This window comes from Neoarius graeffei, chromosome 19, assembly GCF_027579695.1.
Source record: "Neoarius graeffei isolate fNeoGra1 chromosome 19, fNeoGra1.pri, whole genome shotgun sequence".
NCBI lineage: Eukaryota > Metazoa > Chordata > Actinopteri > Siluriformes > Ariidae > Neoarius > Neoarius graeffei.
This window is the reverse complement of record NC_083587.1, coordinates 67,160,066-67,448,423: the sequence shown is the minus strand read 5'-3', so window position 1 is coordinate 67,448,423 and position 288,358 is coordinate 67,160,066. Positions and strand designations below refer to the sequence as shown.

The 288,358-nt window shown below is 43.7% G+C and overlaps 2 protein-coding genes across 2 annotated transcripts; one reads left to right on the top strand and one right to left on the bottom strand.

Moving 5' to 3' along the window:
• Nucleotides 1-108,715: 108,715 nt before the first annotated feature.
• On the bottom strand, nucleotides 108,716-246,863 carry nek11 (NIMA-related kinase 11). Its single transcript, XM_060900627.1, has 13 exons — nucleotides 246,712-246,863; nucleotides 184,990-185,155; nucleotides 170,049-170,167; nucleotides 169,819-169,883; nucleotides 169,446-169,572; nucleotides 167,060-167,209; nucleotides 149,793-149,871; nucleotides 148,672-148,742; nucleotides 148,103-148,222; nucleotides 144,643-144,736; nucleotides 144,460-144,562; nucleotides 109,437-109,534; nucleotides 108,716-108,823 (listed from the first exon to the last, which is right to left on the bottom strand). The coding sequence occupies exons 1-13, from the start codon at nucleotides 246,861-246,863 to the stop codon at nucleotides 108,716-108,718; spliced, it is 1,452 nt and encodes a 483-aa protein (XP_060756610.1).
• An 11,819-nt stretch (nucleotides 246,864-258,682) lies between these two features.
• LOC132867517 (uncharacterized) lies at nucleotides 258,683-271,307 on the top strand. Its single transcript, XM_060900472.1, has 5 exons — nucleotides 258,683-258,749; nucleotides 262,857-263,228; nucleotides 268,687-268,941; nucleotides 269,057-269,153; nucleotides 269,262-271,307. Exons 1-5 carry the CDS (start codon nucleotides 258,707-258,709, stop codon nucleotides 269,332-269,334), a joined length of 840 nt encoding a protein of 279 aa, XP_060756455.1. The 5' UTR covers nucleotides 258,683-258,706; the 3' UTR covers nucleotides 269,335-271,307.
• The last annotated feature ends 17,051 nt before the right edge of the window (nucleotides 271,308-288,358 follow it).

The following is a 288,358-nucleotide window of genomic DNA, read 5'->3' as shown; positions in this document are numbered from 1 at the left end:
TTTGCATGTTCTCCCCGTGTCCGCGTGGGTTTCCTCCGGGTGCTCCGGTTTCCCCCACAGTCCAAAGACATGCAGGTTAGGTTAACTGGTGACTCTAAATTGAGCGTAGGTGTGAATGTGAGTGTGAATGGTTGTCTGTGTCTATGTGTCAGCCCTGTGATGACCTGGCGACTTGTCCAGGGTGAACCCCGCCTTTCGCCCGTAGTCAGCTGGGATAGGATCCAGCTCGCCTGCGACCCTGTAGAACAGGATAAAGTGGCTAGAGATGATGAGATGAGAATAATCTTTTAATTTTGAGTGTTTTAAATATAAAATATTAGAAAATCAAACTATACAATTAAATACATTAATAAAATAATTATAAGCATATTACAGTAAAAAAAAACACGTTAAAATGCAAATCAGTACTAATTAATTAAAAATCTGTTAAAATGATTAAAGTCCATTTAACAAAGACCTGAGCATCACATTACAGGAAGTACCAGGTCAGAACTTCTTGTAGCCAGGTGTGTAGGAGGTGATCAGTTCTAGACATGAAAATGGTTCGGCACTGAAGCAAACCAATGAAGCAGTTACAACAACAACAATAACTACAATAACTACTGCAGCTACCAATATAACTACAACAACTACCGCAGACCACTACAACTACTGCCCCTACCGCAACTACCACTACAACTACAACTACTACCACTGAAACTACTACAACTGCTACAACTACTGCAACTACCACTATAACTATTACCACTGAAACTACTACAACTACCACTACAACTGCTACAACTACTGCAACTACCACTGCAACTACATCTTCAACAACTACTATAACTATCACTACAACTTCAACAAATTTCAACAACAGCTTCACCGACTACAACAATGTTTTCACTCACAATTGAGAATGATTGTTGTGTGTTTTTGATTAGATTCAATGAAAATTTTTCTTCATTTTTCGTTTTCATTTTTGTTCCCCGTAACATTTCTACGTCTGATACAACACTCGTCTCACTTCTAACGTTAGAACATAACTGATAACCGGGATACGTTTCACACCATCACACGTGACTATAAGTAAACAACCTGTCATTCTGTAATAAATAAACTGTAATTATCACCAATTTGCTTGTATAAGGGGAATAAAACACTGTGGCTGCGCTGCCGAAATGTTAAAGCAACTCCCCGGCAGACGCATCGTTGTGAACATAAACTTCAGCTTCCGAAACGTGTGGAAATGAAGTGATTCAGGAAAAACGTGTGCATTTTTAACACATGGCTGGTGATCAGTCGCTTCTCCATATGGAGTCATGTGAGCGACGACACGTTTCAGACTGCAGCGACTCGTATTTAAACAATGCTCTAAAATTAACATCCTGATGAATAATGCATGAGCAGTGAAGGAGTGTGTGTGTGTGTGTGTGTGTGTGTGTGTGTGTGTGTGTTCCTGATTCAGTGTGATACATGAAATCCCTTAGAAACGCTCAGAAACATGGCCTAATTATAGTGTTTCTTCATTAGCAATGGTGTCTCTGTTCAGCAGTTGAGGTGTGTGTGTGTGTGTGTGTGTGTGCGCGCACTCCAGGTTCACACTGCAGCTCAGGAGTCTGCACTCCAGGTTCACACTGCAGCTCAGGAGTCTGTCATTAAAGTGGATGTTGTTCAGAGCTGATCCTCTCGGAGATCTTGGACTTTTCTGTGTTCAGTCCTGGACCATGAGCGTCTCGTTATATTCCGCAGTTAAACCGTTTACAGAAACACCAGCAGCCAATTACAGCAGGAATAAAACACAACAGGATGTGCTGTTAAAGGAAATCACTCCAGGACAGAGTGACGTAGAGTGCTTTAACGTTATGGAACGTCGATGAAATGAGTTCGTTCCTGTTCTCGCTCATGTTCCAGCAGCTACAACCAGTCGCTCCTTCATCAGTCTTATTATTCTCTTCAAGTCAAAAAATCACAGCTGGTGATTGCTTTGTTACTGAGACACCACAAAGAAGAATGAAGCGTAAACTCCTCTGTCCTGAGGATGTGAGAAAACTTTAAATGCTGGAGACTCCTTCCATCAGCGTTAAACAAATTAGAGGAAACTTCAGCCACCAGATCAACGATTTTTTAAAATCTGTTTATGAGGAGTGTCGCTGTACGAGTCCCTGTGAATGAGCTGTTACTATGGAAATTGGTGAACCCTGTTAACATCCAAGGGGTCAGTGTGGACATGGTGGAGGAATATAAGTACCTGGTGTTGTACTTGGATAATAAACTGGACCGGTCCAAAAACGTGGACACGGTATACAAAAAGGGCCAGAGCCGTCTCTGTTTTCTGAGACGGCTGATGTCCTTCAACATCTGCTGATCGATGCTGCGGATGTTCTATGAGTCTGTGGTGGCCAGCGCCATCCTGTACGCTGTCGTCTGCTGGGGCAGCGGCTTGAGGGTGAAGGACACTAACAGACTCAATAAGATCATCAGGAAGGCCGGCCATGTTGTAGGCGTGGAACTGGACTCTCTGACAGTGGTGTTGGAGAAGAGGACGCTGTCCAAAATAAAGACAATCTTAGACTGTCCTTCCCACCCTCTACATGAGGAGCTGATCAGCCACAGGAGCGCGTTCAGTAAACGGCTGATTCTTCTACGCTGCACAACTGAGAGACCCAGGAAATCATTCCTACCTGCTGCAGTCAAGCTGCACAACGCCACTGTATAACTGTGCTACACTTCTTACCATGCGTCCTTCACTCAGGTGCAATACATGTGTATAGGAATTATTGTGTAAAAATCACTTCATTTTGCTTTTACTTAAGTTACTGAACTTATTTAAATTTATTTTATTTATTCTTTTTTCAGATGATCTCATCTCATCTCATTATCTCTAGCCGCTTTATCCTTCTACAGGGTCGCAGGCAAGCTGGAGCCTATCCCAGCTGACTACCATTCACACCTACCGTCAATTTAGAGTCACCAGTTAACCTAACCTGCATGTCTTTGGACTGTGAAGGAAACCGGAGCACCCGGAGGAAACCCACGCGGACACGGGGAGAACATGCAAACTCCGCACAGAAAGGCCCTCGCCGGCCACGGGGCTCGAACCCGGACCTTCTTGCTGTGAGGCGACAGCGCTAACCACTACACCACCGTGCCGCCCCTTTTCAGATGATTTTATCTTCCATTTTTAGACATGTTTACTTCTTCTCTGATTCAGGAGCTTGGTAGCAAATTTTAATTTCCCTCCAGGGATTAATAAAGTAATTCTGATTCTGAAACTATAATGTATTATTGTAACGCGTGTGTTAGTGTGCATAGTAATATAAACCAGCTGCACTACAGTCAGAGCCACTGTTATTTAACAATTATTCACAGAAGATGAAGTGAATATCCGTGAATATTATCTGAAATGAACTCAAGGTTATTATTTAAATAATATTGTCTGGCTTTTTTCATGGTCTATCAGATATATTCCATTCAGCGAGCATGATACTGAACGAGTTGAAGACGAGTAGCTGAATGGAATATATCTGATAGACCATGAAAAAAGCCAGACATTATTATTATTATTATTATTATTATTATTATCAGCCCTGTGATGACCTGGCGACTTGTCCAGGGTGAACCCCGCCTCTCGCCCAGAGTCAGCTGGGATAGGCTCCAGCTTGCCTGCGACCCTGTAGAACAGGACAAGCAGCTACAGATAATGGATGGATTAATTATTATTATTATTATTATTATTATACATACACATTCCTTTCAGGTGTTCAACGCGTCTTTCACTTTCAAAATTCTCTCAAAATCTTCCATATTTAACGAAGCAAACCTGGCGGCCATGTTTGCTTACAAATTGTCACGGTCACAAGCTAGTGTGGAAGTTTTACGTCTTCGACGTGTGACATCATGTTGTCTTGACAACCATGCAATATCATAAAACCATCTTCAACACTCATTTTCCATTGGTTAGAGTGACATAATACATGTAAGATAAGCGATATGCTAACAATATTGCATGCTATCAAACCAAATGAATGAAACCCGCTAGAAGGGAATAGAACACGTTTTTATTCCATGGAAAAAGTGTCCTGTGTGTATAATAATTTCTGATATTTCACTGAGCCTGAGGATAATTGTTTATTGTATTAAAAAATAATTAATTTCAATCTTCAAACTCTTCATGTAAATGTAATAACTTTGCAGCGCAGACTTGTGTCACTTATCTACACCAAGTCACATAAAATACTTTGTTTTGAAATCAATAAAATAAATCCCAATCCCACTTTCCCTTTGAATAGTTTTAAACCAAACTTCGGAGCATCTTTAGTGCTTTTAGGGACAGAATTTTCTTTCATCATGTGTAATTCTTCCTCACTTACGGTGATGAAGCGATTGGACGCCATTTTGCCGAATTGCTCGAGGTGATTATCGAGAAATAGTCAGAATCTCTCGACCAATCAGAGCGCATGGTTTCCTACAATCACCTGTGTATTTATACTAAAAAAGAATAAAACACTAAGAGAGTTTCAACTCCATTTCCCACAATGCACTGCAGCCAGGAAGCATGTGATTGTCGTCTCAGAGAAATACATTCGTGTGTTTTTAATCTCAAAATTTTTTTCCTATGAATTTACACCTCAGAAATTTTTCCTTTTTTTTTTTGCTCAGAATATTTCCCCTGCCCTCAACGTCCATTTTTTTAACCAACCTGTGGTGGGTTTCCCAAAAGCCTTTTAACAATAAGAGCATCTTAACTAGGAGAGAGAGAGAGAGAGAGAGAGAGAGTTCATTGTGCTACTTGCTCGATCTTTTAACAATCATCTTTGTGCTACAATGCTTTTGGGAAACTCAGCATTGTACTTTTATGATTTTTTATGTTAATCCCTCGAGGTGATTATCGAGAAATAGTCTGAATCTCTCGACCAATCAGCACACAAGATTTTCTATAATCACCTGCGTATTTATCTCATCTCATCTCATTATCTGTAGCCGCTTTATCCTGTTCTACAGGGTCGCAGGCGAGCTGGATCCTATCCCAGCTGACTACGGGTGAAAGGCGGGGTTCACCCTGGACAAGTCGCCAGGTCATCACAGGGCTGACACATAGACACAGACAACCATTCACACTCACATTCACACCTACGCTCAATTTAGAGTCACCAGTTAACCTAACCTGCATGTCTTTGGACTGTGGGGGAAACCGGAGCACCCGGAGGAAACCCACGCGGACACGGGGAGAACATGCAAACTCCGCACAGAAAGGCCCTCGCCGGCCACGGGGCTCGAACCCGGACCTTCTTGCTGTGAGGCGACAGCGCTAACCACTACACCACCGTACCGCCCCTTTGCGTATTTATACAAAAGGGAATTAATCAACACCTTCGGATCTGAACAATCAGGATCCAGAACTCTGTGTTGTAATATTTTTCATAATAGATGTTCATGAACTGTGCTCAGGGACATAAATAAATAAATAAATAAATGACAACGCGTGCTGTTTATTGTATTTAATCTTTTCTATGTAATGGACGTGCTTTATGTTGATACATTTCCTGTACCATTCTGTGTGTGTGTGTGTGTGTGTGTGTGTGTGTGTGTGTGTGTGTGTGTGTGTGAATGCAAAATAACATTAACATTAATACTGCAATTTCACTTAAATGTTTTGGAAAATACAGTCAGGAAAGAATTATTATTATTATTATTATTATTATTATTAATAATAGTATTAATAATAATAATAATAATAATAATAATAATAATAATAATAATATTATTATTATTATTATTAACAATGTGTTTTTTAATCTCTCTCACACACACACACTGATCATGACAAGTGCCATCTGGTAATTAGCACACAGCTCTGACTTCAAAGTGTCAGCGTGTGATTTGAGCAGGATCTGTTCCTGCTGTCAGCATGTCAACTGACACACACACACACACACCCACCTCATTAAAGCATACCAGCTTCACTCCAGTAACTACTGATCCGCCTACATGCCCGTGTGGTTCCCCGACACCGCTCCCCGTGGCAGGCGTTAAACACCCTTTTAGTGTTTGTAAACAAACAGAAGAGATGCCCAAGTTGCAAAAAGACCTGACTCGCCTCGCAACCTGATGCTACCTGGCTATCAACCGACTGAGGAATCCATCCAGTGTTTTATTTAGCACTAAAAGAAAGTGAGTGTATTCAGCTAAACATGGTGTAACTCTAGAAGGTTCATACGGCTTGGTGTCCTTTCAGGGGCTAAATGATGCTAAGCGGTGATCGAACCTGCAGTGACCAGACGTACAGCATTTACGGTACACGTCTCATACAAACTGAAGGCAACTTAAGGCAAGAAACTGAAGTCTAACAAAGCCCTTCACACATTTGCGATTACAACATCGTAAACCAACTTAGCTAGCAAGTGTGTTCATTATAGGAACCTCTTCAGAAAACAAGTGATGCAGATATCAAATGTTAGCTAGCGAGTTTCTAGATGTAGATTTTAAGCAAGGTGCATGGGTAATTAGGAGTGTTAGCTAATTAGCAAGCCAAGCATTTTATATTTTGAGTTCACTGATATGATATGAGATGCTAGTTAGCTTCTTAGTTGAGATCTTTGCAAAAACAGAGCTCCTTGGCCCAGTTCTTCCTCCCAGCTGACTGTAACCAGACCTGTTGGCTTGGAAAAGTTTTGATTCGACAGTATGCTGTAAAAAACGTGAATGTGTTTATGGATAATTTTACAATTCTGACACACTCTGAATCCACCACAACCCTGACCAGGATAAAGCACTTACGCAAAATTGGATGAATGAATGAATGAATGATGTTTTCATTTTTTATCACTCCAGTTAATGTTGTCGTATGTCCACGAGCGAGTTTCTGTTCTCACTCAGCATCTATAAAGCTAAAGGCGTTCCCTCAGCAGCCTCTCTTCTCTCTCTTGAAGTTAATAAAACATACTGATTTTATGACGTAAAATTTTCCTGCAACTGACACTAAAATGATATCAACTAGATTAAGGGGTTAAAAATGATAACTGCATAGATGATACATTCACACTGATACGATTCTGATCCTCTTCATCCTGGTCAGATTTTATTTACGACTATAAAATATCCAATATCAACTTTTTATGATTTAGTTTCTTGCTTGTACAAATTACCTGGAAAATATTTGGAATGGAACACAAATGACTGGTTTAAGTCATGACTTCAGAACAACATGTATAACATCTCTGAGGAAACCTGTTCAGAAAAGTGCATTACAGTCCAAAATGCTTGTTCGTGATTGGATGAGCCGCCCCAATACACTCTCCAACGCTCCATCACTCCACCCACAACTCAATCTGAAATCGGTAAGCACTCAGCACAGCCGGATAATTCTCCTGTGAGGAAAAAAAAATAGGCACATTGTCCTCCGAACAAACTTTACATCAAGAAACGCTTGATCTGAATTCTGCATGTTGAAAGTTATGTCATGACTATACTTACTTTCCATTGTGAACTCTAGTTAGCACGCTAACTGCGGTTGAACCACCATAGGTTCTGGGGTGGAACTATGTGTATATATGGGTGGGAATGGGGGACGAGCTCAATGTCAAAGTTTGACAAATCATATGCTTGGAGCATGCGAGAGGATTTTCAAACCTGAACTGATTTTAAAAAGTGGGAAATCAGACATAACGACAGACACACCAGATGATTCCCAGGACCACACTCTTGGTGTTTCTCATCTCATCATCTCTAGCCGCTTTATCCTGACACGGGGAAACCAGAGCACCCGGAGGAAACCCACGCGGACACCATGCAAACTCCACACAGAAAGGCCCTCGCTGGCCGCTGGGCTCGAACCCAGAACCTTCTTGCTGTGAGGTGACAGCGCTAACCACTACACCACCGTGCCACCCACTCTTGGTGCTTATTATACTAAAAGATTTCAAAACAAACATGGAGGTGGACTGTCATCATCATTCGGTTGCACTTGTGTATGCCATGTTTTGCACTGAAAAAAAGAGGAAAAAACTATTCATCTGGCTTCCTGTCTGTGCTGTTGACAGCCATATTTCTGTTCTACACAAGTTCATAACATGCATTTCCTGGTCAGCTCGTTCTCACTGGCGATTGTGGGTTTCTGCTCAATATTCCATCACTGTTTCTTTCAAACTACAGGATCATTTGGACAGATAATCTGTTCAGACCAACCTCGAATCAATCAGGAACACCCCCATGATTGCAAACTCATCGCCAAACTCAGGGACTTGGACTGAACACTCAAGTGGATTTTGGACCTTCTGATGAGTCACAGAAATCGGGGACTGCATCTCCTCCACACTGTCTTTGAACACATCTCCAATATCATTATGAAATGTGCTCAGGACATCACCATCCTGGGCCTCATCATGGACAGACATGAGGTTATCAGAATGGTGCAAAGACAGCAACCTCTGCCTCAACACCAGCAAAATGAAGATGATCATGGACGACAGGAAGCTTGAGGATGGCCACGCCCCTTTACACACTGGTGGGGCTGCTGTGGAAAGAGTTAGAAGCATCAAGCTCCTGTGTGTGTGTCTCTCGGACAACCTGGCCTGGTTTCTTCACACTAAGACTGCTCATCAGCGACTCAGGAAGTTTGGTCCTGACTGAAAATCCTGACCAACTTTTTCAAATGCTTGCCAGCTGCTTCCTTCACAACCTCAACGTCCTCCAGAGAGTCCTGAGAGCAGCTGAACTAATTGGCAACAAAATCCCAGCCTTACAAGGGATCTTCTATACACCATGTCTGAGGAAGACTCACAAACTTGCCACAGAACACAATCACCCAGCACATGGAATGTTTACCAGAAGCTACTGCAGCATTCAATCCAGAACCAGCAGGCTGAAGAAGTTTCAACCTTCAGGCCATCAGGATTCTGAATAAACTGTCATCCAGTCACTTCTCTTTCTTCAACTTTTTCACTCATACCTCCACTATGTCCCACACACGGGTCACCTCAGTGACAGCTCAATGACAGTCAGGAGCAATCTCTAGGGAGTATTGAAGCTCTCACAGTCTGCTAACAGTTTGTAAGTGGAGAGCCTTTAAGCACTAATTTAGTGACAGAGATTTGAATAACACTGTTCACCATAAGATAGAGAAGTGCTGATGATTGTCTGGATCATTCATTACAACTCCGATTCCAAAAAAGTTGGGACAAAAGTACAAATTGTAAATAAAAACAGAATGCAATAATTTACAAATCTCAAAAACTGATATTGTATTCACAATAGAACATAGACAACATATCAAATGTCGAAAGTGAGACATTTTGAAATTTCATGCCAACTATTGGCTCATTTGAAATTTCATGACAGCAACACATCTCAAAAAAGTTGGGACAGGGGCAATAAGAGGCTGGAAAAGTTAAAGGTACAAAAAAGGAACAGCTGGAGGACCAAATTGCAACTCATTAGGTCAATTGGCAATAGGTCATTAACATGACTGGGTATAAAAAGAGCATCTTGGAGTGGCAGCGGCTCTCAGAAGTAAAGATGGGAAGAGGATCACCAATCCCCCTAATTCTGCGCCGACAAATAGTGGAGCAATATCAGAAAGGAGTTCGACAGTGTAAAATTGCAAAGAGTTTGAACATATCGTCATCTACAGTGCATAATATCATCAAAAGATTCAGAGAATCTGGAAGAATCTCTGTGCGTAAGGGTCAAGGCCGGAAAACCATACTGGGTGCCCGTGATCTTCGGGCCCTTAGACGGCACTGCATCACATACAGGCATGCTTCTGTATTGGAAATCACAAAATGGGCTCAGGAATATTTCCAGAGAACATTATCTGTGAACACAATTCACCGTGCCATCCGCCGTTGCCAGCTAAAACTCTATAGTTCAAAGAAGAAGCCGTATCTAAACACGATCCAGAAGCGCAGACGTCTTCTCTGGGCCAAGGCTCATTTAAAATGGACTGTGGCAAAGTGGAAAACTGTTCTGTGGTCAGACGAATCAAAATTTGAAGTTCTTTATGGAAATCAGGGACGCCGTGTCATTCGGACTAAAGAGGAGAAGGACGACCCAAGTTGTTATCAGCGCTCAGTTCAGAAGCCTGCATCTCTGATGGTATGGGGTTGCATTAGTGCGTGTGGCATGGGCAGCTTACACATCTGGAAAGACACCATCAATGCTGAAAGGTGTATCCAGGTTCTAGAGCAGCATATGCTCCCATCCAGACGACGTCTCTTTCAGGGAAGACCTTGCATTTTCCAACATGACAATGCCAAACCACATACTGCATCAATTACAGCATCATGGCTGTGTAGAAGAAGGGTCCGGGTACTGAACTGGCCAGCCTGCAGTCCAGATCTTTCACCCATAGAAAACATTTGGCGCATCATAAAACGGAAGATACGACAAAAAAGACCTAAGACAGTTGAGCAACTAGAATCCTACATTAGACAAGAATGGGTTAACATTCCTATCCCTAAACTTGAGCAACTTGTCTCCTCAGTCCCCAGACGTTTACAGACTGTTGTAAAGAGAAAAGGGGATGTCTCACAGTGGGAAACATGGCCTTGTCCCAACTTTTTTGAGATGTGTTGTTGTCATGAAATTTAAAATCACCTAATTTTTCTCTTTAAATGATACATTTTCTCAGTTTAAACATTTGATATGTCATCTATGTTCTATTCTGAATAAAATATGGAATTTTGAAACTTCCACATCATTGCATTCCGTTTTTATTTACAATTTGTACTTTGTCCCAACTTTTTTGGAATCGGGGTTGTACATTACAAGCATTCAGCAGATGCTCTTATCCAGAGCAACGCCCAACGATTGCAAAAGTCAGGTACAAGAAGTGCGGAACTTCTAGACAAGAAAGTTCTAGTGCCAGCTGAACAAGTGACAGTATAACACGGAGTGTAATATTCTGTTGAAGTACCAACAATCCAGGGACGGATCCAGCCCAAGAATCTGACAGATGCACATTTGCAGAAATATTTTCACTAATTTTACCAGATCGCTTTGGATATTCATGTGGGCGTAGAGCATGTTGAGCCCATTCCGAAGAGGGCAGTCACAGCCCATAACGACCATGGCTTGGCCTGTTATTCACCCCCGAATCCCAAAAACTTTAATATCGGCCCTGGCTCCAGCTGTGCGCACACACAGGGATTTAAAAAGTCATAACTCGACCACCAAAAGTTCCAGCCCCACAAAACTTTACAGGCCCCACTCTCTCCCCGAGACCTTTTGAAACAGCCCAGGCTTGGCCTGCTACGACTGTGGCTCAGCCTGTTACTCATGGCAAATTCCAAATTTCAACCCCTTTCTGGAGCATTTTATTGGTTTGACCTAGATTCTTTGTCTCAAGTCACACTATAGAAAGCATCATGAGAATACAGGTAATTAGGTCAGGTGAGCATCACCGCTTACCACAGGTGATTGGATCCTGAACCATTCACTGCAAAAAATAAAAAATCTTCGGAAGTTTATTTGTCTATTTTCAAGTCAAAACATCTCGCCACCCTTATTATAAGAAATAATTGCCCAACAAGCAAAACCTCATTTAGCTAGAAAGGCTAGTTTTTAGACAGTCCATCTTGAAAATCTTGTATAGATAAAATGTCTTGAAAAAGTCTTATTTGGAGCACCTCTGAAAATAAAACAAGTTTTTTTTTTTAAAACAAGTAAGTACATTTTGGACATTTGTCAAATGCGGTTCATCTTGTTTCAAGAAAAAAAAACAAAGTATGCTTGTTTTGGGAATAAATGAACTTTACTGAAATCTTTGAATCTTTCATTACAATTCAACTCCACCTTTCATATCCTTAGTTTACTGCGAGTGTTTTCTCAGTCATTCAGAGTGAGCTCCTTCTAGATGCTCTACAGACTCGAGACCAGACAAGTGCCTTCAAAAAGGCTATGAGTGAGTGGAGGCGTTTTAGTGAGGGCTTTTTGGAATGCTGGGAGTTAAGTTCAGTGTTTGTTTTTTTTTGTGCCTGATCTTGTAAACCCCTCGTACACATGAATAGTCAGTGCCCCCAAAATGCACTGTTGCTCTGGCGTTGTGTAAGCACTGTAAGTCAAAATGCATAGACTTTTTTTTTATTATTATTATTTTTTTGGTGCCTGAGGTCCTGGGGAAGTGGAATCTTAAGAGATGTTTGAATGTTGAAATGGGAAAAAAATAAACTTGTTGCAATGCTACACGTGTCGTCAACTTGATTCAAGATAGTCTCTGGTCTCATATCTAGAGTATTTTACTAATTACAGGTCACAAAAGGAGAATCTTTTAAGCTAGCAATGCTTAGTTGTAGAATTTAACAATCCTAATATTAGTATATTTATCTTAAATTCAGTTTTTACTGCTAAGACTTTGTCATGAATTTAAGTGAAATACCCTTAAAATGAAATAAATAAAAATGACTTGAATGGCTAAATGTAAGAAGTACGATCTTGTTATAAGAACTATTTTGATGATTTTGAGTTAATCAGATCTCGCATAATAAGTTCCCCAATCTTATTTTGGAATTATTTCATCTAAAAACAGGTTAGATTTTTCATCTTACTTTAAGAAATCTTACCAAGTCAAATTTGACTAGTTCCATTGGCAGATATTTTTTTTCACCTGATTCAAGCAAATATGCTTTGTTTTAATCTTTTATTTCTTATTTTTGAAAGGCCATTTTTTGCAGTGTTGGTCTGTTGGTTGAGCGTGGCTATGGCCCATGTAGCCAGCTAGTGCTAAAGTAAACAACTGCCCCATGTCCAGTGCCAAGTGGTGCAAATATATTTCTGACCGATGCATGTGCATCAGTTGCATCGGTCTGGATCCGTCCCTGAACAATCAGCACACTGCAAAAACTGGCGATCTAACCAAGTCTTACAATCTTATATTCAGTCAAAAAAAAAACCTTTTTGATCTTGTTTTGAGAGTGATATGCTAAGCAATAGCAGATTGTGTAAAATTATTAATCTTGTTTTGAGAATATATGTCTTTTATTTCTTCCCAAGTTGCTAAATCATAAAATTAGTTACTTTAAATGCATATTAGGCCAAATTATATCACTGAGACCACATTCAATCTTTCACAACCATTTTTAGTTGTGAAAACTTGTTTCAAGACCAATCACAAACTTAGTTAAATAATGATGACATAGTGTACAATGCATGTCATTAATTGCATTATAACTTTTTGCACATTTGTGCGCGCAATGTTTCAAGCATTTGTTGCTATTTGAAGAAGCAATTCAAATAAATATTGTTGAAGAGGATACTGTGCTTGATTACATTTAGTGTAAGTGCTTTGTCTTATTTTAAGAAAGAAAACCTAAAAACAATTCTTGAATTCAGACTATTCATCTTGTTTAGTTGCTCCTTTTTTAAGATCTTTTCTTTCAAAATTAGAAAGAAACAACAATCAAAGAAGCACTTACAGGCTCATTTTGAGTTTATTTAACTTAATGAAGAGCTTGAAATGAGTGTTTAACCACTTGTTTTAAGATGTTTCTCACTGGCAGATTATTTCACTTGATTATAGTCTAAATGTTCTCAAATTTATTATGTTTTTCCTTATATTAGGATGGCGAGTTTTTGCAGTGTACAAATGAACTGACAAAGTACAACTAAATAGAAAAAAATAAAACTCCAACAGCTAACTCCAGGTGAGACAGCACACAGCCTGGGCTGGTCAAGACCGATACGCGGTTACATCATTCATCCAGCTATGCATAACTGAGGAAGTGTTTATCATGCAGGCTCCATGGTTGTGTTCCATGTGATGTGGCTTGTTTCTGACAAGGAGGAACCCTGGTATTACAGACTGTACCCCAGGGAAGCCATTCCTCTCATTTATGGTCTCCCCAAGATTCACAAGGAAGGAGCTCCACTCAGACCCATCATCATCAGCATAATCTCAGTCACCTAGAACATTGCCAAACACCTAGCCACCATCCTGGCTCCCCTTGTTGAAAACACTCCACATCACTTCAATAACTCCCAGGATTTTTCCACGAAAATTGCAGACCTACGTAAAGTTAGACTCAGATGAAACCATGGTTTCCTTACGATGTCACTTCTCTTTTCACCTGCATTCCCACCACAGAAGCAGTCGAATTGGTTAGGAAATGACTTCAGGACAGCACCTTACCAGACAGAATGAACTTCACCATGGACCACATTTGCACCCTGCTTGACCTCTGCTTGACCACCACCTATTTCCAGTTCAACGAATGTTTCTACAGACAGAAGCATAGATACGCCATGGGCTCACCAGTGTCCCCTATAGTGGCCAATCTATACATGGAGGAAGTGGAAAACAAAGCCTTGACCACTTTTTCAGGAGTCACTCCCAGCCATTGGTTCAGGCATGTGAATGACACCTGGGTAAAAATCAAAATCCATGAGGTGGAAGCCTTCACAGAGCACATCAATGCAGTGAATCTCAACATGAAGTTCACTCGGGAGGATGTCAGTGGAAACAGCCTAGCCTTTTTGGACTGCGGCGTGCACATCAAACAAGACAGAAGCCTTAGCATCGAGGTCTACTGAAAACCCCACACACCAACCAGTACACTGCAAAAAATGGCCTTTCAAAAATAAGAAATAAAAGATTAAAACAAAGCATATTTGCTTGAATCAGGTGAAAAAATATCTGCCAATGGAACTAGTCAAATTTGACTTGGTAAGATTTCTTAAAGTAAGATGAAAAATCTAACCTGTTTTTAGATGAAATAATTCCAAAATAAGATTGGGGAACTTATTATGCGAGATCTGATTAACTCAAAATAATCAAAATAGTTCTTATAACAAGATCGTACTTCTTACATTTAGCCATTCAAGTCATTTTTATTTATTTCATTTTAAGGGTATTTCACTTAAATTCATGACAAAGTCTTAGCAGTAAAAACTGAATTTAAGATAAATATACTAATATTAGGATTGTTAAATTCTACAACTAAGCATTGCTAGCTTAAAAGATTCTCCTTTTGTGACCTGTAATTAGTAAAATACTCTAGATATGAGACCAGAGACTATCTTGAATCAAGTTGACGACACGTGTAGCATTGCAACAAGTTTATTTTTTTCCCATTTCAACATTCAAACATTAAGATTCCACTTCCCCAGGACCTCAGGCACCAAAAAATAAATAAAATAATAATAAAAAAGTCTATGCATTTTGACTTACAGTGCTTACACAACGCCAGAGCAACAGTGCATTTTGGGGGCACTGACTATTCATGTGTACGAGGGGTTTACAAGATCAGGCACAAAACAAACAAACAAACAAACAACACTGAACTTAACTCCCAGCATTCCAAAAAGCCCTCACTAAAACGCCTCCACTCACTCACAGCCTTTTTGAAGGCACTTGTCTGGTCTAGAGTCTGTAGAGCATCTAGAAGGATCTCACTCTGAATGACTGAGAAAACAGTCGCAGTAAACTAAGGATCTGTAAGGTGGAGTTGAATTGTAATGAAAGATTCAAAGGTTTCAGTAAAGTTCATTTATTCCCAAAACAATCATACTTTGTTTTTTTTTCTTGAAACAAGATGAACCGCATTTGACAAATGTCCAAAATGTACTTACTTGTTTTAAAAAAAACTTGTTTTATTTTCAAAGGTGCTCCAAATAAGACTTTTTCAAGACATTTTATCTATACAAGATTTTCAAGATGGACTGTCTAAAAACTAGCCTTTCTAGCTAAATGAGGTTTTGCTTGTTGGGCAATTATTTCTTATAATAAGGGTGGCGAGATGTTTTGACTTGAAAATAGACAAATAAACTTCCGAAGATTTTTTATTTTTTTGCAGTGTAGCCACCATCCTGGCTCCCCTTGTTGAAAACACTCCACATCACTTCAATAACTCCCAGGATTTTTCCACGAAAATTGCAGACCTACGTAAAGTTAGACTCAGATGAAACCATGGTTTCCTTACGATGTCACTTCTCTTTTCACCTGCATTCCCACCACAGAAGCAGTCGAATTGGTTAGGAAACGACTTCAGGACAGCACCTTACCAGACAGAATGAACTTCACCATGGACCACATTTGCACCCTGCTTGACCTCTGCTTGACTTCTGCCTGACCACCACCTATTTCCAGTTCAACGAATGTTTCTACAGACAGAAGCATAGATACGCCATGGGCTCACCAGTGTCCCCTATAGTGGCCAATCTACTAGTGTATCTCAAAAAAATAGAATACCATGAAAAAGTTCTTTTTTTCATAATTTAATTCAAAAAGGTAAATTTTCATATACACTCTAAAAAATAATGGGGCCAGTACCGGTTCTTCAGGGCGATGCCATAGAAGAACCTTTTTCAGGGCTTCAAAGAACCGTTCATGCAACAGTTCTTTAAAGAACCATTTAAACCATTTGTTTGAGCAGTGAAGACAGATTTGTGTAAACATAGCCTATGTGCATTGACCAGCAAATGGTAAGAGAATGCCAGGCTCTGAAGAACCATTTCCAATGTGAAGAACCTTTCGTATAATGTAATGGTTCATCACAGAGTTTTGACTCTCCATGGAACCATCCAGAGATTTGAAGAACCACTGAAGCACCTTTATTTTTTAGAGTGTATTCTATATTCATTAAATGTAAAGTGAAATATTTAAAGCCTTTTTTGTTTTAATTTTGATGATTATGGCTTATAGCTCATGAAAATCAGAAATCCAGTATCTCAAATTATTAGAACATTCCCTAAGATCAATCAAAAAAAAGGATTTACAATACAGAAATGTCCAACTTCTGAAAAGTATATTCATTTATACACTCAGTACTTGGTTGGGGCTCCTTTACCATGAATTACTGTATCAATGCGGTGTGGCATGGAGGTGATCAGTCTGTGGCACTGCTGAGGTGTTATTGAAGCCCAGGTTGCTTTGATAGTGGCCTTCAGCGTATCTGTATTTTTGGGTCAGGTGTTTCTCATCTTCCTCTTGACAATACCCCATAGATTCTCTATGGGGTTCAGGTCAGGCAAGTTGGCTGGCCAGTCAAACACAGTAATATCATGGTCAGCAAACCATTTGGTAGTAGTTTTGGCACTGTGGGTAGGTGCCAAGTCCTGCTGGAAAAGGAAATCAGCATCTCCAAAAAGCTCGTCAGCAGATGGAAGCATGAAGTGCTCTAAAATCTCCTGGTAGATGGCGGTGTTGACTTTGGACTTGATAAAATACAGTGGACCAACACCAGCAGATGACATGGCACCCCAAATCATCACAGACTGTGGAAACTTCACACTGGGCTTCAGACACCTTGGATTCTGTGCCTCTCCACTCTTCCTCCAGACTCTAGAACCGTGATTTCCAAATTAAATGCAAAATGTACTTTCATCTGAAAAGAGGACTTTGGACCACTGAGCAATAGTCCATTTCTTTCTCTCCTGAGCCCAGCTAAGACACTTCTGATATTGTCTCTGGCTCAGGAGTAGCTTGATATTAGGAATGCGAAAGTTGTATCCCCTTTCTTGAAGATGTCTGTTCGTGATGGGTCTTGATACACTGACACCAGCCTCAGTCCACTCCTTGTGAAGCTCTCCCAAGTTCTTGAATCAACTTTTCTTGACAATCCTCTCAAGACTGCGGCCATCCCTGTTGCTTGTGCACCTTTTCCAGCCACCCTTTTCAGCAATGACCTTTTGTGACTTACCCTCCTTGTGGAGGGCATCAGTGATCATCTTCTGGACAACAGTCAAGTCAGCAGTCTTCCCCATGATTGTGGTTGTGTCTACTGAACTAGACCGAGAGATACACTGTGTTCATACTGTTTTACTCAAACTCAAAATGAAATATTCTAATATTTTGAGATGTTTTTTTTTAAATGTTTTTGTACTGTATGCCATACTGATTAAAATTAAAATAGAAAAATGCTTGAAACATTTTAGTTTATGTGTAATGAGTCTATAATATATAACATTTTCACTTTCTTAAATAACTGATGGAAAATATTGAACTTTTTCACAATATTCTAATTTTTTGAGATGCACTAGTATACATGGAGGAAGTGGAAAACAAAGCCTTGACCACTTTTTCAGGAGTCACTCCCAGCCACTGGTTCAGGCATGTGAATGACACCTGGGTAAAAATCAAAATCCATGAGGTGGAAGCCTTCACAGAGCACATCAATACAGTGAATCTCAACATGAAGTTCACTCGGGAGGATGTCAGTGGAAACAGCCTAGCCTTTTTGGACTGCGGCGTGCACATCAAACAAGACAGAAGCCTTAGCATCGAGGTCTACTGAAAACCCCCACACACCAACCAGTATCTACTGTTTGATTCTCACCACCCACTGGAACACATTAGGATCTTACATCACAGGGCTCAGAATATTCCTACAACGGTAGAGGGAAAAGAGAAGGAGCAAAAACACATCAAGGAAGCACTTCAGAACAAGTGCAGGTATCCCAACTGGGCTTTTGTCAAGACCAGAAAAAGAAACATAATGGACAGGGAAGAAAACAGCAACAAATCCAAGAACATTGTCATTCCCTACATTTCTGGACTACCTGAGAAACTCAGGAGGATCTTCTACAAACACAACATTCCTGTACACTTCAGACCCAGCAACACACTGAGGCAGAAATTGGTCCACCCTAACGACAGACACAAACAGGACAACATAGTGTATGCAATTCAATGCAGTCAGGAATGCATGGACCTGTACAATGGGGAAATGAAACAATCACTTCACAGGCGCATGGCTCAACACAGGAGAGCCAGTTCCTCAGGCCAGGACTCTGCAGTCTACCTTCATCTCAATAACAAAAAACACTCATTTCAGGACTGCAATGTACACATTCTAGCCAGAGAAGACTGGTGGTTTGAAAGAGGAGTAAAAGAAACCATCTTCGTCAATCTGGAACGACCATCACTGAACAGAGGAGGTGGTCTGAGACACAACTTATCAGCCACCTACAATGCAGTCCTTGGCACACTTCCCAGAAAACTGAATACACATCCACACCAAAACTCAGCTGACTTCAAAGACTCACATGATAGCAGAAAGAGCCAACAACCCACAGATCACCCTAACGTCCCTCTAGGCTGCCAACACTGTTCACACCCGGCCTCCAGTGAACCTAACACCTACAGGATGACTGAGCGTGTCAAGGACCCATGTGACCTCCATGACTCCCCTTAGGGTTGCTTTTGGTCCACTAGAGGATAAATACCTGGAACTCTCCGCTAGTCAGACAGAACTAAAGAAGCCTTTTGGATGAGAGGTGAAATGTCTTCAAGGATTTCAAGTAAGTCCAGTTGCCTTCTTTAGCACCTACGGTTTTAGAATGTAGGAACTTTTCTTTTCTAGTAACGTTAGCTACCCAATATGATTTTGAGTTTGAAAAGTGTTTGCTAGCATGTCAGGTGCAGCTTCAGCTCTACAGATTCTACAAGTTACTCAGTAAATCCAGTCAGTTGCTTCAGAGGCATTAGGTTTTGTAAGCGTTGTGACAATAATACATCAATGTGTTGACAGGAAATGTACTCTTAATACTTAAGTATTTTTAAAAGCAAGTACTTCAGTACTTTAACTTAAGTAAAAATTTGACTGTACAACTTTCACTTGTATCGGCGTAACATTTGACCAGTGGGATCTGTACTTTGACTTAAGTAATGAGGTTGGGTACTTTGCCCACCTCTGCTGTGGTGGTATCTTTCTCCTACTAAAATTTCTTTTTTTTCCCCCCCAAGTTATTAATTTCTAAAGGAATACTTTAACACCACATGCACATTTCTAGGTAAGAGATACACAGTAATGTTCAAACGTTTACACTTGAGTACCACACCAGTGATGAGGAAAGGTACAAGATAGATAGATTTGTTCAAGAAAGAGAGGATTAGCTGTTCATTAAAAATTGACTGATGGATTTGTCGAGCTCCTTCATACCATCAAAATGAGAAAATTAAAAATATCCTCAGAATCCTCATTTATTCATGTATATGTGCATTTTCCAATTTCTCTAAATCAAGTGTGAAAATGGTAATGAGATGCGTTTATCTCATAAATAATGCAACAGAAAACTAAATGCAGTTTAATAGTGTGTGAAGTTGTCTGTACAGCCCTGTAGGCCAGTGTGTGTGTGTAGTCCCAACATAACTTTGAGTAATTACCAGTGCTGATGTTTCTAATCCGTCTCTGTTCAGATCTGTTCCAGGGGCCAGTGTGTTTCACAGCGCAGTCGTTTTTCTCAGCAAGTCGGACAAACAGACGGCAGTGAACCAAATCTGTCTGTGTGTGTGTTTTGTTCTTTCGAAGCAGAGTTCCACTTGCAAGGTTTATGGAGTTTTTACCACCAAGGACAATAAACACTGTGTGTGTTAGGGTTTTGCTGGGATTCAAACCCGGGTCGTTGGTGTGATAATCCAGCAAACCCCCACTAGGCCACCAGGGGGATGACTCAAGTGCAGAGGCGTGAGGCGAAAGTAGAGTATCAAACAACAGTTTATTAACACTATGTACAATCCAATGGCAAAAACAAAAAGAAAATCCAAAAGCTCAGAAGATGACCAAAAAAAAATATCCAAAGGTTCAAAGTCCAAAAAACAAAAGGAAAGGCAAAAATGCTGAACGCTCAGAAGATCAAAAAATACAAAGTCCAAAGAAAGCAAAAACATCAAAAACACAAGGGCACAGGCAAGATACGTGGGACAGAGGAAACTAGCACTAGACAACATAGCATAAAAACTCCGTGACTAGGGGAACAAACAGAGGGGTATTTATACACAAACTCATTAAGGAACAGGGCGAGGCAGGAAACAGGCAATCAAGACAAACACAAAACACAGTGGCAGCCTCTAGAGGCCAAAACAACCATGACAAGATAAACATAACAGCGGCCTCTAGAGGCCAAAACAGTCCCAGTCCTAACAGGACCCCCCCCCCCTCTAGGAGCGTCTCCTGACGTTCCCAGGGCGATCCGGATGGGCCGAATGGAAGTTCCGGCACAGTCCTTTATCTAAAATGTCCCAGGCGGGGACCCAACAGCGTTCCTCTGGGCCATAGCCCTCCCAATCTACCAGGTATTGAAGCCCGCCCCGGACCCGGCGGGAGTCAAGCAGGCGATGCACGGTGAACACAGTCTGACCCTGGAAGATGCGGGGGGGTGGGAGATTCCTAGGGGCAGGGGCATACGTGGACGTCAGTACGGGCCGCAACAGGGAAACATGGAATGTGGGGTTGATCCTCAGAGTCCGGGGCAACTGGAGCCAGTACGCGACAGGGTTCACCCTGTGCACCACCTTGAAGGAGCCAATGTAGTGAGGAGCAAGCTTGCGGTTCTCCACCCACAGCGGAAGGTCCTTGGTGGACAGTCAAACCCGCTGCCCAGGGCGGAAAGCGTGGGCAGGTCTTCTATGGCGGTTGGCCTGAGTCTGGTTGGTTCTGGAGGTCTGGATGAGGGTCTTCCTGACCTTGCTCCAGGTCTTGCGACACCATCTCACATATTGGTTGACCGAGGGCACCCCCGCATCCTCCTCCTGGTCCAAGAACAGAGGTGGCTGGAACCCGAATTGGCACTGGAATGGCGACAGCTTGGTGGCCGATGACTGCAGGGTGTTGTGGGCGTACTCTGCCCATGGCAGCCAGGTGCTCCACGATGTCGGGTTATCCATAGCCAGGCCTCGCAGGGTGGTTTCCAGGTCCTGGTTGAGCCTCTCCGTCTGGCCATTGGACTGTGGGTGGAACCCAGAGGAGAGGCTGGCAGTGGCTCCGATGACCTTGCAAAACCTGTGCCACACTCGGGAGGAGAACTGGGGCCCCCGGTCAGAAACGATGTCCTGTGGGAGACCAAAAACTCGGAAGACATGAGTGAACATGAGTTTGGCAGTTTCCAGGGCAGAAGGGAGCTTGCACAGTGGTATGAAGCGGCAGGCCTTAGAGAATCTGTCTACTATGACCAAAATGACAGTATTACCTTGTGACTCAGGGAGACCCGTGATGAAGTCGACTGCCACGTGGGACCAGGGACACCGGGGAATGGTCAGAGGATGCAGGAGACCCTGGGGATGCTGTCGTGGGTTCTTGCTTCTGGTGCAGACTTCGCAGGAAAGGACGAATGACCTCACTTCCTTCTCCATGCTAGGCCACCAGAAGCGTCTTCTCAAAAAGTCCAGGGTCCTTCGAGCTCCCGGATGGGCAGTGAGAGGGGACGAGTGACCCCACTGGAGAACCTTGGCCCAGGCTTGATGTGGGACGTACAAGAGGCCCAGTGGCCCCGTCCCAGGACCAGGGTCCTGGCGTTGGGCTCGTCGGACGGCTTCCTCCATACCCCAGTGGACAGGGGCCACAATCCGGGACACATGGATAATAGGACCAACTTCGCTCTCCCTGTTGGTGGGAGTGAACAGCCTGGAAAGCGCGTCAGGTTTGGTATTTTTGGAGCCGGGGCGGTATGATAGGGCAAAGTCAAACCGACTGAAAAATAAGGCCCACCTAGCCTGTCGTGGATTGAGTCTCTTTGCTTGCTGGAGGTACTCCAGGTTCTTGTGGGCCATCCAGACCAAAAATGGGTGTTGCACTCCCTCCAGCCAGTGCCTCCACTCCTCAAGGGCCAGTTTAACTGCTAAAAGTTCTCGATCCCCCATGTCATACCGGGACTCCGCGGAACTCAGGCGGTGGGAGAAGTATGCGCAGGGGTGCAACCTTCCTTCCGAGCGTTGAGAGAGGACCATGCCGACCCCGCTGTCCAAGGCGTCCACCTTGACGATGAAGGGTTGCGAAGGGTCCGGGAGGACCAGAATGGGTGCTGTGCAGAAGCGGTGCTTGAGGTCTTTGAATGCCTTTTCCACTTGAGGAGACCAGACATATGATCCACCTGTCCCTTTGGTGAGGTCCGATATGGGCGCTGCTACAGAACTAAAGTTCCTGATGAACTTGTGGTAGAAGTTAGCAAATCCTAAGAACTGCTGAACCTCTTTGATGGACTTGGGGGTGGGCCAGTCCTGGACGGCCAGGGTCTTGGCTGGATCCATCTGGAGTTGGCCTGTCCATACAATAAAACCCAGAAAGGAGACCTCGGGAACATGAAATTCGCATTTCTGGGCCTTAGCGAACAGATTGTTCTGTAGCAGCCTCTGGAGAACCTGGCGGACATGGTGGTGGTGCTCCTGCATGGTCTTGAAAAAGATTAGGATGTCGTCGAGGTAGACAAAAATGTACAGGTTAATCATGTTCCTCAAGACGTCGTTGATTAGGGCCTGAAAACAGCTGGTGTGTTGGTGAGTCCGAAGGGCATCACCTGGTACTCGTAGTGCCCTGATGGGGTGTTAAAGGCAGTCTTCCACTCGTCTCCTTGTCGGATACGGACGAGGTGGTATGCGTTCCGTAATTCCAACTTGGTGAAGACGGTGGCGCCTTGGAGCAGGTCGAATGCTGTGGACATCAGCGGAAGGGGACAGCGGTTGAGCACGGTGATCTTGTTCAGGCCCCTATAGTCAATACATGGTTGGAGCCCCCCCATCCTTCTTGCCGACAAAGAAGAAGCTGGCACCAGCAGGTGAAGTGGAGGGTCGAATGAACCCAGAGACCAGGGATTCCTTGATGTATTCCTCCATGGCCTTGCATTCTGGCTGAGAGAGGGAGAACAGTCGGCCCCGAGGAGTAGTCCCAGGGAGCAAGTCGATGGCACAGTCGTAGGCGCGGTGCGGAGGAAGAACGGTGGCCCTGCTCTTGCTAAAAACCTCTTTCAGCTCCCAGTACTCTGTGGGAACTTGAGATAACTTGGTGAGATCAGGAGGCTCAGCAGGAGACACAGGAGAGCTAGAGAGCAGACAAGAGGCATGACATGCAGGACCCCATTCCACAACCTGGCTTGTTACCCAGTCTATGCGAGGGTTGTGGCGAGTAAGCCAAGGAAGGCCTAGAATAACTGGGAACTCAGGTGAATGAATAAGGTGCAGGGATATTTCTTCTTTGTGACCTTGAGACTGGAGAAAGACTGGAAAAGTAACTTTGGTGACTCTTCCATCACCTAAAGCTTGGCCATCCAGGGCAGACACAGACAGTGGGACTTCAAGAGGCGCAGTCGGGACATTGATACTTTGGGCGAAGTGGATATCCATAAAGTTTCCAGCCGCCCCTGAGTCTAACAAGGCCTGGCAAGAGTGGCCGTGCTCACCCCAGGAAATGGAAACCGGGATGTAGATTCCTTGGCCAGGAAGTCCGGGAGAGAGGGTAGGCCCCGTCACAACCCTCCCTCGGCTGGACGGGGCGGTCCTTTTCCCGAGAGCTCGGGACATGATGCTCGGAAGTGACCAGGCTTGCCACAGTAGATGCAGCACTTGTCCCTCCTTCTGCACTCCCTCTCAGATGTGGAGAGGCGAGTACGGCCCACTTGCATGGGTTCTGGACAGTCACTGGAGGAGGTAGACGGGTTCCATGTTGATGCAGTGAGGCCGGGGAGACTCAGGACTTGGCGGCGTTCTCTAATCCTGTTGTCGAGATGAGTAGAATGCAAGATCAGAGTTTCGAGGTCACTTGGGCATCCGATAGAGGCCAGGCCGTCTTTGATGGGGTCAGACAAACCATGGTGAAAGGCTGAAACCAGGGCTGCTTCGTTCCATCCACTGACTGCTGCGAGCGTCCGGAACGTGATGGCGTAGTCCACGACTCTTCCTTCTTGCCGGATGGACATGAGCTTCCTGGCTGCGTCTTTACTGGTGTCTGCCTGATCGAAAACATGAAGCATCTCTATAAACAGCTTGAAATCAGAGCACTCTGGTCCCTGTCTCTGCCAAATGGCCATTGCCCAAGCTCGTGCCTTACCAGCTAACAAGGTTATCACAAAGGCAATCTTGCAGCGATCCGTAGTGTAGGTGGTAGGCTGAAGCTCAAAGGTGAGTTGGCACTGGGTAAGGAACTCCTGGCACTCCCCGTGCTTGCCGTCATACCTCTGTGGTGCAGGAAGGCTGGATTCGCGAGGTGAAGTAGACAGCGTGGTGGGAGGCACTGGAGCGGGAGCAGATGGTGGAGCAGGAGCCGGATCAGGATGAGGAGATGTGGGCAGAGGAGTCAGCTGTGCCAGGGTTTTCCCAATTTGCTGAAGCAGTACCTCGTGGCGAGCAAGGGCCTCACGTTGGCTCGTAAGTGTTCGTCCATGAGTGTCCATGGTAGCTCTGAAGTGTGTTAAAGAAGCCATAATTCCCTGAAGGTTAGCCGGGTAGACCATTGAAGACGCCTCTGCGGAGTCGGTCATGACGGAGTCTTTCTGTTAGGGTTTTGCTGGGATTCGAACCCAGGTCGTTGTTGTGATAATCCAGCAAACCCCCACTAGGCCACCAGGGGGATGACTGAAGTGCAGAGGCGTGAGGCGAAAGTAGAGTATCAAACAACAGTTTATTAACACTATGTACAATCCAATGGCAAAAACAAAAAGAAAATCCAAAAGCTCAGAAGATGACCAAAAAAAAATAAAAAATATCCAAAGGTTCAAAGTCCAAAAAACAAAAGGAAAGGCAAAAATGCTGAACGCTCAGAAGATCAAAAAATACAAAGTCCAAAGAAAGCAAAAACATCAAAAACACAAGGGCACAGGCAAGATACGTGGGACAGAGGAAACTAGCACTAGACAACATAGCATAAAAACTCCGTGACTAGGGGAACAAACAGAGGGGTATTTATACACAAACTCATTAAGGAACAGGGCGGGGCAGGAAACAGGCAATCAAGACAAACACAAAACAGTGGCGGCCTCTAGAGGCCAAAACAACCATGACAAGATAAATATAACAGCGGCCTCTAGAGGCCAAAACAGTCCCAGTCCTAACAGTGTGACATCACACTGATGCCCAGGGTGCTGAGTTAACTGACCGTCTCCCTCTCCCTGATGACATGATGGATGCCTCAATACGTATGACAGTCTTCCACTTAAGCAATTAATGATTCAATTAACAAGAAATAACTGGATATCAGCTCGTAAATTGATGTGGCCGTATTGTAGACTCGTTTCCAAATTGAAATGTCTTGATTTGGGATGAAGAATGGAGGTAAAAGAGTCCCACTGTGGAGCGCTCAGTTAGAGAAGTTATAGTCTTCACTCCATCATACATTTCTGCTTCCACGTGGAGGTGAGCGAGTGTTCAGATATGGACTTCATCGAACAAGCAAGAACATTAACATGAACATTAACATGCTGATCATCTCTAACTGGGACCAGTTAGGAATTGGAGCAATGTAGCTGTGGTTGAAAACCGATTCTGGTATAAGCCATGCCCACTCTGGGTTTAAATCCTAATACAGACACGGATACAAATATTTAGAGCATTAAATAGATACAAATACAGATACCTCACATGTTACACTCCTAATATCCTGTGGTCAGAAGTTTACATACACAAACATGAACGTCATGGTAATTCTGGACTTTCAGTGATTTATTTGAACTTGAAATGCACATCTTTAATTGAAAACTAAACAATAATTTAGTGCAGATTTGTTTTTAATTCATTTTGGGTTTCCTGACATCAACATAGGGTCAGAAATATACATTCTTCCACCTGATATTTGGTTAAATGTTCCTTAGAAGGTTTTTCTCCTTCACCAGACGCTTCTGTTCACCATCAGTGAGCTTCTGTCAGAATTCTGGTTGGATATTTGTTCTCTCTTCTCAGCAGAATTTCTGGAGTACAGTTAAATGTGTGTGTTTTCTGGAACAGACCTGACTTCTAAACATCGTTCACATATATTCGACAGGGTTGAGATCAGGACTTGTTTGAAGCTTCATGTTCTCCTGCTTCCTCCTCCACAACCAGCTGTGATGTGTGTTTGGGGTCGTTGCGATGTTGGAACACACAACTGTGTCCAAGTTTCTGAGGGTTTGAGGTTTTGCTGAAGAATTCTGAGGTTCTTCATGATTCCATCTGCTTTGGATGTATCAGTTCCACTGGGAGCAAGAACATGATGCTACCACCAGCATGCTTCATAGCTGGTACAGTGTTCCTTTGAACCTCTGATCATTGTGGCCAAACTTCTCAATCTTTAGCTCATCTGACCATAAAACTTTACTCCAGAAGTTTTTTTTTCTTTGTCCATGTGATCAGCTGTAAACTTGAGTTGACCTTGAAGGTGTTGATTTTGGAGCAGGAGCTTCTTTCTTGATCAGCAGCCCATGGCTCAGTCCATGGTGATATAAAACTCCTGACTGTAGATGGTCACACCGGTGTTCCAGCAGCTTCCAGTTTATGGCAGGTCTGTTCCTTGGTGGTTCCTGACCATCTGAACCAGTTTCCTCGAAGCTGAGACAGACAGTATGGGTTTTCTTCCAGCAAAGTGGCTCCACCTCCCAGTAGTTTGTACTGACATACACTTGTCTGAACTGATTATCTTGGAAATAAAAACAAACCACAAATAATCTGTGAGTAATCTGGAGGTGATTGATGCAACTTTCTGTGTTATTCACTTTTCTGTTAAAGGACATCATTAGTGGTGTCACTTTAGCAGATATGTTGAGACCCCCCCAAGGAAACGCAGCAATCTGGACAGGATTAAGGTGAAATCAGTGCAGATATGAGATGTTAATCCACTCCACACAGGCAGCTCTGTAATGTGCAGAGTGAGGAGGGGATTAGAAAGGAAAAGACCTCGGTACAGCTCAGGAGGTAATGAGCTCAGACTTCTACTTATTAAAAACTATACGGGAAACACACAGGAAGTGGAAATGAAGAATAGAAAATAATAAAATAACATTTTATAGATGGTGGAGATTCCTGGAGTTTTTCAGTTTGTTTTTCCTGTCGGTGAACTTTGAGAGAGAAAAAAAACCAACCCTGAAACAGAAGTGTGAACTCATGAAGATGCTCTGAACCTGCAAGTCTCTCTCTCAGTCTGTCTGTCTCTCTCAGTATCAGTCTGTCTCAGTGTCTCTCAGTCTCTGTATTAGTCTCTCTCTGTCTGTCTGTCTGTCTGTCGGTCTCTCTCTCACACACACACACACACACACACACACACACACACACACACACACACACACACACACACACCCCTTCTGAAAGAGCAGCACTGATGTGAGAGAGCATTAACATCGTCCTCACACTTCATAATAAATCACCCCATGAGTCTCCTCTTCCTCCTCCATGGAATTATTCCCTCAATAAAGGAAGGAAATAGATCCAGAACATTCTATAATTACAGTTATACACCATGAATTATGTACACTGTTATATAACATTAATGTGGCTATACTATGGTATTATAAATCCTGTTCAGCACAGTATAATTTATACATGTATAAAGCTTTAGGATAAAAAGCTCGACTCTGAACACTCCTCATACAGTCTCTAAGTTTTATTATTTATTTTTTTACTTGGCAGCATGAAACTTAAATATCTAGTAACTATGAATATAAATGCATGACTGCTAGTGGTGATTAAACTGAAGCCCCCCCAGCAGGATGATGATCTGTGGTGTTTTAATGGACCATGATGAGGAGAGACTTCAGGAAGGGTGCTGAAGGTCTTCATCATTGATTTATGATTCAACACACAGAATCCCAATTTCTCCTCCAGCACTGATTCTGGACGCTGCTGAGCTCATTTTCGGCGTCTGACTTTCTGAACTTGATCTCATCTTGGTTTTAGCTTTTACCCTGAAAGTGAAAGAGCAGACAGACAAAGAACAGACGAGTGTTTAACATCAGCCTGCTGAGTCACAGGTCACATTACACACGTCACCTCCGGTTTATCAGCGTGAGATACTGAACCATTCAGACCTGAGAGAGAGAGAGAGCACAACAGAGTGAGAGAGATATAGACACAGAGAGAGAGTGCAATAGAGTGACACAGAGAGAGAGAGAGAGAGAGAGAGAGAGAAGCACAACTTTATTCATCACACACTTGTGAAATTCCTCTCTGCATTTAACCCATTCAAGGCTCTACATTAACTTTTGAAACCACTTGTCCTGTCAGGCAAGTTGAAAGGAAAAATTTACTTGTCTGAATGTGAAGTTGACTTGTCCAAAGAAATATCTGAGAAAAAAACAAAACACAAATAAACTATTTGTAACCCAACAATCTTAATTGCATTTGTTTCCGAATTCAGGTGGAATTCAGGCTCAGGTGGATAAGGCACCATAGCATAAATCCGGGGACCCGGGTTCGATTCCGACCCGAGGTCATTTCCCAATCCCTCCCTGTCTCTCTCCCGCTCATTTCCTGTCTGTCTCTACACTGTCCTATCCAATAAAGGTGAAAAAAAGCCCCAAAAAACTTAAAAAAAAACAACAACAAAACTAATCAATACTTGATATACTGAGGCAAAAGTTCAAAAATATAGTAAAACAGACTGATTGATACCATAATTCACCGATTATTCTGCTGAAGTTCAGAAGCAATATATTCCAATAGAGTAGAAATTACGAACATAAAATTTTAAGAACAAAATAACTATACTATGGGATCCAGAAACACTAACAATTATATATACACAGATCAGTACTCTGCAGTTCAGGAACAAATATCATAAAAACTAACATTATCATAAAATTTATGACTTGAGATATGACTAGCTTGGACAAGAGAAACAAACAACAATGCTACAAATAAAAACAACTAATAACAAAATTGACGGATTAATACTGTAAATGACTGATTATTATACACTGAAATCTAGTTATCAAATGACAAGATAATATATCTTATGAAAACCTCCACACCTCTACTGACTCACAATAAAGAAATCATTAATTACTTTAACACAAAAATCTATTCACTGCAGAAAAAAATTGGACTCCATCAATCATTAATTTATGAGAAATTGAAAACCAGAAAATTAAAATTATATTTTCATTTTTAAATTATTAACTTTGAATATATATCCTCCACTGATTAATTGTTGTTGTCTAATTATTCAGTGTGGCTCCTGTATGGTATTTAAATGGTAAAAAAAAGATAATTAATAATTTCAAATAATCCATAATTATATCCAAATTATAGAGCCCTATGTTTCAAATTCCTAAACTCCCATTACTAATTAGTTAATTAATACAGCCGGTAACCTAATTAGCAGCTATTTGACAGCTTGGTATTTCATAGATAACTTTCCCCACTCCTACCTCACTCCGTCAATCCACACGCATGCAGGCGCACATTCCCTGCCACACACGCTCGGCTATATAACGAACACCATCAACAACAGTTCAAAGATTTGGAAATTACCACACACTCAACGTAAATATACAGTTGAATAATGATCCCGCCAACAGAAATGTCAACAAATCCACGTGTATGACACGATTAAAACCAATCATAAACGACCGTTTACTTTTCAGCTCAAATACACAAAGCGGTATTGGCCGGTTTCGCAAGTGGAATATTGCGCATGCGCACATCGCTCTTTCCGAATAGAAACATCCGGTGATTCATCAAAACAATATGTCGAGTGAGGTGCTTCGGAAATCATGTGAATAAACTGATAAATTTGATATGTAACCCAAATATCGGCGTATTTTGGCACTTGTCCGATCGGACAAGTAACTGAGATGATTAACTTATCCGACATTAAGTATCACTTGTCCCGGACAAGTGTTAATGTCGAGCCCTGCCCATCTGAAGCAGTGAAAACACACACGAGCAATGAGCACACACATACCCAGAGCAGTGGGCAGCCATGCTAACAGCGCCCGGGGAGCAGTTGGGAGTTCGGTGCCTCGCTCAAGGGCACCTCAGCCCAAGGCCGTCCCATATTAACCTAACTGCATGTCTTTGGACTGTGGGGGAAACCGGAGCACCCGGAGGAAACCCACGCAGGGAGAACATGCAAACTCCACACAGAAAGGCCCTCGCCGGCCGCTGGGCCCGAACCCAGAACCTTCTTGCTGTGAGGCGACAGCGTTAACCACTACACCACCTTGCCGCCCAAGAGACACAGAGAGAGAGAGAGAGAGAGAGAGAGAGAGAGAGAGAGAGACTTTTTTGACTTTTAAAAACACCTTTAATTACGCTATTGTTCCATGTGTATGTTTTCTTTCACAAGAAATAAAACAAATAATGGAGAAATTAAAAAGGTACATAAAAAGTCATTGCTAGAAAAATCATCAAATTCAGTCCATAAAAACCCTTCTCTAATAAACAAACATTCTCTCTCACACACACACTTGTACATTAAAAGTTGAGAGTTAGTGCACCATCCTCTTCAAGTGAACATAAAACCTGTCTAAAACCCCACAGATCTATAAAAGTGTCCAGGTTATTGGTTAGTCTGTAAAAAGCATGTTCTACCTTAAGATGAGATGCAACCAAACCTTTCAGGCTCTGAACCGCATCAGTCCATCCCAGGCCCAGCATTTGATTCTTTCTGGTCTCCCAGATTGCTAGTTTTGCGGTTCCAATTAAAAAAATTGATTAAAACCTGAGTCTGTCTTTACCTGATTGTGTATTTTGGCCCAAAGACAAACAAAGGGACGGAAAATTTCTCCCCTGATGTTCCACCCACTCTTGCAGTGTCTTAAATTGGCCCACTAGATGAGGACAAAGTCACCAAGTGTTCGAGGGTTTCCTGCTGATGACAAAAGGGACAGTCCTCCCCAGTGCTGGGATCCAGGTGAGCCCTGTGTCTGTTTGTGGCTATCGCTCCATGTATGATCCTCTACTGGAGGTCAGCCGTCAGTTTCTCAATGGGTGGCTTGTATAGAGTCCTCCAGCAGCCTTTAGGGGTGCATTCTGGAGCAAAAACCTGGGTCCACCTCGACTCCCTGACTTCAACCAAAGAGCGGGAGTTCAGTACCTTTACACAGCTGTAGTAGAGCTGCTTCTTCCCACATGAGCTGAAGTTGCCCAGCACTGGTGTTTTCAAGGACAGAAGCAGCCCTCTCTCCTCTCTTCAGTCGCAGGTCTGACGCTTAGTGCAGGAAAGATGTACTCGTGGTCCTTGTGCCATAGATCAACCAGGGTATGGTCCTGGGCGTACACCCTGAGTGGTACAGACAGGGACTGCCAGACCTCGTCCACTATCTTCCCCAGCACCCTGGAAGACCTGATGCCGATGAATCCACCAAGCCTCTCCGGAGATGTTCTTATGAGGTGGCCCAGTTTGACAATGCCAGCCTCGACAAACTTGGTGAGAAGTGATGTGGAGGAAAGCATGTTAGATGTAAAGAAATCATTGTAGAACAGCGGCTCCTTAAAGATCCACAAACCAGGTCTGAGGTCCATGTGGTCTTGAATATCCTCCACGCATCAAGCACCGAGTTGTAGAAAGGTGCTGTTCCAGCCAGGTCAACTTCAGAAGTCCTTAAAAGAAAAAGCTGTTTATCCAGTCCCAGCTGGCCAACCCTCAGGAGCAGCTGAGAAGACACCAGCCAGCAGTATCCGCAGCCATAGAGTAGCCTCTGCACCATCTGCAGTCTGAAGGCAGCAATTCTCAATAAAATGTCCATGAGGCCATGTCCTCCCTCAGCCACAGAAAGATGGAGGACTGGTGCCCTCAGCCAATGCTGACCTGACCAGAAGAAGTTCACCAGGAGCTGCTGTATGTCCCTCACGAGGCCTGGTGGTGGCACTAAGATGATCAGTCTATACCAAAGAGAAGAGACAACCAGGTTATTGGCTTTCAGAACTCTACCCCTGTAGGACAACTGGGGAAGCAACCATTTCCATTTAGACAACTTGGCGCGGCGGCACGGTGGTGTAGTGGTTAGCGCTGTCGCCTCACAGCAAGAAGGTCCGGGTTCGAGCCCCGTGGCCGACGAGGGCCTTTCTGTGCGGAGTTTGCATGTTCTCCCCGTGTCCGCGTGGGTTTCCTCCGGGTGCTCCGGTTTCCCCCACAGTCCAAAGACATGCAGGTTAGGTTAACTGGTGACTCTAAATTGAGCGTAGGTGTGAATGTGAGTGTGAATGGTTGTCTGTGTCTATGTGTCAGCCCTGTGATGACCTGGCGACTTGTCCAGGGTGAACCCCGCCTTTCACCCGTAGTCAGCTGGGATAGGCTCCAGCTTGCCTGCGACCCTGTAGAACAGGATAAAGCAGCTAGAGATAATGAGATGAGATGACAACTTGGCACCCACCTTCTCCAGCACGCCCTCCCAGTTCTGTTTTTGGAAGTCCTCACACCCCAAGTATGCTCCCAGAACTTTGATGCCTCTTTTTCCCCATTTAAGTTTCCCAGGTAGGTGGCACGGTGGTGTAGTGGTTAGTGCTGTCGCCTCACAGCAAGAAGGTCTGGGTTCGAGCCCCGTGGCCGGCGAGGGCCTTTCTGTGTGGGGTTTGCATGTTCTCCCCGTGTCCGCGTGGGTTTCCTCCGGGTGCTCCAGTTTCCCCCACAGTCCAAAGACATGCAGGTTAGGTTAACTGGTGACTCTAAATTGACCGTAGGTGTGAATGTGAGTGTGAATGGTTGTCTGTGTCTGTGTGTCAGCCCTGTGATGACCTGGCGACTTGTCCAGGGTGAACCCCGCCTTTCACCCGTAGTCAGCTGGGATAGGCTCCAGCTTGCCTGCGACCCTGTAGAACAGGATAAAGCGGCTAGAGATAATGAGATGAGAACTTTAGTGGAGGAGGCCTTTTCATACACAGTCAGGCTTTATTTAAGTTCTTGTATGTCTCACTGATCTTGAATAAAAACATTAACATCATCCGCATGAGCTGAGTCAGCCACAGAGTGGTTCTGAGCCAGCTCAGGGAGACCCAGGCCCTGTAACCTGCTCCTCAGCCTACACAGAAGAGGTTCAATGGCAATACTTCCTGAGATGGGGCAGCCCTGTCTGATCCCTCTCCTGGCACAGGGCAGCTCAACCCTCCCCCCACCTTTACTAAACAGCAGGCTTCATTATACAGTAATTTGACACAGGATAAAAAAACTCCCCCCAGTTCCAAAAGCCTGCAAGGTGGAGAAGAAAAAAACATGATCCACATGATCAAACACCTTTTCTTGATCAATCGATAAAATAGCAATATTAATATTACATAGTTTACAGACATCAAATATATCTCTGATTAAAAATAAATTATCATACATCGACCTGTCCGGAATACAATAAGATTGATCTGCACCAATAAATAACTCAATAAAATGTTTTAATCTATTTGATAAAACCTTGGAGAGGATCTTGTAGTCTGTACATAAAAGCGCTACAGGTCTCCAGTTCTTTAAAAGAGCTAGGTCTCCCTTCTTGGGCAGCAGTGAAAGAAGTGCTCGCCTACAGGAAGCCAGAAGGCTCCCTTTTTTAAAACACTTTAAAAACCGCCAGAAGGTCCCGTCCCATCCCAGTATCGTCCAGAAGTGTTTAAAAAAGTCCGAAGGAAGACCATCTTGTCCCGGAGCCTTGCCTGGTGCCATCTGGGACACCGCAGCAGTCAGCTCATCTAAAACGATTTCTGCGTTCAGTGCGTTCTGGTCTTCTACGCTCAGTTGAGGAAGCCCTTGCAGTAGCTCTGCAGCACAGTCCATGTCACAGCTGCCCGCACTGAATAGATCTGTATAAAACTCCACTGCGAGCTTCCTCATCTCGGCTGGGTCTGTAGTGATGTTTCCATCAGAATGACGAAGACAGACCATTTGTTTCCTCTGAACAGCAGATTTCTCTAGGTTAAAAAAAGAAAAGTTGGTGCATCCATGTCTTGGAGTCTAGTAAAACATGCTCAGACTAGTGCTCCTTTAGCTCTGTCCTGCAGAAGGGAGTTGAGTTCCTGCCTTTTAAAAATTCATCTCATCTCATTATCTCTAGCTGCTTTATCCTGTTCTACAGGGTCGCAGGCGAGCTGGATCGTATCCCAGCTGACTATGGGCGAAAGGCGGGGTACACCCTGGACAAGTCGCCAGGTCATCACAGGGCTGACACATAGACACAGACAACCATTCACACTCACATTCACACCTACGCTCAATTTAGAGTCACCAGTTAACCTAACCTGCATGTCTTTGGACTGTGGGGGAAACCGGAGCACCCGGAGGAAACCCACGCGGACACGGGGAGAACATGCAAACTCCACACAGAAAGGCCCTCGCCGGCCACGGGGCTCGAACCCGGACCTTCTTGCTGTGAGGCGACAGCGCTAACCACTACACCACCGTGCCGCCCTCCTTTTAAAAATTAACCCATCATTTTTTTGTTGATCAGCTTGTGAGGTAAATTTTTTTTCCCCAAGTCTCTTATTTCCTCTTCCAGTTTCTGAACAGTTCTCTGGATTTTAGCTGTGCAATTAGAGGAGTACTGCTGACAGAACACTAATTTGGGCCTTTCCTACCTCCCACCATTTAATGAGTGAAGGAAAAGTTTCCTTCCTGGATCTCCAATAGATCCAAAATAATTAAAAATTTTTACAAAAATTAAGATCATGCAATAACTTAACATTAAAATGCCAAAAGGACTTTGGTTTTTCCATGGGAGATAAAAAAAGCTCCATTAAAACTAAGTGATGATCTGTAAAAACAACAGGGGAGATTTAGCAGTCAATAACTCTTGAAATAAAAGGTGCAGAAATATAACATCTGTCCAACCTTGCTGCACAGACTCTACCGTCAGATATTTTCACCCATGTGTATCGTCGGACTGAAGGGTGCTTCATTCTCCACACATCGACCAGATCAGTTCTCTTTAAAAAGTGAGGTAAAATGGACGAGGAGTGAATGTGTGCTTCCTCTCCAGTCCTGTCTAATGTAAAGTCTGTGCAGCAGTTCCAGTCTCCCCCCATTACAACACACTCCCCTGATCGTTACAACTTAATTTCTCTTTTAATAAATTAAACAACTCTTCACGTTCAGAGCCTTGGTTTGATGCATAAACATTGATAAAACTGAGAGTAAAATCCTGTATTTTAACTTTTACCATAAGAACTCTACCTTTCAACAACTCTGTACTGGACACGATGTTTATATCTAAAACAGGAGAGAACAAAATCGCAACTCCTGCACTAAAATTTGTCCCATGACTAAGAACATATTGTCCATTCCACCATAAATCCCAGGCTATTTTATTCGACTCGTCACTATGTGTTTCCTGTAATAAAATATCCAGGTTTTTTTGCCTAATTACTTCAGATAATAAAACTCTTTTCTGTTCATCTCTTCCCCATTTATATTTAAAGAAGCGACTCTTAACCCCTGCATATTGAAAGATAAGAGACAGAAACGTAAAGAGACGGATAAAAATAACCAGTAGAGATAAAACACCCAGTGCTGTGCAGTCATTAAAAACTTTTTTTTTTTGAGTTTCATTTTCTTAATCATTCTACTCTTGGACTCTTTTAACCCTTTCCTCAGACCAGTCACATGCTTTTTCAAACGATAATGTTTCTTTCCATCCAGTAAATCCATTCCAACAACTCTTTGAAGAAGTGTGGTAACTGATCTGATAAACTTTTCAACGTTGGGAAAATAATCTTTAACATTCTCTTTTTTCCCCCCAAAGCTTTCATCCAAAAAGTTATTAATCTCCGCAAGTGAATAGAGATCCTCGCTTTGAGAAATGCTGTCCACTATAGAAACAGTGTCAGAGTCACATTGTCACCATAACAGCGGTCCAGCTTCATCATCTCCATCTCACTGTCGGGACCGACAGCCCCCTGTAAAACCAGAGACTCCGCGTCCTGCTCAGACCCCCCTACACTGACCTCTCCTGGCTCCACCCTGTTCTGTTTAGCCTCCATCAACTCCACTGAAACACTACTTCTGCTATCTGTAACTCCAGGCACGGAGCTGCCGGACTCAACCTGAGCAGGTGGAGCAGATTCAGATGGCGTTAGCCAGCCACTATTCACCTCCACACTGTCAGTCACATCAGTCACACCACTGCCCCCCTCCCCACCGTCAGTCACACCGCTGCCCCCCTCCCCACCGTCAGTCACACTGCTGCCCCCCTCCCCACCGTCAGTCACACCGCTGCCCCCCTCCCCACCGTCAGTCACACCGCTGCCCCCCTCCCCACCGTCAGTCACACCGCTGTCCCCCTCCCCACCGTCAGTCACACCGCTGCCCCCCTCCCCACCGTCAGTCACACCGCTGCCCCCTCCCCACCGTCAGTCACACCGCTGCCCCCCTCCCCACCGTCAGTCACACCGCTGCCCCCTCCCCACCGTCAGTCACACCGCTGCCCCCCTCCCCACCTTCAGTCTCTGCAGTCACACCGATATCAGTCACATTGCTTCCCCTTACCACTGACAGTCGGCTCTGCTACTCGCTGTCTGTGAGGACAGGCGACCCGCTTGTGTCCCACATCCCCACACTCAAAACATTTCATGCTCCCCGAACTCGCATAAACCATGTAAAACCCTTCCTCGTGTTTAACACGGAAGGAAACTTCCAGTGTTTGAGTCGGGGAGTCCAGAAACATAAAACACTTGTCTCTGTAGAGATTCAACATCAAGTCAAATTTATTGTCAAATATGCTATACATGCTCGACATATAGCACAGAAATTTCAGTCCTCTCTGACCCACGGTGCAAACACGCAATGCAATAAATAAAAATAGAATAATTGAAACATGTTTTAGTTTATCGCTTTTACAGCTCAAACTGACTGTCCGGAATCCGCTCGCGAATTTCCCGAAGTGCTTCAGTTCTTGCTCCAGTGCCTCGTTAGGATTAAACGGAGGGACTCCGGACATGGTTACCTGGACAGAGGGCAACGCCAGCGGGGAAACTCGCACAAACTCATTGTTAATGTATATATTACTCTCTATGAGCTGATTGACAAGCTCCTGATGTTTCAAAAACACCACCACCACTTTATTCATGCGGGAGGTGCACAAGACGTTTCCATGACCCCCCCAGCGCTCTGACTGCGAGCAACACCTGCTCTACCGGAACTGTAGGTTGTGTTACCACCCTTACTCCATGTTTCAAGGACAGGGGCGGTGTCCTGGAGGACACCATCCCCACCAAACAGCCAACAAACAAACAAACAAACAAACTACAAAATACTCAGAATTTAAATAACACAAGAAAAAAAAACAAGAAAAGTTTAGAAAAGCAAGTCGCAAGCTTTCAGCCAATGCTCACCACACCCTCCACCAGCAAACTCCCAGCATGCAGTGCAGAGAGAGAGAGAGAGAGACACAGAAAGAGAGAAACAGACAGACACACAGAGAGACACAGAGAAAGAGAGACAGACACATGCACAGAGAGAGAGAGAGACACACACACACACACACACAAACAAAAAAGTGCTGCAGATGCAAAGGCGAGGCTGAATAGATGAATAAACAAACATTTTGGTTTTTTTTTCTCCTTTTACTGCGTGCAGTAACTTATTTCCATTTTTCTGATAATGAAGGCCAATCAGAACACAAACTGTACCATCAGTGTTATTTTATTCCCCTTTATTGATTGATTGATTATACCAGCCACTTTCACTCTGTTTTTAGGAACACAGTCTGTCTGTCAGTTGTCTGATTGTTGTTTTTGGATGTTGTTGAGCCACACTGATGATGATGATGATGATGATGATTTTCTGTCATGACAGACAAAGTTTTTCTGATTCGGAATGGTTTTTAAAGTCTGATTTAGCATCAGATTTATAAAAATGAAACAGCGCACAACATCCAGAGTGCTCACGTGCAGAGTGTCTGAGACGAAAAAAAACAAACAACTCTTTACTTCCTGTTTATTGCACGCCTAATCCAGCTCCACCCTTCTCACACCCATGACCATGCCCCCTGATCACAGGCCAAATCTGATCTCTTCACTGTGTCTCAGTGTGTATAAAGTCTCTATTTACAAAAATCTTGCATGTCTTCAATTTCAGAAAGTTGGCAAAACAACATGTTAAATGTTGCATTTAATTTGTGTCAAATATTTTTTAGCAGTCCCTAAAACACAGTACAAAGCGTCAGTGTGTGTGTGTGTGTGTGTGTGTTCGTTCTTGTTATACATCTCAAATTTCTTCCCTGCAGAAGGCATGCCCTTTCTTTCAATCACAACGAAACAGCAGAGTGACATCTCCAGCCTTTTCCAATTATCCATCACGTCTTCTTTCTCCTGCAGGAGCTCTCTCTCTCTCTCATTTCTTTCTTCTTGAGAACAAAAACAGCCATCAGCCTGCAAGAATTAACACCACACCCATCATACAGAGCAAAAAAAAAAGAGAGGGGAATTTTGTTCCTGTTTATACCGAGATATTCAGCAGACAGGAAATGAATCAGCTGTTAAAAAAAAGAGCACATTTAGTAGAGCTCCAGGTTCAAAAAAATTGTGGGAAGCTTAAAATATTAACCAAAACAGAATGTGAAGAAATAACAGCTTTGACGTAAATGTTAAAGCAGTCTGTGTATAGCGTTAAAGATCTCTCCTGAAGCATGCTAACAAGTTAGCCCTGAGATAAGACGCATCATCTGTCCCATAACACCACTTTCTACCTCAAGAGGTGATAGTGAGTCATTGTAGTGTCCCGTCTGCCTTCGGTCCAACATGAGAGCATGAAAACATCATTGCATATTTGATTTGGCACAGGTTTTACACTCCATACCCTTCCTGACGCAACCCTCCAGGCTTGGGACTGGCACTAAGAATGCACCGGCTTGTTCAACCCCAGAGGCTGAATTTTTACTTGTGAAAATAAACATTATTAAAATGCCACTTAATTCGACATTAACATTTCCATCCCAGTCTCCCGAACCCCCTGCGATGGCACTACAAGCCCCTACACTACAGGATCGGCTCCATTTTGAGTTGACGTTTCTTCCTCATGATGTCTCAGGAGGTTTTTCCTCTGCAACTGCTGCCTCTGGCTTTGTTCATTACTGATCTGAATCTACATCGCCTCGGTGAGTTTTAATAAACCTCGATGTGAGTGTTGTGCAAAAGTCCGTGAAACCTTGAATAAAAATTGGGCAAAATGGAAACGATGAGGACAAATGTAGAATTTTGTCTTCCATGCTGAGACAAATGAAGTATGGAGTTGACGGAACTGCTGATTGTTGAAGGTTAATGTCAGTTCCTTAAGCCTCTGTCACAGTTATTCGGAATTAGCAGGAATCAAGCAGAACCAGCCGGAATGAAAAACATTTTCAAAATTCATGCCACATTCGGGCGGGAATTTCAAACTGACCAACATTCTTACAGCTTTGTAAGAATGCTGTTCGAATACTTAGAATGAACTTCGAACCCACCTCGAATGATTCTTGCACATTCCAGATGTATTAACTTTCGAATGCAGTTCAAATGTAGTTGGAACACAGTAGGAATACCTAAAATACTGTTAGAATGCAGTAAGAATATTAAGAATGCACTTCGAATGCCATACGAGTGCGGTTTGATTACTGCCCGAATACCACCTGAAGTCTGGTTGATCGGTGCCTCGAATGCTGTATGAATTCACCTCAAATGCAGTCAGAATGCTCCCGGAATAGCCGCCGAATATGTTTCGAACATCTAAGAAGTCAAAGAGAATGCAGCTCAAACTCTGTACTTAGAATGTACTTAGAATTTAACACGAATAGGGATGTCCTGATCAGGTTTTTTTGCCCTCCGATCCGATACCGATCATTTGATTTTGAGTATCTGCCGATACCGAGTCCCGATCCGATACTTCTTGTAATCCATAAAAAATAATAAAGACGAGGAAAGAAACAGATCCAGGATGTTCCTCATTTTTTATTTAACACCTTATTTTAACATCCAACAACTCCGTTAGCAAACAGAGCACTTGCGTGAGGTAGTTTGAACAATCTCATCTCATTATCTGTAGCCGCTTTATCCTTCTACAGGGTCGCAGGCGAGCTGGAGCCTATCCCAGCTGACTACGGGCGAAAGGCGGGGTACACCCTGGACAAGTCGCCAGGTCATCACAGGGCTGACACATAGACACAGACAACCATTCACACTCACATTCACACCTACGCTCAATTTAGAGTCACCAGTTAACCTAACCTGCATGTCTTTGGACTGTGGGGGAAACCGGAGCACCCGGAGGAAACCCACGTGGACACGGGGAGAACATGCAAACTCCACACAGAAAGGCCCTCGCCGGCCACGGGGCTCGAACCCGGACCTTCTTACTGTGAGGTGACAGCGCTAACCACTACACCACCGTGCTGCCCCTAGTTTGAACAATAAATAACAAATTAAAAACATAACCTTAAAATACCTGGCAGGAATGTAAACAAAAAAATAAAAGTGCCACAGTGCCGGTAATTTGCTTTTAAGAACGCATCTCACAGTGGTATACAGTAATTTCAATTAAGGAAATGAACGTTTTTCTTGATGAAAACAAGCATTTCTACCCTTTCAGGTTTGAGCCTGTTTCTTTTGTCATCCAACACGTTTGCAACAGCACTAAAAAGTCTCTCACTGTCCACAGAGCTGCAGGGGGCACTGAGATACTGGGTTGCAACAGCAGCCAGAGATGGAAACTGAATGGCATGTTCTTTCCAATATTGAAGTGGGTCACTTTTCTTAGGGGTGTTTTTTTCTGAGAGGTAGGTCTGCACTTGAGTTTCTGCTGATGTGGTACTCACGGACCGTCCCTGTGACTGCCTCTCTCGTAAGATTTCCTCAAAGGCGATGTCCAGGCTGCTAATGCTTCATGATGTGGTGCCTTGCTCACTGGCTCTGCTGTGGCCTCGTTTTCCTCTGCCACTGTGCTGGCAGTCCTCCTCTCCTCTGCCTTTGTCACCTCCTGGATAAGATGTTCCTTTGCAAACAACAGGTTGGCTGACTTTGTGAAAAAGCTAGAAACAGATTAACAATTCAAAATAATGAGACAAGACTGAGACACCACAAAGCACAGTTAGGCAACTTCCTACACATGTACTCAATTAATAAACAATATAAAAATGAAAATAAAATCTAACCTTAGAACTAAATTTCTCAAAAGTAAATTAAAGGGGAACAGAGGGCAATATATAGAGTAAATATAACAATAAAGCACACATTGATGAACCTTATTCAAGACTTACAAAAGTTTTTTGTTCTAAGGTTGGAAAGTTATAGTGTTTTGAAAGTAGCTCGAGCAAACTATTTCCGCAGTTTGAACAGCCCGCCATGATATTAATTTTATCCAATCAGAATGCACGTTCATTTTCTCTGCGTAACACTCATGATGTATGTATGTGCCCAGTTGTGTTGGCTCATTGAGGTTGGGAATAGCATGTGTGAAATACCTGTTTCTGCCTCTTGCGACGATTTCGCAAGTCCACGGGTGGCGCCTATCTCATTGCAGCAAATAAATTCTGCTGGACTCGTGAGCAACTCCACGTTACATTTTCTGCACGAGCACCACGCCGTGTCACCTGCACGCAGACGCTTTGCCCCACACTCACCATGCCCATGGTCAGCATCAGTCTCATCCTCGCTGTCAACCGAGCTTTCTTCTCTTATTTCATCACCGGAGTCAAGAGTACCTCTCCTAGGTTCAAACTGGTACCCTTCTAAGCCATAGCCTGCTTGCAGTGTGTCTTGCGGGATCTCTTCGTATGATTCGACAGAGCTGTCGCTTTCATTTGATGCGCCCGACGCCATGATTACACACTTATCTCCTCTATTTCGGAGAGTTCCGCTAGTGCAGTGGGTAGCGCTGACGTCACGGTCTTTTAAAAATGGCAACTCTTGTGCGGTTTAGCGTATAAAGTATTATATTTACCAAGATATTTCGTTGTTTTCTAGTACATAAATTTGATAGAATACTTAAGAATACGTTACTTTGTCACATCAGCAACCGTATATATTATATTTTGTACCCCTTTAAAAAGAAATTTAAAGAATAAATTGGCTTAGTACTGGTGTCTGGGGATGACTTGACTTTATATAAACATTTGGAGGTGCATTTTAATTTTACTATACTTGCCCATCTTTGTATCTGGGATCTAGAGGAGTGGCGATGTAGTAGAGTGGCTCAGTTTCAACATCAGCAAAGCGCTTCTCCACTGCCTCCAGGAGAGTCCTCTTCATTGTTTTTATTCCCTGGTCATCATCATCATCCTCCCGAGACAGAACACGTCTGAGGACTAACGAGTGAATGATTGACTTAATGAATGCATGAGATCATTTTTTTCAAACATCAATAAATGCTACAGTATAAACTAATAAATTAAAATACAAATGACCTGTTATGGCAGGGATCACATCAGCTGCCGTTGCAGTCTCCCTGCTCACATCCCTGGTCAGCTCTTCAAAGGGGGATAGCACATCAGCAGTCTTCTTCATCAGCTCCCACTGGTGAGCTGACAGTGTAGCTGGTAGAGTGCGCTCAGCTCAGCTGCAAACACACTAAGAGCGCGTTTTTGTTCCAGTCGGCTCTGCAGCATGTTGAGGCTGCTGTTCCATCGTGTCTGCACATAAAACAACATGTTTCACTTTATTTTTTGTGCAAATTAGGTGCAGAGCACGTAATGTACAGTATGTGGCTTACTAAATCAAGTGTATGGGAAATAAATAATAAAATAAAAATATATTAAAGAATGACGAGATGAATCTCACCGGTACATCTTGCTGTAGGCGCTTAATATCCATATGAAGCTCCATCTGGATGTCTTCTAGTCGAGAGTAGGCCAATGGGGAGTGTTTAAAATGGCCTACTATCTTCCTTGCGTTGGCCAGGGTCTCCGTCACGCTGCACTGAGACAGCAGGCCCTCATGCACACAGAGTTGACAGGAGTGGGCTACGCAGCCCAGACTCGGCACCCCCATATCCCTCATAGCTTTCTTCATATTTGCCGCATTGTCACGCAAAATTTTGCGGACCCGTTGCTTGTCAATTCCCCAGTTGATTAGCATATTTTCCATCGCTTGTTGGATGCGTTCTGCAGTGTGCGATCCGCGAAATTCCTGGGCATGTAGGGTCGCACGGCGCAAAACAAAACTTGAATCAATCCACTGTACGGTAAGGCTTAGTAGAGACATGGGAGCCACGGATGAACTCCAGATGTCTGTGGTGAACAAAACATGGGGTACATCTGATAACAGGACACGTAGTGTGTCAGAAATCTTCTTTTGAAGGGCTGGCAGAGCTTTCTCGGTAAAATAGTGACGAGATGGCATTTCAAATCGAGGTTCTACGTGCTCCATAAGCATAAGAAACCCAGGGTTCTCTACAAAGGCGAATGGCAGGTCACTTATTGCAATCATCTGTGCTATCTTGGCTATGGTCTCCTGTGCCTTTGCGCTTTCATGGGGCATTTTTTTCTTTCCTTTTTAAACTCTCCTGCAGCGTAAGCGGAGTCGTCTTTGGCTGCGTTGCCTGTGTAAACTCGCTGTATTGTGTCGGGTGTTTGTTTTTCAGGTGCCGTATCAGGTTTGTCGTATTAAATGCGGCCCTTTCCTGTCCACACCTTGAAATTCCAACTTTACATATTTCACAGTTTGCTATGGCAATGTTATCAACTTTGAAATACTGCCACACTGCAGACATGCTTTGCTTTCCGCTTCGAACTGCTTCCGTGTTCAACTTTGCCAGCAACAGGCAGCCAATAACCAATAGCGTCTCTGCTACAAAGTGATGTCATGCCGCACGCGTTGATGTTGCTGTGTTGAGACAAGAGGTCTGGTCTCACTCTGTGCCAACGCATAGCTATTGATGTGTTAAAAATGAGATTATATAGATATACAGTACATCCGATCCCTGATCGGGAGGTAATGCCCGATTCCGATCGAGTCTGAAACCACGTGATCGGGCCCGATTTCTGATCACGTGATTGGATTGGGACATCCCTAAACACGAACGTTGCGAGTGTACCAAGAATGCCACCGGAATGGTCCCCAAAAGGGTATAAAACGCTGCCAAATCTAGCATTTTCATCAGTCTCAGCCCAGACACCATAGAGTATGGACCCCCTGGACCATGTTGCTTTGCTCCAGATTGCTGTCCTCCAGCAAGACCTGCTTGAAAGAGATGTGGAGGAGACTAGGAGAAGAAACATTAGGAGGAGAAAACCCAGAAGGTATCAGACCCGATCATGGCCACAGCCAGTGGTGGAGTTCTTGACCTTGGCTCCCTTCTTCCTTGGCGGCATGACGTAAGAAACTTGGGAAACTTTTTAAACTTTTTAAAACAATGGACAAAAGGTTGATGTTAAGCAGGCGACTCTTCAATGCAGACTGAAGTTCCAGCGGCAGCTAGCCACATTTTTATGCAATTTGGTGGTGTTCTGAATTGCGTCCGGACTCATTCAAGGGCCAATTGGGACGTTCTGACCGCATTTGAGAGGCAATCAAAATATTCAGACGGTATTTGAAGTGCATTCCAGCTGAACTATTTTAATATCGAAATAGGTTCCGGCAGCAATCGGGATGCACTCGAGGTGCATTCCAGCTCATTTAAGGCACATTTGGGACATTCTGGCAGGATTTGAAGTGGCTTCGATTTTTCCCTCAAACGCGATCAGAATATTTAGAATGCTGTTGGAATGCCATAAGAATATTTAGAATGCAGTCAAAATGCAGTTAGAATACACTTCGAATGCCGTTCGATATTTCTCCTCTTTGAATGCACTTCGAATGTTTTGAGCATGAGCAAAATGTAACGGGTACCGTGGCAAAAGGCACCGTGGTGAACAGATTGACTCCTGTAACACAGGAGAGGAACGAGGAGACAGCATGTCAGGTTCTCGAGCTCTCTGCAGCAATTTAAGAATTTTCTTCAGCATCTCTATTGTTAAGACTCATTTTATGGTTCACATATTACATATTCAATGTCTAATATTACAATGAATTTCAGTGTCCATATCAATACAAAACCCATAATAAAATAAATCTCTCAGCACCAAATGCATGTTCACTTACTCTTCGTACTTGTATTTTACACTATTTACCAAAATGAAATATACAGACAATGGTAATATTAACCAGATAAATGTTCAGGATACTTACAAACTCCCATTCACAGTATTTTACCAGTATTAAGTCAATACAGTACTGCAAAGCATACTTAGCAGTCCCCCCAGGATTCCGCAGGCCTTTTTTGTGATTGTTGCGGGGGTTTTCCAAAAAATTACGATGAAAGTTGCGGTGTGTTTTTAGGTTTTTGTTGCGATTACATTGCGGGAGGAAGTGAAAGTTGCAAGAAATTGTTGCGATTTTCTCTTTTTGTGATTAAAATTGAGTGATATGTTAAATATTAAAGTTATTACTGAAAAACTATTGATTAAAAAAACAAAGACACTGAGAAATGGTCCTATAAACAATTTTACCAATATAAAAGATTACCAGGACAACAAAAATGCAGAAAAATAGGCTTTACTTATCCAAATGCACCTGTTGGTTCAAAAGTTAAAGTGCAGAGAACCTCACAGCACAACATGAAGTTACCTTAAAATATAATATAAATGCCTCAGCTTTCATGTAAGGAAAAAAAAAACTATTAATACTAGTACTGTGTGCAGGCAGTCTCTCCTGAAGACTAAATTAAACAATAATTATAAACTAATAAAATAAATGGCTCAGGCTTCATAGAAGAAAAAAAAACAATTTGAACAGAATCTCACAGTATGATGCTGAAGCTGCCTAAACAATGGAAAATAAGATACCATTTTGGCAAAAATGTTGGCATCCATTAATTTCTTGTATTAAGTAAAAAAATAATGTAAAGTGCGCAGTCTTTCACTGTAAACATCTCACACTTTCAGTAACAGAATTTAAGCCTACATAAACACTGACTCGCACATGCTGCTTCTCTTGAACGGAAACATGGAAGTAAGGCAGAAGGTAGTTTGTTGACGTCACCAACGATTGGTCAAATTTGCGGGAAAGTTGCGGTGATTGGATATAATTGCAGCACCGCCCTGAATTCGCGGGGATTGGTTGAATTTGCGTTGAAGTTGCAAATCGCAACATTGCAAAATCCTGGAGGGTCTGACTTAGAAATAATATCTCGTCTCGTCTTCTTCCGCTTATCCAGGACCGGGTCACAGAGGCAGCAGTCTAAGCATAGAAGCCCAAACTTCCCTTTCCCCAGACACCTCGGCCAGCTCCTCGGGAAGAACACCGAGGCGTTCCCAGGCCAGCCGAGAGACATAGTCCCTCCAGCGTGTCCTGGGTCTTCCCCGGGGCCTCCTCCCGGGGGGACATGCCTGGAAAACCTCCCCAGGGAGGCGTCCAGGAGGCATCCGAAAAAGATGCCCGAGCCACCTCAGCTGATTCCTCTCGATGTAGAGGAGCAGCGGCTCTACTCCGAGCTCCTCCCGAGTGACTGTGCTTCTCACCCTCTCTCTAAGGGAGCGCCCAGCCACGCTGCGAAGGAAACTCATTTCGGCCGCTTGTATCCGCGATCTTGTTCTTTCTGTCATTACCCAAAGCTCATGACCATAGGTGAGAGTCGGAACATAGATCGACCGGTAAATTGAGAGCTTCGCCTTTTGGCTCAGCTCCTTCTTCACCACGACGGACCGGTAAAGCGACCGCATCACTGCGGAGGCTGCACCAATCCGCCTGTCGATCTCACGCTCCATCCTTCCCTCACTCGTGAACAAGATCCCGAGATACTTAAACTCCTCCACTTGAGGCAGGACTTCTCCACCAACCTGGAGAGGGCAAGCCTCCCTTTTCCGGTCGAGAACCATGGCCTCAGACTTGGAGGTGCCGATTCTCATCCCAGCCACTTCACACTCGACTGCAAACTGCCCCAGTGCATGCTGAAGGTCCTGGTTTGAAGAAGCCAACAGGACAACATCATCCGCAGAAAGCAGAGATGAAACCCTGTGGTTCCCAAACAGGATTCCTTCCGGTCCCTGGCTGCGCCTAGAAATTCTGTCCATAAAAATTATGAACAGAACCGGTGACAAAGGGCAGCCCTGCCGGAGTCCAACATGCACTGGGAACAGGTCTGACTTACTGCCGGCAATGCGAACCAGACTCCTGCTCCGTTCGTACAGGGACCGGACAGCCCTTAGCAAAGAGTCCCAAACCCCATACTCCCGAAGCACCCCCCACAGAATGCCATGGGGGACACGGTCGAATGCCTTCTCCAGATCCACAAAGCACATGTGGACTGGTTGGGCAAACTCCCATGAACCCTCGAGCACCCTATGAAGGGTATAGAGCTGGTCCAGTGTTCCGCGACCAGGATGAAAACCGCATTGTTCCTCCTGGATCCGAGGTTCGACTATTGGTCGAATTCTCCTCTCCAGCACCCTGGAGTAAACTTTCCCTGGGAGGCTGAGAAGTGTGATTCCTCTATAATTGGAGCACACTCTCCGATCCCCTTTCTTAAAAAGAGGGACCACCACCCCAGTCTGCCACTCCAGAGGCACTGTCCTCGACCGCCACGCGATGTTGCAGAGGCATGTCAACCAAGACAGCCCCACAACATCCAGAGACTTGAGATACTCAGAGCGGATCTCATCCACCCCCAGTGCCTTGCCACCGAGGAGCTTGCAAACCACCTCAGTGACTTCGGCTTGGGTAATGGACGAGTCCACCTCTGAGTCATCAGCCTCAGTCTCCTCAGTGGAAGACATGATGGTGGGATTGAGGAGATCCTCAAAGTATTCCTTCCACCGCCCGACAATGTCCCCAGTCGAGGTCAACAGCTCCCCACCCACACTGTAAACAATGTTGGCAGAGTACTGCTTCCCCCTCCTGAGGCGCCGGACGGTTTGCCAGAATTTCTTCGAGGCCGACCGATAGTCCTTCTCCATGGCCTTCCCGAACTCCTCCCAGTTCCGAGTTTTTGCCTCCGCAACTGCTCGAGCTGCAGCACGCCTGCCCTGCCGATACCCGTCAGCTGCCTCAGGAGTCCCGGAGGTCAACATGGCCCGATAGGACTCCTTCAGCTTGACGGCATCCCTTACTTCCGGTGTCCACCACCGGGTTCGGGGATTGCCGCCACGACAGGCACCGGAGACCTTGCGGCCACAGCTCCGAACAGCTGCGTCCACAATGGAGGTAGAGAACATGGTCCACTCAGACTCAATGTCCCCTGCCTCCCTCGGAAGCTGGGAAAAGCTCTCCCGGAGGTGGGAGTTAAAGACCTCCCCAACACAGACATTCCCAGCAGACCCTCACCATATGTTTGGGCCTGCCAGGTCTGTCCAGCTTCTTCCTCCTCCAGCAGATCCAACTCACCACCAGGTGGTGATCAGTTGACAGCTCAGCCCCTCTCTTCACCCGAGTGTCCAAGACATAGGGCCGGAGATCAGATGAAACGACTACAAAGTCGATCATCGACCTCCGACCTAAGGTGTCCTGGTGCCAAGTGCACTTATGGACACCCTTATGCTCGAACATGGTGTTCGTTATGGACAAACCGTGACTAGCACAGAAGTCCAATAACAAAACACCACTCGGGTTCAGATCGGGGAGGCCGTTCCTCCCAACCACGCCCCTCCAGGTGTCACTGTCGTCGCCCACGTGAGCATTGAAGTCCCCCAGTAGCACAATGGAGTCCCCAGTCTGAGCACCCCTCAGTACCTCTCCCAGGGACTCCAAGAAGGCCGAATACTCTATACTGTTATTTGGCCCGTAGGCACAAACAACAGCAAGAGCCCTCTCCCCAATCTGAAGGCACAGAGAGGCGACCCTCTCGTTCACTGGGGTAAACTCCAACACATGGTGGCTGAGCTGGGGAGCTATAAGCAAGCCCACACCAGCCCGCCGCCGCTCACCACGGGCGACTCCAGAGAAGTGGAAAGTCCAGCCCCTCTCGAGGAGCTGGGTTCCAGAGCCCAAGCTGTGCATGGAGGTGAGCCTGACTATCTCTAGCCGGTACCTCTCAACCTCCTGCACAAGCTCAGGCTCTTTCCCCCCCCAGCGAAGTGACATTCCATGTCCCAACAGCCAGCCGCTGTGTCCGGGGATCAGGTCGTCGAGGCCCCTGCCTTCCACTGCCACCCAATCCACACTGCACCAAACCCCTACTGCTACCTCTGTGGGTGGTGAACCCACAGGAGGTCAGGCCCACGTCACCTCTTCGGGCTGAGCCTGGCTGGGCCCCATGGGCAAAGGCCCGGCTACCAAGCGCTCGCATACGAGCCCCAACCCCGGGCCTGGCTCCAGGGTGGGGCCCCGGCTGCGTCATACTGGGCGACATCACGGTCCTTGCTTTTTTCTCCATAGGGGTTTTTGGTGAACTGCTCTTGGTCTGGCCTGTCACCTCGGACCTGTCTGCCTTGGGAAACCCTGACAGGGGCATAATGCCCCCAACAACATAGCTCCTAGGATCATTCAAGCACACAAACCCCTCCACCACAATAAGGTGGCAGTTCTAGGAGGGGTAGAAATAATATAAAGTGCTTAATGTGTAACTTCAAATCTCATTTCCAATCGTAACAATTCTTATATGAACTCATTGAGCAAAAACAATTGTCAACTGATGGTGGGGAGCGAACATACAGTGAGCTAACCGGCACACATTAACATTGTAAGCTCGTAAAACATTTTCGTGTGCATATGCACGTGGGAAAGTGTGTTGAGCTGACTAGCCCTCTAACGAAATGTGTGCGTCGTCAGTAGACAGCGACTCTACAGGACATTGCCCTCTCATTACAAACATCATCAAAAGCAGGCTCTAACGAAAATTACTTCACTAAAACAGTCAGCCACATCCCACACGCATTTCTACATGGCTAAATCCTAGCTCTGTGATGTTTTAGCACATTGACCCACCTGTAACACAGGACAGGAACGAGGAGACTGATACCCCTTTTCCACCAAATCAGTTCCAGGGCTGGTTCGGGGCCAGTGCTGGTGCTGGTTCACAACTCGTTCAACTTGCGAGCCAGCTGAGAACCAGTTTGCTTTTCCATAACTCGGGGTGTTAAGGGAAGCCACGTCATTACGTCGCTGTATACGTCAGTTACGTCGCTACGTTTGTATAAACCTTGGCACGAACATCGAAGCAACAACATGGAGAAGAAGAAGCAGCAACAACAACAACAATAATAATGGATGACTTCGCGTTTGTACAGCTGCTGCTTCTCGTCGCTTAAAAATGGCGACTTTTCGCGGTCTTGCTATTGTTGTTGGTCTTAACAACTCCGCCCCCACCGCTGACACAAGCGGTTCTTTCCTCTGGCCCAGCAGAGAGTTGGTGCTAGCCTGGAACTTGTTTTTCTGGCCCAGAACCAGTTCTTTGTCAGTGGAAACAGAAAACCCGGTTCCAAACTAAGCACTGGCCCCGAACCAGCCCTGGAACTGCTCTGGGGGAAAAGGGGCAAGAGTGTCAGGTTCTCGAGCTCTCTGCAGCAATGAAAAAACCCACAATGTACACAGCTAAACCCATCACCCGACCCTGCCCCCTGCTGGCCCGGTGCAAACATTATTCACTTCAAAGGAGAAAAAACACATTGAAATGCAAAAATCTTGGGGATACTTTTTTCCAAAATAAAATACATTAAATTGTATTCAAATAAAAGACAATAATACTGATTATTTTTTTCACAGTCCAAATCCTGCGCTATGATTGGCTGGTGAGCGTGTCCGTATCCTACAGTACGGACCCCGGTTACGGACCCCAGGCGACTCGCTTGTTCACAACAACAAACATAGTAGAATTTTTTGTCAACATTTATCTTTTTTCAATAAGATTTATTTATAAGATTATCAAAAATCTTATAAATTTTTGCTAGCACTTCTCAGGAGAATAGCATTAATTTTACAGCATGGCTAGTGATAACGACAGTGTTCACAGAGAAAGTGAGTTTTACTACCCTGAGGAAGAAGAAATAAAAGAAAACATTTCAGGAGAAAGCTAAAAACCTGTCATTTGCTAACACCGAGCAAAAACATGGCTGAATCCTGAATGACTCCTATTTGTATAAATAGGGGACTACATAGGTGGCAAAATGTAGTTTTTTTCCTGCCATGGAAGTGCACTTGTATACCAAGGAGGAACCAATTTGCATTACAGCCGTGAATGAGGATTCAAAATGGCGGCTCGGCTCGGATTTCCCTTTCGGGCGCTCTCGTTTTCTGTTAGAATTTGGTAAAGAAAAAATAAATATATTATTTACCAGCGGGCGGCACGGTGGTGTAGTGGTTAGCGCTGTCGCCTCACAGCAAGAAGGTTCTGGGTTCGAGCCCCGTGGCTGGCGAGGGCCTTTCTGTGTGGAGTTTGCATGTTCTCCCAGTGTCCGCGTGGGTTTCCTCCGGGTGCTCTGGTTTCCCCCACAGTCCAAAGACATGCAGGTTAGGTTAACTGGTGACTCTAAATTGAGCGTAGGTGTGAATGTGAGTGTGAATGGTTGTCTGTGTCTATGTGTCAGCCCTGTGATGACCTGGCGACTTGTCCAGGGTGAACCCCACCTTTCGCCCGTAGTCAGCTGGGATAGGCTCCAGCTTGCCTGTGACCCTGTAGAAGGATAAAGCGGCTAGAGATAATGAGATGAGATTTACCAGCTTAAGGTCGGTCGGTATGGTGAAATACCGTGACCTCGGCCTTGAATACTGACCTCGGCCCAGAGGGCCTCGCTAAGTACTTTCAAGACCTCGGTCACGGTATTTCACCATACGGACCTCCCAGCTGGGAAATAACATTTCAAAACACAAATGCAACACTTTTGTGGTCGTCACAAAAACTTTCAGGCCGGCCACAAGAATGGGCCCGAATGTTTGGAATGGACTCAGAATTTTTAGAATGCACTTCGACTATCCCAGAATATACAAAGAATTTTCATTCCGACGGCATTCTGGCTCATTCCGCCTCTAGTGCGACTACCCTAATAAACGCTGAAGGCTTTAGGCTTTTAGGAACACAAATTAAAGGTTCTTTATCAATATTTAAATAGTCCAAGGTTCTATAGCTACTGATGTGCAATTCCATTTATTGAATGGTTTATTGATCTGTCAGACCGAGTAAACACTGGAGTCAGGGGTGTTTCTCACCACACACACACCTCAGAATATCCGATTTTACTTTACGCCACGGCATCAGTTGACGCGTGTTTATTTTCTTGTGCTGGAGAGGAATAAAACCAATAATGGAGCCCATTGCTGGACATAATCCCGGCTCTAAACTGCTGAGCCAAGCGAAAGAGTTCCACTGTGCGAATGTAAGCAGATTCCTCGACAGAGACAGAAGACCACACGGTTAATGCCCCGCCCGCATGTACACTGATATTTGAAAACTTGTTTTCTCTGCGCCCACATAAACATTTTTTGAAAATTAAAATCAAAGCTTTTTTTTTTAAAAATGGCCTCAAAGGTTTCCTCATGTTGATCATTATTCATCTCTGTAGAACGTTTGACTCTGTTTGTGGTGTTTCAGCATTTTTCCTTCTTTAACCCTCAAAACACAGCTCTTAAATGTTATTCTTGGCGTAACAGTTAATGACACTCTATTGCCATGTACTAGGCCAGAGTGCTCACATTAGCAAATTTCAAATTGCTTTTGTGCTTTCATGTGGAGAGTGCAGGGGCAGATCTACTGGGTGGCACGGGGTAGCAGCTGCCACCCCTAAAATTGCCTTGCCACCCCAGTTTTGAACAGTCTCCGTTTTTCTCATTTTATATCTCTGAAAAGTTGTGGCTAGTTGGAAGTTTACAACAGAGAAAGTCTAAAGTCTGGGTCCAAGTGAACAAAACAAGAGATGATGCTTCCCTTAGACTCCTCCCCCAACAGGAGCTGTTCATTCAGTGGCAGACAGAAGACCACGCGGCATACAGTGAAGGAATGAAGTAATACTTACTGTCCATCGATGAAGAAATTAGAACGAGACCGTCAATGACGGCGTAGCTCACTCCGGCCCTGCCTAGTCTAGAAGGAACGATCTAAAGTGGGTCACCTTGTGTAATAAATGTTGTAAGCTATATACACTATATACAAGCTATATATAGAAGCGATATCCACCCTAGGAATACCGACCTATTTACCAGAAAGAATCCAAAACAGTGAGGAATTGACCAAGAAGAAGCGATTTTTGTTGAACTGCTCATTAAGGCTTAATTAGTCCATAACTTCATTAATAATTGTAATGAAGCAAATCTGGGTAGAAGTTATCTGTACCCTAGGTTCCCCTACCTTCATACCAGAAAGAATCAAAATTGGTGAAGAATTGAGGGAGAAGAAGCGATTTGTGTGGAAACTGCTCATTAGGGATTGATTAATTACTCCATATTTTCATTATTAATTGCAATTATGCAAATTTGGGTAGAAGTTATATACACCCCAGGCAGACCTACCTTCCTGCCAAAAATAATAAAAATCAGTGAAGAATTGAGGGAGAAGAACCGATTTTCATGAAGCGTAGATGACAGACAACACATGATGGCATAAACTCATCACCTGTCAGCTGGATGAGTTAATAATCAGAAAAGTGCAAGGCTAATGGAGTCCACATATGGTGTCTGCTAGCTAGAACACATGGCTGAAGGCTCGCTAGTATATAAATGATAAACTAAACACTATAATACAAGTGATGATCTGGATGTGACCTGGATGTATTTACCAGTGAACATGCTCAGGAAGGTTTCGGTTCTTCACCATACATTACACACAAATAGTTTTACTCTAACTCAGTCTCATCGTTACTGCAGTCACTTTAACAAATATCCTTAAAAAAAAAAAAAGCCTTGCATAATGCATTTGAAAAAAAAAAAATCACTTTTTTCTGCAGTTCCAGCAGAAACCCCCCAAAATACAGGTCACTGTACAATAGAGTTTACAGTAATTTATCTCATGCCACTACAGCGAGACTGGAGACCAGGACACCGATCCTCAGAGCAGGACACGCTGCTGGAGCTTGGCGTGATTAATCCCGAGCCTCAGCAGGTTGTGCAGGTGTGTCATTACAGGAAGCAAAAGCAGCGTCTTTGGGGATCAGAGGATGTGGAGTGACTCTAAATCAAACACGAGTCACTAATCTTCAGTAACCCCTTTCACCTGAAGGAAAAGAGAAATCTAGAGCTCCGGCAAACCGCAGGAGGAGGAAGAGGGGGAGGGGAGGAGGGGGAGGAGGAAGAGGGGGAGGGGAGGAGGGGGAGGAGCACAGGCGAGGTGTGTGTTTTCACAGACCTGATCTGAGGTTCTTTCATTTCTATCTATATAAGATAAAGCAACAAATCCGAATGATTGTCTCACACTATTCCGGACTAGGTTGAACAGGCCACGCCCACAAATGACAACAGTATTGGGTGCTACACGTGTACTAGAGACAAACTAGTGTTATGGAAAGTTACCCCCCCCAAAAAAAAAAAATTTTTTTCCTGTTTGGCGGCACGGTGGTGTAGTGGTTAGCCCTGTCGCCTCACAGCAAGAAGGTCCTGGGTTCGAGCCCCGTGGCCGGCGAGGGCCTTTCTGTGTGGAGTTTGCATGTTCTCCCCGTGTCCGCGTGGGTTTCCTCCGGGTGCTCCGGTTTCCCCCACAGCCCAAAGACATGCAGGTTAGGTTAACTGGTGACTCTAAATTGACCGTAGGTGTGAATGTGAGTGTGAATGGTTGTCTGTGTCTATGGCCCTGTTTACATTATTTTGAATCAGCGGATCATCAGATTAACGTTTTTAAAACGATTCGCGTACACACAGCAACGCCAATACATGGATACGCTAATCACATGACTAATTAGACGGCACGTCACATGATCCCAGTGCATATCGGGCATGCGCAAGTCACTCACCACTTGCAAGTGGAAGGATGGCAAGCGAACACTTTCTCCAGCAGATAAACACACCTGGCTGTGATGTTCATGTTCTCACTGAGTTTAAGCGCCTGAAGGAGGTTGAAATGTGTAAATAAACCTCAGTGCGGCTCAGCGCTTCCTCCTGCGCTCCAAATCACTCCGCCCTTAACAGCGAGTACCCTCTGGAGGGTGCGCACTCCGGCCCTGCGCAGTTCACAGAGCGCGCGAGTGAAGCGCACGAGCAGTGATTCGGGACTGAGCCGCTGTGTGTGTGATCCCAACGCCAGCGAATCAGGAAGGTGGACGTCACAGTGACGTTGTCCAATGACGACGTCAGCTAGAGCTCAGCACAGTGTATCCACGTATTCTCAATGTTTACACAGCACCGGACCAGACACGAACTGGATTGAATACGTGGGCTCTGGCGGATTCCCGTTTCCCGGCGTTTTAATGCGAACGGACAGTGCATCCGCGAAGAAAACGAGACAGATACGGTCTAATGTAAACTTGGCCTATGTGTCAGCCCTGTGATGACCTGGCGACTTGTCCAGGGTGAACCCCGCCTTTCGCCCGTAGTCAGCTGGGATAGGATCCAGCTCGCCTGCGACCCTGTAGAACAGGATAAAGCGGCTACAGATAATGAGATGCTAATAATTTACAGATCAGTCATGGACGTTTCAGTAGATTACAGATTGGGTACCGATTTCATATGGATGATGCATCATGGATAAAAAAATGAAGACATCTAAACCAATTAAATGTTTGGACTGCCGAAGTTCATAATTAAAATATTTTACCTGCATTTATATGTTTACTTTATTAATTTACGACTGATATTTCATTGAAAAAAAAAAAAATCACACATCCGTGAATAAAAGATAAAAGATCCGTGCTTTGTATTATATTTTTTATTTTCCGTGAATCCGTATTCTGTGACTTCATGATGCAGCAAGGATGTACAAAGACACCCGGGTGGAAATAGCACACGCTCGGACAACCTCACATGTAAACAATGACCTGATTGGTCAGATGTTTATGGGATCAGGTCCAGACCTGGAAACATCACTCCAGAAGCAATCTCACCAATACGGATAAACCCAGGCCTGGGCGAAAGGGATCGTTATCGGTCTGGTGTGAGCACCGACCACATAAACTGCAGGAGACCTGCTTATTTATAGCCATCCTTATAGTTCTCGGTATTGTGGGACCGGGCCTTTACAAAGACTCCTTCCATAAATGTCATGAAAACAACTTCTTACAGAAAACCTCCTTTAGCATATCAATGATTTTTAATTCCGTCAAGTCCCTGTGAATGAGCCGTTGCTATAGAAACGGGTCTAAAGGGTTTTCCTGACCAATCAGTTTTGATGACATATGGCATGAGCTGTGATTTAAAACCCACACTGTTCAACTTCACTCCTTCACAAAAGCATCTCCTGTCAGGAGGGTGTAAGATCAGGGAGCACTTTTTCAGGCTTCGTCTTGCACCTCTTCGCTCATGATCCAATACCCCTCTGGTTCTCAGCACTGCTCCTGAGGATCTGCATGTTTTCCATCTCTTTCTCCTCTATCTGAACTCATCAGAAGCTGAACACAGCCGATTTAATCTAGAGCATGATAATCACACCGACTTCAGTCAGGTGATCGGTTTGGAGAGAGGACAGAGAGAGGATATGCGTTACAAGGGGCTCCAGGAGGAGGAGGGGGGTTATGAAACACCGATACCTGAAAGGTCTCCTGGGGCGATGCAATCAGGATCTGTTCTCCAGCAGGCCCTGGGCAGCCCTCTCTGTTTGAGACAGCAGGATGCAGCAAGCTGCTTATTAGCTGTGCTCCTTCATCACGCCTCTGCTGTGTGGAAACTCACAGCCCCGAGTGAACACTATAATTCTGTGGTCAACACAAAGCTGTGTTCAAACACATAAACGCTGACAGAACAAGTGCAATTAATGCACACAAAACCCTAACGAGCATGCTGGGCCGTGTGAGAGCTCCTGCAGGGGTTTACTGCTGCTTGCTATTTTAATAGAAAAGTTTGGAGGAGAATTAAACCTTAAACATCCACAGTGTCACGGTGTCTCCTTTACTCCCCAAACTTCTGGGGCTCATGGGGTCATAGACGCTTCTGGGAGTTTTAACAACCTTCTCAACCTGATGGAAATTTAAACAGTTGAAAATGTCTTCCAGTCAGTGGTCGAGTTGTAAAATCAAACCGGCAGGATGGTGAAATTTTTAGTCGCATGTCGACCCATCGGTCGGTCCGTCGGTGGGAAACTGGTTTGCTTTTAGGAGGGTTTGCACACAACGTAGGTCTGTGGACCTTGTTCATTTACCAGAAATACAGTATTTTGTGCTGATAAAGTGTGTAGTACTTTTTATTGTTGTAAAAAACACAATACACTGGTATTTTACTGTAAAATATGCACAGTGTGGATGTCATGTGTCATATTTAGTCAGTCTCCTGGCTGACATACCCACCACTTTCTCCATATTAGGGTGAAATGCAGATGACAAATTTGAAGTGTAACTTCATAGTCATGGTAGGCTCCTTTTAAATCGTTTGGTAAATAATTTATTAAAACCTCAGCAGGCAATGGAAATGAACAACTGAATCTTTTCATATCAAGTCAATAGAATTTGTATTCAAAGCTGAACATTGGGAACATTGAGTTAAATACAGAGGTAGGTAGGTAACCAATAAGCTAAAACAAGCAACAGTAAATTGTAAATCAGATTAAACTTCCTAAAAGATGTTTGAGGCATTATGCATTTTTTTTGTTTTTTCCTTTTTGTTATTATTGTGTTTATTCTTATGAGTAATGCAAATTATACATGTCCATACTGGTTATTATTTTAATGGAAAGAAAAGTACTTATAATGTTATTTCTGATTTATTTATTATCTGAACGAGGATTTGAGCTTTGAAAAATGACCAGATTCTTTCTGTAACATTGATTCCCGCTGTAATCTAGGTCACGTGACACCTTAACGTTGACGGTTACCAAGGAGCTGCCTTGGATACTTTGATACTTTGCTTCGATACATAGCAGCACTTTGATACATACTGGATACAAGCTAGCAAAATGAGTTAAAAGCACGCATCTTTGGGAAGTTTCTTTGGAAAGGGGAAAAGGCCCATTGAGGAGACAGAAGAAGAGCCTATGACGAAGAAAAAGAAAGCTGCATTTTAGCAGACACTTTGTCGAGTCCTACACCAATCCGGCTCTGCCTTACATGTTGTGACCGGCTCTCTAACGAGGCAATGAAGCCTTCAAAACTGCTAGTGTCGTTTATTTTAGCCTTCCTGTCTTGAATAACACTTTTTGTTGCCTGAAGAATAACAAACGAACATCCAGGCTGATTAAATTAATGGCCTTATACAAGAAATCAAAGCTAACATGAACCTGAGTAAGCTATCGATAGCTGGCTAGACTCCAAACTAACATTCATTATGATAGCTTTGTTGTTATCCGCCGCCCACAAATTAGGCTACATATTGGTAACTTTACAGCATGATAGTGGGCTCACAGAAAGTGTGACTGATATTCGTAACTCGACTTACCTCCTGAAATGTTTTTTCTTGCGATCTTAAATCCGAACTTGCTTAGGTCTTGCTGTCCACTCCGCTTGGCCATGATGCTGCAATCCGCTGCTGTCACTGATGCCAAATGAAATAAAAAATAACGGAACCCCAACTGAATGTCACCTCCTCAAATGCTTCGCTTGTGCGTGCCCTCTCTCACGGTAGCTTATTGTATGCTGTTTCAGCAAAGCTACATGGAATGGCATTTCTAATTCCAATGTTAAATAGAAGTAATGTCCACATTTATTGATAAAATTGCTCAAGGGAAGGGAGGGGGCATGCCCGTTTTAAAGGGGGGATGATTTTGACCATTTTTTATTCCAGGGGGGATGGCATCCCCCCCATCCCCCCTCAACTCGAGTACAGCTTCCAGTGAAATGTTATGAAATTCTTCCATCAGTGGAAAACAGGCTGACGACCAGAGCGATCTGATAACTGCTTATGTTTTGTTAATAGTGTTCATTCCGATATTTAACAGTTATTCCACGAAATCGAGTCGTACAGGAGCTGATAGCCATGCGCCTCGTCAGCTATCAGCTCATGTCCGACTCAATTTCATGGAATAACTGTTTTATTCTATCCACATTCACTGGATTTTGAGAAACAGGACATTTTTAATTTTTTGCAAATTCGATAAATAAAAACTTTATACAAAATGTCCAACAAAATTTCCGCTTAGAATGTAAACAAACTGGCAAAATGACAGGAGCAATTTATGACTACATTCAACTACATTCTTTTAGCTACTGTATTTCTGTTTCTTTTAAAGCGAGACGGCCTTTCGATTTCATAAAATTGGTGAAATTTAGTTCCCTCTGAAATGTGGTGATTGTGATATCTGTTTATTTCTGTAATATCTCACAAAATATCGGGCCATTCTGTAGCTGGGAAGTTATTTAATTTGAGGGGATTAAAGCAAATAATGTGCATGAAATCGCTCGCTTCGTGCAGTCAAGCAGACAGAGGAAGTCCGTGTGCGCATGCGCAGGTTTACCTTCTTCTTTTGGGTTTTACGGCAGCTGGCATCCACAGTGTTGCATTACTGCCATCTACAGGTTTACCTTTGAGCGTGCACTGACAGTTCCATCATTCTGTCGCTAAACGAACAGCTGATCACACCGAGGTGCTCGCTGAGCGCCCATATTTATTAGTTTGGTCCTGCGTTTCCTTTCCTTCGTATATAACAATGTCTTTTCTTCTCACTTTCCGTTACTGTAGTCGCTCTTTCATGTTTCATGTTTCATTCGCACACTCACGTCCTCCATTTTTCTCTCCTGTTTCAAATTTGTATCCCACAATGCCTTGCGCGAATGGGGAAAGCCCACCATGTGATGCATGTCACAGTATCTTGAATTGGGTCATGGTGAAGCAGGAAAAAGTACCGGTGAATTTAGGGCCATGTGGAGAGAAATTCATTAATTGTTCTATTTAAAAAAAATGAATAAAATTGGAAGTTTGTGATTCGAATTCAGTAACTTTCAATCACTAAACAAAAATAATTGGGTGTCGGTAAAAATTCTTTTTATGACCTACACTTGAAAAATCTGAAAGGCGGTCTACCTTTAATATGGCCTCCAGTTTAGCATCAGGCTCTAACTGGGTGTGTTTATTTATAAAACAATGTATTAGGAATAAAACACAACTGGAAAATGAAGGTACTGTTTCCCATAACGTCAGGTTCCAAAAGTGTTTTATTCCTCTTATACCCCAGCAATTTACCAACAATTAATTTTTTCTGTTTATTAAAGACATATTTTTACTGTTTTGTGTTCAAATAAATTTTATTTCCCTTTATGGAAAACCCCTTGGAATTACTATTTAGAAAATATTTCTTGGTTATTCAATTTGGAATTCCAGAATGAACTGATACCCAATGAAGAAGGATTTTCATAATTTATTCCACAGTACTGGACTTTTATGGCACACTCATCGGAATATTGTCCAATTCCTGTTGGGTTCCTATTAGTTTTTTCATGGGTTGTTTGTGTGAAATCCAGTAAACTGTCCATTACTTACTAATATGTCATGCTATATAAATATGGGATCACAGGAATTTCTGGGGTTGTAATGCACTTGTAAACCTCCTCCATGGCAGGCTGATTGGGAGGACCATGAATTTTCATGGGGTGCAAACTAAACACCACAATTCTCATGAACATTTCCATGGTGACCCATGAACCCATATCCTGCTATGCTGATGACACTCAGCTCATCTTCTGCTTCACTCCCTCAGGCACTCACTCATGACTTATCAGCTCATCATGGTTTGGAGATACAGCCCCACATCAAGATCTAGTCATTTCCCTGGAGATGGAGGTGAAATCTGACTGCATGAGACCTTGGGGTTAATCCTGGGCAACTGACTATCCTTCTCACCTCACAAGCATTAATCTTGATAGTGCTTTGATATCCTGCTAGCAGTAGGATGTGTTTTTTGATGGAGACTACAAACCTGCTTCACACAGAGTGATTTTCAGACAGATTTTTCACAGACAAAAAAAAAAAAACCCAAAAAAAACAAAAAACACAGATTGTCAAAGAATTCCAAAGGGTTCATGAAGACTTGGCAGAGAGAAACAGATTTAGAGAATCACTTTATAATCTGACATGAACAACATGCACCACTACAAAGTCTGTCCCTGACTTCAGTGAATATTCTGTTTGGATCCCTTACAATGTGACGAGTAATAAAATAAAACGAAAAGCCATGTGATTAAAATCTCACGATCTAAAACACATTTGATTTGCACCTTATTTTTCCTTCCTGTCTACTGATGTGCCTTGGGTTGAGATGGACACTGATGGGTTTCCTTTGCACTAAAGCCAGAGTCACGCTTTTATCTGCTTCCAGTGGAACATGCTCAGTGTTAGCTGCTTTGCCTTACTGTTCAGAAATGAAGCTCTGTGGGTCCAAATGCATGTTAAAAACAGAAATAAGAGCATCTGTCCACACTGTGATGTCTGTCCACTCTTCTCTCACATCATCACACGTTCAACAGCTTTGAAACATCATGATTTCTCTGATATCGACATAAAAACCGATGGAGAGCCTGGAGATGATGGAAAGTGCTGGCTAAGCTCTCAGACAGCTTGGGCTTTTCCATTCCTCCCAGTTCCAAAGGAAGTTAGAACATCTCCCTAAATTGTTTATCCATCCATCCATCTATCTATCTGTTTATAGAGTGCACCGATATGTTTTGTGACTCTTACTTGGAGAAGACCCTCTGTCTTCTTATGACCTCGATTGTTCCTTGTTCTCAGGGAACAGAGAATTGATGCAGGTTTCCGGTACTGAAACAAGAAGTACGAAACTGTATCCTGAGCGCCACAGCAGGCACCAGGAGGCTCTCATCCACCAAACATCTAACACAGAGCAACTAACAACAGAAAACAGAACTTATATAGTATAGAGACACTAATTAAAGAACCCAACTCAGGTGAGAGTGATAATAACAAAGGTTGACAAAGTCACAGCCAGAACCAAGTATTCCATTTCTAGCCTAGCTCATAATCTACTGTTGGTGTAAAATCCTCAACATTTTGTTCAAATTAATGGGAGAAGAAACAGAACACTCTCTCCCTCACTACCTTTCTGAAGTTTCCTGCCAGAGGAAGTGACATCACTCAGTGCAGGTGTCATGTGTTTTTATTAAAAGTCTTTGTGGATTTTATGCAGTTTTATAACAGAGTCAACAGTTGACAAGAACATTGGGACAGATAAAAAAAACATTTTTTATTACTGAAATTTCACATCATACAGAAAATAGACTTTCTGTTAAAACTGCAATTGATTTTATAACAGTTAATAGAATAAACCCCCAAAACAGAGTGTTAGACTGAATCGCTTCCTGTTTATTGGAGTTGAATGAATGAATCAGGAGCTAAAGAGAGTCAATAATGTGGGGGGAGGGGTGGGAGTCATTTAGTTAATGTTTTATGGATAAATTGGGTCTAAAATGGACATCAAGCATCGCTATTGGTGAAAGTTTGTCATAATTTGCATTATTGCTCAAAACTGATTCAATAAAGATTTCTTTTGTGGAAAATAACAGAAGGCTTATCTCGGAGACGCGAAATGGACGCTGAATTCCAGAATGACCCGTATATTTCATACACAACATTTACGAAAATTCTCCTTTGTGGAAACACTACACTGTAAATAAAGGATCATTACGGAGTCAATGACATTTATGTTTCTTTCAATGTGAGAGAGAAAATAATTTTGTTTGGCAAAAATTCAATCAATTCTGATCTTGCCAAACCTTTATTCTTTTATTCTTTTTTATTGTGGCCTGACTTTTAACATGCCAGGAACATCTGTACTACTTATAATATCATCTGCATTCTGTCCATGTACACACTGTATACTGTACGTATAAGGGTCATTCCAGAATTTGAGGACAATTTAGGCATCAGCACTTCTGAAAAATTGACCATTTATTTCATCATTTTCTGTTATGTATTTAAAAAAAATAGATAATAAACCATCAAAAATGTGATTCATCCAGCTCAGGCTTCATTAAAGCACAAGAGCATCAAACTCCAATCAGGATGGTTCATGAACTAACACATGGCTCTTAACCACCAAGGAGTCGACATTAACGGACTGAAGCTGCCGGGGGCCAATCGCCGCCTCGCTGTGTTTCAAATTAAACAATTAACGTGTCGTTTAGAAAAGAGGAAAAGGTTCAGAATGAAATGAAGCTGCCTTCGGTGGCGTTTTGTGTGGAACGTGCCTCTGAATGAGGGGCACTTAAGCAGCGTGGAATAAATGATATGAAATGGATCATTTGCTAATGAAGGATGGCGTCATCTCATCTCATTATCTGTAGCCGCTTTATCCTGTTCTACAGGGTCGCAGGCGAGCTGGAGTCTATCCCAGCTGACTACGGGCGAAAGGCGGGGTTCACCCTGGACAAGTTGCCAGGTCATCACAGGGCTGACACATAGACACAGACAACCATTCACACTCACATTCACACCTACGCTCAATTTAGAGTCACCAGTTAACCTAACCTGCATGTCTTTGGACTGTGGGGGAAACCGGAGCACCCGGAGGAAACCCACGCGGACACGGGGAGAACATGCAAACTCCACACAGAAAGGCCCTCGCTGGCCACGGGGCTCGAACCCGGACCTTCTTGCTGTGAGGCGACAGCGCTAACCACTACACCACCGTGCCACCCCACGCATAGAATCATTCAAACTATTTCAAGGACAATAGGTTAAACCCTCATGAACTGAGCAAATCATTTAAGATTATTTTAATGAAAATGACACGGTATTGGGGGTGAAATTACAATAACAGGGTTACAGAAAGTAACAGCGTTGAACGGCAGATAAATACTCAGGACCACAGGAATGTTGTTTAATGATATTTTATATATTTTTCCCATGAAGGATCAACAGGATGAATAATAATGATAAAAAACAAACATGTCAAAAAGACCATGTGCCTGAGATTCACTGAAGCAGCTTGTTGATTAGATTAGATTAGATTAGATTAGATTAGATTAGATTAGATTAGATTAGATTAGATCATAATGTATGATGAACAGATTTTAAACAAAACCAGGAAAATCATAAATGACCCTTCCCACCCGCTTCACTGTGAATTCGAGCTTCTATCCTCTGGGAGGCGTTTTAGAGTGCCCAACGCTAATAAGAACATCTTTAAAAACTCCTTCATCCCAAAAGGAATAAGGGCGATAAATAATACAGGGATTTTTATTTAATTCACCCCAGTCCTTTTTATTGGTCTGATTATCTTTTTATTATTATATTTATGATATTTATTACTTTTCAGCTATTTTATTCTTTTAAACACTCTTTTGAGTGCTAATGTATTTTATAATAATTTAGTTTTCTCTTCTTCTGTTTTTGCAAAATGCAGTGCTTGAATGCTTGATTTGTGTATTGTGATTTTAATGTTTAATTGTTTAAATGTCTGTGGTGAAACTGAAGACAAATTTCCACATGTGGACAATAAAGTATTCATATTCGTTAGATAAAACTTTATTGATCCCTTTGGACGGGTTCCCTCAGGGAAATTAAGATTCCAGCAGCATCGTTACAGATAAACAGAGAAAAGAAATAGAGGAAAACTTCTAGATAAATTAAAATAAATTAAGTATTTACATATACAAATATAAAAGAATAAGATATGGGGAAGAGAGGAAGGGGGAAAGGGGGGAGAAGTGGGGTTAGGGTAAGTGTGTATGTGTGTGTGTGTGGGGGGGGTTGTACAGTCTGATGGCGTGAGGGACAAAGGAGTTTTTAAGTCTGTTAGTCCTGCACTTGGGAAGGAGCATTCTGTCACTGAACAGGCTCCTCTGGTTGCTGATGACGGTGTGCAGAGGGTGACTGGCATCGTCCATGATGTTCAATAGTTTGTCCATAGACCTCTTCTCTGCCACCGTCACCAGAGAGTCCAGCTTCATGCCGACCACAGAGCCGGCCCGCCTGATCAGTTTGTCCAGCCTGGATGTGTCCTTCTTGGATGTGCTGCCCCCCCCAGCACACCACGGTGTAAAACAGGACACTGGCGACCACAGACTGATAGAACATCCACAGGAGTTTCCTGCAGACATTAAAGGACCGCAGCCTCCTAAGGAAGTATAGCCTGCTCTGTCCCTTCCTGTATAAGTGATTGGTGTTGCAAGTCCATTCCAGCTTGCTGTCCAGCCACAGCCCGAGGTACTTGTCGGAATCCACAGCCTCCACCTCGACTCCCTCGATCAGAACTGGTTGTGACCTTGGTCTGGACCGCCCAAAGTCAATGACCAGCTCCTTGGTCTTCAAGGTGTTGAGCTGCAGATGGTTCCTGTTGCACCACACAGCAAAGTCCCTCACCAGGCTCCTATACTCCTCCTCTCGGTCATCACTGATACACCCAACGATGGCTGTGTCATCAGCAAACTTCTGAATGTGACACAGCTCCGAGTTGTAGCAGAAGTCCGCGGTGTACAGGGTGAAGAGAAGAGGGGCCAGCACCATGCCCTGGGGTGCTCCGGTGCTGCTAATCACAGTGTCAGACGTGATGTCCTTCAGCCTGATGTACTGCGGCCTGTCAGTGAGGTAGCTGGAGATCCAGGAGACCAGGCAGGTGTCCACTAGCATCCTGTTCAGTTTGCCCTGAAGCAAAAGGGGCTGGATGGTGTTGAAGGCACTTGAGAATTCCAAGAAGAGGATCCTCACTGTGCCATTTCCCTTATCCAGATGCGAGTGGGCTTGGTGTAGCAGGTAGAGGATGGCGTCTTCCACACCAACACCTGCCCGGTACGTAAACTGCAGACAGTCCTGGGCATGTTGTACCTGGGGTCTGAGGAGGCTGAGGAAGAGCCGCTCCAATGTCTTCATCAGATGTGAAGTGAGTGCCACCAGTTGGAAGTCGTTCAGCTCACTGGGCCGATTCTTTTTGGGAACTGGAACAATACATGATGTCTTCCAGAGGGTGGGCACTCTCCCCAGCTGCAGGCTGAGGTTGAAGATGTGTTGGAGTGGTTCACCCAGTTCAGCACCGCAGGTCTTCAGTAGTCGTGGACACACCTTGTCTGGGCCTGCTGCTTTCCTGGGGTGAAGCTTCTTCAGTTGACCTCTGACCTGGTCTGCAGTAACGCATAGAGGAGTCTGTGTTGAGGTGGGGGAGGAGGGGGAGGAGGGGGCTGCTGCAATGACTGGGGGGAGGTGTGTTGAGGGAAGAAAGAGAGATGGCTGCAGTGAGGGGGAGGGTGGGGGGGACATGGGCTGGTTGAACCGATTGAAGAAGTCACTCAACTCGTTTGCCCTCTCCACTGTCCCTTCAACGACTCTGGTCTTTGTATTGTGGCCTGTGATGGTTTTCACACCTTCCCAGACCTCCCTCATGCTGTTCTCCTTCAGCTTCTGCTCCACCTTTCTCCTGTAGCTGTCCTTAGCCTCCCTCACACAGCGTTTCACCTCCTGTTGTGCTGCTTTCATCGCCTCCCTATCTCTGCTCCTGAAGGTGGCCTTCTTCCTGTTGAGGACAGCTTTGACTTCCTGTGTTACCCATGGCTTGTTATTAGGGTAACACCGTACAGTCTTAGTGGGGGAGACCACGTCTGCACAGAAGTTGAGGTAATCTGTCAGACAGTGTGTCAGCCCCTCTATGTCCTCACAGTGTGGGCTAAGCAGCACATCCCAGTCCGTGATGTCATAGCAGTCTCCGAGGGCATCTTCCATTTCATGGGACCACCTCCTGATGGAGCTAGTTGTTGCAGGCTGCCTTTGAACCGGGGGGGGGGGGGGGGGGGGGGGTGTACTTCAGCTGTAGAAGAACCAGGTTGTGGTCAGACTTCCCTAGTGGGGGGAGGGGTGTGACTCTGTATGCATCCCTCAAATTAGCATACAGCAAGTCAATTGTCCTGTTGTTCCTTGTTGGACAGTCCAGAGCCTGGTAAAAAGCAGCCAAAGCAGAGTCCAAAGTAGCGTGATTAAAGTCCCCAGAAATGATGATAAATGCCTCAGGGTGCTGTGTCTGCAGCCTTGCTGTGACAGAGTGAATCCTCTCACATGCAGCGGCTGCGTCTGCCCTCGGAGGGATGTAAACACAGATGGTGATCACATGACTGAACTCCCTCGGCAGATAATATGGCCGCAGGCTAACGGCTAGCAGCTCCAAGTCCGGGCAACATAAAACTGTCTTTACGGAGATATGTCCTGGGTTACACCAGCAGTTGTTCACATAAATGATGAGTCCCCCACCTTTGCTTTTCCTGCATGTGTTAGTGTCTCTGTCGGCTCTCACAGCAGTGACTCCCCGCAGGTCCATGTTAGCATCCGGTACAAGGTGTGTTAGCCATGTCTCCGTAAAGATACTGTAAATAAGCTGCTCTCCCGATAAATCCGCTGGTTGTTCAGAGCGGAAAGCTCGTCGGCTTTATTTGGCAGCTAGTTCATATTCCCCATGATAATGGAGGGGATTTGTTGTTCCTTGTCCCGTTGTTTTCAGGGCCAGCAGCTCCTCTCTCAAATAAGTGAGAAAACTGGCTCCTGGTTGTGTGTTAAAGTTAAATATATCCATGTTATATAGTAAAACACACTATGTCTTCGTAAGAAGAGCAAAAAAGTAAAAAAAAAGGTGGAAAAAAGGTTTAAAGAACTAAAAACTACAGAGCTACTGGAGAGGCAGCCGTCTCACACAGTGCCCAAACATTTATGTGTAACATGATGTTAGATCTTCTTGATGGATGGTCCTTTTTTAAATTGTTGGAGCCAATATACACTCATTTTTAAGAGTAATTGTCTGTGTTATACCTATCAGGTAAAAGTTCATTTACTTCATTTTCCTTTAAAATTCCTTGTTTTCTTTACTTTAATATATCTTTATAAGCGGTGCTTAAACTAACTTGCATTCCACAATAACTTAAACTTCTCTTCTGACCATGAAGTCTGAGGTTGATTGGAGATTTTGGACTGACTGGAGGGGTGCTTAATCCTTCACGTCCCCTCCTCCTGCCATTATTCCTTTTATTAGCCTCTGTCCACTGGCATGGATTAGCTGAAATTTCATGGATGGGGTAGAAAATGTCCTCCAATTCTGCAATGTCCCATAAACCTGTGCATTGTTTTTGGAAGAAATGCATCTCCTGAACTTCACCATGTCTCACTGGGGCTAAGACTGTAGCTCATTGTGTTAGACCCTGCTCATACTACAGCTCACAATGGGTTTGCAAATACTTGGTGATGGACAATGGGTCATATCGCCACCAATCGTGTGTTGCACAGTGAATGCTCTCTGAGCTTCGCAGGTTGTTTTTTGGTGTGTCTCAAACATTTTGGAGTGGCCAAAAATGTATGCATTGAAATTTGGTGGAGATGTTCTCATTGACAAACTAAGTGGCAAATTCTCGCAGATGGGTTTGGGAACTTTTCCTGAAGCTTGGGGAAGTGTTGCCATAAAATGCCTCATTTTCATCGATAGCCATCGCAAAGCATCATGAGCTGTAGCGTGACCGTAACCTTACAGAGAAACCGCAAAGAAGTGAAAACTCCTCTGTCCTGAAGATGTCGGGAACTTCCAGTAAAGTTACAGCTTTACCTCTGACACTGGAGACTCCTTCCATCATTGTTACATCAACACATTTCCCTTCTGACAGAAAACTTCACCATGATCCATTGATGTCATGCGTCTGTGGTACACACCCCTGTGAATGAGCTGTTACTATAGAAACAGTACATTCTTAAAACGTAGAACTGATTAATATTTTGATCTGCTCAGGTCTACAGTGGTGCTTCAAAGTTTGTGAACCCTTTAGAATTTTCTATATTTCTGCATAAATATGACCTAAAACATCATCAGGTTTTCACACAAGTCCTAAAAGTAGATAAAGAGAACCCAGTTAAACAAATGAGACAAAAATATTATATTTGGTCATTTATTTATTGAGGAAAATGATCCAATATTACATATCTGTGAGTGGCAAAAGTATGTGAACCTTTGCTTTCAGTATCTGGTGTGACCCCCTTGTGCAGCAATAACTGCAACTAAACATTTGCAGTAACTGTTGATCAGTCCTGCACACCGGCTTGGAGGAATTTTAGCCCGTTCCTCCGTACAGAACAGCTTCAACTCTGGGATGTTGGTGGGTTTTCTCACATGAACTGCTCGCTTCAGGTCCTTCCACAACATTTCGATTGGATTAAGGTCAGGACTTTGACTTGGCCATTCCAAAACATTAACTTTATTCTTCTTTAACCATTCTTTGGTAGAACGACTTGTGTGCTTAGGGTCGTTGTCTTGCTGCATGACCCGCCTTCTCTTGAGATTCAGTTCATGGACAGATGTCCTGACATTTTCCTTTAGAATTCACTGGTATAATTCAGAATTCATTGTTCCATTAATGATGGCAAGCCGTCCTGGCCCAGATGCAGCAAAACAGGCCCAAACCATGATACTACCACCACCATGTTTCACAGATGGGATAAGGTTCTTATGCTGGAATGCAGTGTTTTCCTTTCTCCAAACATAACACTTCTCATTTAAACCAAAAAGTTCTATTTTGGTTTCATCTGTCCACAAAACATTTTTCCATTAGCCTTCTGGCTTGTCCACGTGATCTTTAGCAAACTGCAGACGAGCAGCAATGTTCTTTTTGGAGAGCAGTGGCTTTCTCCTTGCAACCCTGCCATGCACACCATTGTTGTTCAGTGTTCTCCTGATGGTGGACTCATGAACATTAACATTAGCCAATGTGAGAGAGGCCTTCAGTTGCTTAGAAGTTACCCTGGGGTCCTTTATGACCTTGTCGACTATTACACGCCTTGCTCTTGGAGTGATCTTTGTTGGTCGACCACTCCTGGGGAGGATAACAATGGTCTTGAATTTCCTCCATTTGTACACAATCTGTCTGACTGCGGATTGGTGGAGTCCAAACTCTTTAGAGATGGTTTTGTAACCTTTTCCAGCCTGATGAGCATCAACAACACTTTTTCTGAGGTCCTCAGAAATCTCCTTTGTTCGTGCCATGATACACTTCCACAAACATGTGTTGTGAAGATCAGACTTTGATAGATCCCTGTTCTTTAAATAAAACAGGGTGCCCACTCACACCTGATTGTCAACCCATTCATTGAAAACACCTGACTCTAATTTCACCTTCAAATGAACTGCTAATCCTAGGGGTTCACATACTTTTGCCACTCACAGATCTGTAATATTGGATCATTTTCCTCAATAAATAAATGACCAATTATAATATTTTTGTCTCATTTGTTTAACTGGGTTCTCTTTATCTACTTTTAGGACTTGTGTGAAAATCTGATGATGTTTTAGGTCATATTTATGCAGAAATATAGAAAATTCTAAAGGGTTCACAAACTTTCAAGCACCACTGTGCACAGGTCTCAGATCAGTACTTGCCACATTTCTGATTTGTTTATTCTGTCGTTCAGAGCTCTGCTGGATTTGTTTAATATAACACACTGTTTTGCATGAGTGTGCCACTCAAACACAGTTAATATTTTTACCCAGTGATATGGCGATCCCCTGGATTTTAAAATGTCTCTTTTTTTTGGCAATGAAATGTAGCAAATTACACACACACACACACACACACACACACACACACACACACACACACACGAGTCTGCCAAGTCTCTCCTGTCCACAGCGATGGTTCAATAAGCCGTGATATTGCAGCTCTCAGTCTCACACTGGATTATTTTTCTGAGCAGTAATCACAGTCTCTCAGACAGAAACACATCGACGGGAAAAATGATCAACATCGAGAGAAGGGAAGAAGATCCACCTGGGGGTCCATCATCAGAACTTCATTAAACACACACTTACATACAGTACACACACACACACACACACACACACACTGTGTTAGGGCTGTAACACAGTGACACTCTGTATCTGTATTTGGATTTAAACCTGAAGTGGGCGTGGCCTAAAGCAGCAGTAGAAACATCAGCAGTGTCAGTATGGTGTGTGATTGCGGCCCTGACAGTTCCTCAGCCTCAGCTACATCACTCCGGTTCAGGTTTGTGACCTCATCACTGAGTTCCTCTCTCAGGAGCTTCGTTATTAAAGTTTTGACACCCTCGCATTTCCGGCAATGATGATAAGGAAAATTATTACTATTATTATTTTATTTTATTTTATAGCAGACGTGTGTGTGTGTGTGTGTGTGTGTGTGTGTAGGGCATTTATCAGCTGTTTTATTCTGGGATTTTTTTCACACCAGACCTAATCTTGGATTGAACAGTAACACAGTTTATGCTCTATAAGAAGCAAAGCTCAAAGATAAAATACAAGACACACACAGGTACATACTTACACAGATAGACAAACAGACAGATGGACAGACAGGTATATACTTATACAGACAGACAGACAGACAGACTGATAGACAGACAGACACATACTTACACAGACAGACAGACGGATGGATGGACAGATAGGTATATACTTATACAGACAGACAGACAGACAGATAGGTACATAAGTACACAGACAGACAGACAGGCAGGTATATACTTATACAGACAGACAGACAGACAGACAGACAGACTGATAGACAGGTACATACACTGACAGCCAGCCAGCCAAATGGACAGGTATATACTTATACAGACAGAGAGACAGACAGACAGGTACATACTTACACAGACAGACAGATAGACAGGCAGGTATATACTTATACAGACAGACAGACAGACAGGCAGGTGAAATAAGCAGGCAGGCAAATACACAATCATAGAAAAATCATTGATAAACATCTAGACAGATAGACAGGTGGGCAGACAGACAACCATACACGTAGACAAACAGAAAGACAGCCATGGAGACAGACAGACAGACAGATGACAGACAAAGTCTCAAAGAGTGGCTTTAGTGAAAAAAAAACAAATTTATTCAGTTCTGAGACTCAGATGAAGTTTTTAAACACAACACGCAGCTCAAACCTTATTCTGGCTGAAATAATTACTTTAATAAACCTGCCAAATGATTGACATTTTTGTGTGTGTGTGTGTGTGTGTGTGTGTGTGTGTGTGTGTGTGTGAGGCTTATTGTGATGGAGTGCTGCTTGGCTGCGTACGCTTAAGGGATCATGCAAGAGAGGAGGAAGTGTGCACCTCAGTATCACTCACTCACACACACACACACGTCCAGCTGTCTAACGTGTCTATAAATTTTACACAATGAAGAAGTGCATCGGTTAAATGGCCTTAAACCTCCCACTTAATTATGCTGAAATATTTAAATGAAGTTGAATATTTATTTTATCTTTGTGTCTGTGGTGTAAATAAGAGACAGAGGGGATGTGACCCTAACCTGACTAACATGACTAAACCTTCCTCTGGACCCTGATCTGCTCACGGTGTGATCTTGTCACTCTTCACTTCAGCGTCGGGCTCCAGGCCACTGACGGGCCCCGTGATTGTATCTGTGCCTCGAAATAATTAAAACAAGTCCATTACTGTTTGAACACGCCTCCTCACACGACCTGATGGGATCTGACCCGGATTTATACAGGAATAAAACTGTCGCTGTAAAGCAGGTGTGGAAAGTACCACAGTAAAGTTACTCTCATTACAGGACAACATGGATAACAGCTCACCCATTAGTGAGCTGAGTGCAGTGAGCTCGGCACAGAGCTGGACAGATGTTTCGATGTTTTACAGAATGAAAGCTTGGTATTGAACTTAACACCTCACTTCAGTGTGTTAAATCAATACAATTCTGTTTCTACAGTCTATAGTAAAAGCTCAGGATAATAATGTGCAAGCGGATGATGAGTGTGAGATTGCTCACAAGTGTACTGTATGTAGCTAGAACACATGACTTAAAATTCATTATAAAACATTATTTTGTATTTATTTTACTTTCGTTTTATTCCATTTGTGAACATATATATATATATATATATATATATATATATATATATATATATGGCGGCACAGTGGTGTAGTGGTTAGCGCTGTCGCCTCACAGCAAGAAGGTCTGGGTTCGAGCCCCGTGGCCGGCGAGGGCCTTTCTGTGTGGAGTTTGCATGTTCTCCCCGTGTCCGCGTGGGTTTCCTCCGGGTGCTCCGGTTTCCCCCACAGTCCAAAGACATGCAGGTTAGGTTAACTGGTGACTCTAAATTGAGCGTAGGTGTGAATGTGAGTGTGAATGGTTGTCTGTGTCTATGTGTCAGCCCTGTGATGACCTGGCGACTTGTCCAGGGTGAACCCCGCCTTTCGCCCGTAGTCAGCTGGGATAGGCTCCAGCTCGCCTGCGACCCTGTAGAACAGGATAAAGCGGCTACAGATAATGAGATGAGATGACGCCATCCTTCATAAAGCGGCTAGAGATAATGAGATGATATATATATATATATATATATATACACACTCTATATATAGTCCTTTCCGCGCCATGTGGTGCATCGGGCGGCGCCGATCTCCGTTTCTGTAGCCCTCGGCCTCTTGCCTATTACATAGCTAGGGTTACAGTGGGGGGCTAGTCCTCTGGTAACCACGAGAGTTTAACTCCCCACTCGCATCTGTATTGCAGTGTGCCTTGCCAGATGGTAGTAGGTGCCATTTTTATAATGGTCTTTGGTATGACCCGACCGTGAATAGAACTCACGATCGAGAGGCAGATATATATATATATATATATATATATATATATATATATATATACACACACACGCATATATAAATCTCATACTATTCACACATCCTGAGGATCTTTTCTCCCTTCAGTCTTTACTGTATACAGTGTCTTGCAAAAGTATTCATCCCCCTTGGTGTTTGTCCTGTTTTGTCGCATTACAAGCTGGAATTAAAATGGATTTTTGGAGGGTTAGCACCATTTGATTTACACAACATGCCGACCACTTTAAAGGTGAAAAAAACATTGTTTTTTTATTGTGACATAAACAATAATTAAGATGAAAAAACAGAAATCATAAGTAACATTGTGCATAAGTATTCACCCCCTTTCATATGAAACCCCTAAATAAGAGCTGGTCCAACCAATTCACTTCATAAGTCACATAATTAGTTGATTAAGATCCACCTGTGTGCAATCAAAGTGTCACATGATGTCTGTATAAATCAACCTGTTCTGGAAGGACCCTGACTCTGCAACACTACTAAACAAGCAACATGAAAACCAAGGAGCCTCCAAACAGGTCAGAGACAAAGTTGTGGAGAAGTATAGATCAGGGTTGGGTTATAAAAATATCCTAAACTTTGAATATCCCACGGGGCTCCATTAAATCCATTATAGCAAAATGGAAAGAATATGGCACCACTCCAAACCTGACAAGAGAAGGCCCCGCCCACCAAAACTCACAGACCGGGCAAGGAGGGCATTAATCAGAGATGCAACAAAAACACCCAAGATAACAGTGAGGGAGCTGCAAAGATCCACAGTGGAGATGGGAGTATCTGTCCATAGGACCACTTTAAGCCTTACACTCCACAGAGTGGGTGGGGCTTTATGGAAGAGTGGCAAGAAAAAAAGTCATTGCTTAAGAAAACACATTTGGAGTTTGCCCAACAGCATGTGGCAGACTCCCCAAACATATGGAAGAAGATTCTTTGGTCAGATGAGACTAAAATTGATCTTTTTGGCCATCATGGGAAATGCCATGTGTGGCACAAACCCAACACCCTGAGAACACCATTCCTACAGTGAAGCATGGTGGTGGCAGCATCATGCTGTGGGGATGTTTTTCATCTGCAGGGACAGGAAAGCTGGTCAGGACTGAAGGAAAGATGGATGGCACTAAATACAGGGCAATTCTGGAGGAAAACCTGTTTGAGTCAGCCAGAGGTTTGAGACTGGGACGAAGGTTCACGTTCCAGCAGGACAATGACCCTAAACATACTGCTAAAGCTACACTGGAGTGGTTTAAAGAGAAACATTTAAATGTCTTGGAATGGCCTAATCAAAGCCCAGACCTCAATCCAACTGAGAATCTGTGGCATAACTTGAAGATTGCTGTACACCAACACAACCCATCTAACTTGAAGGAGTTGGAGCAGTTTTGCCTTGAGGAATGGGCAAAAATCCCAGTGGCTAGCTGTGCTAAGCTAATAGAGACACACCCCAAGAGACTTGCAGCTGTAATGTGGCTCTACAAAGTATTGACTTTTGAAGGGGTGGATACTTATGCACACTGCAGATTTCTGTTTTTTCATCTTAATTATCGTTTGTGTCACAATAAAATAACAATTTTCACCTTTAAAGTGGTCGGCATGTTGTGTAAATCAAATGGTGCTAACCCTCCAAAAATCCATTTTAATTCCAGCTTGTAATGCAACAAAACAGGACAAACACCAAGGGGATGAATACTTTTGCAAGACACTGTAACTGTGCAGCACTTTGAGCTGCCACACATCTGAAAAGTGCTTTATCAATAAAGTTTATTAATATTATTGCTGTGTTTTATTAATGTTATTATTATTTAAAACATCCTTGTGTTTCTCCCGTTTCCAGAGTGCAGCTGAGTCTTTCAGCGCAAAGCAGAACCCACACGCCTCCACACTCCGTAATGGGCTTTGACCTGATTAGACTCCAAGTCGATATTAATATCCAATCTGCTTGTGTTTGCTCCAGCAGGGCGGAGTCACCGCCTCCCATCAGACACAGCAGGACGCTTTCCTTTATTATTACTGCAGGGATGTGAATTAGAGGAAGGGAACTGGTTTTGAAGCTGACGGTTTGAGGTGTTCATGAAACTGCACTCTTTGTTAAAGTGCACTTCCTGTCCTCGTCACCCGTCAGCTTCGTGAACACACACCGTCTGATGATCCTGTCGCTTCTTTATCTTTCTGTTAGGTTGCGTTAAAGAAGGTGCATCGTGTCCTCAGTGTTACAGTTTAAACATGGCACTGGATTCGAGGATGAGAGAATAAAAGGAGATGAGGCTCGTTCACAGCGGCTGATAAATAACTACGATAATAAATAACTACAACCCCGATTCCAAAAAAGTTGGGACAAAGTACAAATTGTAAATAAAAACGGAATGCAATGATGTGGAAGTTTCAAAATTCCATATTTTATTCAGAATAAAACATAGATGACATATCAAATGTTTAAACTGAGAAAATGTATCATTTAAAGAGAAAAATTAGGTGATTTTAAATTTCATGACAACAACACATCTCAAAAAAGTTGGGACAAGGCCATGTTTCCCACTGTGAGACATCCCCTTTTCTCTTTACAACAGTCTGTAAACGTCTGGGGACTGAGGAGACAAGTTGCTCAAGTTTAGGGATAGGAATGTTAACCCATTCTTGTCTAATGTAGGATTCTAGTTGCTCAACTGTCTTAGGTCTTTTTTGTCGTATCTTCCGTTTTATGATGCACCAAATGTTTTCTATGGGTGAAAGGTCTGGACTGCAGGCTGGCCAGTTCAGTACCCGGACCCTTCTTCTACACAGCCATGATGCTGTAATTGATGCAGTATGTGGTTTGGCATTGTCATGTTGGAAAATGCAAGGTCTTCCCTGAAAGAGACGTCGTCTGGATGGGAGCATATGTTGCTCTAGAACCTGGATATACCTTTCAGCATTGATGGTGTCTTTCCAGATGTGTAAGCTGCCCATGCCACACGCACTAATGCAACTCCATACCATCAGAGATGCAGGCTTCTGAACTGAGCGCTGATTTTCCACTTTGCCACAGTCCATTTTAAATGAGCCTTGGCCCAGAGAAGACATCTGCGCTTCTGGATCATGTTTAGATACGGCTTCTTCTTTGAACTATAGAGTTTTAGCTGGCAACGGCGGATGGCACGGTGAATTGTGTTCACAGATAATGTTCTCTGGAAATATTCCTGAGCCCATTTTGTGATTTCCAATACAGAAGCATGCCTGTATGTGATGCAGTGCCGTCTAAGGGCCCGAAGATCACGGGCACCCAGTATGGTTTTCCGGCCTTGACCCTTACGCACAGAGATTCTTCCAGATTCTCTGAATCTTTTGATGATATTATGCACTGTAGATGATGATATGTTCAAACTCTTTGCAATTTTACACTGTCGAACTCCTTTCTGATATTGCTCCACTATTTGTGGGCGCAGAATTAGGGGGATTGGTGATCCTCTTCCCATCTTTACTTCTGAGAGCCGCTGCCACTCCAAGATGCTCTTTTTATACCCAGTCATGTTAATGACCTATTGCCAATTGACCTAATGAGTTGCAATTTGGTCCTCCAGCTGTTCCTTTTTTGTACCTTTAACTTTTCCAGCCTCTTATTGCCCCTGTCCCAACTTTTTTGAGATGTGTTGCTGTCATGAAATTTCAAATGAGCCAATATTTGGCATGAAATTTCAAGATGTCTCACTTTCGACATTTGATATGTTGTCTATGTTCTATTGTGAATACAATATCAGTTTTTGAGATTTGTAAATTATTGCATTCCATTTTTATTTACAATTTGTACTTTGTCCCAACTTTTTTGGAATCGGGGTTGTAAATAATTATAGAGTCGACAGATTGGATTTGTGCACATTTGTGTGAAAGAGCTACTCATAGAATATTTAACAGTTATTCCATGAAATCGAGTTGTACATGAGCTAATTGCCGACAAGGCGCATGGCTATCAGCTCATGTCCGACTCGATTTCATGGAATAACTGTTTTATTCTATCCACATTCACTGGATTTTGAGAGACAGAAAATTTTTATTTTTTGCAAATTCGATAAATAAAAACTTTATTCAAAATGTCTGACGAAATCATTTCTGCTTAGAATGTAAGCAAACCACTGAAATGACAGGAGCGATTTGTGAAAAATGCGATAATTCTTGAAAATTAAAAAAAAAGATACCTCCTTACCCTCAAAAACTTTTATTCCATATTTTGTTGCTTTTTTTTTGTATTTTTTGGTGTTTTGTTTTTGAGTTTTTATTTCATCCTCAGTTGGTTCAGCAACACGCGCCGCCATTTTTTTCTCTACTCACGGTATATGAGCTGATATCCTAGTAGTAGAGTAGCCAATCAGAGTGTGAGATTGCTCATATCCAGTGAATGTGGAGAGAATTTAAAATAATAATAATAATAATAATAATAATAATAATAATCTCTATTTTATACTTTTATCTCAGCTCAATGTGCATTAATCAGCTATTTAAATATATTAGTACTCTATCCCTGAATATGATTTAAACAAACAGACTCGTGCAATTTTTTTAGAAACGTTTTCTGAGTTTCTGAGAGTTTAAATTTTTTAAAATAATTTTTATTTCACAGAATGAAGGATGCCTGGATTTGTAAGGTGTTGCTGTGGTTTACATCACCGACGTCCTCGCTGTCCCCAGAGTGCAACAGGATGCCATGAAGCAGCTGTCACACACACTAAAGCAGAGTGTGTAGCTGATTATTTCAGGAAATCCAAGCTGTTGGTAATCAGCCCCCCTCCTCTCTACACTCCATCTTCACCTCCTCCATCTTCCTCAATCACTTCTCTCTCTCTCCACCAATCACACCGTCTGCTCCGGTCTGGGGTCCCGACGGAGAACCAAACACCACTGGACTGAAAAAAAAACCCCACAACCGTGTGTGCGTGTATCATCTGAAACATGTTGTAATGTTCATGATAATTCCTTCTTTCTTTTTTTCTTTCTTTGTCTCCTATAGAAATTAAAGTAAATCTGATAATTTACTGTTTATTGAATAGTGGTGTCAACAATAATCGATTCGGCAATGCATCGCAATGTGGGGCATGGACGATTCAGCATCGATTCGGCAACATGCCAGATCGATTCAGTGTACTTAAAAAAAACTTCCGTGGGCATTTCCGGAGCAACATCACAGACATGCGCAGTCTGTAGCTGCACGCCAGTCGAGAGAGCACTAGCTTAGCAAGATGGCTGAGGCGGAGGAAGAGGACTGCGAGAGACAGGTTATTATTAACACTAAAAACACTAAACAGCTGTAATTTTTCTTTTTCATATTTGAAACTATAACATTCAATTTTATTTTGTTTAAAACAGGAGTGATACACACAACAGCCAATAAAATGTTGTTCAGTATCTGACTGCTTGTATTGCCTCATGACTACTGAAAAATTTGCCTTGCTTTCAGTAAAATTTTAACGCATCACAATGCATCGTAGAATCGGATTGAATCGAATCGAATCGAATCGTTACCCTCCGAATCGTAATCGAATTGAATCGTGAGGGCTGTGCCAATGCACACCCCTATTATTGAATGTATTGAAGCTGTTTGTGATGTTTTACCTGCTGAGCTCCACACCGAGGACTTGTGTGACTGCGTAAATAAAATAAACACCTTCACAAAATGCTGCTTGTGTAAATTACTACCTGTTTCCATCCTCCCCTTCTTCGTTTTCTTCTTCTTTTTAATTTTCTTTCTTCTTCTTCTTCCCTATCTTCTCCTTCCAGCCTCTAAGTCTCCTCTCGCATAAAGACAGTCTTTCTATTATCATTATTATCATCATCATCATCTCTACTTGAAGTGGAGCTTCAGTTAATGTTCACAATGTTCAAACATCAGAATGGGAAAAATTGTGATCTCACAGTGAAGTGTGACTTTCTTTCTTTCACTGTGGTATGGGTGTTGGTTTGAGCCAGATGAGCATTTTTGGTTTGAGTATTTCAGAAACTGCTGCTGATCTCCTCCTGGGGTTTTCACACACAACAGTCTCTAGAGTTTACACAGAATGGGGCCAAAAACAAAAAACATCCATTGAGTGAGTGAGTGACAGTTCTGTGGGTGGAAACAAATGCCTTGTTGATAAGAGAGGGTCAGAGATCAGAAAATGGACAGATTGATTCGAGATTTCTTTCTTCCAGGAAGGATATAGTAACTCATATAATCACTCTTTACAGCTGTGGTGAGCAGAAAAGCATCTCAGCATGAAACAGCAGAAAGAACACCACACTGGGTTCCACTCCTGCAGCCAAGAACAGGGATCTGAATCAACAACACGTTCTTATTAAAGTGGCCGGGGAGTGTAGATTTCCAGTTGAAGCCAATCTTTTAGTCCAGCGCTCGTTGTTTCTCATGTTGTCCTGTAGAAAGTGAGATGAGTCTGAAAGCTCTGACTAATTTTCTTCTTCAGTGATTAGTTCATTGGTGAGAGTTAATCTGGGATTTGTATCTACAGATGAAGTGGCCTCATCACCAAGGTAACGGAGATGGAAACTTGAAATGACGTGTTGGGGATGAGATGCCTGGGCCTTGGACTTTTTAAAAGGAGAAAATAAATAAACACTCCCATATAAGTGTGTAATAATATTTTATTTGACTTTTCATGTCTTCATGATGGCATGACATGGAAAGACATCGATGTCACAAGGAAGCGATTCCTGAGTCCCTGAACACGGTGGTTTAATGTCATAAAATAGGAGGCAGGTTTTTATGGGTGTAGAATAAAAAAAGTGTAAAAACACTCCTGTTATGTTTTTATGACTGGAACACATGTTTAAAGTGACACCAGTCCAACCTGCTGCGTTAATTCCACTGGAATTCTGTCTGGAACAAAAGACGGACATCAGACAGTCGAACGCAAAACTCCTCCCACACGGCTGTGGTGTAAATGAACCTTTAGGGTTCTTCAGATTTCCTTCACAGAACTCAATCACAGGATTCCATCTAGAACCTTTTGTGGAACCTAAGAAGGTTTAATTACCCAAAGAACCCATGAAGAACATGATCTTTAAAGAGTAGGAATGTGTCTGCTGTCTGCACTACAGATTATTATCCAGCTCAGACATCTTTACCATCAGAAATAAACGCCACGTGAAGCTGATTATAAAGTAAACTCTTATTTAACTTGTTAGCCAAAAGCCCTAAGTGACCAATAAATACCAATAAATCAGAGCGATCTGCTTTAAACGTCCAAAAAATGTTCCATGCAGAATAAATGCTGAGTAAAAGCCGACAGGATCGACGTAATGGACAAGTGGAAACGTCTGACTCGGAAAAGCCGAAGTGGGAAATAAATTCCACTTTATTTTCCACTTTATTTAAGTATTAATGTACATTTCAGAGAGAAAATATTAAGAGTTTCCTCAGCTGCTCGCATCACAACACCAAACTTTTGCATTAAAGCAGCGAAGAAAGATCTCTCCGGGTCATTCTGAATGTTCTGCACTAATTTAATTTATGTCTCTGAAAGACTTCTACTTTGCCCTCTTGTTGATTTTAACAGAGCGCTGTACAGCCCCTCCCCGGTCCTCTCGAATCATTGCTCCGGCGTTTCATAGATTTTATTTCCTACAGACACAACGCTCAAGTCACTGTGAGTGAAAACGTAAAGCAGAAATCTGATGTTAGTGCCGAGGAATTAACGCCACCGTGTTCAGAGCTGTCAGCGGTGAAATCACACTCAGGATTTTACCACAAACCGTAAAAAACATTTTGGTGAAATAAATCTTCTCTCATGTTCTGGATCTGATTTAATCCACGGTGCTGCTGGTGCTGAACGTTCTGTACACACCCCGGTGAGACACAGCTCCTTCAGCTTCACCTGCTGAAACACACACACACAGTGTAAAGGGTGGCATAAAGAATGGTCTTTAAAGACCATGTACAGACTCTGTAGACGACTTACTGGAAATTTTTAATTTAAATATGACCCAAATTATGGATGATATTGCTCCATTCAAAATCAAAAGAGTCAATGGCAAGCAGAACGCACCATGGAAGCAATACCCAGCTGTTAAATTGCTAAAGAGAGAATGTAGGAAGACTGAAAGAAAATGGCGCAAATCTAAACTTCACATCCATTATCAAATCCATAAAGAGATGCTTTGTAAATATAATTATGAAATTGGTATATCCCCTTGACACAAAGGGGATTAAAACTAAAGAAATGGTTAAAAATCTTGGTGTTTTCATTGACAGCAAGTTAAACTTTGAGAGGCATATGAAAGCAATCACTAAATCGGCATTTTATCACCTAAAAAACATTTCCAAACTAATGGCCCTTTTCCACTACCCTTTTTCAGCTCACTTCAGCTCGCTTCAGCTCACTTCAGCCCGACACGGCTCGCGTTTCGACTACCAAAGAACAGCACGACTCAGCTCGCTTCAGCCCTGCTTAGCCCCTAAAACTCGCACGGTTTTGGAGTGGGGCTGAAGCGAGCCAAAGCGAGCCGAGTGAGGCTGGGGGCGTGAGCAGACACTCCCCTGTGCACTGATTGGTGAGGAGGAGTGTCCTCACATGCCCACACACGCCCCGTGAGCACACTGGGATCTGTAAACACCGTAAACCTGGAAGAAGAAGAATTACGAATTACGAGAATTTCTGAAGCCTTATGCGCCTCGCCTCATCTATACGCTCTTGCCAGTATCTGTTGGCGTTGTCGGTGACAACAAGCCACAGCACCAAGACCAGCAACACTAACGACTCCATGTTTATTGTTTAGTATTCGGGTTGTGAGACTACCGCTTAAAAGATCACTGATGTCACTGTTTGCGCTGCTTAACGACATCACGTGACGTCCACCCACTTTCGCTAACTCCACCCAATGTGTCCACCCACTTCCAGCCAGCACGGTTCAGCGCGGTTGTAGTCGAAACGCAACTCCAACAGCCCCGCTCAGCTCGACTCAGCACGGCACGGCTCAGCCCGACTCAGCCGCGTTTGTAGTGGAAAAGCGGCATAAGAGGACTTATGTCAAAAAATGATCTGGAAAAACTGATACATGCCTTCATCTCTAGTAGGGTTGATTACTGCAATGGCCTTTTCACAGGCCTGCCAAAAAAGACCATCAAACGACTTCAGCTGGTTCAAAATGCAGCGGCGAGGGTTCTCACACGAACAAAAAGAACAGAGCACATTACTCCAATTCTAAGGTCCCTTCACTGGCTTCCAGTAAGCTACAGAATTGACTTTAAAGCATTGCTGCTGGTGTACAAATCTCTAAATGGTACAGGGCCCAATTACCTCTCTGATATGTTGCAGCGGCCTAACCCAATCAGATCTGCCAGATCGCAACAGAAAAATTTACTGGTAAAACCTGTTGTTAAAACAAAGTGTGGTGAAGCAGCTTTTAGCTCCTATGCAGTGCAGCTATGGAACCAACTGCCAGAGGACATCAAAAATGCTCCTGCTGTTGGCAGCTTCAAATCTAGGTTAAAGACCAAGCTGTTCTCAGATGCTTTCTGCTCACTGATAAATATCATCATCTTTACATGTTTTAAACTTTACTTAACTTTTATTCTATTTTATTCTGCTGTTTTTTACTGAACTTTTACTTCATTTTATTATTTTATTTCTACTATTGTTTAATTCTTATTATTTTTTTCTCTCTTCTTCCCCCTTTATTTTATGTAATTTTATTTTCTATTGTTTACTGTTTTGCCTTTACCTCTGTAAAGCACATTGAACTGCCACTGGGTATGAAATGCGCTATAGAAATAAACTTGCCTTGCCTTTAAATGAGACAATTGGACGTCTTTGTGTCATTTAAATGAGTATCACTGTTGGACAAATGGGCGTGTCTGTGGCATCCAAATGAGTGTGCCATAGTGTCATTTAAATAGGTGTGTCTGTGGCATTCAAATGGGTGTGTCCTTGTGTCATTTAAATGGGCATGCCTTTGCATCAGAAAACTGGGTGTGTCTGTGTCATTTAAATGAGAGTATCAGTGTTGGACAAATGGGCATGGCTTTGTGTGGGACGAATGGGTGTGGTTTGCATCATTCAAATGGGTGTATGTTTGTGTCAGATAAATGGGTGTGTCTTTGTGTCAGATATGGAAATGAGAGTATCAGTGTTGGAGAAATTAGCCTCTGTTTGTATGGGATAAATGGGCATGTCTGTAGCATTCAAACGGGCGTGCCTTTGTATCAGAATACTGGGTGTGTCTGTGTCATTCAAAAAAATAGTATCTGTATTGGACAAATGGGTGTGGTTTGCATCATTCAAATGGGTGTGTTTGTGTCTGATAAATGGGTGTGTCCTTGTGCCATTTAAACGGGTGTGTCCTTGTGTCATTTAAATGAGCGTATTTTTGTATCATTTAAATGGGAGTACCTTTGTATCAGAAAACTGTATGTGTGTCATTTAAATGGGTGTGTCCTTGTATCAGAAAACTGGGTGTGTCTGTGTCATTCAAATGAGAGTATCATTGTTGGACAAATGGGTGTGTCTTTGTGACATTCAAATGGGCGTGTCTGTTGGACAGGCCCAAAACAAAGTCAGATGTAAGAAAATATACTTTGGACAAAAATACAGAGAATAAATCCAAATGTGTTCGCTTGCACATGTAGGACACTGGATAGTGTGCACAGGGGAGTTATATCACAGTTATATCACATCCCCTGGGGAGAAAGAGAGAGAGCGAGCACACACGCAGAGAATCAGAGATACAGGGAACGTCTGAAGCTGAAGATGGGATGTGGGTTTGAAACGTAAAACTGAGATCAAACGCTCAGGTATGACAAGGAGGAGCATGAGGAAGATGATGAAGAGATCATGATGATAAGGAAGGATGATAATGAGAAGGAAGAGGATGATGAGAAGGAGGAAGAGGAGCATGAGAAGGAAGAGGATGATGAGAAGGAGGAAGAGGAGGATGATGAGAAGGAAGAGGATGCTGCTGCTGATGATGAGGATCACGATGATGATGAGAAGGAAGAGGATGATGATGAGAAGGAACAGGAGGATGATGAGAAGGAAGAAGAGGATGATGATGAGAAGGAAGAGGATGATGATGATGAGGATGATGAGAAGGAAGAGGATGATTATGAGGAGGAAGAGGATGATGAGGAGGAAGAGGATGATGAGAAGGAAGAGGATGCTGCTGCTGATGATGAGGATCATGATGATGATGAGAAGGAAGAGGAGGATGATGATGATGAGAAGGAACAGGAGGATGATGAGAAGGAAGAAGAGGATGATGATGAGAAGGAAGAGGATGATGATGATGAGAAGGAAGAGGATGATTATGAGGAGGAAGAGGATGATGAGGAGGAAGAGGATGATGATCAGAAGGAAGAGGATGATGATGATGATGAGAAGGAAGAGGATGATTATGAGGAGGAAGAGGATGATGATGAGAAGGAAGAGGATGATGATGATGAGAAGGAGGATGATGATGATGATGATGATGATGAGAAGGAAGAGGATGATGAGGATGATGATGAGAAGGAGGAGGATGATGCCTCATGCACTGTGCTGAAGTTGAGTCAACTTCAAGGTTCTTTTTGTACACACAGTGAAGTTTTTAAACGCAGTATGTGTTGCGATTACTCCGAGAGCCAGATGCTGACAGTTCGGAACATCTGTTCCTGGGAATAATGACAAAATATGGAATGTGGGATAATGGAGCCGACTCGAGCCATAAACAACACAATGATGGGGAAAAAAAAAACATCCAGGTGGAGAAATTTCACATCCTGCTCTCCATCTGTCTTTAGTGAAAGTATCTTCCTCGGATCTGCCGCGTGCGTGCGTTCAGTGAAAAGGCCACAGATGAAGGACAAGCAAGAAATGAATTATACAGGATAAAAACAACAACATCTCAAAAACCTGTCAAACACACTGACCTGAGTGTCACGGTTCAGTCACCCAGACACTGTGTGTGTGTGTGTGTGTGTGTGTGTGTGTGCGTGCGCGCACTAAATCATCCCAAACCACACACCCTTCTCACTATACAGGCCACATAAACACCACATTTTAACATTCCTGCATCTCAAACGATGCTTCTGCTGCCATTTTATTTATTTACTGACATTTTCAAGGCATCATCATGATGTCGGGTTTGACGTGACCCTGAAAACCCTGTGACAGAACCTGCAGACGGTGACGGGGGTCGGCCATTAGAGTCGAAATAAACAGGGGATGGAAACACAGACAGCTCCTCACAGGTCCGTCTCAGAGGGAGAACACATTCAATGTGGACCAAACCTGTGAGCAGTGCCGTATAAATGACCCGAGTGATGTAAACGTCACCACGGCAACAGCGAGGAGGATGAGAACATGCTGAAGAAAAAAAACTCATCATCACACAGAGAGGCAGAAACGTCAGGATGGTTCATCACTCGCTTCATACAGGAGTTAGGGAAGTGGTGTGTGTGTGTGTGTGTGTGTGTGTGCGCTGACCCCATGACCTCTCAGGTAAATGTTGACAGTTTGAAAGTGTGTAGATTCACAATGAGGAAGTTGAACTCACCTCATTCAATTTGAGGAAGAAAAAAAACATCATAAAAAGGAGATGGATTTCAGTATGGCTCAGAAATCAAAAAACGTTTTTAATTTATTAAATTCTTTGCACTCCACACACACACACACACACACACACACACACACACACACACACACACACACACACACTCCATTCTGGAAGCGTAATCATTTAATCATTTAAAAAATGAAAAGAATGAGGCCCGCATTACATAAAATTTCTCTATAGACCCTTTCAGTGTGTAATTGACTTTTTCCAAAATAATACAAATTAAGGTGCTTTTAATCCACTGAGGGTGAGACGGAGCCGCAGATGATTTCCATGGAAGCAAAATTAATCATCTTGCCAACAAAGTGACAAAAGCAATTACATCTGTTTGCACTTTGCTCGACTGTAAAAGTATGCAGGCGAAGGAACTCGACTCCACACCGTGCAGTAGATGGGAGTTCGATGGCATGCTTCGGTCTGTGTTCAGCTTTTTCCTGAAAATGTGCTAAAAACTTTCAAACAACAGATGGACAAATCACAGAACACGTGCACATGATTCACAGGAGACTCGTTACGCCTTACACTATTAGGGTCCACGTCCTATAAACCCTCACTTCGCCCCAGTGAGCCTTGTGAAGAACTGATGATAAATTTTACTAGTGATATTTAATAGTGGGCGGCACGGTGGTGTAGTGGTTAGCGCTGTCGCCTCACAGCAAGAAGGTCCTGGGTTCGAGCCCCGTGGCCGGTGAGGGCCTTTCTGTGCGGAGTTTGCATGTTCTCCCCGTGTCCGTGTGGGTTTCCTCCGGGTGCTCCGGTTTCCCCCACAGTCCAAAGACATGCAGGTTAGGTTAACTGGTGACTCTAAATTGAGCGTAGGTGTGAATGTGAGTGTGAATGGTTGTCTGTGTCTATGTGTCAGCCCTGTGATGACCTGGCGACTTGTCCAGGGTGTACCCCGCCTTTCACCCGTAGTCAGCTGGGATAGGATCCAGCTTGCCTGCGACCCTGTAGAAGGATAAAGCGGCTACAGATAATGAGATGAGATATTTAATAGTCAGTTTACACGTACCTCAGTTTCCTCAGACATTGTGGGTGATCAGAGACGTTCACAAGCGCCAGCAAGCGGTGGTTTTCTCCACCTACACAGATGGTCTGTGCCGGCTACTCAATCCCAGAAAAAAATAAAAACTTCCTTTCCATGTTCAAGTGATTTATTTCGTCTCCGCTGCCCAGAATTTGCTGCAAATCCAATTATTCCACCATGAAATTGTTTTCGATTCAGATTCGGGTCATGACCGGAAGTGACGCCATATTTGTTGATGGATTCTTGCGCTCTGATTGGCTGAGCTGGATCTCATGACCATGCCATAGTGTATGTAGTTATGTTACAGAGTCAGGCAGTGTACTACAGAGCCGAACTGAGAAAGCCAAACACACACACACACACACACACACACACACACACACACACACACACACACACACACACACACACCCAGCATTAGCTTTGCCACCACAAGTTCCACAGCTGCCTACTACTTTTTTGATGGCTTCTTCAGATTTTCTGGAGAACCCTGGGTGTTGATAATAACTTAATAATAATGAGACACAAACTGAAGTGAACGACATAAATGTAAAAAGAGCAGTGCAACAAATCACTAATAATTATGACATAAGCTTTGAATCTCATCTCATCTCATTATCTGTAGCCGCTTTATCCTGTTCTACAGGGTCGCAGGCGAGCTGGATCCTATCCCAGCTGACTACGGGCGAAAGGCGGGGTTCACCCTGGACAAGTCGCCAGGTCATCACAGGGCTGACACATAGACACAGACAACCATTCACACTCACATTCACACCTACGCTCAATTTAGAGTCACCAGTTAACCTAACCTGCATGTCTTTGGACTGTGGGGGAAACCGGAGCACCCGGAGGAAACCCACGCGGACACGGGGAGAACATGCAAACTCCGCACAGAAAGGCCCTCGCCGGCCACGGGGCTCGAACCCGGACCTTCTTGCTGTGAGGCAACAGCGCTCAGGGGGAAAATAATATTATTTCTTATTTTATTATCAAGCACAAAACTATCGATAAATCGCGGCTCCCGGATCCTGGAAAAAGGCAACCTTGCCCCGGGGCTAATCTTACATGACGTCACATGTGGAACCCCAGTTATCCGGGTCATTTCGGTTCATCTGACTCCGTGCTTGTTTACTCACTGAAATTGGATATTGTTGTTTGAATCTTACAAAAATAACGATGTGAAAGTGCTGCGTTGTGTTTGGATGTTCAAATCTATATACAACAGGGCATCAGTTCACGAATTTCCGAGAAATGACACTAATCTAAAGCGACAGTGAGTGAGGTTTGTGCAAATGAAGTGGGCCGATTTCGTATTGCCTACTAATAATAAATCTGATTCATCAAATGTTCATCAGCACCAGAACGACCACATGGGAATTACTGGAGCAAAAAGAAACCCATTTATTTAATAAATGACATTTGATCTGACATTTGGACAGTTCATCAATTCCCCCATTATCTCACACACACACACACACACACATACACACACACACACACACACACACACAGGATTATGAGCAACATTTACACACTCAATACATCTGATCTCATCATATCTGATGCACTTTAAAAGGAAAAAAAATGTGCGCGCACAATAATCATCATCATCATCATCATCATCGTCATCATTAATTATCAACTGAAACGTGTTAAATGCTCTCAGATTGCAATACTGCAACTCAATTTGTTTTTAGTTTTGTTCAGGAAAACATGATGAAAAGGTAACCACTGCGTTCTGCACATCTCTCTCTCTCTCTTTATCCATCTATCCATCATTCCATCTCTCGCGCACTACAGAGGAAGACTGTGAACTGGCAGTTTCTCATCTTGGGGGCTCGAAAAGATAACCATCTACTCCAGAATATCCTTGATAATCATCTGCCCCTTCATCTGACATAAAAGAATCCCGATCACTATCAGAATTCTCTCCAAAACGTGATCCCATATCGAAACTGCTCTAACCACTGCTGCACACGGGAACGAAACCGACACCTGGATTGTTACACATGTGACGTCACACGCCCCTTCGGGATCTTCCGGTTCAGTCTCGGCAGATTCCATGAAAATCGGCTGATCTTATTGATCTTCCATCCATTTATGGCCTTTTGGATCAGCTATGGTTCAAAAACACACTGTCAGTCAACATAATGATTGTAGCTTTGTACAAGGAAAAAAGTGGAGTTTAGGGGCTTTATGTTCACTTTAAAAATACAACCCCAGGAAACCCAACTCAGCCCCTGGTCTTTTCAACAGCTAGAACCTCCCCTGGTGTACAGAACCCTTTCCGAGTTCCTCTTCCCATAATTCACCTGATGCTTCCTGCCCCAGCTCCTCCTCCAATCACTCTTAATCTCCTTCACCGAGGCAGTTTATTATAAAGAGCAAATTTATCTATAAATTCTTTTGAAGGAACCTTTCCGAGTGAGAAGATGGGTGAGAAAGGTGTCAGTGTCACTGTTTCAGCAGAGATTGGGGTTCATGCTGCGGACGCAACTCTGGATCTGTCAGAATCTAAAAATTATATCCTGCTGTCTGAGGAAACTGAATGTAACTGATAACTGATCAAATGTAGAAAATGTACAATTAATATAAACATGTCTAAATTCAAGTTTATTTCAAGTTAAGTTTATTTGTATAGCACTTTTAACAATAAACATTGTCGCAAAGCAGCTTTACAGAATTTTAATGACTTAAAACATGAGCTAATTTTATCCCTAATCTATCCCCAATGATGAAGCCTGTGGCGACGGTGGCGAGGAAAAACTCCCTCAGACGACATGAGGAAGAAACCTCGAGAGGAACCAGACTCAAAAGGGAACCCATCCTCATTTGGGTGATAACAGACAACGTGATTATAACATTTTTAACAGTTTTAACATGAAGTCAGTTTCGTTGATGTTATAAACTCTTCATTGATGGAAACTTGAGTGCAAAACTGTTCATGACAACTGCAGTCCTAAAGTTAGCAAGTCAACTGTAGTCCTCAGCCATAAAAGCATTACTGTAAGAGTCCAGAGCGTCCTCCAGGTGTGACTTTCAACTGTCCTCATGGGGCCGTCCTCTACAGGAGCGATGTGATGAGACTCCAACCAGACACAGGGCACCAGGATGGATCAGGCAGGTCCGAGGGGCAGAAGAGGTTCAGCACCTCGATCTCAGGATGGACATGTAACTCAGAGGGACAGTGTGTGTGTGTGTGTGTGTGGGGGGGGGGGGTGTTACTAAAATGACTTAGTACCACAATTGGACCATACTGAAAAAAAAATGCCATCGATTATACATGATGAGATGCTGGGGTTTTGAGGCCACCAGAGCTGAGGGGGTTCTGAAATCCAAACGGCGTCTAAACTGATTCTGGATCTTCAGGGATATTCTGATGTGTATATTTTTGTTGTGTAATGGAGGAGGGAGTGAGGGAAGGGAAGGATGTAGACAAAGGAGTCTCCATTTCTAATCACACTGTGAGAAGGAGAGGAGATAATCTGTAATCTCTCTCATCTGTAACCAGGACTGAATGATCCTCAAATTGGAGGGCCAAGAACAGAACCTGAAACTTGGACATGCTAAACTAAACTAAAGGGGCTGCTTACGTATGTAAAGAGTCTTTTTATCCCATATAAAAGATAGGATTCCCTGACGTGTGTGTGTGTATACATACACTATATTGCCAAAAGTATTCGCTCACCTGCCTTGACTCACATATGAGCTTAAGTGACATCCCATTCCTAATCCATAGGGTTCAATATGACGTCGGTCCACCCTTTGCAGCTAGAACAGCTTCAACTCTTCTGGGAAGGCTGTCCACAAGGTTTAGAAGTGTGTTTATGGGAATTTTTGACCATTCTTCCAGAAGCGCATTTGTGAGGTCACACACTGATGTTGGAGGAGAAGGCCTGGCTCTCAGTCTCCACTCTAATTCATCCCAAAGGTGTTCTATCGGGTTGAGGTCAGGACTCTATGCAGGCCAGTCAAGTTCATCCACACCAGACTCTGTCATCCATGTCTTTATGGACCTTGCTTTGTGCACTGGTGCACAGTCATGTTGGAAGAGGAAGGGGCCAGGTCCAAACTGTAAAAACAGTCTGCATGCCTAGGTGCTTGATTTTATACACCTGTGGCCATGGAAGTGATTGGAACACCTGATTCCGATAATTTGGATGGGTGAGCAAATACTTTTGGCAATAGAGATCTTGCAGTCACGTGACCGGAAAGTACACAGCCGCCATCTTGTCGGTAAAAAACACCGCTGAATACTGCTGCACTCGTGTACAAAATGGATAAATTTCAACCGATGGACTACACGGCTCATTTTTCTAATGAACAGATAACTAGATACATGTCTAAAATAAACGACCTACAGATTAGTGACCCTTATGGCTTACTGGATGTAGTTTTCATGACCGTATCAGTGGATATTGAACTGCCAGAGGTGGAATACCCAGACGTGTATAATTACCTCATAAACTTTTCCTCGCTGTTCAGTGGTGAAGCACTGCGTGCTTATAAATCTCTGGACAGTTATCTTTACAGAAATTCAGGATTTGTCAGCGACTCAGATGTGGCATCTTGTAAACAAGAAAATAATCCTCACTGGACAGGTAAGTCACTTAAGTATTACTAGTACTGATACTAGATATATCAGTAGTACCTAGTATAGCACTGACCAGCCGATTATAGAATAGAATAAGGTAATTCCAGCTGTAATTCCAAATCGTCCGTCTTGTTTACCATGGATCTGGCGTTGGAGAGGTAGAGGCTTGGCAGTGGAGATTTGAGTGGCTGTTTTCTGAGCTTAGTCAACAGGCCGGCTCTGCAGCTTCGCGTTTGCTTCCGCTCCCGACGCCGCCTCCTTCGCCTGCCAGACCCGATAACAATCCACGGAGACCCCGCTGGTCTCGCTATCTCGTCCGGAATGTTGTGCATGCGATGGAAATCGCTACAAACCGTCATTTTCTGCTGGAAACCAATGTCCGGTAAGTCCATACGGTTGTAGTGGATATTGAAGTCCGGTACAGACGAACAACACGCAAAAATACACACAAAAAACATAAAAAACATGCACAGGTAGGGAGAGCTTGTAGCCGCAGCCGTTGTAGTAGAATTGTATATAGTAGGGTTTTCCAAAAGAAAAGGTAGAAGTAGAAGCAGAAGTAAAAGTAGAAGGCGGAAATATGGCGTTTGACCGACAAGATGGCGTCTGTTACAATCTGGATCGGCTGTGACGTCACATGCAAGATCTCTATATAGTGCATATATATATATCCGGGTCACAAACAAAATTACTTTCCAGTGTTTTTGCTACTTTTCGTTTTCGTACTCATTAGCTTGGTTCTAAAATACTTCTCATATCTTGCTTTCTTACAATCAGAATAATACAACAGAATAAAAGTCCATAACCGTTTTGGAATTTTGAGGAAAAGTCACACAGAAATGGGGAGTTATTACTTTTTATTCTACCCACATTCACTGGATATGAGCAGTTGCACACTCTGATTGGCTACTCTACTACTAGGATATCAGCTCATATACCATGAGTACAGAAAAACAAAATGGTGGAGCATGTTACTGAACCAACCGAGGACAAAATAAAAACTCTAATCTAAAACAAACCCCCCAAAAATACAAAAAAGCAACAAAATATGGAATAAAAGTATTTGATGGTAAGCACGTACATATTTTATTTTTCAAGAATTTTTATCGCATTTTTTCACAAATTGCTCCTGTCATTTCGCCGGTTTATTGACATTCTAAGCATTAATTGTTTTGTATAAAGTTTTTATCAAATTTGCAAAAAATAAGAATGCTCTGTTTCTCAAAATCCAGTGAATGTGGATAGAATAAAAATGTTATTCCAGTCAATCTTGTCATACATGGATTTATAGACAACTTGGTGCTATGCACCTCATCGGCTATCAGCTCATGTACAACTTGATTTCATGGAATAACTGTTAAATATCCTTTAAAATTGCGACGTGAGACTTCTCAGTGCCGAGCAGCACGGTGGTGTAGTGGTTAGCGCTGTCGCCTCACAGCAAGAAGGTCCGGGTTCGAGCCCCGTGGCCGGCGAGGGCCTTTCTGTGCGGAGTTTGCATGTTCTCCCCGTGTCCGCGTGGGTTTCCTCCGGGTGCTCCGGTTTCCCCCACAGTCCAAAGACATGCAGGTTAGGTTAACTGGTGACTCTAAATTGACCGTAGGTGTGAGTGTGAGTGTGAATGGTTGTGTGTCTGTCATGACCTGGCGACTTGTCCAGGGTGAACGCCGCCTCTCAGCTGGGATAGGATCCAGCTCTCCCACGACCCTGTAGAACAGGATAAGCGGCTACAGATAATGGATGGATGGAATTCTTAGTGCCTGCAAATGAGTTAAACTTACTCAAAATTAGCTTTCAAGTCTGATGGAGAAACTGGATTATTTAAACTTGTTTATTAATAATATTTTCTCCGATTCTATTCAGGCTGATTTGGTGCTCTTGCTTAATATTCCGCTCACACACTCATCGGGAGTGCCGTGTTTAGGCCGTGACTAAATATCAATCTCTGTTAGAATAAGCTCTGAAAATTCTTCTAAAAGAACGTAACATGATAGAGTGTGTTCACTGCACCATCGTTTCTGTTTTACTGAATGTTCTGTTCAGGCTGAATAAAGCCCAGGTGATTATTTGCGCTTAGGCAAGAAAAAACAAAAAAACAAAACCACTTTCTGTTCCAGCAGAGCCACCGGTGTTTATGAATGTTTTACACTTTTGTGATGTTTAGTGTGGAAAACAAGGCAGAGACGCTGAGGGCCGATATTTGAATTAATAAACAGAACATGATGAGAAAATATGAAAAAATAAAAACTATAGAGATAGATGAGACTAGGCAGGCGGGCAAACACACACACACACACACACACACACACACACACACACACACACACACACACACACTTTATTCATTCATTTCAAACTTCAAGAAGAAGAGGGTTTATAAACACAGGTCATGAGAAACAGGTTCAACTAATAAAGCACCAGTGCAACAGGAAACAGACCATATAAGGAATGTGAAAGGGGACAGAATCAGGGCAACGTGAAAGGAAGTCTCCATTATTATGCTAATATATGCATTAATATAAAACTGCACTTCTATCAAACTGTCAAGACATGGACTACACTGTGCGTTTATATGTTTCTCAAGGTGAAAAAGAAATGTAAAACATCCCATCAAGCGTGCGAAAGCCGTTCATGTAGAGGCTCTTTAGTGCTTTAACAAGCGAATTATTGATATTAAAGTCTAGAAATACGACTGATGGCAGGAAGAATAAAGACAGAACTTTTTTCCTGAAGGTTTATCATGGAATTAACTGCAGCAGTAGTGCTGTTTGCTTGACAAATGATCAGTCTGATATCATCTGATTTATATAACGCATCTGTTTATGTTTTTCTGGCCCAGAAATTAGCTCCGCCCCCAGCCTGAACACAACCATCCCTTTTTATGAAGGCAACTTGGGAGACAATACCAGATAACAGATGATGGAAAAACCCTTGAAACACGTCACAAGATTTTAAACAAAACTCACACTGAGTATCTGATCCCTCGCACTACGAGGTTTAATGTCACTGCGATGTTTCCGAACAGGAATAAACCCCACAGCACTGCTGAGTTCTGCACTCCAATTGATCAGAACATATTAATTAATTCTCTATAACAGCAGCTCTGACTGTACCACAGCTCCATATCACAGGTTTTTATTAATTAGCTCGTTAAACGAGTTAAACGTTATGGTTTCCATAGTCACAGCTCGTTACAGCACAGGGGCGTCCACGCAGGGCGCTCGACAGAAACAGATTTAAAAAATGTTTTCCTTGGCAACGTGAATGCATCACTAACCGACAAGTTTCTCCTCCAGGACGTCCTCCATGTGTCGCACCATGGCTTCGAGATCGCTGTCCTGAGGGAGAGACAGAAAAAAGAAAAACAGACCATGACTCCATCCTTGGGTGGCACGGTGGTGTAGTGGTTAGCGCTGTTGCCTCACAGCAAGAAGGTCCGGGTTCGAGCCCCATGGCCGGCGAGGGCCTTTCTGTGCGGAGTTTGCATGTTCTCCCCGTGTCTGCGTGGGTTTCCTCCGGGTGCTCCGGTTTCCCCCACAGTCCAAAGACATGCAGGTTAGGTTAACTGGTGACTCTAAATTGAGCGTAGGTGTGAATGTGAGTGTGAATGGTTGTCTGTGTCTATGTGTCAGCCCTGTGATGACCTGGCGACTTGTCCAGGGTGAACCCCGCCTTTCGCCCGTAGTCAGCTGGGATAGGCTCCAGCTCGCCTGCGACCCTGTAGAAGGATAAAGCGGCTACAGATAATGAGATGAGATGACGCCATCCTTCATTAGCAAATGATCCATTTCATATCATTTATTCCACACTGCTTAAGTGCCCCTCATTCAGAGACACGTTCCACACAAAACGCCACCGAAGGCAGCTTCATTTCATTCTGAACCTTTTCCTCTTTTCTAAACGACACTTTAATTGTTTAATTTGAAACACAGCGAGGTGGCGATTGGCCCCCGGCAGCTTCAGTCCGTTAATATCGACTCCTTGGTGGTTAAGAGCCATGTGTTAGTTCATGAACCATCCTGATTGCAGTTTGATGCTCTTGTGCTTTAATGAATACACATTCATGTAAGTGTGTAATGTGTGACTTTATGCAGAACAAAGCCTGAGGTGAATCCGATACATTTATTTATTTTTTATTGACTAAATGATCAGTGGAGCAGATTTTCCCTCCAGCTCGCATTAATGCTAATCAGCTCATTTCTCTCTGATAAATCCGTTAATGACTTCCAGAGACAGAAAGAGAAACTGCAGACAAGTGGCTTGTTTTATGGTTTAACTGTCTTTACTTCGGAGTAAAGCATAAACTCAGTGTAACAGCTCACACGAGGGATTCGACGCTGGATAATTAAAAGGGTCTGGGCTTCCTAAAGCAATTCTTAGAAAAATCTCCCAGAGGGAAACAGAAAGACCTTTAAATGTTAAAGTTAAATCAGCAATTTAATTTTCATTCAATTACATTCGAGATTTGAATGCATATGAATATTAGTGTCTACTGAATATTAATGAACATATACAAATATGTATATTAATGACTATGTACCAGGGGCAGAGGCGATTCTAGAGTCTGTTGTGGCCCCAAGCAAAAATTTCCAGGGGGCCCTTCTGACCAGTGTTCATCACCAATATGTTATAAATAATCTGACACCAACGAAAAATGTATGAAATCAAAGTTTTTTAAATTCCAAATGTGAAAATACAATGGTAAAGAACAATAAAAACAATAAAAAACAAAATAAATAAGCCCTCAGGCCCCGACTCTCAGGGGGGCCCTGGGCCAGGGGGCCCCAAGCAGTTGCCTGCCTTGCCTGTTCACAAGCTGCACGTCTGACCAGGGGTGAAAGTAAGCCGGTCCTGGCCGGTCCGGTGTACCACTAAAAGATTTGGCCGTATCGGAAAGAAAAATATACTGTCTCTGAAAAAACAATGCACTTTCAGCATAACAACACACCTGCTAACGTCAATTTACCAAACCAACACGTTTTCCTCAATATACATTGCATATAACTGGTTCTGCCATGTCTCTGAATTCTGTCTGAAGTGAATTCCTTCCATGTTTCACTCGACAGACAGCATGCAGGTCCCGAAACATGCGGGATAGCGCACTGCGGGAGAGCGTGTGCGCGGAGCCACTGCTTAACCATCTTGCGCCAACGTGCGCAGCTGCTATCCAAAGGGTTTTAGTTGACAGACGTTTGTTGCAAAGTCTCCCAAATAAAAACAACATATACAGAAACATATGTTGATGTTTCAATATTCTATTATGTGTGCAGTGTTTCGCTGGACAAACGACGAGCGAGCTACAGCGCGCGTACGGCTTAACCAGATGTTGTGCTATAACGTGCGCAGCTGGAAATCAAAGTAACTTTCACTTTTCTGTTCTGTGACACTGTTCTGTGTCCAATGTCCAAAATGAAAAGTTAGTTTTCAACTGTTCAGCTAAAAAAATGTTATTAAAACGATTATGTTGTTGAAATGATGTGTTTGCAATTTATTTATAATCAAAAACTGATCCAGGTGGATGAAAGAGTGATAGTGTGATAAAGTCCTACACTAGTACTACTGAGTGATAAGAAGTCCTAGTGAATGCTTGATAAGTAGACAATAATAAATAATTAGGTGTATTTTTCGGCGCGCACACTATGACTCTGGATAATAGTACCGGCAAGAAATAAAAGTTACTTTCACCCCTGCTATGTACCAAGTTATAATGAATACATAATGAATATGATTGTATCCTGAATATTAATGTGTCATACAGTGGGGCAAAAACTATTTAGTCAGTCACCAATTGTGCAAGTTCTCCCACTTAAAAAGATGAGAGAGGCCTGTAATTTTCATCATAGGTACACTTCAACTATGAGAGACAGAATGGGGGGAAAGAATCCAGGAAATCACAATGTAGGATTTTTAAAGAATTTACTTGCAAATTATGGTGGAAAATAAGTATTTGGTCAATAACAAAAGTTCATCTCAATACTTGCACAGGTAAAGGTCTCTACATCCGGCTCTATAATCCCAACAGAACCACCACGAGTTTCAGCCACAGAGGGGAAAAATGCAGAAATGGTGAAATACTTTGGTGTACGATGATCACATTTAGGTTTTACACCATCAGGAGCGAGGGCGGCACGGTGGTGTAGTGGTTAGCACTGTCGCCTCACAGCAAGAAGGTCCAGGTTCGAGCCCCGTGGCTGGCGAGGGCCTTTCTGTGTGGAGTTTGCATGTTCTCCCCGTGTCCGCGTGGGTTTCCTCCGGGTGCTCCGGTTTCCCCCACAGTCCAAAGACATGCAGGTTAGGTTAACTGGTGACTCTAAATTGAGCGTAGGTGTGAATGTGAGTGTGAATGGTTGTCTGTGTCTATGTGTCAGCCCTGTGATGACCTGGCGACTTGTCCAGGGTGAACCCCGCCTTTCGCCCGTAGTCAGCTGGGATAGGATCCAGCTCGCCTGCAACTCTGTAGAACAGGATAAAGCGGCTACAGATAATGAGATGAGATGAGACCGTCAGGAGCGCAAGTCCAAGTTTGTGTAACTTTTTGTATCAGGATACACACACACACGAGAACCTCAACTGGAGTAAATATGTATAGGGGAGAGTGGGGTAAGATGAGCCACTTTTTACATTTTTCATCATAACTACATGTTAAAGCCATTTTTGCTTCCAGTCTACACACCATACCAAATTTCAAAGTGTACTGTTACTATCTGAGCAAAAAATAATTGATAAGCTCTTATGGTTAGAGTGATATTACCTCTTGAAAAAAAAATGTCAAGTGGCTCAACTTACCCCATGCACGGGGTAAGATGAGCCACTGTGTGGGGTAAATTGAGCCAACACAAAACATGTTAGGTTAACAAAGTAAACAACTTTTATTATTAGAAATGCAATCAATGAATCAAGTCAAGTCAATCAAGTGGGGGATAGGGCCGTTGCATAGAGAAGGGGAGATGAAGAGAGAGGTGATAGAACGAGATGGGATAGGGAGGGATAGATAGATGGATAGAGAGAGATATGCGTAGATCATGCACATCATGCGCATCATGCACACCTGTAATAACAGAGGGCATTATTTTATTTATTAAAAACCTTTTAAACATATTATTTATATTAACATGTTATTTATTTGTTTGTTTATTTTTTTTTTTTTTGTTGTTGTTGTCATATATGACCAGTAAATGTGAAAACTTAAGTGTCATCCATATTGGGTAAGCTCAGTCACCAATGGGGTAAGTTGAGCCAGTGGCTCAACTTGCCCCACATCTAATGGCTCATCTTACCCCATGGCCACCATTTTGTAGAAAAATGCTAATAAAGGGGATTAGGCTAATCAAAATTATTTTTATTAGCATTCATATCATAGCTTAGAAAGCCACTAACTTAACCCTAATGTGTCTAAATATTATTCTACTTTTGTCTTCTCTAAATCATCTTCACTGTGGACAAACATGGAATTGACTTAGAAAGCACAAAAACACATTTTTATAAATATCTCCCTCACCTAGTTTGACATGTGGTGCTCCTCTCCACAAGTGTAAGTAAATGGTCCCGCCCCCCTTTGAATGTGGTCACATGGTCACATTTGTTTACTGTTTCTTAGAAACAGGGGGTGGCTCATCTTACCCCCTGGCTCATCTTACCCCGCTCTCCCCTATCCACTGAATTACTGTGATTTTTTTATACGAATTACACGGTCACGGTTAAATTATTCATTTCACTTCCACACCATGAGCCATGTCCTCGTTAGTGTCTCTGGCAGGCTGCAGTGGCTGAGCTGCGTTACTGGATGACCGAGTGAACGCCGCACGGAGGACGAGCTCTCACACAGTTTCACTGTCATTTCAGATCTCAGTGGGGTTTTACAGAGATGGGCGTGTCCAGTGAAATGTAAATTAGCTGAGCCACGAATGCGCTCACCAATTTATTCAACACACCCACATGAGCAACAAATCAATACGCTGGGAATTTTTATTTCGGTTTGGCCGCATATTAATTCACAACACAGTGAATTTCACTCCAACAGGCTTCATCTATAGTTTAAAGCTTTATCTCTAACATGAAAGAAAAAAAAATTCTCCTGTAATTGCTGAGGGGTGAAAGCTCTGCTGTCAGGGATTCAGGTGTATTGAACCAAGTGAGGTGTTGGGATTAGCCATGATGTTGGGGGGGGGCGGGGGTTGTCCTTCCCTATAAAAATGATCAGCCTGAAGAAATGAGCAGAACCGTCCAGGCATCTCCGTCTTCCGACTAATTATGAAATCTCCACTGGGCCGGGAGTCAATTTCAGCCGATCCTCCGCTTCCATCTGCTCGCTTGTTTCTCCCAGCAGTGACAAATCGTTTTAATCTCGCATGGCCTCGGCACCGCAGAGCTGCAGCACCAGATTGCACTGCAGTGCCGAGATCCACGGGCCTCAGGGATGAAGTCTCAGCCCACCAGCTTTCCGTTATTCCGTTCCACATTTCATCAGCTCCTGTGTGAGAACTTCTCCACTCAGAAACATCAAAGTGCAGCGTTTTCTATTTTTAATAAGAAAGAAAAATGTACACATATTATCCTGTGGTGCTCACAGTCCAAACGTGAGCAACGGCAACAAACCTCACTTTCAAGTGAAGATTACATCAAAAAGGCAGAAATTTAAAAAGCACAAGGCAGAAGTAAACAAATGTCAAAACGAAATATCCAGATTTATAAAAAATATATATAAAATGAGATCAGAATGAATGAGATATCATTCATGAGGCTGTTCCTCTGGTCATTTTGTTTCTCAAGTGAGGTTATTCTTTAGCCAAGGTTATTCTGAGGTGAGGCTGTTCCTCAGCTGAGGCTGTCCCACATGTGATTTTGTTTCAGTTGAGGCTGTTCCACAGACAAGGTTGTTCCTCAGTTGATTTTGTTTCTCAAGTGAGGTGGTTCTTCAGCTGAGGTTGTTCTGAGGTCTGGCTGTTCCTCAGGTGTGGCTGTTCTTCAGATGAAGTTGTCCCGCATGTGACTTTGTTTCTCAGTGGTGGCTTGCCCTTCAGCTGAGGCTGTTCCTCAGATGAGGTTGTCCCACAGGTGTGGCTGTTCCTCAGATGAGGTTGTGACTCAGGTAATTTTGTTTCTCAAGTGAGACTGTTTTCAGGTGTGACTAGTCCTTAGGTGTGGATGTTCCACAGATGAATTTGTTTCTCAGATGAGGTTATTCTTTAGCCACGGTTATTCTGAGGTTTGGCTATTCCTCAGGTGTGGTTGCTCTTTAGCTGAGGCTGTTCTTCAGACGAGGTTGTTCCACAGGTATATCTGTTCTCAATGTTATTACTCAGATGATTTTACTCCTTAGGCGAGGCTGCTTCTCAGAGACACTGTTCCTCAGGTGAGGTTGTTCCTCGAGTGAGGATATTCTTTGGCTGAGGCTGTTCCTCAGGTAGTTTTCCCTCAGGTGAGGCTGATTTTTTATTCACATGAAGTTAAACTTTGTCACATTGTTTGCTGCCCCACCCAGTTTTTACATCTCTTTCACCTGAGCGTGGAGGTAAACTCAGTTTTCTGTGTCACTCTCATTAATCTCCTCACTGCAAGTTCAGCACAGTTTCATTTAACTCATGCCTGCACACTTACCAGAGCTGATGGGCCATGTGCGCTAACTGAGTTTACCTTCTGCACACTTTCATTAAAACGAACAAGGTTAAAAGTAATATTACATTAATGTGCAAAAAGAAACAGGTAACACACTGGAACCGTGACGCAGAACAGAGGAACACGGGAATCCTCTCAGGATCAGAATCGTTCACATTAAACAGAAATGAGGGTCACAGTGGGGTGGGAAAGTTCAGCTTTCCCACGCCGCCGTGATGCTAATGTGGCTAATGAGTAATGGAAGCTAATAGCACGGTGTGCTAAATTTGATATGGCTTGTTAAAAAAATAAAATAAGAATAAAATATAAAACATGAACACAGTAAAATAAGTTCAAACAAGACAACTCTTTCAGTGTAGGCCACACCCACTTCATATTTAAAATGAAGCATTAGCATTAGACCCAGGAAGGAGGTGTGGCCTAAAGGAGGTGGAGTTACATATTGAATGTGAGTCATCGATTATATTTGATGTAAATATTATTTTTAAAAAAACAAAAATTAATAAGGTCTTGAGACGGGACGGCCCACTGCTTCAGTGACTCAGCGTTCGTGTGAGTGTGAAGCGTCACAGTGAGAGAGTGGACAGGAAAATCACACACCGACTCGCTCGAACCTCATCATCCGGCCTGAGGAGGGAAAAACACAGCAGCTTATCTGTCCTTAATGTCGACACCGCGCAGGAGTCCAGGTGATTAAAAAAAAAAAGCAATAAAGCTTCTCCCTCAGGCACAGAAACACTCGGGCTGGGTTGGACTCGTGTCCAGAACCGACCCTGGGACACTGTCCAATCAGGATGGTCCATCAGTTCTGATTGGTCAGATACAGTGCCTTGAAAAAGTATTCATACCCCTTGAACTTTCACATTTTTCCACCTTACAACCACGAACTTCAAAGTTTTTTATTGAGATTTTATGTGATAGACCAACACAGAGTAGCACAGAATTGTGAAGTGAAACGAAAATGATAAATGGTCTTCAAAATTTTAAACAAATAAAAATCTGAAAAATGTGGTGTGCATTAGTATTCAGCCCCCTGTCCTCTGATACCTCTAAATACAATCCAGTGCAATCAATTGCCTTCAGAAGTCATCTAATTAGTTAATAGAGTCCTACTGTGTGTAATTTACTCTCAGCATAAATACACTTGTTCTGTGAAGGCCTCAGTGGTTTGTTAGAGAACACTGAAGAACAAACAGCATCATGAAGACCAAAGAACTCATCAGACAGGTCAGGGATAAAGTTCTGGAGAAGTTTAAAGCAGGGTTAGGTTATAAAAAAATATCCCAAGCTCTGAACATCTCAAGAAGCACTGTTCAATCCATCATTCAAAAATGGAAAAAGTATGGCACAACTGCAAACCTACCAAGACATGGCCGTCCACCTAAACTGACAGAGCGAGCAAGGAGAGCACTGGTCATAGAAGCAGCCAAGAGGCCCATGATCACTCTGGAGGAGCTGCAGAAATCCACAGCTCAGGTGGGAGAATCTGTGCACAGGACAACTATAAGTCGTACACTCCACAAATCTGGCCTTTTTGGAAGAGTGGCAGGAAGAAAGCCATTGTTGAAAGACAGGCATAAGAAGCCATGTAGGGGACACAGCAAACATGTGGAAGAAGGTTCTTTAGTTAGATGAGACCAAAGTTGAACTTTTTGGCCTAAATGCAAAGCACTATGTGTGGCGGAAAACTAACACTGCTCATCACCCTGCACACACCATCCCCACTGTGAAACACGGTGGTGGCAGCATCATGCTATGGGGATGCTTTTCTTCAGCAGGGACAGGGAAGCTGGTCAGAGTTGATGGGAAGATGGATGGAGCTAAATACAGGGCAATCCTGGAAGAAAACCTGTTGGAGGCTGCAAAAGACTTGAGACTGGGAAGGAGATTCACCTTCCAGCAAGACAATGACCCTAAACATACAGCCAGAGCTACAATGGAATGGTTTAGATCAAAGAATATTCATGTGTTAGAATGGCCCAGTCAAAGTCCAGACCTAAATCCCATTGAGCATCTGTGGCAAGACTTGAAAATTGCTGTTCACAGACGCTCTCCATCCAATCTGGCTGAGCTTGAGCTATTTTGCAAAGAAGAATAGGCAAAAATTTCAGTGTCTAGATGTGCAAAGCTGGTAGAGACATACCACAAAAGACTTGCAGCTGTGATTGCAGCAAAAGGTGGAAAGTATTGGCGCAGGGGGGCTGAATACTAATGCACATCACATTTTTCAGATTTTTATTTGTTTAAAATTTTGAAGTCCATTTATCATTTTCGTTTCACTTCACAATTATGTGCTACTCTGTGTTGGTCTATCACATAAAATCTCAATAAAAAACTTTCAAGTTCGTGGTTGTAAGGTGGAAAAATGTGAAAAAGTTCAAGGGGTATGAATACTTTTTCAAGGCACTGTATGAAGCTGTTAATTAATTTTCAATGACAGTAGTGCAGCTACAAACCACAGGTTCACATTAATATTAACACACTCTTTCTGATTCTGAAACATTATTGTTTCCATAGTAACAGCACATTCTCATGGACATGTACTGCCAACGCTCCATGTATACAAATTAAAAACAATCATTGAAGTTCTCTGTAAGGAGATATATGCCCGCCCATGTTGGACCATGACGGACGCTGTACGTGAACGCACATGTTGACACTTCCTGAACACAAATCACGCCCCTTTATTTATCACCAAATAACTCTGATAAAATGCAATCATCATGAGGAGAAACATCAGCACACATATCAGGGTCAACTGAAACCATAAAAATGACAGAACACTCTTCCTGGAAATTATTTCTAACTTATGATGTAACTTAAACTCGAATTTCGAATGGCAGAGTTAAAAACTATCCCACAGCCAGCCACTAGAGGGCATGAGACATATTCTGGCTGCACTTTTGACTCCACTCATACAGCACAGCCCTTAATCTAAACGATCAAAAATAAAACGCTTCACATATCCCTCCTTGCCGTCTCTTGCCCCGCCCCCTTGTTTAATGGGCAGCTAACATTCTGAATGACCGTTAAAGCTTGGCATTGTCAGGCTGCAATGTCTTCTGGGTAATTTTCCTCTTTAAATCACTCCAGATTTAAAAGAAACCTACAAAATTTTGTCTGATTGGCGGAAACAGCACTTCAGCTCCCCCTACTGGTGAACTGTAGTTTAGTTACTTTCACAGCCAAATTAGTGAAAATGTTCGTTTCTGTCACAGGCTTTGGAGAAGTGAATCTAACGTAAAACCATGAACGAATAAACACAAAGACAAACCCATAAACTGAAGGACATCACGATGAAATACATTCACATCGGGTTTTTTTTTATAAAGTTACGTCAAGTTAATTCTATCATTTTACAAGTTTAACATCCTTTTCTGTTCCTGAATCCTGAACTACAGCAACATACTGTCATGTACGGTAGTTGAAATGTGTGTGCACATATACTGTGATGTATACGGGGGGTGAACACTAGAGGGAGATTAACAGACTGAGATGCATATGTCTATGGACAGAGATGCAGTTGTTGTATATGTGCTGCCACAGAAGTTCCAAGTAAAGTTTATACGTGATTAAACGCCTCAGGAGTAATCCTTGACTTGGTGTCAGAAGCGCAAGACTAGGAGACTCATGGCGAAATTCAACCCCCCGACGAACTTTTCATACTGCAGAGTGGCCAGATTGGAAGCAGCGTTTTGTGAGGTTCAGAATTGCTACCAAACTTAATAAAGAAGGCGTGGTGCAGGTGAGCAGCCTGATTTATGCAATGGGAAGCGAGTCAGAGAATGTTTTTCGTTTGTTCTTGTTTGCGGAGAATGGAGACATGGATGATTTTGATATCATACTGGCGAAGTTCGATGAGTACTTTGTGCCACAGAGGAATGTGATTCATGAGCGAGCATGTTTTCACCAACGTCTGCAAAGACTGGGAGAAAAAGCAGAGACTTTTATCAGGGCTTTGTATGAACTTTCAGAACATTGTGACTTCGGTGCGAATCGAGAAGAAAATATTTGCGACTGAATCGTTGTTGGAATACTCGACAAAGAGCTTTCACGAAAACTCGAGCTAATGAAGGATCTGACACTGGCCGTTACCATAGAAACAGTCAGGCAGTCGGAGGAGGTCACTTCACAAGTTAACATGCAAGGAGAGGCAACTGGAGTTGTGCACGAAGTTAGTCACAAGTTCACCAAGAACGCGAAATACCGCGGTAAGCAAAAAGGGGGGGGAATAGGAATAATGGAAATGAAAAGTGTGGAAAGTACGTCATAAGGACGAAAACTGCCCTGCACATGAATCCACATGCAACACATGCAACAAAGTTGGGCATTGGAGTAGAGTGTGCAGGAATAAGAAAGCAGTCAGTGAGGTTACTGAGCAGCAACCGTCATACTTCCTAGGGGCAGTGAGTAAAGCCGCAGATGGTTCATCAGAGCAATGGGCTGTCAAGCTGCTGGTAGGCTCCACTCCGGTTGAGTTCAAAATCGACACGGGGCCGACGTGAACATCATTCGGGAGGAAACCTACCACTCACTCAGACTCAAAACACCACTGGAGCCCGCAGACATCCCATTGGATAGCCCTGGCGGAGAGTTGCAGTGCATAGGGCAGTTCCAGAGCACTGTAGCCTACAAAGGAAAAAGACACATCCACTCACAGCTTATGTTATTCGTGGGTGCACAGTCAGCAATCTTCTCAGCAGGCCACTGTCAGTGAAGATGAACCTAGTGAGGAGAGTGGAGGAAACAGTGTGCAGCAAAGGACACCTACAGGCATATGGTGAGCATGGGACACTGAACCTGCAAGAATACAGCTGAAAGACAATGCTCAGCCGTACGCCGTCCACACAGCTAGACGCGTGCCACTCCCTATGCTGCAAAAGGTTCAAGAGGAACTCCAGAGAATGGAGTGAAATGGCATCATTGAGAGGGTGACACAGCCCACCGACTGGTGTGCACCCATGGTGCCAGTCTTAAAGAAGAGCACAGGTAAAGCTCGCATTTGTGTAGACCTCAAAAGGCTAAACGAGGCTGTTAAGAGAGAACAGTACATCCTGCCGACCACTGATGAGATAATAGCAAAGCTAAGTGGAGCCACAGTCTTCTCGTCACTCGATGCGGCCAGTGGGTTTTTCCAAATACCACTCCAACCAGACAGTTGTAAGCTCACTACCTTTATTACGCCATTTGGCAGATTTAACTTCAAGAGACTCCCGTTTGGGATAACGAGCACTCCTGAAATTTTTCAGAGAAAGATGGAGACCATGCAGGGGCTTGAAGGGGTAGAGATCTTTATGGACAACGTGCTCATGTATGGCGCCACAGTGGGCGAACATAACCAGCGGCTCGAGAAAGCCATGCAGCACATTGAGACGGCTGGATTGAAACTCAACCGTGAAAAGTGCTCCATCAGGCAAAACGAGCTGCGGTTCCTAGGGCACCTCATCGATAAGGATGGGATTCGGCCAGACCCCGACAAAGTTCAAGCTATACAGCAGCTACCAACACCTACAAATGTACAGGAACTGAAAAGGATTCTGGGAATGGTGAATTATCTGGGAAGATATATCCCCAACCTATCCACGGTGGGACAGCCACTGTATGAGCTCCTGAAACACAAGAACATATGGACATGGGGTCATGCACAACAAGAAGCTTTCAGACACACAAAAGAGCTACTGACGACAGCACCAGTCCTTGCTTACTACGACGTGGGCAAGCCTACGGCCGTGTCAGCAAATGCCAGTAGCTATGGACTGGGGGGGGTGTAGTCCTTCAGCTCCATGGGCTACAATGGAAATCCGTCGCATATTGCTCCAGACACCTCACCGAAGCTGAAACACGCTACACCCAGATTGAAAAAGAATGTCTGGCGGGCGTGTGGGAAGTTTGACAGATATCTCACTGGACTGGAATGGTTTAAACTGATAACTGACCACAAGCCTCTAGTGCCGCTTATCAACAGCCGTAGCCTGGACAATGTACCACTGCGGTGTCAGCGTCTTCTCATGAGGCTGATGAGATTCAACCCCATGGCAGAGTATGCTCCTGGGAAAACTCTGATTGTCGCAGACACTCTGTCCCGTAGTCTGCTGTCCAACACGTGTACTGAGATGGACACTCGGAGCGATGTAGCATGTTATGTTGTTAGTGTAGTGGGGGGAATCCCTGCTAGCCAGAGCAGAATGGATGAGCTCAAAATGACTACTGCGCTGGATGCCAATCTGCAGTCAGTCATTAAGTTCATACACACTGGATGGCTAGAACACATCAGCAAAGTGCCTGTGAGTATAAGAGAATATGTTCAGGTTAAAGCAGAGCTGTCAGAGCACAATGGCCTTGTCCTCAGAGGATGCAGAATTGTAGTTCCACAGCCAATGAGAAATGAGATTCTCCAGAAAATCCACGAAGGTCACCAAGGCTTAGCTAAATGTAGGGAAAGGGCACGCTCATTAGTGTGGTGGCCTGGACTCTCTACAGAGATAAGCAACCTCGTGACCTCATGCCAGGTGTGCCTTGAACTGAAAAGAACACAACAAAAAGAGCCTCTCATTCCAACGCCACTCCTTGATCTTGCCTGGAAGAGAATCGCAATGGATCTCTGTGAGTACAATCAGCAAAATACCTGGTTATCTCAGACTATTACTCCAGATTTATAGAAATACTGCACATGCCCTCAACAACTAGTGCACATGTCATACTCAAGCTGAAGGCCATTTTTGCCAGGTTTGGCATTCCAGACTACAGCCAGGTGATGCGGTGAGGTCCAAGTTGGACCATGAGAAATCATGGTCATTACTAGCGGTAATATCAAGTGAAAGCTTCACTCCGAGATCTTTCATCATCAAGACACAGCAGGGAGCTGAGCTTCGGCGGAATCGCCGTCACCTTCAACCTGAGCTGGTTCCTCAGTCTTCCTCAGCAGCAACCAGTGAGAACACAGGGACAAACTCTGACACGTTAGAAACTGTTCCCACCAGTCAGAGTGAGGCTATGCCAGCAAGCCCTATGCCTGGTCAGACTGTGACCAGATCTGGACGGGTGTGCAAGCCAGTCAACAGGCTCGACCCTTTGGGGGGAATAATAATTAAAAAAAAGGGGAAAGTAAGAAATGTGAAAAAAAGAAATGTTGTATTGAAATGGCATTAATGTTGACAATGCTGATTTATGTTGTAAAAGAAAGTTTATTGGCCAGATTTATATAAAGGTCAGGTGATTTGTATTATGTATACATGCTCCATGGTGAAGGCGGAGATGTCATGACAACTGTGTTGAGGTTGGTTTGTGTCAAGGGGAAAACCCTATTTTAAGGGGGAGATGTCATGTACGGTAGTTGAAATGTGTGTGCACATATACTGTGATGTATACGGGGGGTGAACATGAGGGAGATTAACAGACTGAGATGCATTATGTCTATGGACAGAGATGCAGTTGTTGTATACGTGCTGCCACAGAAGTTCCAAGTAAAGTTTATACGTGATTAAACGCCTCAGGAGTAATCCTTGACTCATACGAATCTGAGTGGTGTTAAAATGTCAAATCCAGAGACACACCCACTTCCTCACCTGTGTAGGAACATCAGGCCAGAAATCTTCATCTGAACATGACTCGAATCCGTCTTCAGAGTAATACACTTCTGCAGCCTGAGGGTCCTCAGGGATGTCTGACACACACACACACACACACACACACACACACACACACACACACACACACAAACAAAAGACTGAGGCAGAACAAACGACTGTAACTGTGTGTGTGTGTGTGTGTGTGTGTGTGTGTGTGTGTGTGTGTGTGTGTGTTACAGATGATCACACTGGATATGAATTTATTTTAAACTGTTCACAGTAGGATTTGGAGCAGAACTGTGGTGTTGATTAAAATCCAGTTCAGTGTTCGTGTTTTGCTCCAGAGTTTGTGTTGATAAAATTCACATCAGATAGCTGACGATTTTTATATGGATTACACCATTTATTTAAATGAGAGAGAGAGAGAGAGAGAGAGAGAGAGAGAGAGAGAGATGGACAGATAGAGAGATGGTAGAGAGAAAGAGAGAGAGATAGATGGCTGGAGAGAGAGACAGACAGACGGAGAGAGAGACAGACAGATGAACAGGGAGAGAGAGAGAGAGAGAGAGAGAGAGAGAGAGAGAGATGGACAGAAGGAGAGATACAGATGGACAGAAGGAGAGACACAGACAGATGGACAGAGAAAGAGACATATGGACAGAGATAGATAGATAGGTGGATGGACAGAGAGAGAGATGGAGACAGAGGCAGACAGATGGACAGAGAGAGAGATGGATGGATGGAGAGAAAGAGAGACAGATGGACAGAGAGGGAGGGAGATGGACAGAGAGAAAGACACATGGATGGACAGAGAGACAGATGGACGGAGAGACGGATGGAGAGAGAGATGGATGGACAGAGAGACGAATGGACGGAGAGAGAGAGAGAGACAGAGACAGATGGATGGAGAGAGAGATGGATGGATGGAGAGAGAGACAGACAGATGGACAGAGAGACACAGATGGATGGATGGATGGATGGATGGATGGATGGACAAATGGACGGGGGAGAGAGAGACAGACGGATGGATGGCGAGAGAGATGGACGGAGAGACGGATGGAGAGCGAGAGATGGATGGACAGAGAGACGAATGGACGGGGAGAGAGACAGACAGATGGATGGAGAGAGATGGATGGATGAGAGAGAGACAGACGGATGGACAGAGAGAGAGACAGATGGATGGATGGAGAGAAAGATGGATGGACAGAGAGAGACAAATGGACGGGGAGAGAGAGACAGACGGATGGATGGAGAAAGATGGATGGACAGAGAGGGAGACAAATGGACGGGGAGAGAGAGAGAGATGGATGGATGGAGAGAGAGAGACAGACAAATGGACAGAGAGAGATGGATGGACAGAGAGAGAGAGGTGGGTGGACGGAGAGAGAGAGACATGGATGGATGGAGATAGAGAAAGAGAGAGAGAAAGGCAGTTCTCACTGTGGGATTCTCTACATTTATCGCCTGAATAGTTTCAATTTCTTGAGTTCGGCCTCCACCTGAGCTCCACACACTCCTGGCAGAGATAGGACAAGTGTGTGTGTGTGTGTGTGTGTGTGTGTGTGTGTGTGTGTGTGTGTGCTTAGAAAAGAGCTATTTTGCAGAGCTGGAGGTGAGAAACTGAAAAACATCTCCAGAGATGAAGGAATGGTGTTTCATTGTCGATAAAGCAGCAGCAGAACTACAGCAGCGCAGACGCCGTCACTGCCGAGAGAAACCCATCACCTTCACAACCAACAGTACGAGTGTGTTTATATCATCATTACCCTGAATAATGGAAGAGGTTCCGCCCATATATCAGACTATAAGAGGAGATCAGACACGCGGGATTTACGTTAACTTCATCACATGATGCTCCTTTCACTGGATGAGGGAATCATTTTTAAAGTGAGGAATAAAAATGAAAACACTGAGTGGAGGATCGGTTCATATCTCAGCTGTGCGTTATTGAGGAAGTCAAGTAATAAGAGAACGTAATGAGGTGTGTGTGTGTGTGTGTCCTGAGTGAGTGAGCCGAGGCTCGGTGTTGGTGCTCAAGATGAACCATAACAACAAGCTGAACAGGAAGTGAGAGCGACAACTTCAGCTTCCTAACCGGCTGATGGTGATTTAAGAGGAAATAAAAAAAGTTCTTGGGTCCCTTCTGAATCATTTCCGTTTCCCCCGATGAACATTTTTCACCACTGTGTCACTCAGACATCTAATTAAACAACCATGAATCAATTGTTTCTGCCAGCAGCGTACAGTACGGTCCACAAAAGAGAGAAAATATAGAAGTACAAAATGTGATATGACTAGTGAGCTAATGCTAACTAGCATGAACATATCAATATATAATTCTATCCACAGTCACTGGATATGAGCAATCGCACGCTCTGATTGGCTACTCTACTACTAGGATATCAGCTCATATACTGTAAGGAGAGAAAAACAAAATGGCGAAGCGTGTTGCTGAACCAACCGAGGATGAAATAAAAACTATTCGAAAACAACCCCCCCCCCAAAATAAATAAATAAATAAAAAGCAACAAAATATGGAATAAAAGTATTTGATGGTAAGAATGTATCTTTTTATTTTTCAAGAATTATTATTATCACATTTTTCACAAATTGCTCTGTCATTTCACCGGTTTGTTTACATCTCATCTCATCATCTCTAGCCGCTTTATCCTGTTCTACAGGGTCGCAGGCAAGCTGGATCCTATCCCAGCTGACTACGGGCGAAAGGCGGGGTTCACCCTGGACAAGTCGCCAGGTCATCACAGGGCTGACACATAGACACAGACAACCATTCACACTCACATTCACACCTACACTCAATTTAGAGTCACCAGTTAACCTAACCTGCATGTCTTTGGACTGTGGGGGAAACCGGAGCACCCGGAGGAAACCCACGCGGACACGGGGAGAACATGCAAACTCCACACAGAAAGGCCCTCACCGGCCACGGGGCTCGAACCCGGACCTTCTTGCTATGAGGTGACAGCACTAACCACTACACCACCATGCCGTCGGTTTGTTTACATTCTAAGAGGAAATTATTTTGTTGGACATTTTGTGTAAAGTTTTTATTTATCGAATTTGCATAAAATAAAAATAAAACTGGGCCGACACACAGGGTGTTGGCCCTGTGATGACCTGGCGACTTGTCCAGGGTGTACCCCGCCTTTCGCCCGTAGTCAGCTGGGATAGGCTCCAGCTCGCCTGCGACCCTGTAGAACAGGATAAAGCGGCTAGAGATAATGGATGGATGGATGGATGGATGGATGGATGGATGGACATAAAAATGCTCGGTTTCTCAAAGTCCAGTGAATGTTGATAGAATAAAAGAGTTATCTCACTCAATCTCGTCATACATGGATTATAGACAACTCGGTGCTACACGCCTCGTCACCTATCTCATGTATGACTTGATTTCATGGAATAACTGTTAAATAATAAATACTGAATGATGGGGTGTGGTATTACAGGAAAACAATCACTGATGGGACACTGTAGAGAAGCAGAGTTGCTGTTCCTGCCCTGAAGTTGATTACTGAACACAGCTATTTGTGATTCTTTAAATTTATTAATGAACAGCACAAGCTCTTTTCTAGAAGTTAAAGTGAATGTTGTGGAACGTCTGTGGTCCCTGAGGTCACTGACGTTATAGCAGCGATAAATGTCACTCCCTCATCCGCCTCTTTATTCGCTCTCGAAACCACAAAGAAGTGTAAACTCGTCTGGCATGAACATGTCGGAAAAAGTAAAAGTTCCAAAGTGCCGACACTGGAGACTCCTTCCATAAATGTTCCATGAACATTCTTCACCTTCACCATATTGACGATGATGAACCAACCAGATGTTACTATGGAAACCATAACGTATTATTTTAACGAGTGCATTAAGACAAACCTGTGATTTTTCACCACAGTATTTATTTGCGAAGCTGCTGCAATGAAAGAGGAATAAAACACTACAGGACATGCTGTTAGGGGAAAATAAATAAATCACAAATAATCACAAATAATCCCATCACTGATTATTTTCCTGTAACAGAACGACACTGATTTATTTCCTCCACTGCTGAGTGAAACAGAGTTTGATGAAGAATAAGAATCTGTACAATTTCATTAATGGTTTTCTCTCTCTCTCTCTCTCTCTCTCGTTCATTTGTTCTCATTCTCTGTCTCTCTCATTTTCTCTCTTGCTTGTTCTCTCTCTCCCCCTCCCTCATTCTCTCTCCCTCGTTTTCTCTCTCTCCCTCGTTTCCTCTCTCTCTCCCTCGTTTCCTCTCTCTCTGTCTCTCCCCCCCTCGCTCTCTCCCTCACACTCTCCCTCTTGTTTTCTCTCTCTGTCTCTCTCGTTTCCTCTTGCTCTCTCCCTTTCGTTTTCTCCCTCTCGTTTTCTCTCCCTCTCTCTCTCCCTCTCGTTTTCTCTCTCGCGCTCTCCCTCATTTTCTCTCTCTCTCTAGTTCTCTCTCTCATTTGCTCTCACGTTTTCTCTCTCCCTCTTATTTTCCTCTCTCTCTCTCCCCTTCTCTCTGCACTGCATGCTGGGAGTTTGCTGGTGGAGGGTGTGGTGAGCATTAGCTGAGAGCTTGCGATTTTTCCTAACTAAACTTTTCTCTTGTTTTTTTCTTGTGGTTATTGAGTAATTTGTAGTTGTCAGTAGTGGTGTTTGTGTGTGTGTGTGTGTGTGTGTGTGTGTGTGTGTGTGTTTGTTTGTTGGCTGTTTGGCGGGGATGGCGTCCTCCGGGGCGTCGCCCCTGTCCTTGAAGCATGGAGTAAGGGTGGTACCACACCCCACGGTTCCGGTAGAGCAGGTGCTGCTCGCGTTCGGAACACAGGTGGGTTATGGTAACATTGTGTGCGCCTCCTGCATGAATAAAGCAGTGATGGTGTTTTTGAAGCACCAGGAACTTGTTAATCAGCTCATAGAGAGCAATATATACATTAATAAGTTTGTGCAAGTTTCCCCACTGGAGGTGCCCTCTATCCGGGTCACTGTGTCCAGAGTCCCTCCGTTTATTCCCAATGAAGCGCTGGAGAGAGAACTGAAGCGCTTCGGGAAATTCGCGAGCAGATTCCGGACAGTAAATTTAGGCTGCAGGAGCGATACATTAAAACACGTTCAGTCTCTCCGGAGACAAGTGTTTATGTTTTTGGACTCCCCGACTCAAACACTGGAAGTTTCCGTCCGTGTTAAACACGAGGAAGGGTTTTACATGGTTTATGCGAGTTCAGGGAGTATGAAATGTTTTGAGTGTGGGGATGTGGGACACAAGCGGGTTGCCTGTCCTCACAGACAGTGGGGAGCAGAGTCGCCTGCTGCCGCTGGGACTGTCAGTGAGGACAGGGGAAGGAACAGGATTGAGAGTGGGGTGACTGCGGAGACTGACCATGTGGAAGGGGACAGCAGGGTGGTTGGTGTGACTGACGGTGGGGAGGGGGTCAGCGGTGTGGTTGGTGTGACTGACAGGGGGGAGGGGGTCAGCGGGGTGGTTGATGGTAGGGAAGTGAACAGCGGTGTGGATGTTGTGACTGACGGTGTGGAGGTGAACAGCAGTGAAGCTGTTGTGTCTTACAGTGAGGGGAGCAGTAGAGCGACTGATGTGACTGACAGTATGAGGTGAACAGCAGTAAAGCCGTTGTGACTGACGGTGGGGAGGGGGGCAGTAGAGCGGCTGATGTGACTGACAGCGGGGAGGTGAACAGTGGTTGGCCAACACCATCAGAATCTGCTCCACCTGCTGAGGTTGAGTCCGGCAGCTCCGTGCCTGGAGCTACGGAGACTGGAAGCAGTGTTTCAGTGGAGTTGATGGAGGCTGAACAGAGCAGGGTGGAGCTGGGAGAGGTCGGTGTAGGGGGGTCTGAGCAGAACGTGGAGTCTCCGGTCTCACAGGAGGCTGTCAGACCCGACAATGAGACAGAAGACATGACGAAGCCGGACCGCTGTTATGGTGACAATGTGACTGACACGGACTGTGACTCTGACTCGGTTTCTATAACAGACAGTATTTCCCAAAGCGAGGACCTCTATTCACTCGAGGAAATCAATAGTTTTTTGGATTAAACCTTTGGAAAAAAAGCAAATGTTAAAGATTATTTTCCCAATATTGAAAAGTTTATTAGATCAGTTACCACACTTCAAAGAGTTGTTGGAATGGATTTACTAGATGGAAAAAAACGTTATCGATTAAAAAAAGCACGTTACTGGTCTGAGGAAAGGGTTAAAGAAGTCCAAGAGTAGAATGATTAAGAAAATGCAAACGAGAAAATAAAAGTTTTTTAATGACCATGCAGCACTGGGTGTTTTATCTCTACTGGTTATTTTTATCCGTCTCTTTACGTTTCTGTCTTTTATCTTTCAATATGCAGGGGTTGAGTCGCGTCTCTAAATATAAATGGGGAAGAGATGAACAGAAAAGAGTTTTATTATCTGAAGTAATTAGACAGAAAAGACTGGATATTATTTTACTACAGGAAACATATAGTGACGAGTCGAATAAAATAGCCTGGGATTTATGGTGGAATGGACAATATGTTCTTGGTCATGGGACAAATTTTAGTGCAGGAGTTGCGATTTTCTTCTCTCCTGTTTTAGATATAAACATCGTGTCCAGTACAGAGTTGGTGAAAGGTAGAGTTCTTATGGTAAAAGTTAAAATACAGGATTTTACTCTCAGTTTTATCAATGTTTATGCATCAAACCAAGGCTCTGAACGTGAAGAGTTGTTTAATTTATTAAAAGAGAAATTAAGTTGTAACGATCAGGGGAGTGTGTTGTAATGGGGGGAGACTGGAACTGCTGCACAGACTTTACATTAGACAGGACTGGAGAGGAAGCACACATTCACTCCTCGTCCATTTTATCTCACTTTTTAAAGAGAACTGATCTGGTCGATGTGTGGAGAATGAAGCACCCTTCAGTCCGACGATACACATGGGTGAAAATATCTGACGGTAGAGTCTGTGCAGCAAGGTTGGACAGATGTTATATTTCTGCACCTTTTATTTCAAGAGTTATTGACTGCTAAATCTCCCCTGTTGTTTTTACAGATCATCACTTAGTTTTAATGGAGCTTTTTTTTTTTTTTATCTCCCACAGAAAAACCAAAGTCCTTTTGGCATTTTAATATTAAGTTATTGCATGATCTTAATTTTTGTAAAAATTTTAAAATTATTTTGGATCTATTGGAGATCCAGGAAGGAAACTTTTTCTTCACTGTCAAGTTATCTTAGGTTTTACTCAGTTCTTACCCAAACTTGAAAAGAGCCTGGTCTGAAGGATGCAAAGGGACAACTCAAATCTTCCTTTACTTGTAGTTTATTGAGGTTTTCAGTTTTGTTTTCCAGGTAGATTTAGCAGATGATCAGTAGATAGTTGATAGATAGTGGATTTAGATAGGTAGTAGTTAGCTTAGGTTGAATTTAGGTTGATAACTTTTACAGTAAACAAAAGAATACATTGCATTACTTTAAACTAAACATTTTAGTCCCATAAATAGGCAAGCAACTGAATCTCATTAGACAGGCTGCAAGTCTGAATTAGCATGATTGAATACTGAAAAAAATCACAATTTTTACATTTCAAACTTAATTTTAACATTTAAATTAATATTACAAATGTTCATTTCCCAACCAGTTGTGTCTTGACCGTGAGCTGAGTAATCTTCTATGTATTCCTTTGTTCACAAACTTTTCCCCCCGTGCAAGTGCAGGCTGCTACAGGAAGTTCAAGGTGATCTCTGGCTACTAACGCACACTGATTCTCTCTCTGCCCCCTGCAGGTTTGGAGCTGAGATGCGAGTGAATGTTTTTGAATGATTCCATGAATTGAAGTTTAAGTGAAAACTCATTCAGTTTGCTTTCAATGTGCTTTGAGTTGACGCGACACCTCCCACTTGACCTCCTGGTTCTTGAACCCAAGGAGGTCACACCAGTTGTGTGCACAGTGTCAGATTCATTCTTGATGGTTTTGCTTTTGTTCTTCTGCGGGGAGTAGCATGACGACACGTCTGACATCCCTATGAAGAACTGTAGCAGGGATTTTGGTTAAGAGTTTCTTTGCTTTCTCTTTTTGATCAGGTTTCATGGTCGGGACTGGATAATTGGGGAAGGTTCGGACATGTACATCTCTGACGATGCCCTTCTTGTCAGTGTTGACGCTGATGACTCTGGCAAGTTTATATTGACCCTTCAAAGCGTTCTGGTCAGCCAGCCAGACGACATCTCCAACAGCCACATTCCTGTGTGTTGTGTGCCACTTACTTCTTATGAATAGATTAGGCCCCGCTAACTGACTCCACTTTCTCCAGAACCAGTCAACCTCAGTTTGGATGGCTCTTAACCTTTTGTAGGGGTAGCCTTCAAAGTGAAAGCTTCCCAGATCTCCCCTGGGTCCAGTTCTTCCAAGCAGAAGGGAATTTGGGCTGATGTAGTCTACACAGTCCTCCCGGCTCTGAGTCCTGGCATCTATGAGTCTTTCATTGGCAAGGTTAGTGGCCATGTAAAGAAAGGTTTGGAACTCACTCCATCTAAAGCATCCATCTCCTCCCAGGTTTTGCAGAGCACATTTCACTGTGTGAACAGCTGCCTCTGCAGCTCCATTGCTGTGAGGGGAATGAGCAGGGTGAAATTTCTAACTCCATTCTGTTTCTTGCTTGGAGGCTTAATTTTCAACGTCAGACTTTTCAAGCTGGTCCAGAAAGAGGTAGAGCTCTCTGAGGGCAGGTCTGGCTCCCACAAAGTTCTTTCCAGGATCTGACCACAGTTTCTTCAGATGCCCCCTCAGTGCTGTGGATCTCTTGTAGGCCAGCAGGAAACCCTCAGATGACTGGTCACTGACAACATCTGCATGCAGAACTCTGGATGCCATACAGCAGAAGACAATTCCCCATACTTTCAGCCTTACTTTCTTCCTCACCTCATCCTTCAATTCATAAGGTTCAAATAAATCCACTGTTGTGTATTCAAATGGTTTGGCTGGTGTTATTCGCTCAGGCGGAAGGTCACTCATGATCTGCTGACATTTTCTGGTTCTGGCCTTTCTGCATGTCACACAGCTATCAACAATCTTTTGAGCCAATTTCCGGCCTTTTATCACCCAGGCTTTCTTCCTCATCCGAAGGAGTGTTCCTGCAATTTCTTCATGATTTGCACTGTGGGCCTCTTGAGCTAGAAGAGTGGATATCCTTGCATCATAAGGTAAGATTGGTACAGTGGCTCTCTCATCATTAAAGATCTGAAATCTTCCTCCACAGACCAAGAGTCCAGTTTCTGCATCTCTGAACACAGCAAGTCTGTTGAGGGTGGTGTCTTGAAAGGCTGCACCTTCTTGAGCTGCAAGGAAGAGATCTCTTTGCGCATCTTCACACTCACTGACAGTAAGTACAGCTTGTTTGGCATTGGACTTTACCTCTGGAATTTCCTCCCACTTTGGCTTACTTGAAGCTGTGGCCGAGTTCTTTGCCAGTACCATTTTCCACTTCATTGCAGCTCTCCATACTCAGGCAATGACTCTGATCAATTTAGTCAAACTGCTGAACTTCCTAGTATCAATGAGTTCTCTCAATGGAGAACCAGCTGGCAGTCTTTGGACTTGAATCTTGGATTCTTCTCCATCTGGATTGCTTTGCAGTACGGCATGGTCACTCTCCTCTTTAACTGCTACTGGAGGATCTGGCACAGCGCTAACAGATGGCACGTCACCCTAGTTTCTCTTAACCTGTGACCTGGTCAGTGTTGCTGAGAAGGACTTCCTTTGCAGTCTGTCTATGCCTTCTTTGGCATGGGCTGCAACTTCTTTGGCAGACTTTTTCGGCCACTCTTCTACAGGTTGCTTTAGAAACTTGGGTCCAGTCTGCCACACAGAATTCTCTTGGAGGTCCTCTGGAGCTGCACCTCTTGTTATGATGTCTGCAACATTGAAGTCACCTGGGATCCACCACCAGTCAGTCATTGACAGATGCAGATTTCTGGATTTCTCCAACTCTGTTTGCGAAGAACATCTGATATCTGTAGCTGTTTCTTTGGATTGTTCCCAACACAGTTTGACTGTCCAGCAGATGGAGACATTTTCCAATCTCCATCCGACTGTGCTTTTCAATGTACCTTCTGAGGCGAACTGTGTAGACAGCACCACAGATTTCAGCTTTGACTGGTTCTCCCTTCTGATCGAGTGGCGTGAGCTTTGCTTTGGACTCAACCAGTCTGACTTCAATGCCTTGCACTGTCTCCCATCTGAAGTACACCATGGCTCCATAGCTCTGGTCACTTCCATCAGAGAACGTTACTTCCCAAGGCTTTTCGATCCAGTTACATGGTATGAGGCTTCTGTGTAATGTGATTTGGCTGAGACGTATGTACTCTTCAAACAACTGAATGGCCTCTTCCCTCAACTTCTCAGACAATGGCTTGTCCCAAGTGTCTCGGGTTGCACCGTTTCCAGCTTCTTGGAATGCTCTTCTGACTAGAATGGCACCCTTTTGTTTAGCAGGTATGACGAGACCTATTGGGTCATACAAACTAGCTACTTGGCTTAGCAATTGTCTTCTAGTCAGTGGGTTAGGAGTTTTTTTCTCTCACCTCTTCTCCAAGGAGACTTTGACCCACTCTCATTTTCTTCCTCCTCTTTGAGAAGTTGATTAAGGTCATTGGGGACAGTTTGTCACTTTCAACAAGGTAGCCGACTCCCAGGGCTTTGTTGTCTCCTTCTCTCATTTGGTTTGGGAGAATAAGTACTCTGTCTGACAATGTTCCTGGCTCATGCTCCTGCCTCCCACTTTGGCCTGACCGGACCCAGGGCTTGAGGAAGAACCCGCCTGCCTTCAGGATTTCCTCGACTCTTTCGGTGTTCTTGTCCAGCTTATTCAAGTCGTTGTGGGAAGTGAGGAGATCGTCGACATACAAGTCCTCCTCTAGAATCCTATGTTCCTCCTCAAATGAGCAAACATGGGTAGCTTTGTGGTCTCTCTCATGGCCAGCTGTGCGATGCACCCTGCTGGTCGATCACCAATGTTGACTCTGGTGATCGCGTACTCTTCGATCTGTCCATCTTCAGTGTCTCTTCAGAGAAATCTGTGGAGATGCATTTCAAGGTCTTCCAACCACACAGAATTATACATCTTGATGTCACCGAGTGCGGCATGCGCACCTCTTTTGAACCTGAGTAGAACTGCTTGGATTGGGTTGAGGGCATCAGGCCCTTTCAGCAGAAGATCGTTCATGCTGAGCCCCTTGAGCTTCTGGCTGCTGTTCCATACCAGACGCACAGGCGTTGTGACTGAATGCGGGTTTGGTGCCACCAAGTGGCTGATGTACCATACCAGTTGGCAATGGTCTCTTTGGTGAGTTTCTTTGCTGCTGCTCTTTCCACCATCTCATGGACTTGAGCTCCATATGCCACTCTCCACTCAGGTTCTTTCTTGAGTTGCTTCTCTGTTCTCAGAAAAGTGGCCTCCACTCCACTCCTATTGTTGGGTAGAGAAACTGGATCCTCAATCCACAGGTATTTTGTGTCCCAGTGTGGTTCACTGCTGTAAGCATCTGCTTTGACATAGGTGAGACCTTTTCTGATTATTTCCAGCTCTCTTTCTTCGCTTAATGTCATTTCCTTGCCTCCAGGCTGACAGTTGCCGCATCTGCATCCTCCACACTTCGGTTCGCAAGCTGCTCCAATACTGTCACATTTCCACCAGTCAAGAAACTCTGTCGGCAACAGTGCTTTTGGCTTCAGCTTTGAATGCTTTTGTTTTGATATATTTCACTGCGGTGGCTCTCATGGATTGGGCAAAGTGTGTTTTGGATGTGTGCGCAGCCATATCCACTTCCTCAAAGAGATCTGGATGTGCTCCACCAACAGTCTTTCCTAATGGGCCCTCCCATAGGACAAGGTCTCCAATCATCTTCACTCTCTGCAGAGCAAGTCTTCCTTCCTGGTGACTGATAAGCAGTTCAATGTGCTCTGGCCTATGCAGGTCTTCCAAGGTGGTTTCTGGGAAGAACTGCTGGAGTTGCTCAGGTCTGATTGCTCTGTGTACTCTGGCAATTTCATCCAAGCCATAGCAGACAAGCTCATGAGCTTTTTCTGTACCTGTGGGTGTCTTGTGTCATTTTAGATGAGCTGACTGCTGCGGTGTCCCAGATGGCACCAGGCAAGGCTCCGGGACTAGATGGTCTTCTTTCTGACTTTTTTAAACACCTCTGGATGATACTGGGATGGGATGGGACCTTTTGGCCGTTTTTAAAGAGTGTTTTAAAAAAGGGAGCCTTCTGGCTTCCTGTAGGCAAGCATTTCTTTCACTGCTGCCCAAGAAGGGAGACCTAGCTCTTTTAAAGAACTGGAGACCTGTAGCTCTTTTATGTACAGACTACAAGATCCTCTCCAAGGTTTTATCAAATAGATTAAAACATTTTATTGATTTATTTATTGGTGCAGAACAGTCTTATTGTATTCCAGACAAGTCAATGTATGATAATTTATTTTTAATAAGGGATATATTTGATGTTTGCCATTTGTATAATATTAATGTTGGTATTTTATCCATTGATCAAGAAAAGGGGCGGCACGGTGGTGTAGTGGTTAGCGCTGTCGCCTCACAGCAAGAAGGTCCTGGGTTCGAGTCCCGGGGCCGGCGAGGGCCTTTCTGTGTGGAGTTTGCATGTTCTCCCCGTGTCCGCGTGGGTTTCCTCCGGGTGCTCCGGTTTCCCCCACAGTCCAAAGACATGCAGGTTAGGTTAACTGGTGACTCTAAATTGACCGTAGGTATGAATGTGAGTGTGAATGGTTGTCTGTGTCTATGTGTCAGCCCTGTGATGACCTGGCGACTTGTCCAGGGTGTACCCCGCCTTTCGCCCGTAGTCAGCTGGGATAGGCTCCAGCTTGCCTGCGACCCTATAGAAGGATAAAGCGGCTAGAGATAATGAGATGAGATCAAGAAAAGGCGTTTGATCATGTGGATCATGGTTTTCTCTTCTCCACCTTGCAGGCTTTTGGAACTGGGGGGAGTTTTTTTTTATCCTGGGTCAAATTACTGTATAATGAAGCCTGCTGTTTAGTAAAGGTGGGGGGAGGATTGAGCTGCCCTGTGCCAGTTAAAAGAGGAATCAGACAGGGCTGCCCCATCTCAGGCCAGCTCTACAGCATTGTCATTGAACCTCTTCTGCATAGGCTGAGGAGCAGGTTACAGGGCCTGGGTCTCCCTGAGCTGGCTCAGAACCGCTCTGTGGCCGTCTCAGCTTATGCATATGATGTTAATGTTTTTATACAAGATCGGAGAGATATACAACAACTTAAAGAAAGCCTGACTGTGTATGAAAAGGCCTCCTCCGCTAAAGTTAACTGGGACAAATGTGAAGCTTGTCTAATAGGTCAGTGGAGCCCAGGAGATGTCCCTGATCTACCCAGGAAACTTAAGTAGGGAAAAAAGAGGCATCAAAGTTCTGGGAGTGTATTTGGGGGGGAGGACTTCCAAAAACAGAACTGGGAGGGCGTGCTGGAGAAGGTGAGCGCCAAGTTGTCTAAATGGAAATGGCTGCTTCCCTAGCTGTCCTACGGGGTAGAGTTCTGATAGCCAATAACCTGGTCGCCTCTTCTCTTTGGCATAGACTGATCGTCTTAGTGCCACCACCAGGCCTTGTGAAGGACATACAGTGGCTCCTGGTGAACAACTTCTGGTCAGGTCAGCATTGGCTAAAAGCACCAGTTCTGTATCTCCCTGTAGCTGAGGGAGGACAAGGCTTCATGGACATTCCATCAAGAATTGCTGCCTTCAGACTGCAAACAGTGCAGAGGCTACTCTATGTCTGCGGATACTGCTGGCTGGCATCTGCTCAGCTGCTCCTGAGGAAGGCTGGCCAGCTAAGACTGGACAAACAGCTGTTTCTTCTAAAGACCTCTGAAGTTGACCTGACTGGAATAACACCTTTCTACAACTCAGTGCTTGATGCTTGGAGGACGTTCAAGACCACACGGACCACGGACCTCAGACCTGGTTTGTGGATCTTCGAGGAGCCGCTGTTCTACAATGATTTCTTTACATCTAACATGCTTTCCTCCACATCACTTAGCACCAAGTTTGTCGAGGCTGGCATTGTCAAACTGGGCCACCTCATAAGAACATCTCTGGAGAGGCTTGGTGGAGTCATCGGCGTCAGGTCTTCCAGGGTGCTGAAGAAGATAGTGGATGAGGTCTGGCAGTCCCTGTCTGTACCACTCAGGGTGTACGCCCAGGACCATACCCTGGTTGATCTATGGCACAAGGACCACGAGTACATCTTTCCTGCACTAAGCATCAGACCTGTGACTGAAGAATGGCGAGAGGAGAGAGGGCTGCTTCTTTCCTTGAAAAACACCAGTGCTGGGCAACTTCAGCTCACGTGGGAAGAAGCAGCTCTACTACAGCTGTGTAAAGGTACTGAACTTCCGCTCTTTGGTCGAAGTCAGGGAGTCGAGGTGGACCCAGGTTTTTGCTCCAGAATGCACCCCTAAAGGCTGCTGGAGGACTCTATACAAGCCACCCATTGAGAAACTGACGGCTGACCTCCAGTGGAGGATCATACATGGAGCGATAGCCACAAACAGGCACAGGGCTCACCTGGATCCCAGCACTGGGGAGGACTGTCCCTTTTGTCATCAACAGGAAACCCTCGAACACTTGGTGACTCTTTGTCCTCGTCTAGTGGGCCAATTTAAGACACTGCAAGAGTGGGTGGAACATCTAGGGGAGAAATTTTCCGTCCCTTTGTTTGTCTTTGGGCCAAAATACACAATCAGGAAAAGACAGACTCAGGTTTTAATCAATTTTTTTAATTGGAACCGCAAAACTAGCAATCTGGGAGACCAGAAAGAATCAGATGCTGGGCCTGGGATGGACTGATGCGGTTCAGAGCCTGAAAGGTTTGGTTGCATCTCGTCTTAAGGTAGAACATGCTTTTTACAGACTAACCAATAACCTGGACAGTTTTATAGATCTGTGGGGTTTTAGACAGGTTTTATGTTCACTTGAAGAGGATGGTGCACTAACTCTCAACTTTTAATGTACAAGTGTGTGTGTGTGTGTGTGTGAGAGAGAGAGAGAGAGAGAGAGAAAATGTTTATTAGAGAAGGGTTTTTATGGACTGAATTTGATGATTTTTCTAGCAATGACTTTTTATTTACCTTTTATTTTCTCCATTATTTATTGTTTTATTTCTTGTGAAAGAAAACATACATAGAACAATGGCGTAATTAAAGGTGGCTTAAAAGTCAAAGTCTCTCTCTGTCTTTCGTTTAATCGCTCTCTCCCTCTTGTTTTCTTCTCTCTCTCTCCCTCTCATTTTCTCTCTCGTTTTCTCCCTCTCTCTCTCATTCTCTGTTTTCTCTTTCTCTCTCGCTCGTTTTCTTGCTCTCTCCCTTTCTCTCTCACTCTCTCTCATTTTCTCTCTTTTCTCTCTCTCTCTCGTTTTCTCTCTCTCTCTCGCTCTCCGACACTATTATTATCTGGAAGAGTCTCTGATTAAATTACACTGATCCTCCACTAATCCTCATGCTGTTATTTATCTTGACTGCTGGTGCAGAACCTCTCATTTAACAAAGCTGTTTGTTTTTTCTGCTAAAAATTGAGATTAGTGGGAATCAATGTTCAGGCCGTGCGAGAGGAACGGAGTGTCGATTTAAAGCACCCTGTGGCCGAAAGCTTTTGAGTTCCAGCCAGATTTATTTACCAAGAGAGCATCGCACCAACCAGTGAGAATTCATACGCAGTTATAATTAAAAACATCTCGCTTCCAGAAACACCAAATCCCACGCACTCAGCAACGCTGATTTTAATTAGATATCAGGAAAAGCGTCTAATGATGACATCATCACATCTCAGTGTTTCAATACACGATCAGTGATTGAGGCCTTCAGGCTGGTCCTGGACACGTACTGAAACATTTCTCAAGTTTCTTTGCGACTGGAACGCCTGCGTGAGTTACCGCTCTTTATCTGGATTCTGATTGGACACAAAGTGTTAATATCAGTGTTACATTCATACTTTTATACAGTGGATTTAAAAACTGTTGATATCAGTTGAGTGTTCAGTGCCAGCGCTGTGGAACAGTCAGACGTGAAGCTGGAACTCACTTTTGGAGAACTTTATGCATCTTCGCACTTTCTTGTTAAAATACGCAACAAGCTGTGTTTTTTTCCCTTATTAACGTTAAGCAGGCTTGCAGTACTCGAGTCTGACTCGTGCCCTAATTTTAAGGACTCGTGACTTGACTTGGACTCGAGCGCTGAAGACTCGGACTCGTGCATTAACTGCATTCGGACTCGTAAATTGGAGACGAGGACTCGGATTTTCTCTTTATTTTAGTTCCATGGTGTCAGAATCAGACTTTTTTTTTTTAAAGATAAAACGTTTGTGTAACATTTTGAAACACACACCAACACAACAAACCCAATCCAAGTTCCCTGCCATGTAGTTCCATGGTGTCAGAATCAAAGCTTTTATTTTTGAGATGCGTCATGTTTGTGTAATGTGGTGATGTTTCTGAAATGCACACAAGTGTATTTGTACCAGTAAAGCACATGAGTGTGATGTTTGTGAGAGTGTGATGCTTTTGATGTGGATGCTTAACATTAGTGCCACCAGACTTTTCCTAAATATTCCTGAGAGAAGACTTTTTTTTTTTTAATTTATTGGAGGCTATGGTATGGGACATACATCTTCACACTCCTCAACGCCATCAATGTGTCTTTGAGAGAGAGAGAGAGAGAGAGAGTGAGTGTGAGAGAGCTGTCTCATTTGTGTCACATAGTGGACTCAACTTGGACTTGAACAATGGGCACTTGAGACTGGACTCAGGTTTGAGGTTTAGTGACTCGACTACAACACTGCCTTTAAAGCAAAACAGCCTTTCGATTTCATAAAATCAGTGAGATTTAGTTCCCTCTGAAATGTGGTGATTGTGATATCTGTTTATTTCTGTAATATCTCACAAAATATCAGGCCATTCTGTAGCTGGGAAGTTATTTAATTAATTTGAGGGGATTAAAGCAAATAATGTTCATGAAATCACTTGCTTGGCGCAGTCAAGCAGACAGAGGAAGTCCGTGTGCGCATGCGCAGGTTTACCTTCTTCTTCTTCTTTTGGGTTTTACGGCAGCTGGCATCCAGTGTTGCATTACTGCCATCTACAGGTTTCCCTTTGAGCGTGCACTGACAGTTCCATCATTCTGTCGCTAAACGAACAGCTGATCACACCGAGGTGCTCGCTGAGCGCCAATATTTATTAGTTTGGTCCTGCTTTTCCTTTCCTTCGTATATAACATAACGTCTTTTCTTCTCGCTTTCCGTTACTGTAGTCGGTCTTTCACGTTTCATTCGCATGCTCATGTCCTCCATTTTTCACTCCTGTTTCAAATTTGTATCCCACAATGCCTTGCATGAACGGGGAAAGCCCACCACGTGATGCATGACATAGTATCTTCTATTGGGTCATGGTGAAGCAGGAAAAAAATAGTGGAGATTTTAGGGCCACATGGAGAGAAATTCATTCATTGTTCTATTTAAAAAATCTAATAAAATTACAAGTCTGTGATTCAAATTCAGTAGCTTTCGGTCACTAAACAAAAATAATTGTGTATCAGGAAAATTCTTTTTATGACCTACACTTAAAATCTGAAAGGCAGCACAGCTTTAAGAGAGAGAAACGAGAGGCTGGTGAAGGAGTGATTGTTTATCGCTGCTAAGGCAGAACAGGAATGAACTTGTTTTGCCGACGTCCTACAGATAAAAAGTATGATGTGTCGTTCTTTAATAAATAAATAAAGTGTCATGGAGAAGTTGGTGTTTTGTACGACAAAGTAAACACTTGGGATCATGCTAATATAATGTCTTAATTTCCCTGAGGGAACCCTCCCAAAAGGATCAATAAAGTTTTATTTAATCTAATATTGGAAAATAATCAACCTCAGCCTGATATCAGTGACGCCCTCAGCGTTTCCTCACTGCACTAAAACAATGAAAACAAAAACAATTCCAGTGAATTCCATTTTCAAACACAAATCGATTTACACTCCGTTCATGAGCCGGCCTTAAACTTCACTTTAATAGAGACGAATGGAGAGAATTAAACATGAACATGGTCTGGGTTAATGAGATCAGGGCTTTCACATGCTCGTCCCCCGACGCAGAGATTCATTGATTTTAATCAGCGCCGTTACGACTCCGCCCGCTCAATCACTTATGCAGGGAAGTGTTAGCTGGGTTTGGAACTCGTTCCCTTGGGTCATATTTGCAGGAACTTCCGTGATTTAGTATGAGGGAAAGTGCACTAGTGCGGCACGTGGTGTATATTACAGCGTTTAGAGGAATAAACCCACGTCCTGAGACTCTGGAGAACGTCCTGTGGACTTCTGATGAACTTTACCACGATGGCAACAGAGAAAAGACATGAAGCAGAGACTTTAAAAACTGATAAACGACTCACACATTTACACAAAAGCACTGAATCCTTTCTAAATCCATTCAACTGATTTATACTCACTGGCCGTTTTATTAGGAACACCCACCCACCTGCAGTTCTCTAATCAGCCGATTGCAATCAAGAGCTTCAGTTAATGTTCAAACATCAGAACGGGAAAAACTGATCTCACAGTGAAGTGTGACTTTCTTTCTTTCACTGTGGTATGGGTGTTGGTTTGAGCCAGATGAGTATTTTTGGTTTGAGTATTTCAGAAACTGCTGCTGATCTCCTCCTGGGGTTTTCACACACAACAGTCTCGAGAGTTTACACAGAACGATGCGAAAAACAAAAAACACTGAGTGACTGACAGTTCTGTGGGTGGAAACACCAAATGCCTTGTTTGTAAGAGAGGGTCAGAGGGAAATGGACAGATTGGTTTGAGCTTTTTTTTTTTGCCAGGAAGGATACAGTAACTCATATAATCACTCTTTACAACCGTGGTGAGCAGAAAAGCATCTCAGCATGCAACAGCAGAAGAACACATTGGGTTCCAGTCCTGCAGCCAAGAACAGGGATCTTACAATCAACAACATGTTCCTATTAAAGTGGCCGGGGAGTGTGTATGTGGGCGGGACATATACATTAAAGAGAGCATTTAATTGGATGAAAACAATAACACTAATACAGGACGAGCCATCAGAGACTATAAAATTAAATAAGAATATCTTCCAAGCTATTTTTTGTATTTTTATTGAGATATATTGTCATATTGATGTCGAGAATGTTAAGGGACGGGACCAAGGGAGCAAAAGTTCTCGTAAAGTCCAAAACTCTAAGTAGATGCGAGTGGGTATGAGTTTAATTCCTGACTGAACTCCGCTCACACTGATCCCTGGTGCAGTCATTAAGCTTCACATCGATGTTCCTTAGAGCTCAGGATTTCCAGGGAAACACACACACACACACACACACACAGAAAGAGCATCTCAGAAGTGTGTGTGCTGTAATGATGATGCACTGACGGATTTCTCCAACAGTGAAAGGCACATATTTAACGACCTGTCTGAGGTGATCACGCTCTCTCTCTGTCTGTGTGTCTCTGTCTGTTTCTTTCTCTCTCTCCCTCTGTCCGTTTCTTTCTCTCTCTCCCTCTGTCCGTTTCTTTCTCTCTCTGTCTCTCTCTCTCTGCTTGTGTTTCTTTCTCTCTCTCTCCCTCTGCTTGTTTCTTTCTTTCTCTCTCTCCCTCTGTCTGTCTCTCTCCCTCTGCTTGTTTCTTTCTTTCTCTCTCTCCCTCTGTCTGTCTCTCTCCCTCTGCTTGTGTTTTTCTTTCTTTCTCTCTGCTTGTTTCTTTCTCTCTCTCTCTCCCTCTGCCTGTCTCTCTCTGTTTCTCTCTCCCTCTGTCTGTCTCTCTCTCTCTCTCTCTGCTTGTCTTTCTTTCTCTCTGCTTGTTTCTTTCTCTCTCTCCCTCTGTCTGTCTCTCTCTGTTTCTCTCTCTCCCTCTGCTTTTCTTTCTTTCTCTCTCTCTCCCTCTGTCTGTCTCTCTCTGTTTCTCTCCCTCTGTCTCCCTCTGCTTGTTTCTTTCTCTCTCTCTCCCTCTGTCTGTCTCTCTGTTTCTCTCTCCCTCTGTTTCTCTCTCCCTCTGTGTGTCTCTCTCCTTCTGTCTCTCTCTGTCTGTGTCTCTCTCTCTCTCTCTCTCTCTCTCTCTGAAAAGCTCATACAGGGAAGATATGGAGATATAAACCATATGTGGGCAGAGAAAGGCCACGCCTGTCACCCTTGAGGGAAATAACACTTTCTATTTCCAGCTCATTAACCAGCATTTAAAGGACATGTTTCTGCTCCACGCTGCGTGATTTCATCTCAAACTTTTCACTTTGACACGTGGAGTATTTTCTGATCACATCCAGGTTTTACTTCCTGGTTCCTGTTTTCCTGAGCTCCGCCCTGATCACGCCCACCTCTCATTAATCACAGTGTTTTTCTTGCTATTGTTGCTCATTAATCTGTGTATTTATGCCGTCATTCCATCTTGCAGAACCACGTCATCATACAGCTGTAAAACATAAAACATTGAAAGAAAACAAAAAAAAAAGTGGATGTCGGACAAGCGAGCGAGAAAGCGACAAATTTGACGTAGCCGTTTTCTCTGTAGCGGTGCGACACCGAGCTGCGATTTCACTGACACATGAATTAAGATTTTCTCAATTCTGTGCAAATCTGATCTTTAATTCTGTCTGCGAGATTTCATTTACTTTTTGAAAGTTTCCAACCCAAATGCGTCTAATCCACAAGGCCTGTCAGGCTTTTTTTGGATTGTCACCAGTTCTTATCTTCTTAAATGGTACACTGCTCATGAAAACGGTTCTGATTTATAACCTAAATCAAGCGTTAACAAGAATTTTTTTTTTCTTTTCTTTGGCTGTGCCAGTTTAATAGAAAACACAGTAACTACAGTAATCAGCAATCCAGTGGGGGAAAACCTCAACATTCATCAACTTATTAAATAAAGACTTGAACAATAACAACAAATATAAATATGAACAATGGCAAAACATCTAAACATACAAAAGAGAATATGGCAGAAAATAAATACCTCAATCTCAAATATTTAGTATCTTAATGTTCAACAGCCCCAAATGAGCTCGATAACCACTGTACTGTACATACTCTACATACAGGTTTTTTAATATATTCATATACAATTATACAAAAAATTAGAATTCAAATATAACACCGGCGGCACGGTGGTGTAGTGGTTAGCGCTGTCGCCTCACAGCAAGAAGGTCCGGGTTCGAGCCCCGTGGCCGGCGAGGGCCTTTCTGTGCGGAGTTTGCATGTTCTCCCCGTGTCCGCGTGGGTTTCCTCCGGGTGCTCCGGTTTCCCCCACAGTCCAAAGACATGCAGGTTAGGTTAACTGGTGACTCTAAATTGAGCGTAGGTGTGAATGTGAGTGTGAATGGTTGTCTGTGTCTATGTGTCAGCCCTGTGATGACCTGGCGACTTGTCCAGGGTGAACCCCGCCTTTCGCCCGTAGTCAGCTGGGATAGGATCCAGCTCACCCGCGACCCTGTAGAACAGGATTAAGCGGCTACAGATAATGAGATGAGATATAACACCGAATTTAAAATTAAGTGAAAAACCAAAATTAACAGTAAGGAATAATGTGTATATGGAAATGTCCGTGTGTGTGTGTGTGTGAGGAGTAGTACTGACTTACTGTTGGGCCGGGGAGATGGAGGCTAGATCGCAGAGAAGGAGGGTTTCAGAGGAAATGAGTATTATTATCTTTATGTAGGTTAATAATAAGAGAAATAAGAATAGGGATAAGAATAGGAATAATTTGATTAACTGACTGATTATACAGATTGCCTGGGCACCCAAGTATGGCCACGGTGTCGTCCCACCCCCGCACAAGATATACCACAATGAGACGGCAGAGGGAAGGCCCTGCGTGTTAACCAGCCCACGGCCCCCAGCAACACCACCACCACACCTCGACTCCAGACACACCATATTTGTCCTATGTAAGAATGTAAATGGCTAGATTGTGGGCTTTCTCTAATGTATTGCATTAAAAGAAGTGTGCGCGCAGGGTGAGTCTCTGCCCAGATTTCCCCCTGCACGCCACACTAACCCTGCGTACTCATAGATATATGCCTCCTCTAAATTGTGTTAGCATTAAAGGGAAGCGAGGCGTGCAGTAAAACACCTGCAGAGGCATCTGCATGCACGCCTCGCTTGCTCTAGTGTATTTGTTAGGGCCCAAGCACCGTTCGGTGCGAAGACCCTATTGTTTTTCAAAGGATTCTCCTTCTTCTTATTATTATTATTCTGTCGCGTTTGGCCTTATTTGAGGCCTTTCCCATGCACAAAAACTCATGAAATTTGATACATCAGTCATTGTAACCGCTTCTCAGCCACAGACGTTTGGCCCCGGGCGTGGCCCAGGAACTTCATAGCGCCCTCTAAGGTCATGGAGTCCTTGGATTGGCATATAGTTTCAGCTACACATACCAAATTCGGCACGTATGTAGTTCGTCCCAAGACGAACAACGTTCGTATATACATTGCATTAGCCACGCCCAACAGGAAGTGAGGTAATTGGGCTTATATGTGTTTGGACACATGGTCATTTTTAACGTACTCCTCCTAGAAGGTTCATCAGATTCATGTCAAACTTGGCAAACATGATGCCAAGATATTGCTGATGTTGAACTGCGAAGGGATTTTTGATATGTTGTAATATGTTGAAATGGCAATAGGATGAATTTTAATACTCGCCACATAAACAGGAAATGTGTCATGAAGTCATAATACATTTAATGATTTGGCTGAAACCTTTCAGGTTATTAGAGAATGTGATTATTATGCCATCTAGATGCCCAATATGCCTGTGCGGTATAGCGCCACCAACTGGCCAAGGAAAGAATAGGGTTTTGAATATGTGTGTTTTGACACATGATGAATTTTAACATGCTCCTCCTAGATGGTTCATGAGATTCATGTGAAATTTGTTTCTACGTGATGCCAAGGTGTCGCTGATATTAAATTGCGAAGGGATTTTTGATATCTTGTAATATGTTGAAATGGCCTTATGATTTTAATATCTTGCCACATAAACAGGAAACGTGTCAGAAAGCCACAGTGCATTGACTGTATGGTCGGACACTTCTTACTTCAATAAATATTATGATTATTATGATAACCTGATGCTCAATGGGCCTGCCTGTTATAGTGCCACCACCTGGCCAAGCAGGAAATGTGCCAGAAATTGGCAATGCCTTAACTGACTGATCTGACACTTTACAAAATATTGTGTATTATGATTGTGATGATATTCACATGTGTAATTCAGATGCCTAGCACAGCGCCACCATCTGGCCAAGCAGGAAATGGGGAAAAAAAATGTTCAATTCATTGATGGATTGATCTGAAACTTTACAATATATTGATATCGTGAGTCTGATGATATAACATATACAATTCTGTGCACACTCATACACACACAGTCATATGCATATTTATGCATACACTCACAAGTATGCACTCACATGCACACGCAACATCTATGAGCACACTCTCTTTCACAAAAACACTGTCTCTCTCTCTCCCTCTGACAAACAGACACACACACACACACACACACACAATAATAGCGGAGCTCCATACCTAAGAAAAAATGGTAAACCCATCGAGTAGATTTTTTGTGGTTTGTATGTGTACCACCAGTCATACACACCGCCTAGTAGCCAGTGTTAGTAATTACCAGTCATACACACCGCCTAGTGGTCAGTGTTAGTAATTACCACTCAGACACCGCCTAGTGGCCAGTGTTAGTAATTACCAGTCATACACACCGCCTAGTGGCCAGTGTTAGTAATTACCAGTCATACACACCACCTAGTGGCCAGTGTTAGTAATTACCAGTCTTACACACCGCCTAGTGGTCAGTGTTAGTAATTACCACTCATACACACCACCTAGTGGCCAGTGTTAGTAATTACCAGTCATACACACCGCCTAGTGGCCAGTGTTAGTAATTACCAGTCATACACGCCGCCTAGGGGGCGGCACGGTGGTGTAGTGGTTAGCGCTGTCGCCTCACAGCAAGAAGGTCCGGGTTCGAGCCCCGTGGCCGGCGAGGGCCTTTCTGTGCGGAGTTTGCATGTTCTCCCCGTGTCCGCGTGGGTTTCCTCCGGGTGCTCCGGTTTCCCCCACAGTCCAAAGACATGCAGGTTAGGTTAACTGGTGACTCTAAATTGAGCGTAGGTGTGAATGTGAGTGTGAATGGTTGTCTGTGTCTATGTGTCAGCCCTGTGATGACCTGGCGACTTGTCCAGGGTGTACCCCGCCTTTCACCCGTAGTCAGCTGGGATAGGCTCCAGCTTGCCTGCGACCCTGTAGAACAGGATAAAGCGGCTACAGATAATGAGATGAGATGAGACACACCACCTAGTGGCCAGTGCCACCCAGTAAAGAAATAAAACAAAAGAGACTGGCTATGATGTAAGAAAATTCTACAACCCAGAAACAGATGGGAGCTCCGCTTTTAGGCAGTGCCTAAATCTATATATTAGTGACCTGCCATCATTGTGCATTTTGTTGCAGACATATGAAAACTCTGCATGTACACACACACACACACACACACACACACTGCAGACACAGGAAAGCTAAGATGACTTAAAATTACAGCATGAGATAGAGATAGGGAGGAGAAACATGTATAGTTACATACATATGTACATTTTCACACCACAGAAACACACACACACACACACACACACACACACACAGTCTTTGTCTGTCTATCTCTCATCCGTCAAGCAGTCATGGCATTTGCAACATGCACATCACCTTTGAACATTTGATGAATATATGACATGTGACTGTTTTGTTGGGTGGTGGAATGTCCTGGGTTGCGGAACCACACGTGCAAGGGCCCGTCAAGGCCGCTAGCGGCTTTAATTGTTCTTGTTATTGGTAGATGCTGGGTGCGATTTTCTGGGGGGGATGGTGGGGATCATCCCCCCCCCCCCCCTCTGGTTTTTATCTCTGCTGAAAAAAAATCCTCGGGGACAACCCCGTCAATAAAACAAACAAACCAAAAAAAAAGTTGACATGACAGGCATGTTGTGACACAGTTTTCTATGGTCTACATTGCACTCACTTTCAAAATGACCCGAAGTGGCAGCTTTGATGTTCACGAACGTCCCCAGCAAATAGATACATTGTAGATAATAACAATATCTTTGCGTTCTCATAGAACGCAAAGATATTATTATCTACAATGTATCAATGTATCTGCAGGGATGCAAACAGCGCGCCTTTTGGCGGATGCCGCCTTTTTCATGGCCGATTTTTTTTTTTTGGGGGGGGGGGCGTTGGAGTGTCTGATTATAATTTCAAAGTAAATTCTGTATTAAAATTACTAAATAAGCAAATCCGTTACAGTCCATGAAACAGGAAGTATAAGGATGAGAAAAAAACAGTTTAAATCGGAAAGCTGTGCACAATGTGAACTGCGCCATCAGAGCAAACTGTTCATTTAGTATTCATGTATTTCAGTGATTTTCGAGTCACTGTCCATTTAATCCGGAGGGAGAGAAACATCACAGCAACGCGACAAGCAATGCGAACTTTGTTGTGTGTTAGTGTTCGTGTATTTAGTCAGAGAGATAGGAAGATGAATTTACTATCTCTGGTTTAGTGTTCGTTTTCATTTAGTGTTATTCATTTGAGATCATCGGATGTTATTGAGCTGTTAGCCTATTGTTACCTTAATTTTGTGACCTTTCATGATTAAAAAAAAAAAAACATCCCCCCTTCTGGTTTTTTGACAAATCGCACCCTGGGTAGATGTATGATGTGTGCGATGTATGATGTGTGCAATCTAATGTGTAGTGCATTTAAAAGAGAATAAGGCGTGTTATGTATTACCAGGAAAAGGTATGTGTGCATGCATAGGGCGAGTGCGCGACGGGGGCCCAGAACCCACAAATACCCCACAGCACCGACCAACATCAGTCCCACATGGCAACCCGACAGGACCGGGCCGCCCGAGCCACCCATGGGGCCCGGGCAGAACAGGGGTGAGTGAAGTAGAGAGAGGCAGAGAGAAAGAGAAGGGAGGAAAGGAGAGAAAAAATATATATATTTAGTTAAAGAGAATTAAGGCAAGAACACGTGTTTAACTGCCCTGAAATCATGGCCCTCGGATTTATTCCTCACGACATCCAGATGTGATTAGGAGGTCCAGGAGGTGGCGTTTGGTTTCCGTTCAGTGCTATGTTGATTAGAACAATCATCATTACAAGACCATTAGCCTGATGATGGTTCTCCAGGAATAGCACGCTAATTTCGCCTCGTAGTAATTTACAGTGTCACTGAACACGAGGAAACGGAAAATTTCCAGTTGGAACGAGTGAGTTCAAATCTGTTGATGGAGAACCTGTGAGGAACCTGTCAGGAACCGAGACTGTAGGCTGCATGAAAGATGATAGAATACTGTAGGTCTTCAGATCTTGACATTTCATTCTAGCATGAGAACACTGTGGAAGAAAAAGTATTAGTACCCAGTACCATGGATTAAACGGATTAACCAGGAATTTTGAAATGACGAGGTTATGAAATGTCATCATTATACATTAACAGATGTTCTTGACAAAAAAAAAAAATTAAGTGGACTTTAGCTTAAAAAGCATGTTAAAGTTGTAACATCAGTCCCTTGGGCCGTTTCCCTGGGCGTGGCCAGGCTGGATTAGCCAGATACGTGGGTGTATTAGGAGACGAAAGCGAGGGCAGCACTGTGTGACGGACGATTCCACACGACAGCACACCGTGTCACACATCAAACAGATGGAAGATAAGCAGATGCATATATTTTTTAAATAAACAGGCAATAAATGAGCCACTAATTTATTTTGATTCCTTTTCTAATCCTGCATTGCCGTAATTTTTGTGGAGAAATGCAAACAAATTGACTGTGAAGTCATGCTAGACCATAATATTATACTGTAGTCTAGTTGTCACAACAGAAGGACTTTCAGGGGTGTTCTGGACAGCATGGGCTCCAAACTGACTCACACGCGCACCGCAAATCACACACACCTGCACGGGATTAAGGTGCAATCAGCGTGCCCAAATAAGGACTCAGAATGCAGACTGACTTTGTGAAGTATTGCGTTGTTGTGACACATTACTAAGCCGTGCTTCATGACTAATTTCCTGGTTTCTGTTTCCTGTTCCTCGTTTTTGACTGTGCTTCTGTCTACGATGTTCTGTTTGTGCCTCGCCGACCTTGATGATGGAGTTATGGCGGCCACCCTGACAAAAAACAGTCTCATCTATTTTCATCACTTCAGTGGTTATATCATTAAGAACAAATTCAATATGCAGCTTTTTTTTTATAAAGGACAGAAAAAAACTACTTTTAGCTCCATTTGTTTATTTGTGAGATATTTCCTTTAAAGCTGTCCTGCCTTTCAGATTTTTCAAGTGTAGGTCATAAAAATAATTTTCCCCGACACCAAAAGCTCCTGAATTCAAATCACAGACTCATCATTCTCATCTCATTATCTGTAGCCGCTTTATCCTTCTACAGGGTCGCAGGCAAGCTGGATCCTATCCCAGCTGACTACGGGCGAAAGGCGGGGTTCACCCTGGACAAGTCGCCAGGTCATCACAGGGCTGACACATAGACACAGACAACCATTCACACTCACATTCACACCTACGCTCAATTTAGAGTCACCAGTTAACCTAACCTGCATGTCTTTGGACTGTGGGGGAAACCGGAGCACCCGGAGGAAACCCACGCGGACACGGGGAGAACATGCAAACTCCGCACAGAAAGGCCCTCGCCGGCCACGGGGCTCGAACCCAGGACCTTCTTGCTGTGAGGCGACAGCGCTAACCGCTACACCACCGTGCCGCCCCCAAATCACAGACTTCCAGTTTTATTAGGTTTTGTTTTTAAATAGAGCAATTAATGAATTTATCTCCACGTGGCCCTAAATTCTCCACTAGTTTTTCCTGCTTCACCATGACCCATTTCAAGATACTACTTCATGGGGGTGTCGTGGGTCAGGTGGTTAAGGCGCCATACCATGAATGCGGGCGACCCGGGTTCGATTCCGGCCCGAGGTCATTTCCTGATCCCTTCCCGTCTCTCTCTCTCCCGCTCATTTCCTGTCTCTACACTGTCCTATCCAATAAAGGTGCAAAAAGCCCAAAAAAATATCTAAAAAAAAAAAAAAAAGATACTACTTCATGCATCATGTGGTGGGCTGTCCCCGTTCACACAAGGCATTGTGGGATATAAATTTGAAACAGGAGAGAAAAATGGAGGACGCGAGTGTGCGAATGAAACGTGAAAGACTGACTACAGTAACGGAAAGCAAGAAGAAAAGACATAGCTTTTTCTTTTTTTTTTATCAGACATCTAGTTTTTAGGTTTGTTTACCTGACATGTTTTGACGTATGACTGTCGTCTTCCTCAGAGTGTCACCGGATGTTGTTGGTGATGCATCTTTTATCAGCTGATGTTTCCGAAGGCGTGGCCTTCCTGTCTGGTTTGACAGGTTGGTCACGCCTTCTACTGTCTGTTCGTCCCCTGCAAGATGGCACTCCAGGTGTGGGAGAGCATGTATGCTCCCTCATCCCGGTTGATGGTCCTCGGGCTTCGCTTACGGATCTCCATGGCCTCCCTGATCCAGCGCTGATGTTTATTATCTTCTGTGCGGATGACTCTGGCATTCCCCCAGTCCATAATATGATTTTCCCTTTTGCAGTGATCTGTTATGGCTGACTTATAATTTTCCTGTTGTGCCTTTTCTTTTATTGTTCGGGTTTGTCTTGTAGCTGTCTCCTTTTCGCACTCTTTCTTATGTTCATTTTTCCTTGTGTTGAAACTCCTTCCTGTCTCCCCGATGTAAGTTTTATTGCATAATTGACATGGAATCTCATATATGGTGTTGCATCTGTTGTCCGGATGTATTCTGTCTTTGGGATGAACCAGGATCTGACGGAGTGTTGTGTGTGGTTTGACAGGTGTGTTAATGTTGTGTTTCCTCATTGCTCTTTGAATGCGTTCCGTTATTCCCCTGATGTATGGTAATGTCACTACTCCCCTGTGTTCTTGTTTGTTGGTGTGTTTTTTCTCTTTCTTCTGTGTTTTGTTGTTCTTAACCTGTTCCACCCCTTTGGATATTGCCCATTGTGGATATTGACATGCCTTCAGTGCGTGTTGTATATGTTGTTCTTCCTGTTCTTTGTCCTGTGGATCTGTAATTATTGCTGCGCGTTCATGTAATGTTCTGACTACTGATATTTTGTGCATTATGGGGTGTTCGGAAGTCCAGTTTAAATATTGGTCGGTGTGTGTGGGTTTTCTGTGTACTTTTATTTTGATGTCCCCATCTTCTGTGTGATGTATTTTTAAGTCCAAAAATGCTATTGACTGCTCCATTTCTTCTTCATGTGTGAATTTTATATTGCCGGTATTGTCTATGGTGTTGAGATGGTCGGTGAGTTGTTGAGTGTGTCCCCTCTTCACTTTTTCCAGTATGTCATCCACGTAACGTTTCCAGAGTGTTGGCCTGTATTCCGCTGGTATTGTAGTGAGTGCTTTCTGCTCCAGGTCTTCCATGAAAAAGCCGCACATGATGGCTGATAGTGGGTCTCCCATGGCAAAACCTTCCTTTTGTCTGTAAATTGTGTTCCTGAACTGAAAGTATGTGGATGTGGTGATGAACTGAAGGAGCTGAGTGATGTCTTGTACAGTGAGGTTTGTGCGTTTCTTGAGCGTCCTATCTGTTTTTAATTTTTCTTGTACTACCTGTATGGTGGCTTCTGTTTTTTAGTTCTTCTGCCAGTTGTTTTGAGTTTTTGCAGTGTTGGTCTGTGAGTCCTAGTAATGGTTTAATTATTTCGGTGAGTGCTTTTGTGCTTTGGAAACATCAGCTGATAAAAGATGCGTCACCAACAACATCCGGTGACACTCTGAGGAAGATGACAGTCGTACGTCGAAACATGTCAGGTAAACAAACCTAAAAACTAGATATCTGATAAAAAAAGAAAAAACTAACTATATTTAATATATGACATAATGAACATAATCGAAAGATTAAGAAGAAAAGACGTTATGTTATATACGAAGGAAAGGAAACGCAGGACCAAACTAATAAATATGGGCGCTCAGCGAGCACCTCGGTGTGATCAGCTGTTCGTTTAGCGACAGAATGATGGAACTGTCAGTGCACGCTCAAAGGTAAACCTGTAGATGGCAGTAATGCAACACTGTGGATGCCAGCTGCCGTAAAACCCAAAAGAAGAAGGTAAACCTGCGCATGCGCACACGGACTTCCTCTGTCTGCTTGACTGCGCCAAGCGAGCGATTTCATGCACATTATTTGCTTTAATCCCCTCAAATTAAATAACTTCCCAGCCACAGAATGGCCTGATATTGTGAGATATTACAGAAATAAACAGATATCACAATCACCACATTTCAGACGGAACTGAATTTCACCGATTTTATGAAATCGAAAGGCTGTCTCGCTTTAAAGCCAGGGTGGCTGAAAAGTCGTCAGATTAAAGGCAGGGTATTTAATTTTTTTAAGAAACATCTCTCATCTCTAGCCGCTTTATCCTGTTCTACAGGGTCGCAGGCAAGCTGGAGCCTATCCCAGCTGACAATAAAAGCCAGAATTTATCAGGTATATTTCACTTTAAATTGTGGACACCGAGCGTGACTAATGATGGTGGTGCTTGAATGCGCTGTGTATAAGAGGCTCAAACTTATGTTAATTCTCTTCAAAACAGTATCACTGATATTTACACAACTTCTCATTTTTTTCTTCATGAAAAAATATTCAGAAAATCGTTGAATTTTTTATTTTTTTAGGAAGGACATAATTTTCCTCAGTGATCCGATCTTTCACGGGCGTGAGACAGCAAAGTGTTCCGCCAATTTTACTGGAAAAACAAGTCAACATGAGGGATTTGACCACTACAGTAGGTGGGAATCAAGAGTTCCAAGCTGATTGAACCAACAGTGAGCGAGCTGGAGGTGACAACTACAAAACTCATGCACTGGTGATGAATATCACTAAAAAACCCAAGATGGCGGCACCCATGAGTTTGGTGTATTGCATCACACAACGTTAAAAAACACTTAAAGTAAAAGCTCATCACAACGCCGCACAAAATTAACAATATATTCTGTAAATATGTTATTTATTCTTAAATCGACACGTTTTATATAAACACTTTTAAATGTCTTTAAAGGCCAAATGGAAACATGCTGTTCTTCGTTCATCAGCGCAGCGGCGTGCCGTCAAAGCTACAACATGTGACATGTACGAGACATGATGGAGTTGGATATGACAATGACATGCTAAGCTCCTTCCCCCAACGCTCTCTCACTCTCTCTCTCGCTCACTCTCTCTTATGTGGACTCGTCCTCCAGCAGTAGTCGGGCAGTGCACGTTCATGTGTTTTGGAGGCGTGGCTTTAGCTTTGTCCTGCTCTAGCTTTCAGTCATTTTCACTCATGCAAGAGAAGCAAAGGAAGAGAGAGAGAGAGAGAGAGAGGGGAAACAGAGAGAGAGCATGAGCAAGAGAGAGGAGAGAGAGAGAGAAAACTGAGCACCTACATACTTACAACAAACTTCAGACTAATTTTTTTCTGGAATGACGGAAATATTAAATAACAGACAGTAGAGATGAGCCGCTAGTGTAGGGTGACCAGACATCCCGGTTTTACCGGGACAGTCCCGATTTGGGGTTGTGTGTCCCAAGTCCCGACAAAAGTCTGTCGGGACACGGATATGTCCCGGTTTTCGCCACTCGCGATGTTTGCGACTGAGCAGCGTGGGAATCATTAGCGGGGAAATGTCTGCATTTACTATTTTGATGAATTGACAGGAATCGCAAACTTTCCTGGTTACTGCCCCCTGGCCCTGTGGCATGGGTGTTTATTTAGCCACATTATTCCAGACAACAGAACGTGTTGCCATGCAACAATAAAATAAACATTAACTGGCGCGAATGTTCTTTGTCGAGCAGCTAGCAGCAGTAATGCCGCAGCAATTATGCCGAAAAGAAAATGTACCTTTTCCAAAGATTTACAGTGCACCTACCCCTTCCTCCGAGAGGTGCAGAACAATGCGCACGAAGCCGACTGCACACACTGTAAGTGCTTTGTTCTTGTACTGAGTTGGGTAGCCTATGTTGCAAATGCTGTGCGCTCCTGTGGGGGCTTTCCTCGGGCTGTCGCCCCTCTCCTCCTTTACTGCTGTTTTGTTTGAGTGTATATTTACGGAAGCCAAGAGAGGCCCTTCATATAATCTTTTTTTATTCACCTTGTTATCCCGAGATAACGACATAATTAATTCAGGATCTCGAGAAAACAACACAACTAATTCGAGATCTCGAGAAAACAAAACCGTTATTTCATGATCTCAGCTGGATCACTGTATCTCCGTTGGTAGAGACGAAGCCGGGCCAGTCTTCTGCGGAGGTGCCACGGACTAATTTTGAAATTATCCCTTATTAAAAGACTTAATGCAATCTCTCCCTGTGTCAACCCCTGATCAAAATATTGCCTTATTAGGTGATCGATTATTCCAGACATTCTAATGACCAAAGTTGCGTCTATACAGAACGAGAAATAGCCCCAAAGTCAGCACATCACAAGTCTCTTGGTGCACCTGAATGAACCATTTCTCAGCTGTTTACTCGAGATCATGAAATAATTGTTTTGTTTTCTCGAGATCTCGAATTAGTTGTGTTGTTTTCTCAAGATCCTGAATTAATTATGTCGTTATCTCGGGATAACAAGGTGAATAAAAAAAAGGATTATATGAAGGGCCTCTCTCGGCTTCCGTAGTATATATTCTCAAATCACTTGTCTCTTTTTTGTTTCTGTTTAACACACCATTCTGACAGTTTGGCCATATTGCTGTGTTGAACAGCTTGTTGCAGCTTCCATTAAAGTGTTCACTTTTGTCCACATCTTCTTGCTTTATTCATTCAGTTGTGGGGAATGGTTAGTAAGGTTGATTCTGACCGAGGCTATGTTGAGGTCACATATCTACTTTTTAAGTTCATGCTATAGTGCATACAATTTTAGAGCTATAGCCTACATGTGCATATGCATTCTTCTTGGTGTTCTCACAAACAGGTGGAATAAATCAGTGTAAATGTGGCCTATGGACATAGCCTGGCCTATTCTCAGCCATTACAACATCTGTTGTCTGACCATAATTTAACTGATCTGTATACCACTGTGCTACCAGATAACAAAATGCCTGTTTGTTTTATTTCATTTGAGATGTTGATAAATGTGAGCTTCAACAAAATGATAAGCGCACTTCTCTGAGTGTCACGTTTACGTAAAAAAAAGGTGTGCGTGGACGAGCATGGTTGCCGCAAAAGTGTCCCGGTTTCAGACTCGGGAAATCTGGTCACCCTACACTAGTGTAGCGCGCATTCAGCGCCATGATGAAGCCTGATTCTGGACATCTTGTAGATTGTCATTTCAGTCCGAGTATTTTTTTTTTTCTGTGGCAGATGGCTTTTTCTCCCTCGTATCTGAGATCTGTTCTGAACAGCTGAGAGTCGACTCCATCTGTGTCGCACACACGAGGAAACAGTCCTTTGGTATCTTCCCTCAGACGGTGCTCACAAACACCACCTGATTCCCATCTGCACACCACACACACAGTCCATATTCACTCACCAAAACCTAACTGTGTGTCTCTCACACACACACACACACACACACACACTCCACTCAGTGAGACACAATATATGAGAACCATGGATTAATAAATCATATAAAGATAAATCGTCAAGATGTATGTAGTGAAAGGGGGTGGAGCCTACAGAATGATGAGTGACACTAGCGAATGACGATGCTGCAGGCGATTGTTCTTTTTTGTTTGTTTGTTTTTTTACATATGTGAGTAAAACTGAAAATGAGCAACATTCATACTGCGATTTTCTCAATTCCATACAAATTCAGTACAATTTTGTAAAAAACCAACAATTCCAAATGATTGGCTCAAACGCGACCTGACGTTTCCTTAGTTCCTTTTACGTGCAAAAAATGTCCTCTCACGTCTGTATGACCTTTCGTTAAATGTGTAAATAGAAGTTACGAAGAAAAATGAAGGTTGGAAGGACGTAACGGCGTTCGCTGCTGTTTGTGGTGAGTGCATGTGGCGAGTGCAGTTAGCTCGCTTTGCTAATCTAATCTGGGAACGACGATGAGTCGAGCGTGCAATACGTAAATCAAACAAACTATTCGAATTTCACACTGATTGTGTTGTTTAATTTGTGTTAAATTAACTAGTTAGCTTTAGAAGATATACACACTCCCTGGCCACTTTAATAGGAACGTGTTGTTGATTGTAAGATCCCTGTTCTTGGCTGCAGGAGTGGAACCCAATGTGTTCTTCTGCTGTTTCATGCTGAGATGCTTTTCTGCTCACCACGGCTGTAAAGAATATTTATATGAGTTACTATATCCTTCTTGGCAAAAAAGGAATCTCGAACCAATCTGTCCATTTCCCTCTGACCCTCTCTTATCAACAAGATGTTTGTTTCCATCCACAGAACTGTCGCTCACCCACTCAGTGTTTGTTTTTGGCACCATTCTGTGTAAACTCTAGAGACTGTTGTGTGTGAAAACCCCAGGAGGAGATCAGCAGCAGTTTCTGAAATACTCGAACCAAAAATATTCATCTGGCTCAAACCAACACCCATACCACAGTGAAAGAAAGAAAGTCACACTTCACTGTGAGATCACAGTTTTTCCCGTTCTGATGCTTGAACATTGTGAACATTAACTGAAGCTCTTGATTTGTATCTGTGTGATTTGATGCATCAAACGATCGGCTGATCAGAGACCTGCAGAAAACAGTGGGTGGATGTAGGGGTGTTCCTAATAATGTGGCTGGTGAGTGTATGGAGCTACTGCTGGATAGGCCACGCCCACAAATGACAAACTACAAGAAATCTTTTCTGGATCTTCCATCTCTGTACTTGTGCACTTTTTTTTGAGTGTACTCTAAAACACACACACACCTTGTGAGTTACTGTGTTCAGTGATCTGCTCTCTCGTTGGTCCAGGACGGCTGCTCAGTGTCCCATTCTGTCGTCTGATTGGCTGGATTTGTCTCACTGTGTCCTCAGAGTTCTCCTTGAGAACAGACACAAGGAAAGAAATGATCCATCTGTCCATCTTTTACCTTTCCTTTCCTTTCACACACACAGACCCACAGTGAGAACGTTGACGCTGACTCTTTGGAAGTTCTTGGATCGGAGCTCCATCATGCGCTGCTGATTTTCTTGATATTTCTCCTCCACAATATGTCTGTAAATAACACACACACACACACCCCAAATGTTCACACTGCAACACACTCCTCTGTGTAAATACATCAGAATTATATTTAAGCAAAAATTTACAGTGAATAAAAAGTTTACACGCCCCATTAAAACCACAGATTTTTGTGATTTAAAAAAAAAAAAGAAACCTTCACTGTAAAATAACAACCAACAATTGAAGTGGGAAAAAAACAAAGAAAGGAAAAGAAGAAAGGTCATGTGACTATTCAGAATAAACCAGTCACATTTAAACTCATGTTCAAAAGTAATGATCATCCAGCTGTCATCAACGATGCGATTCTGATGAACACTAAATAAAGTCCAGCTGTTTCTGTTCACTTTTTTTCTCACATCTTCATGGTTTCATCTCTCTGCTGAAGCCAAAGAAGTTTACAAACCATGTACAGCATCTGTGTGTTAATCAGGAGACGGGTAGAAATGAAAGACGTCCCTCCAAAACTGATGAAAAGACATGAAGGACTTATCAGTGAGGTGCCAAGAGACTTACAGCAACATTACAGGAATACATGATGAATACTCGTCACTTCCTGCATGTGACAGTGATGTCTACTATTTGGCTAAGCACAGTGGTGGTAGCATCATGTTATGGTTCACATGGCAATCTATTTTGGAACAAAAGCTGCAGAGTTCTGTTACACAGCTGAAGACGAAGATGATCAATGTTTTGGAACGTTCCAATCAGATGTCTGATCTAAATCCATCCAAAACCTGTGGAATGACTTAAAGAGCACGGTGTACACGAGATCCCCTTCATTATCTAAGAGATGTGGAGCATTTTATAAGGAAGAGTTGAATAAAATGGCTGAATCAGGATGAGCTAATGTGGCAGATTCTTCACCAAAAACACCGAGAGCTGAATTACAAACAAAAGCTGCTTTAACGGCGTGTTAGTTAAGGGGTGTGTATACTTATGCAACAAGGTTGTTTTAGTATTTTTCTTTTTTTCCTCCTAAAATGTTTTTATTTGTTGAGTTTTGTTGGTTGCTGTAACATATTAAAGGTGGAAAAAAAAAAGATGTGAAATCATTTAGCTTGGTTTAATTTTTTATTTTTTACAAATCACCCGAATCTGCTGTTTTAACAGGGGCGTGTAAACTTTTTAATATCTGCTGGAGATAGTGTCAGAATCTTTCTCAGCTAAAACGTGCACGCATCCAGCCAACAATATACTCAAGAGAAAGAAAAAAACAAAATGATACTTTTAAATGGATTCATGAAAATGTTAAAAAAGTATTGAAATATAAAAATGCAAAAAAGTATTAAAATACAGAAAAAGTGAAATTGTAAAGTAAAAACATGAAAACGTAAAAAGTACTGAAATAAAAATGGAAAATGTGTTAAAATATAAAGAGTAAAAAAAAATTAAAATGGAAAAATGTAAAAAGTAAAATAATGTAAAAATGTAAAACATTAAAATGAAAAATGTAGAAAATAAAAAAGTAAAACATTAAAATGTAAAACTTATTAAAATGCAAAAAATGTTTAATTAAATGTAAAAAATGTTAAAAGTATTAAAAGGTAAAAAAAATAAGAAAAAATCATTAAAATGTAAAAAAAATACAATGTAAAAAAGTATTAAAATGTAAACAAAAAAAAGTAGAGAGAGACCTTTAAATTTTGTAATGAGAAATTTGAAGGTGGGCGGCACGGTGGTGTAGTGGTTAGCGCTGTCGCCTCACAGCAAGAAGGTCCGGGTTCGAGCCCCGTGGCCGGCGAGGGCCTTTCTGTGCGGAGTTTGCATGTTCTCCCCGTGTCCGCGTGGGTTTCCTCCGGGTGCTCCGGTTTCCCCCACAGTCCAAAGACATGCAGGTTAGGTTAACTGGTGACTCTAAATTGAGCGTAGGTGTGAATGTGAGTGTGAATGGTTGTCTGTGTCTATGTGCAGCCCTGTGATGACCTGGCGACTTGTCCAGGGTGAACCCCGCCTTTCGCCCGTAGTCAGCTGGGATAGGATCCAGCTTGCCTGCGACCCTGTAGAAGGATAAAGCGGCTACAGATAATGAGATGAGATGAAATGAAATTTGAAGGTCTAAATTAAAAAAAGTTTTGTTTTTTTTTTAATCAGAAATGTCCCAGAGCACCCCAGGGCACGGTGCTGGCCCCTCTTCTCTTCACCCTGTACGCCGCGGACTTCTGCTACAACTCGGAGCTGTGTCACATTCAGAAGTTTGCTGATGACACAGCCATCGTTGGGTGTATCAGTGACGACAGAGAGGAGGAGTATAGGAGCCTGGTGAGGGACTTTGCCGTTTGGTGCAACAGGAACCATCTGCAGCTCAACACCTCGAAGACCAAGGAGCTGGTAATTGACTTTGGGAGGTCCAGACCAAGGTCACGACCAGTTCTGATCGAGGGAGTCGAGGTGGAGGCTGTGGATTCCTACAAGTACCTCGGGCTGTGGCTGGACAGGATTTGCAACACCAATCACTTGTTCAGGAAGGGACAGAGCAGGCTGTACTTCCTGAGGAGGCTGCGGTCCTTTAACATCTCCAGGAAACTCCTGTGGGTGTTCTATCAGTCTGTGGTCGCCAGTGTCCAGTTTTACACCGTGGTGTGCTGGGGGGGCAGCACATTCAAGAAGGACACATCCAGGCTGGACAAACTGATCAGGCGGGCCGGCTCTGTGGTCGGCATGAAGCTGGACTCTCTGGTGACGGTGGCAGAGAAGAGGTCTATGGACAAACCATTGAACATCATGGACGATGCCAGTCACCCTCTGCACACCGTCATCAGCAACCAGAGGAGCCTGTTCAGTGACAGAATGCTCCGTCCCAAGTGCAGGACGAACAGACTCAAAAACTCCTTTGTCCCTCACGCCATCAGACTGTACAACTCCTCTCGGGGGGGACAGGAGGACAGAGGACGGGACGGGAAGGAGCAGTAGCCTAGCCTGACAAAAAGCAATACCGGACAATGTGCAATACCTCTCCTGCTGGCCTTTTTTTTTCTTTTTTCCCTCCATATCTTATTCTTTTTTATATTTGTATATGTAAACACTTAATTTATCTAGAAGTTTTTTCTCTATTTTCTTTTCTCTGTTTATCCTGTAATGATGCTGCTGGAATTTTAATTTCCCTGAGGGAACCCTCCCAAAGGGATCAATAAAGTTCTATCTAATCTAATCTAGTCATTGAGTAAGAGGACGAGTGTTCAAACTGAACACCACTCAAGTGAAATATAAATCCACCAATATAATAAACAGAGAAAATCACCAGTCCGTACAAATACTCAAGAAGTATTTCCCCTGAAATATAAACACATCACTCAGTGTAGCAGGTTAGCACGGGGACTTCCTGAGCTGTAGTGTGGTTTATTGTTAGCTGCGTCTCACTTTAGCTTCTTGGCTCTCTCATCCGCGACCTCCTGCTTCCTCAACCTCATCCGCTCCCGGGGACTCATCTTCTCGACCTCTGACCTTTCCCTCAGCGTATGCAGGTGCACTTTCTTCTGCCTGGGGAAGGAAATTGTTTCCAGTTACAGCAAGAATTGTTGGATTCATTTATAATATTTTCCATTAAACCTCGCTGCTTATACAGCTAGCGTTGTGTTGCTAACTCTCAGGAGTGCGTTAGATGACAGTCAGTTAACTAGCAGGTTTATTTTGTGAATATTATTCTTGCTGATCGGTGATTGTTTGTTTTATAAATTAATGAACACTGAAATGTTTAATGAGTGAGTGAGCTGGAACACAGCCGCTCGTTTTCCTTCCGTCTGATTCACACGTCCCAAACAGCGAGCACATGATGACGGAGTCACGTATTTTTAGACCGAGTGTGAAAAAGAAAAGAAAAAAAAAGAGAGACTCGTGCATTTCCCAGGATTCTCCGGCAGTGGTGGGGTCACACGCTCATGTGAGAGGTTTTTTTTGCCGAGTAGAGAGTGAGAGTTTGCTTCACTCACAGCACGCTAGCGATGTGAGACGCGTTTCTGTCGTCTCTTGCCGTCCCCTCTGAGAGCTGCTGCTTCACACACTGCAGAGAGGAAGAAAAAGGGAGAAAAAACTCAGAAATCTGTAAATGTGGCTCTTGGAGGTGCTGCAGGTCAACTTAGCTTTAATCACTGGAAAACTATTTTGTAAAATGTGTTTAATTCCGACATTTTAACTGCATTACGTAACCAGGGATAACGAGCGGGTGTGTTCCAACAGTACGAGATATAAACTATCTCAGAACTTCTGGGAAAAAAAAAAACCAATGACCTTTTTGATGACTCATCCTGTACTTGCTTTGTGCCTGTCGAGTCAAACGTTCACTAGAACATACCGTATACGCCCTGCCCCCAGGAGCATGTTTTCCCCTATAATATCAGCTCGTTAGCAGTAAATGTGGTCCGTCAGTGTGTTTGTGTCCATGATTCTTCATTCTTCTGTTTTACAGCTGAATGGGTGGAGTTTATACATTTGGAAGAGGGCGGAGTTTCTGTGACTATATGGAGGAGGTATTTTACTGACTTCCTGGAACGCCGTGACCTCAGACTGATCATGTACGACATCATCCCAAAAACTGCTGGTTACCCAGAAGGCATTGCAGTGCTCATAACGTAGCAAAAAATATTCAAATATTAAACGTTTTTATTGAAATGACACGAGATGAGGGCGGCACGGTGGTGTAGTGGTTAGCGCTGTCGCCTCACAGCAAGAAGGTCCGGGTTCGAGCCCTGTGGCCGGCGAGGGCCTTTCTGTGCGGAGTTTGCATGTTCTCCCCGTGTCCGCGTGGGTTTCCTCCGGGTGCTCCGGTTTCCCCCACAGTCCAAAGACATGCAGGTTAGGTTAACTGGTGACTCTAAATTGAGCGTAGGTGTGAATGTGAGTGTGAATGGTTGTCTGTGTCTATGTGTCAGCCCTGTGATGACCTGGCGACTTGTCCAGGGTGTACCCCGCCTTTCGCCCGTAGTCAGCTGGGATAGGCTCCAGCTCGCCTGCGACCCTGTAGAAGGATAAAGCGGCTAGAGATAATGAGATGAGATGAGACACGAGACGAAATAAAAGAAAGACAGAAACTGTGTCACTTTATTAACTTTACCTGAGTGAGGTCTTTAATAACACGCGAACTCAGAGCTTCAGCTGCAGAAACCCTCAGGGACGGGGATTTAACCAGCATCCTGAGAGAGAGAGAGAGAGAGGCAGACAGGGAGAAAGAAAGAGACAGAGAGCGAGAGATACAGACAGATGGAGAGACAGACAGACAGACAGGGAGACAGAGAGCGAGAGAGAAAAACAGACAGAGACAAAGAGAGAGAGCGAAACAGACAGACAGAGAGAGACAGGCAGACAGACGGAGAGAGACAGACAGGGAGAGAGAGAAAGAGACAGACCGAGAAAGAGACCGACAGACAAGGAGAGGGAGAGAGACAGTTATATAATGTGTACAGTACAAAAACTTTTCATTAATTGTTTTCATGTCACAACCTGTAATGCCTGCCCACTGCTCATTAATATTCATAAATCAGCCCAGCAGTGTTGATTAATATTCATGAGGCGAGTTGTATGATTTCTAAAACACTGAGGCATAAAAAGACGAGTAAAATAAACCCCAGAAGTTTGTGAGCTGTGAGTTTACGCAGTTTATCACCAGCGGCCGTGTGAACGTCCTCACTGTGGCGCCGCTTCATGTCTGTAATCCAGTTAGAGACATTCTCTTTGAAAGACATACAGATTGTGTTCTTAAGGATGTGGATTTGAAGAGGGATTGAGCAGGTGATGGAGAGTTCTGTGTTTGCGGAACGAATGAAGGAATTATTCTCAGCTTCACGTTGGTTCTGACTCGTCATTTTGACTGGGTTTCATTTGCGTTATCTCCTGCGTAATTTCACTTGAGCTGATTGGGTGAAATCAGCATACAGTACAATTACATTATTATATACAAATAATATGCAAATGTGTCTTATCACACAGAAAGTGTGTGTATTTGAATGGATTCAGGATTCCGATGAAGGTCAGTCAGATTTCCTGAGTGGTGCTGTGACTCTAAAGAATACAAATTATTGTACTTTTAACTATCGCAGATGTAAAAAAATGTGTCACTTTTGGGTCAAGTCCATAACGCGCAGAGGAAAAAAAAAAAGAGAGAGAGAGAGAACGAGTAGAAGAGTGTAGAGGGAGAAAGAACTACAGGGAAAACAGCAGATGAAGAACATCATCTCAGAAAAACATCAGTTTATCACCGTCATCAATCACAACCAATGTAACAATCACAGAAACGATCGCCTCCTGTCTTTTATGAGTTTCAGATCACTCTGTATGACGCCAGGGTTTTATACTGGAATAGTTTATAACTCAAATTAGCGCCATGCACAAAAACTGTCATATCCCTCATCATTTATCAGATGAGATCAGTTCAAACGTTATCACCCCATCGATCACGGAGCCTAACGATCATCCACGGAGTTCTGGCTCACACTGGCTCTAGACCTGCTGTGATATCGTAAACGCATTAGCCCGGGTTTCTTTTTTATTTTCACTCCTCACACTGTAGGAGACAAATTCAATGCGCTGAATTCTACAGCCGCTCTGTGTAGCGATTAAACAAAACGCCTATGTTCTGGTCACATGATTGATCTGGAAATCACAAAAACAAACTTTCATCAAAGTGAGTTTGAGGTAAAATGCAGATTTTTTTCCCCCCTGTACGTTTGCATTTTGCATGTTTTGTTTATTGTCATCACCGCTAATGCGTTTGTAGCTATCCTGCGAGTTTTCCATCCTCCGACTGGTCGATTTTAGATTTTAATTAACACACAGACAGAACTTTGTCATTAAGGCCACACCAATTCAATTAGTTGGTTCTCAGAATCACTGCTTGAAGAAAATGCAAAATGAAGAAAAAAAAATCGAAATCAAACTCCCGCCAACAGAAAAGGTCACGTGACGTCGAAAACCAATCAAATCGCCCCTTTCACTTTCGATAAAGACTTGTGGAAGAAACATGCCTGTGGAGGGGAATCCTGCAAAGCCTGTGTTTGTGATTGTTAGGATATTCAGCGAACAGAAGCGTAAAATCTTTGACAGGTGTGCTGAAATTCTGTTAACTGGTTTGCCTGTATTGTTTGGTCTATTTCCACCGCTAATTTTACCATCAGAGCATTTTTTTAATTTTATTTCGCCGGCTCACTTCATATTTTCCTGAAAAAATCTGAGAACCAACTAATTAAATTGGTGTGGCCTAAAGTTGATCTGCTAATAATATCAGGGTTCTAAAGCTCTTTACACATACAGTGCGATTTGTTGCTACAATTTTTTCATTTGAAAATATACGTTTTATGAAGGCGGCACGGTGGTGTAGTGGTTAGCACTGTCACCTCACAGCAAGAAGGTCCGGGTTCGAGCCCCGTGGCCGGCGAGGGCCTTTCTGTGCGGAGTTTTCATGTTCTCCCCGTGTCCGCGTGGGTTTCCTCCGGGTGCTCCGGTTTCCCCCACAGTCCAAAGACATGCAGGTTAGGTTAACTGGTGACTCTAAATTGAGCGTAGGTGTGAATGTGAGTGTGAATGGTTGTCTGTGTCTATGTGTCAGCCCTGTGATGACCTGGCGACTTGTCCAGGGTGAACCCCGCCTTTCGCCCGTAGTCAGCTGGGATAGGCTCCAGCTTGCCTGCGACCCTGTAGAACAGGATAAAGCGGCTAGAGATGATGAGATGAGATGGGCGTCTGGAATTTTTGGGTGACTCGTCATATTAAACTCTACTCTTCGTAAACTGCTGGGACGTTTTCACTGAAACTCACCCAGAAGACTCTAAAGACATATTCCAACAAGTATTGCTCACCAAGGTGGCGCCACCTGCCATGGATGCAGCTACACAGGTGTCATATGCAATTTCACAAAAATCGCTACTCCTCCTACAGGACTGATCAGATTCCAAACTCACACACGACACCAGTGGCCGGGATAAGCTCTAGCCTCACTGAGGCTTTTTTTCTAATATTTTATCCATGAAAGGAACACATTCAACCAATCAGGGTGCAGGTTGTGGAAACGTCACCACACTGCTAAAGGCTTGGTGGAGTCTCGCATTCAGTTTGGCTGCATCTGAATATGCAGCTGTCCAGATGATAATTACACAAAACGCAGGCTGGAGGGTGGTGAATAATCAGTTGGCACTGAACAGAAGTCAAATGGTACTTTTGTGCATCAAAACCCAGTACTGCTCAACAAGGGCAACAAAAATGATAAAGATAACGTTTTTAAAGACATCTAGAAAATAATCGGAGAGGAGCTCGCCAGTGAAAAAGGGGCGTGTCCAGTCCATGGTCCGGAGTCTACTTTGTGATGCGGTGAAACTCTTGCGTTCTTCAGGATAAGGATAGGACAAACCCAAAATGTTGTAAAAGAATAAGCACCAGATCATCATCATGATCATCATCACTGTAGTGTGAAAATCACAATCACATCGTGTTTAACATAAATATTGACATTGCATTAAAGATTCAAAAGACTCAAAGATTTTTTTTAATTGTCAATTCACTATATATCCAGGACATATAGGAGAATCTAAATGCCATTTCTCTCTCACCTTACTTACTGTAGAAGAGCAGCTTATGAGGTGTATATGACAGTAGTGCAAATGAGCAATAGCAGCAGATACAGCAGTAATGCAAATGATTGTAGTGTGATGTTCAAACGGATGAGATAGAGTTTCTTGTGTGAATGAATGCGTTACAGACCAGGGGTAGGGGGTAGGTAGTGGACAGAGTTCAGCATCCTGACAGCCTGGTGGATGAAGCTGTTCAGCAGTCATGTGGAGCGGGCCAGGAGGCTCTGGTACCTTTTCCCTGAGGGCAGGAGGTTGAAGAGTGAGTGTGAAGGGTGGGAGGTGTCACCAGTGATGCTGATGGCTCTGCGGGTGAGACAGGAGTGATAGAGGTCCGTAAGGGAGGGCTGAGGGGTACCGATGATCTTGCTGGCTGTGTTCACTATGTGTTGCAGTCTTCTGGCAGGAGGCACTGCAGCCTCTGTACCATGCAGTGATGCAGCCAGTGAGGACACTCAATGGTGCCCCTGTAGAATGAGCACACGATGGGGGGTGGGACTCGTGCACTCCTCAGTTTGCGGAGGAAGTAGAGGAGAGTTTGAGCCTTCTTAGCCAGTGATGTGGTGTTGTTGGACCAGGACAGGTCCTCAGCGATGTGCACCCCTAGGAATTTGGTGCCGCTCACCCTCTCCATTGCAGCACCATCGATGGTCAGAGGGGGATGCTGTGAGTGACCTCTCCTGAAGTTGACTACAATCTCTTTGGTCTTCTCCATATTCAGGAAGAGATTGTTGCTTTTACTCCACTCAACCAGTTGGCTCAGCTCATTCCTGTAGTTGGCTTCATCGTTGTTAGTGATGAGGCCCACTACAGTCGTGTCATCCGCAAACTTGATGATGTGGTTGGTGCTGTAGATTGGTACACAGTCATGGGTCAGCAGGGTGAAGAGCAGCGGGCTGAGCACATACCCTTGTGGGGCCCCTGTGCTCAACATGATGGTCCTGGAGGTGTTACTGCTGACCCGAACATTCTGTGGCCTCCCTGTAAGAAAGTCCAGCACCCAGTTACAAAGAGAGGTGTTGAGTCCCAAATGTCCAAGTTTTTGTATTATCTGCTGGGGAATGATTGTGTTGAATGCTGAACTGTAATCCAAGAACAGCATTCACACATAGGTGTTCTTTGAGCCCAGGTGAGTGAGGGCTGGGTGGAGAGCAGCGGAGATGGTGTCCTCTATGGACCTGTTTGACCTATATGCAAACTGGAACAGGTCATGAGAGGGAGGGAGAATGGACTTGATGTTCTGCATGACCAGTCGCTCAAAGCACTTCATGATAGAAGTCAGTGCTACAGGCTGATAGTCGTTATAGCTGGATGGGAGGGGCTTTTTTGGCACTGGTATTATGGTTGTAGCTTTGAAACATGTGGGGATAACAGCTTGGTTCAGGGAGATGTTAAAGATGTCAGCGAGGACATCCCTGAGCTCCATGGCACAGTCCTTCAGAACACGATCAGGTATGTTGTCTGGTCCAGCTGCCTTACGTGGGATGATCCTGGAGAGGGTCCTCTCTACGCTGGCTGAAGCCAGATATACAGCCTGTTCATCCAGGGGAGGAGTGGTCTTCTGTGCTGGTGTGTTGTTTTGTGTTTCAAAGCGTCCAAAGAAGTCATTTAGGCAGTTTAGCAATGTGATGTCACTCTCACAGGTTCGTGGTGGGGGTTTGTACAACCCCAATTCCAAAAAAGTTGAGACAAAGTACAAATTGAAAATAAAAACAGAATGCAATGATGTGGAAGTTTCAAAATTCCATATTTTATTCAGAATAGAACATAGATGACATATCAAATGTTTAAACTGAGAAAATGTATCATTTAAAGAGAAAAATCAGGTGATTTTAAATTTCATGACACCACATCTCAGAAAAGTTGGGACAAGGCCATGTTTACCACTGTGAGACATCCCCTTTTCTCTTTACAACAGTCTGTAAACGTCTGGGGACTGAGGAGACAAGTTGCTCAAGTTTAGGGATAGGAATGTTAACCCATTCTTGTATAATGTAGGATTCTACCGTAGTTGCTCAACTGTCTTAGGTCTTTTTTGTCGTATCTTCCGTTTTATGATGCGCCAAATGTTTTCTATGGGTGAAAGATCTGGACTGCAGGCTGGCCAGTTCAGTACCCGGACCCTTCTTCTACGCAGCCATGATGCTGTAATTGATGCAGTATGTGGTTTGGCATTGTCATGTTGGAAAATGCAAGGTCTTCCCTGAAAGAGACGTCGTCTGGATGGGAGCATATGTTGCTCTAGAACCTGGATATACCTTTCAGCATTGATGGTGTCTTTCCAGATGTGTAAGCTGCCCATGCCACACGCACTAATGCAACCCCATACCATCAGAGATGCAGGCTTCTGAACTGAGCACTGATAACAACTTGGGTCTTCCTTCTCCTCTTTAGTCCGAATGACACGGCGTCCCTGATTTCCATAAAGAACTTCAAATTTTGATTCGTCTGACCACAGAACAGTTTTCCACTTTGCCACAGTCCATTTTAAATGAGCCTTGGCCCAGAGAAGACGTCTGCGCTTCTGGATCATGTTTAGATACGGCTTCTTCTTTGAACTATAGAGTTTTAGCTGGCAACGGCGGATGGCACGGTGAATTGTGTTCACAGATAATGTTCTCTGGAAATATTCCTGAGCCCATTTTGTGATTTCCAATACAGAAGCATGCCTGTATGTGATGCAGTGCTGTCTAAGGGCCCGAAGATCACGGGCACCCAGTATGGTTTTCCGGCCTTGACCCTTATGCACAAAGATTCTTCCAGATTCTCTGAATCTTTTGATGATATTATGCACTGTAGATGATGATATGTTCAAACTCTTTGCAATTTTACACTGTCGAACTCCTTTCTGATATTGCTCCACGATTTGTCGACGCAGAATTAGGGGGATTGGTGATCCTCTTCCCATTTTTACTTCTGAGAGCCGCTGCCAATCCAAGATGCTCTTTTTATAAACCCCAGCTGCTCCTTTTTTGTACCTTTAACTTTTCCAGCCTCTTATTGCCCCTGTCCCAACTTTTTTGAGATGTGTTGCTGTCATGAAATTTCAAATGAGCCAATATTTGGCATGAAATTTCAAAATGCCTCACTTTCGACATTTGATATGTTGTCTATGTTCTATTGTGAATACAATATCAGTTTTTGAGATTTGTAAATCTTACATTCCGTTTTTATTTACAATTTGTACTTTGTCCCAACTTTTTTTGGAATCGGGGTTGTAGCGAGAGCGGGCCGAGAGGTTGCGCGGGAGCGAGGCTGCGCGAGAGCGGGCCGAGAGGTTGCGCAGGAACGGGCCGCGTAATAACAAACGCAATGCCCCCGAAGAAAGCTCCTACGGTCGAGGAGATTGAGGATATTAAAAAATCCCTCGACTTTCTGGGGGAAGAAATCTCTGCTGTCAGGGTGCAGCAGAAGACCATCCTGGACCTGGTAGAAGAGGTCAAAGCTCTGAGGCTGCAGAATTCAGAGAAGGCAAAGAGGATCGCCATTCTCGAGAACCGAGTGGAGGAGCTGGAGCAGTACACCCGGATGAATGACATCATTGTGACCGGACTGCAAATTCAACCCCGGTCATATGCTGGAGCAGTGGCGAGAAGAGATGGAGAGGAACTGAACGAGGAGGATGCTAACTCTGTGGAGAAACAGGTGTTAGCATTCCTGCACTCCAAGGGGATTGAGGTAAAAAGCAATAACATTGAAGCATGTCACCCTCTCCCACGGAGAAGCAACACAGGCAAACCAGCTGTAATAATGAGATTTGCCAACAGAAAGCATAAGATGCAATTGTTAAAACAAGGGAAGAAACTGAAAGGCTCAGATGTTTTTTTAAATGAGCACTTAACAAAAAAAAAATGCAGATATTGCAAAAAAGGCGAGACTACTAAGGAAACAGGGGAAAATCCAAAACACTTGGACACAAAACTGCAAGATTTTCATCAAGTTGAGGGGATCTCCAGAAGAGGCCAAGATCTTGGTCATCCGAGATATTGGGGAACTGGACAAATTCTGAGGGAGCCAAATAAAGCAATTTACAATCATGACACAAGGACTGGACACTGGACACAAGAACTGGACACTTTCCATTATACTGAGCACAAAATACAAGATATGGAAAATAATATTGATCCGGAAAATAATCTTTTCAGCAACATCAATATCAGCTGCCGGTATTACACTGAATATCAATACAATGCAAAGATCAGAGACGGAAATAAGATATCAATTATTCATTTCAATACCAGAAGTCTGTATGCCAATTTCCATAAAATGAAGGAATATCTCAGTCAGTTCAATACTCCATTCAATATAATAGCCATATCAGAAACTTGGATCAACGATGAGATGGGAGTAGATTTTGAGCTGAACGGGTATGAATTAAATTATATCAATAGAAAGAACAAAAGAGGAGGGGGAGTGGCAATATATGTTGATAATAGTTTGGAATACAAAATTAATAATAAAATGACGGTAGCTGTTGATGATTGGATGGAGTGTATTACAATAGAAATATGCTGTGAAAAAATGAAAAATATAACGGTGAGCTGTATATACAGATCTCCTGGATCAAGCAGAGAAGTTTTTATAGATTGGATGGAAAGTATGTTTATAAAATCAACTCAGAAGGTCATGTACATCTGTGGTGATTTTAACATCGACCTCTTAAATCATAAGAAACATAAAATGACAGAAGAGTTCATTAATTCAATGTTAAGTATGGGACTGTACCCAACTATTACCAGACCAAGCAGGATCACTTCTCACAGCACCACTTTAATAGATAATATATTTACTAATATCTTGGAAAATAATATAGAGAGCGGTCTACTATTAACAGACATCAGTGACCACCTACCTATTTTTAATGTATATTACTGTAATTATAGCAAGAAAAAGGATAATAAAAATTATAAATATATAAGAATGAAAACTGAAGAAACCATGATTGCACTAAAAAATGACTTAATAATACAGGACTGGAATGTAGTTTATAAAGAAAAAGATGTTGATAAAGCATATGAGGAATTTTTAATAATATTCAATGAACTATATAATAAAAATTGTCCTATAAAGAAATACAGTAATATACATAAATATACAAATAGTCCGTGGGTCACCAAGGGGCTACAAAATGCCTGCAAAAAGAAAAATATATTATACAGACAATTCTTAAAGCATCGAACTATAGAGGCAGAGGAAAAATATAAAAAATATAAAAATAAATTAACTAATATTATGAGGATATGTAAGAAAGACTATTATAATAAATTAGTGGAGAAAAATAAAAACAATATTAAAGGTATATGGACTGTATTGAATGGTATTGTGAGAAATGGATCCAAAACTACAAATTACCCAGAGTACTACACTGTAAATGATAAGACCATAAATAATATGGAGGATGTGGTGAATGGTTTTAATCAATTCTTTGTAAATGTGGGACCAGATTTAGCGGCAAAAATAAAGGAACCCGAAACAACACAATGTGGGGACATAGAAGATATGGGGGACAGAAATCCAAGTACAATTTTTCTAACTGCAACTGATGAGGAAGAAATTATCCAAATTGTAAGAAAATGTAAAAACAAAACTTCTGCAGACTGGAATGATATAGACATGTTAACAGTAAAGACAGTTATTGAGGGAATTGTGAAACCACTCACCCACATCTGCAATTTATCTTTTCAATCAGGTACATTTCCAGACAAAATGAAAATTGCAAAAGTGATACCATTGTTTAAAACCGGAGATAGACACCATTTCACAAACTACAGGCCTGTTTCTTTACTCCCCCAATTCTCCAAAATACTCGAAAAACTTTTTTCAGATAGACTGGACAAATTCATTGAAAAACACAACCTCCTTACAGACAGTCAATATGGATTCAGAACGGACAGATCAACATCGATGGCACTAATGGAACTAATAGAGGAAATCACAAAATGTATAGACAATAAAAAAATAGCAATTGGAGTATTTGTGGACCTAAAAAAAGCATTCGATACTATTGATCATAGTATATTATTAAGTAAACTAGAAAAGTGTGGTGTTAGGGGAGTTGGGTGGAGCTGGCTGTCGAGCTATCTAAGAAACAGGCAACAGTTTGTGCAGATAGGTGACCATAAATCTGATTTCATGAACATTACATGCGGGGTACCACAGGGGTCAATATTAGGTCCGAAATTATTCATAATATACATCAATGACATATGTACAATTTCGCAAGAATTGAAATTTGTTTTGTTTGCAGATGACACCAATATTTTTTGTTCCGGTGAGAATTTGCAGCAGACTTTAGAGATAATCACAACTGAAATAAATAAACTAAAACTATGGTTTGACAAAAATAAATTATCATTAAATCTAAGCAAAACAAAGATTATGTTGTTTGGGAGACATAAAATAGATTGTAATGTAGAATTGATAATAGACAATACTAAGATAGAAATGGTACAGGAAATTAAATTTCTTGGTGTGATTTTGGATCCTAAAGTCTGCTGGAAACCTCATGTAGGATACGTACGAGCAAAACTGGCAAAGTGCTCGGCAATTCTGTGGAAAACAAAATATATTCTTGATTGTAAATCTTTGCATACTCTATATTACTCATTATTTTTGCCATATCTGACTTATTGTGTCGAAGTCTGGGGAAACACCTACAAAACCACTCTGCAGCCGATATGTACAATACAGAAAAGAGCAATAAGGACAATAAACAAAACAGGATACAGAGATCACACAAACCCACTATTCATAAAATCACACATGTTGAAATTTATGGATCTGGTCAAATTCAGAACAGCACAAATAATGTACAAAGCAAGAAATAATCTATTGCCAAAAAATATACAAGGAATGTTTAGTGAGAGAGAGGGGGGATATAATCTAAGGGGAGACCTAAATTTTAAAAAACCAAAGGTTCGAACAAATATGAAAAGCATGTGCGTATCGAGCTGTGGGGTGACTTTATGGAACAGACTGGAGACAGAAATAAAACAAAGTGCAAATATAAATCTGTTTAAAAAAAGGTACAAAAAAAATTTTTTAAACAAGTATATTGCAGAGGAAATATGTTAATGGAGGATGATGAGGGATAAATAGAATAGGGTTGATTGTTATATTAGAACTAGATTAGTATATGGTATATATTTATTTATGGGGATAGATATCTTCATATTTACAGGGATAAGTATGTAGTAGATATTTTTTTTTGTAATTATATATTTATATAGATAGTTATGTGTATATATATATATATATATATATATATATATATATATGTATATGGATATGGTATGTAGTATATATTTATTTTTGTAATTATATATTTATATGGATAATCATGAAGTGTATATGTGGTATATATTTTTATAAGTGTATTAATGTAGTTTGGATTTCGGGGTAGTTAAAAAGGGGTGGGAAATTAAAAAAAGTATTGTACTTCTTCCCACTCCTTTTTCGAACAATGTGCGGTGTATTGTAATGTATTAGCTCTTTATATTATTTTATTTATTCTTTTTTTGTCACTTTTTTCATTTTCTTTCTTTTGTATGTATAAATAGTTACATACATTTTTATACATGTTCGAAATAAATAAATTCATTCATTCATTCATTCATAGTTTGTGAGGGTTTGAATGCCATACCAGAGAGACTGTGCATCTCTGGTGTTGCTGAAGTGTCCAGATATTTTATTGCTGTATTGATGTTTTGCCTCTCTGATACCACAGGACAGGTTGGCTCTGGCTGTTGTTAGACCTGTGGTGTCACTGGCCCTAAAGGCTGCGTCCTGAGGCCGCAGGAGCCTGTGAACCTCTCCTGTCAGCCAAGGCTTCTGATTAGCATGAACAGTGATGGTTTTGCAGTGAGTGACATCACCAGTGCATTTAGCGATGTATGCTGTGATGGCCTCAGTGTATTCCTCTAAGTCTATGTGGTCGTTGTAAGTGGCTGCTTCTTTGAAAATGGCCCAGTGTGTAGTGCTAAAACAGTCTTTCAAAGCATAGGAGGCCCCCTCTGGCCACACACGTACCTCCTTTTCTGTTGGTCTGATGGCTCTCACTCTGGGTCTATTGAGGTTTTTCACTTGACGTCACAGGGTCACGTGACGCCCCGGTGTCCGCCATTTTGAACAGCAAGCTAGCTAATGTCAACATCATAGTACCTAGTATGTTACTGTAGCAACGTTTACGTTCAGTCATTTGGATGACTATTAAAACCTTTCAGTCTCAAGTTTTTCCTTTACTGTATTTACTAGTTTACTGAGCCAGCCAGCCCCGGAGCGCGCTAGCTAGCTAGCTAGCGCCGGCCCGCCCGCCCCGGAGCGCGCTAGCTAGCTAGCTAGCGCCGGCCCGCCCGCCCCGGAGCGCGCTAGCTAGCTAGCTAGCGCCGGCCCGCCCGCCCCGGAGCGCGCTAGCTAGCTAGCTAGCTAGCGCCGGCCGGCCCCGGAGCGCGCTAGCTAGCTACTTTACGGAGCTAGCTAGCTAGTTTACTGAGCGCGCTCCAGGGCTGGCTGGCTGGCGCTAGCTAGCACTAGCTAGCTAGCGCGCTCCGGGGCCGGCCGGCGCTAGCTAGCGCCGGCCGGCCCCGGAGCGCGCTAGCTAGCCAGCCCTGGAGCGCGCTCAGTAAACTAGTAAATACAGTAAAGGAAAAACTTATAATGGGCCATGTCTCAACAGACTAAGAAGTTATTTCAATGACATTTAATAACATTTTGTTTATCCTGAGGACCGAAAGTAAATGAAAATGTGAACAAACCTTAGCTGTCAGTGAACAATCCTGGTGGAAGCAGGTAAACGTCGTTCTCTAAGCCTGCTAACCTCAATTTTTGCAAATACCTCTCCCTCTGCTCGCCCTGTAAATGCCCTACGTCGCTGGATAGTGAAGGTGTTTTCTGCATCTCGCTCCTTTTTCTTTTATGTTTTTCGTTTGTCGCCTTCCTCGCATTCAAACTGATTTGAGCCGTGCCATCCAAAATGGCAGCATCACATGACTTGGTCACGTGGGTGAAAAACCTCAATATGCAGGTCTCAGCATGATGGTAATGTGATCAGAGAGACCCAGGTGGGGGAGGGGGAGGCCTTGTAAGCTGCTTTGTGAGTTGTGTACATCAAGTCCAGTAAGTTGTCACCTCTTGTTGGAAAGTCCACATACTGATGTAATTTGGGCAGTAAAACCTTTAAATCTGCATGAGTGAAGTCACCTGCTGTGACGAGGAATCCATCTGGGTGCACTGTCTATTGTTCGCTGATGGCCTGGTAGAGTTCATGGAGTGCCTCGGTCCTAATGTTGGTGTTAGCGGTGGGAGGGATGTAAACAGCAATGAGCAGAATCGATGTAAACTCTCTCAGTAGGTAGAAGGGTCGGCACTTGATGATGATAAACTCTGCCAGCGGAGAACAGTGTTTGTGTACAACAGTAGCATTCCGGCACCAAGCATCGCGGATGTAAAAACACACTCCCCTGCTGTGAGTCTTGCCTCCTTCTGTAAAGGCTCGGTCAGCGCGGTAGCATGTTAGCCCAGCTAGCTGGATAGCAGAGTCCGGGATGTTGTTATTCAGCCACGATTCCATAAAGATGGAAACACAGCAATCCCTCACATCATGTAGCGCAGATCTCATGAGTTCTATGTGATCTATTTTGTTGTCTAGTGAGCGTACATTGGCCAGAATGAGGGATGGTATCGCGGGTCTGTGCGGGCTAGCGGCTAGCCTAGCCCGGATACCGCCATGCTTGCCACGCTTCTGTTTCCTCTCACACTGCTTCCGGCACCTCCTCTCTGGGTGAGACACAGCAGGCGAGTCCGGTGATGTAGTAGTCCGGCAGAGAAGACCCAGGCCTTGAAGTTCCTCAATGACTTTCTGGTCCAAGATGAGATGTTTGGTCATATTTCCTACAGCTAGAAGGCAGTGGCAACAATATCTTGTGACCGACATTGTCAGTGCACTACTCGCACATGTACGTAGACATAAAGCACACAGACATACACTAGAACACGCACTTTTAGACACTAAATGCGGAGAGAGAGGGGCTGCTGCGTCCGTATGCGCCGTCATCTTGCCAGCTAAAAAAAAAAAAAAAAAAAAATCTATCTATTAAATTAGTCAACAATTTTTTCACACTTTTGTGTTGTTTACTCATGTCGCACTGTATGTGTAAAGATCTTACGAATTCTTTTATAACATGCTGTTTTTGTCTCTGGCAGAAAAAATCTAACAGTGTAAAGCTGACTTTCATGTAGAAATGATTATCATATTTATTAATTTGTTTATCGTCAGTAAACATCTCCCTCCTGGGTCCGTATATCTCCACCTGTGTGTTAAAGTCATCTGATTCCACTCCTCCTGAGCTTCTGTGATGTACACGTTCCTCTCTGGGACGCCAGACTTTCAGTGTTGTGTCACGCAGCTTTGGAATTCACTTGGCAGAAGTGGAAAAAATAAACCACCAAACATTTTTTTCCTCGCTCTGTTTTCTCCTTCATATCACCTTCTGATGACTGACCTCTCTGAACTTGCTCTCATTCCCTCCATGTCTTGTTGTGTAAGGTGACTATTTGTGATGAATAACAGTTAGTTATTGTTTACTGCTGGAGTTTGTAACGCAACACTGTGTGAGCAACGTGTCGTATAAATAAAACGCTGTTGTCACGGACAAGCAAGAGGATCTTTAACCCTCAAATCGTCGAGTTATTCCTCTTCAGTTACATGCTATGGGATATAGTTTACTTATCTGGAGGAAGAAGAGCTGACAAACACTGTTTACTGGGTAAACAATGATGGGTGGCCCTCATTTACAAAGATGCTGAGTAAATAACATAAAAGGATTCAGATAATAAAAGATCTTCTTTGATTTTCTCCTGTTCGGGGTCACCACAGCAGTTCTGTTCTGCATATTTGATTTGGTGTAGGTTTTGAACCGGATGCCCTTCCTGACACAACCCTCCCCGATCTATCCGGACTTGGGACTGGCACTAAGTACACACTGGCTTGTGGAACCCCAGTGGCTGGGGATTTAACCTCATCTGCATGTCTTTGAACTTGATACAGATAATAAAAAAAAGATACACATTTTAAGGTTCCGGGCTCGAACCTCATGGCTGACGGGGGCTTTTCCGTGTGGAGTTTGCATGTTCTCCCCGTGTTCACTGCAAAAAACTGAGAACTGAATTTGAGGAGAAAATTCCTTAATACTAATGAAATTATCTTGTGGCATGGACAGATATTTTTACTTGACAAGACATCTTGGAATAAGTTGGTTACAATCTAGAACTAGTTTTAATAATCTCAGAGTTGGTGTCTTGTATTCTTTTACACTGCAAAAATGATATCTTAACAAGTTAGAATATCTTGAAAATAGTTGAAACGATCTTGCATTTCCTATTAGAAGAAAACAAAACACCAACTCTGAGATTATTAAAACTAGTTCTAGATTGTAACCAACTTATTCCAGGATGTCTTGTCAAGTAAAAATATCTGTCCATGCCACAAGATAATTTCACTAGTATCAAGGAATTTTCTCCTCAAATTCAGTTCTCGTTTTTTTGCAGGGGCGGCACGGTGGTGTAGTGGTTAGCGCTGTCACCTCACAGTAAGAAAGTCCAGGTTTGAGCCCTGGGGCCAGCGAGGGCCTTTCTGTGCGGAGTTTGCATGTTCTCCCCGTGTCCGCGTGGGTTTCCTCCGGGTGCTCCGGTTTCCCCCACAGTCCAAAGACATGCAGGTTAGGTTAACTGGTGACTCTAAATTGAGCGTAGGTGTGAATGTGAGTGTGAATGGTTGTCTGTGTCTATGCCCATGTTTACATTAGACCGTATCAGCGGATCATCAGATTAACGTTTTTAAAACGATTAGTGTGCACACAGCAACACCAATACACGATTTGCGTGCACACAACAATACCAATACACGGATACGCTCGGCTCCGCAGGCATCCTGCGCTCCAAATCACTCCGCCCTGAACAGCGAGTGCCCTCTGGAGGGTGCGCACTCCGGCCCTGCGCAGCTCATACAGCGCGCGAGTGAAGCACACTAGCAGTGTTTTCGGGACTGAGCCGCTGTGTGTGTGATCCCAGCGCATATCACTCATCACTTGCAAGTGGAAGGATGGCAAGCCTAAAGACAATCATAACTACACAATGGGCAGTATTTGCATCAGTGTTTGCAGTATTTTCATACTTTTATACTCTTTAATGAAAGGTGATACAAGGCGGAAGTCCGCGCCGTTTTTCAGCAGTCGCATCACATGACCAACGCCAGCGAATCAGGAAGGTGGATGTCACAGTGACGTTGTCCAATGAGACGCCAGCTAGAGCTCAGCACAGCGTATCCGCGTATTCTGAATGTTTACACAGCACCGGAGCTGACACAATCTGGATTGAATACGTGGACACTGGCGGATTCCCATTTCCCGGCGTTTCCAGGCGGTTTAATGTAAACGGACAGTGCATCCACGAAGAAAATGAGACAAATACGGTCTAATGTAAACGTAGCCTATGTGTCAGCCCTGTGATGACCTGGCGACTTGTCCAGGGTGTACCCCGTCTTTCGCCCGTAGTCAGCTGGGATAGGCTCCAGCTTGCCTGCGACCCTGTAGAACAGGATAAAGCGGCTACAGATAATGAGATGAGATGAGATGAGTTTTTTGCAGTGTTTGTGTGGGTTTCCTCTGGGTGCTCTGTTTTCCTCCACAGTCCAAAGACATGCAGGTTCGGTAAAATCCCCAGCCACTGGGGTTGCACAAGCCAGTGCGTACTTATTGCCAGTCCCAAGCCCGGACAAGATTGGGGTTGGATTGTATCAGGAAGGGCATCTGATGTAAAACCTACAACCCCAGTAGCTGGGTATTTTACTGAATCTGCATGTCTTTGAACTGTGGGAGGAAACCGGAGAACATGCAAACTCTACACAGAAAGGTCCCTGCTGGCCATGAAGTTTGAACCAGGAACCTTCTTGCTGTGAGGCGACAGTGCTAACCACTACACCACCATGCCACCCGGTAAATTAAGGATACAAGGATATTTAAAAACATGCAAAATTCCACACAAACATAACCTCAAGACCCTGGAGATGTGAAGCAGCTTCACTGCTCAGGTCAACTGGAAGTTCGTTTTGGATAAAATACAAAACTAAGATGGTGAAGGGTTAGTGGTGACTCAGCAGATTAAGGCTCTGATTTGGTTACTGATTGGAGGATGTTTCCTGGATGTCAAACTTGTTGTGTTCTACTCCTTCAGTCCAGATTCCCATTCATCGCTCTTCACTCTACTCACCTTCCTCACAAGTCTCAGTATACTGACTGATAATAACAACATTTACTGAATAATATGCTTTGTTTACTAATGCTGTGTTTACATGGTTAATGTTTCCTCTAGAGCAATAAACCAGAAAATAATTTGTCTCAAACTTTATTTCCTGGTTCCTAATCAACACTAACAGAAGAAATGATTTCTCATGGGGTTTTCAGATGCTGAAACAGTTCTCACCAGCTTTCTACATGGAACCCTTTCTGAAAGAGAAGCATTTGTTGAATCCTCAATGACGTCAGCTTGTAGATGCACAATTTGTTGAGCGATTGTAGAACATCCGTTTTCTGCACAAAGTATTAGCACCCCCTTGATCGCATCCATCAATGCAAAGAAAGCACCATGGGAATTCCAGTGAGGATGGATGGTGGCTTATTCTCAATACAGGTACTGACATAGCGCGCATGTGTGTACACTAGTGGATTATACATAGTAATATTTTAAAGGGTGTGTTAGACTGGATACACACCTCTGCATTAAGGAGTTGAGCTCTGGTGAGTATTTCTCTGGCAGGGATGGCGTGGAACTTTCCATGATCTTCTGCACCACAGATAAGAAGTTGTGTCCCTCAAAGGCATGTTTGAAACAGCACATCTCATACAGGATACAGCCTAAAGACCTACACACACACACACACACACACGTCCATAACGACCTGAACCAACTCACAGTTGAATAGTTTTCATTCGTATATAAACTCTTGAAGTCATCTTTATTATAAGTAATCCTTCATTATCTAATAAACTCCGTCAAACGAACATGTCTGATTAAGCCGCAACCAGACCAGAAGCAGATGGCTGAACAGAGGTGGACCGTGTTGGTGTTTGATGCCCCTGGGTGTGATCTGGAGAGTCTCTCACATGTTTTCTGAAGCTTTAAAGGAGCTGGTGTTGTTTACAGGAAGGTGAGAGTGCAGGCGTCTAAACAGAGTGAAGCGGGAATTCATAATGAATCAGGATGCAGCCGATACCTGCACGCTTCCCTCGCTGCATTGGAATCAAGGTGCAATGGTCATGCGTCAGGGGAAAAGTGGATTAAAATGGAGACGTGTTTATGAAAATGATTATCTTACCCTGAACTCTCCAGTCACAGAGGCAAGGATGATGGGGAGATAGAGGAGGGTGAGAAAATACATCAGAGAGGCAGATATAGAGGTGTGTGTGTGTGTGTGTGTGTGTGTGTGTGTGTGTGTGTGTGTGTGTACACAGACTCTCTGTCCAGGCTTGCACAACAGCCTAATGAGAAGAGTGTACAGTTAAGTGTGCACCATCAAGGACATTTCACTGAGCGCGGGGGGGCAGAAACTTAGACAGGTAGAGAGAATAAATGAGGAGATTGAGAGCAAGAAAGAGAGGCATAGATAGTGGTACAGAGGACAGTGAGTGACAGACAGGTGTAGAGAACAGAGAGATACAGAGAGGGGAAGAGAGAGAGAGAGAGAGAGAAGTGAAGTGAGAGAAGAGAAAGAGAGATACAGATATAGCTAGAGAGAGATACAGATGGGGCGGGGGAGAGACAGAGGGAGACAGATACAGTGTGTGTGTGAGAGAGAGAGAAATACAGATGGGGAAGAGAGAGAGAGATACAGAGCAAGCTAGAGAGAGAGGGAGAGAGATACAGAGAGAGAGAGAGATACAAAGTGAGCTAGAGAGATACAGATAGAGAGGGGAGAAAAGAAGAAGTGAAATACAGATAGAGAGAGGGAGACACAGATAGAGAGGGAAGAGAGAGAGATAAAGAGAGCAGGGGAGAGAAGGAGACAGCAAGAGAGAGAGAGATACAGAGAGGGAGAGAGAAAGAAAGAGACATACAGAGAGAGATACAAAGAAAGAGGGGGAGAGAAAGAGAGAGATACAGAGAGAGGAGAGAGAGAGAGACAGTGAGAGAGATACAAATTCTCCCACACTTGCTCCTGTCTGTCTGTCTGTCTGTCTGTCTGTGATTAAGCGTCAGTGCGTCTATCCTCTGCAGTGAATCAGCCTGCACTGAGACTCACAGGAGAATGAAAGTGTGATGCTGAACAGACGAAACGTCGTCACGACTCTCGTGTATTTCAGCATCTTTAATAACAGACCGGAGTGAAACAAAAATCAGAGAAGAAACGCATCAAAATGAGGTGAATATAAACAAACAAAATGTACTGCTCTGTGCAAAAGGGCTGTTCGTGTTGTAAATATAAATCTGATCTCAGGTCAGTGTACAGTACTGCTGCGTTAGAGTGTTGATCTAAACCCATCCCCATGTGACGGAAGCGTGGTGGTGGTAGCGCTACACTCTAAAAAATAATGGGGCCAGTACCGGTTCTTCAGGGCGATGCCACAGAAGAACCTTTTTCAGAGCTTCAAAGAACCGTTCATGCAACAGTTCTTTAAAGAACCATTTAAATCATTTGTTTGAGCAGTGAAGACAGATTTGTGTAAACATAGCCTATGTGCATTGACCAGCAAATGGTAAGAGAATGCCAGGCTCTGAAGAACCATTTCCAATGTGAAGAACCTTTCGCATAATGTAATGGTTCATCACAGAGTTTTGACTCTCCATGGAACCATCCAGAGATTTGAAGAACCACTGAAGCACCTTTATTTTTTAGAGTGTATGCTCAGAGCTCTCCTAGCCTCCTGGCTTCAGAGTCATCATACGTTCTCTCACAAACTCTGTTTTTTTTTTTCTTTTTCAGGAGATATTTAAAGGAATGTGTATCAGTGGATCTCAGTAATGGATATGGTGAAAGAAAATGTTTTTACTGACTGAAAATGAAAACTATTATATTTATAAAATGCACAAATAATTATAAAGTGTTCAGTAATTTTTTTAATGACTGATCCAGATCACAGTTCAGTCTCAGCTCCACTTACCACACATCTGATTTGGAGTCGTAACCCTGCTGACCGAGAGCCTCAGGACTCATATAGTACGGTGTTCCTGTGAATGTAGTGGCAAGGTCACATGACCCCATCAGCAGGCACGATACACCAAAATCACCTGTCAAGATCACACCACATCCAATTTCATCACTCATCACACACTGACATGTACACCACAGCACTGAGTTCTGGATCCTGATTGGTCCGAACATGCTGATGAATTTTCTCTAGCAGCAAATCACAGGTTTATATTAACACCCTCATTAACATAATGATATTAACGCCCTCATTAACATAATGATATTAACGCACTCGTTAACAAAATGTGTTACCATGTAAAATACTCAACCTTCACAGAGCTCACCGATCTTTACAATATTCTTCTTCAGAAACACGTTCTTGGTTTTCAGGTCTCTGTGGAGAATCCGTCTAGTGCAGAAAATCACACACACACACACACACAAAATGGTTTATTCCTGACAGATTGAAGTGTAAAGGAATTAAGTGCATTGTATCAGCACTCTGTCTCCCCCCAGTGTGGTGTATTTGAGAGATCGCAGAGAGAGAGAGGAGAATGAGGTTGAGGTTCTTCACCTCTCATGCATGTAGTCGACCCCCAGCAGCAGCTGAACGAGCCACTCCCTGATCTGAGACTCGCACAGAGCTTCTCCTGAGACTCGCAACTGCTCCAGCTTACACTCCAAATCGCCGTCCTGAGACACACAAAGACATGCGGTAGGCTACATCATTACATCACTGCATTGTTACATATCAGGTTCAAATCAGTCACATTAAATCATTAAGGATGCAGTCAGACCCTCACACACACGATGTATCAGACCAATAAAAACGTGTGTTGGAGAAATCAGTCGAATCCTGTGAGGGTTATAATGTGTGTATTTTCGTCCTGATTGTTGTGGAGCTCCATTAAGGAAGAACACACGACTTAGTTACAGGGCAATAATCCACATGGGGATGGGATTCAGATGCCGTCAAATGATACTGTTCCTGATCCTGATACTGTTCCTGTTGGCACCCTGAAGTGGTGCCAACACTGTTCTTCTGATTTGCCAACAATTACAAAGTTTAATTCATCAGTGAACATCACAGGATTTAATGGTTGCTAGTTACATTAATGTGGTGTAACAGCCACGGGACAACGCACTTCCTGTTCTCACTTACAGCAACAATAAACAGTCATTTCCTCACCAGGATCTGCCTCTCTCTCTCTCTCTCTCTCTGTGTCTGTCTCTCTCTCTGCCCATCTCTCTGCCACTGATGATCATGTCATTTCCGTGACTGCACGCCTCATCTGAACCCCACTTATGTTCCTGTGGACTCTTTCATTAGCGATATGGTGTGTGTGTGTGTGTTTGTGTGTGTGTCCAGGAAAAGGAAGTGTGTTAGTGTTTTAATCAGATGGAGATGTGTAGGACTGGAGAGAGCAAGTCTTCACACTGATGCTGGATGACACCATGAGAAGCTCTTTATCTGAGAGAACACACAGGGTGCAGGGAATGAGGGAACTTAAACAGATGTCTGATCTGAGATCTAATCTCTCAGATTTAATCTCTCAGATCTTAGCTACACTGTCTCCTCAGTAACGAGAGCTGTGAACTCTGTCACAGGAAGTACATCTCGTTCATATCACAGACACCAGTAGTGCTAATAAATCAACACACACACACGCGTCTTCCCTCTAACTTTTCACTTGTCACTGGTAGTCTCTCTCTCTCTCCCCACCCCTAACCTTCCTACCTTTAATTTTCTCCCTCTTTTTATTTCTGTCACCATCATATCATCCCTCCTCTTCCTTTATTCTCTTCAATACTATCTCTCTCTTTCCCTGTCTCTCTCTCATCCTTGCCCTCTTTTTCATTCTTTTTTCCCCTCTCTCTCCCTCATGGCTTTCTGTTTTTCTGTCCATCCTTCTGTCCCTCTCTCCCCACCTCCTGCTGCTCCTCCCACCATCAACCTTCTCCCTCTTTTTCTTATTCCCCATCTTCATGATATCCCTCATCTCTCTCTCTCTCTCAGTGTGACATGCTGTAATCCAGAGTGTAGATGACATTAAAAACCGCCTCAGTGCTGCACTCGTTTATGTAATCCATCTTCCGCAGAGTAATGAATCTTGTTTACGGTCTCCGCGAGCTGAGCTGCCTACGCCGCATCATGACCCTGAAGAACAAAATTAGGAAGAAAATCAATAGTTTCCTGCGACCTGCTGTGTTACCTGCTCTGTCCTTCTGTACACAGTTCAGGTGACGTCCTGAGATTCGTTCTGCACACATTTTATTGTTTTACATTTTCATGATAACAATAATATTACAATTATTACAACGTATTCAATAATTAAGGGTTTTTAGCTTCCTAAATGGGTTCTACTTCCACGCTTTCACTAGTTTCTGACATTTATGTTTACAGAAATCCAGTCACTACAGGAGGAAACAACAGATCAGCTTGTGTGTTTGATAATAAAGGTGAAAGTGCATCTCCGTCTCTTTACCATTTTCCCATTACAGGTAACTGCCAAAGGTTCACTCATCATAGCAACCTGGAAATTACACTGCCGTAATATTCCATCCTGTTGCCATGGGAACCTTCCATCAAATTAAAAAAAAAAAAAAAAGACGACAGGTCAAAACGGACATAATGAAACACAAGCCGTGGTTCCAAATCAGATAAAGTGGCACGCTGGCTTGTTAAAAAGCAGAAGATCACATCAATAAGGAGAAACTTTTCAATTCAAGTGACTCCTTGAGATGAACAGGACTTCAGCGCAAAGGGAGAGCAGCGTAAAAGCAGAGCAAGGCAGATGTGCTGGAACTGAGAGGGGAAAAGAGTGATGAAGGAAATGAGAGTGAGCTCTGGAGCACCACGGGTGTCATTACCTCCATGTCCCTCTGATCTCTCAGTGGCACTGAGTGGACAGGGGAAATGGAAAATAGATCGGTGTGGAAATCCATCTCAAGCACCAGGGCTGATGGAAAATGAACAACAGACCAAATATAGTCCAGAGCAAAATATTTCCCAGATTAAACACAGTCGGGGGCGTTGTGGCTTAGGTGGATAAGGCGCCATACCATAAATCCGGGGACCCGGGTTCGATTCCGACCCGAGGTCATTTCCCGATCCCTCCCCGTCTCTCTCTCCCTCTCATTTCCTGTCTCTACACTGTCCTATCCAATAAAGGTGAAAAAAGCCCCCCAAAAAATCTTTTTTTAAACACAGTCCAGAGCAAGGATGGTCTAAAAAAAAATAAAAATAAAAAACAATTTTAAAAAAGGTTACCGATAACACAATACAGCTAGTTCAGCCTGACCTACACGAGTCTAAAACAGATGAGCCCAAACCTGATCCAGAACAAAAGAGTGTCCAAGGACAGCCCATCCAAAAGCAGTCTAGAATCAGCATTTAAGGCTCCTTCTTACACAGGAAGGTCCAAAGCCTTTGGGACCATCTCTGCTCATTCCCAAAGAAATTGTTGGAAATTTGATGGCAATGCACCAAGCCGTTGAAGAGATGAAATGAGATTTGACCTCAGTTCCTGTTTGGTGACTTTGTGATTAAAATTTATTCCCACATTACAGATGAACCGTGTTGAATATCAAACATCTGGGAGAAAAATTCTATTCAGCATGGTGTAACAAACGAGTTCCATGAAGACCTGGCATGTTCCGGTTGGAATGGAAGGACTCGAGTATCCTGCACAGAGCCCTGATCTCAACCCCACTGAACACCTTTTGGATGAACTGGAACTGGAGCCTCTTCATGTAACATCAGTACCTGACTTCATTAATGAGATGCCATGCCCCAAAATCTAGTGGAAAGCCTTCCAAGACAAGACGAGACGAGACATTATAACAGCTAAATCTGGGATGGTGTCATGGTCAGGGGTGCACATACTTTTGACCTTATAGTGGATTATTTTAAACATATGTCTAGGTTTTCCCTATTGATGGCATTACAGTGCTTGAGGTCAATGTGCCAACAACAAAATGCCTGTGTAGGTACCTTAGACTGTCCTACAGCAGAGGATCAAGAAGAGGAAATTAGCTCGTAATAAAACTAGCTTAAATGATGACCAGCCTAGGCCAAGTCAGATCAGACTTTATAAAAAAGGTGTTTTTTTTTCCGTTTTCCCCCACAGTCCAAAGACATGCAGGTTAGGTTAACTGTCTCGTCTCGTCTTCTTCCGCTTATCCGGGACCGGGTCGCGGAGGCAGCAGTCTAAGCATGGAAGCCCAAACTTCCCTCTCCCCAGGCACCTTGGCCAGCTCCTCGGGAAGAACACCGAGGCGTTCCCAGGCCAGCCGAGAGACATAGTCCCTCCAGCGTGTCCTGGGTCTTCCCCGGGGCCTCCTCCTGGGGGGACATGCCTGGAACACCTCCCCAGGGAGGCGTCCAGGAGGCATCCGAAAAAGATGCCCGAGCCACCTCAGCTGGTTCCTCTCGATGTGGAGGAGCAGCGGCTCTACTCCGAGCTCCTCCTGAGTGACTGTGCTTCTCACCCTATCTCTAAGGGAGCGCCCAGCCACCCTGCGAAGGAAACTCATTTCGGCCGCTTGTATCCGCGATCTTGTTCTTTCTGTCATTACCCAAAGCTCATGACCATAGGTGAGAGTCGGAATGTAGATCGACCGGTAAATTGAGAGCTTCGCCTTTTGGCTCAGCTCCTTCTTCACCACGACGGACCGGTAAAGCGACCGCATCACTGCAGAGGCTGCAACAATCCGCCTGTCAATCTCACGCTCCATCCTTCCCTCACTCGTGAACAAGATCCCGAGATACTTAAACTCCTCCACTTGAGGCAGGACTTCTCCACCAACCTGGAGAGGGCAAGCCACCCTTTTCCGGTCGAGAACCATGGCCTCGGACTTGGAGGTGCTGATTCTCATCCCAGCCGCTTCACACTCGACTGCAAACCGCCCCAGTGCATGCTGAAGGTCCTGGTTTGAAGAAGCCAACAGGACAACATCATCCGCAAAAAGCAGAGATGAAATCCTGTGGTTCCCAAACAGGATTCCTTCCGGCCCCTGGCTGCACCTAGAAATTCTGTCCATAAAAATTATGAACAGAACCGGTGACAAAGGGCAGCCCTGCCAGAGTCCAACATGCACTGGGAACAGGTCTGACTTACTGCCGGCAATGCGAACCAGACTCCTGCTCCATTCGTACAGGGACCGGACCCCATACTCCCGAAGCACCCCCCACAGAATACCACAGGGGACACGGTCGAATGCCTTCTCCAGATCCACAAAGCACATGTGGACTGGTTGGGCAAACTCCCATGAACCCTCGAGCACCCTATGAAGGGTATAGAGCTGGTCCAGTGTTCTGCGACCAGGACTAAAACCGCATTGTTCCTCCTGGATCCGAGGTTCGACTATTGGTCGAATTCTCCTCTCCAGTACCCTGGAGTAAACTTTCCCTGGGAGGCTGAGAAGTGTGATTCCCCTATAATTGGAGCACACTCTCCGGTCCTCTTTCTTAAAAAGAGGGACCACCACCCCAGTCTGCCACTCCAGAGGCACTGTCCCCAACCGCCATGCGATGTTGCAGAGGCGTGTCAACCAAGACAGCCCCACAACATCCAGAGACTTGAGATACTCAGGGCGGATCTCATCCACCCCCGGTGCCTTGCCACCGAGGAGCTTGCAAACCACCTCAGTGACTTCGGCTTGGGTAATGGACGAGTCCACCTCTGAGTCATCAGCCTCAGTCTCCTCAGTGGAAGACATGACGGTGGGATTGAGGAGATCCTCAAAGTATTCCTTCCACCGCCCGACAATGTCCCCAGTCGAGGTCAACAGCTCCCCACCCGCACTGTAAACAGTGTTGGCAGAGTACTGCTTCCCCCTCCTGAGGCGCCGGACGGTTTGCCAGAATTTCTTCGAGGCCGACCGATAGTCCTTCTCCATGGCCTCCCTGAACTCCTCCCAGTTCCGAGTTTTTGCCTCCGCAACTGCCCGAGCTGCAGCACGCCTGGCCTGCCGATACCCATTGGCTGCCTCAGGAGTCCCGGAGGTCAACATGGCCTGATAGGACTCCTTCTTCAGCTTGATGGCATCCCTTACTTCCAGTGTCCACCACTGGGTTCGGGGATTGCCGCCACGACAGGCACCGGAGACCTTGCGGCCACAGCTCCGAACAGCTGCGTCCACAATGGAGGTAGAGAACATAGTCCACTCAGACTCAATGTCCCCCGCCTCCCTCAGAAGCTGGGAAAAGCTCTCCCAGAGGTGGGAGTTAAAGACCTCCCCAACAGAGTGCTCGGCCAGACGTTCCCAGCAGACCCTCACCATACGTTTGGGCCTGCCAGGTCTGTCCAGCTTCCTCCTCCGCCAGCGGATCCAACTCACCACCAGGTTAACTGGTGACTCTAAATTGACCGTAGGTGTGAATGTGAGTGGTTGTTTGTCTCTGTGTCAGCCCTGCGATGATCTGGTGACTTGTCCAGGGTGTACCCTGCCTCTCGCCCATAGTCAGCTGGGATAGGCTCCAGCTTGCCCACGACCTTGCACAGGATAAGCGGTTATGAATAATGGATGGATGGACGGTCCAGACCAGAATAAAAATAATCTAAGCCAAAATGGTTTAGTCCAGATCATATTCAATCAGATTTGACCATGACATTCAGGTCCAACTGGACTAAAATACACCAATACAACACATATAGCCAGTTGCTGCTCAACACCCTCCTTCGTCAGCCGCTAAGGCAGTACTGCCATCCCTGACACCACCAGGGGGTGTCTAAGGTGCAAATTCATGTTGCTGATACATGCCTCCTACAAGCTTTCGACAATATCCAACTTGATCCTTGCTCTGCCACCAACTGAAGGCATTTAGCTGCCATTCTAAGCTTGCCGCTACTGAGGTCAAGATGTGAAAGAAAAGTGATAATGGAACATCTAACAAAACCATGACAGCCAACTTCAAGATTCAAGGATTTTTTTTTATTGTCAATTCACTATATATCCAGGACATATAGGAGAATCGAAATGCTGTTTCTCTCTCACCTTACTTGTAAAAATGGATAAAACTAGATAGAACGATAGGGATGCCTCCACCCAGTAGACTACACGCCTTATTTAAGTTGTGATTTGGGGATGGACATTTGACCTCACAGTAATCTTGACCTGGTGAAATTACTTGTATTAGCCTTGGAGATACTGTGTTCACAAGGTTTTTGGACAGACATTTGACCTCACAGTGACCTTGACCTTAGACCTTTTGATCTCAAAATCCAATCAGTTTATATTTGTCCCCAAATGCACAAGTGGTGAAATTCCTTTGATTTGCCTTGGAGGTATTGTGATCACAAGGTTCTCGGACAGACATTTGACCTCACAGTGACCTTGACCTTAGACCTTTCGACCTCAAAATGTAATCAGTTTATCTTTGTCCCCAAATGCACAAATGGTGAAAGTTTGGTGAAATTCCTTTCATCTGCCTTGGAGATATTGTGTTCACAAGGTTTCCGGACAGACATTTGACTTCACAGTGACCTTGACCTTAGACCTTTTGATCTCAAGATCGAATCAGTTCATGTTTGTCCCAAAGCACACAAATGGTGAAAGTTTGGTGAAATTCCTTTCATTAGTCTTTGAGATATTGCCTTCACAAGGTTTCGGGATGGACGCACGGACGCACACATGGACGCACGCACGGACAACCCAAAAACATAATGCCTCCTGCACCTTACGGTGGCGGAGGCATAAATATTAAGAAAAACAATATATATAAATATTTATAAATATAGATAATATAAGTAAAAACATACACTCTAAAATCAACGTACAAAATAGCAGTAGTGCAAATACAGTACAATATCTAACGGAGAAGGTGCTTAGAAGAGCAGCTTATGAGGTGTATATGACAGTAGTGCAAATGAGCAATAGCAGCAGATACAGCAGTAATGCAAATGATTGTAGTGTGATGTGCAAACGGATGAGATAGAGTTTCTTGTGTGAATGAATGCGTTACAGACCAGGGGTAGGGGGTAGGTAGTGGACAGAGTTCAGCATCCTGACAGCCTGGTGGATGAAGCTGTTCAGCAATCATGTGGAGTGGGCCTGGAGGCTCCGGTACCTTTTCCCTAAGGGCAGGAGGTTGAAGAGTGAGTGTGAAGGGTGGGAGGTGTCACCAGTGATGCTGATGGCTCTGCGGGTGAGATGGGAGTGATAGATGTCCGTAACGGAGGGATGAGGGGTACCAAATGATCTTACTGGCCATGTATACTATGCGTTGCAGAGTCTTCCGGCGGGAGGCACTGCAGCCTCCGTACCACGCAGTGATGCAGCCAGTGAGGACATTCTCAGTGGTGCCCCTGTAGAATAAGCACTTGATGGGGGGTGGGACTCGTGCACTCCTCAGTTTGCGGAGGAAGTAGAGGCAAGTTTGGACCTTATTGACCAGCAATGCGGTGTTGTTGGACCAGGAGAGGTCCTCAGCGATGTGCACTCCTAGGAATTTGGTGCTGCTCACCCTCTCCACTGCAGCACCATCGATGGGCAGAGGGGGATGCTGTGAGTGACCTCTTCTGAAGTCGACTACAATCTCTTTGGTCTTCCCCACATTCAGGAAGAGATTGTTGTCTTTAATCCACTGGACCAGTTGGCTCAGCTCATTCCTGTAGTTGGCTTCATTGTTGTTAGCGATGAGGCCCACCACAGTCATGTCATCCGCAAATTTGATGATGTGGTCGGTGCTGTAGATTGGTACACAGTCATGAGTCATCAGAGTGAAGAGCAGCAGGCTGAGCATACACCCTTGTGGGGCCCCTGTGCTCAGCATGATGGTCCTGGAGGTGTTACTGCTGACCCGAATGTTCTGTGGCCTCCCTGTAAGAAAGTCCAGCACCCAGTTACAAAGAGAGGTGTTGAGTCCCAAATGTCCGAGTTTTTGTATTAGCTGCTGGGGAATGATTGTGTTGAATGCTGAACTGTAATCCAAGAACAGCATTCGCACATAGGTGTTCTTTGAGTCCAGGTGAGTGAGGGCTGAGTGGAGAGCAGCAGAGATAGCATCCTCTATGGACCTGCTTGACCTATATGCAAACTGGAATGGGTCATGAGAGGGAGGGAGAATGGACTTGATGTTCTGCATGACCAGTCGCTCAAAGTACTTCATGATGATGGAAGTCAGTGCTACGGGCTGATAGTCATTATAGCTGGATGGGAGGAACTTCTTTGGCACTGGTATTATAGTTGTAATACCACTTCCACAGGCCATATCAAGCATGCCCAGTTATTCTTAACACAGGTGGCACGAAGATCCTGATATCTTACCTTTTTACACTCAAATACCCCTTCCATGTTTTCCTCCCATGGAATGGTAAATTCGACCATGGAATGGCAAGTTCAACCAGCAGCACATTTTTGGCAATGTCTGATCAAATGATCAGGTCTGGCCTCTTGTTAGTAGCAGTAATATGGGCAGGAAATGGTAAGGTTTTGTCAAGATCAACTACAACCTGCCAGTCAACAGCGCTGTGTAGAAACCTTGTTTGCTTTGTGAACTTCCTTTCCCTAGGATGCTCGCCTGCCTTGCAAAAAGTGACTCGGGGGACTGCTTACTGTATCGGCCTCTTGTTGACTGCCTCACACTGGTCTCTCACTCTGGTTGCCAGAGTCTCCAGCACTTGATTGTGGCACATGTACAGTTGTAGGAGCTGTCTGCAGGAAGACCCTACATGGCAAAGGGTTCCACACTCGACACCACAACAGAGACACAGGTTGGAGTCCGAGTATTTCCACAACTTAAGGTTGACAGGTGCTGGGAGAAGATTGTATACCGGGCGCAACAAGAAAGCAAGAAACCAAACCAATCCAGACCAGGTGAAAAACAATCCAGAACAAAAACAGCTCAATCCAAACAGAGCCATCAAAAATAACCCAAATAGAATAAAAAGTAAATAAATTCCTCAATTCTCCAAAATTCTTGAAAAACTATTCAATAACAGATTAGATAAATTCATTGAAAAATACAAACTACTCAGTGATAGTCAATATGGATTTAGAGCAAATAGATCAGAGATGGCACTAATGGAATTAATTGAAGAAATCAGTAACTCTATAGATGATAAAAAATATGTCGCTGGGATATTTATTGATCTTCAAAAAGCTTTTGATACTATTAATCATGATATATTAATTAATAAGATGGAAAAATATGGGATAAGGGGAGTTGTATTAAATTGGATAAGAAGTTATTCGAGCAACAGGACACAATTTGTGAAGTTGGGTGACTCTGTCTCAACTCATTTGAATATTGATTGTGGTGTCCCCCAGGGGTCAGTATTGGGTCCTAAACTGTTCTCATCTCATCTCATCTCATCTCATCTCATCATCTGTAGCCGCTTTATCCTGTTCTACAGGGTCGCAGGCAAGCTGGAGCCTATCCCAGCTGACTACGGGCGAAAGGCGGGGTACATCCTGGACAAGTCGCCAGGTCATCACAGGGCTGACACTTAGGTGGGGTTTACATTAGACCGTATCAGCGGATCATCAGATTAATGTTTTTAAAACGATTAGCGTGCACACAGCAACCCCAATACACGATTCGCGTGCACACAGCAACGCCAATACACGGATACGCTCGGCTCCGCAGGCATCCTGCGCTCCAAATCACTCCGCCCTGAACAGCGAGTGCCCTCTGGAGGGTGCGCACTCCGGCCCTGCGCAGCTCACAGAGCGCGCGAGTGAAGTGCACGAGCAGTGATTCGGGACTGAGCCGCTGTGTGTGTGATCCTAGTGCATGTCGGGCATGAGCGTCACTTACCACTTGCAAGTGGAAGGATGGCAAGCCTAAAGACAATCATAACTACACAATGGGCAGTATTTGCATCAGTATTTGCAGTATTTTCATACTTTTATACTCTTTAATGAAAGGTGATACAAGCCGGAAGTCCGCGCCGTTTTTCAGCAGTCGCGTCACATGACCAACGCCAGCGAATCAGGAACGTGGATGTCACAGTGACGTTGTCCAATGACGACGCCAGCTAGAGCTCAGCACAGCGTATCCACGTATTCTCAATGTTTACACAGCACCGGACCAGACACGATCTGGATTGAATACGTGGACCCTGGCGGATTCCCGTTTCCCGGCGTTTCCAGGCGTTTTAATGTAAATGGACAGTGCATCCGTGAAGAAAATGAGACAGATACGGTCTAATGTAAACTTGGCCATAGACACAGACAACCATTCACACTCACATTCACACCTACGGTCAATTTAGAGTCAACAGTTAACCTAACCTGCATGTCTTTGGACTGTGGGGGAAACCGGAGCACCCGGAGGAAACCCACACAGACACGGTGAGAACATGCAAACTCCACACAGAAAGGCCCTCGTTGGCCATGGGGCTCGAACCCGGACCTTCTTGCTGTGAGGTGACAGCGCTAACCACTACACCACCGTGCCGCCCTTTTAGGGGGAAATTGAAATTTAAAATTCGAAATGCTAGGACAACGTTAAAAATGTTCAGTATTTCTATTTGTGGAGTAAAGCTATGGAACAGTTTGAATGTGGAGCTCATGAAATGTACAACTATAAACCAGTTCAAAAAAAGGTATAAGGAAGAGATCTTTATGAGGTATAGGGAGGAGGAATTACAATAACATTCTATTGATAATATATTTGGGTATGGGTACATACATATATATATATACACACATACACACACACAACCCCGATTCCAAAAAAGTTGGGACAAAGTACAAATTGTAAATAAAAACGGAATGCAATAATTTACAAATCTCAAAAACTGATATTGTATTCACAATAGAACATAGACAACATATCAAATGTCAAAAGTGAGACATTTTGAAATTTCATGCCAAATATTGGCTCATTTGAAATTTCATGACAGCAACACATCTCAAAAAAGTTGGGACAGGGGCAATAAGAGGCTGGAAAAGTTAAAGGTACAAAAAAGGAACAGCTGGAGGACCAAATTGCAACTCATTAGGTCAATTGGCAATAGGTCATTAACATGACTGGGTATAAAAAGAGCATCTTGGAGTGGCAGCGGCTCTCAGAAGTAAAGATGGGAAGAGGATCACCAATCCCCCTAATTCTGCATCGACAAATAGTGGAGCAATATCAGAAAGGAGTTCGACAGTGTTAAATTGCAAAGAGTTTGAACATATCATCATCTACAGTGCATAATATCATCAAAAGATTCAGAGAATCTGGAAGAATCTCTGTGCGTAAGGGTCAAGGCCGGAAAACCATACTGGGTGCCCGTGATCTTCGGGCCCTTAGACGGCACTGCATCACATACAGGCATGCTTCTGTATTGGAAATCACAAAATGGGCTCAGGAATATTTCCAGAGAACATTATCTGTGAACACAATTCACCGTGCCATCCGCCGTTGCCAGCTAAAACTCGATAGTTCAAAGAAGAAGCCGTATCTAAACATGATCCAGAAGCGCAGACGTCTTCTCTGGGCCAAGGCTCATTTAAAATGGACTGTGGCAAAGTGGAAAACTGTTCTATGGTCAGACGAATCAAAATTTGAAGCTCTTTATGGAAAATCAGGGACGCCGTGTCATTCGGACTAAAGAGGAGAAGGACGACCCAAGTTGTTATCAGCGCTCAGTTCAGAAGCCTGCATCTCTGATGGTATGGGGTTGCATTAGTGCGTGCGGCATGGGCAGCTTACACATCTGGAAAGACACCATCAATGCTGAAAGGTATATCCAGGTTCTAGAGCAACATATGCTCCCATCCAGACGACGTCTCTTTCAGGGAAGACCTTGCATTTTCCAACATGACAATGCCAAACCACATACTGCATCAATTACAGCATCATGGCTGCGTAGAAGAAGGGTCCGGGTACTGAACTGGCCAGCCTGCAGTCCAGATCTTTCACCCATAGAAAACATTTGGTGCATCATAAAACGGAAGATACGACAAAAAAGACCTAAGACAGTTGAGCAACTAGAATCCTACATTAGACAAGAATGGGTTAACATTCCTATCCCTAAACTTGAGCAACTTGTCTCCTCAGTCCCCAGACGTTTACAGACTGTTGTAAAGAGAAAAGGGGATGTCTCACAGTGGTAAACATGGCCTTGTCCCAACTTTTTTGAGATGTGTTGTCATGAAATTTAAAATCACCCAATTTTTCTCTTTAAATGATACATTTTCTCAGTTTAAACATTTGATACGTCATCTATGTTTTATTCTGGATAAAAAATGGAATTTTGAAACTTCCACATCATTGCATTCCATTTTTATTTACAATTTGTACTTTGTCCCAACTTTTTTGGAATCGGGGTTGTATATATATATATATATATATATATATATATATATATATATATATATACACAGTGGGGCAAAAAAGTATTTAGTCAGCCACCAATTGTACAAGTTTTCCCACTTAAAAAGATGAGAGAGCCCTGTAATTTTCATCATAGGTACACTTCAACTATGAGAGGCAGAATGGGGGGAAAGCATCCAGGAAATCACATTGTAGGATTTTTAATGAATTAATTGGTAAATTCCTCGGTAAAATAAGTATTTGGTCACCTACAAACAAGCAAGATTTCTGGCTCTCACAGACCTGTAACAACTTCTTTAAGAGGCTCCTCTGTCCTCCACTCGTTACCTGTATTAATGGCACCTGTTTGAACTCGTTATCAGTATAAAAGACACCTGTCCACAACCTCAAACAGTCACACTCCAAACTCCACTATGGCCAAGACCAAAGAGCTGTCAGAGGACACCAGAAACAAAACTGTAGACCTGCACCAGGCTGGGAAGACTGAATCTGCAATAGGTAAGCAGCTTGGTGTAAAGAAATCAACTGTGGGAGCAATTATTAGAAAATGGAAGACATACAAGACCACCGATAATCTCCCTTGATCTGGGGCTCCACGCAAGATCTCACCCCGTGGGGTCAAAATGATCACAAGAACAGTGAGCAAAAATCCCAGAACCACACGGGGGGACCTAGTGAATGACCTGCAGAGAGCTGGGACCAAAGTAACAAAGGCTACCATCAGTAACACACTACGCCACTAGGGACTCAAATCCTGCAGTGCCAGACATGTCCCCCTGCTTAAGCCAGTACATGTCCAGGCCCGTCTGAAGTTTGCTAGAGAGCATTTGGATGATCCAGAAGAGGATTGGGAGAATGTATGAAACCAAAATAGAACTTTTTGGTAAAAACTCAACTTGTCGTGTTTGGAGGAGAAAGAATGCTGAGTTGCATCCAAAGAACACCATACCTACTGTGAAGCATGGGGGTGGAAACATCATGCTTTGGGGCTGTTTTTCTGCAAAGGGACCAGGACAACTGATCCGTGTAAAGGAAAGAATGAATGGGGCCATGTATCATGAGATTTTGAGTGAAAACCTCCTTCCATCAGCAAGGGCATTGAAGATGAAATGTGGCTGGGTCTTTCAGCATGACAATGATCCCAAACACACTGCCTGGGCAATGAAGAAGTGGCTTCGTAAGAAGCATTTTAAGGTCCTGGAGTGGCCTAGCCAGTCTCCAGATCTCAACCCCATAGAAAATCTTTGGAGGGAGTTGAAAGCCCGTGTTGCCCAGCGACAGCCCCAAAACATCACTGCTCTAGAGGAGATCTGCATGGAGGAATGGGCCAAAATACCAGCAACAGTGTGTGAAAACCTTGTGAAGACTTACAGAAAACGTTTGACCTCTGTCATTGCCAACAAAGGGTATATAACAAAGTATTGAGATGAACTTTTGTTATTGACCAAATACTTATTTTCCACCATAATTTGAAAATAAATTCTTTAAAAATCAAACAATGTGATTTCCTGGATGCTTTCCCCCCATTCTGTCTCTCATAGTTGAAGTGTACCTATGATGAAAATTACAGGCCTCTCTCATCTTTTTAAGTGGGAGAACTTGCACAATTGGTGGCTGACTAAATACTTTTTTGCCCCACTGTATATATATATATATATATATATATATATATATATATATATATATATATATATATATATATGCATGCGTATGCATAATTGTATATAATATATATGCATAATTATGATATTATGGGTGTCTGTATACATATGGATGTGTATAGTTATAGGTATGTGTATACGTATGTACTGTATATATGTATTGTATGTGTGTATTTATGCATAAGTATCTGTATATATGATTTGATTTGGTCGATATTATACCATGTTGGTATGTTATGTTTTCTTTTTTGTTTGTTGCTTTTGTTTTCTTTTGTATATATTAGTTTATTATGGCGGAAAGTGACGTTTGATTAGCCGTGGTATAGAGGGTTAGGATTTGATAAGTTATTTACTTCTTCCTCATCCTTTCCAAACATTATTATGTTACTGCCTTGTAGCTACACTATTCTGTTTGTTTATGACGATGTTTTGATTATTGCATTTTTTTAATTTTTATGTCTTCTTTACTGTTCGGAATAAAGCAAACCAATCAATCAATCAAAGTAGCCACCACGAGCCCAAACTATCACTGGTCACCTCATAGCTCCGCCCAAGCTCAAAAGAAATAAAAGCCAGTTTACCTCGCAGAACTCGGTGATGATGCAGAAAGCATCTCTCTCCAGGAAGCTGGTGTAGAATCTGAGGATAGCTGGATGGTGGAGCTGCGAGAGGAGCTGAGCTTCCTGTGTGGCCTTCACAGTCTCGTCCGGCTTCAAATCCCCAACTGGGATCTCCTTCAGAACTTTACTGCACCACACAGCACACAGATGTATCTTAAAAATAAATCCCTGAAATTTCTTCCCATTGCTGGAGATTCTCCTTACAGCCACAAACACCACCTCAGAGGAAAAATTAAAATGAATCATTTGACCTGAACAAAATCTCAAGGTTAAAGAGAAACATTTCCTCAAGTCTCTTGCAGACTCTGGCCCTGTTCAGACTTCCTCCATTTCCTCTGCAGCGTGCCGAGACGCTCCGCCCTGACCTTTTCGAGCCTGACATTTACCGATTCATTCCATAAAGTGAAATTAAGAAGAATTTTACAATTAATTAATCCCAATAGGAGCATGTTAATGATTTAAGAGAGTAAAATTGATGGAAGATGTTTTTAGCTGTGAGAAGGTTGACGTGTGAAAGTGCTGGTAATTAGTTTCACTGTTACATCATTAAATGATTTGGGAGGCATCTTTGTTAATACAACCTCAAATCTGAAATAGTCAGGATGATATGGGAAATGCATATAAAAAAAGAAATACTTTGACTTGTATTTCATTACAGACAGAATGAACCCAAGATATCTCATGTTTTGTTGGTGAACTTCATTTCATTTGTTAATATACATCCATCCATTCCTGTGTTTCAGACCTGCAACATGTTCCAAAAAAAAAAAGTTGGTTTGAGGCAATTTAGGGTTAACAAATGATGTAAAATGATTAAATAATGAAGTGATTTGAAACAGGTGATGTCAACAAGTGATTTGTAATCATGACTTGGTACAAAATCAGTATTGAGGAAAGGCCGAGTCTTTGAGGAGTAAAGATAGGCTGAGGATCTCCAGTTTCTCAACAAATGTGTGAGAAAATTATTGAAATGTTTAAAAACAATGTTCCTCGAAGAAAGATAGCGAGAGATTTAGATATTTCACCCTCTACGGTGCATAACATCATTAAACGATTCAAGGAATCTGGAGGAATTTCGGTATGTAAAGGGTTCAAGCCTAATCTGAACCCCCGTAATCTCTGATCCCTCAGACAGCATTTTATCAAGAACCATCATTCATCTCCAGCTGATAGAACCACATGGGCTTGGGATTACTTTGGCAAACCCTTTATCAAGCTACATTACGGAGTTACATCCACAAACACCAGATAAAACTTTACTGTGTACAAAGGAAGCCTTATGTTAACTGTGTCCAGAAGTGCTGTCAACTTCTCTGGGCTCAGAGGCGTCTGGGATGGACCATCACACAGTGGAAACGTGTATTGTGGTCAGATGAATCAGTATTCCAGGTATTTTTTGGAAGAAATGGACGCTGTGTGCTCCGGACCAAAGAGGAAAAGACTATCACCATCCAGACTGTTACCAGGAGCAAGGCCAAAAGCCAGGGTGTGTCATGGCATGGGGTCGGGTCAGTACCCTTGGCAAAGGTAACTTACACTTCTGTGATGGAGCATTAATGCAGAAAAGTTCATTGAGATTTTGGAGCAATGTATGCTGCCATCAAGACGACATCTTTACAAAGATGTCACATGTTACAAAGGCATGGCTGTGGAAGAAGAGGGTGTGTCCCCTCTGTCCCCAATAGAGAATGTTTGGAGAATTTTGAAATGAAAAATATGGCAGTGACGACCCCGAACTGTTACACACCTTAAGACCTGTTTACAGGAAGAACGGGACAAAACACCTGAAACACTTCATCACTTAATCAATAAAATCAGTTCATCACTTAAACAATAAAAGTTCATGAGGTAAAACATCAAATAATGTGCTTTTGTATTGTTTTGAGTGCAATACTGGTCAAATATTATTTACAAAATCATTGTTTTCGGTTTTAATTTCAATGTCAACTCAACATACCATCATCCCAATGTTTTCTGATTTGGAACTATAAGCTATTACACTCTCAGAAAATAAAGTACATTATTGTATCTTTGGGGTACAACGGCTTGTCACTGGGGCAATTCCCTCTAAGGTACTTATTTGTACACTTTATATACTAATCAATAATATATATGAACCTTTTTGGCCCTAAAAAGGTACACACAGTTACCTTGAGGTCCACTAATGAGCCTAAGGGGGTACATTAGTGTAGGTTGTATCTTGGGGGACAGAAATGAACTCCTACTATACCCTTATTTCTGAAAGTGTATAAGTTACAAAGGGGTGGGTTTGGGGCATGAGAATTTTTTTTTTTTAAACAAATTCATCCATATAAAATCTAATTAAATTCAACCACACTGCTCCTTAGTATTTCTGCACATTTCTCCTGAAACCTCTTCCATCACACAAATGATGGAAAGATTCATAAACGTATCTACCACAGACAGAATGATTAATATGTTTGAGCTCTTTTAGTGTGAAATACAAACTTATGGGATCATTGAATTATCCTTAATTCTGCATAATGTTCCTTCTTCTTCAGCTAATATAGGAGTTGTCTTCCCCTGTGTAATTCACCATCTGATCTACTGCACTTCAACTTGAAATTTTAAGGGTAGACGGTCTTTCAGAATTTAAGTTTAGGTACTAAAAAGAATTTTCTCTGACACCCAATTAGTTGTATTATTGTTTAGTGGACTGAAAGCTACTGAATTCGAATCACAGTCTTCCAATTTTATTCATTAAAAAAAAATAGAACAATTAATGACTTTAGAGCCACGTGGCTCTAAATTCTCCGCTATTTTTTCCTGCTTCACCATGACCCAATTCAATATACTACATCATGCATCATGTGGTGGGCTTTCCCCATTCGTGCAAGGCATTGTAGGATACTGTGGCAGCGGGGGCGTGGTCAAGCACCGGTCTGTGACAGGAGGGCGGAGTCAGGGAAGGTAAGTGGCAGAATCACTTCACCTGAGAGCAATTAACCTGTTTGTGTGTCTTCCCAGTGACTGCGCCCTATATGAGGAGGGAGAGCGAGAGCAGAGGGAGAGCTCTCCCTGGAACCAGACACGGAGTGTGTGTCTGTCTGCTAAAGTAACTCGTAGTGGTAAAGACTGAAAAGTTGGCAATAAAGCCGAGTTACAACCCTGATCTCTGTCCTGCCGTCCTCTGTGCTCCACCCACACCTAGGGAAAGCTACAGTGGTGCTGAAACCCGGGATATGGAGCACCAACCCAGCAGCCCCATGGAATCCTCCCTGTTCACTGACCTGGTCCACGCCCTCGCCACGGCTCAGCAAAGCCAGCACCAGGCGCTCGTCACACTCCGAAAGGAACAAGAGCGGCGCTTCGATGCCCTGGTGCTGGCCCAGCAAGAAGATCGCAAGGCGTTCCGGCGTCTCCTCGCGTCGGCGGGGCCCACCAGCGCTCCGGCCGCGGGCCCGTCTCCCCTCACCTTAACTAAGATGGGCCCGCAGGATGACCCCGAGGCTTTCTTCACGTTGTTCGAGCAGGTCGCCGAAGCCTCGGGGTGGCCGATGGAGCAGCGCGCGGCGCGCCTCCTCCCCCTCCTAACGGGAGAGGCGCAGCTGGCTGCACTACAGCTCCCCGCCGATCGCCGGCTGGCCTACGCCGACCTTCGCCGGGCTGTCCTTCAGCGCGTGGGGCACACGCCGGAGCAGCAGCGCCAGCGCTTCCGCGCGCTGCGGATGGAGGAAGTCGGCAGCCCGTTCGCGTTCGGCCAGCAGCTCCGGGACGCCTGCTGGCGGTGGCTGAGAGCCGAAGATCGCGACGCCGAGGGAATCGTCGATCAGGTGGTACTGGAACAGTTCATCGCCCGCTTACCAGCAGGAGCCGCGGAGTGGGTCCAGTGCCACCGCCCGGCGTCGCTGGATCAGGCAGTCGAGCTGGCGGAGGATCATCTGGCGGCTGTCTCGGCGGCAGGACAGCAGATGTCGACATCTCTTCTCTCCTCTTCTCTCTCTCTCTCCCCCCTCCTCCTGTGTCCCGTCCTCGCCCCATTCCCCCACCGCGGAGGCGGGGGCCGGCGCCACCCCTGCCGGCCCGCCGCACCCGCGGTGCCCTCCCGTTTCTCCCTTCTGTGTCTGTCTCTCCCCCACCTCAGGTGAGTGAGCCCCAGATCACCGGTGCAGAGGGGAAGCCCGGGCCGGTTTGCTGGCGCTGCGGGGAACCGGACCACCTTCAACAGCAGTGCACAGTAATGGAAGTGGGCGCGGTGGTTCGGATCCCCGACGTGCCAGAGGCCGCCCTCGATCGGGCCAGAGCGTATCGCATACCGGTGAGTATCCAAGGGGCTACATATCAGGCGTTGGTGGATTCTGGTTGTAATCAGACCTCAATTCGCCAAAGCCTGGTTCAAAACGAGGCATTGGGGGGAGCACAGGGGGTGAAGGTGTTGTGTGTGCACGGGGATGTTCACCGCTACCCTTTGGTGTCGGTCCACATTATTTTCAGAGGGGAAAAATTTATAGTGAAGGCGGCGGTTAATCCTCGCCTTACCCACTCGTTAATTTTGGGGACTGATTGGCCGGGATTTCGGGGTTTAATGACGCGCCTAGTAGAGAGTGGGTCCTGCCAGTTGACAGGGGGAGGTCCCGGTGTCGTTTTGGCGGGAGCAGCTGTCGCAGAGCCGTCTACGTCATCTCCGCGTCAGGGTGAGGAGCCACCGGCTCCTCCTCTCTCTATTGGGGAATCCCTCGCGGATTTCCCACTAGAGCAGTCACGAGACGAGACTCTGCGGCATGCGTTTGACCAAGTGAGAGTAATCGATGGTCAAACGCTCCCGCCGAACGCCACCCCGTCCTTCCCCTACTTCGCAATTATGAAGGATAGGTTATACCGAGTGACGCAGGACACTCAAACTAAAGAGCGAGTCACGCAGCTTTTGATTCCAAAGAGCCGCCGGGAATTGGTATTCCAGGCGGCTCACTTTAATCCCATGGCTGGACACTTAGGGCAGGATAAAACACTAGCCCGAATAATGGCCCGATTCTATTGGCCGGGGATTCGCGGCGATGTCCGTAGGTGGTGTACGGCATGCCGCGAATGCCAGTTAGTAAATCCAGCGGCCATTCCAAAAGCGCCATTGCGCCCTCTACCGTTAATCGAGACCCCGTTTGAAAGAATTGGGATGGATCTCGTCGGGCCATTAGATCGGTCAGCACGAGGGTACCGCTTTATATTAGTTCTAGTGGACTATGCAACGCGATACCCGGAAGCAGTGCCTCTGCGCAATATCTCAGCACGCAGTATTGCAGAGGCACTCTTCCGCGTCATCTCCCGAGTTGGAATCCCGAAAGAGATTCTGACTGATCAAGGCACTACGTTTATGTCACGAACACTACGCGAACTGTATGGGTTATTGGGGATTAAGCCGATCCGCACCAGTGTATATCACCCACAAACGGACGGTTTAGTAGAACGGTTCAACCGCACCCTCAAAAATATCATTAAGAAATTCGTAAGTGAGGACGCACGTAATTGGGATAAGTGGCTCGAACCCTTGCTGTTTTCAGTGCGAGAGGTCCCTCAAGCCTCCACGGGGTTCTCCCCATTCGAATTATTGTATGGGCGTAAGCCGCGCGGCATCCTGGACGTGCTGCGGGAAAATTGGGAGGAGGGACCGTCACAAAGTAAGAATGAAATTCAGTACGTTATGGACCTGCGCGCAAAACTCCACACGCTCACCCACCTAACTCAGGAGAATTTGCGGCAGGCCCAGGAACGGCAAGCCCGCCTGTACAACAAGGGAACGCGCCTTAGAGAGTTCACACCGGGAGATAAAGTACTCGTACTCTTGCCCACGTCGAGCTCCAAATTAATCGCCAAGTGGCAAGGACCCTTTGAGGTCACACGGCGAGTCGGGGACGTCGACTATGAGGTGAGGCGAACAGACAGGGGCGGGGCGCTACAGATTTACCACCTCAATCTGCTCAAACTCTGGAACGAGGAAGTCCCCGTGGCGTTGGTGTCGGTAGTTCCGGAGAAGGCGGAGCTGGGGCTGGAGGTTCAAAAAGGGAATTTGGCATCATGTACCTCTCCGGTCCCCTGTGGAGACCACCTCTCCCCGACCCAACTCATGGAGGTCGCCCAGTTGCAGGCCGAGTTTTCGGATGTGTTCTCGCCCCTGCCCGGTCGCACTAACCTCATAGAACACCACATAGAGACGCCCCCGGGGGTGGTAGTGCGTAGCCGCCCTTATAGACTACCCGAACACAAAAAAAAGGTGGTTCGGGAAGAACTTCAGGCCATGCTCGAAATGGGCATCGTCGAGGAGTCCCACAGCGACTGGAGCAGCCCGGTGGTCTTGGTTCCCAAGGCCGACGGCTCGGTCCGGTTCTGTGTGGACTATAGAAAAGTCAACGCGGTGTCTAAATTCGACGCGTACCCAATGCCTCGTATTGATGAGCTGCTCGATTGACTAGGCACGGCTCGCTTCTACTCGACACTGGATTTAACGAAGGGATATTGGCAGATCCCCTTGACTCCATTATCCCGGGAGAAAACGGCCTTTTCCACACCGTTCGGCTTACACCAGTTCGTCACACTTCCGTTTGGGCTGTTTGGGGTGCCCGCTACGTTTCAGCGGCTGATGGACCGGGTCCTCTGGCCCCATGCCACCTATGCGGCCGCCTACCTGGACGACATTATCGTTTATAGTAACGACTGGCAGCGGCACCTGCAACACCTGAGGGCCGTCCTTAGGTCGCTGAGACGGGCGGGACTCACTGCCAACCCAAAGAAGTGTGCGATTGGGCGGGTGGAAGTACGGTATCTGGGCTTCCACTTGGGCAACGGGCAGGTGCGTCCCCAAATTAATAAGACAGCAGCGATTGCGGCCTGCCCGAGGCCCAAGACCAAAAAGGGGGTGAGACAGTTCCTGGGGCTGGCTGGCTACTATCGTAGGTTTATACCTAATTATTCGGACGTCACCAGCCCGCTGACTGACCTCACTAAAAAGGGGGCGCCAGATCCGGTCCAGTGGACGGAGCAGTGCCAGCGGGCTTTCTCGGAGGTAAAGGCTGCACTGTGTGGGGGGCCACTTTTACACTCCCCTGACTTCTCTCTCCCTTTTATGTTACAGACGGATGCGTCGGACAGAGGGCTGGGGGCCGTTTTGTCCCAGCAGGTGGAGGGGGAGGATCGCCCGGTCCTATACATCAGCCGGAAGCTGTCAGTGCGTGAGGGGCGCTACAGCACGATTGAAAAGGAGTGCCTGGCGATCAAATGGGCGGTCCTCGCCCTCCGGTACTACCTGCTGGGGCGCTCTTTCACCCTCTGTTCAGACCACGCGCCCCTCCAGTGGCTCCACCGCATGAAAGATGCCAACGCGCGGATCACCCGTTGGTATCTGGCGCTCCAACCCTTTAATTTCAAGGTGGTCCACAGGCCGGGGGCGCAGATGGTCGTGGTGGACTTCCTCTCCCGTCAAGGGGGGGGGGGGGGGAGTCGGCTGCGGGCCGGACGGCTGCCTGGCCTGAGTCGGGCGGTGGGGGTATGTGGCAGCGGGGGCGTGGTCAAGCACCGGTCTGTGACAGGAGGGCGGAGTCAGGGAAGGTAAGTGGCAGAATCACTTCACCTGAGAGCAATTAACCTGTTTGTGTGTCTTCCCAGTGACTGCGCCCTATATGAGGAGGGAGAGCGAGAGCAGAGGGAGAGCTCTCCCTGGAACCAGACACGGAGTGTGTGTGTGTGTCTGTCTGCTAAAGTAACTCGTAGTGGTTAAGACTGAAAAGTTGGCAATAAAGCCGAGTTACAACCCTGATCTCTGTCCTGCCGTCCTCTGTGCTCCACCCACACCTAGGGAAAGCTACAGATACAAATTTGAAACAGGAGAGAAAAATGAAGGACGCGAGTGTGCGAATGAAACATGAAAGAGTGACTACAGTAACAGAAAGCGAGAAAAGACGTTATGTTCACTGGCGGCTCGTTAGTAGGGGTGATTTGGGCGACGCACTCCCAAACAGGGAGGGAGATTTTTTTTTATCTACTCCTACTACCATGGCAACAGTAACGTCATTGTCCAATCAGGCTAAGGTCGCGCCTGGTGTAGCCACGCCCTTTTGGGGCGATTTCTGTCAGGTTCAGATTTGCCCCAAAATCTCCCATTGACACTAATGGTACGTACGTTTTTTTCGAAAATCCTGCTCCCAATGCATTTTCTATTAGGTTTTATGTGCTTGCACAAGCAGCGTGCTTACGTCATATGCCTGTTGCGCCACGCAAGTATTGCCAGATTGGGGGGTTTTAAGTGCTTTTTGGCGGGTTTTGAACATAATTTTGGGCTGGAAAACGCAACTTGCGTGGGAAATGTGTGAACATTCTATGAAGAAGATGGCGGTGAGTGTTGAGTGCAACAATACGATAGCGTCTCTGAAAGAAGTTCCCTTTAGTCATCGTACCAATGAGGAGAAAACGGCAATCAAACAGCTAGGACCTCCTAGACCGAATTTAAACATCAAGTAAGTGTCTACGAAGGGGGAGAAGACAAGAGGTTTTAACAAGAACTGGTACCACCGGAAAACTTGGCTAGCTGGCTGTGATGTAGTCAATGCTCTTTTTTGCTATCCTTGTGTTCTCTTCCACCCTGGAAGTAGCACAGCAGACGGTACAGTGATATCTGATATTTGAATTTACTAGGCAAAAGTTGTTTGTGTGTGTGTGTGTGTGTGTGTGTGTTACCAATGGCAGTTTAACATTGCCATGCTTGGAATTTCAGTAGCCTCAAGTTCTCTCTGATTTGGTGTAAATTAAGCATATTTTCAGTTTTTATATATTGTACGGTATGTGTTCATGGGAGCCAGCAGCACCTTACCTTTTTTCCAACTTGTTAAGCCAAGTTGCACTGACTACAAAACCTTGTGTAACCTTGTGTGTATATAGCTAAATAACGAAAGCCGTTTGTGTTCATTGGCATGCTTGTAATACTTTAAATTTCCTTTAAAGGCATGGCTTTCTGGAGGAATTCTTGGGGAAAAAAAAACTGCAGAATTTATTTAGAATTAATATTTGTTGTTAAAATGGTGCAATTCCATATAAAAAAAACCACATAATTAAGCTGCACATGTTTGTTTGATGGTTATGCTTTTCTTCATCTTTTTCAAAACTTAAACACTTGTTTTGGATTTATATCCTGCCACTTTAATTGCATTCTTTAGAATGAAGAAATTAGAATATGTTTATAATTAAGAATTTGTGTCTACTTATTATAGAATACTGGAAAAATATGAGAAAATAAATGAGTAATGTAATATTAATTGATTGTGATGCCAAATGTTTTGCTTTGAAGGCTTCACAATGAATCTTCCTTGGTTTTAGCCTGGCAAGCCAGACTAAATGTGAATATTTGCCACTCGTAGGCAAAAATATTTTTGGCCGCTAGGCGGGTGGGTCTAGTTTACTAGGCTACCTTAGTTTGCCACCTTTAACTTGTTCAGTGTTGCCACCTAGTGGAGAGAAGAGATATTGTCGAAATTGATATCTGAATTTACCAGGCAAAAACAAGTTCGGCCAATTGATTTGCTACCTAGGTCAATTTACTTCAGTCCTGTGGACATTTATGGTCCCTGTAGACATAACGGGGGAAAATTGCCCCCCCTGAAAAAAATTCAGGAGCCACCACTGGTTGTGTTATATACGAAGGAAAGGAAACGCAGGACCAAACTACAACCCCGATTCCAAAAAAGTTGGGACAAAGTACAAATTGTAAATAAAAATGGAATGCAATCATTTACAAATCTCAAAAACTGATATTGTATTGACAGTAGAACACAGACAACATATCAAATGTCAAAAGTGAGACATTTTGAAATTTCATGCCAAATACTGACTCATTTGAAATTTCATGACAGCAACACATCTCAAAAAAGTTGGGACAGGGGCAATAAGAGGCTGGAAAAGTTAAAGGTACAAAAAGGAACAGCTGGAGGACCAAATTGCAACTCATTAGGTCAATTGGCAATAGGTCATTAACATGACTGGGTATAAAAAGAGCATCTTGGAGTGGCAGCGGCTCTCAGAAGTAAAGATGGGAAGAGGATCACCAATCCCCCTAATTCTGCGCCGACAAATAGTGGAGCAATATCAGAAAGGAGTTCGACAGTGTACAATTGCAAAGAGTTTGAACATATCATCATCTACAGTGCATAATATCATCAAAAGATTCAGAGAATCTGGAAGAATCTCTGTGCGTAAGGGTCAAGGCCGGAAAACCATACTGGGTGCCCGTGATCTTCGGGCCCTTAGACGGCACTGCATCACATACAGGCATGCTTCTGTATTGGAAATCACAAAATGGGCTCAGGAATATTTCCAGAGAACATTATCTGTGAACACAATTCACAGTGCCATCCGCCGTCGCCAGCTAAAACTCTATAGTTCAAAGAAGAAGCCGTATCTAAACACGATCCAGAAGCGCAGACGTCTTCTCTGGGCCAAGGCTCATTTAAAATGGACTGTGGCAAAGTGGAAAACTGTTCTGTGGTCAGACGAATCAAAATTTGAAGTTCTTTATGGAAATCAGGGACACCGTGTCATTCGGACTAAAGAGGAGAAGGACGACCCGAGTTGTTATCAGCGCTCAGTTCAGAAGCCTGCATCTCTGATGGTATGGGGTTGCATTAGTGCGTGTGGCATGGGCAGCTTACACATCTGGAAAGACACCATCAATGCTGAAAGGTATATCCAGGTTCTAGAGCAACATATGCTCCCATCCAGACGACGTCTCTTTCAGGGAAGACCTTGCATTTTCCAACATGACAATGCCAAACCACATACTGCATCAATTACAGCATCATGGCTGCGTAGAAGAAGGGTCCGGGTACTGAACTGGCCAGCCTGCAGTCCAGATCTTTCACCCATAGAAAACATTTGGCGCATCATAAAACGGAAGATACGACAAAAAAGACCTAAGACAGTTGAGCAACTAGAATCCTACATTAGACAAGAATGGGTTAACATTCCTATCCCTAAACTTGAGCAACTTGTCTCCTCAGTCCCCAGACGTTTACAGACTGTTGTAAAGAGAAAAGGGGATGTCTCACAGTGGGAAACATGGCCTTGTCCCAACTTTTTTGAGATGTGGTGTTGTCATGAAATTTAAAATCACCTAATTTTTCTCTTTAAATGATACATTTTCTCAGTTTAAACATTTGATATGTCATCTATGTTCTATTCTGAATAAAATATGGAATTTTGAAACTTCCACATCATTGCATTCCGTTTTTATTTACAATTTGTACTTTGTCCCAACTTTTTTGGAATCGGGGTTGTAATAAATATGGGCGCTCAGCGAGCACCTCAGTGTGATCAGCTGTTCGTTTAGCGACAGAATGATGGAACTGTCAGTGCACGCTCAAAGGGAAACCTGTAGATGGCAGTAATGCAACACTGTGGATGCCATCTGTTGTAAAACCCAAAAGAAAAAGGTGGTAAACCTGCGCATGCGCACATGGACTTCCTTTCTCTGCTTGACTGCGCCAAGCGAGCGATTTCATGCACATTATTTGCTTTAATCCCCTCAAATTAATTAAATAACTTCCCAGCCACAGAATGGCCTGATATTTTGTGAGATATTACAGAAATAAACATATCACAATCACCACATTTCAGAGGGAACTAAATTTCACTGATTTTATGAAATCGAAAGGCCGTTTCGCTTTAACCTTCTTCAACCATTTTAACCTTCAGCCTCTTATATTCAGTCACATCAGTGCTTTTATAAACACTGGAGCTATAAAACACATTTTTTAGTTATGGGGAGCCAATAGAATTCCAAATAGCATCGTTATTCATCTTCCAGCAGTCACATAAATGTTCATCGTCCACAGTGGGTTTGTCAGAAAAGATTTCAGGCTTAATAAAAAGTTTCATTTCCTTTTTTTTTTTTAACCAAGCAAATGTTTGAATGGTATGAGCTCATATACATCATACGGAGTCATTTCTTGACAACCTGCTCAGTGTTTGGGATTGCATCTCATTTCCTTCGAGAGCCTGCTGAAGTTTGTGAGATGTCAAGGTGGCGTGGATGCACTGGTTGAGATGGCAGTCTGAGAGTCTGTTAATTAGATTCATCATTGAAAACCCTGATTCGCTTATGTAGCTTAGAGTCTTTTTAGAGTTCAGATACTGACGGACAGAGGGAATTTGGCTCTCAGGACATCATTGGTCTGCATCTGGAACGTGTCCTTGTTGATTGAAGGCAGCACAGCCTTTGCTTCTCTGGACAGCTCTCAGCTCCCGGTGACAGTGACAGTGAACAGGTTGGGCACAAACAGCAGGGATGCTGAAGTTGTTGAAATGTGTGCTGAAGTTGTCTCCAGTGTTTCCCACAGACCAGGTAGCGATTTGTGGTGCTCCACTGTGCCGATGAGGGAATTGTGCGCGGTGGTGTCGTGCCGGTCGGTGGAGTCAGTCATTGGGGTGTATGCAAAGTGTTTACAGCGGACGGTGTTCAAACACACAGTATTTTTCTTCAGAGTCACCTGCTGGGACTATTTTAAAGCTACAATAAGCATTTGAGATTATTCAGTTCAATCTAAATTCTTTTAAGTTCTCTAGACAGCTAAAACAATTTTTACCAGAACCCTGCCTGGTTTCATTCCTCGACCCAACTTTACATTACAGGGCAGGCCATTAGTTTGCTGGGCTTGATGTTGGTGGAAAACCTGTCTTTTAAATTTATGAAAATCACTCACCAAAATTGAAGTTAAAGTTTAGTTTTTGCTAGAGATGCACTGATTGCAATTTTTTGGGCCGATTCCGATTTCCCATGGAGTGTGACCTGCCGATACCGATTTTGGCCGATTCCGATTTCATTTTTTTCAAACCACTTCACAGCACACACAAAGACTATTTTCTTTTTATCTTTTCTTTAATAGAACATTCTGCCAACCTGGCGACTTGTCCAGGGTGTACACCGCCTTTCGCCCGTAGTCAGCTGGGATAGGCTCCAGCTTGCCTGCAACCCTGTAGAAGGATAAAGCGGCTAGAGATAATGAGATGAGAGATGAGAACATTCTGCCAGATTTTCAGTAATAAATTTAACACCTCAAAGGTTGAAAACAAACAAAAAGACATTGTTCTTTGTAAAATCTTTCTTCATGTCTGGTATTAACATATTAATTCCTGAAATAGGAAATTCACGCAAACATTTTTTCTTTTCCCATCCAATATCTGGCACAAAAACAACTTCCCCCTCATATATTATTTGCCTACTGCTATGGAACACCCTTTCATAAGCCTATTTAGATCTGAAAACTTATGCCTTATAGAACAACCCATTTCTTCATTCAGTATCAAAATACAAAAATAATTTCCAGTCATACTTATACCATAGCCATTCTATCATCTTTGTCAAATGTGTATTTGTAGAGTAATTTCCAATGGAATCAAGTGCAACCAAGGTTGTAAAACAAACAAAAAGGCATTTTTTCTCCCTCCTTCTTTGTACAAATCTAACTAGTTCAGTTGGTCGGGTTCAATGCCCGAACTGATGATCACATCATCAGTTTTTCTTTGGCTAATCAGACACAAGGTACACCACCACTCTTGCCAGAGCGGTTGGGTGCCTTGCTCAAGGGCACTTAAGTCAATCCTGCTAGTCTGGGGAATCGAACCAGCAACCTTTTGGTCCCAAAGCTGTTTCTCTAACCATTAGGCCATGACTTCCCCTAAATCCAAAAATCTAACTAGTTGTTTGGTAATAGGCTAACATTAATTCCTGTAATGGGAAATTGACACAACCACAAACGTTTTCTTCTTTTCACATCCAACATCTGGCACCAAAAAAAAAAAATCACTATATGTGGATATCCAAATACAGTGAATTTTGTTGTTGTTAACGGCGCGCGCGCCGGAGCTCGTTCGGCGTGCAGGACTGACACTCTTCTGCACAAGCGCAACACAGTCGCACTAGAAAGCATGTTCAAGCTGCTAGTGGAGCTGCAGTCTTTTTAGTTGCGAATTACGAGTATTTCCACTTTCATCTCTATGTGATACACAAGTTTTGATCGGCAGAAAATCGGCATATTTTAATTTTGACCGTCTGGTCGCTGGTCATGGCCGATCACGTGAAAATCGGCTGATTCCAATCGGCAGCCGGTCAATCGGTGCATCTCTGGTTTTGACCTTAGTTTTTTGCCTTTTTGGTGGCGATCTTTCAATCATTCTTTAGTTGACATTTCAAGGAATAAATTGCAAAAACAAGTTGGAGGTTTTTATTTTAAATATTGAACTCAACACTTAGCTCAACCAATACTAAAATGAAATAAATAGTATAATGTAACAACAAAATGATAATAAAATATCATAATTAGATGTAAGAAACCACTTAAGGTAACACACCAAGGCAACTAACAATAATGAAAAAGCATTACCCTAATTGGTGCAAAGCCTGCATGCCCTATCAGAACATTTAATTCTGCGTGGCTTCCTGAAAAAAAAAAAAAAAAAAAAAAACTCCAGTGCCCTATCGTAAGGGAAGTCATTGCTGAAGCGGGATAAACGGGATAATGCAATAAGGCCAGTTCCTTGCGTCAAGCTGCTGCTGTCTGAATCAAAATTAGTTTATAGCCTGACTCAGGGATGTCCGTTTCCTGTAAGCCAAGAAGGCTATGATGAAGCTCATCACAAGCACGACGTAGACTACCTTTTAAAATAAGGGGTCGGAAGGCGAATCGGGAAGGCTGCGTTATTTTTAATTAGCCTAACAGGCCTACCTGCAGTCCGGGTATATGCGCACCGGCAGGCCTGTGTACACGTCTCTCTCTGTGTGCACGCGCGCACGCGTGAACGAGAAGAGCGAGCACTATGAATGAACGGAACGATACGCAACGGAATTTTTTTGTTTTTAAATCGCGAGTCTGATTGTGTGGCGCTAGGAATCCATTGTGTGGCGCTGCGCCACACAATGGTCTTTGTATGGGAAACCCTGGCCTCCCAGACCTTTCAGCAATATGATCATCAGCGACCGCACAGTCCAGATTTACCCGAGAAACCCCAATTCACCTTTTCAAACAGCACGTTCACAGTCCCACCTTGGAGCTGCAGGTTAAATTGGTTCCAGTGGTTGGTGATGTCACATAAAAACAAAAATACAACATGACCCACAGACTCCTGATCCTGCATGATTTTGATTTCTGACCAGAAAGAATTCCACTCCTTCGTTCTACAATGTATAGAATTGCTGCAGAACCCTTTCTCTACTCCGCCACCATACATACCTCGTATAGTGAAGGCTACATCAGGGGGCAGATCCTTTTCTTACAAAGCCCCACAGTTATGGAACAGCCTTCCAAGTAGTGTTCGGGAATCAGACACAGTCTCAGTGTTTAAGTCTCGGCTGAAAACATATCTGTTTAGTCAAGCCTTGTGTTAATGGTGTTTATGAGGTAAAGGTGTAGATCTGGAGGGTCCTCAGACAGAGTGTTTTGGTAAACTGGGATGTATGGATGCTGTCAGTCCCCCACTCGCTTGCTCACTCGAGTGTGTTGACAGTGTAGTGGCTGTTGCTTTATGTCCCGGGGCTCCCTCACGCCTGTGTTACCTTCTGGCTCTCCCCTTTTAGTTATGCTGTCAGTTAGTTTTGCCGGAGTCCCTGCTTGTACTCAGCGCAAAATGTATACTGTTCCTACTCATCAGGTGACATTGGGCATACCTAACAACCCGTTTTCTCTCTTTCTCCCCCCCCATCTGTCCCTCTGAGTTACATGTCAATCCTGAGATTGAGATGTTGAACCTCTTCTGCTCCTCGGACCTGCCTGATCCATCCTGATGCCCTACGTCTGGTTGGAGTCTCATCACATCGCTCCTGTGGAGGACAGCCCCATAGGGACAGTTGAAAGTCACACCTGGAAGACGCTCTGGACTCTTACAGTCATGCTTTTATGGCTGAGGACTACAGTTGACTTGCTAACTTTAGGACTGCAGTTATCATGAACACTTTTGCACTCAAGTTTCAATCAATGAAGAGTTTACAGGGAGTGCAGAATTATTAAGCAAATGAGTATGTTGACCACATTACCCTCTCTATGCATGTTGGCCTACTCCAAGCTGCATAGGCTTGAAAGCCTCCTACCAATTAAGCATACCAGGTGATGTGCATCTCTGTAATGAAAAGGGGTGTGGTCTAATGACATCAACACCCTATATCAGGTGTGCAAAATTATTAGGCAACTTCCTTTCCTTTGGCAAAATGGGTCAGAAGAGGGATTTGACGGACTCAGAAAAGTCAAAAATAGTGACATATATTGCAAAGGGATGGAGCACTCTTAAAATTGCCCAGCTTTTGAAGCGTGACCATCGAACAATCAAGCGCTTCATTCAAAATAGTCAACAGGGTCGCAAGAAGCGCGTTGAAAAAAAAAGGCGCAAACTAACTGCCCATGAACTGAGGAAAGTCAAGCGTGAAGCTGCCAAGATGCCACTCGCCACCAGTTTTGCCATATTTCAGAGCTGCAACATCACTGGAGTGTCAAAAAGCACAAGGTGTGCAATACTCAGGGACACGGCCAAGGTAACAAAGGCTGAAAAACGACCACCACTGAACAAGACACACAAGATGAAACGTCAAGACTGGGCCAAGAAGTATCACAAGACTGATTTTTCTAAGGTCTTATGGACAGATGAAATGAGAGTGAGTCTTGATGGGCCAGATGGATGGGCTCGTGGCTGGATCAGCAAAGGGCAGAGAGCTCCAGTCCGACTCAGACGCCAGCAAGGTGGAGGTGGGGTACTGGTATGGGCTGGTATCATCAAAGATGAGCTTGTGGGACCTTTTCAGGTTGAGGATGGCGTCAAGCTCAACTCCCAGTCCTATTTTCAGTTTTTGGAAGACACCTTCAAGCAGTGGTACAGGAAGAAGTCAGCATCCTTCAAGAAAAACATGATTTTCATGCAGGACAATGCTCCATCACACGCATCCAAGTACTCCACAGCATGGCTGGCCAGAAAGGGTCTAAAGGAAGAAAGATTAATGACGTGGCCTCCTTGTTCACCTGATCTGAACCCCATAGAAAACCTGTGGTCCCTCATCAAATGTGAGATCTACAAGGAGGGGAAACAGTACACATCTCTGAACAGTGTCTGGGAGGCTGTGGTTGCTGCTGCACGCAATGTTGATCGCAAACAGATCAAAACACTGACCGAATCCATGGATGGCAGGCTTTTGAGTGTCCTTGTAAAGAAAGGCGGCTATATTAGTCACTGATTTGTTTTTTTTTTTTTTTTTTGAATGCCAGCAATGTATATTAGTGAATGTTGAGTTGTTATATTGGTTTCCCTGGTGAAAATAAATGAGTGAAATGGGTATATGTTTGTTTTTTGTTAAGTTGCCTAATAATTATGCACAGTTATAGTCACCTGCACACACAGATATCCTCCTAAGATAGCTAAAACTAAGAAAGCCCTACTCCAACTTCCAAAAATACTCAGCTTTGATATTTATGAGTCTTTTGGGTTCATCAAGAACATAGTTGTTTTTCAATAATAAAACTAATCCTCAAAAATACAACTTGCCTAATAATTCTGCACTCCCTGTATAACTGCAGCGGTTCAGTACTGGTGGATGGAGCACAGAGGACGGCAGGACAGAGATCAGGTTCAAAATAGCGTTTATTGCTACACTTTTCAGTTTAACAATTATAACTTGAACAGACACACACACACGACTGGCGTCTTGTTCAGGGATGAGCTCTCGTCTGCTCTCAGCTCTCCCTCTTTAAATAGGGTGCGGTCACTGGGAAGACACACACAAACACAGGTTAATTGCAGTCAGGTGTAGTGATTCTGCCGCTTACCTTCCCTGACTCCACCCTCCTGTCACAGACCGGTGCTTGGCCACACCCCCGCTGCCACATACCCCCACCGCCCGACTCAGGCCGGGCGGCCATCCGACCTGCAGCCGACCCCCCCCCCCCCCCCCCCCCCCCCCCCCCTTGACGGGAGAGGAAGTCCGCCACGACCATCTGCGCCCCCGGCCTGTGGACCACCTTAAAATTGAAGGGTTAGAGTGCCAGATACCAACGGGTGATCCGCGCGTTGACATCTTTCATGCGGTGGAGCCATTGGAGGGGCGCGTGGTCCGAACAGAGGGTGAAAGGGCGCCCCAGCAGGTAGTAACGGAGGGTGAGGACCGCCCACTTGATCACCAGACACTCTTTCTATGGTGCTGTAGCGCCCCTCACGCACCGACAGCTTCCTACTGATGTACAGGACGGGGCGGTCCTCCCCCTCCACCTCCTGGGACAAAACCACCCCCAGCCCTCTGTCCGACGCATCGGTCTGCAACACAAAGGGGAGAGAAAAGTCAGGTGAGTGTAAAAGTGGCCCCCCACACAGTGCTGCCTTTACCTCAGAAAAAGCCCACTGGCATTGCTCCGTCCACTGGACCAGATCTGGTGCCCCCTTTTTAGTGAGATCAGTCAGCGGGCTGGTGACGTCCGAATAATTAGGTATAAACCTACGGTAATAGCCAGCCAGCCCCAGGAACTGTCTCACCCCCTTTTTGGTCTTGGGCCTCGGGCAGGCCGCAATTGCTGCCGTCTTATTAATTTGGGGACGCACCTGCCCGTTGCCCAAGTGGAAGCTCAGATACCGTACTTCCACCCACCCAATCGCACACTTCTTTGGGTTGGCTGTGAGACCCGCTCGCCTCAGCGACCTAAGGACGGCCCTCAGATGTTCGAGGTGCCTCAGCCAGTCATTACTATAGATGATTATATCATCTAGATAAGCAGCCGCATAAGTGGCGTGGGGGCGGAGGACCCTGTCCATCAGCCGCTGAAACGTAGCGGGCGCCCCAAACAGCCCAAACGGAAGGGTGACTAATTGGTGTAAACCAAACGGTGTGGAAAAGGCCGTTTTTTCTCAGGATAGTGGAGTCAAGGGGATCTGCCAATATCCCTTCATCAAATCCAGCGTCGAATAAAAGCGAGCAGTGCTGAGTTGATCGAGCAACTCATCAATACGAGGCATTGGGTACGCGTCGAATTTAGACACCGCGTTGACTTTTCTATAGTCCACACAGAACCGGACTGACCCGTCGGCCTTGGGTACCAAGACCACCGGGCTGCTCCAGTCACTGTGGGACTCCTCAACGATGCCCATTTCGAGCATGGTCTCAAGTTCTTCCCGAACCACCTTTTTTTTGTGTTCGGGTAGCCTGTAAGGGCGGCTACGCACTACCACCCCCGGGGGCATCTCTATGTGGTGCTCTATGAGGTTAGTGCGACCGGGCAGGGGCGAGAACACATCCGAAAACTCGGTCTGCAACTGGGCGACCTCCGTGAGTTGGGTCGGGGAGAGGTGGTCTCCACAGGGGACCGGAGAGGTACGTGATGCCAATGCCCCTTTTTGAACCTCCAGCCCCAGCTCCGCCTTCTCTGGAACCACCAACACCACGGGGACCTCCTCATTCCAGAGTTTAAGCAGATTGAGGTGGTAAATCTGTAGCGCCCCACCCCTGTCCGTTCGCCTCACCTCGTAGTCGACGTCCCCGAATCGCCGTGTGACCTCAAAGGGTCCTTGCCACTTGGCGATCAATTTGGAGCTCGATGTGGGCAACAATGAGAGTACCTTATCTCCCGGTGTGAACTCCCTAAGGCGCGTACCCTTGTTGTACAGGCGGGCTTGCCGTTCTTGGGCCTGCCGCAAATTCTCCTGGGTTAGGTGGGTGAGCGTGTGGAGTTTTGCACGCAGGTCCATAACATATTGAATTTTGTTCTTACTTTGTGAAGGTCCCTCCTCCCAATTTTCCCGCAGCACGTCTAAAATGCCGCGTGGCTTACGCCCATATAACAATTTGAACGGGGAGAACCCCGTGGAGGCTTGGGGGACCTCTTGCACTGAAAACAACAAGGGCTCGAGCCACTTATCCCAATTACGTGCGTCCTCACTTATGAATTTTTTTATGATATTCTTGAGGGTGCGATTGAATCGTTTCACTAAACCGTCCGTTTTTGGGTGATACACGCTGGTGCGGATCGGCTTAATCCCTAATAACCCATACAGTTTGCGCAGTGTCCATGACATAAATGTGGTGCCTTGATCAGTCAGAATCTCTTTCGGGATTCCAACTTGGGAGATAACGCGGAAGAGTGCCTCTGCAATACTGCGTGCTGAGATATTGCGCAGAGGCACTGCTTCCGGGTATTGCGTTGCATAGTCCACTAGAACTAATATAAAGCGGTACCCTCGTGTTGACCGATCTAATGGCCTGACAAGATCCATCCCAGCTCTTTCAAATGGGGTCTCGATTAAAGGTAGAGGGCACAAAGGCGCTTTTGGAATGGCCGCTGGATTTACTAATTAGCATTCGCGGCACGCCATACACCACCTACGAATGTCGCCGCGAATCCCCGGCCAATAGAATCGGGCCATTATTCGGGCTAGTGTCTTGTCCTGCCCTAGGTGTCCAGCCATGGGATTAAAGTGAGCCGCCTGGAATACCAGTTCCCGGCGGCTCTTTGGAATTAAAAGCTGCGTGATTTGCTCTTTCGTCTGAGTGTCCTGCGTCACTCGGTATAATCTATCCTTCATAATAGAGAAATAGGGGAAGGACGGAGTGGCGTTCGGCGGGAGCGTTTGACCATTGATTACTCTCACTTGGTCAAACGCATGTCGCAGAGTCTCGTCTCGCGATTGTTCTAACGGGAAATCCACGAGGGATTCCCCGAGAGAGAGAGGAGGAGCCTGGGGCTCCTCACTCTGACGCGGAGATGACGTAGACGGCTCTGTGACAGCTGATCCCACCAAAGCGACACTGGGACCTCCCCCTGCTAAATGGCAGGACCCACTCTCTACTAAGCGTGTCATCAAATCCCGAAATCCCGGCCAATCAGTCCCCAAAATTAAAGAGTGGGTAAGGCGAGGATTAACCGCCGCCTTCACTATAAATTTTTCCCCTCGGAAAAAAACGTGAACTGACACCAAAGGGTAGCTGTGAACATCCCCGTGCACACACAACACCTTCACCCCCTGTGCTCCCCCCAATGCCTCGTTTTTCACCAGGCTTTGGTGAATTGAGGTCTGATTACAACCAGAATCCACCAACGCCTGATATGTATCCCCTTGAATACTCACCGGTATGCGATACGCTCCGGCCCGATCGAGGGCGACTTCTGGCACTTCGGGGATCCGAACCACCGCGCCCACCTCCATTGCCGTGCACTGCTGTTGGAGGTGGCCCGGTTCCCCGCAGTGCCAGCAAACCGGCCCGGGCTTCCTCTCTGCACCGGTGTTCTGGGGCTCACTCACCTGAGGAGGGGGGGGAAGAGACAGACACAGAAGGGAGAAACGGGAGGGCACCATGGGTGCGGCTGGCCGGCTGGGGTGATGCTGGCCCCCGCCTCCACGGTGGGGGAATGGGGCGAGGACGGGACACAGGAGGAGAGAGAAGAGGAGAGAAGAGAAGAGGCTGTCTGCTGTCCTGCCGCCGGAACAGCCGCCAAATGGTCCTCCGCCAGCTTGATGGCCTGATCCAGCGATGCCGGGCGGTGGCACTGGACCCACTCCGTGGTTCCTGCTGGCAAGCGTGTGACGAACTGCTCCAGCACCACCTGATCGACAATCTCCTCGGCGTCGCGGTTGTTGGCCCTCAGCCACCGCCAGCAGGCGTCCCAGAGTTGCTGGCCAAACACGAACGGCCGGCCGACTTCCTCCAAGCACAAGGCGCGGAAGCGCTGGCGCTGCTGTTCCGGGGTGCGCCCCACGCGCTGGAGGACGGCCCAGTGGAGGTCCACGTAGGCCAGCCGGCGGTCGGCGGGGAGCTGCAGCGCGGCCAGCTGTGCCTCTCCCGTTAGCAGAGGGAGGAGGTGCGCCACGTGCTGCTCCATCGGCCACCCCGAGGCCTCTGTGACTTGCTCGAAGAGCGTGATAAAAGCCTCGGGGTCGTCCTGCGGACCCATCTTGGTTACGGTGAGGGGGGACGGGCCCGCGGTGGGAGTGCTGGTGGACCCCGCCGATGTGAGGAGGTGCTGGAATGCCTCCCGATCTTCTTGCTGGGCCAGCACCAGGGCCTCGAAGCGCCGTTCTTGTTCCTTGCGGAGGGTGACTAGCGCCTGGTGCTGGCTTTGCTGGGCCGTGGCAAGGGCGTGGACCAGGTCAGCGAACAGGGAGGACTCCATGGGGCTGATCGGCTGCTGTACTCCACAATTCTCCTGGGTTTCGGCACCACTGTAGCGGTTCAGTACTGGTGGGTGGAGCACAGAGGATGGCAGGACAGAGATCAGGTTCAAAATAGCGTTTATTGCTACACTTTTCAGTTTAACAATTATAACTCGAACAGACACACACACACACACACACACACACACGACTGGCATCTTGTTCAGGGATGAGCTCTCGTCGACACACACAAACACAGGTTAATTGCAGTCAGGTGTAGTGATTCTGCCACTTACCTTCCCTGACTCCGCCCTCCTGTCACAGACCGGTGCTTGGCCACGCCCCCGCTGCCACAATAACATCAATGAAACTGACTTCATGTTAAAACTGTTAAAAATTTTATAATCATGTTGTCTGTTATCACCCAAATGAGGATGGGTTCCCTTTTGAGTCTGGGTCCTCTCGAGGTTTCTTCCTCATGCCGTCTGAGGGAGTTTTTCCTTGCCACCATCGCCACAGGCTTCATCATTGGGGATAGATTAGGGATAAAATTAGCTCATATTTAAAGTCATTCAAATTCTGTAAAGCTGCTTTGCGACATTGTTTATTGTTAAAAGCGCTATAGAAATAAACTTGACTTGACATCATTAGTCGAAGAAGAAGGCGGCTTTATTTGTCACATGTACACAAGCACCGTGAAATTCCTCTCTGCATTTAACCCATCTGAAGCAGTGAACACACACATGCAATGTCACCATCACCTTTTGGTCACTTTATTCACATCTCATCACCATCATCTACTTATGCTCTGCAATAACTACTATTTGCTTCAATATCCTTTTCATTTACAAATATTTTCTTATTTAAGTCTTACTCTCATAACTGTTGTGTACAGTTATGTTCATAGCCTGTGGGTTTTTTTTTTGTCATTTTTTGGTTACTTTACACACATTCCATCCTCGTTATTTTTGTTATGCTGTGCAATAACATTCACTACCTGGCGCAATATTTCAATTTCTATTCCAGTTGCCAGGATTTTATTTGTGCAATATTTCTACCTCAGGTGAAGTACTATACTTATTTAAGTTCCAGTCTTATTAAACAAAACAGAGAACCATGCACACACGGTAAACACAAGATGTGTAATAAACCAAGAGAAGAAGTAGATTTTCAAAGCACAAATTAAATCCTTAAGTAACTGATACAGTATCAGTGATCTGTAGTATATACACTGTACCAGTCAAAAGTTTATACACCCCTACTCATTCATAGGTTTTTTTTTTGGTATTACCATTTTCTACACCGTAGAAGACACCAAAACTTTGAAACAACACATGGAACACACACACAGAACTGTGACATACAAAAAAAATATATAAATAAATAATTTATATATGCATATATATATATATATATATATATATATATATATATATATATATATATAAACCCCACACACAGGCTGCAGGAATGACAGACCACATCGGAAACAAAGGGATACAAAAAATTAGAACAACAACAGAGACAACAGAAACAAAAGACCAATGATAAAAGACAAAAAGCAATAATAATAATAATAATAATAATAATACTCATCTCATTATCTCTAGCTGCTTTATCCTGTTCTACAGGGTTGCAGGCAAGCTGGAGCCTATCCCAGCTGACTACGGGCGAGAGGCGGGATACACCCTGGACAAGTCGCCAGGTCATCACAGGGCTGACACATAGACAACCATTCACACTCACATTCACACCTACACTCAATTTAGAGTCACCAGTTAACCTAACATGCATGTCTTTGGACTGTGGGGGAAACCGGAGCACCCGGAGGAAACCCACGTGGACACAGGGAGAACATGCAAACTCCACACATAAAGGCCCTCGCCGGCCACGGGGCTCGAACCCGGACCTTCTTGCTGTGAGGCGATAGCACTAACCACTACACCACCGTGCCGCCCCATAATAATAATCATTTAAAATAATAATAATAAAAGTTGGCGGCACGGTAGTGTAGTGGTTAGCGCTGTCACCTCACAGCAAGAAGGTCCGGGTTCAAGCCCCATGGCCGGCGAGGGCCTTTTTGTGTGGAGTTTGCAGGTTCTCCCCATGTCCGCGTGGGTTTCCTCCGGGTGCTCCGGTTTCCCCCACAGTCCAAAGACATGCAGGTTAGGTTAACTGGTGGCTCTAAATTGACCGTAGGTGTGAATGTGAATGGTTGTCTGTGTCTATGTGTCAGCCCTGTGATGACCTGGCGACTTGTCCAGGGTGTACCCCGCCTTTTGCCCGTAGTCAGCTGGGATAGGCTCCAGCTTGCCTGTGACCCTGTAGAACAGGATAAAGCGGCTAGAGATAATGAGATGAGATAATAAAAGTTTACTTTACCACCCCTCCTAGAACTGCCACCTTATTGTGGTGGAGGGGTTTGTGCGCTTGAATGATCCTAGGAGCTATGTTGTCGGGGGCATTACACCCCTGTTAGGGTCTCCCAAGGCAGACAGGTCCTAGGTGACAGGCCAGACCAAGAGCAGTTCACCAAACCCCTTATGAATATTAAAAAGAACAAGGACCGTGACATCGCCCGGTATGGCGCAGCCAGGGCCCCACCCTGGAGCCAGGCCCGGGGTTTGGCCTTGTATGCGAGCGGCTGGTGGCTGGGCCTTTGCCCACGGGGCCCGGCCAGGCTCAGCCCGAAGTGGTGATGTGGGCCCGACCTCCCGTGGGCTCACCACCCACAGAGGTAACTGTAGGGGACCGGTGCAGTGTGGATTGGGCGGTAGTCAAAGGCAGGGGCCTCGACGACCTGATCCCTGAACACAGCGGCTAGCTGTTGGGACATGGAATGTCACTTCGCTGGGGAGGAAAGAGCCTAAGCTTGTGCGGGAGGTTGAGAGGTACCGGCTAGAGATAGTCAGGCTCACCTCCATGCACAGCTTGGGCTCCGGAACCCAGCTCCTCGAGAGGGGCTGGACTCTCCACTTCTCTGGAGTCGCCCACGGTGAGTGACGGCAGGCTGGTGTGGCCTTGCTTATAGCTCCCCAGCTCAGCCGTCATGTGTTGGAGTTTACCCCAGTGAATGAGAGGGTCGCCTCTCTGCGCCTTCGGATTGGGGAGAGGTCTCTTGCTGTTGTTTATGCCTACGGGCCGAATAGCAGTATAGAGTATCCGGCCTTCTTGGAGTCCCTGGGACAGGTACTGAGAGGTGCTCAGACTGAGGACTCCATTGTCCTACTGGGGGACTTCAACGCTCACGTGGGCGACGACAGTGACACCTGGAGGGGCGTGATTGGGAGGAATGGCCTCCCCGATCTGAACCCGAGTGGTGTTTTGTTATTGGACTTCTGTGCTAGTCACGGTTTGTCCATAAGTGCACGTGGCGCCAGGACACCTTAGGTCAGACGTCGATGATCGACTTTGTTGTCGTTTCTTCTGATCTCCAGCCCTATGTCTTGGACACTCTGGTGAAGAGAGGGGCTGAGCGGTCAACTGAGAACCACCTGGTGGTGAGTTGGATCCACTGGCGGAGGAGGAAGCTGGACAGACCTGGCAGGCCCAAATGTATGGTGAGGGTCTGCTGGGAACATCTGGCCGAGCACTCTGTCGGGGAGGTCTTTAACTTTATTTTTCCGTTTCCGGGTAAGAGTACGTCGTGCGCGTTCTGGCTGCCGCTTCTCACCGGAGCTTTTTTTTGTTTTATTTTATTTCTTTTTCAATTTTTTTTCTGTGTGTTTGTGTGATTTGATGTTTGTTCGAGTGTTTTGTCCGCCGGTTGTGGTGTAGCTCCGGACCCAGTTTTGGGCGTTGCTTCCCTCCAGGCCTTGGTTCGCCATGAGCGATGCCTGCACTCCCAGCTGTGGACTGCAGTGAGCTTGTTGCTCATTTTACATCGTGGTTGTCCAGCGCTCTGTGCTTTAATGCTTGGCGTGATGTTCCGAGAGATGTTGCTCGGTGGTGTCGCGGTGGCTGTGCAGGCTGTTTGGGACACACCAGCGCTCTGCGTGGCGGAGCTTCTCTGCTCACATTGTGGATTCATGGCGTGGTGTTCGAGCGATGTTGCTGGCAGCGGTGCTGGAGATGTGGGACCTGTTTTCGTGTGCCTTTTGGTGGGACTGTGGCTCCTACACCATGGGAATTACATCCTGACCCCTACTTGGTGGACTTTTTATTTATTTTTATTTATTTATTTATTTTTTATTATATTTTTATTTTTTCTTTCTTTGTCTATTATTGTTATCGGTTGTCTCTGTGTGTGTGTGTGTGTGTGTGTGTGTTTGAACCTCCTGTAAAGCGTCTTGGAGTACCATGAAAAGCGCTATACAAAACAGAGGTATTATTATTATTACCACCTCAGGGAGAGCTTCTCCCAGCTTCCGAGGGAGGCGGGGGACATTGAGTCTGAGTGGACCATGTCCTCTACCTCCATTGTAGATGTGGCTGTTTGGAGCTGTGGCCGCAAGGTCTCCAGTGCCTGTCGTGGTGGCAATCCCCGAACCCGGTGGTGGACACCGGAAGTAAGGGAGGCCGTCAAGCTGAAGGAGGAGTCCTATCGGGCCATGTTGGCCTCTGGGACTCCTGAGGCAGCTGACGGGTATCGGCAGGCCAGGCGTGCCACAGCTCGGGCAGTTGCGGAGGCAAAATCTCTGAACCGGGAGGAGTTCGGTGAGGCTATGGAGGAGGACTATCGGTCGGCCTCAAAGAAATTCTGGCAAACCATCCGGCGCCTCAGGAGGGGGAAGCAGTACTCTGCCAACACTGTTTACAGTGCGGGTGGGGAGCTGTTGACCTCAACTGGGGACATTGTCGGGCGGTGGAAGGAATACTTTGAGGATCTCCTCAATCCCACCATCACATCTTCCATTGAGGAAGTGGAGGCTGATGACTCAGGAGGTGGACTCATCCATTACCCAAGCCGAAGTCACTGAGGTGGTTTGCAAGCTCCTCGGTGGCAAGGCACCAGGGGGTGGATGAGATCCGCCCTGAGTATCTCAAATCTCTGGATGTTGTGGGGCTGTCTTGGCTGACACACCTCTGCAACATCGCGTGGCGGTCGGGGACAGTGCCTCTGGAGTGGCAGACCAGGGTGGTGGTCCGGCTTTTTAAGAAAGGGAACCAGAGAGTGTGCTCCAATTATAGGGGAATCACACTTCTCAGCATCCCCGGGAAGGTTTACTCCAGGGTACTGGAGAGGAGAATTCAGCCAATAGTCGAACCTCGGATCCAGGAGGAACAATGCGGTTTTCATCCTGGTCACGGAACACTGGACCAGCTCTATACCCTTCATAGGGTGCTCGAGGGTTCATGGGAGTTTGCCCAACCAGTCCACATGTGCTTTGTGGGTCTGGAGAAGGCATTCGACCATGTCCCTCATGGTATTCTATGTGGGGGGGGTGCTTCGGGAGTATGGGGTTCGGGGCTCTTTGCTAAGGGCTGTCCAGTCCCTGTACGAATGGAGCAGGAGTCTGGTTCGCATTGCCGGCAGTAAGTCAGACCTGTTCCCAGTGCATGTTGGACTCCGGCAGGGCTGCCCTTTGTCACCGGTTCTGTTCATAATTTTTATGGACAGAATTTCTAGGCGCAGCCAGGGGCCGGAAGGAATTCTGTTTGGGAACCACAGGATTTCATGTCTGCTTTTTGCGGATGATGTTGTTCTGTTGGCTTCTTCAAACCGGGACCTTCAGCATGCACTGGGGCGGTTTGCAGTCGAGTGTGAAGCGGCTGGGATGAGAATCAGCACCTCCAAATCCGAGGCCATGGTTCTCGACTGAAAAAGGTAGCTTGCCCTCTCCAGGTTGGTGGAGAAGTCCTGCCTCAAGTGGAGGAGTTTAAGTATCTTGGGATCTTGTTCACGAGTGAGGGAAGGATAGAGCGTGAGATCGACAGGCAGATTGGTGCAGCCTCCACAGTGTTGTGGTCATTTTACCGGTCCGTCGTGGTGAAGAAGGAGCTGAGCCAAAAGGCAAAGCTCTCAATTTACCGGTCGATCTACGTTCCGACACTCACCTATGGTCATGAGCTTTGGGTAATGACAGAAAGAACAAGATCACAGATACAAGCGGCCGAAATGAGTTTCCTTCACAGGGTGGCTGGGTGCTCCCTTAGAGATAGGGTGAGAAGCACAGTCACTCAGGAGGAGCTCGGAGTAGAGCCACTGCTCCTCCACATCGAGAAGAATCAGTTGAGGTGGCTCGGGCATCTCTTTTGGATGCCTCCTGGACGCCTCCCTGGGGAGGTGTTCCAGGTATGTCCCCCTGGGAGGAGGTCCAGGGGAAGACCCAGGACACGCTGGAGGGACTATGTCTCTCGGCTGGCCTGGGAACGCCTCGGTGTTCTTCCTGAGGAGCTGGCCGGGGAGAGGGAAGTTTGGGCTTCCATGCTCAGACTGCTGCGTCCACGACCCAGTCCCGGATAAGCAGATGAAAACGAGATGAGTTTATTGCACTTTATTTTTTGTTACTGTTTATTCCTGACTTTTTTCTATCTGTGAGCTGTTGAAACATGTATATTTCCCCACCGACAGATGAATAAAGTTTATCTTCTCTAATCTTATGCACACACACATGAGTAGTGAGGGTTAGGGTGGGGAAGCCATGGCCTAATGGTTAAAGAAGCAGCTTTGGGTCCTGGTTCGATTCCCTGGACCAGCAGGAATGGCTGAAGTGCCCTTGAGCAAGGCACCGAACCCCCAACTGCTCTCCAGGCTGCTCTGGGTAAATGCCTGTAATGTAATGTAGTTAGCACACACACATGCACACAGAGCAGTGGGCAGCTACTGTATGCGACAGCACCCGAGGAGCAGTGAGGGTTTGGTGCCTTGCTCAGGGCGCTTCAGCCATGATACAGAGGGAGGGGTTAGTGCTGTTCATTCACTCAACTCCCCTCACATTTCTCCTGTCGATCCTGGGAATTGAACCAGCAACCCAGTGCTTCTCTAACCTTCAGGCTCTGAGTATCGAGCCTCCTGCTCCTGGTGCTGTAGGTCTGATGAGTGAATGTGAGTCACAGTTTTGATGACCGTGTCCATTAGTGCCTTCATTTCACCGGACAAGTTTTTTTTTTTTTGAGTTGGAGAAATAAGCAATCAGCTGAAATTTGTAGCATTCTGGCTTCTTCAAAAAAATCATACTGTTAACTTTAATATGATCCGAGGCCCAGTGGAGACTAATGGAATATTATTTTACATTTCAGCATTATATAATTATTCACTTCCTTTTTGTGAATCATGTAGAACTCAACATTTAGTGAAGATCAAACCTGATTTATTCACACTTTTCACTCCTCGGTCCATCTTTACCTGGTTAGCACGCTGGAGTTATTCTGCTGTAATTAAGTGAGCCCAGTTTAAGCTTGTTTTTCTCCTCAAGCATCAGAAGCTCTGCGTTTTTCAGGCGAGAGCTGCCTTTGAGAATCAGGAAGCAGGCGTTTTATTCTCCTGTATCATTTTTCTTTCATTGCCCTGAGCTGTTTCCAGCCTCTGAATGAAGAGAATCAGTCTTCTACACTTAAAATGAGATCATCGCTTATCATGTCATTATTAAATTATGAATAACATTTATCTGCCCTGAATAGAGCAGCACTGTGGGTGGTGGAGCAGAAAAACATAGCAAAATGAAGGATATTATTTTTCTTGGTGTTGTTTTGAACCATGTGCCATGTTGTGCTTTCCTCTTTCCTCTTCAAACTTTCTTCATCTTTACATTAAACAAAATATAGTAACACAATGGTGTGGTGTGATGAACCTCAAAGTTGATTATTTTCCTATAAAAGTATGTCATGAAGTGTTTTATTCCTCTTATGTAAACCAACAAAAGCCATTTTTATCCATTTCTAGTTACAGTTAACATTGTGAGAGATCCATGGAACAGTTTCGTTCCTGTTGTCACTTTCATTATAGCAGCTATAAACAGTCACCAGCATCTCTTTATTCTCTCTCGAAGTTAATAAGACCAAGAAAACACAGCTCGTTACGTCAGGTTCCTGAGAAACCGCAAAGAAGCGTAAACTCCTCTGTCCTGAAGACATCGGAAAATTTTACATTTACTCCTGACACTGGAGACTCCTTCCATAAATATAATCACATTTCTCCTGACAGAAAACTTCACCGTATTAACCAGATCATCACACACATTTTTAATCCGTTTATGTGGCGTATCTAACGAAGTTCCTGTGAACGAGCTGTTACTATGGAAACAATAACGTCACAATGAGCAAATTAATTTTTTAAAAATGCAGCTACTGAGAAAAGTTACAGCGCTAGTTCTGACTGTTACAAAGAGCAAGAAGGTTCTGGGGTCAAACCCGTCGGCTGTAAGGACATTAAACACATTTAAAGGGAATTTAATAACACGGATATTATGCAACCGAAACCGATTAATCAGCCGTCTAAAATAATTTAATCAGCATGCTGTAATAATGCTGCACTGAAACTCCACGAAAGAGTTTCACTCCGATTTACCGCATAAAGCTGGGGGAATGGAAAGTAAGCAATTTAGGGACATTTAATCATAAGAAAAAGAGCAAACAGAGCACGACAAAGCTTTAAACCAAACATTTATTCTTAAAACTACTAAGTGAATTGAATATACACAGTTTAGAGTGGCGAACTGTTACTATTGGCGAGCTGGGACTTCAGACACCTAAAAAAACAACAGAGTAAAGGATTTTGTTAGGGATTAGTGTCAGGCTGCCAGGTCGCTCCGTTGTGTGTAGCTGTCTGTGTTGATTTTAAAAGTAACTCCGTAAATTCCATAGGGAAATGAATACTTAAGTCTGAGTGAAAAATACTGTAGTGAGCATGCAGCATGGAAGAAGAGTCTAGAGACAGAAATCTTAGTTTCTCGGTCGTTAGCCTGTGCTACTTGCTCTCAATAGATAGCACTGGCTTGACCGCTTTATTAGCATTCACTAACACTACTGATGAACGCTACACCGGCTGGAAGGTGACGTCACTGCTGCGCTGACTCACGGTTAAGCTTGCGTTGGCCTTCAAGAAGGCTTAGGGCAGTGTTGTAGCCAAGTCACTAAACCTTGAGTCCGAGTCTGGTTTCAAGTCCCCAGTGTTCAAGTCCGAGTCATTAAAAAAAATTTCGAGTTGAGTCCACTATTGATCCAAGTCAAGTCCAAGAACAAGACTCCACCTGCACCATGTGACGGTGGCTGTTGCTGCCTTTATGTAAAAGCGTCTCTGCTACTGCGTTGGACTAACATTCCTGCTCCACTGCCCCATTTTAGTTAACAGGCTACAGATAAAAAGCTTGTTCATTGCTCAGCAGGCCCTGCCCACTATCAACAGAGCAATGACCATAGCATGTCACTTCCTTCTCTGGGTGGAGTCTTACCAAATGGTGATTGAAGTTCGAGGTTGTCCCCGTCGTCTCCTCGATAGTTCTTCTACATATGGAACACATAGCAGTGCATTTATTCCCACTGCACAAGAAGTCTGTATAAGCAAAGCGGACAATCCTAGGGGCGTTCTCTCCAGGCGTTTTAGTGCTGTTAACATTAGTTTGTTCCTGAACAACATATGAACAGGTGAATGTGTATTCTCTTGCATGAAATTAGTATAAAAATTAATGTAGATATAAATATCTTATGCCAAATTATTATGGCATGTTACAAAAAATAAAGAAAGCATCCGAGTCCTCGTCTCCAATTTACAAGTCCAAATGCAGTTAATGCACGAGTCCGAGTCATCAGTGCTCAAGTCCAAGTCAAGTCACAAGTCCTTAAAATTAGGGCACGAGTCGGACTCGAGTACTGCAAGCCTGGTTGAGGGCGATAAATTTTTGGTCCCTTCCACTATAAATCAAAATCTGATTGGTTAATTCATCTGTCACTTCCTACATAAACATACACTGCCATGGCCTTCTGTCCCCGGCAGTGAAGTCCTAACCAGTGAGTGAGCAGCTCTAAACTCTTCTCCGGCCTAGAGACAACAAACAAAACAATCTCATTGGAGAACTCGATTTTAATATTTTCAGGACAGTAACCCTTTCATTTCTGAAACTCATTTGATAGAAAATGAGGCCAAATTAGAATCAGAAGAGAATAATTATAATAAAATTATGAAAGAATTAAAGAAATTAAATATAACATTTGAAATGCTGACATGTTTGGCCTTCTCTGAAGGAGTAGAAGGCCCTGACGGTTCCCCTCTGCACCACCTGCAATTTTTCCCATTTTTATGATGATCGCAAGCAACAAACAGAACAAAACCTTACTGTGTGTAAATAAATATTCATTAATCTACAAACTAAAGATATCATGATACAGACTTTGTATGATTTATTTATTTATTTATGCTTAAATCCACCATTTTAAAAAGGAACAATTCTCACTTTTAGTGATTTTTCTGTCATGTTAGTGTAAATATTGTGACAGAGTAATTGCTAGATGGTGGTTAATTATCAGAAGGACAAGTTTCCTAAGACACATTTTATTCATCCGGTTCAGCAAATTAGCAAAATTACTAGTTAGCTAGATAATTAGCAAACATACACACCTCTGATCATGATTAAAAGGAAGAATATAATTTTTTTTCTTAATAAATCCCCTCCAGCTACATACTTGGTTATAATCATCCAGACTTACTGTAGAATAAAACAATACTGATGGAACAATTTCAGATTTCTTTATCAAGCAGGTATAAATGATCTACTGATATATTTTCTCACACTCGTCCTATGCAGGAGCTGTTTTTTTTCCTCTCTTCATGTTCTCCAGTGTTTATAAGAGGGTTCCTTACCCAGAATGCCAAATGGCCCTGAACCTGTTTTCAATCCCAAACTAATTTAATCGAGTCTATCTTCTCAAATTTGTGTCAAGGACAGAGTGAGAATGAGAAAACACACACACACACACACACACACCACCTCCTGTGTGTTCTCATATAACCCCTCTTTAGGGCACTGCTAACTATACTTAATGAGCTTGTATACTATTACTATTAAAAATAATCCTTTCTGATTGGCTGGAATGTGCGCATCCGGTCAAAATTTAACCAAGTAACCATGACGACGAGTATAAGTAATGGATGAGGCTACAGTATATTTATGCTTCACTGATGCAATTAAACTTTATTTTATTAACATGAGTTAGAATTTTTGGTTACAGCGTATAAACAAACATCACAGCCTTCGAGACAGTCACGTACATAAGGAACGAGACCGTGAATGACAGCGTAGCTCACTCCGGCCCCATCTAGTCCAGAAGGAATGATCTAAAGCGGGCCACCTTGCACAATAAATGTTGCAAGCTCTATACATTATACAAGCTATACTGTATATAGAAGCGATATCCACCCTAGGAATACCGATCTATTTACCAGAACGAATCCAAAACGACGAGGAATTGACCGAGAAGAAGCGATTTTTTGTTGAACTGCTCATTAAGGCTTAATTAGTCCATAACTTCATTAATAATTGTAATGAAGCAAATCTGGATAGAAGTTATATGCACCCTAGGTTCCCCTACCTTCATGCCAGAAAGAATCAAAACTGGTGAAGAATTGAGGGAGAAGAAGAGATGTGTGTGGAAACTGCTTGTTAGGGTTTAATTAATTACTCCATATCTTCATTATTAACTGCAATTATGCAAATATAGGTAGAAGTTATATGCACCCCAGGCAGACCTACCTTCCTGCCCAAAAAGAATAAAAATCGGTGAAAAATTGAGGGAGAAGAAGTGATTTGGGGTAACCATGGCCAAATGGTTAGAGAAATAGCTTTGGGACCAAAAGGTTGCTGGTTTGATTCCCTGAGCCAGCAGGACTGGCTCAAGTGCCCTTGAGCAAGGCACCTAACCCCCAACTGCTCCAGCAGGTGTGGCGAGTACCTTGTGTCTGATTAGCCAAAGAAAAACTGATGATGTGATTGTCAGTTCGGGCAAGAACCCGGCCATAACTAACTAAGGCGATTTGTGTGGAAACTGCTCGTTAGGGATTGATTAATTGCTTTGTATCTTCATTATTAATTGCAATTATGCAAATTTGGGTAGAAGCTATATGCACCCCAAGCAGACCTACCTTTCTGCCCAAAAGAATAAAAATTGTTGAAGAATTGAGAGTGAAGAAGCGATTTTCATGAAATGTGGACGACGCCGGACGGACAGACGACACACAACAACACGTGATGGCATAAACTGTCGGCTGGATGAGCTAATAAACCATCATGCAGTGTTCTGTAATAGGAAAATATTAACAACAGGGTTGTGTGATGAAGCGAAGGTATTCTTACCACTGCAGAGTTGATCATTTTCCTATTCTTCATTTGCACAGACGTCATAGGTAATTATATGGGAGGCTTTGAACCGGAAGTGGGCCATATTAAAGGACAAACACAAACTCACATGGTGCACATTCACTATGGAAGATATACTCGAGAGGTCGTTATGCTCAAGAATTCCTTTTGTTTCTTCGCTAAGCCGACTCTTTGTGCTGTAATTGGATGTGGGCACAACTCTATTCGAGACAGGGGGACTCAAGTTCTTTAGAATTCCAGAAATTATAAATAATCAGGGAGAAAAAACAAGAGAGTTGTCCACGGAGCGTAGATGTCACTGACTGTCCAACATAAACCAGGCTGATCTCAGCGATGAGAAAGCAAAAACCACACGATTCTGCAGTGAACATTTTATCAATGGTTGCGCTACGAACAAGTTATTAATGAAAGATCGCAACATATAAGAAATATTGGATCGTTTAATAGTCTGGTTGGGCAGAAACTTGCCGTGATCGAGTGTGTGAGCCGACGATCAAAGGCTTCTACGATTATTTTATTTTAGAAATTTTTGATGACGCTGCTTTTATTTTGCTTTTCTGTCCATTAGGGGAACCAGCTGATCTCTACAATTGTACGGATCCAGACTGGGCTCAGACACTAAATACGGGCCACAACAAAATCAAAGATTTTGCGGAAATGCTCGGCTTACAGAGCGCAGAAAGAAATGCAAAATTATTGAAGAATCTTCCCAAATGATCAGAGAGTCAATCGAACAAGATTCATGTCAATCCCCGACCTCAAATCCTGCAGCCTCCTCACCCGGTGAGGGCTCGTTTAGAACCAAATGTGTTCTAGAGTGTGTTAGATCCCGATCTTTTGAAGCAGTCAAAATGAGTGTTTTTCAAATAGATTTGAGAAACGACTACAAGCTTCAAAATGGAACTCCTCTTTACCTTCCAGTCTGTACTCTCACCACTGTGTGTGTATATTGTATAGCCTCCAACATGGCGGTGGTCAATGACGCAAGCAGTTTTGGTCACGTGGTTGCAAACGAAGAACAACATACCCCAGGGTGTTGTATCAAAATGAGTTGCCTATTAACGATTACATTTTTTAAATTTAATATTTTGTCGAACTGGTGATTAACGTCTACGGGGATTATAAAGTGAATAATGTTGAGGATGTGAGCTATAGTGATATTTCTGCGAGGTTTTTTTTGTCGCAGATTGCTATTTAGCCGTCAATCTAACCAGTAATATCATGCAGAAAAGTAAACGTTATTTTTTACCTTATTGATTGCTGAAAAGATTCCTATATATACACACACACACACACACACACACACACACGTGTGTGTGTGTATGTGTGTGTGTGTGTGTGTGTGTGTGTGTAATATCACAATGTTGGGACTCAAATAGGTCTCCTTTCATTATTCAGAGCACGAACCTATGAATATATGCAATAAAAATTTCAATTCAGTCAGCGAGATTCCCCGCAGCAAATATTTGAACACGGTCATGTCCCAATTCTCAGCAGATCTCAGGAGGCAGATGGAAAGTTGGTCTTGCATCCAGAAATAGCAGAGCACACCGACAAACAAGCGAGCAAGAGCAATAAACTCTGAACCACAGAAACCCCATGGCCTTGTTCAACCTGAGGGCTTCACTAACCCTTTACACGGCGAGTCACGGTGTGTTTACATCTAAACATCAGTGCTGTATATTATTCTACATGTTCATGTTTAGGGTCATAACTGGAAAATTTCTGCTTGTCAAACTACCGTAAAACATACAGATGATAGAGTCGGAGGTGTGATCTGGAACAGAGGTGGAGGTCTGTGTTCATTTTCTCATACCTTCTCAGAGTCCTCACTCAGGATTCAGCTGGGTGTGTTGATATACAGTTCTGTCTAAAAGTCTGCGGCACATGTTAAGAAATGCTGTTGACCAAAAATGGCTTAAAAAATAATTAAATGAAATGTTTCAACATTAAAAAAATACTATAAACAGTAATCAGTGAGCCATAATAAACAAAAAGTAAATATTTGGTGGGAGATGACCCTTTGCTTTAAATAAATAAATAAATAAATAAATAGTAGTCTGAGGTCCAGTGAGTGCACTTTTATGTGGAAACGAGCTGTAGGTTTTACTGAGCATCTTAGGCTACGTTCACACTGCAGGCTGAAGTGACTCAAATCCGATCTTTTCGCCCATATGTGACCTGTATCCGATCTTTTATTGACAATATGAACGACACAGATCCGATTTTTTCAAATCCGACCCAGGCCGTTTGGATATGTGGTCCTAATTCCGATCCCTATCCGCTCTTTTCATATGCGACTTCAGTCTGAACCGCCAGGTCGCATTCATCCGACTTACACGTCATCAACAAGCCACAAACATCACTATTCTGCGCTGAAGTAGGCGGCGGGTCTCTCAAAAAAAGTTACAACAACATGGCGCATAATCACGAGCGCAGATAGAGGGTGGGATTCGTCCCACCCAGATTTAAATTCACCTCGTTCGGTCCCCCCCACTTATAGGGAGGAAAAAATGTCTATGCTGTCTTTCTTTGCATAAGGCAAACCTCACGGAAAAATCAAAAGACTAATTACCATTCGGTTTATTGAGGTGCACAGCAGTGTATACATAGTTGCAACAACTCACACAAAACAAAGACTGATATTCAGTTGGTTGAGCTGCGCAGACTGCACAGGTTGCGAGCTCGAGCTTGGTTGCTATGGTAACCCACAAGAAGTTTGACAGGCATATCGGGGTTGGTTTGCTGGCAGCTTTGTCCCCCCAGTTTTTTGTCCCCCCAGTTCAAAAAACGTATCTGCGCCCCTGCGCATGACATCAATGCGAGGGACGCTTCGGGCTGTGAAGGTTCTGAATCTTCTCAATGGAAGGACGCAGAGGTTAGGGAGCTGATTTCCATTTGGGGGGATACAGCTATTCAAGCTAGATTGGATGGGTCATACCGCAACCGGGCGGTTTTACTTCCGTAAACACTGGCCATGCTCACTGCGTGTGACGTCGTCGTATCCTGCAATGCGCATGCGGAACACTTTTAGGTCGCTTTTCGTTCATACTGAGGATCACATACAAGTCGCATATATTTGTTAATGTGAACGACCTCACAAAAAAATCGGATTTCACAAAAAAATCGGAATTGAGCATTAAGCCTTGCAGTGTGAACGTAGTGTTACAGAACCAGCCACAGTTCTTCTGCACACTTTGTCACACTCACTTCTTCATTTTACACCAAAATTTTACACCAGTAGCCTTCATTATGTTTTCTTTTTTAATCTGAATGAAAAGTGCTCTCTTATGGAATATGCTGCTCAGATATTTGCAAAAAAATAATTCCTGTCATATTTAATTTTGTGCTGGAAAAAAAAATGAACATTTGGACACTAAAATGTTTTTGTAAATGTTTTGACTTGATAATGTAGAAGTCATAAAACAGTCAAAGTTTGGATTAAAAAAACCCAAAGGGGAGCTAAGACTTTTGCACAGTACTGTATATCACTCTCATTACTCATATCTCTAACTGCCATTGAAAGTTTCCTCACAGCCATCATGTTGTGCTTTTTATCCCTTTATAGTTACATTTAAAATACCATAAGAAAATCACTGCAGCAGGTCGTGTGACTGAGACGTAAACTCAGAGTCCTGAAGATGGCGGAAAACTTACAGTAAGGTTCCAACTTTAGCTCTGGAGATTCCTTCCATAAGGGTCACGTAAACACATTTCTCCATAAAACAAGTGTATGAATATAAACATGTGATTTGGAGCTGCACTACTGTACTGTTACAACAAGTTCATCACTTTAAAACTGTAAAATGTTTAATTAAACACTCGTGTTTGTGGTGCAGACTGTACGCTGTAAGTCTTATTCCAGATTACAGAAAGTTACAGAAAAAAAATGGCGTTTTGTACTTTGATGAATGAAGCAGGTCAGAAATTTGACTCATTTGAGGACACGAGGAAGCAGATGAGACCATGACCGTGCCAGATCTGTCAAACAGCTCAGGGAGAAACGGGGGAGTCGGGGGGAGATGATTAGAAGAAAAGTCAGCCATGTTAACTGGAACATGGAGTTCGACTCAGATGGGTTTTGCATCCTTGCTTTAGCTCCATGCAGTAATTGATGCATAGTGCTAATTATCAAACACAATCCAAACCCCACACTCTTCTACGTTTTTTTTCCCCCCCCTCACCTGACAGTTCCACCCCCCACCAGCAGGGGCCTCCACCACCATCCTCATCGCTTCCTCATTTACTCATTAACAGTTACGAGTGTTTCTGTGAATACTGAGAACTTTGTGTCCCAGAGCCGTCTCTAGGCCTGTGTAATGTGGAGAGACCTAAAACCTGTGCATACAGCAAGAACTCCTTGAGATCTTCTGTGAAAAAATTCAGCAGACCTCTCGGACATTTCTTAGTTCTCATCTCATTATCTCTAGCCGCTTTATCCTTCTACAGGGTCGCAGGCGAGCTGGATCCTATCCCAGCTGACTACGGGCGAAAGGCGGGGTACACCCTGGACAAGTCGCCAGGTCATCACAGGGCTGACACATAGACACAGACAACCATTCACACTCACATTCACACCTACGCTCAATTTAGAGTCACCAGTTAACCTAACCTGCATGTCTTTGGACTGTGGGGGAAACCGGAGCACCCGGAGGAAACCCACGCGGACACGGGGAGAACATGCAAACTCCGCACAGAAAGGCCCTTGACGGCCACGGGGCTTGAGCCCGGACCTTCTTGCTGTGAGGCGACAGCGCTAACCACTACACCACCGTGCCGCCCATTTCTTAGTTGTTGGAAAAAAAATCTAAATAAGTGTGAAAATGGCCAACGTGGCTCATCCCACCTGCAACCTTGGTTTGAACTAACAGTGTTATTTCTCCACTGAAAGCCAGCGGACAAGATTACCATCTGTGCACGTCATGGGTATGAGTGTCTTTAAAGAAAATACAATGAAACTCGATGCAGCTTTTAATCATTTCGACAGCAGCTCAGCCAAAGTAGGTGTCCCACAAACTTGCAGTCAACTCTGTGATGGTGCTGAATTCAGCCCCAGCGCGGCCATGGTTACTCAGATACAAGGTTCACCTGCCTCAGGTTATCTGGCAGGGTAACAGAACATCATCTTGTACACACGATTGTCTGTGCTGCTTTTGGTATGTTTTTTTGCGTGGAGTTGAGTGTAAAAATTGAACTCTACCTTTTTTACGTGTCAACTATGACAATGATTACATCTCTGTGATTAACTGTGGTAAGTAATCAGTATGATGACACAAAGTGGCAGCCCACTTCCTTCAAGCACATGACCCTGGGCGATAATAGGTGGATACCAATGAACGTGGCAAGCCATAAAGCCCAAAATTTGTCAACTCTGACATCAGCTATGTGATGTCTAACTGAAGGTAGCTTTAGCATTCCCAGTGCTGCTGGATCCTGCAGTGCAGGCTACAATTCCACCAACAACGTCTACTGATGAAGCCAAATTCTAGACAAGCTGTTTGATTTTGACATTAAAGGCGGGGGCACAAAAGGAACAGGCCTAGCTTATTTATTATTAGCTTAAATATTTTGACTACATTTAGTTCCAAATTAAGACAAAGTTATAGGTTAGTATTTTCTGTCCTTTATACAAAATACTTAGGGATCACAGCCCCCAGGATTGTATTACAGGAGTAGATAGTAACTGGTCTTTATTTTTTTCGCCGTCTGGTTTCCATCAAATCCTGCGCTCCAATTTGCTGGCGAGCGGGTCCATATCCTACGATACGGACCCCAGTTACGGACCTCTGGTGGCTCGCTCGTTCACAACAACAAAACATATTAGCAATTTTTGTCAACATTTATTTTCACATTTCTCAGGAGAATGGCATTAATTTTACATCATGGATGGTGATAACGACAGTGTTCGCAGCGAAAGCGAGTTTTACTACCCTGATGAAGAAATAAAAGAAAACATTTCAGGAGAAAGCTAAAAACCTGTAACTGCTGCCAACGCTGAGCAAAAACATGGCTGAATCCTGAATGACTCAATTTTGTATAAATAGGGGACTACATAGGTGGCAAAATGTAGTTTTTTTTCCTGCCATGGAAGTGCACTTGTATACTGAGGAGGAAGCAATTTGCATTACAACTGTGAATGAGGATTCAAAATGGCGGCTCGGCTCGGTTTTCCCTTTCGGGCGCTCTCGTTTTCTGTTAGAATTTGGTAAAGAAAAAAATTAATTACCAGCTTAAGGTCGGTCCGTATGGTGAAATACCGTGACCTTGGCTTTGAATACTGACCTCAGCCCAGAGGGCCTCGCTTAGTACTTTCAAGACCTTTGCCACGGTATTTCATGATACGGACCTCCCAGCTGGTGAATAACATATATATCTGTCACAGAGTTGACATCTCACCAAATGATGGTTGTGATTAGTGTTGTATACTGAAAAATATAAATGCATTTGAGCGTGGCTCTGCTGTGGGCCTTTCACTTGGGATGTGGTCATCTCATTTGACAGCATTTATACCAAAACCCAACATGCTTCATTTTAGCCAAATTGCCCACCGTAAATTTCTCAGTTGTTTTCACACTCTTATGTCCTGTCCATTAGCTACCTGTAAAGTCTTTCCACTTACATTCCTGAACCTTTCTATCTCTGTATAATTCAACTCAGTAAATTTACAAGTACATATAAAAAAAAGTTTTCTTCTGGTTTCGAAATTTCTGAATTCTTCACCAAATGATTTTAAAATCACAATTTTTGCCTGGAAAACTACAACTGGGTCCTGTGTGTTATTTATATCTGTTTATTGAAATTAAATTGGATCCAATCTCTCATTTTATATCCGAACTACACAGCTAATATAGCTAGGGAGTTGTAAATGCCCCCCCCCCATAAAAAACTTATATAAATCAAACAATATCAGTAAGGTTTGGAATCACAATTTCAAATGAATCATTCAGTAGAACCTTGAAGCTTTAAAGTTTAACGTGGAATTTTATTTTCATCCACATCACTCTGTTTTTAGTTGACTCCAGTTACACATTTTGGGAGTGGGCGGAGTTTAGATAATGAACTGTGTTGAGGAAAAAACGGACTCGGGCTGTCCGAGATGGCTGCTCCGATAACGCTACAGTGTTCCTCGATTGAGGCACTGAGGAACTGGGTATGGTTTGCGACTGATGTTTTACGGACTGATGTTTTGAGGTGTGGCAGATTTTTTGCTACGCTAGAAAAACGCGCTTTGATTGATTGAGTGTAATATTAGCAGTAGGAATCAGATTGTGGATTTTTAAAAAACATTTTTTCTTGTTTTCTTTCACATTAACAGTGTTATATTTCTGAGTTTTGACCTCAGCCTGCCTGTCTGTTAAATAATTATGACTCTCTCAATGAACTCTGCCTTCTTCTTCTTTGACCAAATATATTTTTTTCTGAAGTCATATATAAAGGAAATCTCTGCAATTCCATCTAGTGGCCTTGGAGCCACTCTGATTCGCCGGTGTTTGTTTGAACACGCCTGTACAATGGTGCTTGAAAGTTTGTGAACCCTTTAGAATTTTCTATATTTCTGCATAAATATGACCTAAAACATCATCAGATTTTCACACAAGTCCTAAAAGTAGATAAAGAGAACCCAGTTAAACAAATGAGACAAAAATATTATACTTGTTCGTTTATTTATTGAGGAAAATGGTCCAATATTACATATCTGTGAGTGGCAAAAAGTATGTGAACCTTTGCTTTCAGTATCTGGTGTGACCCCCTTGTGCAGCAATAACTGCAACTAAACGTTTGCAGTAACTGTTGATCAGTCCTGCACACCGGCTTGGAGGAATTTTAGCCCGTTCCTCCGTACAGAACAGCTTCAACTCTGGGATGTTGGTGGGTTTCCTCACATGAACTGCTCGCTTCAGGTCCTTTCACAACATTTCCATTGGATTAAGGTCAGGACTTTGACTTGGCCATTCCAAAACATTAACTTTATTCTTCTTTCACCATTCTTTGGTAGAACGACTTGTGTGCTTAGGGTCGTTGTCTTCCTGCATGACCCACCTTCTCTTGAGATTCAGTTCATGGACAGATGTCCTGACATTTTCCTTTTGAATTCGCTGGTATAATTCAGAATTCATTGTTCCATCAATGATGGCAAGCTGTCCTGGCTCAGATGCAGCAAAACAGTCCCAAACCATGATACTACCACCACCATGTTTCACAGATGGGATAAGGTTCTTATGCTGGAATGCAGTGTTTTCTTTTCTCCAAACATAATGCTTCTCATTTAAACCAAAAAGTTCTATTTTGGTCTCATCCGTCCACAAAACATTTTTCCAATAGCCTTCTGGCTTGTCCACATGATCTTTAGCAAACTGCAGATGAGCAACAATGTTCTTTTTGGAGAGCAGTGGCTTTCTCCTTGCAACCCTGCCATGCACACCATTGTTGTTCAGTGTTCTCCTGATGGTGGACTCATGAACATTAACATTAGCCAATGTGAGAGAGGCCTTCAGTTGCTTAGAAGTTACCCTGGGGTCCTTCGTGACCTCGCCAACTATTACACGCCTTGCTCTTGGAGTGATCTTTGTTGGTCGACCACTCCTGGGGAGGGTAACAATGGTCTTGAATTTCTTCCATTTGTACACAATCTGTCTGACTGTGGATTGGTGGAGTCCAAACTCTTTAGAGATGGTTTTGTAACCTTTTCCAGCCTGATGAGCATCAACAACGCTTTTTCTGAAGTCCTCAGAAATCTCCTTTGTTCATGCCACAAACATGTGTTGTGAAGATCAGACTTTGATAGATCCCTGTTCTTTAAATAAAACAGGGTGCCCACTCACACCTGATTGTCATCCCATTGATTGAAAACACCTGACTCTAATTTCACCTTCAAATTAACTGCTAATCCTAGAGGTTCACATACTTTTGCCACTCACAGATATGTATTGGATAATTTTCCTCAATGAATAAATGACCAAGTATAATATTTTGTCTCATTCGTTTAACTGGGTTCTCTTTATCTACTTTTAGGACTTGTTTGAAAATCTGATGATGTTTTAGACCATATTTATGCAGAAATATAGAAAATTCTAAAGGGTGACCCGGCGACCCAGCCCCAGCGGATGAAGACTTTCAAGCACCACTGTATGTCCCACGAGAGAATCCTTCCTGCTCCACTGCGCTCCTACATTCCTGCTGTTATTCACCGAAGTGCACATCTACAACTCCAACATGACTCACTTTGACTCAAACATGCAGGAGCTTTTAGAGGTTTTCTGTCGCCATAACCGTGGAGGTAGACAAGGTTGTGTGAAGTGTGATCTCAACATGGTGTGTGTGAAGACGGCAGGCTGAATCCAACAGCTTTAGAGGGAGACCCGTTTACGCAAGCGGCTTAACAGCAGAGGGAAACAATGACTTGAAATCGTTATGCTGCTTCAGTTCTCCATGAGCTTACACATGCCTGTGATTGGTTAGTGTTGCTGTGATTGACAGCAGAGACAGGAGTATGACCCTCCCACTTAGAGAACACCACCAACTACGCTGTCTTGACTCCTGGCATTGCCAGGAATTGAATTACACTACGTTCACACTGCAGGCTGAAGTGACTCAAATCCGATTTTTTTCGCCCATATGTGACCTGTATCCGATCTTTTATTGACAATATGAACGACACAGATCCGATTTTTTCAAATCCGACCCAGGCCGTTTGGATATGTGGTCCCAATTCCGATTCCTATCCAATCTTTTCAGATGCGACTTCAGTCTGAACCGCCAGGTCGCATTCATCCGACTTACACGTCATCAACAAGCCACAAACGTCACTATTCTGCGCTGAAGTAGGCGGCGGGTCTCTCAAAAAAAGTTACAACAACATGGCTTTGATGTTCCTTTGAACGGAGGTTGCAGTCACTACCCCGCAGAACGCCTGAGCCAAAACCCTTGCCCTCTTCCTTCTCAACCTCCTCCTTAACATCAGGCTATTGTGCATGTTCTGGCTCCGTCGCAACAACAACTGCATCATCGCCAGGTACTCCATGCTGGCTACTGTCATACACCGGAAACTTTAGGTTACTTCCGTAAACACTGGCCATGCTCACTGCGTGTGACGTCGTCGTATCCTGCAATGCGCATGCGGAACACTTTTAGGTCGCTTTTCGTTCATACTGAGGATCACATACAAGTCGCGTATATTTATTAATGTGAACGACCTCACAAAAAAATCGGATTTCACAAAAAAAATCGGAATTGAGCATTAAGCCTTGCAGTGTGAACGTAGTGTTCGTGATCGACCAATGATTCTGGATTGTGATTGGTCAGAAAATGCTGATTAATTTCCTCTAACAGCATCACATTAATTCCAGCCACTTTATTAGGAACACCCACCCATTCACCTGCGGTTCTGTTTTCTGCAGTTCTCTCATCAGCCGATCGCTTGATGCATCAAATCACGCAGATACAAATCCAGAGCTTCAGCTAATGTTCACAATGTTCAAACACCAGAATGAAGAAAAACTGATCTCACAGTGAAGTGTGACTTTCTTTCACTGTGGTACGGGTGTTGGTTTGAGCCAGATGGACTGGTTTGAGTATTTCAGAAGCTGCTGATCTCCTGGGGTTTTCATACACAACAGTCTCTAGAGTTTACACAGAATGGTGCGGAAAACAAACACTGAGTGAGTGAGCGACAGTTCTGTGGGTGGAAACAAATACTTTGTTGATAAGAGAGGGTCAGAGATCAGAAAATGGACAGATTGGTTCGAGCTTTTTTGCCAGGAAGGATATAGTAACTCATATAATCACTCTTTACAACTGTGGTGAGCAGAAAAGCATCTCAGCATGCAACAGCAGGCAGAATACATTGGGTTCCACTCCTGCAGCCAAGAACCGGGATCTTAGAATCAACAACACGTCCCTATTAAAGTGGCCAGGGAGTGTATGTTAATGAGCTCATTCTAATATGTTATCGTTTCTATAGTAACTCATTCACAGGGATTTGTAAAGCGAACTCTCCACTTAAACAGATAAATAAATGGATATAATCAATCATTGATGGTGGTGATAAAGCTGTTATTTTGGATTTCAACACTTGGATTCCAAAAATAATCAGACCGTTTTAGCCCTGATCTGGAGCTCACTGATTTTTGAGCTCTGGGCTGAGATTAGTATAACAAAAATACTTTTGGGGAAATTTCTTAAAAATAAATTATGCATACATGTAACTGCCTCCAGCTTCCTGTTTCTTTTTTTTATGTAATATTGTAGGAGACGGTGAAATTCTCTTCACCACAGTCAGTCGTTCGAAGGTTTCGATTAAATTCACTGCCATGAGCAATCAGTGGCGCTTTCCTTTTCTGCTGCAATGACAGCTCGTTACAGAAGGAAAGTAGGCCGAGAAATTAATCTCAATGCACCGTAAAATGTTCAGCGGCACATCGACTTCCTGTCTGGATAAAGGTTAAGTTTTAAACACTGAAGGATGGGTTTATCTTATCTGGAATATTTAACTTGTTTATAAATGATGAGAACAGGAAACACACACACACAGAGCAGGTGCTGCTGATTTCAGAATTATCAATTTCCTGAATCATCATCATCATCATCATCATCATCATCATCAGTGCTGTTGAAGTGTCAGTGTAACAGTTTGTGACATCACTGAGACCTTGTGATGGAAGCCAACGCTCCGTACTCATGGTTTCATCGGCAGATGTTCAATTTTACAGTAAAAACTCCATTTCAATATAAACAGTTTCACAAAGTGGAATAATCAGCGTTCATGTTTTTTCACTTAGAATCTCTGCTTTCAGACATCAGGCCATGTCCCATTTTTAATCATTTGTTTTTAAAAACCACATGCACAGGTGGTGATAAGCGTTCATAATCTGTTAGCTACGCTAGCTTCAGGTCAAAACTAAAGAAACTAAAGTAGGGTGACCAGACGTCCCTGTTTGTTTTTGGTGGAAACGTCCCCATTTTTAATCATGACCAAAACATCTACCAGATTTCAGCAGACGTCTTGCATATGGTTTTATGGATCACTTTAAAGCTAGTCAGCCTTTCGATTTCATAAACTCAGTGAAATTTAGTTCCCTCTGAAATGTGGTGATTGTGATATCTATTTATTTCTGTAATATCTCACAAAATATCAGGCCATTCTGTGGCTGGGAAGTTATTTAATTTGAGGGGATTAAAGCAAATAATGTGCATGAAATCGCTCGCTTGGCGCAGTCAAGCAGACAGAGGAAGTCCGTGAGCGCATGCGCAGGTTTACCTTCTTCTTCTTCTTCTTTTGGGTTTTACGGCAGCTGGCATCCACAGTGTTGCATTACTGCCATCTACAGGTTTCCCTTTGAGCGTGCACTGACAGTTCCATCATTCTGTCGCTAAACAAACAGCTGATCACACCGAGGTGCTCGCTGAGCGCCCATATTTATTAGTTTGGTCCTGCGTTTCCTTTCCTTCGTATATAACATAACGTCTTTTCTTCTCGCTTTCCGTTACTGTAGTCGCTCTTTCACGTTTCATTCGCATGCTTATGTCCTCCATTTTTCTCTGCTGTTTCAAATTTGTATCCCACAATGCCTTGAGTGAACGGGGAAAGCCCACCACGTGATGCATGACGTAGTATCTTGTATTGGGTCATGGTGAAGCAGGAAAAAAAAAATAGTGGAGAATTTAGGGCCAGGTGGAGAGAAATTCATTAATTGTTCTTTTTTTTTTTAAATGAATAAAAGTGGGAGTCTGTGATTCGAATTCAGTAGCTTTCAGTCACTAAACAAAAATAATTGGGTGTTGGAGAAAATGCTTTTTATGACCTACACTTGAAAAATCTGAAAGGCAGTCTATCTTCAACACAGGCTCAGGTCGATAGCAAAGATGTTCTAGAATGCCTCTGGTGAGAGCCTTTTCAGTGTTTTCTGAAAAAAAGAAGGAACAGTGGAGTTGTTCCTCAGTGGAGCTGAGGAACAACTTTTTAGTGGAGCACTAGGATCTTTGCCTGAACTCAAGTCACTCATTCAGCTTTGACAGATCACTTCATCCGCTCCTGGACAGGTGAACTGTAGTCTTTTCTTGTAGGCCAAAGTGACATTGTTTGTCATCTGTTATTTAGCCTTTAAATGTGTAAGCTACATTTTGTGATGTTGTATATTGTAACAGATTTACATTTATTTATTTGGTCAAATAAAATTCATCTCATCTCATTATCTCTAGCCGCTATTGCATCAAATAAAATACATGAAAATGAAAAATTATGAAAATGAATTAGACTGGTCTGCAGGTAGTACTAAAACTAATGGAGGCAGGCCAGTCTGTACATAAATAAATTACAAACACAATAATAATTTCGAACAATGACAAAAGAAGCAAAGCATTTGAGAGGGGAGAAAAAGAGACTTAGAAACAGAATAGAAATTTAGTGACATTATTACCAGATAAGTTAATAAATACAACCCTGATTCCAAAAAAGTTGGGACAAAGTACAAATTGTAAATAAAAACGGAATGCAATGATGTGGAAGTTTCAAAATTCCATATTTTATTCAGAACAGAACGTAGATGACATATCAAATGTTTAAACTGAGAAAATGTATCATTTAAAGGAACAGTCCACCGTATTTCCATAATGAAATATGCTCTTACCTGAATTGAGACGAGCTGCTCCGTACCTATCCGAGCTTTGCGCGACCTCCCAGTCAGTCAGACGCAGTCAGACGCGCTGTCACTCCTGTTAGCAATGTAGCTAGGCTCAGTATGGCCAATGGTATATTTTGGGGCTGTAGTTAGATGTGACCAAACTCTTCCGCGTTTTTCCTGTTTACATAGGTTTATATGAGCAGTGATATGAAACAAGTTCAGTTACACAAATTGAAACGTGGCGATTTTCTATGCTATGGAAAGTGCGCACTATAATGACAGGCGTACTAACACCTTCTGCGCGCTTCGGCAGCGCATTGATATCTGAGCTCCGTATCAATGCGCTGCCGAAGCGCGCAGAAGGTGTTAGTACGCCTGTCATTATAGTGCGCACTTTCCATAGCATAGAAAATCGCCACGTTTCAATTTGTGTAACTGAACTTGTTTCATATCACTGCTCATATAAACCTATGTAAACAGGAAAAACGCGGAAGAGTTTGGTCACATCTAACTACAGCCCCAAAAAATACCATTGGCCATACTGAGCCTAGCTACATTGCTAACAGGAGTGACAGCGCGTCTGACTGCGTCTGACTGACTGGGAGGTCGCGCAAAGCTCGGATAGGTACGGAGCAGCTCGTCTCAATTCAGGTAAGAGCATATTTCATTATGGAAATACGGTGGACTGTTCCTTTAAAGAGAAAAATTAGGTGATTTTAAATTTCATGACGACAACAACACATCTCAAAAAAGTTGGGACAAGGCCATGTTTACCACTGTGAGACATCCCCTTTTCTCTTTACAACAGTCTGTAAACGTCTGGGGACTGAGGAGACAAGTTGCTCAAGTTTAGGGATAGGAATGTTAACCCATTCTTGTCTAATGTAGGATTCTAGTTGCTCAACTGTCTTAGGTCTTTTTTGTCGTATCTTCCGTTTTATGATGCGCCAAATGTTTTCTATGGGTGAAAGATCTGGACTGCAGGCTGGCCGGTTCAGTACCCGGACCCTTCTTCTACGCAGCCATGATGCTGTAATTGATGCAGTATGTGGTTTGGCATTGTCATGTTGGAAAATGCAAGGTTTTCCCTGAAAGAGACGTCATCTGGATGGGAGCATATGTTGCTCTAGAACCTGGATATACCTTTCAGCATTGATGGTATCTTTCCAGATGTGTAAGCTGACCATGCCACACGCACTAATGCAACCCCATACCATCAGAGATGCAGGCTTCTGAACTGAGCGCCGATAACAACTTGGGTCGTCCTTCTCCTCTTTAGTCCGAATGACACGGCGTCCCTGATTTCCATAAAGAACTTCACATTTTGATTCGTCTGACCACAGAACAGTTTTCCACTTTGCCACAGTCCATTTTAAATGAGCCTTGGCCCAGAGAAGACGTCTGCGCTTCTGGATCATGTTTAGATACGGCTTCTTCTTTGAACTATGGAGTTTTAGCTGGCAACGGCGGATGGCACGGTGAATTGTGTTCACAGATAATGTTCTCTGGAAATATTCCTGAGCCCATTTTGTGATTTCCAATACAGAAGCATGCCTGTATGTGATGCAGTGCCATCTAAGGGCCCGAAGATCACGGGCACCCAGTATGGTTTTCCGGCCTTGACCCTTACGCACAGAGATTCTTCCAGATTCTCTGAATCTTTTGATGATATTATGCACTGTAGATGATGATATGTTCAAACTCTTTGCAATTTTACACTGTCGAACTCCTTTCTGATATTGCTCCACTATTTGTCGGCGCAGAATTAGGGGGATTGGTGATCCTCTTCCCATCTTTACTTCTGAGAGCCGCTGCCACTCCAAGATGCTCTTTTTATACCCAGTCATGTTAATGACCTATTGCCAATTGACCTAATGAGTTGCAATTTGGTCCTCCAGCTGTTCCTTTTTTGTACCTTTAACTTTTCCAGCCTCTTATTGCCCCTGTCCCAACTTTTTTGAGATGTGTTGCTGTCATGAAATTTCAAATGAGCCAATATTTGGCATGAAATTCCAAAATGTCTCACTTTCGACATTTGATATGTTGTCTATGTTCTATTGTGAATACAATATCAGTTTTTGAGATTTGTAAATTATTGCATTCCATTTTTATTTACAATTTGTATTTTGTCCCAACTTCTTTGGAATCGGGGTTGTACAAACAAGGCAGTTACTGTTTCATTTATTCAATTAAAGAGTCTACTTCAAGATAACTATCTTCGTTTTCAAGAATCTTGAAAAATTTTCCTTTTAAAGCTTTTCTAAAAGAATTTTTAGATAAGTTTTTTAGATTGGTATCTCATTCCAGATCTTCACTCTGACATGCGAAAAAGCATTTTTTTGAATATTAAATCTTGAATGTTTTATGTAAAAATCATCGGAGGTGGAGGACTGGGTTCCGTAGGAATGGATGCTTGAGATTTTGGTAGACAGCTTCAATATATTTGTTGAAGCAGTATTTGCGTGTACATCATGCATTAAAGCTCATAGGCAATGGTTTTAATTTTATGCACATTTGAAACTTTATATGTTAAAAAACCCTCTGTAATTTTCTTCTGGTCCCAAGAAGTATTGTTAATAAGTAATAATTAAAATAAGTTAGCGTGGATCGCGGCGAATTTCTGTTCGGCTATTTTCGTGACCACTCGGCGCGTGACGTCATTTAAGACAAACAAACCGCTTGAGTTGAGTCCACTTCTGTTTACTTACATTGCCGTTCAGCTTGAGTGCAGACGTGCGTTCAGGAATTTCCAAAGAAAAACCCCCATGCCTTATTGTTGTGCAGTGAACTGTAACAACGGGACCGGTTCAGGAAGAAGTTTTTACCTTTTTTCCAAAAGAGGAGAAGAGGCAGAGAGAGTGGATTGGCTTTTTCCAGAAGAGGAGAAGAGGTGGGGCAAGAAGATTGGCTTTTTCCGAAAGAGGAGACGAGACGGAGAGAGTGGATTGTGCATGTGAAGCCAGAGGGTTGGGCAAAACAGTACATTTTAACCGTTTTATTCAATTTTAGGGTGCAAATTAGACACTAGGAAGATTGAATTCGCTTTTTGGGTCATTCTTCTCGACAAAGTTGATATTCTACGTTTCACCTCCGACTGTTCCTATAACCTTTAAATTGGCGACAGTTTCGTAAAATCTCATCTCATTCTCATCTCATTATCTGTAGCCACTTTATCCTGTTCTACAGGGTCACAGGCGAGCTGGAGCCTATCCCAGCTGACTACGGGCGAAAGGCGGGGTACACCCTGGACAAGTCGCCAGGTCATCACAGGGCTGACACATAGACACAGACAACTATTCACACTCACATTCACACCTACGGTCAATTTAGAGTCACCAGTTAACCTAACCTGCATGTCTTTGGACTGTGGGGGAAACCGGAGCACCCGGAGGAAACCCACGCGGACATGGGGAGAACATGCAAACTCCGCACAGAAAGGCCCTCGCCGGCCACGGGGCTCGAACCCGGACCTTCTTGCTGTGAGGCGACAGCGCTAACCACTATACCACCGTGCCGCCCGTTTTGTAAAATAAAAATTCTATTGGTAATAGTTTTGCCTTTAAGAAGAGAGGTACCACGTGTTCCTTTGTTTGGACAAAATAGATAAAACGTAATGCATGCTTTTGGAGGACAAGAATTCGATTTAAAAAGGTCTTGCATGCATTACCCCAAGAAATTAAACCATATATAATGTATGGGGTAATGAGTGATTGGTAAATATTTAGGAGTGAGCGAGTGGGAATGATATGCCTCAGTTTCACGATTAAACCTGTTGTCTTATTTATTTTCATAATCACAGAATCAATAGGAGTTTTCCAGGATAAATTCTCATCAATTAATAATCAAAGATATTTAATGTGACTTCTGTATTCAAGATTGACACTCATTATTTTCATTAATCAAAAATGGTGATCTGGGGCACATGATATAATATTTTCTGGTATGGGTGAAAAATGACAATTAGATTTTTTAATGTTTAGGGTTAGTTTGTTTGAAGTTAACCAGTTATAAAATGTTATGCAATTCAGAATTCACAGTTGTTTCCAATATTTTGATATTCTTGTGTGCATAAAGGACATTAGTCTCATCAGCAAAGAAAAAAAAATTAATTTTGAAGAACCGTTCTGAATATCATTAACATATTATAGAAAAAGAAGTGGCCCTAACATGGAACCCTGGGGTATACCACAAGTAATTTCAAGTTTATTAGATATGTAAAAGTTAATTTCAGTTATCTGTGTACGGTTTGTTAAGTAAGAAGAAAACCACTGATTCATTATTCCACGAAATCCATAATGATTAAGTTCGTCAAATGCTTTTTTCAGATCTATAAAAACTCCACAGGAGAAAATTTTTTTATCCATATTTGTCTGTATAGATTTTACCATGTCTATAGCATGTGGAGTTGAGTGCGCTCGGCGAAAACCATACAGGGATGATGCTAACAAATTATGTCTTTCTATAAAATTTTTTCATTCTGTTATACATAACTTTTTCAAAAATTCTATTAAACTTTGAGAGCAATGATACTGGTATATGACATCACATTGTCACACTGTATTGAGATGTAGCGGTTGTCCATTACTAGTGTCACATACGGTAATTAATTTAATATATTTACTTTTATGGGTCTAAAACATCTATTTCAGCAAGCCTACAATTTAAGAGTCTATAAATCTAAACTCTGGACCCATACCAGAGATTTTCACATTGTCTTTAATTAACGGGAATCTAAAGCAGGTGCAGAATCGGCCTACAGCGCACTCCGTGAGGAAAATCCCACTTTTTATGCAATGCCTGACCAAAATACATGAAAAACAGAAATGCCTCCTCTATTTATTATAAAGATGAAAACATTAGATGTTTTAATGGTATTCTCACTGCTGAACTGAAAATGTCCCTGGTTTTCTTCTCAGAAATGTGGTCACCTTAAACTAAAGAAACTTCTCGAACCTTCTCCTCATCACACCTGTGAGTGAACAAACCTTTCACACTTCATCCATAATCATCACTGGAGGTCATCAGAGAGGTTTATAAAAAGACAACTCATAATAAATACACTGCAAAGCGAATGACAGGCTGTTCCACCGCGTGGGCCTCATGCTGATGATAAAGTCGTTTATTAGCTAAAGGTCACTGTGTTCGGAATGACGGCCCAGATGGGGAACATCTCAGTGTGTGACACATTCGGCGTGTGACCGGGTTCTGTATGGACTCAGTATGGCTGCCTGGAACAAGGCGCAACATGCTAATAAGCATCTGTGACTGTGTGTGTGTGTGTGTGTGTGTGTGTGTGAGAGTGAGTGAGAGCGCATCTTTGCATGCTTAACTAAGTTTATAGTGTTGCAAGAATCTGAATGATGTAACCTCAGAGTCCTGACAAGTCAAAAGACGTGATGCACTCACATGTCAAATAGGAACACGGAGAGCACTGTTACAACCAAATAATCAATAAGATACGATAACCTAAAACCAGAACGTCAAAGGCGTAGTTGCTCATCTGTCCTGCCATCAAAACAACCCTGATGACCAAAAACGTCAAACAGAAGTGAAATGTGACGATGTGAGAGAGGACCAACCTCCACGACAAACTGTTCGCAACAGGGAAATCAACAAAAGGACCAAATTTTGTTCCCTGAGGGAAGATCAACCCAAAACATCAATCAGAACAAATTCACATGATAAATGAGAGAGGAGATACAACTCTAGTCAGAAGAAAATGTGTTAAGTTGACCTAATGATTAATTTATTAGCAAAAAAATTGATAATACAAATGACCGAGTGTTGTGCAGAAGGTCGAGGTCTTTCAAATAAAACAATCAGAACTGAAATCCACTGAGAACTGAGGGAGGGGATACGATTTAACTGAAAATAAACAAATTGTTTACAACAGGAAAATCAACAACCTGGCAACTTGTCCAGGGTGTACTCCGCCTCTCGCCCATAATCAGCTGGGATAGGCTCCGGCTTGCCCATGACCCTGTACAGGATAAGAGGCTACAGATAAATGAATGGATGGAAGGAAAATCAACAAACAACCAAGTTTTGTTCCTCATAGAAAGATCAACCCAAAACATCGATCAGAACTGAAATCGGATGAGAAATCTGAGAGGAGATACAAAAGGCCATTTGCAGAAATTGGTCACGTGTCATTTTTCCCCATAGCAACAAGTCCGTGGTGGGAAAGCTAACTTGACATTCCTTGACAACCATAAGAGTTTGACTGGCGATGCGAAGCAATCCATTTCTATAACAGCTGTTTTTACCTTTTCTACTGTCTTTTTGACCCAAATTTTTGTGTGTACTTGGAAAAAGTTTGTGGTTTTAACTTCTGTTGTAAGTTAAAGCGGATTACTGGCCGTAAAAGACAGTTTTTTGGACTCAATTTGGTCGTCGCCGAAAGGAATTGATTATTGAACAACAAGTCTCATCTCATTATCTGTAGCCGCTTTATCCTGTTCTACAGGGTCGCAGGCGAGCTGGATCCTATCCCAGCTGACTACGGGTGAAAGGCGGGGTTCACCCTGGACAAGTCGCCAGGTCATCACAGGGCTGACACATAGACACAGACAACCATTCACACCTACGGTCAATTTAGAGTCACCAGTTAACCTAACCTGCATGTCTTTGGACTGTGGGGGAAACCGGAGCACCCAGAGGAAACCCACGCGGACACAGGGAGAACATGCAAACTCCGCACAGAAAGGCCCTCGCCGGCCACGGGGCTCGAACCCGGACCTTCTTACTGTGAGGCGACAGCGCTAACCACTACACCACCGTGCCGCCCTTTGAACAACAAGTACCAAAAGAAATCTAAAATCTGGTGTCGTACTTTCTGTTTTAACTGGAGTGGTACTGTAAAGCAAAGAAGAAAAATCGTACGACATGTCGACAGGTAAGAAACTGATTCAAATACATAAGAAGCAATGCTATGTTTGAAAAAGAAACAGTGCAAAAGGGGTTTTGAGCAAATGATAAAGGTAGAAAAGGAGAAATAAGTTATAAACATACCTGAGAAATCCGCCATTCTGCACGTGAATTTCTTTCGGTGGCGACCAACTTGAGTCCAAAAAACTCTCTTTTACAGCCAATGATTCGCTTTAACTTACGATAGAAGTTAAAAGCACAAACTTTTTCCAAGTACACATGAAAATTCGGGTAAAAAAAAAAAAGACAGTAGAAAAGGTAAAGAAATGGAATTATAGAAATGGACTACTTCACATTGCCAGTCAAACTCTTATGGTTGTCAAGGAATGTCAAGCTAGCTTGCCCACCACGGACTTTTTGCTATGGGGAAAAATGACACGTGACCAATTCCTGCAAACGGCCTATTCTAATGAGAGGCCTGGAAAATGTGTTAATTTGGCCTAATTAGTAACTCATTAGCAAAAAAACTGACAAAACAACGACCAAGTTTTGTGCACAGTGATGAGTTCTTTCAAACAAAACAATCAGAACAGAAATCCATGGAGAACTGACGGAGGAGATATGATTTAACTGAATTGTGGACGACGGACAGACAGACGGACGCCACGCCATGGTAACAGCTCATTGACCTTATGGACAGAGGCACTAATAAGATAAACTTCATCAACCCCTTAGAGGAAATTCAGATCAGCTTCAAGTAGAAGAGAAAGCAAGTTAAAAAAAAAAAAAGTGATCTATGGAAAGACTTACGATTTATCCTGCTAGCACGTAGCTGTTATACATGCTTTCCTTTTGAATGACACAAGACCAGGTCAATCTGTGGACTCTTCAGAGATGAAAACATGACCCCAGCATAATTTGAGGACTTTAATTGATCTGAGACAAAGAAGAACTTTTTACTGACTGCCAACAAACCAGTGTTGTAGTAGAGTCACTAAACCTCAAGTTCGAGTCCAGGCTTGAGTCCCCAGTGTTCAAGTCCAAGTCATTAAAGAAAATTTCAAATCGAGTCCCAGTTGAGTCAGACACAAACCCCACTATCAACAGGGCAAATAACATGAGAGAGGGTTAACACTCGCTAGTTTGTCGCTCAGCAAGCCCCGCCCACCATCAACAGAGCAATGAACATAGTGTCACTTCCTTCTCTGGGTGGAGTCTTACCAAATGATTGAAGTTCGAGGTTGTCTCCGTCGTCTCCTCGATAGTTCTTCTACATACTGTATGGAACATGTAGCAGTGCATTTTTTTCCCCACTGCACAATAAATCTGTATAAGCAAAACGGCATCTAGGCATTCTCTCCAGGCATTTTAGCACCATTAACGTTAGTTTGTTCCTGAACGTGATGTATGAACAGGTGAATGTGTATTCTCTTGCACAAAATTAGTATAAAAATTAATGTAGATATAAATATCTTATGGCAAATTATTATGGCATGTTACAAAAAACAAAGAAAAAATCTGAGTCCTCGTCTCCAATTTACAAGTCTGAATGCAGTTAATGCACGAGTCCGAGTCATCAGTGCTCAAGTCCAAGTCAAGTCACAAGTCTTTAAAATTAAGGCACGAGTCGGACTCGAGTACTACAAGTCAAGTCAAGTCAAGTCAAAGACCAAGATCTGGTCTTCCCAGGCAGTCTGCTGTCCCAGTACTAACCAGCTCTTTGAGGCATATGGGTGTGGCACCGATCTCCATTTCTGTAGCCCTCAGCCTCTCACCTATACAGCTGGGGTTACAGTGTGTGTGTGTGTGTGTGTGTGTGTATGTGTGTGTGTGTGTGTGTGTCTGTCCATCCCCTCTGGTAACCACAAGAGTTTGACTTCCCTACACGCATCTGTATTGCAGCGTGCCTTGCCAGATGGCAGTAGGTACCATTTTTATGATGGTCTTTGGTATGACCCAACTGCGAGTAGAACTCGCAAGTAACAAACTAGTGATACTCATGGTCTCGAGTACTACAAGCCTGCAACAAACATGAAAATGGGTTTAGATCAGGCTCACCAACCCAAAACACAAAAATACACACTTGTGCAGGAAGTAAACACTCTGATCCCAGAGAAATCCTGCCAAAAAATATGGTTGGGTTTAGACCCATAAGGGGGCGGCACGGTGGTGTAGTGGTTAGCGCTGTCGCCTCACAGCAAGAAGGTCCTGGGTTCGAGCCCCGTGGCCGGCGAGGGCCTTTCTGTGTGGAGTTTGCATGTTCTCCCTGTGTCCGCGTGGGTTTCCTCCAGGTGCTCCGGTTTCCCCCACAGTCCAAAGACATGCAGGTTAGGTTAACTGGTGACTCTAAATTGAGCGTAGGTGTGAATGTGAGTGTGAATGGTTGTCTATGTGTCAGCCCTGTGATGACCTGGCGACTTGTCCAGGGTGTACCCCGCCTTTTGCCCGTAGTCAGCTGGGATAGGCTCCAGCTTGCCTGCGACCCTGTAGAACAGGATAAAGCGGCAACAGATAATGCGATGAGACCCATAAGGTTCAGTTATGGAAAATGCACTAAAAAGTGATAAAGTCGCAACAATGAAATGAGCCGTTCCTTCTACTTCTCTCTAATCTCCAACTCCTCGCTAACTCCCCACTGTTACACACCAGCTAACAATCAATCGGTGAAAGTGAACACATGCTTCCTCTGAAATACATGAAATCAACCTTCTGCTCATGGTACATCGCATACAGGGCGACGGAACCAACTTGGAGGAAAGTGCTATCGGCTCTCTTCCACATCCCTGAGCTCACAGATGTCACTGTGACTGACTGTGATTGTTAGAAGGTAATATTATCCCCAGGCATGTTTTGCTTTCTTGCACTACCAACCATGCATGGCTGTGACATCACAATCTCCCAATTACAGGACGGATGGTGTTCTGTTGAGACGCTCAGGAGCCAACACTGACATTTTCTTTTTAACAGCCTGAAGGTTTAACAGCTCAAGTGCAACAAAATCTTGAATATAATTTCAATTTGTGGCTTATTCGTAAACATTCGCTCTCTCCAAAATCTCAGTTCTGGCTGTATTCTGGCAGTCGGATGTGGGCCGGATGAAGCGATGAACGCTTGCTCTCTGTACATATATTCGATTAGGATTGGATTTTATTTGGGTTGAGTGACATCTGCTGTATAAAGATGCATTTAAAGAGAAATTCTCAAACAATTTCCACAAAAATCAGATTTCAGTAGGTCAGGAATACATTGTAGTCACTCCAGGTCAGTGATGTTAGCGGGGCTAGTCGCAGGGCTAGCAGGTATTTCTGGCTCTATGTTGATTTCAGGAGGAAAAAAAAAAATATGACAGATGTATTCTAAACACCGCATTTATACACTCGCAAGCAAAGAACATAAAATGCTTTCATATTATAGTGTAAAAGTCACAAGAACAAAGTTATCTATCTATTGTGAGCCATTTGTGAGGTTTAAGTTTCATCTTTACCAACAACCTGATTGGTTCCCTTTACTAAGGGGCAGGGCTTAAACAATACAGTCAAGACTATGTGTGTTTCCGCCGTTTGAACTGCGGAGTGATGATTATATTTTACCTCTCAATCATGTGTATTATTTCTAGCTCCTCCTCTATGCCCTTATATGGCACCCGGTACTTACTTCTGGTTCGGTTCACTTGTATAACGTGAGATTATGGATTTGTTCGAACCAAAAAATACAACAGTGGATAATATTTACTTTCAGAAACATGTTTCTAACTCAAAACTTCATGAAGTGACATGAACACACATCCTACAAGGAGAGGAGGCGAAGCTAGCACACGATGATAACGAGGCCCACTAAAGAGGCAGCAGGAGAAAGATGGGAGCGCAGCGGTTTCACCTCACAGCGTCCACCGCTGACATTTCCCTCTCACAAAGAAACAGAAGAGTTTCAGCGCCACTGAGGCGAAACCCAAACGCCAAACCTCAGCAGGGTCAAACGGAGAGAAAGAGAGCAGGAAACGAAAAGAACAAGAGGATTACGTAAACAAAAAAAGGTAAAATTGTGGGGTGGAAGAATAGAGACGATCCCCGTGGAGAGGTTTAACAGAGAAAAAGGAGGAGCTCGGAGTGAAAGTGACAAAACAATGGCACCTGATTGACGCAGTGTGATCCAGCATGGAGTGCTGAGTACAGGACGGTGAAAGAGAGAGAGAGAGACAGAATAAAGAGAGTGGATGAATACAGAAGATAAAATCAGGGTGAAAGGTGAAAAAAACAGAAGAGAGAGAACGAATGAAGAAAATCAGACAAAAAGGATTAATTGTAGAAGAAAGGAACAACAGGGAGGACAGAGTGAGCAAGAGAACGACAGAGAGAGAGAGAGAGAGAGAGAGAGATGTGTGGTGTGAAGTAGGCGATGACTGAGTGAGATGGATGTGATAAATCTCATGGCCACCAACACCCTTCAGCTCCTCTACACACACACAGAAATACAAAAGAAAGAAAGAAAGAAAGAAAGAAAGAAAGAAAGAAAGAAAGAAGAAAGAAAGATGTTGGGTTTTCAGTGACAGCTCTGATGCTGGGGTTCAGTTTAATAAGCTGAAAATCCAGGAACACTTCAGTATTCCTCTCATCCTATTAGTTTCCTTTTTTCTCTCCTCTTTTCCTCGCTGACATGAGCTCCTTTCCATAACCCTGACTCCTTCTGTCCACTACTGGAGCACTAAAGGAAAAATAGCCATGTGAACAGAACATTTCTGCTCATAGCCCACTTTAATTGGCTCTCTTCTGTCCATTTGTACAAGAACCTACGAGTGAGTGTGGATCTAAAACACGTACAAATTAGTGCACAGTGAAGAGTGAAAACACAGAAGTGAGTATGAATTTCCCCCCCAGTGAATATACAGTGAGGTTTAAATCAGTGACTAGTTCTTTCAGACTGTTCAGCTCATATGGATGCTAATGAGTTTTTTTTTTCCTTTTTTTCTGTACAGAAGAAGAACAGCAGCATTCTGTATTTCAGCTCAGAGCTCAGCCTGAACATCCGGGATTATTCCTCTGGAGTCAATTATCTTACCAGCAACCAATCAGTAATATAGTAAAATATTTTTACATCATGTTGTCACCTTGAAATCTATAAAAATAGCCAAAATACTGTTTATAATAGATATGTTATTGTTATAAATTCTACAGATAATCTATAGCCTGATTTATTTATGTATAAATGATGCTACAGTATAATTGTTCTGAAAATTATTATATAAAAGTTTTCTACGTCATGATAGTGTTTATTCTTCCATTTTTACAGTCAAAGAAAAAAAAATAAGGAAGTCACAGGAAAATTCCTCCACACTCAGGAGGGTTAGAAATGAAAGTGCGCCAAAGAGCAACGCTGACATCTAGTGGCGGAAAGCGGAAGTGCTACAAAAACTAAGCGCGATTAAAATCTCATCTCATCTCATTATCTCTAGCCGCTTTATCCTTCTACAGGGTCGCAGGCGAGCTGGAGCCTATCCCAGCTGACTACGGGTGAAAGGCGGGGTACACCCTGGACAAGTCGCCAGGTCATCACAGGGCTGACACATAGACAACCATTCACACCTACGCTCAATTTAGAGTCACCAGTTAACCTAACCTGCATGTCTTTGGACTGTGGGGGAAACCGGAGCACCCGGAGGAAACCCACGCGGACACGGGGAGAACATGCAAACTCCGCACAGAAAGGCCCTCGCCGGCCCCGGGGCTCGAACCCAGGACCTTCTTGCTGTGAGGCGACAGCACTAACCACTACACCACCGTGCCGCCCGCGATTAAAATAAAGATCAAAAAGATTAATAAGGTGAAATAATTTTTCTGAAGTTCAGTCTGTAGGCTTTATACAGTATCTGTTATATGAAAGGGTGTTTATACATAGTCCATTTCTGTTCCCCAAGGTACAGTCGATACTAATGTACCCCATAGGGGTCATTATTATTATTATTATTATTATTATTATTATTACTACTACTACTACATTTTTTTTAATTATTATACCAACACAAAGGCTGTACAATATAACAAAACAAATAGTGTACAGACAGCGAATACAAGATGTGTAATGAACCAAGGGAAGAAGTAGATTTTTAAATTGTAAATTAAATCCTTGAGTGATTTATACAGGATCAGTGATTTGTAGTATATATGTCATACCAGTCAAAAGTTTGTACACCCCTACTCATTCATAGGTTTTTCTGTATTTGACCATTTTCTACACTGCAGAATAATACTGACATCAGAACTCTGAAACAGCATATTGAACACACAGAACTACGTGACATACAAAAACTGTTTAAAAAAAATAATATTTTAGATTCTTCAAAGTAACTACTATTTATTTCCACCGCCACCGGCTACAGGAGTGACCAGACCATATAAGAAATGAGGAGATATAAAAAAAATAAATAAATAAGAACAACCAAGATAATAGAAATAAAAGAATAATGACAAAAAAGGCAAAAAACAGGAAAGATAAACCAAAAACAGAAAAAATAGAGGGGGAAAAAAGGTACAGACAATACTAATGGACCCCCTAGGGGTTATTATTGGACCTCAAGGTAGCCATGTGTTCCTTTTTAGAGCCAAAAATGTACACACATGTTCCCAAGCAGTATATAAAGGGTACAAATAAGTACCTTAGAGGGAACTGATCCACTGACAAGCCGGCGTAGCCCTAAAGGTACAATAATGTACTTTATTTTCTGAGAGTGTGTACACTTACACTTACTAAATAATTAAATACATCATTCAAGCCACAGTTTGGTTAAGTGCATGTGGGATGAAATGTGACTTCCAGGAAATGTGATTTGTCAGGACACAGAAAATACTCACAGTTTGTCTCTGATTATTGTTTTTGTGTCTTCAATGAGATACACCGTGCCGAAACTTCCCCTGCCGAGTCTCTGCTGAATGATGTATCTGTTGGCCAGCAGAGGAGGAGGATGAGGAGGAGATTCAGCTTCTAGTTCACGGAATTTAGCCATGCTGTCCAAATCTACACCTGTAGGGGTCAAAGGGCAGGAGTGTGCACAGTGCAGGTAGTGTCCTTAAAAGTAAAAGGGTTCATCATTTAGTAGGTTTTGATTTGATTTGTAGGATCTCAGCTGACCACTCTCCATGCTGAAATTAAAGCACAACAACAAAAACAACATCCTCATCCTACCCAGAGGACTCTGATCTTATCTCCTGAACAGTCCGGATGTGATCAGGTTCCTGTTTTAGAGTTGAGATGATGATGAAGTGATTACATTCAGAGGCTCGGCTCCTCCTTTGGAAAATGCAGCCCAGATTTTAAAAGATTTATAAACAGAGAAACTTTAGGTGTAAATAAGACGTTGCTACTTAAAGCCAAGCGACTTTACTGCGTTTTATTTTCTTAAACTTTTCAACAAAACCGAACCGAACCATAACTGTGGCTCAGACGTTCATGAGATTATTTTTATTTAAGACAAAACAATTACCTGTGATTCAGGCGTGTTCAACTTCCGTGTGTTGGCCTTGTTGCCATGGTAACGCTTAAAGGGGCGGTGCCAAAAATGACCGGTGGGGGGGGTCGACTTAATAAAATAAATAAAATAAAATTAAATTAAATTAAAAGGCTGAATGTGTGGTGAAATTAAGTTTTAATACAATAAACACTAATTTAAAACACTGTTTATTAACGTTCATATCCACATTTTTAGTTTAGTTTAATAGAGTTCGTCATAAATCCATACAGAACTGATTGACAGGCCAAAATTACAGGACGGATACTCCCAATTGACAATTTTTCCTTGCACAAATACAAAAACATAAAAAAAAATATAGATTGCTAATAAACTATAAAATATATAAACAAATTATGTATAAATAAAAAAAAAAGTTTCTAATGTCGGGCGGCACGGTGGTGTAGTGGTTAGCACTGTCGCCTCACAGCAAGAAGGTCCTGGGTTCGAGCCCTGGGGCTGGCGAGGGCCTCTCTGTGTGGAGTTTGCATGTTCTCCCCGTGTCCGCGTGGGTTTCCTCCGGGTGCTCCGGTTTCCCCCACAGTCCAAAGACATGCAGGTTAGGTTAACTGGTGACTCTAAATTGACCGTAGGTGTGAATGTGAGTGTGAATGATTGTCTGTGTCTATGTGTCAGCCCTGTGATGACCTGGCGACTTGTCCAGGGTGAACCCCGCCTTTCGCCCGTAGTCAGCTGGGATAGGCTCCAGCTTGCCTGCGACCCTGTAGAAGGATAAAGCGGCTAGAGATAATGAGATGAGACGAGATGAGATGAGTTTCTAATGTCCTATAATTAATAAAATAGATAACTGACTATGGTGGCCGGCACATAGTTAGCTTTTCAAAATATAAAATATGAAGTCGAGTCTTAAATACAGTTAGACTAGTTGCATTCGTAATGTTTGAAGAAAGGCTGTTCCATAGTTTAACAGTTCTTGGGAAATAGGATTCCTAAAAATAGTTTTGTATATGACTGGAAAGAGGCCGGGAGTTAGCAACATCAAAGTTCCGGGTGGAATAGCAAGATGTAGCAGAAATTAGTAAGCTGGAAAAATTTGCAGTAGTAATGCCAGACCGAATCTTATAGAACAGAAGTCACTATCTCACGCCTACGTTCCAACGGTAAAAGTTTCAGAGATTTAAGTCTTTCTGTGTCGCAGATATCAGAAGGAGAGTAATTTAGAATAAACTTAGTTGCACATCCCTGAATGTTCTCTATTAGAGCTTTGTGCTTTACTGTGTATGGTGACCATAAATTACATGCATATTCAAGGCAGGGCCTCAGTAAAGTACAGTAGAGGAGCTGACTTGTCGTAGTATCACGTATGTCCCAGCAGACACGCTTCACAAGCTCTAACAATTTGTTGGCCTTTGCACACATGTGCTCGATGTGAGTTCTCCATGGCAGATCCTTGGTCACAAGAACACCAAGGTCTGTTATCTGAGTTGCAGATTCAAGGACCTGCCCATCCAGGTGATATGTTTGCTTAATGTTTTTTTTTCTTCTTAGACATTTGTAAAACTTTGCACTTTGAAGTACTGAATTTCATTCCATGGTCTAGACTCCAATTATGTAATGAGTCTATGTCCTCCTGCAGAGAGAGTGCTGATCTTTTAGAATCAATAGAATGATAAAGTTTAGAATCGCCTGCATAGAGTGCAAGGGTTGATCCATGACGCACATAACTAGGTATATCGTTGACATACAGTGGGGCAAAAAAGTATTTTCCTGCACCAGGCTGGGAAGACTGAATCTGCAATAGGTAAGCAGCTTGGTGTGAAGAAATCAACTGTGGGAGCAATGATTAGAAAATGGAAGACATACAAGACCACTGATAATCTCCCTCAATCTGGGGCTCCACGCAAGATCTCACCCCATGGGGTCAAAATGATCACAAGAACTGTGAGCAAAAATCCCAGAACCACATGGGGGGACCTAGTGAATGACCTGCAGAGAGCTGGGACCAAAGTAACAAAGGATACCATCAGTAACACACTACGCCGCCAGGGACTCAAATCTTGCAGTGCCAGACGTGTCCCCCTGCTTAAGCCAATACATGTCCAGGCCCATCTGAAGTTTGCTAGAGAGCATTTGGATGATCCAGAAGAGGATTGGGAGAATGTCATATGGTCAGATGAAACCAAAATAGAACTTTTTGGTAAAAACTCAACTTGTCGTGTTTGGAGGAGAAATAATGCTGAGTTGCATCCAAAGAACACCATACCTACTGTGAAGCATGGGGGTGGAAACATCATGCTTTGGGGCTGTTTTTCTGCAAAGGGACCAGGACGACTGATCCGTGTAAAGGAAAGAATGAATGGGGCCATGTATCGTGAGATTTTGAGTGAAAACCTTCTTCCATCAGCAAGGGCATTGCATGAAACGTGGCTGGGTCTTTCAGCATGACAATGATCCCAAACACACCGCCCGGGCAACGAAGGAGTGGCTTCATAAGAAGCATTTCAAGGTCCTGGAGTGGCCTAGCCAGTCTCCAGATTTCAGCCCCATAGAAAATCTTTGGAGGGAGTTGAAAGTCCGTGTTGCCCAGTGACAGCCGCAAAACATCACTGCTCTAGAGGAGATCTGCATGGAGGAATGGGCCAAAATACCAGCAACAGTGTGTGAAAGCCTTGTGAAGACTTACAGAAAACGTTTGACCTCTGTCATTGCCAACAAAGGGTATATAACAAAGTATTGAGATGAACTTTTGTTATTGACCAAATACTTATTTTCCACCATAATTTGCAAATAAATTCTTTAAAAATCAGACAATGTGATTTTCTGGATTTTTTTTCTCATTTTGTCTCTCATAGTTCAGGTATACCTATGATGAAAATTACAGGCCTCTCTCATCTTTTTAAGTGGGAGAACTTGCACAATTGGTGACTGACTAAATACTTTTTTGCCCCACTGTACATGAAGAAGAGCAGATGCCCCAAAATTGACCCCTGCGGAACACCAGATGTTACAGGTAACCAGGAGAGAAAGCACAATTAAGTACCACACGTTGTTGCCTATTCCTGAAGTAACTTTGAAACCATTCAAGTAGATAACCTATAATACCGTATTCCCTTAGCCTTGTTAACAGTTGGTGGTGTGGGACCTTATCAAAGGCCTTTGACAGGTCTAAATAAACTACATCTATCTCACCACCCCCTGCCATTTTATCCAAGATGTCATTGTATACCTCCAAAAGTTGTGTTACTGCAGATTTTCCCTTTAGGAAACTGTGTTGTAGATGGTAAAGAGATCTGTCGAAGTGGGCAAAGCATTGATTGTCAACACAGCGTTCGAGGACATTTATCTCTGGCCTACATACACAGTATTTCTGCACACACACACACACACACACACACACACACACACACACACACACACACACACACACAAAATATTTAAAATCTAAATCTTAAGATTTAATGCTTTAAACAAGACACTAAGGTGAACACTGGATCCGCCTCCAGACATTTATTGATGCAAAAAGGCATCACCTAAATTTATGCCTGAGTTTAGCAATTAAAAATGCATAAATTTGCATACTTGATTTTGATGTTAGAAGTAATATATGTTTTTTTTTCACTGTCAAGTCAAGTTTATTTGTATAGCGCTTTTAACAATAGACATTGTCGCAAAGCAGCTTTACAGAATTTGAATGACTTTAAACATGAGCTAATTTTATCCCTAATCTATCCCCAATGATGAAGCCTGTGGCAACGGTGGCAAGGAAAAACTCCCTCAGACGACATGAGGAAGAAACCTCGAGAGGAAACGGACTCAAAAGAGAACCCATCCTCATTTGGGCAACAACAGACAACATAACTATAACATTAACAGTTTTAACATGAAGTCAGTTTCGTTGATGTTATAAACTCTTCATTAATGGAAACTTGAGTGCAAAACTGTTCATGACAACTGCAGTCCTAAAGTTAGCAAGTCAACTGTAGTCCTCAGCCATAAAAGCATTACTGTAAGAGTCCAGAGCGTCCTCCAGGTGTGACTTTCAACTGTCCACATGGGGCCGTCCTCCACAGGAGCGATGTGATGAGACTCCAACCAGACACAGGGCACCAGGATGGATCAGGCAGGTCCGAGGAGCAGAAGAGGTTCAGCATCTCGATCTCAGGATTGACATGTAACTCAGAGGGACAGATTGGGGGAGGGGGAGAAAGAGAGAGAAAACACAGGTTGTTAGGCATGCCCAGTGTCACCTGAATAAGTAAGAACAGTATACATATTGCGCTAAGTACAAGCAGGGACTCCGGCAACTAACTATGACAGTGTAACTAAAAGGGGAGAGCCAGAAGGTAACACAGGCATGAGGGGCCCCGGGACATAAAGCAGCAGTCACTACACCGTCAACAAACTTAAGTGAGCAAGCGAGTGGGGACTGACAGCATCCATACATCCCAGTTTACCAAAACACTCTGTCTGAGGATCCTCCAGATCTACTCCTTTACCTCATAAACACCATTAACACAAGACTTAATAATAATAATAATAATAATAATAATAATAATAATGTTAAATTTATATAGCGCCTTTCAAAAAACCCAAGGACGCTTTACAATTATAGACAAGGAAAGAAAAACTAAATAAATTAAAAATAATACAAAAATAAATAAAAAAGTCCACCAAGTAGGGGTCAAGATGTAATTTCCGTGGTGTAGCAGCCAGAGTCCCACCAAAAGGCACATGAAAACAAGTCCCACATCTCCAGCACCGCCGCCGTGACGCTGCCAGCAACATCGCTCGAACACCACGCCGTGGATCCACAAAGCGAGCAAAGAAGCTCCGCCATGCAGAGCGCTGGTGTGTCCCAAACCGCCTGCACAGCCGCCGCGACACCACCAAGCAACATCGCTTGGAACATCACGCCAAGCGTTAAAGCGCAGAGCGCTGGACAACCACGATGTAAAATGAGCAGTGAGCTCACTGCAGTCCACAGCTGGGAGCGCAGGCATTGCCCACGGCGAACCAAGGCCTGGATCCGGAGCTACACCACAACTGGCGGACTAAACACTCAAACAAACATCAAACTGCACAAACACACAGGAAAAAAAAATAGAAAAAGAAATAAAATAAAATAAAATAAAAAAGCTCTGGTGAGAAGCGGCAGCCAGAACGCGCACGACGTACTCTCAACCGGAAATGGAAACAAAAAAAAAACATCTCAAGACTTGACTAAACAGATATGTTTTCAGCCAAGACTTAAATGCTGAGACTGTGTCTGATTCCCGAACACTACTTGGAAGGCTGTTCCATAACTGTGGGGCTTTGTAAGAAAAGGCTCCGCCCCCTGATGTAGCCTTCGCTATATGAGGTACCAGCAGATAGCCTGCACCTTTTGATCTAAGTAGGCGTGGCGGGTCATAAAGGACCAGAAGTTCACTCAGGTACTGTGGTGCGAGACCATTCAGTGTTTTAAAGGTCAATAGTAGTATTTTATAATCAATAGGAAATTTGATTGGAAGCCAATGCAGTGTGGATAAGACAGGGGTGATGAGGTCATATTTTCTAGTTCTAGTAAGGACTCTTGCTGTTGCATTTTGAACTAACTGGAGCTTGTTTATGCACTTATTGGAACATCCAGACAGTAAGGCATTACAATAATCCAACTGGAGGAAACAAAAGCATGAACTAACTTTTCTGCGTCATGTAGTGACATTAAATTTCTTATCCTAGCAATATTTCTGAGATGAAAGAAAGCTATCCGGGTAATATTATCGATGTGAGTTTCGAATGAAAGACTCGGATCAATAATCACTCCAAGGTCTTTTACTGATGCACGTGAAGAAACAGAAAGGCCATCCAGAGTCACTGTGTAATCAGGAAACTTACTTCTAGCTGCATGTGGTCCGAGTACAAGTACTTCAGTCTTGTCAGAGTTAAGCAGAAGGAAGTTAATAAGCATCCAGTGTCTAATGTCCTTCACACATTCCTCAATTCTATTAAGCTGGTGTCTCTCATCAGGTTTTGCAGAAACATACAACTGTGCCATCAGCATAACAGTGTTTATGAATACAATGTTTATGAATAATATCATCCAGAGGTAACATATATAGAGAAAAAAGCAGTGGACCCAAGACAGAACCTTATGGAACACCAAAGTTTACCTCAGTATGTCTAGAAATATCACCATTTACATCAACATCCTGTTAGCGATCAGTTAAATAAGAGCTGAGCCAGGAGAGGGCCGTTCCCTTAACTCCCACAACATTTTCTAGTCTATCCAGAAGAATGGAATGATCAATGGTATCAAATGCTGCACTAAGGTCAAGCAACACAAGCAGTGAGACACAGCCCTGATCAGACGCCAACAGTAAGTCATTTACTACTTTAACCAGAGCTGTCTCTGTGCTGTGATGAGGTCTAAATCCTGACTGATACATTTCATGGATGTTATTCCTATGTAAATATGAGCATAACTGCTGTGCCACAGCTTTTTCAAGGATCTTGGAGATAAAGGGGAGGTTTGATATTGGCCGATAATTGGACAGCTGACAGGGATCAAGGTCAGGTTTTTTAATCAGGGGTTTGATAACTGCTAGTTTAAAGGATTTGGGTACATAGCCAATCGTGAGAGAAGAATTTATTATTTTTAGAAGCGGTTCAATGACTTCAGGTATTATCTGTTTGAATAGACGTGTAGGTGAGGGATCTAGTACACAAGTTGAGGCTTTTGATGCGGAGATTAATGAAAGTAATTCAGTTTCTCTAAGGGGACTAAAACATTCTAATTGATGATCTGATACAGTCATATTGTTAACTACAGGGTCACTTACATTGTCTGACCTTAAATTAGTAGTTTGAATTTTTTGTCGGATATTCTCAATTTTGTCATTAAAAAAATTCATGAAGTCGTTGCTACTCTATACTGCAGGTGTGCATGTGTTGATAGTGGACTTATTCCTGGTTAATTTTGCTACAGTATTAAATAGGAATCTAGGATTATTTTTGTTATCTTCTATTAGGGAGGAGAGATATGTTGATCTCGCAGCACTAAGAGCTTTTCTATACTTCAGGAAGCTCTCCTTCCAAGCTAATTTGAACACTACCAATTTTGTTTGACGCCATTTACGTTCCAATTTTTGAGTGGTCTGTTTTAAAGTACGAGTGTCATCATTATACCAGGGTGCTAATTTTTTTCTCTCTGATCATTTTCCTTTTAAGAGGAGCTACATTATCTAAAGTATAGCAGAACGTTGGCTCTAAGCATTCAGTTGCTTGATCAAGTTCTGCGGGGGCTGACAGTGACCCAATCAAAGTTGATAACTCTGGGAAATAATTTATAAAGCTTTTTGCAGTAGTTGACTACTTGGGCAGCACGGTGGTGTAGTGGTTAGCACAGTCACCTCACAGCAAGAAGGTTCTGGGTTAGAACCCAGCGGCCAGCAAGGGCCTTTCTGTGTGGAGTTTGCATGTTCTCCCCGTGTCTGCGTGGGTTTCCTCTGGGTGCTCCGGTTTCCCCCACAGTCCAAAGACATGCGGTTAGGTTAAAATGGGATGGCCTTGGGCTGAGGTGCCCTTGAGCAAAGCACCTAACTCCCAACTGCTCCCCGGGTGCTGTTAGCATGGCTGCCCACTGCTCTGGGTATGTGTGTGTTCACTGCTTCAGATGGGTTAAATGCAGAGAGGAAATTTCACAAGTGTGTGATGAATAAAGTTGTGCTTTCTTTCTTTCTTTCTTTCTTTCTTTCTTTCTTTCTTTCTTTCTTTCTTTTCTTTTGACGTGAATGTACGTTTAATACAGTAGCGTGGTGAGGTGCATATATTATTACTCAGACATATTTTGAATGAGATGAGATAATGATCTGAGATAACTTCAGACTTTGGAAGTATGACTATATTTTCTACATTTAACCCGAATGTTAGTATTAGATCGAGGGTGTGACCACCATTAGATAGATAGATAGATAGATAGATAGATAGATAGATAGATAGATAGATAGATAGATAGATAGATAGATAGATAGATAGATAGATACGAATGTTAGTATTAGATCGAGGGTGTGACCACCATTAGATAGATAGATAGATAGATAGATAGATAGATAGATAGATAGATAGATAGATAGATAGATAGATAGATAGATACGAATGTTAGTATTAGATCGAGGGTGTGACCACCATTAGATAGATAGATAGATAGATAGATAGATAGATAGATAGATAGATAGATAGATAGATAGATAGATAGATAGATAGATAGATAGATAGGGAAATTCCTCAGCAGTATCTTTCTGAATAGTGATATTAAAGGCTTGTGTTTCATGAATCTAAAACATTTTTGATTCTGAATGTGAAAGAAGATTTGGATGTGTGTTTCCGCTCTAATGAGTGTATTAGTGTGATTTATAGGAGATCATAATGACAAATAAATGGATGTGTTAAACTTTTCAGTCAAGTGGGCAGAGCTTGAAAGAATAAAAAGGACTCACTTTAAGCTATAGGAATAAAAATGAGTGAAAGTAAACACATCTGATTAAATGTGAGTTTGTTAACCTTCATCCTACCAAGTGGGGTCCATCTGGACCCCGCACCTATATGTTTGTTTGCCATTTTAAAAATATGTGACATACTGCCTCACTGTTTTATTAATTTGTCGGAATTTATGGCTTAATTAAAACACTAAAGCACCGGAAGATCAGCTTTTTGCATTGTGGAGGTATAATTAATTTGTTACTGGGGTCCAACTGGACCCCAGAGTAAAGTTTATCTGTCTTTCATTTTATAATTGAATAGCACACTGAAAGTTAACTTCTTTTATTTCTTTTATGTTCCATAATGAAACTACCAAGGCATTCCTTCTTGGGGTCCATGTGGACCCCACTGCTGCAATAAGCACAGGCTGCAAAACAAAAGCCCTAAATTATTTTACAATTACTTTTTTGTTTTAAATTCTGTAAGAAAAGACCTAAGTTGTAATCCAGAATGTTTTACAGCTGCATGAGCTGCAAAAATCATGTATATAATGCCAATTTTTTTTGTGGCGCTATAATTTGCTACATGTATGCTAGTTATTGCAATATTATTGCAATGTTATTGCATTTATAATACATCATTGATATTCAGCCATAGTGGATTTTGTTCTTCAATAAAGTTATGTCTGTTTGCTGCATTGAATTGGTTCTTACTGCATTGATTTCAAGGTATTCCCTCCTGGGGTCCATACGGACCCCGCCTGGTAGTTTGTGTATGTAAAATTGGCTGGTAGGATGAAGGTTAAGTGTGTTCTTTATGCCTTGGGCCCTTTAGTGTATTGCTGTTATTAATACAAGATGTTCTGAACAAAACTTATCTGGTGATTTTGTCTTTATAAGCTTTAATTTTAAAGAAAAGTATTGGGGTCCAAACGGACCCCACATGGTAAGATTAAGGTGTAAAATAGCATGGTAGGATGAGGGTTAATAAAGCACATCAAATCAGAAGAAAGTGAGAAAACTGCACAATGAACTTCCTGAACAGTTTAATAAAGAGAAAACATGTATTTTGACCCTGGATATGACTCACAGAGTGATTTAATTACAGTGCAGAGATCTTCTTCTTCTTCTTTTGGCTGCTCCTGATTAGGGGTCGCCACAGCAGATCTTTCGTCTCCATTGCTCACTGTCTTCTGCATCCTTCTCTATCACACCTACCACTGTCATGTCCTCTCTCACCACATCCATGTATCTCCTCTTTGGCCTTCCTCATTTTCGTTTGCCTGGCAGCTCCATCCTCAACATTCTCCTTCCAAGATGCTCTGCATCTCTTCTCAGGATGTGCCCATACCATCTCAGTCTCATCTCTCTTAGCTTCATTCCCAAGCTCTCCACATGTGCTGTCCCTCTGATGTGCTCGTTCCTTATCCTGTCCAACCTTGTCATTCCCATCGCAAACCTTAACATCTTCAACTCTGCCACCTCCAACTTTGCCTCCTGTCTCTTCGTTAAGGGTACGGTCTCCAATCCATACATCACAGCTGGTCTCACTGCTGTCTTATACATCTTACCTTTCACTTTTGCTGGGACTTTCCTATCACAAATGACTCCCGAAATCCTTCTCCAACTGCTCCACCCTGCCTGCACTCTCTTCCTCACCTCACTATTGCAGCCCCCATTTTCCTGCACAGTTGACCCCAGGTACTTGAATTCACCAACTTTCTTTACATCTACTCCTTGCATTTTCACTACACTCTCATCCCCATTCTTATTGATGCACATGTATTCTGTTTTGCTCCTGCTCCCCTTCATTCCTCTTCATTCCAATGCATACCTCCATCTCTCCAAACCCAACTCAACCTCCTTTCTGCTTTCACCACGTGTCACAATATCATCCACAAACATCATGTTCCATGGTGACTCTTGTCTCACTTTGTCCATCAAGCTGTCCATCACTATGGCAAACAAGAAAGGACTCAAAGCAGATCCTTGATGGAGTCCCACCTTCACCTTGAACCATTCAGTCGTTCCAACTGCACACCTCACTGCTGTTTCACTGTTCTCATACATGTCTTGCACCACTCTGATATACTTCTCATTCACTTCACTCTTTCTCATACAATACCATAACTCATCTCTCAGCACTCTATCGTATGCCTTCTCCAGGTCTACAAACACACAATATAGCTTTCTCTGGCCTTCCCTGTACTTCTCCATTAACATTCTTAAAGCAAAAATTGCATCCGACGTGCTCTTCCTTGGCATAAACCCGTACTGCTGTTCACAGATTGCTACCTCTCTTCTCAATCTCGCCTCCAATACCCTTTCCCATAGCTTCATGGTGTGGATCATCAATTTTATTCCTCTGTAATTACTGAGCTAGACATATAAGGAGCATTTCTCTGTTCAGCCACTAGAGGTCAGTATTATTCTTTGGTGCAATAAATCACTTTTCCTCAGACGGACTTAGATTTCAAAGTATGAAAGATTGCTTTTTTAATTTTTAATTTATTATTTTTTAATCTCCTGGATCTCGACATAACCTGTTACACACTAAAACTGTTTTCTGACAAATCAGCACATCATGTCATCTTTATTGCTGACTTTATTCTTTATTCCTTATTTAGAAACCATTTCACAAAACGTGGTTAAACTGAAAACAGTCTGTCCAGGACCTTAAACATCATTCATTTAAAACTTCAAATGTATTAAATTATTATAGAAATGTATTTCCAAAGCTCAGATGATTACTGTTGAGAACAACATTGAGTCAAAGAGAAGTCTTACATAAGAAAGGAAATGAAATTTACTTCTCACATCTGTATTTCAAAATTGTGTGTGTGTGTGTGTGTGTGTGTGTGTGTGTGTGTGTGTGTTTTAACACCTTCCAAAATCACAAAGCTGAGCTGTTCCTGAAAAGAGATGAAGATGCTGCTTTTGGCTCTGATTCTGCTCACACTGCCTGGTAGGAAACATCATCTCCCTCTGAGACAGAATTATTCAGATTTTTAACTCTTCGCTCATTAATGTTGCAGTGCATTCACTCATTGGTTTATACACAAGAAACACATAAAATACTATTAATATACTGTTAAATACAGTATCTGTGATGTTGTGCCTGAAGGCATTGTGAGTCGTGTGTACAACATCACTCAGCTTGTATAGTGTACTAAGTTTCATTACAGACACTGGGATTTTAATTTTTTGGAAATTTTGTTGAACTTTAATTCAAAAGCGGATGATTTATTACTGTAAGTCAGAAAAAGGTGACTGAATTTTTCTTGTTGTTAATATGTGTACATTCAACAGACATATTCATATTTATTTATATTGGACATATTTATGGTAATTTATAAGTTGTATCTCTGAACGTGAGATAAAACTGTCAGGCATGGGGGAACAACATCCTGAGAAATATTTATATTTTGGTGAAAGTATGTTTTTAACAGATGAAATGAAGCCAATGTCATGTTTTTGTGCAGAAACTAAAAAACTGTTGGTAAATTTTATGTCACTTGAAAACATCATTCAGTCTGTATAAATTTGCTGCTCATGTGCATGACTCATGGGACATCATTTCAGTGTAGGAAAGAAATTTAGAAATTAAAGTTTACATCCTACCTTAAAAATGTAAGTAAATTCAACTTTACGATATAATTTTAAACTTATAGATGCATAGCTTCGTAACTGAGAGATATGAGTTAAATGAACTCTGGCAGCCTGGATAAAACTCACAAGTAATCAAGACAATGGATTATCTCATCTCATTATCTGTAGCCGCTTTATCCTGTTCTACAGGGTCGCAGGCGAGCTGGAGCCTATCCCAGCTGACTACGGGCGAAAGGCGGGGTTCACCCTGGACAAGTCGCCAGGTCATCACAGGGCTGACACATAGACACAGACAACCATTCACACTCACATTCACACCTACGCTCAATTTAGAGTCACCAGTTAACCTAACCTGCATGTCTTTGGACTGTGGGGGAAACCGGAGCACCCGGAGGAAACCCACGCGGACACGGGGAGAACATGCAAACTCCACACAGAAAGGCCCTAAGAATACAGTTTCTTTCATGCTCAAAGTACAAATATAAATACACCAAAAATAAGGCTAAAGCATAACAACACAGTACTTACAATGCATTATGTTAATAATTTAATAATGCATACTATCCATTGCTATAATGCGTAGTATATGTTCATAAATATTTATTCATAAATATTTAAAGTGTAACAGTATGTATGCTTTATAATGCACTATAATGTGTTATGAATTCATTATGAATGTATTTATTATAGATATGGTGTTTTATAGAAAGTGTTATACGTATATAATTACATGGACACGAGTGTTTTAGTGGGAAATACACCACTGGTATTTTTCATCCGAGCTCCATCCGGGACATAGCGAACCAAAATCATGACATAAATCTCTATATGTCACTCATGAGGAAATCGATGAATTGTTTTGATAAATTTGGGACTTTTTGTTTGTGAATGTATCGATATAATAAAAAGAAAATCACACGTTGGCTTGAACATATGAAGTTTATCTTCTCATGTTGAAAAACTCGCATTTTTCATACGAAATACATTGCAGATCTGAGTGACATATTTAAATAATATTGATTGGCTTTTTTTTATCAGATATATTCCATTCAGCTACTCGTCTTCGACCTGTTCAGTATCATGCTAGCTGAATGGAATATATCTGATAGACCACGAAAAAAAGCCAGATATTATACATTCCTTTCAGGTGTTCAACGTGTCTTTCTCTTTCAAAATTCTCTCAAAATCTTCCGTATTTTTTGAGCAATGCAAACCTGGCAGCTATGTTTGTTTACAAATCGTCACAGTCACTCACTAGCACGGAAGTTTTATGTCTCCGACGTGTGATGTCACGTTGTCTTGACGACCATGCAATATCATAAACCATATTCAATGCTCATTCTCCATTGGGTAGAGTGACATAATACACATAAGATAAGTGATATGCTAACAATACTGCATGCTATCAAACCAAATGAATGAAACCCGCTAGAACGGAACAGAACACATGTTTTTATTCCATGGAAAAAGTTTAATGTATGGGTAATAATTCCCGATATTTCACTCCAATGACGTCACTCCCAAGTGTTTTCCCGCTGACTAGACGCATGTTGTCAAAATGGTGAAACAATTCAAAATGAAAATTCTTTTGATTAACTTGCATTGTTTTTGTGGATGTGTCCATATAATATAAAGAACATTACACAGTGGTGCGAAGATATGAAGTTTATCTTCTGGCGTTGAAAAATATATGTTCACCACTCCAAGATAAACTTAATATCTTCGTGCCACCATGTTATATCCTCTATATACTTAATATTTATTGAATATTTATAATAGTAGCAGTAGTAATACTAATATGCAGTTGTGGTCAGAAGTTTACATACAGTGACATGAATGTCATCTTGGATATGAATGTCATGGCAATATTTGGGCTTTCAGTAATTTCTTGAACTGTTCTTTTTCTGTGGCTGAATGATTGTACAGCATATAGCTTTAATTTAAAAAAAAACACAAGAATTTGGGGCACAAGTTTTAATGTTCTTTGAATTTTCTGAAATCAACACACGGTCAAAAATATACATACAGCACACCTAATATTGGGGTAAAATATCTCTTCACAAGATTCACCTTGACCAAACATTTTTGTTTACCATGAACAAGCTTCTGGCAGAATTCTGGTTGGATATTTCATGACTCTTCATAGTAGACTTGGTAGAGTTCAATTAATTTTTTTTTCTTGGCATTGACTCAACTTATAAGCATGGTCCATATATTATTTTCAAAAGGATTGAAGTCAGGACTTGTTTTAAGCTTAATGTTAGCCTGCTTTATCCTCCACAACCAGCTCTGATGTGTGTTTGGGTTCATTGTCCTGTTGTAATTCCAGAGTCCCAAGTTGTGTTCAGGTTTCTGATGGTTTATACTGAAGAATTCTGAGGTAGTCCTCCTTCTTCATTATTCCATCCACTTTGTGCAATGAGCCAGTTCCACTGGGAGCAAAACAGCCCCAGAGCATGATGCTGCTACCACCACCACCAGCTGGTACAGTGTCCCTCTGTGCATGGTGGTCATTGTGGTCAAACAACTCAATCTTTGTCTCCTCTGACCATACAGCTATCCTCCAGAAGGCTTTTTCTTTGTCTGTTTGGTCAGCTTCAAACTTTAGTTAAGCTTAAAGTTGTCAATTTTGGAGCAGGGGGTTATTTCTTGGATAGCAGCCTCTTAGTCCATGGTGAACTGAACTGTAGACAGTGATCCATCAGCTTCCAGTTCATGGCAGGGCTGTGCCATGGTGGTTCCCAGGTTGTTCCTGACCATCCAAACCAGTTTCCTTTCAGCCGAGGGTGACAGTTTGGGTTTTCTTGAAGCAAAGTGGCTTGGCAAAGTGACTACACCTCACAATAACTTGGATACAATTGTTTGAACTGGTCTTGGGATTAGCAGCTGTTTAGAAATGGCTCCAAGAGACGTTGTGTACATCTGTGATCCTCTTTCTCAGATGTGCACTAAACTCCTTGGACTTTCCCATTTTACTGTGTGTTGGTCAATCCAATGGGTGCTGTAAACAAACCCTTTTTATGAAGGCACAGAGAAACTACCAGCTGTAGTCAATCATGATCACTAACAGGAAGTTAAGAGACCTCGGCCTTGGCAAGATAAGAGACATTTTGGAAGTTTCAGCACCACTGAACTAATAATCTAGGTGAGCATAGGTAAATGTTTGAGCCTGTATGTATAATTTTGACCCTGTGTTGATTTCAGAAAACCCAAAGAAAATTAAAACTTGTGCACCAAATTCTAGTGTTTTTTTAATTAAAGATGTATGCTGTACATTCTGCCACAGAAAAAGAACAGTTCAAAAAAATTACCAAAAGCCCAAACCATGACATGCCATGACATTCATATCCAAAGTGACATTCATGTCACTGTATGTAAACATCTGACCACAAAAGCCTATTATTATTACTCCACCAGTCTTCACTTTTTCATCTGCACTCATTTATCTAAACTTATTTTGCAGGTGTTGTCACTCAGTACAGCGGTTACAGTGTGAAATATCCCAATAATCTGATCTGTGCTATGAGAGGATTCAGTGTCTCCATTCTCTGTAGTTATTCTTATACAAAATCAAATCCCAACATTCAGTTGACACAAAAGCTTTGGTGCTCAATGAACTCAAACACAGATTTGTGTGTGAAGCCTCCGTATGTTTATGACAGTTCATCAAACACAAAGTCAGACTTTGAGTACGTTGGAGACGACGAATCAAACTGCACTTTATTAATCCACAATCTACAGTTCAGTTATTCCGGAGAGTACAGATTCAGATTTATCACTAATGGGACCGGTGGCAGATACACAGGTGATCCTGGAGTGACTCTACAAGTGACAGGTAAATTTTAATGACTGAAATAAAGATCAAAATCATTTTATTTTGGATAATTTAGCTTTCATAAGCTGCACATTTAGAAAGTAAGACTTGGGTCTGAAAGTCTGAGTCCACTGTCCATGAGTTGTTTGTATTCCATCAGTTCATGCAAAATGGTGCGATTTTTTCTTCTTGACTCTCACTGTAATTACACAAAGATTTTCATCAGTTCTATGTGTCACAATGTGTTTAATTCTGCCTTCAAATGGAAAAGCCGTACTGCCTTTCAGATTTTTCAAGTGTAAGTCGTAAAAAGAATTTTCCCTGACACCCAATTATTTTTTTTTAGTGGACCAAAAGCTACTGAACTCGAATCACAGACTTCCAATTTTATTAGTTTTTTTGTTTGTTGGTTTGTTTTTAATAGAACAATTAATGAGTTTAGGGCCATGTAGCCCTAAACTCTCCGCTATTTTTTCCTGCTTCACCATGACCCAATTCAAGATACGGTACTATGTCATGCATCATGTGGTGGGCTTTCCCTGTTTGTGCAAGGCATTGTGGGATACAAATTTGAAACAGGAGAGAAAAATGGAGGATGTGAGTGTCCAAATGAAATGTGAAAGACTGACTACAGTAACGGAAAGCAAGAAGAAAAGACGTTATGTTGCGAAGGAAAGGAAATGCAGGACCAAACTAATAAATATCGGTGGTCAGTGAGCACCTCAGTGTGATCAGCTGTTTGTTTAGCAACAGAATGATGGAATTGTCAGTGCATGGTCAAAGGTAAACCTGTAGATGGACGTAATGCAACACTGTGGATGACAGCTGCCGTAAAACCCAAAAGAAGAAGGAGAAGAAGGTAAACCTATGTGTCAGTAATGTGATAGAGAGCGCCACTTCCAGTCAGACTACGAACATGGCCAATCTGAACTACAACGCCCAAGAAACACAGTGCCCTCTATCACCTGTCTATTAATTACACCTGTCACTCATTTCCTGGTTAATCAGCCTACGCTATATAAACACCTCTTCCATACTCACTCGCTGCAAAGTATCGTTCAGTGTCATACCTGTCATATCAAACCTTGTTATTCTGCCTGCCTTATCGTGTTCTCAACCCTCGTTATTGTCTCGTTCTCGTTACTCTTTAGTCTAGCTCTTATTATTCTGTCTGCCAATTGTTTGACCCCTGCCTGTACCTCAACTTCAATTTCATCAAGTGTTTTGGATTTGTTTGCCAGTCTGCGTTCACTGCTCTTCCCTGTACATACATCCATAAGTGCCTGCATCCTGACAGGATACTTTGCTGTATATGGATGCAGCAGAGGATGCCTGGCAGACTGCTTTGATTGCTCAAGGGTGCCTCTTAGGAGAACATCAGCAGATGCTAGCTGATCTCAACACCAAGATGGCTCAGCTCGCTGCTATGATGCCACAGGCCCTCATAACGCGCCCCAAAGCTCCTCCGAGTCCCGTGCTCCCAATTCCATGCCCTGAGAAATATGCCAGGGATGCACTCAGCTGCAAAGGGTTTCTGCTTCAGTGCTCCATGTACTTCTCCTCGCTCCCATGCATCTCGGATGAATGCAAGATCACTGGATTTCTTTCGCTTTTAACCAGCAAAGTGCTACAATGGGCCAGCGCAGTGTTGAGGAGCAGAGGCAAACACACCACCTGCTACAACAGCTTTCTGGAGTTATTCAAGCATGTGTTTGATCACGAACCAGAGGGAATTGAAGTCAGCAAGAACCTACTCAACGTCACCCAAGGTTCAAGGAGAGTCACCGATTATGCCCTAGATAATCAGTTAGATATCAGTGAAATACCCGTATCCACTTCCACTTGTGCCCTCTGCATTGGAACAGCTCCGCACTGCCACGATCTTCTCCAAGCTTGACCTATGTAGTGCCTACAACCTGGTTTGCATCCATGATTGCGACGAGTGGAAGACCGCCTTCAGTACCAGCGCCGGCCATTTTGAGTACCGGGTCATGCCTTATGGCCTCTCTTCGGTGCCAAGCATGTTCCAGTGCCTCATTAATGACATGTTGTGAGACATGTTGGGGAGGTATGTCATAGCTTACATCAATAACATCCTGATCTACTCCCCTGATGAAGAGAATCATCTTAACCATGTTCGATCAGTACTCAAGAGCCTATCTAAGAACCATCTCTATGTCAAGGCTGAGAAGTGTGAATTTCACATGCATAAGATCTCCTTCCTGGGGTACATCATCAGTGCTGAGGGGGTCAGCATGGACCCCTCCAAGGTAACTGCAGTCACATCCTGGCCCGTACCCACCTCGGTGAAGGAGCTCCAGTGCTTCTTAGGCTTTGCAAACTTTTATTACCATTTCATTAGAGGGTTCAGCACCCTCACGGCGCCCCGACCTCTCTCATGAAGAAGGGATCCAAATGCCTCCACTGGGATCCCACAGCCGAAGAGGCCTTCGACAGGCTCAAAATGGCTTTCACCACAGCCCCTATCCTTCAGCATCCAGGCCCGACCCAACCTTTCACGGTCGAAGTGGATGCCTCTGAGATTGGTGTAGGAGGGGTTCTCTCCCAGTGCTTCAGTGAAAGGCCCCAGCTCCATCCAGTAGCATTCTTCTCCAAAAAGCTCACTCCAGCAATGAGAAACTATGACATCGGGAACTGAGAGCTACTGGCCATCAAGTTTGCCGTAGAGGAATGGAGGCACTGGTTGGAGGGGGCCACACACCCCTTTGTCATTTTTACTGATCATAAAACCTCAAGTATCTCAAGGAGGCAAAGAGACTGAACCCACGCCAAACCTGATGGGCACTGTTCTTCACCTGTTTCACCTTCACAATGTCCTATCGTCCTGTCACCAAAAACACCAAGGCTGACGCCCTGTCACGCATCTTCTGTCCGTCTCTTCATGACCAGGAACCTCATCCCATCCTGACACCTGAATGCTTCATCCAAGAGATCACTTGGGACCTTGACAAGGAGATAAGGGACTCACAACCAGAAAATTCTCCAGTCAACTGCCCACTGGGCCACCTGTATATCCCTAATCATCTCAGGAGCAGACTCATCACATGGGCACACACTTCTCCTACCACTGGTCACCCCAGCAGCCATTGCACCCACCAATTGCTGTGAAACAAGCACTGGTGGGAGAACATGCTGATTGGGATCATTCGTTTCATCTCTTCATGCACTGAGTGCACTCAAGCCAAGGTCCCTCGAACTCCTTCAGCTGGCAAACTATGCCCTCTTCCTGTGCCTCAGAAACCATGGTTCCACCTGGCAATCAACTTCATCACTGACCTGCCACCATTCTGAGGCAACTCCACAGTTTTGGTCATCATTGACTGCTTCTCCAAGGCCCTGAGACTCATTCCGTTATCTGGCCTACCCACAGTATTTCAGACTGCCGAATTATTGTTCTAGCACATGTTCTGATACTTCGGCATCCCAGAAGACATAGTCAGTGACCCTGGCCCTCAATTCATCTCTCGTCTGTGGGCCAGCTTCATGGAGTGGCTAGGGGTCTCGGTGAGCCTCACTTCAGGATATCATCCCCAGTCAAATGGCTAGGTAGACACAGCCAACCAAGAAATTGGATGTTTCCTCAGAATCTTCTGCATGTGAAACCAAGGGGACTGGGCCCAGTTCATCCCATGGGCCGAATACACACAAAACTCTCTCAAGCACTCAGCCACACAACTTGCACCCTTCCAGTGTATGTTCAGCTACCAACTTCTGCTGTTTCCTTGGGACGACTCTCCAGCATGGGTACAGGCCGTGGAAGAGTGGTTCACCCATAGCCAGTCGATTTGGGAGGAGGTTTGCCAATGCATCATGTCAGTTAATGCCAAGTACAAGGAATATGCCGATAAGCACCGGAGCAACAACCCTGAGTACTCTCCTGGTGACTGGGTATGGGTGTCCACCTTAGGGAACCCAACACATGCCGAAAATTACAGGCATGCTACATTGGACCATACAAGGTGCTCCGGCGCATCAATGAGGTTTCCTATAGACTTGAGCTCCCACCTTACAGTTGCCTGTCACCCACCTTCCACGTCTCCTGCCTCAAAACCTCCATCCAGGGTCCCCTATCTGAGAACATGCCCACCCCTGACCACCTGTCTCCTGGCCCAGAAGGAGAACCTATCTACCAGGTAAATCAGCTCCTAGACTCTAGATGTAGAAGAGGTCAGCTAGAGTACCTGGTAAATTGGGAGGGCTATGAACCAGAGGAATGACTGGGTGGTGGCTAAGGACATCCTAGACCCTCTCCTTACTCAAGAATTTCACAACCAACACCCCGACAAGCCCGCACCCAAAAGAAGGGGGTATCCTAGGAAGAATGTAGCTCCTGGAGGGAGCTCCTCCGGGGGTCAGTAATGCGATAGAGAGCGCCACTTCCAGTCAAACTACAAACATGGCCAATCTGAAATACAACACCGAAGAACCACAGCACCCTCTATCACCTGTCTATTAATTACACCTGTCACTCATTTCCTGGTTAATCAGCCCACGCTATATAAACACCTCTCCCATACTCACTTGCTTGCGAAGTATCATTCAGTGTCATACCAGACTTTGTTGTTCTGCCTGCCTTATCGTGTTCTCGACCCTCGTTATTGTCTCGTTCTCGGTACTCTTTAGTCTAGCCCTTATTACTCTGTCTGCTGATCGTTCGACCCTTGCCTACCCCTCGGCTAATTTTGTCTAGTATTTTGGATTTGTTTGCTAGTCTGTGTTCACTGCTCTCCCCTGCACATACATCTGTAAGTGCCTGCATCCTGACACTGTGCATGTGCACACAGACTTCCTCTGTCTGCTTCACTGCATGAAGCAAGTGATTTCATGCACATTATTTGCTTTAATCCCCTCAAATCAAATATCTTCCCAGCCACAGAATGGCCTGATATTTTGTGAGATATTACAAAAATAAACATATATCCTCCTGAGAACCAACCCATAGACTTGTGTCCTCTGTAGTTGACATTTGTTTTACGTGCACACCTCTTACTCTGTCAAGCTATTCACTTGAATCCTGGTGTCTTGTAAAGAGTAAATCCTGGTCTTTCCAATGATATGTCATGTGACTAGGAGGGTTGCTGGGAAATTCCTAGTAAGGAAATCACAACAAAAGAGAAATTGAGAGACATTTTTTTTCTTGGTTCCCAGGAGGTTACTACAATGACCACATTTCAGAGGGAACTAAATTTCACCTATTTTATGAAATCAAAAGGCTGACTAGCTTTAAACTAATGTGTCTAGTTCATGCTTTCAAAGTTTCCTGATTTTTCTTGAGTAGACTTCTCTGAGACACACTAATTTAAATTATATTACAGCACCTAATGCCAAGCAACAACACACACATTTTAAACAATGTAGAGTGGTGGATTCAGACTTTAGGATGCCACTGTATTATAATTATTAACATCCTCTCAGTCCTGATTCACTGACGTGGAGTCTTTCCTGCTCTCTGGAAAAGATTTAAAGGTGTCACTAATCAGGCTCAGTGGAAACGGGACCCTTAAACAAGGAGACTCGTTAAATCTGACGTGTGATGTGACATGCACACACAGTTCCTCACAGTTCATGTGGTCTAAGAACAACGAGCTCTTACCTGAATCAGGACCCGTTCTTCACTTTCCTGCTCTAACCGTGAGGGATTCTGGGAATTACACCTGCACTTGGAAAGCCAACGAGGCCTCAGGATCTGAAACGATCAGCCTTCACGTCGAGGGTGGGTCCATCTGCTCACAACATTCCTGAACATCTCGAATGATTCCTGAAGGAAATGAAGTGACTTGTGTTCAGTTTAATATTCAATAAATGTTAAATACTGTTGTGTTTAACAGGTGAAAATCCTGATCAGTGGTTAATCTGGATCATTGTCTCGGTGTCAGTTGGAGTGATTTTCATCGTCTCCGTCATCTTAGTGATTTACATCAGGAGGTAAAACTCTACATATTTCCATCCAGTACAATCTGTACAGTCTTTAAAAGTGTCACATTCTTATCAGTGTGTAATTTGTGTCTCTGAAATGTGTGTGTGTGATTGCAGATGTGAGGAGCTGAAGGAGGACAATTCAGACATCTACACCACAGTACAGTACAGTACATTCACCATCAACTGATCACACTTTCACACCTCACTTACTTCATCCCAGACTTCGGTGTGTGTGTGTGATAATAAAATCCTGAGCGATAGGGTGGTATGATAAAGCAGAGTTACTGTTATCACCCTGAAGTTTATTATTTTCCTAATAATAAACTCCCACTTCCCACGTGTGTTTTATTCCTCTTACACCACAACAATTTTCCCATTTTTATTGTATTAAACAACGACACATTACACTCTGTATATTAATCTGTATTTAATGTTGTGGAACATCTGCAAAATGAGTTTGTTCCTGTTATGAATTATGTTACAGCAGCAATAAACAGTTGTTCCCTCACCAGCTTCTCGGATTAAAAAAAAAAACCCCGCAGCTTGTTGTGTTACCGTGAAACACGGTAATAGATAAATAACTCCTCATAGAAAACTTCACCATATCAACAAGTTTATTAGTCGGGTTATGCCCCGTAAATGAGCTGTTACTATAGCAACGATAACAGAGTAGACCGAGAGCATTAATATAAACCTGTGCTACTGTCAGAGCTGCTGTTATAGAGAATTAATCAACACCTTCTGACCAGTCAGAGTCCAGAACTCAGCAGGGTTGTAAGGGTGTAAGGTTGGTTGGCTTAGAAACAAAGTGATACTGATACTGAGCTGCAGGTTTATGATATGATATGATATGATATGAAATGATATATGTTTATGATATATGTACAACAACAGTAATTAACTATGGAAACTAGAGTCACTTGTGGAGGAGTGATGCCACAGAAAAGCATTCACCCGATTGTCCAGAGCAGAGTTATTAAAGTTCTGAAATTTTCAAGTTTTTATTTTTATTTAGTCTTTCAATTAATTTTTTTTTTAAATTTCAGTTTAGTTCTAGTTGGTTTAACAAGTGCATAAGTGATATTAGCTTTATTTTAATTTTGAGGAATTGACTCATTTTTGAGCCCTGTGATGACCTGGCGACTTGTCCAGGGTGTACCCCGCCTTTCGCCCGTAGTCAGCTGGGATAGGCTCCAGCTCGCCTGCGACCCTGTAGAACAGGATAAAGCGGCTACAGATAATGAGATGAGATGACTCATTTTTGTATTACTTTTAGTTTTACAGCATGAAGCACAGCAAGCTGCCTCTTCTTCTTCTTCTTCTTCTTCGGAGTTTTACGGCAGCCTGCAGTACATTACTGCCACCTACTGGAACTAGTCTATTACTGTCTCAAGGGGACATAGATAGATAGATAGATAGATAGATAGATAGATAGATAGATAGATAGATAGATAGATAGATAGATAGATAGAACTTTATTGTCATTCACCTGTACATTCAGAATGCAAATTTGAATGAAATTTCATTCCACTGGCTTACGTCAATATAACTGCCGCATAAATATTGCATATAATCCAGTAACCAAAAAATATAAAATTTACAAGGAGATACTTAAAAATACTTAAATAAAATAATATTCTATATAATATGAAGCTCATTTTAGCTCGTGTTGCTTTGTTCATTGTAGTTGTTATTTAGTTTTTAGATTTTTATTTCAGTCAGCAACAGGTTGGAATCTCGATCTTGCCAGGAAGGGACGACTATAATTATCATCCTGCTGGATGTCCAGCATTTTCCTGTACATTCGTAAGATAAACCTTTCTAAAAAATGTCTGAGTGATACAGGTTGCAGTTCCTTTTTTCTCTCTTGACGTAACAATGAAAAGACAGATGTGTTTCTTCAGAGAGGAAGTGTTTCTCAAGTTGCAGTAAATTCTGTTGTTTCTCAAAGATGTTTAAATCTGACACTGAGACCATGTTCCTTTCTCTTGATTTCCTCACTTTAGTTATGAACAAAGCAGAACTGAAGTTACTGATTGTTGCAGATTTAAGAACATCATTGTCATGATGCACAAAAAGCACACTGTATAAGATTTATGAAAGATACTGTGCAGATTGGGACACGAAAAAAATTAACAACAAATTTACATGAATAACAATGGTGGGATATATATATATATATATATATATATATATATATATATATATATATATATATATATATATATATATATATATATGTTTGTGTGTGTGTGTGTGTATTAACAGTTATTCCATGAAATCGAGTCGTACATGAACTGATAGCCGATGAGGCACGTAGCACCAAGTTGTCTATAAGCCATGTACGACGAGATTAAGTGGAATAATTGTTGTATTCTATCAACATTCACTGGATTTTGAGAATAAGAGCATTTTTATTTTTTGCAAATTCAATAAATAAAAACTTGATACAAAACGTCTGGGGCGGCACGGTGGTGTAGTGGTTAGCACTGTCGCCTCACAGCAAGAAGGTCCGGGTTCGAGCCCCGTGGCTGGCGAGGGCCTTTCTGTGTGGAGTTTGCATGTTCTCCCCGTGTCCGCGTGGGTTTCCTCCGGGTGCTCCGGTTTCCCCCACAGTCCAAAGACATGCAGGTTAGGTTAACTGGTGACTCTAAATTGAGCGTAGGTGTGAATGTGAGTGTGAATGGTTGTCTGTGTCTATGTGTCAGCCCTGTGATGACCTGGCGACTTGTCCAGGGGGTACCCCGCCTTTCGCCCGTAGTCAGCTGGGATAGGATCCAGCTCGCCTGCGACCCTGTAGAACAGGATAAAGCGGCTAGAGATAATGAGATGAGATGAGAAAAAACGTCTGACAAAATAATTTCTGCTTAGAATGTGAACAAACTGGCAAAATGACAGAAGAAATTTGTGAAAAATAAATATATGCTTTTACCATCAAATACTTTTATTCCATATTTTGTTGCATTTTTTGTATTTTGGGGGGTTTTATTTTCAAATAGAGTTTTTATTTCATCCTCAGTTGGTTCAGCAACACGCGCCGCCATTTTGTTTTTTATTACTCACGGTATATGAGATGATAGCCAGGTAGTAAGGTAACCAATCAGAGCGCGCGATTGCTCATATCCAGTGAATGTGGATAGAATTATATAGTAAAAGGTACTCTTGGTCTTTTACTTTAGTACTTTACTTTAGTTATCATGTTCATTGTTAATAATTTAGTGTTTGTCTGCTATGGCTTGACTTTCATGTGAATAAAGGTTTTTTTTTGTTTATTAAACTGACTCCTCTAGTCTGTAGTCTGATCTTTTAGGAAATTAATGCATAAATGTTTCTGATTGGTGAAAGACTGATCATTTCTAGAGTGCATTAAATGGAAATAAAATTGACTGAGCGTAATAAGTCTATCAATACTGCCCTCTAGTGGCTGAAGACTGAGGTGCAACTGAAGATTTGTACAATAGATTTGATCATATTGGATAATCCCTGACCACTTAAAATAATACCTTGAAGACACGAGCTTAAATATTCTGCACAATGTCGAGGTCACTATTTAAACTGAAGCAAAATCATGACATGAATCATGCTTAATTCCTTTGTATGAAAAGTTCAGTTTTTCTTGAGTGTTGTCCTTTCCATTAAAGTGTGTTCAGATGGTGATTTGATCTAAAGAGGATCGTTAGGTTTTATACAAACTTGTGCAGTCCATGAAAGCTCGAGTTCACACTGTCATTAAATCACAAGTAGGGGGCCCTTCTGACCAGTGTTCATCACCAATATGTTATAAATAATCTGACACCAACGAAAAATGTATGAAACCAAAGTTTTTTAAATTCCAAATGTGAAAATACAATGGTAAAGAACAATAAAAACAATAAAAAAACAAAATAAATAAGCCCTCGGGCCCTGACTCTCGGGGGGCCCCTGGGCCAGGGGGCCCCAAGCAGTTGCCTGCCTTGCCTGTTCACAAGCTGCGCGTCTGAAGAAGGATTAAACAAATACTAAGAAATTCTGATGTTCATGGAATTATTTTTACTTGTCATTCAAGTGTTGCTGATGATATAATCTGCAATTGTGTGTGTGTGGGGGGGCAGGTTTGCAAAAGAGGTGTGCATGAGGCCTCAGTTCAACTTCCTGTATTAACGGCATGACACTCTTCTGGTAGCTATATTCGGGGAATTATTTTAATCCAGGAAGTACTCTTAGTTCTCACCTATCTTGATCGAGTCAGTGAGCTCAGTATAAACACAGACCCAACAGTGAGTGTGTGAAGTTGTTCCTGAAGAAGAGATGAAGATGCTGCTCTCGGCTCTGATTCTGCTCACGCTGTCTGGTAGGAAACATCATCTCACTCTTCGACAGAATTATTGTTCAGAGTTGTAATTGTTTGCTGAATGATGTTGCAGTGTGTACGCTCAGTTATTGGATTATACACTTCCACAAACACATTATACTGGATCATATTAGTGAACTATTCATGATATTCCTACCTGATAAAAGATTTGTAATGATGCTGATTTGAAGTCAGTTTCAGTTTTGTTGAGTCACACTGAGCCACACTGATTAGACTCCTGCTGTACATCTAACCTTTGACCTTTAATTAACTGATGACAGAAAGACTGAGCCTGAGGTAGCTGTTCTACATTACAGATGTTTAAGTTGCCATGTGCTGATAAAACCATTCATATCTTCATGTAAGGAATATATCAGGGGTTTTGTTTTTTCCAGAAGTAACATTAATATGAAGATATTTTATGAGGATCGTTAAGTATTTAATGATATAAAAACATCACTGCTTCTGAGATGTTGCTTTTGTAGATGTCCATCCATCCATTTTCTTCCACTTATCCGAAGTCAGTCATGGTGGCAGCAGGCTAAACTGGGTATTCCAGGTGTCCCTCTCCCCAGCAATGTTTTCCAGTTCCTCCTGGGGGATCCCAAGGCACTCCCAAGCCAGATGAGAGATATAATCTCTCTAGCGTGTTCTGAGTCTACACCGGGGTCTCCTCCTAGTTGGACGTGCCCAGAAAACCTCCAAAGGAAGGCACCCAGGAGGCATCCTAATCAGATGCCCGAACCACCTCAGCTGACTCCTTTTGACATGAAGGTGCAGCAGCTCTACTCCAAGATCCCTTCAGATGTCTGAGCTCCTCACCCCATCTCTAAGGCTGAGCCAAGCCACCCTACAGAGAAAGCTAATTTCAGCTGCTTGTATCTGTGGTCTCATTCTTTCGGTCACTCCCAAAGCTCATAACCATAAGTGAGGGTTGGAACATAGATTGACTGGTAAATTGAAAGTTTTGCCTTCCAGCTCAGCTCCCTCTTCACCATGATGGTCCAGTACAATGCCCACATTACTGCTGATGCCACCCCAATCCACCTGTCCATCTCATGCTCCATTTTACCATCACTCATGAACAAGACCCCGAGATACTTGAACTCCTTCATTTGTGGAGGAAAAACTTCACTCTCAACCTGGAGTAGCATTTCACCATTTTCTGGCAGAGAACCATGGCCTCAGATTTGGAAGTGCTGACTCTCATCCCAACCGCTTCACTCTCGGCTGCAAACTGTCCCAGTGGTACTGAAGGTCACGCTTTTGTAGATGTAGTTCACTAAATATTCACAATAAATTACATGGAGATTCATATATTTCATGTGAAATCCATCTGTTGTGAAAGTTAATATTAATTTATCTACAATGCATTTATTTCACTATTTAATAGACTGCTGAAATTTCTGTTTTATTCCTCCTGTCTTTTGAGTGTGTGTGCGCGCGCGTGCATGAGGCCCCTGCTCATCTTCCTGTCTTTATGGTTTAACACTCTTGTGGTGTCTCTTGTGGTGTCTCTGGCTATATTAAGTCGGTTCTTTTCACCCAGGAAATACTTTCAGTTCTCACCTATCTTGACTATATGAGTGAGTCAGTGAGCTCAGTATAAACACAGACCCAACAGTGAGTGTGTGAAGTTGTTGCTGAAGAAGAGATGAAGATGCTGCTCTCGGCTCTGATTCTGCTCACGCTGTCTGGTAGGAAACATCATCTCACTCTTCGACAGAATTATTGTTCAGAGTTGTAATTGTTTGCTGATTGATGTTGCAGTGTGTACGCTCAGTTATTGGATTATACACTTCCACAAACACATTATACTGGATCATTCAAGTCAACATTAGATTTCAATCTGATGAAAGATTTCTAATGATTAATAATAATAATAGGTTCAATTTATATAGCGCCTTTCTAAAAACCCGAGGACGCTTTACAATTATAGACAAGAAAAAAAAAACTTATTTTGAGTAAGTGTTGGTTTTGTTGGGTCAATAACATTAATAATAATAAAAAATATTAGTAATGAACTATCATCATTAAAGTTGCTCAGGCTCTCAGCGTACTGTTAGATCAAGATTCAATTCAACTTTATTTGTATCACGCTTTTAACAATATATATTGTCACAAAGCAGCTTTCCAGAAAAATATAAATTCCAGATATCAGTCTATTTCATAAATTTATCCCCAAGGATAAAGGTGACGGTGAGCTCAGTATGAGGTGATGGTGGCAAGAAAAACCTCCGTGAGAGACACGAGGAAGTAACCTTCTGATTATAGACCAAAAACAGATAACACAAAGAACATGAGCGCACATGAGACTCCTGCTGTACATCCAACCTCTGACCTTTAATCAACTGAAAGACAGAAAAAAACTGAGCCCCAGATAGATGGACTACATTCAAGTTGTTTCAGTTAGCATGTGCTGATAAAATAATTTAAGGAATGTGTCAGGGTTCCTCCCAGAGGTAATATGAATGTGAAGGAATTTTATGTGGGAGTCATGTTTGTCATGTTTTGCTTCTTCTGGAAAGTCTTTTCATGGCAGTAAAATTACACAGTAAGCTAAAAGGATTTTTAAAATCCAAACCCAATTCGAAAAAAAAAAAAGTTGGGACATTTTGTTGAAATTAAATGAAAACCAGACGTGGGACCAGCGAGTGCGATGGTCAGAAAATTCTAAGCTCTTCACAAATCCCCAAATTTTGTTATTTTTACAGGCTCTTTAGATTCTAAATTTAACATTTATCGACAGTAGAAGTATAAAAGATGTCGAAGAACAAGAATCAGTTTACGTCTCCGACTGCTTCTCCCAATGGAAAATGTCTGAAACTTGCTACAGACACTAACGATGTTATCCTGCAAGCACTTGAACAACAGCAAGGTAAACTTGAGGCTATGGTGCAGAGGGTGCTAAATGCCGCACTGGGTAGTATGAAAGATTCAGTCAGTGCCCTGCAAAAATACTTGGTGGAACATATGGCAGCAATGAAAGGCCTTGGTGATAAAGTGGACCGTATTCAATCAGAAACAAGGGGGCTGAAACGAAATTTTGTTGCCGTAAAATCGGATGTGAACAAGCTTCAAGAAAAATTGATAGAGTTGGACGATCGTGGCAGATGGAACAACATTAGGCTAGTGAACTTAGCAGCAAACAGAGAGGGAGGAGATGCTATCAAATTCCTCCAGAGAATGCTGCCTAAATGGATCCCCTCACTTGGAACAGAGTTAATACAGATTGAAAGAGCATACCGACTCTACCACTCCATGTCTAGTAAGTCCAACCGTCCTCAAACCCTTATATTCAAAGTCCTAAATTATCAATATCGACAAGCCATCCTGCAAGGGGCTAGGGCTGCTAGGAAGAACAACACTCCTATCAAGGATGAAGGCAGGGAATTACTGTTTTTTGCCGACTACAGCACGCACACCAGTGAGAATAGGAGAGCATTCAAAGCCGTGCGGAAAGATCTGTGGGTGAAAGGAATATCTACTTTCCTGATCTACCCTGCTACCCTATGGGTTTCCTATCAAGGCCAACAGCTGTCATTCGAGACCGTACAAGAGGCAGAGAAGTTCAGGAATCAACTAAGGGAGGACCGTGCGGACTTCGTCACCGAATCGCCACGAAGGAGGCTACCATTTGCTGCGCTGGAGGAAGAAAGCATGGAGGTGAGTGCCAGCATGGATAAAGGTGCCCCAGCTGGCACAAACTAAATCAGCGACGACGTCTGAATCAAGAACTTGGACTTGGACATTGTTACTTTTGTTCTCATGGGAAGTGATTCTACATGGACATTTCTACAAGGATTCGTAAGCATATCTACATGCATGGATGAGTGGTGTTGTCACATGTTCACCATGTCAGGTAGCGGCATATTAGCACAGTTTATAAACTAGCGTTACCTAGCAGTGGGCTAATTGCAGTTATCGTTAGCAAATTAGCTGAGAACATATCGCCCTAAATGAGTATTATTACTATTATTTTTTCCTGTTGCCTGTTTGCATTTTGTTTCACTTTGACAAGTTTGGTAACTTTTTTTCTCTTTAATACAACCCCGATTCCAAAAAAGTTGGGACAAAGTACAAATTGTAAATAAAAATGGAATGCAATAATTTACAAATCTCAAAAACTGATATTGTATTCACAATAGAAGATAGACAACATATCAAATGTCGAAAGTGAGACATTTTGAAATTTCATGCCAAATATTGGCTCACTTGAAATTTCATGACAGCAACACATCTCAAAAAAGTTGGGACGGGGCAATAAGAGGTTGGAAAAGTTAAAGGTACAAAAAAGGAACAGCTGGAGGACCAAATTGCAACTCATTAGGTCAATTGGCAATAGGTCATTAACATGACTGGGTATAAAAAGAGCATCTTGGAGTGGCAGCGGCTCTCAGAAGTAAAGATGGGAAGAGGATCACCAATCCCCCTAATTCTGCACCGACAAATAGTGGAGCAATATCAGAAAGGAGTTTGACAGTGTAAAATTGCAAAGAGTTTGAACATATCATCATCTACAGTGTATAATATCATCAAAAGATTCAGAGAATCTGGAAGAATCTCTGTGTGTAAGGGTCAAGGCCGGAAAACCATACTGGGTGCCCGTGATCTTCGGCCCCTTAGACGGCACTGCATCACATACAGGCATGCTTCTGTATTGGAAATCACAAAATGGGCTCAGGAATATTTCCAGAGAACATTATCTGTGAACACAATTCACCGTGCCATCTGCCGTTGCCAGCTAAAACTCTATAGTTCAAAGAAGAAGCCGTATCTAAACATGATCCAGAAGCGCAGACGTCTTCTCTGGGCCAAGACTCATTTAAAATGGACTGTGGCAAAGTGGAAAACTGTTCTGTGGTCAGACGAATCAAAATTTGAAGTTCTTTATGGAAATCAGGGACGCCGTGTCATTCGGACTAAAGAGGAGAAGGACGACCCAAGTTGTTATCAGTGCTCAGTTCAGAAGCCTGCATCTCTGATGGCATGGGGTTGCATTAGTGCGTGTGGCATGGGCAGCTTACACATCTGGAAAGACACCATCAATGCTGAAAGGTATATCCAGGTTCTAGAGCAACATATGCTCCCATCCAGACGACGTCTCTTTCAGGGAAGACCTTGCATTTTCCAACATGACAATGCCAAACCACATACTGCATCAATTACAGCATCATGGCTGCATAGAAGAAGGGTCCGGGTACTGAACTGGCCAGCCTGCAGTCCAGATCTTTCACCCATAGAAAACATTTGGCGCATCATAAAACGGAAGATACGACAAAAAAGACCTAAGACAGTTGAGCAACTAGAATCCTACATTAGACAAGAATGGGTTAACATTCCTATCCCTAAACTTGAGCAACTTGTCTCCTCAGTCCCCAGACGTTTACAGACTGTTGTAAAGAGAAAAGGGGATGTCTCACAGTGGTAAACATGGCCTTGTCCCAACTTTTTTGAGATGTGTTGTTGTCATGAAATTTAAAATCACCTAATTTTTCTCTTTAAATGATACATTTTCTCAGTTTAAACATTTGATATGCCATCTATGTTCTATTCTGAATAAAATATGGAATTTTGAAACTTCCACATCATTGCATTCCGTTTTTATTTACAATTTAGACTTTGTCCCAACTTTTTTGGAATCGGGGTTGTAGTACATGTATTGTGGTTTTGTTAAGGGGCCCAACCTGATTAATGTTTCTGTTTATGGGGAGGATGAGTTGAAGAATTTTGACTGCGTATGTGGTTTACACGTGTCTGTGTTAAACAGTTAGAGGGGGGTGGGGGAGGGCTCAGGGTACGGGAGGGAAGTAACCTCAGATTCGGGATCGTTCATGTTTTTTCAAATGACTCAAATACTATCATACTTGCAACAGATTCAAGATTAATATCGAACAATAATGGTTAAATTATCAATACTATGTTGGAACGTTAAGGGTTTAAATACAAAAACAAAGCGTATGAAATGTCTGGACTTCATGCGACGACACAATGTTGACATTGCGTGCATCACGGAGTCCCACCTAAAGATAGATGTTTCTCGTATGCAAGATAAGACTTACAAAGTTGCTGCTTCCTCGAGTGATGGGTCTAAAATGAAGGGTTCAATGGTTATGGTTAGATGGAATTTAGACCTAGTCATTGAGGAAACATCGATGTGCCAAAACGACTTAGGCCTAGGTTGATTATCCTTAATCTGTACGTCAATTCAAGGGAAGAAAATAGCCTTTGTGTCTGTATATGCACCCTCAGTGTATGATGCCTCTTTTTTTCCTTGGCTATCAGCTAAACTATTAGCTTTTTCAGAGTGTGAGCTGGTTGTTGCAGGCGACATGAATGCTGTGCTTGATGTTAAATTAGATAGGTCCTCACATATGGCGTCTGTTGCTCAACAACAGGCTTCTAATGACCTTAAGGCTTTTTTGACCAATTTAAATCTTTTTGATGCCTGGTGATCACGCCACCCAGATGTCAGGGATTACACTTTCTTCTCTTCAAGCCACAAAACTTTTTCCAGAATTGACCATATTTTCCTGTCACATTCTCTTAACACAGCAGTGGACTCTTGTTCCATTCTACCGATGACAATATCTGATCATAATCCAGTTCAAGTGGGAATTGATGTGGGAATGAAAATTAGAAAGTCACCAAGGTGGAGATTTAACACAACTCTTTTACAAAACGAAACATTTCTCACTGAATTTAAAGCAGGGCTAATTAGCTTTTTAGCCATAAATAAAGGCTCTGTTGATGATCCTGTATTAGTCTGGATGGCAACAAAAGGCTTCATAAGGAATTTTTCTCTCTCCTTCTCATCCCACTTGAATAAAGTCAGAACTCAGAAAATAAGCATGTTAGAGCAACAATGCCAGTCGCTTGAACGGCAACTCAAAAATAACTACAGTCAGTCGGCAGAGCACAGTCTAATGGCAACTAAATTGGAGCTGAATGATTTATTAAGAAGGCAGAATTAATCATACATAGAGTTAGACAGAAATACTATTTTGATGGTAGTAGACCTAGCAAACTCCTTGCACTTAAATTGAAACAGTGTGAAAAATACTCCTCCATAAATTCTATGAGGTCACCTGATAAGGGGCTAGTTTTTGATCCAAAAGAAATAAATAATTTATTTAAATCTTTTTATCAGGACCTGTATTCTTCTGCTGGAACTTTTGAAATGGAAGGATGCAGCCAGTTTTTGGATGATCTAAACATTCCTTGTTTAGAACAAACAGAATCTGAGGAATTAGGCAAACCCATTTCTCTAGAAGAGCTCCATATAGCTCTGAAAAGTCTGACCAGAGGCAAAACACCTGGACCTGACGGCATTCCTCCGGAGTTTTTGCTACAGTTTTGGGATAGTCTTGGTCCAGTGTTGTTGGAGGCTATGCATGCGGCAGTGGACCGGGGTTACTTTCATGACCATATGAATACGGCACTGATATCTTTACTACCAAAAAAAGATAAAGATCATACTGAATGTGCTAATTATAGGCCAATTTCCTTAATTAATTCTGACCTTAAGTTATACTTCAAAGTACTGGCTTCAAGACTGGATAGCTATATGGGAAAGTTAATACATTTAGATCAGGCAGGGTTTATGAAGGGACGATTAGCTGCGGACAATGTACGCCGTTTGCTTCATATAATTCATCAATCTCATGAGGCAGACTATTCCTCTGCAGCTCTATCACTAGATGCTGAAAAAGCATTCGATAAGATTGAATGGGAATATTTGTGGGTGGTTATGGATAAATTTGGCCTGGGGCAGAAATTTATTGACATGATTAAAGTTTTGTATAGGAATCCTTCTGCAGTGGTATGCACAAATGGCCTGCACTCTGAGTCATTTTCTGTTTTTAGAGGAACTCATCAGGGTTCTCCTCTGTCTCCTGCCTTATTTCTTCTATCCATCTAACCATTAGCACAGTATTTCAGACAACATCAGATCATTACACCTATCAAAATCAAGGAATCGAGGCATGTGATATCTTTGTTTGCCGATTACATTATCTTATATATGTCAGATATACAGAAATCACTCAGCAGTTTATTGATGGTGTTTGATAAATTTGAAACTATATCTGGCTATAAAATTAATTGGAGCAAGTCTGCATTATCGCTGCTTAATAGCAAGGCCAGAAAGGTTGCGATATCCTCAGTGATTCCTGTAAAATCAGATTTAACTTATTTAGGTGTAAATGTTAAGACATCACTCCTTGAAATGACAAAGTGTAATTATGAAAAAATATTCAAAAAATGTACAGCGGGACTTGGCCAGCTGGAGTAAAATGTCAGGTTCATTACAAACTAGAATCTCTGTAATAAAGATGAATATCCTACCTCGAACTAATTTTATTAGCATGATGCTCCCACTGCCACCTTCAACTGACTATTGGAAGAGGGTAGATAGGTAGATCCCTATTTAAGGAGGCAGAGGGAGAGCAGAGGGAGCGCAACCCGAGACCAGAAGCAGAGTGTGTGTGTGTGTGTGTGTGGGCTTACGCCACATTTAAACTGAAAAGTTGTTTAATAAATAGCCTTCTCTGCCTCTAAGCGTTGTCCTGCCATCCTCTGTGCTCCACCCACACCTTGCAAGCGCTACAGTGGTGCCGAAACCCGGGAAAAGGTGGAGCACCAACTTTGCAGCCCCATGGAATCCTCCCCGTTCGTGGACTTGGTCCACGCCCTCGCCACGGCTCAGCAGAGCCAGCACCAGGCACTCGTCACGCTCCGAAAGGAGCAGGAGCAACGCTTCAAAGCCCTGGTGCTGGCCCAGCAGGAAGATCGAGAGGCGTTCCGGCATCTCCTCACGTCGCCGGGGTCCGCCAGCGCCCCGGCCGCGGGCCTGTCTCCCCTCACCATGACTAAGATGGGCCCGCAGGACGACCCCGAGGTGTTTATCACCTTGTTCAAGCAGGTCGCCGAAGCCTCGGGGTGGCCGATGGAGCAGCGCGCGGCGCGCCTCCTCCCCCTCCTGACGGGAGAGGCGCAGCTGGCCGCACTACAGCTCCCCGCCGACCGCCGGCTGGCCTACGCCGACCTTCGCCGGGCCGTCCTCCAGTGCATGGGGCGCACGCCCGAACAACAGCGCCAGCGCTTCCGCGCGCTGCGGATGGACGAAGTCGGCCGGCCATTCGCGTTCGGCCAGCAGCTCTGGGACGCCTACTGGTGGTGGCTGAGGGCCGATGATCGCGACGCTGAGGGAATCATCGATCAGGTGGTGCTGGAGCAATTCATCGCCCGCTTACCAGCCGGAACCGCGGAGTGAGTCCAGTGCCACCGCCCGGCGTCGCTGGATCAGGCCGTAGGACTGGCTGAGGATCATTTGGCGGCTGTTCCGGCGGCAGGACGGCCAATGACGCCGTCTCTTCTCCCCTCTTCTCTCTCTCTTTCTCCCCATCTTCTGTGTCCCGTCCTCGCCCCATTCCCCCACCACGGAGGCGGGGGCCGGCTCCACCCCAGCCGGCCCGCTGCACCCGTGGTGCCCTCCCGTTTCTCCCTTCTGTGTCTGTCTCCCCCCCCCTCAGGTGAGTGAGCCCCAGAACACAGCTGCAGAGGGAAGGCCCGGGCCGGTTTGCTGGCGCTGCAGGGAACTGGGCCACCTGCAGCAACAGTGCGCAGCTATGGAGGTGGGGGTGGTGGTGCAGATCCCTGATGCACCAGAAGCTGCCCTCGATCAGGCCGGAGCGTATCGCATACCGGTGAGTATACAAGGGGCTACATATCAGGCGTTGGTGGATTCGGGTTGCAATCAGACCTCGATCCGCCAAAGCCTGGTGCAAGACGAGGCATTGGGGGGAGCACAGGGGGTTAAGGTGTTGTGTGTGCACGGGGATGTTCACAGATACCCGTTGGTGTTGGTCCACATATATTTCAGAGGGGAAAAATCTATAGTGAAGGCGGCGGTTAATCCTCGCCTTACCCACTCTTTAATTTTGGGGACTGATTGGCCGGGATCTCAGGGTTTAATGGCACGCCTAGTAAAGAGTGGGTCCTGCTGGTTGACAGGGGAAGGTCCTGGTGTCGCTTTGGCTGGAGCTGCGGTCGCAGAGCCGTCTACGTCATCTCCGCGACAGAGTGAGGAGCCGCCGGCTCCTCCTCTTTCTATTGGGGAATCCCTCGCGGATTTCCCACTAGAACAATCACGAGACGAGACTCTGTGACACGCGTTTGACCAAGTGAGAGTAATCGATGGTCAAACGCTCCAGCCGAACGCCACCCCGTCCTTCCCCTATTTTTCCATTTTGAAGGATAGATTATACTGAGTGATGCAGGACACTCAGACGAAAGAGCAAGTCACCCAGTTATTAATTCCAAAGAGCCGCCGGGAATTGGTATTCCAGGCGGCTCACTTTAATCCCATGGCTGGACACCTCGGGCAGGATAAGACACTAGCCCGATAATGGCCCGATTCTATTGGCCGGGGATTCGCGGTGACGTCCGTAAGTGGTGTATGGCGTGCTGCGAATGCCAGTTAGTAAATCCAGCAGCCATTCCAAAAGCGCCCTTGCGCCACCTGCAATTAATCAAGACCCCGTTCGAAAGAATTGGGATGGATCTCGTCAGGCCATTAGATCGGTCAACACGAGGGTACCGCTTTATATTGGTTCTAGTGGACTATGCAACGCGATACCCGGAAGCGGTGCCTCTTCACAATATCTCAGCATGCAGTATTGCAGAGGCCCTCTTCCACGTCATCTCCCGGGTTGGAATCCCGAAAGAGATTCTGACTGACCAAGGCACCTCGTTTATGTCACGAACACTGAGCGAACTGTATGGGCTACTGGGTATTAAGCCAATCCGCACCAGCGTTTATCACCCACAGACGGACGGTTTAGTTGAACGGTTCAATCGCACCCTCAAAAATATTATCAAAAAATTCTTAAGTGAGGACGCACGTAACTGGGATAAGTGGCTCGAACCCTTGTTATTTGCAGTGCGAGAGGTCCCCCAAGCCTCCACAGGGTTCTCCCCATTTGAATTATTATATGGGCGTAAGCCGCGCGGAATCTTAGATGTACTGCGGGAAAATTGGGAGGAGGGACCTTCACAGAGCAAAAATGAAATTCAGTATGTTATGGACCTGCGCCCAAAACTCCACACGCTCACCCACCTAACTCAGGAGAATTTGCGGCAGGCCCAGGAACGGCAAGCCCGCCTGTACAACAAGGGCATGCGCCTTAGAGAGTTCACTCCGGGAGATAAGGTACTCGTCCGGTTGCCCACGTCGAGCTCCAAATTAATCGCCAAGTGGCAAGGACCCTTTGATATCACACGGCGAGTCGGGGACGTCGACTATGAGGTTAGGTGAACGAACAGGGAGGGGGCACTACAGATCTACCACCTCAATCTGCTGAAACTCTGAAATGAGGAGGTCCCCGTGGCGTTGGTGTCGGTAGTTCCGGAGAAGGCGGAGCTGGGGCCGGAGGTCCAAAAAGGGACATTGGCATCACGTACCTCTCTGGTCCCCTGTGGAGACCACCTCTCCCCGACCCAACTCACGGAGGTCGCCCAGTTGCAGGCCGAGTTTTCGGATGTGTTCTCGCCCCTGCCCGGTCGCACTAACCTCATAGAACACCACATAGAGACGCCCCCGGGGGTGGTAGTGCGTAGCCACCCTTATAGACTACCCGAACACAAAAAAAAGGTGGTTCGGGAAGAACTTCAGGCCATGCTCGAAATGGGCATCGTCGAGGAGTCCCACAGTGACTGGAGCAGCCCGGTGGTCTTGGTTCCCAAGGCCGACGTCTCGGTCCGGTTCTGTGTGGACTATAGAAAAGTCAACGCGGTGTCTAAATTCGACGCGTACCCAATGCCTCGTATTGATGAGCTGCTCGATCGACTAGGCACGGCTCGCTTTTACTCAACACTGGATTTGACGAAGAGATATTGGCAGATCCCCTTGACTCATTATCCCAGGAGAAAACAGCCTTTTCCACACCGTTCGGCTTACACCAGTTCGTCACACTTCCGTTTGGGCTGTTTGGGGCGCCCGCTACGTTTCAGCGGCTGATGGACAGGGTCCTCCGGCCCCACGCCACCTATGCGGCCGCTTATCTAGACGATATTATCATTTATAGTAATGACTGGCAGCGGCACCTGCAACACCTGAGGGCCGTCCTTAGGTCCCTGAGGCAGGCGGGACTCACTGCCAACCCAAAGAAGTGTGCGATTGGGCGGGTGGAAGTACGGTATCTGGGCTTCCACTTGGGCAACGGGCAGGTGCGTCCTCAAATTAATAAGACAGCAGCGATTGCGGCCTGCCCGAGGCCCAAGACCAAAAAGGGGGTGAGACAGTTCCTGGGGCTGGCTGGCTACTATTGTAGGTTTATACCTAATTATTCGGACATCACCAGCCCGCTGACTGACCTCACTAAAAAGGGGGAGCCAGATCCGGTCCAGTGGACGGAGCAGTGCCAGCGGGATTTCTCTGAGGTAAAGGCTGCACTGTGTGGGGGGCCACTTTTACACTCCCCTGACTTCTCTCTCCCTTTTATGTTACAGACGGATGCGTCGGACAGAGGGCTGGGGGCCGTTTTGTCCCAGCAGGTGGAGGGGGAGGCTCGCCCGGTCCTATACATCAATCGGAAGCTGTCAGTGCATGAGGGGCGCTACAGCACGATTGAAAAGGAATGCCTGGCGATCAAGTGGGCGGTCCTCGCCCTCCGTTACTACCTGCTGGGGCGCCCTTTCACCCTCTGTTCGGACCACGCGCCCCTCCAGTGGCTCCACCACATGAAGGATGCCAACGCGCGGATCACCCGTTGGTATCTGGCACTCCAACCCTTCAACTTCAAGGTGGTCCACAGGCCGGGGGCGCAGATGGTCGTGGCGGACTTCCTCTCCCGTCAAGGGGGGGGGGAGTCGGCTGCAGGCCGGACGGGCGCCCGGCCTGAGTCGGGCGGTGGGGGTATGTGGCAGCGGGGGCGTGGTCAAGCGCCGGTCTGTGACAGGAGGGCGGAGCCAGGGAAGGTGAGTGGCAGAATCGCTACACCTGACGGTAGTTAACCTGTGTTTTGTGTGTTTTCCCAGTAACCGCTCCCTATTTAAGGAGGCAGAGGGAGAGCAGAGGGAGCGCAACCTGGGACCAGAAGCAGAGTGTGTGTGTGTGTGTGTGTGTGTGTGTGTGTGTATGTGGGCTTACGCCGCATTTAAACTGAAAAGTTGTTTAATAAATAGCCTTCTCTGCCTCTAAGCGTTGTCCTGCCGTCCTCTGTGCTCCACCCACACCTTGCAAGCGCTACAAACATGAAACCTGGAGGTGTTACCGCTTGATCAGGAACTGAATGATCGAGCCAGGTCTCTGTCAAGCAGATGGCGGAGCAGTCACTGTAGTCCTTGTTGGTTTGTATCATGAGTTGCAGTTCATCCATTTTGTGACGAAGAGATCTGACACTGGATAGCAGGAGGGCCAGGAGCGGTGGTCGGTATGGGCGTCTCCTGAACCTGGCACAGGTGCCTGAGCGGCGCCCTTGTTTGGGCGGCAGCTGTGGTGTTGAGCGCCTTGCGATGTTCAAATCCCGAAGTTTCTCCTCTAGTTGGGATGACAGTGGGTCCAAGTCAGAGTAACAGGAAGAAGTGATGTGTAGTAGTTCAGCCTGGGTATAATGGATGACACACGACACTTTACAAACAAATAACGCGGACATAAGACAGACTGACAGGAACACTGCTTGTACTGTGGCAAGCCTCGCGGCTGCCATCTTGGATCCTCAGATTTTGTCTCTTGGCGATCAATTTGGAGCTCGATGTGGCCAACAGTACGAGTACTTTATCTCCCGGTGCGAACTCCCTAAGGCGCGTACCCCTGTTGTACAGGCGGATTTGCCGTTCTTGGGCCTGCCGCAAATTCTCCTGGGTTAGGTATGTGAGTGTGTGGAGTTTTGCACGCAGGTCAATAACGTATTGAATTTCATTTTTGCTTGGTGAAGGTCCCTCATTCCAATTTTCCCACAGTACATCTAGAATGCCGCGCGGCTTATGCTGATATAATAATTCGAACCGGGAGAACCCCGTGGAGGCTTGTGGGACCTCTCGCACTGCGAATAACACGGGTTTGAGCCATTTATCCCAATTGCGTGTGTCTTCACGTACAAACTTTTTAATTATATTCTTGAGGGTGCGATTGAACTGTTTGACTAAACCGTCCGTTTGTGGGTGATAAACGCTGGTGCGGATCGGCTTAATTCCCAGTAACCCATACAGTTTGCGCAGTGTGCATGACATAAACAAAGTGCCTTGATCAGTCAGAATCTCTTTGGGGATTCCGACTCAGGAGATGACGTGGAAGAGTGCTTCTGCAATACTACATGCTGAGATATTGCGAAGAGGCACTGCTTCTGGGTATCGCATTGCATAGTCCACCAGAACTAAAATAAAGCGATACCCTCATGTTGACCGATCTAATGGCTCGACGAGATCCATCCCAATTCTTTCGAACAGGGTCTCGATTAATGGTAGTGGGCGCAAAGGCGCTTTTGGAATGGCTGCTGGATTTACTAACTGGCATTCGCGGCACGCCGTACACCACCTACGGACATCGCCGCAAATCCCTGGCCAATAGAACCAGGCCATTATTCGGGCTAGTGTCTTATCCTGCCCCAAGTGTCCAGCCATGGGATTAAAGTGAGCTGCCTGGAATACCAATTCCCAGTGGCTCTTTGGGATAAAAAGTTGTGTGATCGGCTCCTTAGTCTGAGTGTCCTGCATCACTTGGTATAACCTATCCTTCATAATGGAAAAGTAGGGGAAGGACGGGGTGGCATTTGGCTGGAGTGTTTGACCATTGATTACTCTCACTTGGTCAAATGCATGCCACAGAGTCTCGTCTCGCGACTGCTCTAACGGGAAATCTGCAAGGGATTCCCCAAGAGAG

Bases quoted from the DNA above. Each gene is read 5' to 3' on its own strand.
- nek11 (XM_060900627.1), bottom strand. From the start codon at position 246,863: ATGGCTAAATTCCGTGAACTAGAAGCTGAATCTCCTCCTCATCCTCCT. The intron at 169,573-169,818 runs GTGAGCTCTGTG...TGATCTTGACAG, and splicing joins GAAGAATATTGTAAAGATCG to GTGATTTTGGTGTATCGTGC. The intron at 108,824-109,436 runs GTGAGGAAGTGG...CTAACGTGTCAG, and splicing joins GGCCTGATGTTCCTACACAG to AGTTTGTCCCTGTGTTCTCA.
- LOC132867517 (XM_060900472.1), top strand. From the start codon at position 258,707: ATGAAGATGCTGCTTTTGGCTCTGATTCTGCTCACACTGCCTG. The intron at 258,750-262,856 runs GTAGGAAACATC...CTTATTTTGCAG, and splicing joins GATTCTGCTCACACTGCCTG to GTGTTGTCACTCAGTACAGC. The intron at 263,229-268,686 runs GTAAATTTTAAT...TCTCTGGAAAAG, and splicing joins AGTGACTCTACAAGTGACAG to ATTTAAAGGTGTCACTAATC.